Here is a 288,358-nt window from a genome sequence, read left to right as displayed (position 1 = left end):
AGTAACACTGTAGTATTGCCTAAGTATTAAGTAATACTGCCTTAATCCCTGGAAATACTTTGCCAACTAAAATTCTTCTAAGATCTACCAGAAAAAGACCCTGAAGTAACACTTTTGCCTTCAAAGTTTTATTGACGAGTGTTCAACAGAGTCCTTTGTTATAACATAATAGAACTAAGCTTAGAACTTTGAATAACCTGCAGCTTTATTTCTATTTTTTAATTACAGTTGGCATTCAAGGTTATCTTAATTTCAGGTGTACAGCATAGTAACAGCCTGCAGCTTTAACTTGGGAAGTTAAATATTTCTGAAACGTATGTAAAGTCACCTACTAGATGCTCAAGAGTCATTGTTCTAAAGGGATTTTGTAAATAAGTTCTGCAAGTGAACACATGGCAGAAATGTTAGTGCATGCCTTTCCGGATTGTGTGGAAGGCTGCATGAACTACATTTATTGGTGTACTGATGTGTTCTACAATGACAGGGTTGCCCGCTTCTCTCATTAATCCAGAACTTTGCTTGCTTGGTAAGCAGGCATATCAGAATGCATGTACACTAGGACTTTGTAATAATTTTCATGAGCTTCATGTTTTGTAGGTACCCGTGAATCACTGATGCTACCTGCTACTTGGAGGAACTCTTTCCTGAAACTTCCTTAAAACAGGATCCACTTAATAATGCAGCCAACAGAAATACAATACAAGGACTTTTTTTTTTCCTTAGGAAAAAAGGACATAGGAAAACAAGATGTAGTAACAGTTGTGAAAGTTCAGGTCATATACTGAAATAAGTGCTGAACTGATAAAAGGTAAAAGACTGAACTAGTTACACTTCTGATTGTGGAGTAGCAGCTTCCTGATCACACCAGGCCTTTGTTTCCTTTTTTTTCTTTTTCTTTTTAAATCCTCACTGGAGGATATTTTCTCATTGCTTTTAGAGAGAGGGGAAGGGAGAGAGAATGAGAGAAACATCGACTGGTTGCCTTCTTGTATGTGCCCTGATCAGAGATCAAACCCAACCTGGGTGTGTGCCCTGAGATGGAATCAGACCCACTACTTTTTGGTCTACTGGATGACTCTCCAACCAACTGAGCCACACCAGCCAGGGTTAGGGCTTCATTTCTTAATCTATGAAATAAGAGAATTAAACTACATAGTTTGCAAGGCGCTTTCCAGCTCAGCATTTAGATTCTAAATAATTTGAGTGAAGATATTTAGGGTCAAAAGTATTAGCATCGTATTAAATGGCACATTAAAGAATTTGAGAGAAAAAGAATAGAAAGTCTGTTGGTTTTGCAGTTGCAAGATCTAGAATTACGTGCTCTCGGAATTTGTAACCTTTAAATACCTTACCCTCCTCAGCCCCTTAGCACTTAGGAAAGAAATTGTTTCCAGAGAAGATACCTAAAATAAAATTTTATGTTATTTTGATAGGTAGCCTTCTATTTAAAGTCTTCAAGAATTTCATTCATAGCAGAATTAAGACTAATGAAAGTTTTTTGAAGGAGGTGGATGAAAGAGTATCATTCTTTAAAGCCAGTTACTGTTTCAAAGCTAGAAGAAACTCGATTGGTGGAAATTGGAGAGCTTTAAACTACATAGGGCTTTGTGTAAGCTGTACCTAGTGAATCTGTATCCATCCCTAAATTTGGACTTTTGGTTAAATATAGTACAAAAGCCTTGTTTGTCCCTCTAGAGGATGTATGTATGTATTCAGAACATAGACCTAAGCAGAAAAAGCCTATTGGAGGGGAGAAACTTTTCTGATTGGACAATGCTGTAGCACAATGTTGAGTGCAAGTGTGTGAAACATGGCACTAATAGAAATGTATAAAATACCCAGCGATAACAGCAGGGAACCTCTATTTTTAATCCACAAAAATGGACTTGCTTTACAAGTTATATCTGGGAATTCAGTGCAAAGAACCTAAATTTTTTAATTAAATTTATTGGGGTATTGGTTAATAACATTATGTAATTTTCTGGTGTACAAGATCATAATAGCTGTATACTTTATTGCATACTTGCCATGCAAAGTTTAGTTTCCTTCTGCTACCACCTATTTGATCCCCTTTACCTACTTTACCCTTCCCAGATCCCCTTTCCCCTCTGGAAACCACCATTCTGTTGTATCTGAGTTTGTTTGTTACTTTTTGTTTTATATTCCACAATGAGGGAAATTATAGTTTTTGTCCTTTTCCATCTGACTTAATTCACTTAGCATAATACTCTCAAGGTCCATCCATATTGTTACAAATGGTAATATTCCTTCTTTTTTATGGGTGAGTAACTATCCACTGTGTGTGTGTGTGTGTGTGTGTGTGTGTGTGTGACATCTTTATTTAGTCATCTTTTGGTGGTCACGTTGTTTACATGTCTTGGCTATTGTAATGATGCACTGAACCTACAGATATATAAAAAGATGTTCAACATCACTAGTTACTAGGAAAATAGAAAATCAAAACTACAATGAGGTACCACTTCACACCTATTACAATGACTGTTATCAAGAAGATATGAAATAACGAGTTTTGGAGAGGATGTGGAGAACAGGGAACCATCGTACACTGTAGAAATGTAAAATTAGTGCAGGCACTATGGAAGATAGTATGGAGGTCTGTAAAAAAAACTAGAACTAGAGCTACTATATGAGATCTGTCCAGAAAGTATCCAGCCTTGTGATATGAAAACTAGACACAATTATGAAAGAAGATATGAGAAACATTGTATATAGTACAATGATACCTTAGTCTCCTTCAAAATAAGCACGTTGGGACCTCACACAGTTCTCCCAATTGTCATCAGCTGATCGATCATATTTTCCTGAATCTCACTGACAGCCCGAAGTTTCTTTCCTTTCACTAGTGATTTTTGTTTTGGGAAAAGCCAGAAGTTGCAGGACACCAAATATGGCCTGTAAGTAGGCTGAGGCACCTGGGTAATTTGATGTTTTGCCAAAGAAACTGTTCACGCAACGTTATGCATCAGCCAGGTGCGTTGTAGCGATGAAGCTGCCAGTCACCAGTTGCCCATAGCTGCAGCCTTCTGAATCACCTGAAGAGCTTCCACAGAAGAATGTTCAAGCTTAATGCAAAATTTGATACAGATTCATTGGTCTGCTTGTTCAAGTCATTTTGAATGCAATGGCCACACAGTACACATGTTCACTCAATGGTGTCTACTACCCCCACTGACTAGCACAATGAAGTCATCATTGTTCACACAAGTGCATTCCAGTCCACTCTTCTTGGCTGCCAGGTTACATTAATGTCAGGCAAACTTTTTTCCAGACAGACCTTGTATGATCCAGCAATTCCTCTTCTGGGTATTTACCTTGAAAAAAATGAAAACACATATTTGTAAAGATATATGTACCCCTGTGTTCATTTCAACCTAAGACTTTTCCCAGACAGCATCTATTGCCTGAGGCTTCATGCTTCATCTCCTGATTTAGTTAGTTACTGGCTTCTAGAGTCCTCTCTGTGTTCTTGGTGACATGAATCTTACAGCTTGCTCCTTGCTCTTCCTCCTCTTCATTTCTGTCACAGTAGACAGAAACATTGCATGTTCCTTTCAGTTCTGTTATGAGGTATCTTTTATGGGAAATATCCAAATGCAAATTTAGATCATTAGTCACACTGAAATTTATTGACCAGTACTGTGCAAAGGTTAAGGATAAACATATTGTTAACAGAGTTAGTGACCTTTGGTCATTATAGTTAGCAACCCCATTTATCTCTTACATACTACCATTTAAATAGATGTACCATTTAGACCTGATTTATCCCACATAAGTCATTTAGTCTATTTATATTGATTTTCTCCCAACTTTTTCAAAATTGAGGTATAATTTACACACAGCAATATTCATAGGTCTTAAATATGCAAATTCAGTGGATTTTGATAGTTGCATATATATCATGTAACCTCTGTTGGTTTTTGAATAGGAAAGATAATTGGTTTACCAAATGATGTTGAATTTAATGACATGATGTTGAGGCGCATCTGTGAAGGCTGAAGTGCTCTATACATACTTACTATGAACTTCAACAACTGAACTGTCACCCCTGCAACCCTGACTCACTGTTGAACTATTTATCATTTGCTGTTCGGCATTAATGCACATATTTATCCTGTGTTTCAACATAGGTAAAATGAATGTTCATACTATTTTCTTCACATTCTAATCTATCCCCTGGAACCTCCTGTCATGAACTTCAAGTTACTCTGTCATAGTTTGCCTGCCTGATCACCCATTCTCAGGCATATGTGCCATTTTGAAAGTGCTGAGCAGGTTTTTAGAAGTCCTGTGTTAGTTAAGGAGTTGTAGAACTGGAAGGGACCTAAACATTAGCAACCTTGTTCATCACTCTTAACGGGTCTAAACTAATGGATTCTGTTTTTGTCAGGATATGCCCAGAGAAGATCACTTCATGTCTGCCTAGGGTTGTCACTTCTTAATAGTGCCTGAGCTGTCTTTCTCCCTTTCAGTATTTTATTAAATCCAGTTTGCTTTGGTAAACTCTTCTTGGATTACCTCTTATGCTGCAGTAAAATATGTTCCAAAAATATTTTTTATTAAAATGTGTGACTTTTACATTGTTCTTTTCAAACCATTTTCATATACACATACATGAATATTGATAGACCAGGATATACTGTCCTTTTAAATTTGAGAAATAAGGATGGTTCACAAGCATCTGATTTTTCCTTTCAGCTTTTACCATTTTATTTCTTAAGAAATAGAGTATTTTTACCTAGATGTCTGCCTTTTTCAAGTACAGTCATATCAGTATTCGTTGGCTTCAGAACTTCATACTTTGTACTGGTCTCATTTTGACAAGGAAAAATGTTTCAACACTTGGTGCTTGCTCAGGACTTGTCGCACGTGCTAGAACTTGTATAAGTCGGGACACCACCCTGCAGTGGTTCAGTACTCTTCACTTTGGGCACTTGTCACAAGTTCTGGAATGAATTTACAACAAGTACCAAGGTACCACTGCATATGTTTTTCTCCCCTTGAATGAGGGTGAATGCCAGAGTGTAATTCTTCTGAGCAAAAGAAGATGAGGAAAAACCTTGAATTAGAAGGCGTTGCTATGTGGAAAAACTGTTACATGCCAGAGTTAGTGGTAAAGCAGAGCACATTAAATTAAGATATAACAGAAGAAAGGTGATATTCTGTCAGGAGGAGGAGGCAAAGTATATCTACCTATGCCTCCATCTAAGAAGAAAGATAAAATTAATAAACTAGTTTATAGACCTATTTTAGCCTAGCAAGTTAAATGATAGATCTCAATTTATCTTTAATATTCTGGTACAACATTGAATCTTCTATAAGACGCTGTTAAATGTGTACACTTATAGTGCCTTACACTTTCCAGTTTTTGTACTTTCTTTACACTTTTCAGAGTTTCAATGTGACACACCACATTAATCTCACAATGACTTTGTGAAATAGGACAAGTGATAAATTTCCACTAAAGATGGAAAATGGGCAATGCTTCTGAGGGATGTTTTAAGGTTATATGGCAAGTTAGTTGGGTTAATGCTGCAATTTCAAGAAACTCACAGGGTAAATTAAATTAAAACCTTATTAGCATTAGGTCAGCCATCGAGGTCTGTGTATGAATTTTAAGAACATCAGTTATATTTTTATATCATCTTCACATCCCCACATCATGTAGATCATCAGCAAAGAGAAAGTTCTCAGGTAATGCTTGAACCAAACATAGAAAATAAGTTCTGGTTGTTGAGTTTTTAGGGTATTTTTAAATTTTTGAGCCATAGCTCTTCAGCTGATATTCTTATATTTTTGTAATACACAGGGGAGTATAGTAGAAAGAACAAGGGCCTCCATGTTTGAATCCTGCGGCTTACTAGCTTTTTTTATTTCGGACAAGTTACTAAATTCTGGATTCTTAACTACCTATATCTAAAATAGGATATTATTACCTCAGATTTGTAAAGATTGAATGCAGTATACATAAATCCTCAGTTTTCTTCCAGCCTTTCATTATTTATCCCTAAGAGAAGTAAAAATGAATTTTTAATCACATCTCTTCTTTCCCCCTGTGTTTATCCCATATTTAAGTAGCAGGGTATGATGGGTGACATCAGTGGACTCCCTCCTCTCCTTCACATTTTCCTTGTAATAGGGCTAATTATTAATCATTTGGCCTTTTTCATTTGTATTGTTTAGATGATGATATGCCAGTGGATTTGGGGGATTTTTAGCTAACATAGTGTCATTGTGCCTTGCCTTTCTTTCTTCCCCTTTCACAGAGGATCTTCAAATGCTTCCTTAAAGGAAGAAGAATATAAAGAACCTCTGGTCTTCCATTCTGGAGATCACTACCCCTTATCTGATGGAGATTGGTCCCCTTTGGACAAGTAAGTATTTTCTAAATTTCTCAGTTTCTTAAAGGAAAGATATATTAAGTAACTTTCTGTTATTGGACAGCAACAGTATTTCCCATTACTTTCATTCTGTGAGACACTGAATGAATATGAATATGGACTTTTTCTTTCAATAATTACTGTGTTCCTAACCTTGATCTAACTTACTGTCACTGTGTTGGCCACCATACATCAGTTCTTAAGTTCTACTCTTTTAGTGTCAACTATTAACTAACTGTACTGTGGATAACATCATGAAGAAACATGCAGTCACACTTTGTTCTGTGTTCAAATCCAGTTTCCTTCTTGTAGTAGTGTTAATTTAATACATCTTTCCATGCATTTCCTCTCTTGTAAAATTACCTTTCTTATTAGTCTCTCGTGAGAATTAAATAGGATGATGCACAGAAAATGTTTACAGAGGACCCAGCAAATCCACCATAAACTACTAGTCGGCATTGTTTTTATTATTACTAAAAAACTCAAGAAATAACATTTTCTGTAGTAGAATCTTTATATCTGCAGGATACAGTCAATACTTTCAAACTTAACATTTCTTTCAATCTGTCAAGCTCAGCAACACTGAAGTTCTCAACTTTAAAGTCATTTCATTTCTTTGTACTGTGTTTGCAGCCCGTATTCCCAGCAGCATGCCCAAAGAGCGATTCAGAGCTGGAGGTGAAACCCACCGAGAGCCTGCTCAGGTCCGAGTCGCACATGGAGTGGACGTGGGCGGGTTCCCAGAGTCCACCAAGGTACTCGGGTTTACTTGCCTACAAAGTGTGTTCATCATCTGTGAGTAAAAGGGTGATTACCTGACCGAGCCCATCTGAACATAATGATGCTGGTGCCCTCATGGCGGTCACATAAGTCAGTTCACAGATAACATTTTTCAAGTTTGCACTGTTTACAACAACAGGAATCTAGCATATTTTCTGTGTTTCTATTTAGTCAGTAGTGTTGATTGTTAATTAACACTACAGTAAAGAAAAGTTTAAAGGTACCTAAAGGAAACTAAAATCTTCCACACTGAAATTTAAGTAAATAAGCAAATTGATTGTGAAAGCTGTTTTTTGACAACTTACAATGAAAGAAGAAAGCATTGGAAAGATGTCTTACTTATTTATTCATATATTGAGACTTTTAATTTTATTCTGTGTGTATGAATTAACCCAACTTTAAGTTTTTTTAAACTTACTTTACAGTTGATATTCATTATATGTTAGTTTTAGGTGTACAAACTAGTGATTGAACATTTTTATATATACCTTATAAAGTGACCAATACAGTAACTCTAATCATCTGTCACCATACTCGTTATTATAATATTGACTCTATTCCCTGTTCTGTACATTATATCCCCATGACTTTTTTTGTAACTGGCATTTGTACTTTCTTAATTCCCTTCCCCTTTTTGCCCCAGTCCCCCAGCCTCCTTCCCTTTGGCAACCATCAGTTTGTTTTCTGTATCTATGAGTTTGTTCTGTTCATTTTCTTTGTTCATCTTATTTTATAGGTTACACATATAAGTTAAACTCATATGGTGTTTATATCTCTCTCTAAAGAGAAAATATTTTAGACCTGTAGTTTTTTTTTTAAATATACCTTTTGCTTTTACATGTGATTACATTGGAGACTTCACCTGCCCACTTTACTCTCTTTTAAATTGAGGTAATATCGATTTATAACAATGGATTTCACGTGTACAGCATTATAGTTCACATCTTACATTGTTTTAACAGAACCTGGAGAGAGTCAAAGCAGGGCTTAACTTTCCTATAGCATTCAAGTTTTCTCCCTGAAATGAATGTTCTCCCTCTTAGTATCTTAAAAATCATCATTTATTTCCTTAGTCTTCTCCAGTGTTGAACTCTTCATAGAACAATTATAAAATATACCATTTATAAATATGATGTTGGAACAAAATACAGTTATTAGTTTTTCCTACTTTTTTAATATGAAATATTTCACACATACAAAATAATGTATTTACTGAATGTGGTGTTTAAATAAAATGAGTACATTTATCTGCATCCAGCTTAAGAAATCAACTAAACCAAATACCTTTGAAAGCAGTTTAACTTTTAAACAATTCCATTTTTTTAGGTCAGCAAAAGATGAGAGATCTGACCATCATCCTAGGACAGCTACAATTACACCATCCAGAAAATACGCATTTTCGGGTAATTCCCAGTGAGGACCACCTCATAAGTGAAGTTGAGAAGGATGCATCCATGGGAGAAACGGTCTGTACCGTAGTGAAAACTAACCCAGAGCCCTGTGTAAGCAGCTGAGCGATGCAGCTTGCGCTGCAGAACTTCTTGAGCTCCCCTCGAGCCTCAGATTTCATCTGTGTTCGATGCAGAGCACCTTCCTAACCCATCGTTAGTGGAGGCTCCCTCAGAATCAAAACCAGCAGCTAAAGTAGACTCGCCATCAAAGAAGAAAGGTAATCTTTTTAATTTGGCATCATGTACTCCAAATTAGATGGTAAATATCTCAGTGTTTCATATACTATGTGATGGTTACCTTTATATTTGTGTTCCATGATCAGAACCAAGTAGGATTACTTGTTTTTATAAGGCTTCCCCATCGCATTACAGTATCCACTGGAGCAGGACTCTGATTTTCTCCCTGCTCTCTCCCAACTGTTTCTGCACAGTAGGACCATGAGAAGCACTCACTGAAAAAAAAATATTTAAGTAAGTTAATGAGTAAAATTAACCACTTTATCGACTAGATATGTCAATAAAAGCAAAGTGAAATACAAACAATTGTTTAAAAAAATTATAATAGAAAAATATTTCACCTAAAACATGTGATTAGTTGAGGCCAAAATACTTTTTTCCCAGTAGTATCAGGTGTGTAGATAAATGCACATTAATTATTAGCATGTGTTCTCTTTCTTTGATTATTCCCTCTGAAACAGAAGATAGGGTCCCAGTGCTTGCTTGACAGCTGTATCTTACTTTCAGAATACAGGTTTAATAAACCAGAATATTCTCCTAGTTAAAAATATAAAGTTATTTATTGATATTGGTACATGCAATAAGAGCCAAAACACACTATCTGAAAAGTGATAGACACACTAGCCTTGGATCCTATTTTTAGGGAAGTAAATACCTTCCCTAAAAATACTCATTGTCACATATAGCCAAATATCTACTTCCATTTTAAAAATTTAACACCAAAGGATAGATAATCACAAACTGACTTAATAAAAATGTTCACTACAAGTATGGACCTTCAGGGTCACTCAGAAATAACTTAAAATAAAAGGATTTGTGGCCAAGTGTGATTATCCAGCTGATGATCCAGCTTAATGTGGCACCTTACTCTTCCATAGATCAGCAGTTCTCAAACCCAAAGCCCCTAACCATGTGTTCTACTTGGTGAAATGTTAAAGGGGGGAATCTATTTTACAGGGTAAATGTTTTGTTTAGGAAATTCTGACCACCTCACCCTTAGCACATAGTGTAGGAACTGACTGCAGTTAAGATACAGAGTGGTTTCCATCCTTCATTTGGCCTCATTCTCCCCACCCCCAACCTTTTATTTGAAAAGTTTTGTGCACATTGGCACACTGACTCTCACTCTCTTTATCACTGTCTTTTTGTCTCTTCACTCACACACATAAAGTTTTTTTATTGTTTTAAGCTATTTGGAAACCAGTTTCAGGTATTATATGTCATTTCACTTTAAATACTCCAATATACACTTTCTTTTTTAATTGAATTTATTAGGGTGACATTGGTTAATGAAATTATATAGGTTTCAGGCATACAATTCTATAATACATCAACGTATATTGTACTATGTGTTCACCACCCAAGAAGATACACTTTCTAAGAATAAGAAGATTCTCAAGATCTCTACCTAACCATGGTACAGTTGTCATGTTGAGGAACCATATTCGTATTTTCCTAAATGCGCCAAGAATAGTTTTCTGATTGCTTTTTTCCCCCAAACCAAGACCTCATCAAAGTTCATATTGCATTTTTATTTAGAATACCCCCTACACACATACACACTTCTCCACCTTTTTCCTCTACACTCATGATATTGACCTTGTGAAGAGCCCAGCCAATTGTCTGGTATACTTTCTTACATTGTGGATGTATACAATTGTTTTCTTTTTCCAAGGTCACATCCTCATATTTCCTTCAACTAGAAGTTAGCTCTCTCCATTAGAAATGTTAATGTGAGTTGCACATATAATTTTGTCTTCTCACAAATTTAAAAAGTAAACAGTGAAATTGAATTTAGTAGTATTCTATTTAAACCAGTTAAAACCAGCTTATTATAAATTTAACATGTAATAATATAATAAAAATTATTGAGATTTAGATTTTTATAAAGTAAGTGTTAGAAATCTGGTGTGTTTTCTGCATTTCTTAAACACATTTTACATACCTCACACCAAACTAGGTCAGTCCAAGTTCTCAGTGGCCACATGTGGTTGGTGGCTACTGTAGTCAGCAATACTGACCTAGAGACTTAATTAGATTTGGGTTACCTATGTTTATTTTTGAATTGAAGATTACTTTATGGGATATATTGAGTACTTAATAGTATATCTCATAATGTCTCACTATTAGTGATATTAAATGTAATCACTTATTTATGGTATTGTGGCCAGATTTATTTGTTGTAAAAGATTTTTGTCCTTTGCAATTAGAAGTTATGTTTTAGCACCATGTGAATGTCCTGTTCCCTCAAAACCTTTACTTCATGTTTTTAGAATATAATGTCTTCTTTCTTAATGCCAGTGATTTCATCAAGTTTGGTCATGCTTGTACTATAATTGTAAAAAATACTTAATCAAATATAAATTATTTTAGGGCTAGGATTATTCATGTAACAACAAATGAAGAGTGAATAAGTATATGTTTATTGAGTAGCTATTCTGTGTGTAACACTGAATTTCACCTCTATAGGCGTAGATGTTTGAGAACCAACACAAGTGAAAAGGTTGTTTGACACTTTTAAAAATAAAGCCCAATTCAAATCATGTCAGTTTGGCAAACCTTTATTTTCTTGTAGAGTCATAGTGAAGAATAACTAAGTTCTTATCTCAGATGTGTTTTTTTTTTTTTTTTTTTTTTATTAAAAAAACAGGTGTCCACAAGAGAAGCCAACACCAGGACCTGATGATATTTACCTAGATGACTTAAAGGCTCTAGAACCTGAAGTCGCAGCTCTCTATTTCCCTAAAAGGTAGTGTATTCCTTGTATATTAAAGGGTGTGAACAGCCTGCAATAGTCTAGCTATTTCTAGAGCAAAATGTTTGAGAAAAAGGAGCAAGATGATGATGTCCTTTAGCTATATTAGATGATTGCTTCAGAATTAGAAGATTCAGAAATTGTGCATGTTGTTTCAACTGCAGTGATTTGAAACTAACACATATTTTTATGAAGAAATTTTTAATGCAACAAAAGTAGTACACTAGTTAACCTACATGAGTGTATACCAAGGATACGACTTCAGATTAGCACTATTATAGTCATTAAGCAAATTCAGCATGCTTAAAAAAATTTATCAGCATTTGTCTCATTTATTATGTGTTTTAAAGGTACTGAAAAATATTCTAACAAAGAATGCCTTCACTCCCTCAATGAGTCTGAGCTCCCAGGCTTTTCTGAAGTTGAGCCTGGGTGTGGTGAGGCGCCATTCCAGATGGTCTGTACGCCCCATGTTTTTTAGAACTCTCACCTCTTGTTCCTCTTGTTCCCTCCCCCTCACGATTTTCCTCTTCACTGACTCTAAAACCTCAGATAGGATATACTTGTACTGTTTTCCCAAGTTCATTTTCATTCTTAGAGAAATTCCATTTCGATATACTTTGTGACTACAAAGAAAACAATTTTCCCTGTGGAAAGTATGACTTGAATATACTTAATCATAGGCATATATAATTAAATACTTTTCATTGTTTGAAAACATTGTTTTTATTTAAAGTAGAAAGATGGGATTGATATGAAGATATTTAAGTTTTTTATAGATATTTTTAAAAGGTCTTTAAAATCTTTCCTACTACCTGCCTAAGTTTGTCTCAAATATTTATGAATTTTTAAGGTGAGAAAACAAACTCCATTTTTTTCTTCAATAAGAAACTTAAAATGTAAGCTGTTTTAGAATTATCACTTTTTTTTTCAGATTCTCAGCCCTTGGTCATTTACTTACATCGGAGTCCTAAGATAGATTTCTTAGTTTTCCTTTTAAAAGTAGGGAAAGTGACTAAAGCAATGGGACCCTACTGTGCACTGTTGTAATTTTACTCTTTAGGATCATTGCTAATCACCAGGTAAGCTGCCTTACCTCATGAACAGATTTCTTGAGAAATTTTATACATACGTAAAGATAGTGAAAATCTTGTAATGCTTACAAGCATGTGTTTTGTTACAGTTGTGTTCATTGTCTGTAACTATCCAGTATTTATAATTAAACTTAAATCACATCACCCTTGTGGATTTGGTGACTTGGAGAGTCAGATGGTGTCTTCCCTGTACTGGTTAGAGTGACACTAGCTGCTCTGATAAAACTCAAGACCTCAGTGGCCTACCCCATGTGATAATACAGTTGACTCTTGAACTGTGTGGGCGAGTGAGGGCACTCCCCCTCATGCAGTTGAAAATCCACATACAACTTTTGACTTCCCCAAACTTAACTACAGCCATCCCCTCCATAGGGCATCGATTCCAAGACGTAACACAGATACCAAAATCTGCAGATGCCCAAGTCCCTTATATAAGATGGTGTAGAACTGTGCATACAGTCAGCTCTCCATACCCCAGAAAATACTGTTTTTAATCCATGGTTGGTTGAATCCATGGATGTGAAACCCAGGGATATGAAAGGCTGACTGTCTATTGGGAAAAATCAGTGTATGAGTGTATCTGCATAGTTCATACCCATGTTGTTCAAGGGTCAACTCTATTCCAATGCTGCTGTTTGGTGGTAGGCCTTGCACACAGCGATTCAGGAGCACAAACCCCTTCCATCTTGAGATTCTACCATGCCCCACCATCCCCTTAGGGCCTCACCAGGGAAAGGAGAGAGGATCACATTGGGTAATTTTCGGGTGCCAGGCTTGGAAGGGCACAGCCCACCCCTTCTTGCCACATCAACAACTGAGTCATCTGGTCACATGGCTGCACCTAATTATAAAGGGATCTAGCGTGTTGCGTGTGATAGGAAATGCTGTTTGTTTTACCTTAGTCCCAGCATAGTAGTAGGCTTTGCTGCCTTATATGGGCTTTGATTTTTCACCTTTTGCAGTGAAGAGAACATTGAGTTAACTTCAAGTATTGTAATATGGCTGTACATTGCTATTAAAACAACATTTCCAAAAACCTAAATCTTCTGTTGGTTCAAATGCAAAACCAGCATTTTGAAACTTTCTAGTTAATGATATATATGTATTCTGCTGCCATCTACTGCTCAAATTTGAGATTTTTTCTGAACATCTTAAACTATAGTGGATTGCATATATTGGTCACATTCATTAACTGTATCGCCTTTCTGAATAAAAGAAAAGATTTGAAAATTCTAGAACAATAAATGTGACATTATTCATTCAAAGGGTATAGAGGCATTTAAGCATTCATGACTAATAAACTTTAAGGTGTTGATTCCTTGTTCTTTTTTCTCTCAAATTGTTCTGTTACAAAGCTTTTCTTAGAATTACCTTCTAAAAACCTGACTTCTGTGCCTTATCATCTAGAAAAGTGAAAAAAATTTATTTCTGGCCTTTACTCTAACAGTCCATTTTTAGTTTATTTCTTAATACATTTCTTTCTGTGGTGGGTCTAGCCTCCTGAGAATTTTCTCTTACTTAATATCTGTGTTTTATTTGTGGGAGTAACAGATCAATTTAGAAAAGCCTTGTTTTTAAAATAATACAGCCTTTTTAATTTTCTACAGGATATATATAGTACTACAGCATTTTCTAGGAAGTTAGGATGAAAAGTTTTCCAAATCAGATTATTTTTAATTACCCTGTCATTTTCATCACAGAAATATAAATAAATGCTTAAAACTCTTTTACTCTTTTAATTAGGATCAGAAAGGCTGTGGTTGAACTGTTTGTGTTTTTGTGAATAACTCTAGAGCAATTTTGTGACATTCACTGCATTCACGGTTACTTCCTTAGTAGTGCTAATAGGTTATTTTTAATATTGTTATGACATGATTCTAAGCTATGGGAAATGTTCTGTCTGATTGTAGATCAGTCTGTTATTTTAAATGGGATTTGTTACTGGTTTAAGCCCTCAGAGAACCATGTAGTACGCTAGGAATACAAGAAGTTGTAATAAAGCAAATCCTTTTGTCCCTGTCCCCTGCCTGCAGTGAATCAGATCCTGGCTCCAGGCAGTGGCCCGAATCTGACACGCTCTCTGGCTCCCAGTCCCCACAGTCCGTGGGAAGTGCGGCTGCTGATAGTGGCACTGAGTGCCTCTCGGATTCTGCCATGGACTTGCCTGATGTCACCCTCTCCCTTTGTGGGGGCCTCAGTGAGAATGGAGAAATTTCTAAAGGTACGCTGGGCAGTCATGCTATGACTTCACTTTGAAAAAAGCAGCTTGGTCATCATTTGATTGAAAACCTGCTGTCGAGCCATTTCAGGTATTAAATTCTTCAATGATTTTGAGCAGGTAACAGGTGTCTCTTTTTAATGTAAGACCCTTAGCCCCTCACTTAAAATCCCTCATGTGGGATGACACTTCACATAAATGGCTTAGGTGGGGAGTGTGCCTTGAAAGCTCTCACTTCACATTAAGAGAGTGAGAAGTCTTGGGCTACTCTGTTTGCGAGCAGCCAGGGTCAGCTCAGGCCAAGTCAGTTTTCTCATCTGTAAAGTTGTTGAAATATCTGTGGGACTGGGGCCCATCTTTCCTCCTGGAAAGCACTGAGCGTTGAATATGAAAGCAGAGCTTGACGTTGTCAAAAATGGATTGTTCGCTGAGTAAAGGAATGGTCCTTTGGCAGAAAGTAGAAGGGATTACTTTCTTTCTCAGTCTTGAGAGTTGGCTCAGGAGCATTAAGTCACTCAAGAGGGAGGGAGGAAGAAGCTTAGCAGAGGTAGGTTGGCATCTCTGATGTGGGCCGAGCACTGTGTGTGCATCTGTCCCAAGTTCTTCAGCCATTTTGTTCTTCCTTTGTAAACTAAGTTCTTCTTAGTATTTTTTCAACTTGGCTGGTGGCCTTTGATTTTCCTCTAAGGAAAGATTTTCATTCCATGACTAGCATCATCTAGTCAAAAGACATCTCTGTTACCCTCAGAGAATCTGAAAGCTTGCTTATGGCAGACTGGGCGCACCTGAGCCTAAACTGTGTAGCCTAAATATTTTTCTTTTAAGGTCATAGGGTGCTTAGTATACCTCTTTTTTTCTCCATCTCTTAATTCCATTCTTTTGTTTTATTTCTTGCAAGAAATTAAGAGTGTGTTATAGCCAATGGTTTTTTCCAGGGAACGAAATTAAGAAGGTCACATTGTTGTAATCCTCATAAGCCTTCCCTTAAAAAAATACAAGGAGTGGGGAATGGAAAATTTAGTTTATATAAACTATAAAATTTACACTGTGTAAAAGGTAGATTTTTGTCTTCAGAGCATGCAGAAATGACAGGTAAAAGTAATATACAGATTACCAGGTGGAAAATTTCTGTTAGCATAGATCTGCTACAGTACAGATTTAAGAACAGGGCACAAAAATTTATGCAAAAACCTCATTCATTCTGCAGGAACTTGGGATTTATTTCTCGACAGACCCAAAGCCAAATTTTGATGTGTGTGTTTTTCTCTAAGCAGTGTAAATTTTTTTTTTGTCTAATGTAGTATGCACTTCAATCTGTAAGACCCCCATAAAGATTCCTCAGTTATGCAGTTGCCTACCAGTAAAGAGTTTCTCCTTTTGATAAGAATGAAACTTTCGGTTTTCATTAGTTATAGAGTGTGTTTCTGTGTGTGTTTTCCGTGTCTGTCTGGCCATACCTGTAATTTATTTTTCTAAGTCTCTGGCATATCTCGTTTCTCCTGTTTTTTCATTTTTACCTGGGGGAGGAGTGGTAGACAAGGGAAAGGATAGAAGTATTCTTGTCCTGGGGAAAAACCTTATTTATTTTATTTAAGGGTTGTTTGGGGAATTTATATAATTATTTTATATTGCAGAAAAGTTCATGGAGCATATCATTACTTACCATGAATTTGCGGAAAACCCTGGACTTATAGACAATCCTAACCTTGTAATACGGATATATAACCGGTAAATATTCTTGCTTTTGTAATTGTTAAATACTCTTGCAGGGTTTTTTTCCAAGTGATCTTTTTAACTATTACAGTATTTCTTGCTATAGAATATGTCATTTTGTATAAATGAGCTAATGGGCAATAACTTTACAATGAAAGTGAAGCATTTAAAGTTTCATTTTTAAGTGAGGTATTAAAATGTTACTCTGTTTGGTAGATTTTTTCTTCTCTGTTCAGAGAAGCTTGGCCTGAAGCAAAGACTATTTATGTGACCAAAAAAATTCGCTGATCATCTCTTTACTGAAAAGAATAAGAAATTTTATATTATTTCTTTCTTTTTTCCCTCCCTTCTTTGTACCTCTTTTTTCCCTCCCTCCCTACCCCATTCTACCTCATTCCTCATTCTGTGTAATGATTATACACAATTTTTATTTCTGACAGTTACTATAACTGGGCTTTGGCTGCTCCCATGATCCTTAGCTTGCAAGTGTTCCAGAAGAGTTTGCCCAAGGTGGGATAATCTGACATTTGTTGCCTTTTCAAAAGTGTCTGTAGCATGTAGTACTTAGAAAAATCTGTATGTGCATGTTTCTGAACTGGGTACTTTTCAAAGTTTTATTAATATTATAAATGATTCAGAGAGTTCTGTGGGCCCACTCAAATGGTTGTATGCCCAAAATCTAAAAAATTAGTTGGACTGTCACATGTTTGTCATTGTTACTAGATATTTTTACTGGTTTCTGAGTGTGTGTAAAAGTTGAGAGATTTTACTAATTGTTAAAATACAGAATGAATGAAAAAAAAATCTCTCTCACTCATATGGAAAGAACCAGCAAGAAAAGGGTGATGTGGCTATCAGAAGCATGACATGTGTGTTTGGTCAAATTGTAGCTAATAAACTTATTTTGTAGACATGAAGGTTGCTTTGCATCTGTCCTGCAAGAAGACATCATTGGCCTACTTGGTCCTTAGAACTCAGGAGAGCCACATTCTCCAAGCATAGAGACACGAGAGCAGCCCACCTGCCAACTCCTATGTAGCCTGACCACTCGGTCTCATACACAGATCTGCCAGGAAGGCAGGCTGCCATGAAAGAGGACACTGTTCATCTTTCAGATGTTAAAAACTCTAGAGTTTGGGGGGTGCGGAGATCATTGCTCATACTTCGTGATAAGGCACTGTTCTGCAGGCTAGTGGTAAAAGGTAGTCAGATTCCTTGTGACAGACAGATTGCTAGACTAACCCCAAGTTGATTGTTTCTAGGCCACAGTCGAGTCCTGGGTCAAAGATAAGATGCCAAAGAAATCCGGTCGCTGGTGGTTTTGGCGTAAAAGAGAAAGCATGACCAAACAGGTAATTAACTCAGGGGTATCCTTTCCATGAGGCAAAAAGAAGTGAATCTTTTATTTATTTAAAAGAAACTTTGCCAAGCACAAAAAAAAGTCCTTTTGGGCTATGTAATTCTCTTCTATCATAATAGTCACCAATTTCAAACAGTTGTTATGTGCAGGTACTAGACTAGGTACTTTACATATATTACTCCTTTTCCTTTACAATAGCCCAAAAGTATAAGGTATTTGAGTTCCCATTGTGTACCGGTAAGGAAACTGGGGCATGAAGAGATGAAGTGCCTTGACTGGCAAGAGATGGAGCTAGGGTTTGACCTTGAGTTCAGTTCTAACACCTGTGCTCTTTCCACTTGGCCGCATTACCATCCAGATGGAGCAAGAGCTTGTTACCCTCCTACACAGGAGGTTTCGACATCAGTCACTTCTGTTCTGTAATGCTGGTGTCTCTGCTGTGGACCTAATGAATGTGGACCACTTGTATTATATTTTGTGACTTGAAATGGTGGTCTTTTAAAATTTTTTCTTCGGGCTTTGTAGTGACAGCTTTTGTGTAGCAGCATGTGACTTCCAGCTCAGGTTTCTGTCCTTTGGCTCAAACTAGAGAAAGTCTGTTTTCTTGAGCATTTTAAAGTTGTGGATTCAGAAAGCAGTTTTGTTCATTCCTGGCAAGGACCATTGATGAATCTTTGTCATTAGGAGGAAAAGCTGCACTTTACCATTATTATCTTGTCTTTTTAGCTGCCAGAGGCTAAGGAAGGGAAATCTGAGGTGCCGCCCACCAGTGACCTTCCATCAAGTACAAAGGAGCCAGCCAGTGGCAGGTGGGCATCCTGTCTTCCTCCAGGTGCAGAGCATTTAAGCCACCCCTGCTTTTTGTCATTGCATTCAAGTCAATTTTGGCAATTTTGTGTAATTCTTAGTCAGAAATATCTTTCTCCCATAGCCATACATGAATAAGTGGCTTGTTTGTGCCACTCAGGTAGGAAATGATAACTTCTGCTTTTCTAAAAAAGATCATTTGTTTCAAAGAGTAAATATTACTGCTCCTCCCATCATGGAGCCATGGAATCAGATGCCTGTGAAATAAATGTAGGCCCTTGGGAAGGGGGAGCATTGAGGAGCCCTAAAATGGGCTGTCCTGGTGGCCCTGCTCCCTGACTTCCTGGAAGGCACAAAGGGGACATCATGAAGAGAATCTCAGAGATCCGTGTGGGTCTGACTCATTCCCTGGAAGAAGGAGCACCCCTTTGGACATGCAGATCGGCTGGCCCTCAGAGGGGGTGCCACCGTGTGCCCCATTCTATCTGCCAGTGTGTACTTTTCCCAGTCACATTCTTTCTTCCGCCCTTTTCTCATAACCAGAGTGCAGAAAATCTTTCCTGTTAGTTTTTTAAACAAACATAAGAAATTATGTTTTCTTATCTTTTGAAGTATACATATCTCCTCCAACAATTAGCACTCGTTGGTCATAGTAGAAAATGCCCAGTCATAGCCAGAAAGTAACCCCTGACCAATCATGAGAGGGAGGGAGCAGCAGAGGGAAAAACTGTTCCCATTTCTAGACTGGAGTTAGGTTCTCTTTCTTCCTTGATCCTAAGTGCAAAGCTCTTAATCAATAAGACAGTTTACTGCCTCTTCAGTAACTGGGTTGATGTTGAATAGGCCGGCAGAGGATGACTCATCCAGTGATGAGGGGTCCCAGGAGATTGAAGAATCCATCAAAATGGACCCCATCCCTATGGAGCCCCCGAGCCACAGCAGCACAACCTCTTATAAGAAGTCTCTCCGCCTCTCCTCAGACCAGATCGTAAGTAGTGTGTGTTCACGTGGGTCTAGTCTGATTAGCTTAGGAACTGTGGACGTTGGCCTCCTTCCTCTGTCTGCTCGATCCCAGGCCTTACGCACACAACACAGTTTGTGGTCACGTAAATGCTCACATAAATGTCCACCTTTGGGGACCTCCAGGATCACCTGGGGAACCTGGAACATAACTTCCTCCACCACCTCTAACCTCCCACCTCAGTTTCCAGGATTGAGCTGAGGAATCTGTATTTTTAACTTGTTTCCCCATGAATCTTACACAGCTAGCTCACCACTGGGTCGCCCACTATCCCTTGAGGCACAGTAATAGAGAAATAATGTTTTCTTACTTAAACACAATTTCCCCTTTCCTATTTGTTTTCACTCCCTGGCTTTTCACCTGTTTTCATTGTGAAATGGTTTTGCTATGCCCCCAGTCTTTGGTATGAAGGAGGAGCAGAGAGATTTTTTGTTGGGGGCATCAGAAAATCTCTTGGAACCCCAAACCTGTTCAGGCGGCAGCCCCCCAGGCCCAGCACAGTCAGTGAGCCGCATGCACAGCACTGGGCCAGGCCTTTGGTAGCATGGCTGACACCGTTGTGTTTTTTAAACATTCAGACTCTTTTCCAAACTGTGTTTCCAGCTAATATTTTTTATATTTCAGTTACTACATTAATGCCTTCTTCTCATTCTTTATTCATACACACATGTTTATATGTTTTGGAGCTTGGGTTCCTTTTCACTTAACATTATGTTTTAGGCAATCTTTCAGTGACTACACATTATTGGAAAATGTAACTTTTGATTGTTGCATGTAATTTCATCAGTTTTTAACATTTTGCCCCTGTGGTTTTCTTTATTCTTCTACTTTTTATAAAAGGCAAAACTGAAGCTCCAAGATGGTCCAAATGATGTCGTGTTTAGTATTACAACGCAGTATCAAGGTACCTGCCGATGTGCAGGGACCATTTACTTATGGAACTGGAATGACAAGATTATCATTTCCGATATAGATGGAACAATAACCAAGTAAGCAGGAGCTCTTCGGTGGCAGGGAGAGGAAGCGCAGACCAGTGTGCGGTCGGCGAGGGGAGGGGAGTTCCCTCAGCCATTGTCGGGAGTGCTTTGTAAACTGTATACACTGAGGCATTCTGAGTCTGCACTCAGAATGACCCCACACAGGGTCATTTTATGGATGGAGGAGATAGGTGGAGCCATTCAAATGTAATGTTGAAAATAACTTTTGGAAAGATTTAGTTATTTGGTCTCCAGATATTGGCATTAAAGAAAACAACCAAGAAGCTGTTGAGATTAAGGAGGAGAAAAAGAGGGCGTGCAGTTGTAAATTATCTCTAAAAATGAACAGCCGGCTCTGGTGTCTGATTCTGCTTTCAGAATACTCCCGGCGGGTGTATTTGCAGGAGACTGCCTCGCTGCAAATTGCCCTGTAGGTTGTCTCGCCCCTCCACCCAGTGTTTTTCAGCAGCTGGTATATAACTGAAAGGGAAAACACTTGGGTGTTAAGTGCTTGGTTCCTAATATCTTTTCCTACTTCTACCCTCCTAGGTCTGATGCCTTGGGACAGATTCTTCCACAGCTAGGTAAAGACTGGACTCATCAGGGTATTGCAAAGCTCTACCACGCCATCAACGAGTAGGTCTCCTCTCCCGCCTGCTAATGTACTCTAGTGAACTAGACTTTTGCTTTGGTTGAGATCTGTCAAAAAATAAGTCATGTGTGTTTATGATCCAGCTATTCCCATTCTTATTTTCCATTCCTTTCCTATAGCCTCACACAAAGAAAAGTGGCAGCCAACATACATCATCTCATTCTCTCAGTGCTATGAATTTTAGGCACTACCTATATTTATAGTTGGGCTATAATTGGGATTTTATCTGTAACTTGACAAGAGCTGATTTTCATTTTTGGTTTATGGATTGGATACTTGTGGGTACCTAGATACTTTTAAACTGGGCATTTCTTTGAGGAGGTGATGTATGCATGCACAGGGGAAACAGTTCACCCATGGGGTCTTTTGTGCGAGTGCAACGGAGAACACAGTGCCGTGGCCTTTGCAGGACCCTAGTACATATGAGTTAAATTGGTTTGAAAAATTACAGGGTCTTAAACATTAGCTGAAAATGCCCTAATATGAAAATAATGTCAGTTACCCAGATATAATTTTGCTCCATGGTTTACAGAAATGGTATGTCTTCTGCAAATTCTCTTTATAAATAAGATCTTTTGTATCTTCCCTTTATAACAGACAATTTAAAGATAGTCCAAGATTTTTGTCTGCTCTGTAAGCTGCCTTTCATGAACTGGATGCTGAAGATTAAATCATAAATTTAGCATAATCCCTAGTTGCATAATTTTTCCCCATGGCTTTTTCCATGGAGAAGTGAAATCTTTATAATCCTATTTTCCTCCTAAATTCAAGAATTTGATTTTCACAATAAATGAGATGTTCTTTACTTGGATCTTTTATAAGAAAAGTGCTTTCTTTTTTCACCTTTAGCCAAAGTACGGTGGACTAAATGGGACACATTGTCTTTCAGGAATGGCTACAAGTTTCTGTACTGCTCTGCTCGTGCCATTGGCATGGCCGACATGACCCGTGGTTACCTGCACTGGGTCAATGACAAGGGCACGATCTTGCACCGGGGGCCCTTTGATGCTGTCGCCCAGCAGCTTGTTCTCCGCCTTCCACAGGTACATTCCAGCAGGCAGCCCTTCTGAGCGCGTGGGAGGGATTGTGGGGCCTGGATGGACTGTGTGTGAGGCTGGGGTGTTGGGCTCATTGGAAGGGTTCGATCTTGTTTTCAGGGCTTCTTTCTTGTATCTCTGGCTCCCCCATAGCATTCTGAGTCACAGCTCACCTGGTCTGCGTCAAGTGTGGTCAAAGGGAAGTTCAAGTTCCCTTTCCCCAAACCCCATCAAATGTTCTTAGCCATCAGATTTACTGGGAGAGAAGGAGAAAGAAAGATCCCTAGTTACTAGGATTTTAAAAATTGGGTGGTTGTGAGCACTAAAATTTTTCAGGGACTGTACGTCAGGGAGAACTGCCATTTTGGAATTTGGTGGACTATTTGATTCTTTTCCTCCCTTCCTAGGGAAGTGAAGTATAGAAAAGAAACCGAGGAAATTCAAAATCGAATGTCTAAATGATATCAAGAACCTGTTTGCCCCGTGCAAGCAGCCCTTTCTATGCTGCCTTTGGGAACCGTCCGAATGTAAGTGTCTCCTTCAGGCCGCACATTCTGATGTGGTGGGTAAAATCAAGAGGAATGTACACTTTCGGGATGTAGCCATGTCATGATTCTCAAGTGAATTTTATAGACAAATGAATGCCTGTTCTGCTAAATAGGTGAATTTTATAGACAAAATGAATGCCTGTTCTGCTAAAAGTTTTCACTTTATCCACATTTCTTCAGTAATCAGGGAGATCGTCTTGATGGAGATCTGCCCCCAGAATCTCGGTCTGTGATGAAGGGCACTTTCTCTTTGTTTCTGTGTCTTCAATTCCTGTTTCCTTGGGTGGTTCTGATTCATCTTCCAAGTGGTCCTAAGTCGTGCCCTTGGATCAGCCCCAGAAGCACGCATGACTGCTCACCCTTAGTTAACACTTCTCTGACCTGCCTCCCTTGGAGGGGGCCCTCAGATGCCAGACATGCAGAAGGGGCTGCCTCCTCGCCTCTGGTGGGCAGTGGGGACCTCTTGCTCTTGCTCTCGCTTGGGGTTGCCCCCGGCATCTCCTTGGTGCTCATGTGTCTTGCATCCCCCAGCACAGTCTGAGTTTGGCTCCACTTTTTGTTTGGGTTTGTGTAAAGCTCAGTTTCAGGGGCAGAGCTCCATGGTACCCGGCTCTGCCTGTTGTCCAGTGACAGTCTTCTGTTCTCGCAGTTGTGGCTCACACAGGCCTGGAGGAGCAGCTCCTGACTCCTTCTCCCTCTGATCTCCCTGCTTGACGTTTTCTTCTCCAGGATGTCTACGCGTTAAACACAAGTTGAGTTCCAGACTGCAGAATATTTCACTTGGAAACCCCAAGGGTGAATTAATACAAGAAAGGACCAAAGGAAACAAGTCATCGTAAGTGTTGTTTCCATTTTTCAGCCTAGTGCCTGCAGCCAGGGTGACGTTGGGGACAGACAGGTACTAAAGATCAGGCCTCGCTCAAAGTATCAGAACTACACCTGCTGTGGAGGCTATCTTCTTTTGCCCGGGTATTGTCTCCTCTGAGTAAGGGATCACTGATTCTCCTAGACTTGGATGAGGAAGTCTGTACCTGAGAAGGAATGAAGGACCTGTCTCTGATCCTACCCATCTGAGGAATCTGAATAAACTAGCTTTACAACCTGCAGCCTTGTGCTCTTAGATCAACCTCACAGTACCGTCTGTGCTTTTCTTCCCTGATCCCTTCTCCTAGGTATCACAGACTGAGCGAACTCGTGGAGCACGTGTTCCCACTTCTCAGTAAGGAACAGAATTCTGCCTTTCCGCTGCCCAGAGTTCAGCTCCTTCTGCTACTGGCGAGATCCAATCCCCAAAGTGGACCTGGATGACCTGGCCTGAGGCAGCTTCTCTGGAAGGTCCTCAGTCTCTCACCTTGCAGCTAGGGAAGGTGAGCGGCACTTCTGCTGGACAGAGGACACTGGGGCTTCCGTCCTCGCCTCAGGCACGTGGCAAGACTGGTGTTGACAGCTAGGCAACAGCAGGGACAAGGAGAGCTCCTGGAGGCAGGAACTGCCATCTCCTTCACCCTTCCAGCTTGGTGGGGTTGCAGCTCAGTGCCCCAGCGGGAGAGAAATGAGGAGAGCTCGGACCTGAGGTCAGAGACCTGAGCTCCTGTCACCGGCCGGTTCTCTCACACGTTCTGTGTCAAGTTGTGTGCCGGGTTTTCCTTCAACTGCATAACTTAAAAGGAAGAAAAAAGAAACTAAGTGGACCAAAAATATTGCACAAAGTAAAGTGTTATAATTTCCACTGGGCAATTCAAAGTGTTTCTCTCTAAAACCAGTACTTTATTAAGGGTCAGGGTCACTGAATGCTTCGGGTCCCATTTATGATGATTCAAACTGCTTGCTCACTTTTCCTCTGTGGGCTGCTCCTTCCCTGATATGCTGAAATGGGATGGCTGCTGGGGGGTAGCCCAGGCCCACTCATCACACCCTGCAGATGTGGGCTCCTCGGGAGGAGAAGCCCCTTAGATCATCGCCTTCTGTCTTGAACCTAGCCAGAGGAAGCAATTTTGAGGGAAATATTTGATGTCTGTAAGAACAGGGACTAACAACGGTAGTAGCAGGTTAAACAGCCAAAGGGGAGCTCTGGCTTCGGAAGGCCTTGGAGGACACAGCTGTGCACTTGCGATGGCTCCTGGGAAGGGTTCCTTTTCTCTGTCCCACCGGCCCCCCTCAGTTTCTCAGCCTGGTTGTAGTGAACTTGTGCGAGTCTGAGCAGACAGCACCAGGGACGTCTTCTGTCCCTCAGGATGAGAGAGCCCCAAGAGATGAGGTTGGGTGTTGACAATCAAGTCAATACTAAAGTCTAATAGAGCTGTAGGAGGGGCTGTCGGACCAGAAGTGACCACAGGCCCGCTGTGGGTGAAGAAAGCAGTGAGCTGAGTTCCAGAGCAGAGTGGGAGCTGCAGGTACAGGGCACCGCCTACTCAGGGTGGTTTTCATTTCCACATGTTTCCCCCGTGCTTGTACTGGGGGCTCTCCTTGTTTCAGTTTTCTCCACCCCAAAAATGCTAACGTAAAAGTGGAGAAACGGGGGTGGTTATTTGTCCAGATTGGCGACTTGAAAGTCCCTAATGTAGCTCAGCTGTTCTCCTGGTGGGGTTGGATGCAGAAGAACAGTGACGAAGGCCCTGGAGTGCGCGTCTCAGTGGCGGAACCTGAAGGCACACACTTTGTCCAGTGTGGACCTTCCCACCTTGACTAGGTTCAAGGTCTAATTGTTCCAATGAATTTATTATGTACAGTAGGTTAGGGAAACTAGGTTATATTGTATGAAGTTCTGCCCAGTTACCTGAATTAAATTCCCAGTAGAATGAATGGCCATGCAGTACTTGATCTCATAGATGCCATCAGTGTGTCCTCGACTGTGTTTGCTTTAGAAGAACATAAGCTTTATGTACTTAACCTGAACTGGTTGGTACCTCCTTGCACATGTGCAGTATGAAAACTCTTAATGTCCACATCTGTAGTCCTTTTAGGGTATCCTTTAGAGAGTTTTTGACTAGGACAGTTTCTTTTTCTCTGGACATGTGGGCCTTCTGGAAGGTTCAGCTCGGGAACCTGGGTCTTCCCGCCTCAGCTGATGGCAGATGGTTCCTTTGTCCCATTGTCCGTAAGCACAGCTTCGTCACTTCACTGCAGATTGATCCAGTGGGTACTACACTAATTGATGAGTCTTTTCCTATTTAAAGGAGCCCTCTTGCTGAAAAGTACGTGATACTATTGCTATAATGTCATGAAAGTATTAAGTTTGTGCTGAAAACCATTGCCATTTGGTTACAAATGACGTGTTCTTTCTGTGAAAGAGAGATGCCCTGAGTGTTGTTTGTACACAGACTTTACAATGGTGAGTGAGTGAAGAAGCGTGAGCATCATGCTGCTTTTGGTGAGGGATGGTATCATGGGTAGACCGCAGGCAGAGTTGGGCTCTTCTGAGTCGTTCTCTCATTGCTTCACTGGTGAAATGGCCATGGGTTGGCCCCTTTCCTTCTTTCCAGCTCAGCCTGACTTTAGCACCTGCCCTTGATGTGTGTGTTAAAGCTCATGTGGCTGTGGCATCATTGTCTGCATCCTCTGAGGCGTTAGGAAGTGCACGTGGGGGCCCACAGTGTGCCTTGCCGCCGTTTGTGTGAGTCCTGCGTTGCTGTGCTGAAGCACATCTGCATAGTTTTCAACTGGAAAAACAAAAGAGTTAACTACTGTGATGTCCTGAAATGAAAGCTGCTAACAGTCAAACAGGGAGAACAGCTGAAGAACAACAGCCAGTAGATGACTGGAAGTACAATACCTTTTGCCCATAAGACCACACACGGCCCTTCCACAGTGTGTTCTTGAAAGTGCGGGCAAGACCTTTGACAGGTAAATAAGAAGTCAACTCTCTCTTATCGTAAGTTGGTGAAAGCAGACTTTTTCCAGGAAATTTTAACATCTTTTCAATATCATCCTATTTATGCTAGGAAGTCTTATTTTCCCATTTTAGGGCATTGCTGGGTTTGATGAAAGTAGCTAAAAATTTGAGGCTTTGTTTTCAAGTAAGTGTTCTTTCCAGGTGAAGACTGTGTTTGGTTCAAAGGTAGGAAAGGGGAGGGGAAAACTCAGTTCTTTTGATTTAATAATTACATTCTGTGATAGAATATTTGATTTTTAGATGGTAGTGCCACCAATAAGTTTCAAGTTGTCATAAATTAATTGTAAACATCAGTCAGTACTCTTAGTTATGGCAAAGACCATTGTCCTAAGATAAGTGGTCTCATATTTTGGTGCAGTGTTTGATGTTCAAAACAAAATGTTACAACAATAAACAAACGTAAACTGAATGCATTTGACTGTTTCCTTCAGAGGATATTTAAACCCTCTTCTCTGTACTCTTGCCAGAAAATGTTAATTTCCATAAATTAGCATTTTGATCTTTGCTGACACTTAAATAGTCTACAGAAAGGACTTCTTTTTGGTGCTTATTTTTATAAACCTAACTCCACAAGCGAGGGCTACACCCTCAGGGACTAACCTCTTCCTTTGTAGGTTATGCCAGGGAGTGATTCATTCATGCGTGTGTGATTTCTGGTGTGTTCTCACGGGAGTCCTCTAGGCTGTTTCCATCCCACCCCTCAGCCCTGTAAGGGTCCCTGAGTCCCCTGCTCACAGCCATCCACCTTTCCTTAAACCCTTTCTTGGCGTGAGCACTACTTAGCAATCCTGATGTTTTCATCAGCTTAGGAGAGTCAAAGTGAACTCGGGTCAAAAAACATCCCACATATTATTTAAATGAGTATCTTTGTATCCCCTTGGATCACTGGGCCCTGCCAGATACAGCATATGTTGAACATGTTGAATCCCTCAAGTCCTCCTTGAGAGTGTGCCTTCAAGTGTGGAGAGCTCTCGTTCCATGTTTTGCCATGCCATGGCTGGGTGAGAGAGGTCAGGGGAGAGGGAACCAGGGCTCTTGGGTTGGGGGGTGTAGTTTGGGAAAGAGAAGGGAAGAGCTCAGACAGGGAGGTTGATTATAAAGGCAATGGCTGTTACCCCAAATGGCTCCACTCTGCGCTCAGAAGGCCTGTCTCAGCTGCGGCGTCCTGCTGCTGCCCTCCGCACCCCTTGGAGTTTACGTGCATTCTTCCCTTTACTCCCCTTTGATAGGACGGTATGGGGAAGACACGTACATATGTTTAGAGAGTGTATGTGGGTATATGCAGAGGCACATTTCAAATATGCCGGCACAGTCTTTGGCGTCTCTCTGGTCACAAATACCCTGATCCTTTCAAACTACAAATGAGTTGTGAAAAACAGTTGGCCATCGAGAAAGCTAGATTAATGTGCTAACATGGAAATAATTTCAAATGCAATTGCATGGTCTGCATTCTTTATTGCTGGGATCATTCTGGGTGGTTGTTTTTTTTTTTTCTTCAATTATTTAAATATGTGGCCTTTTGTAAAGTTTCATGCAGGGAGGGAAAATGTCCCAGTCCTGTCTCTGCTTACCTTAAGAAGTACTCTGAGCTTTTCCTCAGCAACCACTTCTTTACTTCAGAAGTAGCAGCCCTGAGCCTGAATAAGTCCGAGGGCTTTGGTTCATATGTCTCACAGGCCACACAGTTTAGCCACTGTTGCTTCCTGGAAGGGGCTGCTCCAGAGGCCCCTGTAGTCTCCAGCTCAGGGGACCTTGTGTTCTCTCAGCCTTTCCCTATTGAAAGATGCTGTCTCCTAAATGGACCACAATTAGGCTTTCCTCTTATTTCATCTTGACCTGCTATAATTAGACTTAGTCTACTTCGCGTGTCTTGGACACACAAAGCTGAAATGCACCTTCTTTCACTGAATGAGTCAGAATGCACCGAGAGGGGAAGACCAAATGTTACTTGTTGCTCTGAACAGCCCTGCCTTTCCGACTATTGCACATTTATCCCCTTTGGCACCGGGTCAAGGTTTTTACAAGGGATGGTGAAAGAGAGAGGGCAAAAGCGTGTGCACGCCAACTGGGTTTTCCTGAACATGCTCCATTTCACTGGGTTTTTTCCATGAGTCATTTCTAGGAAGCCAGCAATACTCTGACAGCCAGCTACCTTTAGCCAGTTCCTCAGCTGGAGAGATGGGATGAGAATGCCACTCTCCCCCACGCTCCTGGAGAGGAGCCCAGACTTTAAAATCCTGAAACAGCAAACCCTCAGGTTCTTGGTCACTTCTGTCTTGCCTGGGGGTGGGAGGTGAGGAAAAAGGCTCCTCTCTGCGGTGTCTAGGGGCCACCCTATAATCTCACTGGCAAGCAGCCCTGGAAAGTCAAAGCAATTTTTACAGCATGAGAGTATTGGTGGCTTGATTCAAGCCAAGGAAACTTGTCTGTGGTCCACATCTTTCCTGGGGCTCTAGAGGACTTACCTCTCCTACTGGCATTTTGCTGACCAGCGGATTTTACCCACCTGATGAGCAGAGACCACCTGGAGCTAAATCTGGTGTGCCTAGAGGTTTCTGCGCCTGTTGGTGAGGGCGTGACGTGCCTGGGCTTCCTGGGAACAGAGCGTGCTCTCCGTGGGAAGATGCCTGCTTTTCTGGATGATCTCAGTTTTCAGTGTGTGCTCAACTTTATGTTGGGCCTCTTGTTGCCTGGGAACCCGTGAGCTCTTAAAGCCACATCTGTGTGATCTGGGCAGCAGCAATCTCGTTAGCTCGGGCAGCTGCTAATTAGATGTGAATTCTCAGCGTCCCCTGGAGGAGGTCCCCCCCCCTTCAGCTGCAGGGCTCATGTGGGGGCCTTGTCCTCCAAGCACATCTGGTCTGTCTTTACCAGCAAAAAAGAACACAGTATACATCTTGGATGCTGAGGGGTAAGTTAAATGGTGGGGGTGAATTTATTCAAGCTTACTTTCTATAGGCATCCAAAAAAGGCAATTACCCTTCTATAGTTCGCTTTTTAGCAACAACTCTCAATCCATTAGGAACCAGATTTAAGTAACTTGGAAGTGTTTTAGTGGTTTTACATCTTTATTGACACTCCCTGTCTTTGCACTTAAATTGTACATGTCATTCAAGGAGCCCAACAAGCTACACAAACAGTACAAACAGTCTCTCGGATCTCTTCGAGGCTGCACAGAGGCCCAGGTGAGCAGTGGTGAGGCAAACCTGGGACAGCCCAGACCGTAACCTCCAGGTCTCTGTGTGGTGGCACGTGCCACTTCAGTGTTTAAACTTCTCTCCGGCATGCAGTATAAATAAACACAAAGACATGGTGTCGACTTGCTCCCTGGTAAAGACTGTAGCCACAGGTACCAGTTTTGGCCAGCAGCCAGCAGCTCTCCCCTTCTCAGTCGGCGGGACGTGATCCTATGGCCTAGGCCTACAAGGCAGCACCTTGGGGGCTGAGCTCAGGCCCCTTGGGGCAAAGGCAGAGATGGGGATTGAGAAATGCAGGAGAGAAACTGGCTTATAGGCAGGGGTGTATCCAACTCTTCAGTGGGCCTGTGGGAGAGACGGACGTCGGTGGCCGCGTGTTTTCACTCCTTGCTGCCTGCTGGGATCTCTAAGGTCTTGTGGCCTCCAAAGCCAGAGAGAGGTGGTGGGATGTCGACAGAAAACTAGACCAGTGCTCCAGTTACATAGATAAAGTGAATATATTAAAGCTTTCCAGTTCTTACAACTCTCCCCTTTCCTTTTCCCACTGCCCTAGAGGTGGGAAAGGAAAGGGTATAAGAAAACCCCACTAAATGTGGAGTACATTTCATCAAAGTCTGTGTGAGCCAGCCTGCCCCCAGTCACCACGATGTTGACGCCATCCCCTGCCTTCAAGTGCACGATGAGGTGGAATGCTCCTGGGCCCCCGCAAGTGTGCAAGGCCCCAGGGGGCCGGTGATACTCCAGGAATTCTCTTCTGTAGCCAGCTGTGTGCAGCTGGGCCACACTGGCGTTGGACACCGACAGGACAGCCTCCACATACGCGTCCCTCTCAGGAGTAAGGGTGGCCGTGATCAGGTAGCGCCCATCGTATGGAGCTGTGAAGATCCCTGGGAGGAAGAAGGCAGACACCCATGCTCATGTGACACCTTCACAGCCCTTTGCAACAAGTATCAGTTAATTCTCCTAGGAGAGAGCCCGCCCACAATCACCCAATGACCCCCCTTAACATGAACCACTCTACCACTGACCCAGTCCTCATTGTGAGACCCCCTGTCCAATGCTTGTCACATTCAGAAGAGGGCAAATACTGCGAAACCGCCAGCATGTGGTATAATTAACATATCTCACCTACACTTGGAGCGGCCCTAGGAGAAACTAGTGCTCTGCATGGTGCAGAGAGAATCATCTGGCCTTGTTGGAAGAGAGCTCAGTCTCTAACACCTCCAGCCACTGGACCTGCCAGCCTTTGCAGTGCCAGGTGCACTGCCCATGCTTGACAAAGATGCAGGATGGAGGCCCCACCCCTTCCCTGCTCCCTACTCAGCAGAGATACAGTGGGGAGGCAGCAGCCACCCAGATCCTGGTTGCCTCTTGGGAATTTTCTCCACTGAAAGTACCCCAAAGCCAATTCAGAAAAAGCCTCACAGCTTGGCTGCTGGGCACAATATTCACAAACTCCTGAGTTGCCTCGTGAGGAGGCAGGACCCCCAAAATCCCATAAAGCTTGTTACAACCCAGGGAAAACCACGACCAGCTCTCCTCCCGTGGAGGAGCCCGTTTCCCTGCACGGGACCATTATACAGGTGTCATCCATTCACAGGTAGAAGTCAGCTGACTTTCACCTCGCCAAAGATCCACAGGTCCTGGGCCTGCAGAGAGCAGGGGCAGTGGTAGTTCGAGGCGTGGAGGCAGCATGAGGAAGAGGAAATAAGGTTTGTAGATGTACCCATTACAAAGCAGTTGTAGGTGGCCCCACAGCCAGAAGAGTCAGAGCCCACATGAAATGCTGCCAATAGCAGCCACTTTTCCTGGGCTCTGGAGAGCTCACTTGAAACATGGACCACAGGCTCAGAGCTGACAGAATGGAGGTCCCAGAACTGAAAGAAATCTCGGGGGGCTGGTTCTGCCCTCTGCCCTGAAAAATCCAGGCCACTCGGCTCCCTTCCCCAGCTTTTAATAGCTAAAGCCCCCGGAGTCTCTCCCAAGGTACCTGGGCCGAGAGGACAGACCTGGCCCTGGCACTCTGGGCACCTGGCCTTTGTGTCCCCTCAGGGTCACCCAGGATTTCCTTTACTGAAGACCTGCTCCACTGAAGAGATGTTCTGAGCTGGACATCATGGGAGAAGTGTGGGCCACCGTTCCTGCTTGCAGAGATCCCTTGACCTGCCTTGACAAGCTATCCCCACCACCACGGCAGCATGGAGTGGGGGCCCTGGTGGAAGCTGTATTTGAGTTGAAAGCAAAAGGGCACTACTCACACCCTGGCTTGTGTGCCTCTGAGCCTCAGGAGCAGCTTAGAAACGCAGGGTCCTGAGCGTCTCTCCAGCCAGCCTGGAGGCCCCGGAGTTCTGCTTTTCCAGGTTCTGCACGTGACTTTTATGCTCCCTAGCACTGTCCTAAGAACAGGTGGGATTTAGCCTGCTGGCAGAGCAAACACGGGGGTGATGGCTAAAAACTGCCCAGAAGAAACTATTCCATCTCCCAGTGGTCTTCTGGAAATCCACCAGCCATTGTACGCACGCAGCCCCTGGGAGGACCTGCATGGGCCCCTCAGTCTGGGGCACTTGACAGACCAGCCTCTTGTCAGAGGTCTCCGAGTTCCTTGGAAAAGACCCCTCTCCCCAAGCTGCTTGGGGCCTCAGCACCTGCCTCGGGCTATGCCCTGTACAGGTCCCAGGCACACCTGGGGCTGTTCTTCCCCCGGGGCTGCTGATGGGCAACATCAGTGGGCCAGGTGGTGAGCACCGTGACTGACTTGCCTTCCCTTTACACTGGAGACCAGATGCCATGTTGGTCCCGAGGACAGAAGCCAAGGCTCAGGTGTGGGCCGGTGGGAAGGAGGAGGCCTGAGCAACAGTATCCTATGGTGACCTCTGTCTCCTCTATTCTCTGGGGCTGAGGGACAGCCCGGGTGCCACCAGCAGATCCAGGCAGCTAAAGTGGTTCTGTTTCAGAGCAGGAGACCCTACACACAGGGCCACCCTCCTGGAGGAAACATCCCTTTTTTGGCTCTGTTCATAAACCACAGCTTCTTCCCGAAGGAGGCAGGGTGTCTCCGGCCTGTCCTGTCCCAGGGTGTGAGGATGACACTGAGAAAAGGAGCCTGCCCATGGCCTCAGCTGGGAGAGCCTTTCTAACCATCTACAGTCACATGGACAATTCCCATGGCGAGGGCTGAGGGCCGCTACTCTGACCAGAAATATCACAGCACACCCAGCCGCCTGCAGCCTGCAAGCTCCTCACAAAAACCCACAGCAGGGACCAACACATTGCCAACTGCACCCTCGGGTGCCCACAGCTGCTGGGGCATCTCCCCAAGTGTGGCTCCCCCCCCCAGAGCCCCAGATAGCATGCCCCTCAAGACTTACCGGTGCTGGGGTCATACACGTCCCCATCATTGACCAGCACTTTGTTAAAGAGGACAACACCCCCATCACTGGGGAAAGGCTTCTGGGTGAGCCCCGCAGAGAAAGACACCAGAGAAGGCACTGGAACCCCTGGAACAGAAAGGACGAGGGTGTTCACAGGCAGGTGGGGCTGGGGCCTAGGAAGTCAAGGCCTGTGTGCCTGTCCTGAGAGGCAGCCTCACCATTTTATTCTGCCTTCAAGTGGTAAAGCACCCAGGGACACAAACCATCCGAGAGCCAGACAGTCCGCCCTGTCACATCAGCAGTGAGGACAGCTGAGCTGGTGGTTGGTCAGGCACTCACCTGGAGCAGACGTGCGTGCGAGACACTGTGTGTGGGGGGGGGGGGGGAGGACAAGGAGTGGATAATGGGAATAATCTTGGGAGCGGCTTACTTATTGAAGAACCAATAAAACCTGGCCCCTCAGGAAGCTGCTCAGGGCCTCACCAGGCTTAGGTCTACCCAGGGGTCCTCTCAGGGAACTCCAGGAGCTGGGATCATGCTCAAGGGAAAACTCTGTCCTCAGCGTGGCTCTGACCCTCTGTGGGGAGCAAGCCTGGCAGAGGCTCCCCCACGGCAGTCAGCACAGGCCGTGATCACAGCTGGCGGCAGGGAAGGCCAGGACCCAGTACTAACACCCGCACTAACAGCCCAAAGCAGGGAGGAAGGACACGCAGGGCAGAGGCTGCCAAGGAGATCTGGCCTCCTGCTCTGCTCCCCTGGCAGACCTACCTGGGGCGGCTATTGGAGGTGACTTGGGGTATCCTGAAAAACAAAATGGGAATGGAATAGCAAACAAAATCCTAAGCAGCACCTCATTTTTCATATCTCCTCTTTCCCTGCCCCTCACACTAATTTTTTTAAATGGGTAAAAAACTCCAAGCCACCTCCCCAGAAACAGCTGCACCTGCCGGACCTGCTTCCTCACTAGCCCACTTATCCCTGGACAGGGGAGGATGCCCTGAGGGTAGCTGGATGAGGGTATATGAGGAAAAGATGAACTAGGGCTTCCCAATCATCAAGCCAGGGCGGAGAAGTCCACAGAATGAAGACTCACATATGCCAACTCCCATGCCTGCCCTCTAGGAGCTTTGTCTGTTCACAGGCTTCACCCCCAGCAGGCTGGATGCAGTGCTTGTCACATGGATGCATGGGTGGCTGGGTGGGTGGGTGGGTGGGTGGGTGGGTTGCTGGGTGAATGTATGGAAGGATGGATGGATGGAGAGATGGAGAGATTGCTAGATGGATGGATGCATAGACAGACAATAGCCCAACAGTGTATAATCATCCATGATACATGAAACTAATAGAAAACAAACTGCTTAGAAAATTATTTGTTTACATGTCATAGCCCTGAGCCTCAGTTTCCTTATCTATCAATAGAACTAATAATTTCACAGTGCCATCAGAAGAGCTGTGAGAAATTGATGTGGGGGTGTCCCACAAATGCTCACTCTCTTTTCCTTCTCCCCCTGCCCTTACCCAACAGCGTCCCCCCACCCCTCTCACTTCCCAGGGGAGCTGACGCAACTTGCATGGATCACCTTCTAGCCAAGCACCGAACTAGGCTTTCTCCCCTCATCCTCACAGAAGCTCCCTGAGGTGCTACTACTGTCTTCACTCTGCAGGCGATGGAGCTGAACCTCGGGTTAGGAGGCTGGCCCAGGTCCCAACGCTTGTAATGACAGCACTGGGATTTGATCCAGAACCTTCCAGCTTCCTCACTCGGGTGTGGCTGTCTCTGGTGCTACACAAGCTCCCAGTATACCTTTGGTTTCTCAGGTACACTTCCTGCTGGGAAGATCAGTGAGCTTCCCCTGGGGCCTCAGTATTCCAGCCCGTGGGGCAATCTAAGTATAACTTGTTGCACTGACTCTGGGGGGGCCCAGGCTCTGGGGGTTCAGTTAGCACAAACTGGTCTCTCAGAATGTCAGCACCTTTAGAGAACTAAGTTTTGGACCTCACACCCTCAAGGCTGAACCCTGAACCCACAAAGCCCCTGCAGTGGGCCCCTGAGGCTAAGACTGCACCTCCATGTAGCCTCACCTGGTGCTCCCGCGAAGCCTTCTGTCCTGGGGACGGGCACCTGCCCAGACTGGCCATCCACCCCGTGGGGCAGGCCCCTCCCTGACACGCCCATCCTCCCTGGAGGCCCAGCCTCGCCAGTCTCCATAAAGTCCCCAGTGGAGCCAGGCAGCCCTGTCCAGCCGGGCCTCACTGGCGGGGGCAGTGGCTGTTGGGGTCTCTTGGGCAGAACAGGCTGCTGGCCCGTGTGCAGCTGTTGTCCATGGTCCTCAGGAGGTGGGGGAGCACTGGGCCTTGGCAGTGGCGGAGGGGTCAGCTCCGGAAGAGATGGCTCCGTGGGGACCTCTGTCAGCTGTGGGGGCTTCTCGGGAGCTTGTGGGGCCTTCTTTCGGGGTGGAGGTGGGGGCGCTTCTGAGGGCTCCTCTGCTGAGCATTTGGAAAGTGGAAAGAAATACACAGAATTAAAAACTTCAGGCTTGAAGGCTCAGCCACAGCCCCTGTGCGAGACTGAAGGTGTGCGCTTGCGGGGCTGTCCCTGTACCTGCACCAACAAAGTCATGGGCACTGTGCCAGGGACAGGAGCAGCCGTCACTGTATGGGGACAGCCTGCCTTGCAGCTTTGGAAGGAGCAGCCTGTCAAGCAGGTGGCCTGGGAGCCACTGAGAAGACAAGCGGAAGGCACCCTGCCCGGGGATGGGGTTTTCAGCCTCCCTGCATGATGGCTGCACTCTCCAAAACAACACTGCTCTTGGCTCCAGCACTGGAACCTTTCCGATTTCACTGTGTAATGATAGCACAGATGTAACCACAAATTACTGAAAGAAATTACCATTGCCACAGGCAACCTTACATTTAAACAAACTAGTTTTGGGGTCACGGTGGATGGCTTCACAAGCTAAGGGCCTCCTGGGTACAGACGCTAAGGCAACCCAAGCAAGTGTCTGGGAGCTTGGGCCACCTCTACAGCAAGAGCAGGCCCCAAAAGAGCAGCAACACCCCTGGCCTCTCACCACATCCTCAAGTCACCAGCGGAGGGGGTTTCCACCAGAGGAACCTTCTGATTCACACTTTCCTGTCCTCTTGGGATGGCACTGTGACACAGCCAGGAAACGGCCGCCCTCTCCTCAATGTGTACGTTCCTGGAACAAGCCTTCCTGTAGAGGCCCACAGGGCATCTAAAAATAACCAGAACTGGCTGGATACCACCCTCAAAAGTCAACCCCTGCTCCTCAGGCACCTATGGTGCCTGCAATGCCCAGGTTCCACACTATATAATTATGTCCTGGCAAAATCAGTGATTGCATTTTGACGCACTGTCTAGTTTTGTTTTAAAACTCACTAAGGTAATTACAGCATATCAAACACATGCTCCTCTCCGCCCATAGAGCCAGGCTGCTCATCCACCTCCACCCCAAAGGGAGATGATTTCTCAAATAGCCTTTCCTGACCACTGCTCTGTGGGAGAATTAAGCCCGTCAAAGGATGAGTGGATCAGTGATCACTTTCTGATTGATTACTTTCTTAATTCTCCCAAAGTTAGTACAGCGCTAATACCATTCCAGATGCAGAGAAGTTAATTCATGCCAATCAGTGGAATGGATCAGGCCTAATTGTCTTTGGAACCCTGGCTGAGAGGGGCTGGGTTAGACAGAGAAACAGGCAGACGGATTCCAGACATGGAACACCAGCCACAGTGGAGGACAAAGAACAGTCTGAAAACACTAAGTCAGTCTGCACACTAAATTAGGAGACTCTCAGTCCCTTTTCCCTGCTCAGCTTCCCAGACACTTATTTACTACTGCAGGTCAGTGACAGGAGGAACTTTCAAACTGACTCCATAACCCTGGTTATGTGGCTTAGTTGGTTGGAGCATCAAAAGTTTGTAGGTTCAATTCCTGGTCAGGGCACATACCTAGGTTGTGGGTTCAGTCCCCAGTTAGGGTGCATACAGAAGGTAGCCAATGTTTCTGACATTGATATTTTTCTCTCTCTCCTTCCCTCCCTCCCTCTCTCCCTCTTCCTCTCTCTCTAAAATTACTAAGCATTATTGGGTGAAGATTTTTTTTTAAATGACTCCATAGAGAAGCCCATAGGCACGAAACCCTATCTCTGCCTCATTTTCAAATGTGAACCACAGTCAAGATCACCGGAAGTGCAAGGAAAGCCTTTAATGTGAAAGACAAAACCAAAACAAATCATCCAACCAACTAGTGAAAAGGAAGTCTGGAGAAACAGACAATGCAAGAAATAAACATGGCTATCCCTCCAAGAAACAGAAGTCACTATCAAATATGCAAGAAAAGATTGGTATAAAATGGATCTTCTTTTTTTTTTAAAGATTTTATTTATTTATTTTTAGAGAGGGAAGGGAGGGAGATAGAGAGAGAGAGAGAGAGAGAGAGAGAGAGAAACATCAATGTGCGGTTGCTGGGGGTTCTGGCCTGCAACCCAGGAATGTACCCTGGCTGGGAATCGAACCTGGGACACTTTGGTTCCCAGCCCGCGCTCAATCCACTGAGCTACGCCAGCCAGGGCAAAATGGATCTTCTTAATATTTCTGTCTAATATGGAGACATAAGTAGACATACTGCACCTCCTTATGCAACCAAAAAAGGACAACAACAAGTTTAAAAACAAAAAGCAACCATAACTGACAGAAAATTGAACTGTATGGAGGTCTGACAACCTAGGAATTAAAGAAGAAATATTCATCCAGACTGGTAGAAGGAGCAGAGCTGGGCAGGCGGCAAGGTGGAGACTGGTGGATGAGGAGAGGTGGTAGCTGGCAGGCCTAGGTGGTCCCACATTTGCAAGTGGATAAACCAGGAGGAACAACTGGGGAGCAAAACAGACCATGCAACCCAGGGTTTCAGTGCAGGGAAATAAAGCCTCAAAACCTCTGGCTATAAAAACCTGTGGGGATTGCAGCAGCAGGAGAAACTCCCAGACTTCCAGGAGTTTGTTGGAGAGACCCACAGGGTCCTAGAATGTACACAAAACCACCCACTCTGGAATCAGCATCAGAAGAACCCAATTTGCTTGGGGGTAGCAGAGGAAGTAACTGAAAACCAGGAGAGCTGAACAAGCAGCATTGTTTCCTCTCAGACTCCTATCCCACAGACAGTGCCACAATGCAGCAAAATGGGTTCCCCCTCCCTGAAAAATACTTAAGTCTCCACCATATAATGTGTCAGACCCCTCAAGACAAAAAAAAGTAGTTCAAATAAAAGGACAGATCAAAGCTCCAGAAAAAAATATAACTAAGCAACGAAGAGTTAGCCAACCTATCAGATGCACAGTTCAAAACACTATTAATGAGGAGGCTCACAGAAATAGTTGAGTATGGTAGTAAAATAGAGGAAAAAGTGAAGGCTATGCAAAGTAAAATAAAGGAAAATGTACAGGCAACCAACAGTGACAGGAAGGAAACCATGACTCAAATCAATGGTTTGGAGAAGAAGGAAGAAAGAAACATGCAATTGGAACAGAATGAAGAAACAAGAATTCAGGAAAAAGAGGAGGCTTAGGAACCTCCAGGACAACTTTAAACGTTCCAACATCTGAATCATAGGGGTGCCAGGAGAAGAGCAAGAGCAAGAAATTGAAAACTTATTTGAAAACATAATGAAGGAGAACTTCCCCAATCTGGCAAAGGAAAAAGACTTCCAGGAAGTCCAGGAAGCTCAGAGAGCCCCAAAGAAGTTGGACACAAGGAAGTACACAACAAGACACATCATAATTACATTACCCAAGATTAAAGAGAAGGAGTCTTAAAAGCAGCAAGAGAAAAGGAGACAGTTACCTACAAAGGAGTGCCCATAAGACTATCAGCTGATTTCTCAAAAGAGACCTTGCAGAGAAGAAGGGGCTGGAAAGAAGTATTCCAAGTCATGAAAGGCAAGGACCTCCATCCAAGATTGCTCTATCCAGCAAAGCTCTCATTTAGAATGGAAGGGCAGATAAAGTGCTTCCCAGACAAGGTCAAGTTAAAGGAGTTCATCATCACCAAGCCCTTATTATATGAAACGTTAAAGGAATTTAAGAAAAAGAAGACCAAAAACATGAACCGTAAAATGACAAGAAACTCACAACTAAGTTTCTTGTTATGACTATCAACAAAATGACTATCAACACACGGACCTAAAACAAAAACAAACTAAACAGGAACAGAATCACAGAAATGGAGGTCACACAGAGGGTTATCAGCAGGGAGGGGGGAACTGGGTAAAGGTATAGGGAATAAGTAGCATAGATGGTAGGTAGAAAATAGATGGGAGGGGGTTAAGAACAGTATAGGAAATGTAAAAGTCAAAGAACTTATATGTACGACCCATGGACATGAACTAAGGGGTGGGGGGATGCAGGTGGGATAGGGTGTGCAGGGTGGATGGGAGTAAAAGGGGCAAATGGGACAACTGTAATATCATGATCAATAAAATATATTTTTAAAAAGTAAAAAAATAAAAATAAAAAGGACCTTAAAGAATAAGGATGAGCCTTTGCTGACTGAAAACATATTTGCCAAAAAAAAGAAAATTCAGTGAAAGAGTTAGTAGATAAAATCAAGATTTTCAGAAGGTAGGACAAAAAGGCAAAAATGATGAACAATAGGAAGAAGTAAAAAAAATAGAGGGTCAGTTCTGGCTAGGTAGCTCAGTTGCTTTAGAGCATCATCTAGATACACCAAGGTTGTGGGTTCAATCCTTGGTCAGGGCACATACAAGAATCAACCTATGAATGTGTAAATAAGTGGAGCAACGAATTAATATTTTTTTCTCTCTCAAATCAAGAAATAAAATTTTAAGAAAAAGAAAATTAGAGGGTCAACCCAGAAATCTTTCCTGAGAAAAACTGGCATGTAGGGATGATGAGGTGGTAAGAAGAGAATTATCAAATACATATACAATTTCTCAGAACTGGAGAAGATGAAAGATCCTAGCACAATTATTGAATAAAAGATCCAAACCAAGGCATATTCAGAACACTGAGGACAAAAAGAAGATCCTACTAGCTTTCAGGAGAAAAACATTTTTAAAAGTGACTTCAAATGAGGATCATCAGGCTTCTACACAATGTCAAAACCTAGGAGACAAGAGAACAATGCCTTGTAATTTTGAAGGGATATCACTGTTAACTTTGAATTCTATAGTTGGTCAAAAAAGTCTGTCAGTTATGAGACTAGAATGAAGACATTTTCAGACATGCAATGCTTCTAAATAAAACAAAACTCTCTCTCAAGCACCATTTCTTAAAAAACTATTGGAAAATACATTTCACTGGAACAGAGGGAGTAAACCATGAAAGAAAGAAACTTGTAGGGTCTCAGAAAGAAAAGAGGTTCAAAGAGTTTCTAGGATGGCATTGAAGAAGTTTCGGATTGGAAGCCTAACAGCAAGTCCAGAAAGTTAGCAGTCCAGATTGAGTCAGGACGAGAGGGCTCCAGGAGGGAGGCTGCTCATTTTAAAACACGGAGTCTACACATATGGCACACTTTATGCTGTGGAAATTGTATTAAGACAGTGTTGAAGGGTAAGAAGAATCCAAAATGGACACAAAAATTTAGCAAATACCCAAAGCAATTTACAGATTCAATGCAATACCAATTAAAGTACCAATAGCTTATTTCACAGACATAGAACAAACACTTCAAAAATTTATATGGAATCATAAATGACCCCGAATAGCTGCTGCAATTTTGAGACAGAAGAGTAAAGTAGGAGGGATCACAATACCTGATGCTAAACTATACTACAGGGCCACTGTAATCAAAACAGCCTGGACTTCCTGCAAGATGGAGGCATAGGCGGATGCACCGTGCCTCCACACACAACCAAGATTAGAACAACAACAATTTAGAGGCAGAATAACACCCAAAACTGACAGAGAATTTATCTGAATGGAAGTCAGACAGCCAAGAAGTTGAAGTAGACCCGTTCATCCCGACTGGTAGGAGGGGCGGAGAGGAGCAGCTGGGTGAGGGGCGCAGGCGTGCGGAGAACAGGGAGAACTGGGTGCATAAGGCAACCGGTAGCACATAAGGCATCTGGGGCGTGCAAGCTCGCAGCGGGTGGACCCTGAGTACGCAAGCAGCAGCTGGCAGACCCAGTGAGGCGGTGATTGTGGACCAAGGCAGAACTCACAACCCAGGATCCCAGGGAAGGGACTGAGGTCCCAGGACAATGGAGCTACCGCCATTGTTCCCTCTTGCACCCACCCCCACATACAACGTCACAATCTAGCCACTGGGGTGCCTAGCCCTGGTGAACACCTAAGGCTCTGCCCCTCACCATAACAGGAGCGACCAGACCAAAAAAAAAAAAAAGAGAGAGAGAGAGAGAGATGTCTCAAACAGAAAAACAGCTCAATGCCCCAGGGCTCATTCTTTTGAGCGACTAAGAGATAGCCACTATCAGATGCACAGTTCAAAACACTGGTGATCAGGAAGCTCACAGAATTGGTTGATTTTGGGCACAAATTACATGAAAAAATGCAGGTTACCATAAAAGAGATGAAGGAAGATGCACAGAGAACCAATAGTGATGGGAAGGAAACTGGGACTCAAAACAATAGAGTGGACCAGAAGGAAGAAAAAAACAACCAAACAGGAAAGAATGAAGAAATAAGAATTCAAAAAATGAGGAGAAGCTTAGGAACCTCCAGGATATCTTTAAACTTTCCAACATTTGAATTATAGGGGTACCAGAGGGAGAACAGAAAAAGCAACCGATTGAACACATATTTGAACAAATAATAAAGGAGAACTTCCCCATTCTGGCAAAGGAAATAGACTTCCAGGAAATCCAGGAAGCTCAGAGAGCCCCAAAGAAGCTGGACCCAAAAAGAAACACACCAAGGCACATCATAATTACATTAGCCAAGGTAAAAATGAAGGAGAAAATCCTAGAAGCAGCAAGAGATAAGGGGACAGTAACCTACAAAGGAGTTCCCATCAGACTGTCAGCTGATTTCTCAAAAGAGACCTTGCAGAGAAGAAGGGGCTGGAAAGAAATATTCCAAGTCATGACAGACAAGGACCTATATCCCAGATTACTCTACCCAGCAAAGCTTTCATTTAGAATGGAAGGGTAGATAAAGTGCTTCTCAGATAAGGTCAAGTTAAAGGAGTTCATCATCACCAAGCCCTTGTTTTATGAAATGTTAAAGGGACTTATCTACGAAAAGAAGATAAAGAAAAAACATGTATAGTAAAAGGACAGCAAACTCACAATTATTAACAACCACACCTAAAGCAAAACCAAAAGAAACTAAGCAAACAACTAGAACAGGAACAGAACCACAGAAATGGAGATCACATGGAGGGTTAGCAACAGGGGAGTGGGAGGAGGAGAGAGGGGGAAAAGGTACAGAGAATAAGTAGCATAGATTGTAGGTTGAAAATAGATAGGGAGAGGGTAAGAATAGTATGGGAAATGTAGAAGCTAAAGAACTTATAAGTATGACACATGAACATGACTAAAGGGGGGGATATGGGTGGGAGAGGGTGTACAGGGTAGAGGGAAGTGAAGGGGGGAAAATGGGACAACTGTAATAGCATAATCAATAAAATATATTTTTTTAAAAAACAGCCTGGTTAATGGCATAAAAACAGGCGCATGGACCAATGGAACACAACAGAGAGCCCAGAAATAAACCCAAGTCTCTATGGTCAATTAATATTTGACAAAGGAGGCAGCAACATAAAATGGAGTAAAAATAGCCTCTTCAATAAATGGTGTTGGGAGAACTGGACAGCTACATGCAAAAAAATGAAACTTGAGCATCAACTTACACCTTACACAAAAATAAATTCAAGGTGGATAAAAGACTTAAATATAAAACATGACACCATTAAAGTCCTAGAGGAAAACATAGGTAGGAAAATCTCAGATATTTCACGCAGAAACTTTTTTACTGACATGTCCCCTAGAGCAAGGAACATAAAGGAAAGAATAAATGGGACCTCATCAAAATAAAAAGCTTCTGCACAGCTAAAGAAAACAGTATCAAAATAAAAAGAGAAACAACTGTATGGGAAAACATATTTGTCAATGATACCTCAGACAAGGGTTTGATCTCCAAAATATGTAAAGAACTTACACAACTACAGTCTAAGAAGACAAGCAGCCCAATTAAAAAATGGGCAAAGGACTTGAACAGACACCTCTCCAAGGAGGACATACAGAAAATCCAAAGACACATGAAACAATGTTCAATATTGCTAGCCATCAGAGAGATGCAAATTAAAATCACAATGAGACACCACTTCACACCAGTCAGAATGGCCATCATAAACAAAGCAACAAACAAGTGTTGGAGAGGTGGTGGAGAAAAGGGGACCCTAGTGCACTGTTGGTGGGGCTGCAGACTGGTACAACCACTATGGAAAGCAGTATGGAACTTCCTCAGAAAACTAAAAATGGATCTGCCTTTTGACCCAGCAATTCCACTGCTGGGACTATATCCTAAGAACACTAAAATACCAATACAAAAGAACCTATGCACCCCAATGTTCATAGCAGCACAATTTACAATAGCTAGATGCTGGAAGCAACCTAGATGTCCATCAGTAAATGAATGGATCAAAAAACTGTGGTACATTTACACAATGGAATTCTATGCAGCAGAAAGAAAGAAGGAGCTCCTACCCTTTGCAACAGCTTGGATGGAGCTGGAAAGCATTATGCTAAGCAAAACAAGCCAGGCAGTGAAAGGCAAATACCATATGATCTCACCTTTAACAGGAACCTAAATAACTAAACAAAGAAACAAGCAAAATATAACCAAAGACACTGAAATAGAGGACGGACTGACAGTGACCAGAGGGGAGAGAAGAGGGAATTTCAGGGGAGAATGGGTAGGGTATACAGGAACAAATTTAAAGGTCACAGGGACAAAAACTAGGGGGAGGGTGGTAATGGGAGGGAAGTGGGGAGGATTGGGTGGGTGGGCTGGATTGGGAGTAAAAGGGAGAAAACTGTACTTGAACAATGACTTAAAACAAAAAAAACAAAAAAAAGAGCAAATAATATGCAACACTACTACTAATTCAGTGAAAACAAAACAAAAAGCAACGCAGTCATCTTCAGCTGTTATCCAGTTATTTAGCTCATGAGAGCACAAGCCTTTCCTCAATTTCTGTGATGCGACTGTTGGAAGAGGGACAAGGGGAAGCAGGGAGAGTCGAGGGAGAGCCTTGTTATAGAGCCCTGTTATCGCTGATAAAAAGATAAGCTATATAATGTCTAAATACTACCTAAAGTATCTATGTCAAGAGATGCCTAAAGCTAATAAATCAGTGTAGAAAAATGGAGGCAAATATCATGGGGGAAAAATGTCTGAAAGAGTTGTACATGGCTGCCACACCCTGCCCCATAGAGACCGAGAAAGGTGACAGGGAGAAATGGGGGCAGGGATGCTGGTTTTCATTATAAGCTTCTCAGGTCTATTTTTCTTATTTTTATAAAATCTAACTGTAGAAGACACTCACAAAGGGCACATTTCAACCCTACCCTTAAGTCTATTTCTTCTCCGTCCCTCTGTCCTCCTCACTCTGTTCCTCAGTTCTGGAATGTCCTTCCTCCCAGGGCGCTGCTCTGCCTGAGCACCCAGTGCCCACCTCCCTGCTCTTCCAGGAGCTGCCCCATCCAACACCACTCCCTTCTGCCCATCCCTCTTTCCTCCCTTTTCCCAAGTTCTTCCTTTAACCCCAAGTGTAGGTGTCTCCACCCAAAATTTAAATAAAAAATACTTTTCCTCAATCCCACAGCCCTCAATGAATCACAGTCAGCAAAGTACCTTGGAATAGCAAGCTCTGGCCCCTCAAACTGGCCCTTTTTCTCTTACCTCTTCCCAGCAAACCCTCAAACCAACTCTCTCTCTGAAATCCACTGGCATTCTCCTGCTCACCTCATCCTGGCTCTCAGAGTCATATTTTCCTCCTCCCTCTCCCCCTTCTCCCCCCCCCGCCCCAAGATCTGTTGCTAAGTCCAGCTTATTCTAATTCTGAAATATTTTTGGCTCTTTCTTCCACACCTTTGCACAAATGCTCTTTAGAAAACATTCTAGTCATCTTTTCCCTGCTCAAAAGTCTTCCATTGTTTTCCACTGCTCATCAAATCAAATCAAATCTTCTCTGTCTGACACCTGAGTCCCCTCCACCGGCCCCATCTCCTCCTGCAGGCTCCGGTACCTCAGTGGTGCCTGGCTCTCATCTGAACTTCATTTCTTTGTGCCTTTGCGTTTGTTGTTCACACTCCCTAAAGGCCTCTTCTGGTGCCCTTGCCAAGAGAAACACATCCATCCCTGAAGATCCAGCTCAGATACCACCTCCTCCATGAAGCCATCCTGGCTCTGCCAAATACGGCTTGAACAATCCTGTCTCTGAAACACAAAGCTCTTTGGGCCTCTAGGGGCTCTTTCGAATTCTTATCTTTCTTTCTTGCTGGGTGATTAGCACTTGAGGACACATTTTAATGATCATTCATCCCCGGGGCTAGGCACAGGGCCTGGCACATGTGGTGAATGGACAGAGGCTGGAAGTATGGCAAGTCCTATGGGCCATCCCCAAATTCCTGCCAGCCATTAAATTAACACCCTAATTTTGCCAATAACTGCCACTCTAGGGTCCTGTTAAGGCAGTGGTCCCCAGTCTTTTTGACACCGGGAAGTTTCCAGGAAGACAATTTTTCCAGGGAACAGACTGGGGGAGGATGGTTTCAGGCTGATTCAAGAACAGTGCATTCAAGCTCACCTTCTGCTGTGCACCCTGGTTCCTAATAGGCCACAGGTCCATACTGGTCCATGGCCTAGAGGGTAGGGTCCCTGGTATCAGGGCAAGGCTGGCACCCAGAGACAGTGGTAGTTTGCACTTTTGTAATCATCACTCCCCCAACACCCAGGCACATCATACCAAGTAGGAGGCAGAGGAAAAAGAATGAACAAATAAAATGCTTGGGCCAAATATTCTCCACTAATCTCCTTGGGGAGTCTGTCCACAAGTGCTGTGAGAGCTGAATGCTCCAAACTGCCCGTCACATTACAGCAAAGGTGGTAATGAGAACAGCTCCCTGGACCCAGACAGAGACCAGCCCCGCCCCTCTAGCTTCCGCTTCCGCTCCCGCTGCAGCATCACGCGGTACTCCTGAAGCACACATTTATTACAAAGTTGAAACACACTACACAGCATTTTGCTCTTTCTGGAAAGACAACTCTGGCAGTCAACAGCTTTCTGAACTGAACATGTGTTTCTAATTCAGAGACTGACCATTTGAATTGAGTTCCTAAGAACCAAGCGTTGCTGCGCGTGCATTACTGAGTGAGGAGTAGTGAGGAATGGATCACGTCCTGGCTCTTGGTCTGGGAACCTGCCCCCATGGCATCGTCCTGATGCCAATGTGTGGCCTTGTATCTCTGGGAGCAGGCCAAGCAGGACCACAGGCTTACCATGGAGGGACTTGACACTTGTGTAATAAAAGCCCCTCCTTCTCCTTTAAAGTTCTTATTAAAAGTCAATTTCAACTTTACTAAAATAAAGACCTTCCTTTAAAAATCCCCCCAAATCCATGAGGCCGATGTGCTAAGATGATGTGTCTGGCCCAGCTGATTAATGTCTCATTCTGGGGACAGGAGCCTGGGGTATCTGTCTCCTCTTGCAGTCTCTCAGGAACCCTGGAGGCAGGCCCGCTGCAATGTGGATCTAAGTTGCAAAAATTAAGGCTCCTTAGCAGGTTCCTGGCACCACAGTGGTGCCTTGGCACAGAACAATAGGCTGCAGGGCAGACACTGGCCTTGGATGTTAGCATCTGTGTTGAAGGCCTGGCTGTGGGAAAGCCACTGTAACCCCCTGAGTTATCCACAGCCCGCATCACACAGGCTGCCCCTGCAGTGCTTCCTATCACCCAGGCAAAATTCAGTGCCAGTCAGATGAAGTGACAGGTGTGAGTGCCCATCCCTAATTGTAAAACGCGGTGCAAGTGGGAGGTGCAATTCATCAGAAGTCTGGTCCAGGTGAAATCTGATTTGCCTGGCATCTGGAGGACGTGTCTGCAGGCCAAATGCTGCAACTACACAAGTATTTGAAGATGTCAATCAAGACTTTCTGGCTTAAAAAAAAAAAAATCCATCAAAATGCTGACAAAAGGCAGCTAACTGGATGGATGTAATAAGATGTTCTCAGAGCGGAATATCACATTACGCAGCCAAAGCTCAGTTCCTGGGAGTAGGCCCATGCCACCATGGACTGAGACATGACCAATCACCTGCGGGTCAGGAAGTTCAGAGGAATGTGGCTCCTGTCCTGAGCTGGCACAGAGTGGGCTATGAGAAAACGGCTAGTTGAGGAAACAGTCACTTGTCTTCCCTGCAGGAAGGCTGAGGGGAGAGCAGGCCAGGTGGCACACCCCTAAATGGAGGACATGTAGGTACATGAAAGAAATAATTGACAGAAAACCTGAATCGTTCTCCTGACAACACATGGAGGGAAAATGTATATTCACTGGAATGGATCTGCTCTGAGCAAATGGCAGCCTAAATGCTGATCTGGCTTTGGGTGAACAAAGAGGGAAAAAGCCCTCCCGCTTGCACAAGGTGGCACTGTTTTGGTTATGGCACAGAAGGGCTCTTGTTGACTCTTCCTCAAGTGGGTGGAGCCAAGAATGTGAGTCCAGACGTGACCAAATGGAAATCCCAAGGAACTGGGCTAAAGAGGGAAAACGGGTCTACATTTCTAAAAAGTTCAACACTGAAATACAGATACAACTTTATTTGGGTGTGTTAAAATCTATGGCAAAACCTTTGAGATGAAAAGTATTTCACTATCTGAGTCTCAGAGAAGGGGTCTCACCTGTCCAAGCATCAGCATCACTTGGGAATTTCTTTTCTGGCAGAAATTCACAAGCCAATTCTAAAATTTATATGTAAAGGTAGAGAGGATCTATGCTTCCCAATTTTCAGACCTACTACAAATCTTCAATAATCAAGACGTAAGGAGAGACAGAGCAATAATGAACACTACAGAGTCTGTAAGCAGACTTGCATGTGCACGTCACCCTTTGGCTGGTGGCAGGTGACAAAGTAGGTGACTTTATTCTCTCTCCTTATTTCCTTCCTGCCCCTGTGCCTCCCTTCTTTCTGGGCACAGCTTGTCCTGGGCAGTTGTCTCCTGGTGCCTCTGAGGTGGCCTTCCTTCCACTTCCAGGACCAGAGCTAGAGGTTTATTGTTTTAATTACAAATTTAATTACAAATTCCTGGGTCTCACCTCATCCCTGTTGAACAGGAATCTCCTGAGTAAGCCCAGGAGTTCCTATTGTAAGCTCCCAGAGGGTTTTGCATGCAGCTGCAGGAGAGCTCAGGCCTCAGAACTCTGCACTTCTAAATTCAAGGTTAGGATGGAGAAAAGCAGCTGCTATTTATACCAACTAAAGAGCATTACAGAAACCAAATGCTGCCCTGGCCAGGCAGTTCAGTTAGTTGGAATGTCCGTTCATGCACCAACAGGTTACTGGTTTGTTCCCTCGCTGGGGAGCCTACGGGAGGCAACCGATTGATGTTTCCCCCTCACATCAATGTTTCTCTCTCTTCCTTCCTCTCTCTCTAAAATCAATAAACATATCCTTGGGTGAGGATTGGTGGGGGGAAAGCCCTGGCCAGTGTGGTTGCAGGTTCAAGCCCCGGTCCGGGCATGCATAATTCCCAGTCCCAGCACATGCAGGAGGATGCCAGATGGATGCTTCTCTCTGGCATCAATACTTCTTTCTCTCTCTTTTCCTTCCTTTCTCCCTTCCTCTCTCTAAAAGCAATGAAAAAAAAATGTCCTTGGGTGAAGATAAAATCAAACAAACAAAAAACTAAATGCCCATAGGGTCAAAGGCTGTGTATTGTCTGGGGTCAGTACGATCTGAGTGTATACAGTTTAGTTAGCCATTATACATACATAAAAGTCCAAGTCATCATGCTGTCTTAGCCCTAAACTGGCCCAAACTCGGCCAATTTCGAGTTGAAGGCAAAAATCACCATAATACTCGCATCAGACCACTTTCCCCCAGCCAGGCTTCATGGTTAGATACTTGTTTTAAAAATCTGTGCTTTTTTCATCCTTGCAGCACTTCTTAAATTAAGCAACTTGATATTGAAGGGATTCTTAAATCTGTAACACTCCTAAACAAAACATTGTTAAAATAATTGAAGTAGTATGAGAAGTTGCCCTAAGACATGAGCAAAAGGAAGAGGTGGGCGACTGGATAAGGAAGTAATGTCGTTGTCCTGAGAGGATGTTGAAACAATATTGTGGCTTCTAGGCAGGCCTGTCCCTTCTTGGAACCGTGACGTAGGGAACGAGATTCCCTGATGCACAGAAACATGCGTCTGCCCACCAGTTCTAGTGGAGTCCCAGGTTTCTCAACGCCAGGAACTCCCCTTCTCTCCCAACTGTAAGAGGAACAGTGCAAATGCTGGAGTCAGCCCAGCTCAGCGTCTCCATCAGACAAGGAGGAGGCGGGGATGTGCCGGCTGTCCAAGGCTGCGCCAGTCTCGGTGTTGTGGATGCTTGCAGTGTAGGCTGGGATGGTCCTGGGCCCAGGCAGAAAGTAGACTCATGCTCATTCAGGGACAGACATCAGATCTACTGGCAGCAGGGAGACTCCCTACCTGACTGACCTTAAAAAAGGTGAATCTGGGAAGCTTGAGGACACGATGCCACTAAAGGGAAGGGAAAGGGTGCTGGTGAGAAGGTGTGAAGTAGCAGTGCCCAGCCCATCTGTGGAAACAGGGGTGACTATCTCCAGGCAGAGGGCCAAACCCTTACAGCCATGTCAGACAGAAGAACAAAGTCCTTTAGAACCTAATGAATCCCTGAGTGCAAAGCTTCTCAGTAATAAGAATATTTGAATGTGAATCCTGAATTCTAGCAAGGGAAGATTTCTAGGCTTTTTACACTACTGGATGCACAGTATACAGAAGAAAAGGGAGAGAGGGAGAAAATGCCCTCTGGCTATCTAGAGCATTCTGCAGAGCAGCCAAGAGCCTGACACCCCGAGCTGCCATCCCAGAGCTGCTGTGTGGACAGGCTTGCTCACTCCTCTGAGGCTGCAGGCTTGGGCTTTGCAGAAAGAGGGAGAAAAGTTCAGCCAGCAGCAGACCGAACACACATTAGAGAGGACAGAGGATTAAAACAATAGATAATACTTACTGAGTGATTACCAAGGACTATTTAATACTCCACTACTAAGGAGTATTAATCCTCACAACAGCTTTTAGAGGTATTCTTATTATTTCCAATTAATAGATGCAGAAAGTGAAGCATTAGGTAGATAAGTAATTTGCCCAAAGTTGCAGAGAAAATGTGAGTTTAGATGAGATTGCAGATCTTGGAAATAATCACTTCCTGGCTCAAAATCCTCGGTTAGTTTGTCATTGTACTTAAAATCCAAATCCTTTACCACAGCCTATAAAATCCTGTATGTTCTAGTTCCTATCCCCTCTCTGACCTCTATGTCTAGGACCTTCCCCCTTGTTCACAGACTGGAGCAAACTGGCTTTCTGAGTTTTCAAACAGGGCAAACTTATTCCTGCCTCAGGACCTTTGAACATGCTTTTCCCCATACTGGGAACACTTGTCCCACAGATTTCTTCAGGGTTTGTACTTCATTTTATTCATATATCTGTCATATCCACTGAGCAGCCCTCCCTGCCACTCACTTAAGATATGCTGTCCCCAATCTCTATCGCCCTACTCTATTGAATCTTTCCTCACACACTAATTGCTGGCTGAAATTAGAACTTTATTTGCTGGGCTGCACATTGCTGCACATTTGCTGTCTTCCCAAGTGCAGTGCAGGATCCACGGGGGCTGAAATGAGGGCACTAGGACACAACTCAGGAAATATTTGTTGAATGAATGAATGGATAGCACAGAGGCCACTGAGCTGAGCTGAAGGTGAGGCAGTGATGAAAATACAGTGATTCTTTACCTTTTGAAAGTTAGGCATCTGTCCAATTACTAGATGAAAGCCATGGACTTTTAGTGTCAAAAAATAACCGAACAGCTACACTAACAGAGACAAGAAAGAGACTATTGGAACATCAGCTGAAGCCCCACTGTCTGCCCTTGCCACGCCCCCCCCCCCCCCCCCCCACACACACACGCTGCCTCCTGGATAATTCAGCCCCATTAGAGATGCTTCTGAAGAAAAAGGTGAGGACTTCCGGCCAAGATGGAGGCGTAGGTAGACACACTGTGCCTTGCCGCACAACCAAAAGGACAACAATTTAAAAACAAAAAAACAACCAGAACTGACAGAAAATTGAACTGTATGGAAGTCCGACAACCAAGGAGTTAAAGAAGACACATTCATCTAGACTAGTAAGAGGGGCGGAGTTGGGCAGCCAGGGCTGGAGAGGACTCACAGCAAAGTGGCAGCTGGAGGACTGGCATGGGCAAGGGGATGGCTGGTGGAGTGGGTGGTCCCACATTCATGTACCATTAAACCAGGGGGAACATCTGGGGAGCGAGACAGACCTCGAAACCTGGGGTCCTAGCACACGGAAATAAAGTCTCAAACCACTGATTGAAAATATCTGTGGGGGGTGAGGTAGCAGCAGGAGAAACTTCCAGCCTCACAGGAGAGTTTATTGGAGAGATCCACAGAGCCCTGGGATGTACACAAGCCAACCCACCTGGGCATCAGCACCAGAAGGGCCCAGTTTGCTTGTGGGAAGCAGGGGAAATGACTGAAATCCTCAGAGAGTGGAGCGTACGCCATTGTTCCCCCTTGGATCCCTCACCCACATACAGTATCACAATGCAGTGGTGTGGGTTGCCCCACCCTGGTGAACACCTAAGGTTCCACCCCTCACTATGTAACAGGCCCACCGAGACAAAAAAAAATGGCCCAAATGAAAGAACAGATCAAAGCTCCAGAAAAAATACAACTAAGCAACAAAGAGATAGCCAACCTATCAGATGCACAGTTCAAAACACTGGTAATCAGGATGCTCACAGAATTGGTTGAATTTGGTCATAAATTAGATGAACAAATGAAGGCTACGCTAAGTGAAATAAAGGAAAATGTACAGGGAACCAACAGTGATGGGAAGGTAACTGGGATTCAAATCAACGGTATGGACCAGAAGGAAGGAAGAAAGAACCAACCAACCAGAAAAGAATGAAGACACAAGAATTCAAAAAATGAGGAGAGGCTTAGGAACCTCCAGGACATCTTTAAACGTCCCAACATCTGAATTATAGGGGTACCAGAAGGAGAAGAGGAAGTGCAACAAATTGAAAACTTATTTGAACAAATAATGAAGAAGAACTTCCCCAATCTGGCAAAGGAAAAAGACTTCCAGGAAGTCCAGGAAGCTCAGAGAGCCTCAAAGAAGCTGGACCCAAGGAGGAACACACCAAGGCACATCATCATTACATTACCCAAGATTAAAAGTGAGGAGAGGATCTTAGAAGCAGAAAGAGGAAAGGAAACAGTTACCTACAAAGCAGTTCCCATCAGACTGTCAGCTGATTTCTCAAAAGAGACCTTGCAGAGAAGAAGGGGCTGGAAAGAAATATTCCAAGTCATGAAAGGCAAGGACCTCCATCCAAGATTGCTCTATCCAGCAAAGTTTTCATTTAGAATGGAAGGACAGATAAAGTGCTTCCCAGACAAGGTCAAATTAAAGGAGTTCATCATCACCAAGCCCTTCTTATATGAAATGTTAAAGGAATTTATCTAAGAAAAAGAAGATAAAAAATATGAACAGTAAAATGACAGTAAAAAACTCACAGTTGTTAACAGCCACACCCAAAACAAAAACAAAAGCAAACTAAGCAAACTACTAGAACAGGAAGAGAACCACTGAAATAAAGATCACATGGAGGGTTATAACAGGGAAGTGGGATGGGGAGAGAGGGAGAAAAGGTACAGAGAATAAGTAGCATAGATGGTAGGTAGAAAATAGATGGGGGGCGGGGCAGTTAAGAACAGTATAGGAAATGTAGAAGCCAAAGAACTAATAAGTAAGACCCATGGACATGAACTAAAGGGAAGGAATGTGGGTAGGAGGTGGTGTGCAGGGCAGAGGGGAATAAAGGGGGGGAAATAGGACAACTGTAATAGCATAATCAATAGAATGTATTTTAAAAATAGAGAAAAGTGAGATCTGTGAACAGGGCAGTGGACTGAGTGGGAACAGTCTGTGTCCATGGTCCAGCAAACTGGTCAATGGCTACTACATACAGTGCATTATGCATCCTCACCCCTGGCCCTTTGCTCACAGTGGGAGATATGAGGACTATCATTAATGTACCCTCTCTCCTGACACATATAAGCCCCATCACCCTTCAAGGGCTAACTTGCTTTGACCAACAGAATATGGCAGGAGTAACACCACACCAGCTCTGGGCTGAGCCTGGAAGGGGCCCAGCAGCTTCCACCTTTGCTTATTGCCAGTTACATGGAATAAATCTGACCATTCTCAGACCACCATGCTGTGAAGAAGCCCAAGGTAGTCACGTGGAGAGAGAGAATGGCCAATGGAGGAATCCTGAGCATCAGACATGTGACTGAAGTCATCCTGAACCTTCTGCCCAGCCAGGCCCAATGCCAGCTGATTGCAGCCACGTGGGTGACTCAACATTAAATAACACAGAAGAACCACCAAGCCAAGCCCTACTTGAGTTTCTGACCCACAGAATAATGGAGAATAATAGATCTTTATTTTCTTAAGCCACCACAATTTGTGGTAGGTTGTAACACAGTGATAACTGATTCATTCACACCAGTTTCTCATCAGGTGTGCCTTTCATCTTCCTGCTTTTCTGGACCTCAATTATTAGCTCCACTAGTGCCTCCTTCCACAAGTTTCTTTTATCACTCTGCCTCACTCCTCACCCCACCAGCCTCTGAACTCGCAACCTACTCAACCTTGATCTCTCAGCTCAGGGATTCTCTCCCCTGAGAAGCCCTCCTCAACTTCCACAGCAGCCATGAGTGCTACTCCACATGCCCAGTGCATTCATAAACACCCCATTCTCATGATCCTCCCTGCTTGTTTCCCCTCAGACCATCACTGTCAATACATTGTCATCCACACAGTCCACAAAAATAGCTCCATACCTACCACACAATAAGGGTTCAGTAAGATTCTATGAACTAAAGGAATAACCCCTACACTACTCACTGGACCTTTACATACGGTCTCATTCATTCTGCCTGCAGAACAATGTGTGTCTTTGCCACTGTGACTGAAAATGCCTTGAGGGTAAAGACTGTGCTACTTATCTTCATCCTTCATAGAGCCCTGCACAAAGCAGATGCTCAATAAATGTTCTTTTTTTTAAAAGAATTTATTTATTTACTTTTAGAGAGGGAAGGGAGGGAGAAGAGAAACATCAATGTGCGGTTGCTGGGGGTCATGGCCTGCAACCCAGGCATGTGCCCTGACTGGGAATCGACCTGCGATGCTTTGGTTTGCAGCCCATGCTCAATCCACTGAGCTATGCCAGCCAGGGCTCAATAAATGTTCTGTTGACTTTTCACTAGTTAATGTGAGACTTTCACTGTGATCTTCACTCCTAATTTACCCTCTGATACTCAGGTCACAGATATCTGAGCTGTGGAAGCTATACAAGGATGGATAAAGCTCTGCTAGGTTATTTTTGGCTCTTTGAAATTCCCAGAAGTCCATGCATTCTACATTCACAACATTGAGTTCATTGCAAAAGGATAATCTTTTGGGAGACACATACTTTCAACTCTTACTTTAACAGACAAGTGTGAAAGGTTTCACACAGCTTGCCACACTGCCTGGTAATTGCAAATCAACTGGAAATATCTGGTTCACTCTATTATTATAACACACTGTCCAGACAGCACTGTCACCATGAGGGACAATCATTCTATGAACACACACATGGTCTTGTGACCATTATTCAACATTCCAGAGATACAGAAGCTTCATGGGCCTGGGGACGAGGGGAAAGGTTATAAACAGTGTAGTGCGGTGGACCCCAAACTGGGGCAGAGGCCAGCTTCCTGCTCCTGGTTGACATGGGTAACTTCTCTTATACACACCTCTTATCTTTGACTACCTTGTACACTCCCCTGCCTCCTGAGGACCTGGCCCTGACCCTCCCCAGTTGAACCAGGGCTCATCTACCTCTCAAGCTCCAGTGTTCCCCTCCTCGGGTTTTATATCTCAACTATGACCTGATCATAAAAGCCTATAGGCTCACACCAGGCCATGAAAATTCAGCTCAACGCATAAGGGGCTTTGCCACCTGGAGAAGAACAAGGTGGAAAAGGCGATAACGGACCAAAGAGGAGGAGAAAAAAGAAAGCAGAGAGATGACAGGTCAGGAAGCAGGGGGTCCTTCTGGGCACAGAGCTGGCCCTAAATAAGTTTAGGGACCCAGCAAGTGGGCGTTCAACTCTGGGAGACCACAAAGGAGATGTGCCTAGACCTGAAGACAACAGTTCTTGGATGCAGCCCACACACATGTGCTTGAATGCCATGGTGATGTCAAATTATTTTAAAAGTTTATAAATACTTACTCTCAGTGTTGGTATTTATGTTCTTGCTACCCAGCACCAAACAATGCATAAACTGGCACCAATCTATAAAGCACACTTTGAGTACCACTGATGTAATTATTCCCACACACTGTCCACACTCTAGCACAATACATGTTGCAAACACGTACAAGAATGGCATTGTAAAAGCCAACTTACTTGCTGATGGCTGGAATTTGATCAGATCTTGCAAGTCAGTAGAAATCTGGAAAACATGGCTATAGAACTGCTGGACAGAATACTTCAGGCCAGAAATGTCCCTGGTATGTGACCAGAGAGTCCCGTTCATCTGCCTGACACAACTCCACAGGCTGCTGACATGCTTGTTGAGCCCTTCCTTGATCCTCTGAAGACTTCCTGAGATGGAGTCCAGTTTGCTGCAAGTTTTCTCCATCTGAGACACCCTGTCCTCAACCACAGAGACCTCCCTCTGGACCCCATGCGTATTTTCCTTACAAGTGTCTAGCTCAGAGAGAACCTGGCTCTGCAGCCTCTGCAGCCTCTCCTCCAGTTGAACGCAACAAGGAGCGATGGTGTCCCGGGGAGATGGCTCCACCATCCTTTCTTGTTCACCCGCCTTAGAAAACCCACCCACTCCAGCTTTTGTACCTTCTCTACACTTGCTCAGCTCATTCTGAAGATGATTCATATCATCTTCCGTGTGGTTTAATTGAGAATAAAGAAAACTAAAATCTTGTTGAAGTTTCTGGATGCTACGTTCCGTTTCTTGAAATTTCCTATGCATCGTCTCATTTAGAGATTTCAAAAGGCTCAAACTATCACTCACTGTGTGGTCTTCTCCATTTGGTAAAGTGTCTTTTATACCATTATGCTCTCCCTGGAGTTCTGCAGGCAAATATCCTCAACATCTTGAACTTTATTCTTCAGGTGGTTTAATTCCACCATGACCTGTTCATGCCCAGCCTCTGACACACCTGGTAGGACTGATGCTGGGGGAATGAGTTCTGCATCAGTGTTGTTGGTCATCTCTTGGAGGATGCTCCCCAGACGTTCTTCCAGAGACCGTATTTTCTCATCAAGCAGTTGCTTCAAGTCATCTACCTCTCCATTAATGGTCCCCCGAAGGGTTTCTTCAATGTAAAAGCAATGTTCTTCTGCATTCTTCTCTGTCACATTGATCCTTGCATCCAGTTCATTCCATCTTGCATCAAAGTCCATGTCTGGCTCTGGAATGATGGGTCGGTCAAACTCATTGTCCAGTCGCCCATTTAGTATTCTAGTGGCTTCAGCAACTCTTTCAATTTTCTGGTCTAATACCTTGATCTGTTGCCCAAAGTCACCAGTCTTTTTACCATCACAGCAATTTGATGGGCCTGAAGGATCTTGTAGCTGGGCTCGGAGGTCATTTATTTCTTTTTTCAGGTTTGCTTCCTTCTCTCCTATAAGCTCGATCACTCCCAGGTAGCTGCTCCCATAGTCATCACACGGCTGTTGGACGCCAATCAGCTTGTACTCACACGAGTTCTTCAGGTCAGCCAGCTTTCTGTCCATTCCCTCCATGAGCTCCTCTCTCAGGGCATCAATCTTACTGTCAACATAGGCTTGGTAAAGTTCATTCGTTGTCATGGTGACCGTAGGGCCCTGGGCAGCCTCCTGGAGCTGTTTGAGCTGCCCTTCATAACCCTTTACTTTCCCATCCAGCTCCTCCAGCTTGTCACTCTTGGTCTTCAGAACATCCTTGACTTCAGCCAATTCAGATTTGATGTCCTTCATGCCAGATTCTTTCTTGTTGAGGACACCAGGAGGCTGGACTGTTTCCGTGTCTCTACCAACAGCACTGTCAGGCACTGGCTGGGGATGCAGGTTACTGAGCCATGATGCCAGCATTTTGCTGGCATCATCCTGAATGGTATGTTTGAGGTTTTCATTCACACCAGCAATGGAAGACTGGAGATCAAGAACCGTCCTTGTGAGTCGGAGAACCTTCTCCTCAAGCACCTGGATTTTCTTATCCTGAAGTTCTTGGGGCCCCTGTTTTGGATCTACTGTCCGACTTGGTTCCGTGGCATGAGTTGGTGACAGTGTCTTCTTGGGCTCTGAGATTTGGCTTGGTTCATTGTCTGTTACAAAGAAAGAGTTGGACATGACTTAACATTTTTCACCTTATTTCTGCAGAGACAATAAACAGGGTACTTACAGAATACATTTAAACCTTCACTTCCAGATCCTCTCACACCACAGGTAATTATTGTGGTAGAGAGGGAAAGACTATGGGCTTTGAGTCAAACAGATCTCCACTCTGATTCTGCCCCTGCAGTTTACTGTCTGCCCTGGAGCCAATTAATCAACCTCTGTGAACTATAATCCCCTCATCTATGGAGCAGAGGTACTATCCCTCCTAGGGGTGTTAAGAGAATATATACATGGTACATGACACTCAATGGTTTCTTTCACCCTGAAGGGAAATATTCTGTATCTACTTTATCATATGAATAAAGTAGATACTCCCACATCAGTGAACTGCAGCCACACCCCAATGGCTGACTGAAATTACAATATAAAACCACAAGAAGCCACTTTAAGAAGATCCACCCAACAGCTGTTGGGTGGTATGATATCACAAGAGCAGCAAGTTACCCTCCATGTAACTCTTAAATGTTCTCATACTTTTATAGCATCCCTATGGTCAAAGAGTCTCAAAGACATTGTTTAGCACTGTTATGCGGTTGGGGAAACTGCAAGCAAAAGAGAGATACAGCAACCAATTCTATTGGTATCTCCTAAAAATGGAGCCATATGCCCATATGTAGGAAAGTTCACTAAATCAAAAAATACACACATTGAATTTTTGATAATCCTACTTTGAAAAATATAACCCCAAGGAAATAGTCCAAGAAAAAGAAAAAATATTATAAAGAAGAATGTGATAAGTCATGAAGTAAAAATAAGCTAATACAGAGAAAGATAAACTAAAAGGAGATTATCAAAACCTGAGGTAATAGAATGAACCATGCCCTTGAATGCACAGTAGGATACAAGGAGTACTAGAAAAGGGTTAACATTGACTAGCCTGCATGTAAAGTGAAAAACTCAAACACAAAAGAGATTACAATGAAATAAAATGCATTAATGTACACTGACAAACATTGGAAACATTTAGAATATTGTAGATATTTGACTTGAACATTCATTGTTTTTATCTTCTCTAAACTTTTGCACAAAATCATAACAACAGCTATTATTCATTAAAATCAATTCAGTGGTAAAACTAAGATTGGAGCCCAGAGTGGAGAACTATAAAGAACACCTTATTTTCCATAAGAAAAGTGTATTTTATCTCAAGAAAGCACATTACTGAATCACATAGAAAATGAAATGCTATTCTGAACAAAGGAAATAAAAACAAATGGTAGGAGACTGAGGGAAGATCGGGATGTAAGGAAATGCTTCTCTCATATTCTGCTCGTGGCTGGGGGAAGTGCTACAATTTGGGGGGAGAATAATTTGGCAATATGTATCAAAACATTCACATTTTTTTACCCTGCAATTTACAGTTCTTGAAATTTATTCTAGTAATCAGGGATGAATCCAAAAATGTAGCAGGAAAAATGCCTTTTCAAATACTATCTATAATAATGAAAACTTGCAAACAACAGAAGTCCATCTGTTGGGGATTGTGCTCAAATAATCACACTCTCTACAGTCATTAAAGGATATTGTAGGATATTTAGTGATATGGAAGGCTGTTCATTATAGGTTAAGTTAAAAAATAAGTTCCAAAAATAGCATGTTCTCTATAATGATAGCAGATTGAAGACAAGCATTTCCTTTAATTCCCTTTTGAAGCTCCACTAAAATGAAAATACACACAGACACACAAGAGAAAAGCAACCAAGTTACACACAAAAAACTGGAATCAGAATGGCTTTGGAAGATTGCATTAGAAGCTAGAAGAAAATTGAACAATACTTTCAAATTCTGAAGGAAAATTATTTCCAACCCTAAATTCTGAAAGTAGAGTAAAATATTCTTATACTATAAAATATCAAAGAGTTTATGTCTGTGTGGGAATTGACTGGGGGAGCAGGGTTGGGATGGGTGGAGGAGAGCAAAGGGGGAAAAACTGGGACAACTATAATAGAATAACAATAAAAAAAACATTTCAAAATAAATAAATAAATAAACTAATATGGTTTAAAAACTTTTTTAAAAAGTTTCTCTCTCATGCCATCTTCTCCCAACCCTACCAGAAGTGTGCTCTACCAAAGCAAGGGAGCGAGTTGAGAAAGAGAAGAGGGGGTACAGGAAACACAGGACCTGCAGGAGAGAGGCCCGCTGAGAGCACAGGCCGAGTCCAGGAACCAGGAAAAGAGGATGGCCAGTCCAGGTGGGGCAGGCCAGAGGGCTGAGGAGAGATTTCTTACAAAGATGAGAAACTGATGTATTGATTATAATGAAAGCACATTTAGATAACCAGAGAAGGGTTTACCTCTTCTCTGGATTGAAATCAGGATAAAAGTATAGAAAACCAAGCAAAGAAAAATGTAAGATCACTATTACTCTACAGAAATCAAAAAACTATATAGGAAAGGCAACAGATCTACAGCACACTACAGCTGTAAGCATCATCCACATAGTTACTACACAGTAAACAGCAAAATACCATATAAACAAAAACATGCCATGCTACGCCCTGGCTGGGTTGCTCAGTGGGTTAGAGCACTGTCCCGATGTGCCACGGTTGCGGGTACAATCCCTGGTCCGGCACATACAGGAATCAACCAATGAATGCATAAATAAGTGGAAAACAAATTAATCTCTCTTTCTCTCTCTCTCTCTGTCTCTCAAATCAATAAATAAAAATTTAAAGCAATCACCACTGGGAAGGGAAAGTGCTTTTCCTAACAGTCCTTATAAAGCTATTTGACTCATTAAACTACATGTACATGTAAAGTTTGATAAAATGAAAACTGAAACTAAACAAAACAGAAATAAACTAAAATAAAGTATCTATTATGAACCAAGATCATGTGTGCCCATAACAATACCTATCATGACTCATTGTAATTACTTGTCTAGTGTTCAGCTTCAGCGAGGTTGGGGACTGTCTGCCTTGTTTCCTCACTTACCCAGTACGTAGTATGGGTACAGAAGCTCAATAAGCATTCATGAGATGTACGAATTTTTCTTTCACAACAATGTATATGCTGACATGGGAGAGTAATGTCTTATAAGAAAATATTAACAGTAGTTACCACTTTGTAGTGAGAATATTGGTACTTAAATATTTTCCTATGTTTTATAAACATTCTTTAATTGATATGCATTACTTTTATAATAAAACATTATATTAAAATGTATTTGACAATGTTGAGACAAACTACTAGTTTCAAAACTGAAACACCTCATTGGAAAATATAATCATTTCAAAATGACTTAAACATTTAATTCATAAGGAAATCTAAGTTACATTTACTCTGACTCAACTTAAAAAAGCGGAGAGATAAAGTGAGGTAGGAAAAAAAAAAGAGTATCCATACAAGTCACTCTCTTAATGTAACACTTAAAAGCAAAGGTGTACTTTGGTGAAAGTAGTCATTTCTTTCTTATTGATTCATTGAGTTTCTGCTACTTCACTTCAAAACAAAAAAAAATTCAGAAGTAAATTTAAGAACAACCTCACTGGATGCTTGTGATATGGGGCTTAACTTCGCAAACATCTTACCCCAAACAGAATGAGAATGATTCCATTTATCTATTTTTTAAAAAAACAACTTTAACTCTTTTATGTTCAGGTTTATGGAAGCTTGTAGACGAAAGCAAACTACAAACAAACAAAGCATGATTGCTTTTGAATCTCCTCTCATCTCTGCCTCAGGCTACACAAGTCCGAAACCATCAGCATCTCCTACACCAATTTCTAAGGCCTTGGCATTCACAGGTTGACACTAACAAAGCCATTTACTTGCAAAAGTTTGTCTTCTAATTGCCACTGCCTCTGTAAATAAACTCGGGTGCTACATGTGTCTACTGTAGGCACACACTTGCATTCTTTGAAGACCTTGGCAAGTTCAGCACTGGAAATCACAGGTTGTGTTGTCTGAAGGGGCACCAGCAGTGTTAGTGGTCCCCACCCCCAGCAAAGCACAGATGAGAACTTACCCGTGGGTTTCTTCAAGCTGTTTCGAGGCCGAGCAGGTGTGGGACGCGGAGTCTTCGCAGGGTCTCTGGGACCCTCTTGGCAGTCTGCTCCTCTAAAGCCAGGGCAGCACCTCCATTCCAACTGGGTCACCATCTTGTACTTGGTGACATATCTGGGTCTGACATTCACGCGATACCTGCGGAAGAAAAGGGTGGTCTCTCTCTGTACTGGCTGCTGCTACACACACTCTGGCCCTTCCAAAGTTGGGCTCAAATGAAAAGGATCACTTGGGGGCCCTGCCTGCTTCCCCCAGGTCTCCTCAATCCAGCAGCAGCCCCCTGGGGTTCAGCCAAAACCTTATTGTCCTCCTTCTTCTATCTCTTCGATCCATCCCCACCCCCACCCCAGCACCTAGCTCCCTTCCCACTAAATGCTGGGGAAAGAGACAACTTAGAAAAACTTGGCCCCAGGATTCCTATTGGGTGTGGCCATTTTTTAAAAACTGAGCTTTTGTTTCACCAACAAATTTCTGTTCTAGAGTTTGCTGCTTTGAAGACAATTTTCCAGGTGTAGCCCAGGGTCGTTTGTTTTGTGTTTTAAAGGAGCATCGATGGCTCACTCTCATCTCTCATGACACCCAAGTTCTTTGTCTCAGTAGCTTCTCTCCCCAACACTAACAAAGGTGGCAGGCCACGAGGCTGTGGAGACAGCACCTCATGCTATTTGTGTTCAGATCTTTTAAAAAGATGCCTTGATTCATATAGCTAATGAGAGACATAAAGAAGCAGAAGTGGAAGCATTCAAAAGTCCTCTTTAAAAGTGTGCATCCCCTGATGCACTTGTATATCACACAGAACCTTGTGAGGGGCTGTAAAGGCTCCATACCCAGCCCCAGGCCCTGTAGCTGCTGGGCTCAGAGAGACCGTTGCAGGGCTGCAGCACACACAGTGCCCAGCTCATGGTTTCGATCAAGCTGGCTCCTTAATTTACCTCAACTTCTGTTTACCCCAACTTCTATTTCAGGCTTGGAACCATGATTCTCTTGAACCTCATCCCTTCTCTTCACTTTGAACACCAGCACTAGCAGCTGGTCATCTTTTTAGGGCCAATATCCAGAACAAAAGAGTCTCTGTATCACTTCCCCAGGGTTGCTGTGTGCTGCTCAGCATGGTGGTTCGGGTAGACCAGTTGCCGAGTGGCCGAGGACCTCCCGTTGTGCAGCCAAGTGACTCCGCCTCGGGCACCGGCCTGGTGGCAGCTGTTGTTCAAAGTTATGTTCCTGAGAGAATTATAGATCACTACCTGTAATGGACTTTAGCATCTTCCAGGGTCAAAACCATGTCACCTAAAACTCCAAGTGTAAGGATCTACTCCACCAGCAGGACAGGACAGGTGTCCTTTCAGCATCCCAAGAGGCCCTGCCGGCCTTGATGGCGCTGCCCCAAGCATTAGGGTCCCAGCACCTTTCACTGTCCCTGTTTCACCTGGTTCCAGGTGAGGTGGTCCTCACCTTGTTCCAGGGCCGTGGTCCTCACCTTGGCCATGAGAATCACCAGGAAACTAAAAAAAAACTACAGATGCCTGGGCCTCACCCTCAGAGGTTCTCATTCCATTGGTCTGTGGTGGGGCCTGGTGTGTGGATTTTGAGAAGGCCTAGTGGGAACCTTTTTCAAGAAAAACTGAAGAGAAAGCCCAATAAACAGAAAAGAAAGGCTGCTGAGGACTGAGGAGTAAGGAGGCACGGCCTCCTTCCTAGGCCCTTCATTCCATCCTGTTCCCACCACATCCCCATCAAGTCCCCACAATTCAGGTTTTCCTCTTTTCACAAATGAGAAAACAGAGGCTCATCGAGGCTAAGTGACTTGTCTAAGCTCCAACAGTCAGGAAGTGCAGGGCTGGGATTTAGAGCCGTGTTGTCTGTACCCTACACAGCCCTCCAGCCTGCAGAAGTGGCGAGCCTCTCCGGCACTTTTCCTACATTCAAAACAGCCACACCCACCCAGAGATGTTTCCAAGGACATTGGTTAGAAGGTAACCACTGTCCCCATTCAGCAAACATTCACCTGAGTGTCTAATTTGTTCCAGGCACACATGAGCCCTTGGCCCTACCTTCCCCCTAACAAAAGAATCCTCTGTGTGGTCCTTGAAACTATAGAAAAAGAAAAATTCTACTCCATTGTTCTGTATGCCCAACTATGGCATAATGCTGAAAAAATGTGTAATCTCAGAAAAACTTGGTCCCTCTGAGCATGTAAGACTGAATGTGCAAATCTGTTTGCTCTTGGGTTGTGTTCCTGTGCCAGTAGATGACGGTCTGTATTACACCCTTTTGAATGTGGCTGAGCCGGGATAGGAGAGCAAAACATGAGTCTTGGACACCCTGGGAAGAGGGACAACTTCTCACCCCACCCGGGGGCCCTAACTTCTCACTGCTCAGCCGGGTGTAAGAAAGCTCTGGATTTTCGAACATTTCATTCTTTTCTGTAAAGGCAGTTATTATTTTGGAGCCAGCTCATAACTTAGGAAAGCTCCCTGGAGTTCCCACCTTCCTCTCCACCCTCACACGCATTCCGAATTCCCACCCCTCCCCTAACTGGCTTGCTATAGGGTTTCCCATTTCAGGCAATGGAGTTCAGATTGACAGCATCTCTAACGAAGTTTTCAGGTCCAGCGTGTGGAAGAGGCCTCCCTGGTGACAGCTGGAAATGATCAGACAGCCACCTCTAATCGTGGGAAAGCTCATGTTCCATTTCTCTGTGCACTGTGACATGGGCCCCAGAGGCAGCCTTGGGTCCTCAGACCTCCATGCAGGGGGTGTGAGGGAAGAAGGTAAGGGCTGTCCAGTCCCACGGCCATACTGGGATTTTCCTCACATAAACGGGGTTCCCGCTTCCACAGTAGCAGGCTGGGAGGTTGCACAGATAATAGGGAAGAACCCAATAGGATTTCCAAGCCCCCTGACCTGGAAATCAACCAAAGTGCTGCAGGACAATATCCTGGCCAAGAAGCTTTGCAAAAATGCCTAGGCCTTTACCCCTCAAAATTCTAATTTTCATTGGTTTGGGGGCATGGGGCACCCAGGTCTCTGTGCCTTTCAGAAAGTCCCAAATTTATTGTCAGGTGCAGCCAGAGTTAAGAAGCAGCCCCAGATCCAGGGAACCCATCAGCCCTCTGAGGCAGCCAGGGCCGGATGATCAGGCAGGGAAGTGAGCAGAGCCAAAGCAGCCCAAGCGTTGCCAGGCCCTTGGGCTGTGAGCACACAGAGATGCTCAGCAAATACTAACCCAGCTGCACCAACTGGGGCACCAAAATGAGGGACTGACAGCCAAAGGGACGGTCTGTTGGGAGGTGCTGGGAGAGCTGGAGAGCTGACTCAGGCTGCAGCCTTGGCCCCCATCCCAGTCTCTGGTCAGGACTGTAACAGCATCCTGTCCCTTGGGAAGCCATCCCTAGATGCCTCCACATCCTGGGGGCTGTGGCAATGAGCTGCCCCATGGTCTGAGCCTGCCCCGGACCCCTGCCTCAGCCATGCCCACTCACCCAAACTCTCCTCTCCCTCTGAAAGTCTTTTTGAGGGAAACAAGGGATCACCACATGAGTTCAGCCTGTGTGTTAGAGGCACCAGATTGGCCATGGAAATTCTAATGAGAAGGAAGGTAGCAAGAAAAGAACTGAAAAAGCTGAATCAGAGTTCAGGGACCACACGAGTGAAAAACAGAATGTGACAAAATGACTGTCTGCATTTGACATCAGTGCCACAAAGACTCCCTCCTACTGACCTGAGGTGAGTTCTCTTCCCAAACCTGTTTCAATTCACACTTGCGTTGCTTGTTCAATGTTTGTTTTTCCTGCAGACAGTAAACCCTATTAGGGCAAGAATACCTATGGATTTTGTTCTCTACACCATCCCCACTAAAAACACAGTGTCTATCCTGTTGTAGGTGCTCAATAAACAATTATTAATCAACTAATAATTGATTAATCAAACAATAATTAATTAATGGTAGTAGTTCTACTTTTGACAAGGTTTTGGGAAGTCCAATGTCCTAATTAAACACTCCCGAATTATCCTCAAGTCCAGCTCCTAGCAGATGTGAATTTCTGAGTCTTCCCAAAACCAAACCAAGCTTCAGGGTCTCCCATCATGATAAGCTGGGTAAGAATCACACACCCCGTGCCATAGAAGTGTGCTGTCCAATAAGTAGCCATTAACCATGCGCAACTATTTACATTTAAACTAATTAAAATTAAATAAAATTAAGCATTTAGTTCCTCAGTCACACTAGCCACATTTCAAGCGGTCAACAGCCACGTGTGGCTAGTATATCGCCATCATCGCAGAACGCTTCGTTGGACAGGACAGCCCTAGAGAGTCACAAGATTGTCAGGGGAACAGTGGTGGCACACATCTATCTGTGCATCTATGGTTTCTGCCTCACACCCACTGGCTGCTTTTCTCCTCCCACATCCTAGAATTGCTGGTAGAACACTTGTCTGATAAATAACCACACGTCACTGGCAGAGGGTCACCTAGACAGCTGTTCCACAAGGAAAGGACCTTTGCCCTGCACTTAGGATGTATGTGAACTTTATTTTAACACAAACCGCTAAAACTACACAAATTGAAAGCACAGTGGCCCACTGGGGACACTCAGCTTGACAAAGATTTCTCCCCAAAACAGACTTTCTAGTAAACTCTTCTCCTTCTTGCAGTCACTGGCTTGCCCCCAAAACCTGGGACCAACACTTCTTGCTTCATTCTGCATGTGTAGTTCTGCACGGTATTGAATGCAATGGGACTGGGAGGATGGAAAAGGGAGCCAGAAAGAAGAGGCGTTTCCCTCTCTCTGGTAGGCAGCACCCTGGGCCCACAGAACTAACCACCTAGCTGGGGCAAGGAAAATTAGCATGTAAAGGTGATAAGTCATTTCATCACACTTCAAAATGCTCACCAGGACAAACTTGGTGATCTGGCATTCAGCTACCACTCCAAGTTTTCCACAGAGTAGCAGTTCACTCCAGCCATAGTAATTCAATATTTTTTATTTATTTTTAGACAGAGGGGGAGGGAGGAAGAAAGAGGGAAACATCAATGTGTGGTTGCCTCTCATGTGCCCCCAACTGGGGACCTGGCCAGCAACCCAGGCATGTGCCCTGACTGGGAATTGAACCAGCGACCCTTTGGTTTGCAGGCCAGTGTTCAGTCCACTGAGCCACACCAGCCAGGACCAATTTTGAAAAATTGTGGTAAAATACATAGTACATTAAGTTTGCCATTATTAGGAGCACAGTGGCATTGAGCGTGTTCACACTGTTGTGCAACTATCACCACCATCCATCTCCAGAACTTTCGTCATCCCAACCAAACCCAGGTACCCATTAAACACTAACCCATTCCCTCCCCCCCAGGCACTGGCAACCACCATTCTACTTTCTGTCTCTATGAATGTGACCACTCTAAATATTTCGTATAAGTAGAATCATAGAGTGTTTGTCTTTTCATGAGTGGCTTATTTCACTTAGGATAATGTCCTTGTAAAGAAGGAAAAAACTTTTCCTCTACCCTCTTAGATTTGTTCTAGAGCCTATGAACTGAACTGACAAAAGACAGATGAACAAGAGAAAGACACACAAATGTTACTGATGTTATTAATATTTTTATGTGTACAGGGGCTTCACAGAAAAGAAGTGAAATAATCCTAAAAAGAAGTGGTTAGACTCAGGGCTCATATACCCTAACAAAGGGTGGTAAATTGTGGAGGAGTAGACAAAGGAAAGGGGGTTTGGGCTTCGAGGGGTAATCAATTGTGGGAAGGTGACTAGGAAATACAGGGTCCGGCACAAATTACACCCCCTTTTAATTACAAAACCTTTTATTACAAAATCATAAGAATGTAATTCTGTAACATAACAGTATCACACTCAAGCACAATACATGACATTTTAGATGAAATGTTCAAATCACTGTTTAACTTATGTGAGACATTTGTACACTCTACCAACCATAGTCAAGCAAGCCTTACTTCTGCCAGACTCTGTATGTGGGGAACGAATGGAAGATAAGGGCTATTTTAGCACAGTTCGCATATGCAGCCTCATGTCAGAGCCAGCTCTTTGTCTTCAGTGACAAAGATCACTCTCCTCATCCTGGTACAGGAGAGGGGGGACATTTGCACACTGCTTTCTAGGGAGAAAGGAGGAGAGCAGAGAGTTCTTTGTGTCTGCTGTTTCTCAATGGCTTCAACTTTAATAGACAGGGGGTGGCATATCGTGATCCCCTTCATCCTCAAGGTTCATCTGTGTTGTAAGCATGTGTCAAAATTTCCTTACTTTTCATATGGTAATTCATTTCTAAAAAGTTTGGTGCTCATATTTCAATTTAGAATAGACAAAACAGTGGACTAGGTTTCTAGGAACAACATGTGACAAATGGGTTTTTTTCCTATTTTTGGGTTTCTATCAATCAATGAATAAATACATGAGTTTTTAATTGAAATAACCATTTATCGAAAGCAAATATGGTCAGGCAGTAGAGGCTACAAGTTTGAAATTAGAAGTGATTTCCCAACAGTGTTGAAAGAAAAGTGGCTCTGCACTTGTGGAAGAGACACTTGCATTTGAGTCCAATCAAAAATTGGCCATTTGAACCACATGCGTCCACAAAGACAGTTTCTGCAATGTGAAGACATGACTCTGATCCACAAGGACCCTTCCAGTGCTAACTTCCCACAGTATGAAAGAGTCTCCCCAAAGAGCTAAAGTGAAGGAATCAAAGGGCTTTCTTCCAGGTTAAAGCCCTCCAAACACCAAAACCAGAATTTCCATCTTATCTTTTTCCACTACATTACACATTCTTAATTAGATCTCTGAGTGGAGAAAATAATAACATGGAAAAAATGTAAAATATTTTTCTTGAGTTTTTAGGAAAATCCACCTAAGCTTTAAAAGCCAGAATGCTTGAGCAAACGTATTTCTGAAATACAAAATGTATCTAATAAATCTAAAAGTCAGATGGATGAGCGCTGATTAAAATCAGAGTGCATATAAATAGAGCTTTGTACACATTTTTAAAAGAACAGATCTTACACCAAAGCGATGTGCATATAGAAGACTGTCTGTTTTCCAGTACAAAGAAGATATTTGCTGGAGAAACCACAATTGTAAGCTGCTTATTTTTCCGTTTCCTCTTGAATTCATTTCCTTATGTACTTAGTGTAGCAAGTTAGATTTCAAAACCTAAAATTCTCTTTACTTCTCAGTAGTTTACCCTGATTATACAGTATAATAAGTAGAAATTTTCCTCCACAACTTATCACCCCCACCCCCACCCCTGAGGATAGAGCAATTCTGAAGTCCTGAAGAAAGATGATTAAAGAAAAGCTCAGTGGCTCAACTGCAAAGCTCAGCCCAACTCAGCTATAGGAGCAATCCGGATCTTCTGACAAACTTGCATTGCTAAAAATGATATCATCTCCAAGTTCAGGGTGCGTCCAGACCATAAAATACAGACTGTGCATGGATTCCAATGAGTCCACATTCTTAGCTTTAACTTCCTCACTTTGGGAGATACATTACAAAACTCAGTGGGGAGGAGTGCAGCGAGTGCAGGGCATCCCCCAGGGCCCCAGCTAACTGTGAGGGCTTTCTGGAGGGCTGAATAATCCAAGATTATTGATGGACCACATTCTCCCGAAGAACTCTTTTGCCGCTGCAGAGTGTTTCCCCCAGTAAAAACCCTACACTATTCTACTTCCCAAACTTAAATCATGTTTCCTCATTCCTGGAGTCAAATCACAGAAGGCTCTTCCCTCATCATTCCCTGCACTCATACTCAAGTGTTCCCATAGTGAGAGCTGTGAGGACACCTCCTGGTCTCTGCCTTTTGCATCTTTTGCATGATACTCGCCACAAATATAACTACCCATGGTTTGGGGATCGAAACCTTTCTTTTTGGAACCACCAAATAACTCCACTTTGACTATTTCCTCTTTTTTAAGTGTAACAATGATTTTCTCAAATTCTCCTCCAGAGTCACAGTAATTTCGAAAGCCTTTTTCCTGTGTTTCTCTTGACTGGGTTTGCAACATCCATCCCTCTCTCTTCAGGGTCTCAGTCACCCTCCTGCTTTTTCTTCTTCCTCAATTCCATATCCTCCATTCACGCTTCAACTTGCAGCTACTCATCCCGTGTTCTCAGTATTGCTTTTTGATACTGGAAAGGAATTAGTTCTGACATCCCATCTGTATTTATTTCAGACCTTTGGGCAAAGACTATGATGCTGGCAAGCTCTTACACAGGCCACACCTGTTAAGTTAGTGGAAGTCACTTGGAAGCTTAGAAAGCCCTGAGACAGTATGAGTTTCTCTGCAGATATAAAAACATTTTCTTTCTTTGGGCCAATTCATTCTCAGTTAAAAAATAATAATCTGGGAATTGAAAACACAGGAACACTTGTATTTCTTTTCTAATTTATGATCACATTGGGAGGAAAAAGACTAAAACGTTATAACATAGTTTCATATTTCTCACATTATCCAGGCTAACCCAGTATTACTTTGTTTTCAAATCCACACTTAACATCACGGCATGGAGACATTTCATTCACCTGCACTCTGCTTAGGAAGAGCATTGTTTTTCTTTGAAAGATGCTGCCACAACCCACCCTATTCCAAGACCTTAAGGTATGGACAGATAGGGAGTGGGGGGGGGCTATTTAGCAAGACAAAAATAATAATTTTGCTTACCTACTTTTACTTATTTTTATTGATTTTAGAGAGAGAGAGCAAAACATCACTCTGTTGTTCCACCTATTTATGCATTCATTGGTTAATTCTTGTAAGTGCCTTGACCAGGGATCGAACCTGCAACCTTGGCATATTGGGGTAATGCTCTCACAACTGAGCTACCCAGTCAGAGCTGCTTATTTGCTTTTAAATAGAAGACGGTAGTGGAGCAGTAGGCCACAGAGGAAGAACTTTCCTCCAAGAAGACTTGGGGTGGCCAATGGCTTTCCAAGGTGGTGATACTTGGGATGTCCTTAAAGCCATCTGTGTTGCTAGCACTCTTCAGCACAGTCCTCACTACTCAGGCAGACATGTGGGGCTGGATTTTCCTTAGGGAACTTGAGGGTATGGCATTCCCTGCCTTGGCCAACCCCATGTGGTTTTAAGAGAATCACCACAGAACCCAGGTATTCAAGGGCTACAGGACAGTAAGCCTTGGGAATTGTCCCAGGTTAGAGGGAAGTTTTGGGGCATCCATGGTTCCTGTAAATTGAGAGGCATAGAAAGACATTTCTAGACACAGACGGTGCTGCTCCTGCCCAGGGTGCCACAGCAGCAAACTAAACTTCTGTGTTCATGTAAATACTCCACCTGACCAGAAACACAGCATTGCCAGTTAGCCAATCCCCAAATGCCAAGTCAGCTCTGGGCTCTATACCTATTTCCTTGTTCCTTGATCTTTCTAAATAAGGTCAGATATTCAACCCCAGCCAATCAGGCCCTTTTCTATGTTGCCTCCTCTAATGCTTTATAAAACTCACTCTTGCCTGTGAAAATGGATAAACAGAAACTTCATTTAAAATGGAGTCAGGAAGCTAGAATTGGCGATACTCACATGTATCCCTCAACATGCACAACTGACCCCAACAGGAAGAGATGTACCTTACATCTCGGACAGTAACCTATACTCCTTGCCCACTAACAGCAAAGCCAATGGAAGACTGCCATGACTCAGTCAATGAAAGTCACTATACTTCCAGCTTTCAGTTTTCTCCAATGGACTCTTTGTTTATGGATAGCCCTTCCCAAGTCCATAAAAGAGTGTCCCTCTCCTTTGTTTCTCTGGACCTGCCATTCTATTTTGTTCCCAAATTAACCCATTTTGCTGGAGATATATCTGGCCCTCTATTTGTTTAAGGTCAAACATGCTCCAAATCCCCCAGGAATAGTGCCAGATATTTCTCCAGCAAAATGGTGAAATATTGGAAAATTGGTGAAAAATGGTGGAAATATTTCTCCATTGCTTGTGAAGCACTGTACTCCCCCAATCTATGAGTTGTTTTCCCTTGAATAAAGGACAAATTTGTCACTGAAATAGAGAACAGGCTCACAGTGACCAGAGGAGAGAGGGGAGGGAATTTCAGGGGAATTTCAGGGGAGAATGGGAAGGGTTTGCAGGAACAAATATAAAGGACACATGGACAAAAACTAGGGCGGGGGGAGTGGGAGGGAGGTAGGGAGGGATGGGTGGGTGGGCTGGAATGGGAGTAAAGGACAGAAAACTGTACTTGAAAAACTATTAAAATAATTTTTTTAAAAGGACAAATTTGTTACTGAATCATATAATTAGAGGAGAGTGAGACAAATATATGGAGACTGAATGAAGAGGGGACCAACAGGCATCTGTGAACGAGTTGAAAATATGTGGCTTACTTTCCATTTCTTTAAAATATGGGGTTTTTTAAGAAAAATTATATAGATTGTATAATTTTGTTTTGTTTTTAGAGAAAAGGGAAGAGAGAGAGAAAGACAGGGAGAGAAACATCAGTGTGAGAAAAACATCAATCAGGTGGCTCTCATGTGCACCCCAACCAGGACGGAACAGCAACCCAGACATGTGCCCCAACTGGGAAATCAAACCGGTGGCCTTTGCTTTGCGGGATGGTATTATTTTGTCTCATTTAAATCAATAAAACAATAAAATCTACGGTGTAAGTAGTGGTTCTCATTCTCCTAATAAACTGGGGCCGAAGTTGGCCCACTACCCAATGACTTCACTAAAATTGACTTCAATCAATTTTTGCAAATAAAATATACAAGCAAGCATGGAATTTTGAAAAAAGCCACAAAATTAATCTTTAAAGTAATTTCCTGTATTTTTAGTATTTAACTCTTTCAAATTGCAGTTCTATCTTTGGTCACAGTATCCTCCCTATAACACCAAACCAGTCTTTATAGTTGTGTAATCTGAACCCTCATAAAATAAAGCTGTCTCACGTCACAGAGAGTAATGTAGGCTTCTATCTTGGCAAAAACCCTTTATTTTTATTTTTTAATATATTTTATTGATTATGTTACTACAGTTGTCTGATTTTCCCCTTTATTCCTCTCCGCTCTGCACACCCCTCCCACCTGCATCCCCCCACTTTAGTTCATGTCCATGGGTTGTACATATAAGTTCTTTGGCTTCTATATTTCCTATACTATTCTTAACCTCCCCCTGTCTATTTTCTACCTACCATTTATGCTTCTTATTCTCTGTAACTTTTCCCTCTCTCTCCCCATCCCACTCCTCCACTGATAACCCTCTGTGTGATGTCCTTTTCTGTGACTCTGCTCCTGTTCTAGTTGTTTGCTTAGTTTGTTTTTGTTTTTTAGGTTCAGGTATATAGTTGTGTTCTTATTGTCATTTTACTACTTATATTTTTTATCTTCTTTTTCTTAGATAAACTCCTTTAACATTTCATATAAGGGCTTGGTGATGATGAACTCCTTTAATTTGACTTTATCAAGACAGCCAATTCAGAAATCTAAATTATAATTTATGTCATTACTTTGGTTGATTTAATTGGAATCCATCATATCTGAAACCTTGTTTTAGCTGCAAGCTGTTGCATTTTCATTCATTATCAACAATTATTTTCAAAGACTATATATGTATATCACATTTTAAAAATGCAAGCCATGGACAGTTGTTCAAACTTATGGTCTCTGTGACTAAAAACTGAAAACCAAACTCAGGCACACAATTCTTAACAATGGGAGGGAAGATGGGCTACAAACACATGAGCTCCCAAGAATAAGCCCTAACGTAAACTATGGACTTTGGGTGATAGTGATTTGTCAGTGTAGGTTTGTCAGCTGTGACAAATGCACCACTCTGGGGCAGGATGTTCGTAATGGAGGCTGTGCACATATGGAGGAAGAGGGTACATGGGAAATCTCTGTACCTTTCCCTCAACCTTAAACTGTTTTTTTTTAAGTAGTTTCAATAGAAAACAAAGAAACGACCCACACGCTCTCTCTTTCATCCATTCATTCAGCAAACATCCTTTAGGTGCATACTAGGTGGGACCCGGCACCACACTATGGCTTTCTTTGAGCCATCAGTATCCAACATGGAACAATCATACTTACATGGAGGCCATATGGAGAATAACATCCAACTCTACTACCCATAACAAGAGTCACCGTTAAAGTCCCAACTCAGCCAAAGACCAGTTAAATTAGACAAGACCCCAAAACTTCTCTGGTCCTCAGTTACCTCAGATATAAATTGGGATTTATATTTGCCCTTTTTCTACCTCCCAGATAGTGAAAGAGTAAAGTTATACAATAGTTGTGAAATCTGTAAAACTATAAAACTTAATATAAATGAGGTTTATAAACTGTGTGTGTGTGTGTATACACATACCATAAGGGAAAACTTGCAGTAAGACTAAAAATATGAGTTTATTCTATACTAACAGACTCAACTGCTTTCATAGAAGATGACAGTTGGTTCCTGATCACCAAAATCGATGAGGTCCTTAATCGAATAATAAGGTCCTGATTGTCCCATGGATAAAAGCAATCTTGCCATAATCTCCAAATGACGGTCCATGAACTAATTTGCCTTCCTTTGCAATGTGTGGTCCTTTTTATCAATAGTCTGGACAACATACTACACAGATTGCTCAGTGACAGATCTTCACATCTCCTCAAGACCCACCCAGTGCTAATCATGCATTAAGCACAGAGGCAGTCACCCAGACACTCGAACTGTGCTGCTGCTTCTCATCTTCTCCATAGCTAGGTCACACCCACCTCAGGTCTGGCATGTACTGTGGCCCATCTCCCAGTAGGCCCCTCCCACCACCTCTCATGCCTACCCCAGTTTCTCCCCTCTCAAATTAATCTTTCGCACATTGCCAGATCAGCATTTGGAAGCACACCTCTGATGGTGTCCCAGATAGAAACCTTCTACAACTCTCCTTTGCCCAAACAATAAAGCCCAACCTCCTAACCTTAGCTGTTATGGGTTGAATTATACTCCCTCCTCCCAAACAGATATGTTGGAATCCTCACCCCAGTGCCTCAGAATCTGACTTTATTTGGAAATAAGGTCTTTACAGAGGTAATCAAGTTAAAATGAGATCATTAGGATGGGCTTTAAATCCATGATGACTGGCATCCTTGTATAAGTAGGAAATTTGGACAGAGACACACACGGAAGGAAGACATTGTAAAGAGAGGGAGGAGATCCATCCACATGACGAGGACAGAGGCCTGGAACAGGGCCCTCCCTCATGGCACTCAGAAGAAACCAGCCACGCCGACGCCTTGATTTACTCTTCACTGTGGCTGTCCCTTCACTTCCCACCTCTCGGCCCTTGCTCCTGTTCTTTCCTGGTGTACGCTGGATCCTCTCACATCTGCATACATGCAGCTAGAACCTCCCATCAAAGCCCTGCCAAGATGTCACCACCCACAAACCAGTGCTCAGATTCCTCTTGGCTGGAAACAATTTCCTCCACCTCTGAACATCCTCAGCTGTTTGTGCTTCTCTTGTAGCAATTCTCCTTTCTACCTTTTATTTGTAATGATTTCTGTTTATGTCTCATTTCACTTACAGGATGTGAACTTCTGGAGGGCAACAGAGAGGTCAAGTTCCCTGCTAGTCCTGTGCCAGACACAGGACCTGCACAAAAATATTTGTTTAATGAAACCGCATAACCCACAGTCTTCGAAGAATCAGTAGTCTTCTTTAACCCACTGAGCTTTCTGCCAGTTCAAAGTGGCTTATCCTAATTATGTAGCCTCAATCCAACATTTTCCAGGGCTATTGATGTGAAATGTGTTTTTTTTTAAATTTCACTGCTGTTTTATATTGTGTTCTACATCTGTGATATATTTACCACCTCAATTGGTCTTCAGAGAAATCCAAGAAGTAACCTTATGATCATTATAAATGAGTTTCTACACTCAGTATTTCACAAGTCCTCAGTTACAAAACAACTGCTCTATGGAAACTGTGGTATAAACACACAAAGGAATACTAGTCAACAATAAGAAGCAACAATTGATACATAGTACAAAATGGATGTACCTCAAAACAATTCTGATGAATGAAAAAATTTTAACATAAAAACAGTATGTATTGTATAACTCTACATAAAACTTTAGAAATTGCAAACTCATATCAGCCTGGGAAGGGAATATGTGAGGGAAACTGGAGGGGAGGATTATTAAGGAGGGTAATGAAAGTTTTGGTGATGGAAATGTTCAATATCTCAATTGTGGTGTTGATTTCAGGGGTCAAAAAATTAAATTTTCCAACTTTAAATATGTACAGTTTCTCTAAATTGTATCTCAGTGAAAGCTGCTTAAAAAAACAACTATTTTTTGCATAGGGATGTTTTTAAAAATCTCTTCAGGACTGTGAAAGCAAAGTACTAGATAGTCTTGACTACCCAAAATATATCTCTATTAAGTGGAAACCAAAACAAGCATTATTGAGTCTATTTCAAAGTTTCAAAATGAGAATTTAACTAAAGATTTTTTTCTAATGTACTGAATTACTTTTCAGACACATAGCCAATTGTTTTGTTTATTGGGAACTCGGGCTTATATTTATTTTTGCATTTTTAAAGGTATATGTCAATGATTAAAGAAAGACAGTCAAAACAGAATTTTTTTATAACCACCTTCAATTGCCATTTTGTGTAAAATAACACAAAGTATCAAAAACACAAATTAGCATTTTGAAAATCAGACAATCTGCTCATTGGGATAACTATTTTCCCAGTGACACTTCTGGAAAGGAGTGTTTAGCGCATGCCTTGCTATTTGGTGCAGGAAACAAGCCGTGAAAGCTGTCTGTGCTTCCCCTGCTGTACCACGGGTGAGTGAGGGATCTGTGTTACATCTTTCTAGCTGTTTTGTGCAACGATGGGACAAAATGACTCCTAAATATCTTGCGTGGCCAGAAGATGACGCAATGGGAAGAGGGCACATCATTTGTCACAACCAAAGGGGGCTCTAGCCTGGCGTTATTGTCCTGGAAGCTGCTGCCCAGCTGAAAGCAGAGAAGGCTCTCCAGCATAGGCCTTCTGAAACACAAACCAGGCCTGAACTTTGTCAGGATGGTAGGACAGACTCAAGATTCTGGAACACTTAGAATTCTCAGAAAGCCTCAACTATACCTCCTGGCCAAGGCCCTCATTCCAATAGCATGTGAGAACTCTTTGGGTTGAAATGGACTGAGCCAGGGAAACACTGTAGTGGTGAAAAGATCTCCCAGTGAAGGACTGGATTGTGAAACTCGCCCCCTCCCTGAGTGCTGGCGCAATCACCACCGCAGCTCTTGAGCTACATTTTCAAGATATGAGGAAAAGCCTCAGCAGAAAGCAAGTGGCATTTTCACCACTACAGTTTAGGAAAATGTTAGGCCCTTATCTCATGATCCTTTAATAGCATCTCTGTTGAGATGTTGGAAATGAAACAAGAGGGAAATTTTTTGTTTTTAATCCCCACCCAAGGACATTTTCCCATTGCTTTTAGAAAGAGAGGAAGGGAAGGAGGAAGAGAGGAAGGGAGAGAGGAAGGAAGAGAGAGAAAGATCAATGCCAGAGGAAATATCGATTGGTTGCCTCCTGTACATGCCCATACTGGGACTCACATGTGACTGAACTGGGGATTGAACCTACAACCTAAGTATGTGCCCTGACTGGGGATCAAACCCACAACCTTTTGGTTATGGGACAATGTTTCAACCAACAGCCATACTGGCAAGGGCAAGAGGGAAATCTCTAGTACCTTGTTTTATAATGGATTATGAGCAAATTTCTGTTAAAAGATCACTGGATTATACCCATGCATTTGGCAGGTACTATATAATCACATATCTATGTGAAGATTGGAAAAGTTAGGAAAAAATTGAGAAGACTCATAGCAAAATGACAAGTTTGAAGGAAATTACTCAAGATGGCAGCATAGGTAAACATGGCTTGACTCTTCACACAACTGCATCAAAACTACAACTGAGCTACAGAATAACCATCATTCAGAACCTCCAGAAACTGAGCTGAATGGAAGTCCTACAACTATAGGTTTAAAGAAGAAATCACATCGAGACTGGAAGAGGAGCAGAGATGCAGAATGGGCTGGTCCCACACTCATGTGAGGCAGATAAAAATAGGGAGGGATTTCTTGGGAGCTAGGAGTCCCAGCCACACACTATGTCCCCCCGCCCAGAGTTCCAGGGGCAGGAAGATAAGTCATCATAACTTCTGGCTCTAAAAAGCAGTGGGGATTGACAATGTGGAAGACAGAAACTATTGGAGTCCCAGGCAGTTCCTCTTAAAGGGCCCATGCACAGACTTACTCAGACTCACTCCCTCTGAGCTTCAGCACTGAAGCAGCAGCTTGAGAGGCACCAGAGGCATACCAGGAGGAAGTGAAGTGTCCGGCATCAGGGTGAAAGCTGGTGGCAGCTTTCTCCCACACATAAGTGTTGGCAAAGGCCATTGTTCTTTTTCTGAGCCTTCCCCCTACAGAGCTGGAAGGCAGATGCCATACCTGAGATTCCTTCAACCTGGCTCACACTGCCCCACCCTGGTGTTTCCCTGAGACCCTGCTCCATTCACATTTCCAGCCCACCTAACCTGTTTCCAGTGGCTTTTCCATACAAATGGCTTGTCGTGGCTCATGCTTCAGAATTTCCCAATTTCTCTCAAATAAGTAGCATCTGGCCTCAGTGAACCCTATATCTCTTGCTACTTTAGCCTTGGGTCATAGCTTGGCCTCTTCTGGGCACCTCCAAGCCCAATACAAGTAGCAGCCATCTGCAGATCACTTTGTAGCTCATGCCACGTGGCCCTGGATAAAACATAGACAGTGGCTAACTTTAAATGTGCCAACAGCAATCAAGGCTCAACTACAAGAGGAGTGTGTACACAGCCCACGTGGTAGGCGCACTTCAACTACCCAGATTGGGTGATAGGGGAAGCTATGCCACTGGACCTTGCAGAACACCTACGATATTAGGCCACTCTACCAAGCCTGAGAGATGTAGCAGCTCTACCTAATACATAGGAACAAACACAGGACGCCTGCCAAAATGAGGAGAGAAAGAAACATGGCCCAAATGAAAGAACAGAACAAAGTTCCAGAAAAAGAATTACCTAAAATGGAGAGAAGCAATCTACTAGATGCAAATTACAAGGATGTTCAATAAACTTAGTGAGGACCTCAAAACCATAAAAAATATCCAGTCAGAAATGAAGAATACACTATCTGAAATGAAGAATAATTTACAGGAAGACAACAGTAGAGTGGATGAGGCTGAGAGTCAAATAGGTAATTTGGAATATAAAGAAGCAGAAAACACCCAATCAGAAAAGAAAGAAGAAAGAAGAATTAAAAAGAAACATGAGGCTAGTGTAAGGAGCTTCTGGAACTACTTCAAGCATTCCAACATTTGCATCATGGGGATGCTGGAAGAAGAAGAGAGAGAAAGAAATTGAAAATCTATTTGAGCACTGGTTGTTGTAGCTCAGTGGATCGAGTGCAGGCCCGTGAACCAAAGTGTCGCTGGTTCAATTCCTAGTCAGGGCACATGCCTGGGTTGTAGGCCAGGTCCCCAGTAGGGGGCACAAGAGAGGCAACCACACATTGATGTTTCTCTCCCTCTCTCCTTCCCTTCTCTCTCTCTAAAAATAAATAAATAAAAATTTTTAAAAATCTATTTGAAAAAATAATAACAGAAAACTTCCCTAACTTGGTGAAGGAGATACACATACATTTCTAGGAAGCATGGAAAATCTCAAACATGATGAACCAAAAGAGGCCCACATCAAGACACATCATAATTAAAATACCAAAGGTTAAAGACAAAGAGACAATCTTAAAAGCAACAAGAGAAAAGCAGTTACCTACAAGGGAGCACTCATGAAGCTGTCAGCTGATTTCTCAAAAGAAACTTCGAGGCTAGAAGGAACTGGCAAGAAATATTCAAAATGATGAAAAGCAAAGACCTACAACCAAGATTACTCTACCCAACAAACTATCATTTAGAATGGAAGGGTAGATAAAGTGTTTCCCAGACAAGAAAAAGCTAAAGGACTTCATCACCACCAAATCATGTATTATATGTAATATTAAAGGGTCTTTCTTAAGAAGAAGAAAAAGATAAAAGTATAAATAAAATGGCAATAAATACATATTTATCAACAATTGAATATAAAAGAACATAAATAAACAAGCAGAACAGAAACAGAATTATAGATACAGAGAAGGTTTTGATGTTTTCCAGATGGGAGGGGAATGGGGTGCTGGGTGAAAAATGCAAAGGGAATAGGAAGTACAGATTGGTTGTTACAGAATAGTCATGGGGATGTAAAGTACATCACAGGAAACAGAGTAGCCAGTATATGCGCATGACCCAGGGACATGGACAATGGTGTGGGGACTGCCTGAGGGAGTAGGGGGGCTGGGTGGGGGAGGCAAAGGGGGAAAGATTGAGACAACTGTAATAGCACAAACAATAAAATATAATAAAAAAAGATGACCAGTTCGAGAAGGCTTCACCTAAACTATCTCTCTCTTAGCCAAATTTCTTTTAACCAAACACATAAAGTACACTGTCCTGAAAGGCTGACACAACAAAGAATAATTTTAGGCATATTTCCTAATCATCTAATATTTTCTTAGGTGGAAACAAATAAAAAGTACAGCTGGGCCCTGACACACCCAGAAAACTTTGCTTCTACAGCATTTTCAAAGCAGGAATTTGGTGAGTTTGAACCCTCCCCACTTTTTTCAACGCCCATCACCACTGTAAAACAGGAAGGAAAGGAGAAAACTTATGGGTGACTTTCACTTTAATCATGTCACTGTTTTTCCTCCAGTGTGAACCCCTATCACATTAAAACTACTGTATTTCTATCTTGGCCCTTCCAGGAAAATCATTCTTCGTAAGGAGAAGTCACTCTGGCATCATTTTATCAAGCAGTTCATTGTTATTTCGAAGTCCCAGAAACCTGCTTCATTTCGGACAGGAGCAATCAGTTCTGAGTAGTGAAAAAGTGTTGCAGCCAACAATAAATGAAAACATTTGGGAGACAGTCTGAAAGCAATCTGCACACTGGCACAGTCTCTCAGTTTTAGGTCTTAAAAACCAGTTCTGTGGGCTTTCGGCAGCTGTGAGGCTGGGGAAATCCCTGCTGGGTGAGCACATCGGATCTCGTCCTCGCAGCCCTTTGACCCTCAATAAAATTGTTTGACTCCCAAAAATAAATAAGTAAATAATGGTATGTAGAACACTTAACTGTCATATACAGTGTCTACCGCATTATTCACACTCAGTAAACGTTTGTAAGTAACACCTCAATATTACCAACCTGAGGAAGAGGATTTGTTCTAAAAGTCAAGAACCAAACAAAGCCGTGTGCCAGTGTCTGGGTGGAAGATGGCCTGGGATCAGCAGTTTCCTGCACTCGGGAAATGGCCTGGGATCAGCTGCAGCCTGGAACACGCCGCTCGCCTCGCTCTACTGACCTACCGTGGGCACTCAGCGCCTGCCCACTGTGGCGACTGCAATTTTCTCTCTGCTTCCAAAGCAGTCCCTAAGAGTTCAACTTCATGTGTGAAAGTCAATTTTGGTCATTTTAATTTCATAATTGTTATCTTAGCTCACTGAATTTATTTCATTCTTTAGCACTTCAGTCTTTCTCTAACATGTCAAAATCAAAACCCGGAAAGATAAGATCGCCTGAGAGGCAACAACACTTCAAACAAAGCAATGAGAAGAGGCGTATGCATAGACAGTCCTGCTAGGTGTACCTTACGCAGGTACAATAGGGCGCTTTTGTCAAAGTTGTGTCAGCTATGTTGCCTCTCTGGTAATGCAGAGATGAGGAAACCAGGACACCGTGCCTCAGAGAGGTTGAGGGACTTGCCTGAAGTCACACAGCTCCGTGGTGGTAGTGCTCAGGCCAGAAGCCAAGTTTCTCACCTCCTCTCCAAAACATGTCGGCCACACCAGCAGCCTCTGGGGCCTGCCCCAGGGGGTGCCTACCTCAGAATTTTAATTCACTTACCAAGTGCCAACATGGAAGAATAGATCAATGGAAGAAGACCAATCAATGGGACTAAAATGAGGTTTGACAAGAAGCAAACTTTTTCTCAAGGCCATAACCTCTATTTGAATCCCAATAATTTTTCTCGAAGGTAAAGTTGAAAATATAGCCCATAACTGTAAAAATTCTTTTTCCAACAGTCCTGTCTCTGCCCTATCTATTCTTCTGGCTGAGCTTGTGCTGAGAGGAAAAAATAAAACCACACACACAAGTGAAGGTGCTCTGGAAATGCCAAAGTGCTCTACATCTTATCTACTGGGAACCTCAGAAGGGGAAAGAGTAAAAGGTCAAAGAAGCTTGAAAGGAAGGTCTGAGGAGTCCAGAGAAGCTCAGGAGATACACCCCCAAAGGCAGTTAAGGATGGAAAACCCAAGGAGGAAAACGTCCCCGGGCAGCACCAGGCTCTGGGGTCTGGGTGCCTCTGTCTCTGTGCCTCTGTTGGCAGGTGTTGCCCCACACGCCCTCAAGCGCCCTCAAGTCATTCCAGTTTCCCTCAGCACCCAGGAGAAAGGCTCAAAACAGCCAATTGATCACAAGCTGTTTGTTTAAAAGCTAAATGGGGGGCAGGGAATTCCCCCAAAGCTATACACACAAGAGGTATGTTTTGAATTGAACAGAATTCTGTTCCTGGCAATGCAGAAAATGTAGAATTATATCCAGAAAATGTAAGCTGTTATGTTTTTCCCCAGTCTGAAGTGTTCTTAGTTAAAAGAGAGAGAGAGAGAGAGAGAGAGAGAGAGAGAGAGAGAGAGAGAGCTTTTCCTGGCTGAGATTACTCCTTAATAGACAACTTTTCTTCCGGCTGAATGGCCATCTGCTCCCATTGGAATCAGAGGATTACAGGAGCTGTGGAAACTAAGCACTTAAAACTCACACCTGCTGCAAATTCACAAATTCTTACTCTGTTATCACAGCATCACAGGTCCCTTCAGTTGGCCCCATCCAGAAGCCTCCCCCAATTGATGGGATCTTTTTTAAGAGCTAATAGGAAAAATTTCTCTAAGATGCAACACACCCAAGAAGAGGGTGAGGGCGGGGGTGGGTAGTTGCTGATAAGCTCCTGTCAGTTTGTGGTGTCCGAGAGCAGGCAGCTAGATCTGCAGAACCTCGGCCCAGAGTCGGGAGGGAAGCCACTGCAGGGCGATAGTCCTGTCTCACATCTGGGATCCTCGGATCCAACCACAAGGCACCAGCAAGGCAGCTGCTCTGCACACAGGATGCCCCCAAATGTCTCCAATACTAACATCAGTGGGCTGGGACCACTGCAGGCTGAGTGGGTGGTTATGTAATTCTGGACTTACTGCCACGAGGCATGAATGGTGCATGAAAGGAAACAATGCCTAGTCCAAGAAGGAGAAGAAAGATAGTGCTGTTTTTACCACTGGTACATCCAAACACCACCAAACTATGCAGAGAGGCCCTAAGAAGGCTGTTACCCGACCCTTCCCATGTCTCCAGAGGTGCTAGCGTCACAGCGCAGGTGTCACACACACATACACACATACCCTTTGGGCGGGTGCTCATCCCAGGGTGTGGGTTTAGACAGCAAGGGGTTGTGTGGGTGTGCAGTGGGAAGAGCTGAAGGCTTGGAAATAACAGTAACAGACCTAGATTTGAATCCAGGCTCTGCTGCTTCCTAACTACTTGCCCTCCTGCAAAATGGGGATAATGCCCCCACGGGTGCTGTAAAACGGAAGGCAATGAAGATAAAGGGGCTCATCGCATTCTGATGATGCAGTCCAGAGAGATATTCTCACCAAGTCAGGCCTGGGACACCACAGTAAGCCTTCCAAACAGTTCTCAGTCACTTTTGAGTGGGAATTGCCTTGCATGAAGGAGGGTATAAATGTTCTTTATAGTTCACTACTGTGCAGTCTACTGAAGGCACACATTAAAACACACATGTGCACTCTCCATCGCCACAGGGACAGAGGGCAGTCCCCAAAGGCCAGCAGCCCTGGGTCTGGAGGCAGCTCAGCCACTTACTGTCACGTGACCACAGGCAAGTCAGGGAATATCTCCTGTCTGTGTCCTCATTGATAAAATGGAGATGACAGTAATCATCTTGAATGGTTGTTGCAAGAATTAAACTAACAAATAGAATAAAATGTCCTAACATTGTGGTTGACACTTGGAAGTGTCTTTACAGTTTCAGAAAAGTAATTACTCGAAATGCCCACATATCATATAAAACCCCTCTCTGCTCCTAGTTTCACATGTCAATATGCAGTTTGCAGCCTGGAATCTAAGGCTCTTCATACACGCCAGCGGACCATTGTCTAATCTTTGTGGAAATGCCCACAGAGGCTTAGCACACAGTGATGCGACCGGGCGCAGACATCCTCCTCTTATTTGTGGGAACTTCCCCATCAGGCCCCTTGTTTCGTGGCCATTTCCCACCTCAGTCTCAGAGCATATCCAGCCTCTCCCTTTGGCTTCTTCACTTCTCTCCTAAAACATTCGGAGTTCTCTCTCTTTTAAAAAGTTCTTCATCTGCTTGGCTGCTGTCAACTCCCTTTCTCCACCAAAGACTTTTAAACACATTTGATTCTTGGTAACTGGGTACAACTGAGGTCCTCCTTTAATCTCACAGGAGCTACAATGCCTATACCCCTGAAACTGACCTGAAACTGCCTCTTTCTGCATAAGCAAATCTTCCTGCTAGCTAACACATCTGGCCCTTCTGGACCCCTCGGCCTCCTGGACCTCTCCTCCTGGGGTCTGTAAGATGCAGTTTCCGCCTCTAAAATCTTGGTTTTGCTCTCTCTCCTGGCCTGGCTTCTCTTCCTCATTTCCCTCCACTGCCCCTAACAACCCTGCTCTGCTCCAACTGTATTAAGGTCTCCCTGGCTCATACCTGCCATCCCCAGACACTCAACTGTCACCAGATGCTAAGCTGCATTTCTAGGAGCAGCATCTCGGCCAGCCTCCAAGCCCCTACAGGCTAACCTTAGAGACACTGGGCTCAGTTCCAGACCACGATAGTAAAATGAGCATTGCAATAAAGTGAGACATAATTTTTTTGCTGGTTGATGGTCTTGCCCTTAGTTTATAAAAAAATGCAACACCTGTGAAGTGCAATAAAAGAAGGCATGCCTGTGCTTCTAAAACCACGGGGAAAGTCACCTTCAAGAACCTTCACTTCCACAGGTCTCAGGGCCTAAGGCTGAAATAAAGAAGACCTCACCTAATAGTGCCTGTGAATTGAGAGAGGTTACTCAGGCTTCTGGGCTCATCAGATAAACCTGGGAAATTCCGTGTCAAACAGGGATTCCTTCTCTTTTAAATACGTAAAAGGTAATGTTTCTCCCTTTGTTTTCATTCACCTACTAATTCCCCAAATTTAGAAAACATTTAATAGTTGAAACACAAACCATTCCTTCCCTGTTGCTAAAAAAAAAACAGTAAGAAAAAGGTCAAGACTGAATTAACTGCCTAAGTTAATTTCAAAATTTTCAGCTCGATCAGCTAGAATAGTCTGTTTTTATATTTTAAATTTCACTTCCAATGCAGTATTTTTAAAAAACACACTTGAATTCCTTACAGTTATTGAAGAAAAATACCAAGATCATTTATTTTGGTTTTGTGTAATAAAACAATAGGAGCATCTGTCATTTTTATAGTGATTTTTGTTGCCTTTCCCATTGGTTGGCAAAAATATGCTCCAAATGCCTTTCACCAACCTGGTGACCTGGCGGTGACTCACTCCCCACCGAAGAGAGAGAATTTGTTACACTGAATTTTGGTCAAATACAACAATTAAATCATCATTGGATTTTTCCAAGCCCTAAAATAATTTCAGAAAATTAATAAATAAAATCATTTAAATGAAAAGTATTATCTCCCCAAATATAAAATTTATTTCTAAGTTGTCACAAGTAAACATTAAGGTTAGTGCAACCACAAAATTCTATTCTGGTGTAAAACAAATGAAATATTCCTGATAAACAAACCTAATTTTATAGAAAGTAATTCAAATTGTAATGAACACTTACATGTCTCTACGGAAAGGATAACGCCAGCCCCATTTGCTATCGTGGAGCCAGATGCTGGGCCGGCCTCTGACCTTGTTAAACGTGACTGCCATCTTACTCTTCCGAGCTTATGTCCCCAGGACTGGGAATTATTGGAAGCAAGAACTGAATTTGGGCTCCCTGCAGCCACAGGCAGAAGATAACATTGAAACAAACCGCAGCCTCTGTTACAACCCCCAAAAGCCCAGGGGTCAGGAACAGCAGCAACCTCCCCTTTTTTAATCCAATTATAATCCAATAAAAGCTCAAAGCCCCCACTCCTCCATGCTGGTGTATCTCTCCCCACCATATCCCTCTCCTTTCTTGGGGAGTGAATAAAAACTTTATTCTCTACACTTTCTTCTCTTTGTGAATTCTTTCGCAGCCCGCATCACTGACCACCCTAACATCTACCAATCACTGACTGCTAAACATAGGCTGTGCGGTCTGCTTGGTGTCCACCAGAGATGCAGACAGCATGACGGGACTGCGCCCCTCTGACGATCTACCCAACTCAATGGAGCAGCCAGCAATTCCACTGCAGCCCGTTTTCCCGTGTATTAAAATGTGGGAATCTCTTCTAAATTGTTGACCTGAGAGGAATTATCCCTTTCCTGTTTGCAGTTCCGACAGCAGCGCATGGGGGGTGACTTAGGGCCCTCTGGTACCCCACATGCCTGAAGGTTCATCTGCCTTCTGGAATGAAGTTTTCTGGCGTGCAAGTTTCAATCTGTCCCTTTGCTTTGCCAAAGACAGATCCGCCTACTGGCTATTATTCTTTGCTGTAATGACAACTGCGCTCTCAGACAAACAATTTATTCTTAGGGGAAAACAATTAATTTCAACCATCACATGTGTTCCCCAGCAGCCATTCATTCACTCGGGCTCATCCTCTGACATCTGATTTATACAAAAACACAAAGACTTGTGGGTGACCGTTGAATGAGTGTGATGTGTTAACAGAATCTGTAACTCTATGGCTTCCTTTTTTTTTAACATGGTGAAAACTTTCTAAGCAAAAAGATGATTAATTGTTCACCTTATCTTTAAGAACCTTTCTCTCACGACAACCTCTTAGCCAATCCCCGAAACTAAAGTGAAAAAAACAACGACGACACACTTTTAAGCAAGATATTCCTGGGACTTTAGAGACCTACAACGCTGGAATAGGTCAGTTTCATGGAAAAAACCTGAAAAAAAAAAACCACTCGTCTCTTTTAGGACACTCAGATAATCCTACATTTAAACATTCTTAGCAGTATATATCTTGGAATATCTGTAAGCCCCAGAACACACAATATGGATCTAATTAGGTCCAGCTGCCTTATGTTAGTCATAAAATTGGGGAGAGAGAGAGGGACGGGACATGAGGCGGGGGTGGGGGCTTTGCCCATCCCCTCTGCGCCCTGGTGATCACGAACAAATCCTGCGCATCCTCAGCGTTCACTCAGGGTAACAATACTTAAATACCCCGGCGCGCCCGGGACCCCGCTCTGCGATCTAACTTTTCAGCTGCAGAGTTTTCACCCGCCCTGAAACGGATATACAGACCCGCGAGAGCCCAGGGCTCGGACCCCACCCCCTCCTCCCCCGCCCCGTCCAGGCCGGCCCACCCCGCCCGCTCCTCCTCTCCAGGACTTACACGAGCGCGGACGGGCAGGGCATCTGGTTCCAGGCACAGTTGTACTGAGCCTGAATAAAACTCTCACTTCCCTCCTGCACAGAGCAGCTCACATTCTTGTTCACGATGTAGGCGCACCAGTTCCTGGGGTGAAGAAGAGGGAGGGAGAGGGGCACTGTGTATACCCCGGAGAACAATGAGCTAGGGGAGAGGAGAGGGAGGCATGCTGATACAGCAGCAGACGGAGCCAGGGTCAGGGAGGTCGTGGCCCCAGCTGAGGCGGGAGCTCAACAAAGCCGACCTCTGGAAGGTGCGCCAGTGCGCCTTTGGAGAGCCGGCACCGTGTCTCTCTACAAGAGACAGGGAAAAGCACCCCGGAGACTCCAATAATTTGCTGGGAGGAGTTTTCTGAGCGTTCTGCGCTGCGGGACACCAAAGCGCACCACCGCACCACCGCTCGAGAGCAGCAAGGCTTGAAGCGCTGGCGAGGTCACGCGGGATCCGTGCCGACCCTGGAGTGCACTGCCACCCGGGAGGAGGTGCCCTACAGGAGCAGCCCCAGGGGGACACCCAGCTGCTGCTCATCACCTCGGGCAGGGCAGTTTCTGGGCTCGGCCGCGGGTCGGGAAGGAGGAGGCGGGGGCCCAGGACTCTGGGAAGGAGCCTCGACGTCCTGGGTTCGAGGAAAGAGGGCCCCACACTTACTTGTTCCTGGCACTGGGCCGCGCGGGGTGCCTGGGCTGCGGGCCGGCTTGGCACAGCCCCGCGCCTCCCAGGGCCAGCAGGGCCAGCGCCCAACGCCAGAACGCGCGGGGCCGGGGCCGTGTCCGAGGCCACATTCTGTGTGCAGCGGACGCCCCGCCTGCGGGATCCTGAGCGCGGCTGGCAGGAGCGCGGCGGGAGAAGACTGGAGGCTGGGACGCTTCGCGGCGCCCCCACCGCGCTCCGCGGCTGCCCTCTCTGGCTTCTTGCTCCCACTTCTCCTTTTCCACCCCCGTGGAAAGCGCCCGCGTTTCTGCTCGGTCCCTCAATGACGCACAGGTCCCCCCGGGTGCCGCCCTCTTTATTTCACTTCCCTCTCGGAAACGTGATTCTCCCTCCACCACGACTCCATGTCTCCAGTCCCCTTGCCTCTCAGCAGGGGTTTGGGGTGAAAGGGCCAAAGGGTTTGGGAGAAGGGTCTATATTACAGAATTTCCAATTACTCATTCCTTTGGTCTCTTCCCAGGAGCCAGAGAACTCCGCCTACCACCTTCCAACGGACGCGCCCCCCCGGCCCCTCGGGAAGTGGCAGCAGCCGGTGAGTCGCAGTCTTCACGTCGTGCATGGGTGCCGGCTTCCCGGGGTGAACGAGGGACATCTTTATCTGTCCTTTATCACAGGCGGCTCGGATTTCCTCTAATGGCAAGACGCGGTTATTTCCCCACACTTGGATTTAGGAGAGTTTAAAAGGAAATGAACGCGGATCCTCTTCTTTTTCTTCACCCACTTCTGCCTTATCCATTCATTTAACAGTTTCCAAGTCAACGTGCAGGGCAGCAAGGCTAGCGGGAGCAACAGCCCCGCCACTGCCCACAAGCTTCTGGAGCGCAGCCCCGGGTTCTAACATACACTACACAAATTTTTGAAAGGCCACCTCAGTCTCTGCTTGAGATGTCCTCTTCTGAACTTTCTTTTCCTATCAGCATTACAGTACATATTTAAGTTCACCTGCTGCATCTAATGAACACTAGAGTGAGGTTATTTGCATAGATTAACTATAATATCTGTGAGCTAACAGGACACTGTTGCCTGTGAATTATGTAGATAACAGCAAGGCCTTTAGTCCCTACTCGACTAAATGAAGCCAATGGCCTATTTTATTTCTGATGTATTTGATGGGGGATGTTGGGTCTTTTTATTTGCAAATGGAAGAAAGGCCCCTAGGTAGAAGTTTTGCAAGATCCAAGCAGAAAATTATACCATGTAAGGACAAACGTAGTATGTCCATGAACTCTCTAAATAGCAGATCATGCAAATAATGAGCCGAAGTCATCCCAGCCTTCAGAAGAGCCACCCTGAAGGGAAAATAACAAAAAGATAAAAAGCTAACTTGTGTAACCAATCTGTATCTTTCTGTGTGCCTCTACTAACCTCCTCATCCTAACACCATTTCTGTTCACGAAGTGTCATAGGGAAGAAACAGAGCACAGAAGTGAAGGAGAGTGACAGAAGGAAAAAATGAAGAAACACACGCCTGTGTGTGTATCTAAAACTAGCAGCTAACAATCACCATTTCTCTTCGATACAGGTAATTCTCAGACTTGAGAGTGAAGTTGAACTGATCGAGTCAAATCTGTTTTTTCCGTTGTATCATAGTTACACTAGGATGCTGCATTCCAGTCCCAGAGTTTGAGGACCAATTTCTCATTGAGATGACTGCAATACTATACTATAATTAATCAGCTATAAATGGCATCTATCAGTAAATAAATTTTATTCTGAGCATCTGTTCCATGCTGGGCATCGTGCAAAAATACTGAGGATTTGCCAAAACTGACATGGGTGCTGTGTTTACGCAGCTTCGGGCACTCCTGTTCAATGAAGGGTGTCAGGTTTCTGATGTACAGTCAGTTAAGCGAGGTAATGTTTATCACATGTATTTTTCTAGACACAAGCCCACATGTACCCAGTGTGGGGCTGCTCTCGGAAGATGGGAGAAGGCTCTTGGCTCTCAGGAAGAACTGAAGCCAAGACCCAGAGACATCTTCCCTTCCTGTTCTCTAGCCAGAGGAAGGGACACGTCAAACTCACGAACCAGAAAGCCCCCCAGGAGCTTCCTGAGGACAGAGAGCTTAAGCACATTAGGAAACAAACTAATTGGGCAGGTCATCTGGTCCCAGCTATAAGCAATAATATGGACATAACTGGCAGAACGCTGCAAGTGTGAATTCTTTATAAGACACCATCTTAAGCACTTGAAAACGCAGTTTTCAATAGCAATCTAAAGGAATTTCTGCTTTTAAATAAAAACTACTCCATACTAGCTTACATTCTTGATTGTGTGACCAACTTACCTAAAACAAAAATGCAAAGAGAATCACTTCATAACATCAATTCCTTCGCTGTTGGTCATGATAAATGATGCTCATCAGGCTCTATACTTGGGGGTCCTTCTCGTGAAGCAGTGAGCCTGCTGAGCCCCAGGACACCCAGATGGGGGGAAGGGCAATCATTACAGAGACAGCAGGCAGGTCCATTTCCCTCATCACCATGCTCAGTCATATGGGCACAAGACGTTTGATCAAGATGAACTGATTTTGCATATAGGATGTGGTCAAGAGTCATAAGACTAGTCTGGGAGACCCACCCTTCTCTTTCCTCGTCTTTGCTTTCTCAACATAGGAAATGTCCATCCAAACCTGTGCAGAGTTGTTTTTAAGTATATTTTATTGATTATTCTATTACAGCTGTCCCATTTTCTTTTCTCACCTTTATCCCCCTCTGTCTACTACCCCCATTCCTTCCTACAGTCCCCATCCTCCTTAGTTCATGTCCATGGGTCAGACACATTAGTTCTTTGGCTTCTCTATTTCCTATACTATTCTTAACCTCCCCACTGTCTGTTTTGTACCTACCATTTATACTTCTTATTCCCTGTACCTTTCCCCCCACGTCCCCCTCCCCACTGATAACCCTCCATGTGATCTCCATTTTTCTGATTCTGTTCCTGTACTCGTTGTTTGCTTAGTTTGTTTTTCTTTTTTTTTTTTTAGGTTCAGTTGCTGATAGTTGTGAGTTTGTTGTTATTTTACTGTTTATAGTTTTTGATCATCTTCTTTTTCTTAGATAAGTCCTTTTAATATTTCATAGAATAAGGGCTTGGTGATGATGAACTCCCTTAATTTGACCTTATCTGGGAAGTACTTTCTCTGCCCTTCCATTCTAAAAGAAAGCTTTGCTGGATAGAGTAATCTTGGATATAGGTCCTTTTCTTGACTCGGAGTACTTCTTTCCAGCCCCTTCTTGCCTGCAAGATTTCTTTTGAGAATCAGCTGATAGTCTTATGGGAAATCCTTAAAGTAACTGTCTCCTTTTCTCTTGCTGCTTTTGAGATTCTCTTCTTATCTTTAAACTTGGGTAATTTAATTATGGTGTGTTTTCATGTGTTCCTCCTTGGATCCAACTTCTTCGGTACTCTCTGAGCTTCCTGGATTTGCATGTCTGTTTCCTTCACCAGATTGGGGAAGTTCTCTTTTATTACTTCTTCAAATAAGTTTTCAATTTCTTGCTCTTCCTCTTCTCCTTCTGGCACACCTATGATTCGGATATTGGAACGTTTAAAGTTGTCCTAGAGGTTCCTAAGCCTCTCCTCATGTTTTAATATTCCTGTTTCTTCATTCTGTTCTGGATGGATGCTTATTTCTTCCTTATACTCCAAATCATTGACTTGAGTCTCGGTTTCCTTCCTTTCACTGTTGGTTCCCTGTATATTTTTCTTTATTTCACTCTGCATAGCCTTCACTTTTTCCTCTACTTTGCATCCATACTCAACTATTTCTGTAAGTATCCTCATTACTAGTGTTTTGAATTCTGCATTTGCATCTAATAGGTTGGCTATCTCCTTGTTGCTTAGTTCTTTTTCTGGAATTTTTATCTGTTCCTTCACTTGGGCTATATATTTCGTTGTCTTAGCACACCTGTTATGTTGTAAGGGGCAGAGCCTTAGGTGTTCACAGGGAGGGGGGCAACCTACATGGCTGTGTTGTGGTGCTATCTGTGGGGGAGGGGTATGAGAGGGAACAATACCGCTTGCTCCTCTGGGGTCGCTTTCAGTCACTTCCTCTACTACCCACAAGCAAATTGGACCCTTCTAGTGCTGATTCCCAAGTGGGTGTGCTTGTGTACGTTCTAGGACCCTGCGGGTCCCTCCAATGGACTCTCCTGTGAGGCTGGGAATTGCTCTCGCTCCCCACAGGTTTTTTTCAGTTAGAAGTTTGAGGCTTTGTTTCCCGGCACTGGAGCCCTGGGTTGCATGGTCTGTCTCACTTCCCAGTTGTCCCTCTGTTTATCCGCATGTGAGTGTGGAACCACCTGGTCCACTAGCTGCCACCTCACCTGCCTGTTCCACTGGCTGCCACCTGGCCATGTGTCCTCTTTGCCCTGGCTACCCTCTCCACCCCTCCTACCGGATCGAATGAATGTTTCTTCTTTAACTCCTTGGATGTCGGACTTCCATACAGTTCAATTTTCTGGCAGTTCTGGTTATTTTTTGTTTGTTTGTTTTTAAATTTGTTGTTTTCCTTCTTTTGGTTGTGCAAGGAAGCGAAGTGTATCTACCTATACCTCCATCTTGATCAGAAGTGTCAAACCTGTAGACAATGTTTATGAAAGTTCATTTGAGCCACACCAATGACAACTGCTGGGAAGTAAAATCTCAAGGGATTGAGAAAATGTCTGGAGAATGGCAGCTTTGTGGTTCATTTTATGCATTACAATCAAAGGAGGAGGTATAAGGAGGGTTGCATGAAATCTATTGGTGGTGATTAAAGGGGTGGGAGAAGGCAAAGCAGAAAGATCTCTGGGATTGGATAAAAGGTAAAATGGAGACACATATGCTTCTTTTACATTGGTGGGTACAGCACAGGGAGATGGTATTCAGGGAACAAGAATGAGTTCTGTGTTCTCCAGCTCTGGTACAGTAGGTGTGCCCTGAGGGGTCTGCAAAAGATTCCTGATATTTCAAAGGTATGTTATCTTAGACACAAAAAGACAGTAATAGACAGGTTTGATTAAGGTAAAGATTGACTTTAGTCAAGGAGCTATAGGCCTAGGATGAACTACCCACCATGACTCACTCTCATGTTTAGTTGGTTTCAGTTAGGCATTTTTATGTTCAGATCATTTTATGTGGTTGCTTTCAGTCTCTGAGTTTGTACGGCACACCATGCTGGCTTTCCCTAAGTTTGTCAGCTTTAGTATGTGGCCCCATTTTCTCCACGGCTTTCTAGAACTCAAAAAAATTTCTTCCTGAGTTCTAGGTCTACTTTTAGGTACTTGTACTGCTGTCTCCATGCTGCTTATCTAATGATGGAAAAAGAAAGTCCTTGTAGACCAATTATCTTGAATAAATTTTGATTGCAAAGCAATGCACCCTAAATAAATAAATGTTTTACACATTTGTAAGTTAGTGATAAAATGCTCTTCATTTTTTTAAAAATGCAGTTTGGTAGGGAAGGAGGGACAGAAATGTCTCAGAAAAATTAACTGGCTGCACTGTCTAGCTTGGTCAGTGGTTTGGAATGCCAAGTTTCAGTTGACGCAATTTTGCATAGCTCCATTTACCATAGGCATTACACTGGACAAGGCACCTTCAAAACAAATTCAGTGAGTCCCCAGACTTCAAAATTTGTAACCAACAGCTACTTTCCTGTCTTGTTAAATCAAGGTTTTGCTCAACTGGACTGAAACAAAGCAAAGAACAATTGCTCTCTTCGATTTTTCTTAACTTACTTGCAAATATCCCACTTAGTATTTTCAGGGCAAAAATTATGAGGTATCTTAGATTAAATTATAGCAGAAAGTAGAGGAAAGGGGCAAGAGGGGTTCATCAATTAACAATTGCAGGGCAAAACCCACAAGACTGCTTGCATTCCTGAACATATGTTGGAACTTCTAATTAACTTCCGGATGACTTTTCCAGGATTATCTAAAGAGAACAGCTGGGCGCCACGGCACTCTGGAGACTCCATTTCTTGCTTACAAACGAACTTCCCAGACTGTCGCCCAGCACAAATCCACAGGAGTGGGCCTTTCTTACTTAGGGACTCTGTGCCTCTCCCTGAACTGACGCTGCTCACCTTCTCCCACTCCTTCATCTATAGCCAGTGTAAATTCTTTCAAAATGGTTTACACCTTCCTTCCCCAGTTCCCATGAAAGAGCCTATAGGCTCCAGGTGGTTCGGACTACATGCCCCAGGACCTGGTCTTTTCCTTGCTAGTGTGGATGAAAAAGGAACCACATCCTAAACCTGACAAGCTCAAGGGAAACCTGCATGGTGGGCCTTACCAATGCAGAGACCAAAAGTAACCACATACGATGGTCTGGACATAAAAATAACTAACTAAAACCTGGTCATGGAGGGTAGTGCACTCAAGCCCTGTAGCTTCCTTGAAAAAGTCAGTCTTTACCTTAAGTAAGCCTGTTTATTGCCCTTTTGCATCTACAATAACATACCTCTGAAATGTCAGAATAATTTCCCTTTTCAGACCCCTCAGGGCACACCCACCCAGAACCCTTCATCATTACCTTGTTCCCCAAATGCCATAAATATGTGCTGTAAATGTTAATTGCTAACTATTCTGTACCCACCATTGTGAAAGAAGTATGTATGCATTCATTTTACTCTTCATTAACCTCAGAGATTTCCCCCATTTTCTCCTCCCACCTCCCTAATCTACCATCAATGACTTTCACGTAACCCCCTTATATCTCCGCCTTTGACTATGATATATAAAATGAGCTGGAAAACTGCCGTTCTCCAGAGCATTTTATCAACTCATTGAGATTTTGCTTCCCAGCAATTGTCATCAGTTTGGCTCAAATAAACCCATAAAAATTCTCTACAGGTTTGGACATTATTTATGCCAACAATAGCAATGGCCTAATAAACCCTTTCTTTAAAAATAGCTTTCAGCCATGAAAGCTTTTTGTTTAAGACTATGCATAACTAAAGATCCAAAATCTCAGTATCTTCTGAAACCAAGATTGATATTACTTATCAACTGATTGATTTGATGACATTGTTAAGGATTATGGTCATTATTTTAATCATCTTTGTTGAGAGATGCCAAGAGCAAATTTCCCTATATTGATCAGGAGTGTGTGCCTTAATGTATCCTAAACCACAGGCAGCAAACACAAGGTCTGGGGCTGAATCCAGCCCTCCACTTGGTTTCATCTGGCCCTCCGCCTTGTTTTATTCGGCCTGGCACCTTGTTTCTACCTGGCGGCAGCGCCGAGCTCCTTGCCCCTAGTTAAGGAGTAGTTACATTTATACAGTCCTAAAATTAAATTTGGCCTTTTGAAGGCAACCACAAGGCTGATGTGGCCCCTGGTGAAAATGAGTTTGACACCCCTGGCTTAAACTGTCACCCAAGAACTTCAAAAGTTTGAAAAATTAAAATCACACCTAAAATCACACATGAAAAAAAAGGTGTTTAAGAGCTCATGCAACAGAGTTAGTGTACTATTCAAAACTGGGAACTTCACCTGCCAAGCTGAACGATCTTGGACAAGTCAATATGCCTTTAATTTTCAATATGCCTTTCTATTCTTCATTTTCTTCTTTGAAAATGGGACTGCCTCATGTGGCTGTTGGGAGGATTAGTTCAGTTACCACATGTAAGTGCCTTAGCACAGTGCTTGGCATACATTAAGCAGAGGAGAAATACTTACAATTGTTATTGTTACTACTTCAGCGTTGCAACAAATTTGCAATCAGGTTCCCCAGCTTTGTCACTCTTCTTGTGCCAACTGACATGGGACATTGCTAATCTACTGCAGTTCTTCTTTCCAAGTAAGAAACATAAAGAAGCGGCTATCAGGAGACACGTGCGTGGCATGACCAGAAATGACTCTAAATGTGATAGCGTGGACTGGACTACTCTTGGCTCTTGGCTTCTAGCCCAGTTTTCTTTCTCCTGCTTCCCAAGAGAAAACATGTAGCTCAGCTCATTGTTTAGGAGATTTCATCCTCCACAGGATGGACTTTAGTTTAGGACAATTCATTGACATCCTTGGTAGAATTAATAAGGCCACACACAAAAAAAATGCAGATCATCAGGCAATTCAATCATGTGTATATTCTTCCTCAAAAAGATGAAATTAGTTACCAGTTCCATATCCCTTCATTTTTTTTCAGATATTTCTTAGTTCTTGGAATGCTCCTTATAGCTAACTATAAGCCAAATAGTATATTTGAGAATTTATTGCTGTCTTACTTATGGTTTTGAACATATGTTTTCTTTATAAAAAATAACTGACAAAAATAGGATCTTAGAAGATGTGTGTTTCTTTCCAAGAGTGCTATAATAGCTTAGGCAATAATGTCTTCATTATTATCAGCCACAATAAATTATGTTGTAGTTCATCATTTATTTATGGAATGAGAGTTAATTGTTCTGGAATCAACAAGATGTTTTATATAGGCAGAATGACTTGGATGATAATAAGTTATTCAATTTCAGCACATCTTGGTCCATATGCATTAGAATAGTATTTATGAACAAATTAACTCATTACAGTATTTCAGACTGTGCAGTTCTAAACAATGGTTTAGAATTTGAATAAAATCAACTGTCATTATTTAGCATAGTATGTTCTATAAAGTTGCTGCAAACACTGAATTAGTAAATATTAGAAACTGCTTCTAGGAGAAAAATACAGGGCCGGTTCCTACAAACATCTGGTCACAATGTTTTGTCAACCAATCAATACACAACCCTGTTTTATGTGTTTCTATCAAAAACACCTTATGCAATATATATTATTGATTCATTAACATTGAACTCATGGCGAACACCACTGCAACTCATGCCTTAACTAACTTACATGTTTTCTCCTTAGGGCACATCACAGCTTTCTTGTGCTCAGGAACTCCAGACAGTACTTCAGCACTGTGCCTGAAGACCATTTTAAAGAGCAAAATGTCCCACAAAAAGCATGAAAATGCAAAGAAAACCTCCCAAACATGGCACTATATTTATCATGAAAAGGACACTTGTTCATAGTGTGGGAACTAAAACAGGAAGGCAGAGCCTCGCCTTGCCGGACCTCAGCTGGGACCATGTGCATCGGCCAAGCCAGGTCTCCGAGCTCTGCCATGCCTGCAATGACCATGGCAGGGCTTCTTGTACTGCTCTCAGAATTCCAAAAAGATCGGTGAGTAGGCTGACCCACAAATACAGTGTCTATGAATGATTAGAATCAACTGTATTTCAACTTAATTCTGGGAACAATAAGAAAATGTTATATTTGGGGGATAAGAAGTTCTTGGAATTTTGTAGCCATCCAAAGCTTGGTTTGTCAGGAAGTTTCACATATTGAACACTACAGAAGCCAGAGAAAAGCAGATTTAGCTCTTTATCACCTTAATTGATTGGAAGCAAGACACACAAGAATGAAATGACTTCAGAACACGAACAAAGTTACACTTAGTAAGTAGAATATAGCATTGTAAAAACAATGCACCCCAGTGATAACTACAGAAACTTTTTTTAAAAATTGGTTCCAAAGAGAGAGGGAGAGAGAGAAACATCAATGTGAGAGAAGCATTGATCGGTTGCCTCCTGTATGTGCCCTGACTAGGGACCGAACCTGCAATCTAGGTATGTGCCCTGCCCAGAAACGAACTTACAACCTTTTGGTTTACAGAATGACACTCCAACCAACTGAGCCATACCAGCCAGGGCATGTGGAGAAGTATTTTATTGTTGTTTTGTTTTGCTTCAAATCTGCTGATACGAAAAATGAATGTGATTGCAGGAGAGGAAGTAATAGTAATCAATGTGACGTGTACACTGTACGTTTCTAATAAACAAGGGCAGGAGCTAGCTGGTAGGCGAGCTAGAATAAGGTCTGTGGTTTCAGAGGTACCCAGGAGGTAGGCGAGGCAGACCGGCCAGGGCGGACTGAGGAGGACTGAGCATGAGGAAAGGGAGCATGGCACAGCACTGTTGAAGGTACAGCGCAGGCTGGGGGAGAAAAACACGCTCTAGCTTGTTCTTGTTTTTGTTTTCTTTCCCTTATCTAAAGATAGGTAGGGTGACCAGATATCCTGATTTTGCCGGGGCCAGGCCCCGGTTACTCCTGTTGTGGATCCGTTAACACTGTTAATTATTTTCAGTGTCTCCTTTCATCTTCAAAAGTGCCCTGGGTTTGCACAATAAATTAGAGGGTTGCTCTAAGAGACCTAAAATGAACTGAAAGCCACACTGTGTTTATTTAACACAAGTGTAGTATTTTTGAAGGCTAAAACATTAGTAAATGTCAATACAAATATTAAAATCAGAAAATGAGAAAGAAGTGAACTGCTATAAGTCATAACTTGGGGAAAGTTCTCCTGTTTCTGCTGTTGCCTCATGTATTTTGGTAACTTTTTGAAGTTGCTGTTATTAACCAACGGGAAACTTGGTTGTTTAGGTAGTTGTCAGTGAAGCAGAATATTTGCATGAGCTTTCCTTGGCTTGGTCTTCTCAGACTTAATCACTTTTAAACTCATCCGGAGGGGCTAAGAAAGAACACAGCACCATGGTGTGATACTATATTTGAGTGCTCTGGCCTGGCAACAGCTCATTTAAATAGAGCAGAGGGAAGAGCCTTCTTAAATGCAGCTCAGCACCTAAGCCCCATTGACATCTTTGGACATTTATTGGTCAAAAGACTACAATAACATGAGTAATAAGCCACGGCAAATAACAGTTGCTAATATCTTTTGACTGATGGAAAATACAAAGTGATACAAGGGTTTCAGATTCAGAGAATGTCCAGGGGTCAAGAAAGAAAGTGCCTTAGTTTTCTATGACACCCTTACATGTTTCTCCCTAATTTTAAAATATGAAAAAAATATTTTATTCCCTGAATATTCTGAGGTCATGTTTTCCAAATGGTTGTTTGAGGGCAGTGGTGCCAGGACTCCTGAGAGAAATAGAAAGAACATTAGAAAAAAATGTACCAGAACTCGGTTCTAATGTATTTCAACCCGTAAACAATCTTTCCCTTTAGTACTAGGGATTTCAATTTCATAAATGTTTTTTTTTTAATCCTGACCGGAGGACATGTTTTTGTTGATGATTTAGAGGGTGAGGAAGGGAGCGAGAGAGGACGTCGATGGCTGCCTCCCATATGCACTGCGACCAGGGATCAAACCTGCCACATTTTGGAATATGGGCTGATGCACCATCCAGCTGAGACATCCAGCCAGGGCTCATAAAAGTTTTTTTTTAAATAAACATTTGTAGATTATGGCACATTTTATCAACATACACCATTTTTACAAAAAAAGTGCATAACTCATAAATGATTTATGAATGAATTTTCACAAAGTGAGCACATAGACAGCACCCAGATCACGAGGCAAGTCCTGGCCAGCACCCCAGGGCCCTCATGGCCCCTTTCAATCATTAACCCTTTCCAAAAGTCACATTGATTCCAACACCATCGACTAGTTTTTGAATGAAAGTTTGTTGAAGAAAAACTGTTTCTTACTCACCTTACTCATACTTTAACCCTATACCTGGCACACTGTCTGGCAAATATTACTTGCTTAATAACATTGGTTAAATGAGTGAAAGAAAGCAGATAGGTATCTGACTTTTAGAAGACAGCTGACCAAATTAACACACCTAATGTCATAGAGGTGGAAAAATGACGTTAAATTTGGGTGAGAACTGGGGCCCAGGGATGCTAACTTGAAACAAGTTGAAAACTCCACCTTTCTGCAGAAGAGTACACTTCAGCTTTAACTTTTAACAAATGTAAACAACTTGAATAAATCTAAGCCTCTGTTACGTTTTCCTTGGGCCTTTATCACTTCTGCTCACATCATATTCATTGTAACTGGTGAGGCCAACCTCTAGAGGCTTATTTCTCTTTCTCACTTGCAAACGGACCCATATTAGAGAGGCCCTGCCGCATGGGAGATGCAGCCAAGAAATGACTATTTTCAGCCCTTCTCCACCCACTGGGAGGGAGGCCCATCGGTCAGAGAACAAAATAAGAGTCACCCTCTCCCTAGGCCAGAGCATGTGATCTCCAGCCAGAGGGCTCCCACCCTCATGAATGAGGTAATGAGGGGCCAAATAAGGTTTCAAACCTATGTTGCCTTAGAATTGCAGTTTTCCTTAACTGTACTTTTAAAAAGTTGGAATTAAAAACCAACCATTGCCAAATCACTGCTTAGCCAGAAAGATCTGTCAACTGTAGAGATAACAAAAAGAAAATCCATTTTCGGCTTTGAACGGCTGTTTCTGAATGATTGCCAGGGAAATAAAAATAAATTATGTCTTCTGAAGGATAAACTCATTATGAATAAACTGATCAGGTTGGAGATTTAAAATCTTCTTTAAGATATTTCAAAATTTCAAAGGAAGCAAGTCTGGACAATGAAAACAATTTTTCTGAGAGGATGATTCCCTCTAATTTGTCTTCCCTTGGCTAGAGACACGTTGTACCTTATTTGAGCTGAGTCTTCAAAGGTGCAGTTTCATCCACATTAAAACTAGTCTACCAGCTGATTTCTCAAAAGAAACCTTGCAGGCAAGAAGGGGCTGGAAACAAATATTCAAAGTCATGAAAGGCAAAGGCCTACATCCAAGATGACTCTATCCAGCAAAGCTATCTTTTAGAATGGAAGGGCAGATAAAGTACTTCCCAGATAAGGTCAAGTTAAAGGAGTTCATCATCACCAAGCCCTTATTCTATGAAATGTTAAAGGGACTTATCTAAGAAAAAGAAGATAAAAAATATGAACTGTAAAAGACAACAAACTCACAACTATCAATAACTGAACCTAAAACAAAAACAAAAACAAACTAAGCAAACAACTAGAACAGGAATAGAATCAGAGAAATGGAGATCACGTGGAGGGTTATCGGGGGGGGGGGGGGGGAAAAGGTGCAGGGAATAAGCATAAATGGTCGGTGCAAAATACAGAAGGGGCAGGTTAAGAATAGTATAGGACATGAGGAAGCCAAAGAACTTATATGTATGACCCATGGACAAGAACTAAGGTGGGGAATGTGGGTGGGAGGTGAGCAGGGCAGGGCAGAGAGAAATCAAGGGGGGGGTGGGTGGGTTGGGACTACTATAATAGCAAAATCAATAAAATATATTTAAAACCCCCCAAAAACTAGTCTTCAAAAATAAGAATGTTAAATCCAGAAACAAATCTAATTTGCCTGAGAAGGGCTGAGAAGGAGGGGGATTCTTTCCTCTTTTACCTTTTCCCAGTTATGTTTGAATGAAGGCCCTGCAGCAAATATAATCTGTTCCCTCTGTGTAGAATTTTCTTCCTGCCTGGGGAACTTCAACCTCACCCTCCAGACCCTGGCAGTCTTCATTGTTCTCTGAAGCTTTCCCTGGTGCCTCCAGGCTCTCTCACACATTTTCAACATATAACCGATAAAGAATTGATAAGGGAACTTAATAAGTCAACAGCAATAAATCAACAAGAAAAAGACAATCCAACAAACAAATGGACAAAAGACTGGAATCTGCACTCCACAAAAGAAACTTAAATGGCCAATAAAATAATTATGCACATCCTCATTAGTAATTGTGGATGTGCAGGCTGATGTCTATGACAAATATATACTACTCCATAATACTGGGTTGACACGAATTTAAAATTCGACAACGCTGAGTGTTAGTGTGCATGTGGACGAACTCTCATACATGGCCGGAGGGAGTTTAAATTGGCACGGCTGCTTTGGAAAACAGTTCTGCATTACTTGTACATTTAAACAGTCTCACACCCTAAAGCCCATCCATCAGTCTCACCCCCAGATGTAGAACCTAGAGAAGGTCTTGCACGTGTGCAGCAGGAGGCCTTTTTTGTGTGATGCAAAATTACTTTTTAATTAGTCATAGAATAAAAATTAATTTATATTAAGTAGACATTTAAGCCCTTCTTTCCCTAACTTGATTTGAAAACAAATACATGCTCCAAGAGACTTCTGTTGCAATGTTCCAGCAGCATCGTTTCTAACAGGCGAATAAATGCTCACTGAAGTAAAATGGACATATTGTTCCTCATCCACATAATAGAGCCCTGTACCACAATGAACACGGGTGAACTGCAGATAACACGTAAACGTGGACGAATCTTACAAGCATGTTAAGTGTGTGAGAAGTGAGATAGAAAAGCCTAGTCTGTTAAAAGTATGATTTCTAAATTTAAGTAAAGTTCAGAAGTGCCCAAACTAAAGTATGTTGTTTAGGGATGCATATTAGGTGGTAAAACTATACAGGTGGGCAAGTGAGAAACAAGGCAGGATAGTGGTTACCTCCAGAGAAGGAGGGTCGAGAGATCAGAAGGGCACATGAGTGCTTCTAGGGCAGTATTCTTGTTCTTGACCTTGAAGTTATTTAGTTATTAAATGAATGTTTGTATCATATTTTTACATATATTGTTAACATAAATAATATATATTTCACAAGAAAAATCCTTAAAAAGTGTTCTTGACAAAATGTGTATCTGTACCCCTAACTCCTCCTGAAAAAAAAGGTTTGGGTGCTGCTTTGAAATACGGAAAAAAACGTTGAAATGTACAAATGGTGCATTTGTATGTGTCTATAAAGCTGGATAAGCCTGACTCCATTCTTCACTCATTTTGAGGCTCAAATCATTTTTTGAGTGTTAGTCAAAGTGTCAGAAAAACCAGTCTCTGGGGAGGGCTTAGCTCTGAGAACAGGGCATGGTCTCCTTGACCTCGGGCTTCCTAACCAAAAAAAATGTTGTTAAACCATCTCATTCCCTCTCTATTGCTTAGGCTCTTTCTTTTCATTTTCCCGTTCTATTAGTTATTCAGACTACTCAGAAAGTTAGATTTGCTACTTCTTTTTTGAGGACTATTACATTTTAAAATCCCTTTTTAAAATTAGATTTTAAATTCATTTTTAAAATAGAGGTATAGTTGACATTTAACATTATCTTAGTTTCAGGTGTACAACATGATTCAATATTTGTATATATTGCAAAATGATCACCACAGTAAGTCTAGTTAATATCCATTGCCATATATAGTTATAAAGTTTTTTTTCTGTAATGAGAATTTTTAAGATCTATCATCTTAGGAAATTTTAAATATGTAATATGATATTAATTATAGTCACCATGCTATGCATTACATCCCTATGACTGATTTATAACTGTAAATCTCACCCACTGAACCCACACTTCTCACTCCCTGCCTCTGGCAAACAACAATCTCTTCTCTGTATCGACAAGCTTGTTTTTTTATATTCCACATGTGAGATCATACAGTATTTGCTTTTCTCTGTTGACTTACTTCTCTTAACATAATGCCCTCAAGGCCCATCCGTGTTGCTGCAAATGACAAGACTTCATCTTTCTTTTTTCTTTTTCTTTCTTTGTTCTTTTGGCTGAAGAGTATTCCATTGTGTATATGTTTGCTATTAGAAATAATGTTGCAATGAACATGGGGGTGCATATATCTTTTAGAGTTAGTGTTTTCATTTTCTTTGGAAAAATATCTCAAAATGAAATTACTGGGTCATATCGTAGTTCTGTTTTGTAATTTTTTGAGGAAACTACATACTGTTTTCCATAGTGGCTGAAACAATTTAGATTCCCACCAACAGTGCATAAAGGATTCCTTTTTCCCCACATCCTCACCAACACTTATTCTTTCTTGTCTTTTGATAATAGCTATTCTAACTGATGGGAGGTGATATCTCGTTGTGGTTTTTGATTTGCATTTCCCTGTGATTAGTGATGGTGAGAAATTTTTGTGTACCTGTTGGCCATCCACAGGGTCTTCTTTGGAAAAACTTCTATTCAGATCCTCTGCCCATTTTTAAAAATTTTTTTCAGCCACAGTTGACATTCAATATTATTTTAATAGTTTCGGGTGTACAGTACAGTGGTTAGACATTTACGTAGTTTATGAAGTGATCCTCCTGATAACTCTACTATCCACCTGATACCATACTTAGTTATTATAATATTATTGACTGTATTTCCTATGCTGTATTTTACATCCCCAGTAACTCTTTTGTAACTACCAATTTGCATTTCTTAATGCTGTTTTTACCCAGTCCCCCAAACTCCTTCTCATCTGACAACCATCAGTCTGTTCTCTGCATCTGAGTCTGTTTTGTTTGTTCATTTATTTTGTTCTTTAGATTTAACATATAAGTGAAATAATATGGCATTTATCTTTTTTTTTCTGACTTATTTCACCTAGCATAATACCCTCTATATCCATTAATGTTGCCACAAAGGATGATTTCATTTTTAATGGCCAAGTAATATTCCACTGTATATATGTACCACTTCTTAATACAATTGTCTACTGATGGGCACTTAGGTTGCATCCACATCTTGGCTGTTGTAAATAACACTGCACTGTGCATAGGGGTGCATATATCATTTCAAATTAGTGTTTTGGATATCTTTGGAGAAATACCCAGAAGTGGAATTGCTGGGTCACAAGGTAGTTCTACATTTTAATTTTTTTTGGAACCTCCATACTGGTTTCCATAGTGGCTGCACCCATTTGCATTCCCACCAGCAGTGCACAAGGGTTCCCTTTTCTCCACATCCTCACCACCACTTGTTGTTTGTTGATTTATTGTTGATATACCATTCTCACAGATGTGAGGTGATATCTCATTGTGGTTTTAATTTGGATTTCTCTAATGATTAGTGATGTTGAGCATCTTTTCATGTCTATTGACCATCTGCATGTCCTCTTTGGAGAAATGTCTATTCAGGTCTGCCTATTTTTAAAATAGGTTTTCTTGTTTTGTCTTGGTGTTAACTTGTATGAGTTCTTTATAAAATTTGGATATTAACCACTTACCAAATATATTGTTGGCAAACATCTCCAGATTGGTAGGTTTTTTGGGTTTGTTGATAGTTTCCATTGCTGTGCAAAAACTTTTTAGTTTGATGTAGCCCCATTTGTTTATTTTTTGTTTCCCTTGCCCAACGACATATATAAAGAATATTATTAAGAGCATTTGCTATCATGGTCAATCATAGAAGCAAGCCTCATGGGGACTGTACAGAGGACGTGGGCATGCCAGGATCCAAAGTTGCCCTGCAGACTCCAACTAGCTCCCTGAGATGTGAGGGCTGTGGCCTGCGGCCTGCAGCATCTCTAGGCTTTCCAACTGTGGGTTCTGCAGCCTTCTACTCTCCTCTGACCCTGATAACACAGACGGTCAGGGAGCACTGGGGAGTCTCCTGCATTAGCCAAGGTGGCATAGGGGGTGGTTCTCACTCTGAGCACGCAAAAGGCTGCAGAGATTAATGGATAGGGCCTGAGCATGCCAAAAGCTAGCAGGATGATTGGATAAAGAAAGCCCTCCCCTCCCTATCCCTGCAAGAACCATGGGCTTGAGCAGAATGGCAAGATGGTCTTTGAGATGGGAGTCCACCATTTTTCCAGGTGGTCAGCACCTGAATGAACCTCTTTCCTTTTATATCCAAACCTGTCTCATGAGTTTGGCTTTTACTGCCACAGGTGGCTGAACTCACTTGTTTGGTTTCAGTTTTTTGTGAGCCAGGCAGGAGAAGGTGGACCTCAGTAAGTCTCGTAGAGCCTGGGTTTGGGTCCCAGCTGCAGCAGGCCAATCCCAGGAGTAGGCTGGTGAGAGGAAAACAGGTTTCTAGGCATCAGCTGCCTGGAATTCTTGGCTGGTGAAAGGAAGTGGGTTTCTAGGAAGTAGATGAACATCTAGACTGGCTGAGTTAAACCAGGCATGCACACCGGGGGTACTCTATACCTGCCACTTGGGCTTTGTGCCACTGATAAATGCTGGCAATTTTCTTTTTAAAGAGAGGGAGAGAAACATCAACATGTGGTTGCCTCTCGTATGTCCCTTCCTGGTGATCTGGCCCACAACCCAGGCATATGCCCTGATTGGGAATCGAACCAGCAACCCTTTGGTTCACAAACGAGCACTGTCCTCTGAGCCACACTAGCCAGGGCATGCTGGCAAAGTTTTGATGAGCTGGCCATGTGAAGTTAATGGGAAGGACACTGCTAACTTTTGAAAGCTGCTACAGCTGAGAGATCATGGACAGGTACCAGCAAAGTTTTGATTAGCTGGCCATCTATCCCTGCTATTTGGGCTGTATGCCACTTGGGCTTTGTGCAGTTTGGGCTTTGCTGTTTTTTAAATAGAATTTTAAAAATAAATTTTGTTGATTTTAGAGAGATTTTTGTTCCAGTTATTTGTACATTCATTGATTGATTTTTGTATGTGCCCTGACTGAGGATTGAACTCCCAACCTTGGTATATGAGGACAATTCTCTCACCAGCTGAGCTACCTGGACAGGGCCTGGGCTTTGCTTTGCGCTGCTTGGCATTTCATGCTGTTTAGGCTTTGCTCCACTGGGGCTTTGTATCATTGGGTGTTTTGCTGTTTGGACTTTGTACCACTTGGACTTGGTGCCATTTGGGTCTGGTCAGGACAACTTGTGATATTGGTCGGCAGAGGATGCTAGTTCATTTGGAATACTGAAATTATGGATCCAAGTTTTGTTGACATGTTCCCACTTTGTCTAGGGTCTTGCTATGGTTATAGTTTTGGGTTTGTACTTTTGTGTCATGAGGGGTTGTTTTGTTTTGACTCCTTAAGGGAGCCCACTGGGCCAAATTTTTAGCAGATTGGTCCATGACTAAGAAGGAATTGGTTTCCTATTGTAACACTGATTGGCCTATGTGTAATTAGTACAGTTGAAATTGTTTTGCCAACGGTCAGGGAAATGGGACAGAATCCCTTAAGTCCAGGTGTTTATGTCTTTATGCAATAAGGATTTGGCAAAGAAAGGGAACAACTTAACGATGTGGAGAAGGGAAGTGGCTTCAAAACCCCTCTCTGACAGTAAGACACAAGAAGGGAAGGGAAATGAGATGAGTCTCTTTAATGCCCTGAACCCGAGAAACCCAGGATTAGCAGCAGGCAGCTTTCCCTTGCCACTATCCCCACTGCTAGATGCCCATGAAATAGGGCCCAGAGAGTTTATTACCTACCTTTTCTTCTAGGAATTTTTTATGGTTTTGAGTCTTACATTTAAGTCTTCAATCCTTTTTGGGTTTATTCTTGTATATGGTATAAGAAGTTAGTCTAATTTGTCCATTATAGCTATAGTTTTAAAGACTATTTTGTCTAAGTATTGCTACTCCAGATTTTCTTTCGTTTCCATTTCCATAAAATATTTTTTTTCATCTCTTTTGTTCTTTTGTTTGCTGTTCTGATTGTTTTCTGCTATCTTGTCTTCTAAGTCACTGATTTGGTGCTCAGCTTCATCTGCTCTTGATTACTTTTAGTGCTCATTTCATTTTAGCCATTGTATTCTTCATTTCTGATTGGTTCTTTTATATGGTTTCAATATCTTTTTTATGCTTACTATCTCTTTGTTGAAGTTCTCACTAAATTCCTCAAGCATTTGTATAGCCAGTGTTTTGAACTCTTGTCTTATTGTCTCCATTTTGTTTCATTCTCTGGAGTCTTCTCCTGCTTTTTCATTTGAGACATGTTTTTCTCATTTTGGCTGCCTTTCTGTGTTTCTTTCTATGTATTAGGTAGATCTGCTATGTCCCCCAGTCTTGGCAGATTAGCCTTATATACTAGTTGTCCTGTGGGGCCCCACTGTGCAGTCGCCCTGATCACCTGAACCAGGGTGTTCCAGGAGTAACCCTGGTGTAGGTTATGTGTGCCCTCCTGTTGCAGTTGAGCTTTGATTGCTGTTGGCATGGGATTGACCCTCATGCTGATTGGCTGTGAGAATTGGCCAGGACCAGAGTATGAGGTACTGTGTGGGGGCTGGCCCATGGAGCAGGAATTGCCCCAGTGGCCCACACTTCAAAAAAGCCACTTGTGGTGCTGATTGGGTGGCGATCTGTTGTGGTCTGAAGCTGGCCACCAGGTGTGTTGGTTCTGGGGCCTCGGTGGGGAGCAGGGAAGTTTCAGTGCAGGCCAAGGTCAACTACATGTGACCAGCCCTGCACTACCTGGTAAGAGCTACAAAGCAATCCATGGTTGGTAGCTGCCTGTGCTGGATCTGGAGGCGCATGGAAGAGACTACACTGTAAAGTAAGCCTGGCTGCCACCGATACCCAGCCTAGAGTAGGTCAGAAAAAAGCATAGGGCACCCTGAGGTCTACTGTCACCTACTGGCTGCCCATAAAGCTCAGATCCTAAAAGAGCCTAGGGCTGTATACAAGTTGGGTGAGATGAGATCTCAGTAAATTAGCAGGGTGGGGCAAGTGGTATTCACCAGGTTAATGCAGATTCCAATCTGGCACCAGTGCTGAGCCTAGGACCAACCACACAGCAAAAAGCACAGGACACACTGAGGCCAACTGTCACACACCTGGGGCCTGCAGACCTCTGGGTGTATTTAAGAAAAAAAAGTCTCCACTCATTTTAAGTCAGATTTTCTTTCCTTCTACTGATTCATATGAGTTCTTTATAAATTTTAGATATCAACCCCTTATCAGTTAAATGATTGGCAAATCTTTTCTCCCATTTGGTACCTAGTCTTTTCATATTGTTCAGGTTATCCTTTGCTGGGCAGAAGCTTTAATTCAATGCAGTCCCACTTTAGTTTTGTTGCCTTTGCTTTAGGAGTCAGATCCAAAAAATCACCAAGACTGATACTTGTTTTCTTTTAGTTTTACGGTTTGTCTTAGGTTCAAATTGTTAAACCATTTAATTTTTGTGCATTGTGTAAGATAGTTAACCAGTTTCATTCTTTTGCAAGTGGCTGATTTACCCAATACCATTTATTGAAGACTGTCTATTCCTCATTGTACATTGTTGACGTCTTTGTCATGAACCAATTAACCATATTTGCATAGGTTTATTTCTGGGCTATTTTGTTTCATTGAGCTATGTTTCTGTTTTTATGCCAATAACATAATGTTTTGAGTTGCATTTTTATTCTTAGGTTGTTAAGGGTTCTTTATGTATTCGAGATATAAGTCCCTTATCAGATACATGATTTGTATTTTCTCATTTTGCTAGTTGTCACTTCACTTTGATAGTATCTTTTGAAGCAAAAAAAGTGTGTAATTTTGATGGTCCAACTTATTTCATTTTGTTGCTGTTGCTTTTGGTGTCAAACCCAAGATCACTAAGATTTATTCCTTCTAGTAGTTTATAGTTTTTGCTCATACTTAGGCTTTCATGCATTTTGAGTTTATTTTGGACATGGTATGTGGTAAGGGCGCAAGTGAATACTTTTCACATGTGACTATCGTGTCTCTACATGATTTATCAAAAAGACTATTGTTTCCCCTTTGGTTGATCTTGACACCCTTGTTGAAAACCAAGTGATCATAGAAGGATAGGTTTATTCCTGAACTCAAAATCCTCTTTCATTCATTGATATGCCCGTGTTTGTGCCAGTATTACACTGCCTTAATTACCATTGCTTTTTAGTAAGTTGTGAAACTGTGAGGTGTGACTACTCCTCTGTTCTTCTTTTTCCAGTATTGTTTCAGCTATTCTGTATTACCTGACATTCCACATTAACTTTAGAATCAATTTGCTACTTTGGAAAAAAAAAAGTCAGCTGGATTTTGATAGGGGCTGTGTTGAACCTGTAGATTAATTTAAAGAGTATTTCCATCTCATTGTGTCAAGTCTTCCAAATCATAAATGAGATTTCCCCCCATTTATTTTGATCTTTAATTTCTTTCAACAATGCTTTGTAATTTTCAGAGTACGAGATTTGTACTTCAGTTAAATTTATTACTAAGAATTTTATTTTTTTTGATGCTATTGTAATGACATTTTCTTCATTTTTCTTCAATTCAATTTTGGATTGTTCATCACGGGTATACAGAAATATATATAACTGATTTTCTATGTATAACTTGAATCTGCAACCTTGCTGAACTCAGTTATGAGTTCCAATGGTTTTTTAATGGGTTAGGGTTTTTTAAAAAAATACTTTTAGAAAAGACTTTATTTATTTATTTTTAGGGAGAGAGGAAGGGGGGAAGAGAGGAAGAGAAAAAACAATGTGGTTGACTCTCACACACCCTACTGGGGACCTGGCTCACAACACAAGCATGTGCTCTGACTGGGAATTGAACCAGCGACCCTTTGGTTTGTAGGCTGGCATTCAATCCACTGAGCCACACTATCCAGGGCTAGTTAGGATTTTTAATATACAAGATTATATCATATGCAGAGATAGTTCCAGTTTTTTACTTTCTTTTTCTTGCCTAACTGCCCTGGCTAGAACCTCCAGTAAAATGTTGAATAAAAGTGACAAGAGCAGGTATTTTTGTCTTGTTCCTTATTTTAGAATAAAAGCAACCAGTTTCACCATTAAGTATGATGTTAGCTCTGGGTTTTTCATAGATGACCTTTACCACATTGAAGAAGTGCCCTTACTGCCCTTATTACTACTTAGTGTTTTATTTAAAAATCCTAAAAATGGGTTGAATTGTTGTTTTCTGCATTTGTGCACAAGATTATGTACTTATTTTTAATTCTATAGATGTGATGTATTACACCAACTGATCTTCAGATATTAACCCACTCAATCTTGCATTCTGGGGATAAACTCTATGTGATCAGGGGGTGTAATTCTTTTTATATTTTGCTTGATTTGTTTGCTAGTATTTTTTGAGCATTTTTGCATCCACATTCATAGAGATACTGGTCTCTAGTTTTCTTACAATGTCTTCAGTTTTGGTTGTCAGGGTACTACTGACATCATAGAATGAGATGGGAAGTATTCTCTACAATTTTTTGGAAGTTTGTGAAGAATTGGTATCTATTTTTTAAATGTCTGGTAGAATTCAGTGGTAAAGTCTACAGGACCTGGGCTTTTCTTTGGGGGCACTTTTTTTTTCTCTTTAAAAATTACCGATTCAAAATCTTCACTTGTTATATGTCTATTTCTTTAGTCAGTTCCAGCAGTTTGTCTCTCTCTAGGACCCTGTCCACTTCAGCTAAGGTGTCTAATTTGTTCATATATATTCATTGTATTCCTTTATAACCCTCTTTACTTATGTAAGGTCACCAGGAATGTACTTCTTTCATTTCTGATTCTAGTATATTCGCCATTCTAATATATTCTCTTATTTTCTTGGTCAAACTAGCTATAGGTTTTTCAATATTATTGAAATAAAAAAACGTTTTGGTTTTATTGCTTTTCTCTTTTGTATTTCTAGTCTCTATTTTATTGCATTCATTTCCACACTGAAGTTTCTTTCCTCTGATTAGTTTAGGTTTAATTTTCTAGCTTTCCAATGTCTTAAGGTAAAAGATTAGGTTAATGACTTGAGATCTTTCCTTTCTTAATGCGGTTATTTATCGTTACTAAGTTTCCTGCTAAGCGCTGTTCTAAGCAATGCATCTTGTAACTTCTGGTGTGGTTTCTTTTCATTCTTCTCAAAGTATTTTCTGAATTCCTTTTGATTTCTATGATCCATTGGCTATCTAAGAGTATACTGTTTAATTTCCATGTATTTGTTTCCCTGTTATTTACAATTTGATTGCCTTTTGACCAGAGAACCTACTTTATATTATTTCTATCTTCTTAAATTTTTTGGTTTGTTTTATAGCTTAGTCTATGGTCTACCCTGGAGAATATTCCATGTGTGCTTAAGAATGTAAAATATTGGCCCTGGCTGGTGTGTCTCAGTTGACTGAGCACTGGCCTGTGTACCCAAAGGTTGCCAGTTTGATTCTGGGTCAGGGTACATGTCTGAGTTGCAGACTTGGTCCCCAGCTGGGGGTGTGCAAGTGGCAAATCAATTGATGTTTCTCTCACACATTGATGTTTCTTTCCCTTTCTCCCTCCCTTCCCCTCTCCCTAAAAATAAATAAAATCTTTTTTTAAAAAAAAGAATGTATAATGTAGTTGGATGAAATCTTTTATGTTTGTGAAGTTTACTTGGCTTATATAGTGTCTTTCATTGTGTTCTTGGTCTCATCTATTAGTTTGGTCTAGTTGTTCCATTGTTGAGAATGGGGTATACCCGATACCAAAACCAGATAAAGACACTACAAAAAATGAAAATCATAGGCCAATATTCCTGATGAAAATAGATGCAAAAATCCTCAATAAGGTATTAGCAAAATACATTCAGTAATACATTAAAAAAGATCATACACCATGATCAAGTGGAATTTATTCCTTGCATGCAGAGTTGGTTCAATGTCCACAAATCAATTAACATGATACACTACATAAACAAAAGGAAGCATAAAAATCATGATTATATCACAGATGCAGAAAAGCATTTGACAAAATCCAACATCCATTTCTGATTAAAAAAACTCTCAGCAAATGGTGATAGACAGAACATACCTCAACATATTGAAGGTCATATATGACCAACCCATAGCTAACATCATACATACATAATGGTGAAAAGCTGCAAAAATTTTTTTTGAGATCAGAAACAAGACACGGATGTCTACTTTTACCACTTTTATTCAACATAGTATTGGATATCCTAGCCACAGCAATCAGACAAGGGAAAGGCATCCTAATAAAAAAGGAAGAAGTCAAACTGTTATTTGCAGATGACATGATACTATATAAAGAGAGCCCTAAAGAGTCCACCAAAAAACAATAAAAATAAATGGACTCAGTAAAGTGGCAGGATACCAAATTAATATTCAGATATTGACTGCATTTTTATACACAAAGAACGAACTATCAGAATGAAAAATTTCTTAAAAATCCCATTTCTAATTGCATCAAAAAGAATAAAATACCTAGGAATAGATTTATCCAAGAAAGTAAAAGACCTGTACTCAGAAAACTATTAGACACTGAAGAAAGAAATTAAAGATACAAATAAATGGAAGGCTATATGGTGCTCATGGACAGGGATAATTAACATTATTAAAATGTCTGTATTACCCAAAGCAAACTACAGATTCAATGAAATCCCTATCAAAATACCAATGACATTTTTCACAGAACTAGAATAATCCTAAAATTTATATGAAAGCAACTTCCCCCTCCCCCTCCCAGAGTAGCTATAGTAATCTTGAGAAAGAAAAAGTTGGAGGTACCATGCTACCTGATATCAACCTACATTACAAAGCTATAGTAATCAATACAGCACAGTATTGGCATAAAAACTGATATATATAGATCAATGTAACAGAGCCCCCAAATAAACCCATACCTATGTGGCCAATTAATCAATGACAAAAGAAGCAAGAATATACAATGGAATAAAGACAGTATCTTCAATAAATAGTGTTGGGAAAACTGGACAGATACATGCAGAACATAAAAATGGATCACTTGTAAGTTATATAGATGTCTAATAACTATGTTGTACATATTAAACTAATATAGTACTGAAATATAGTATTATGTAATAACTGTAATTGAAAAATAACAAAATAAAGAAAAAGAAAATGGGGTATAATCTCTAACTACTATTGTTGAATATTCTTCATTTCTGTCACTTTGTGTTTCATGTATCTTAGTTCTCTGTTATTAGGTGCACATGCTTATAATGTTTATATTTTTGTGATGGATTGACCCCTTTATCATTATCAAATGACCCTCTTTATGTCTAATAACATTTTTCTTTTTAAAGTCTATTTAAAAGTTATTTTGTTGTTGACATGTTGTTAGTCCTATGATGGCTGCATCTGTATTGAACATGTACCAACATTTTTTTTGCCATTATTCACTAAACAATACAGTGTAAGAACTACTTACATAGCACTTACATTGTATTAAGTATTATATGTAATCTAAAGTATATGGGAGGATGTGTGCAAGTTATATGCAAATACTATGCCATTTTATATAAAGAACTTGAGTGGTCATGGATTATGGTATCAGCAGGAAGTCCTGTAACCAATTCCCCATGGATACCGAGGAATGGTATCTTCTTCAAAACAGGTACTAAGTATTCAACAGGAATGCAAAATAAAACTCTTAAATTAACATGTATAAAAGTAACTTTATAAATATAATTCCACAACCATGAACATGAAGAGATGATTCCATGAATATGTTTAGCAGATATAACTGAAAAGTTATTTTAACAGTATAAAAATGATACAAATTCAAACTTTTTAGTAAAAATTAGATGAAAATTATACACTAAAATATAATTGAATTAATCCTACCCATTTAAAATAATTGTAAATAACTATGTCAAAGAGTCAAAAGTATAATAATTATAGAAGATAGGATTTTTATCTTTTTACACTAGTATTTAAGAACAAATAATAATAAATTTCACTTAAAAGAAATCCAATCTTCTTTAGCTAATTCTATTATTGCCATTTTATTTCTTCAGCAAGAACAGTTAAATGATTTCCAATTATAAAGACAGGTTATCAGTGTAATAGTTCTTTCCAAGGTAATAACTGTTACGAAGTTTTCAATGGAAAAAGATCTATTAAATTAGAAAAAAGCCAATCCTCTTTATTAACCTCACTATGTACTTAGAAAGGATTTAAAAACACACATATTTCCTGGGACACAAAACTGTACCAAAAGCTATTTCCTTACCAAGTAACTTCACAGACCGATATGAATGACCTTACACAAAGACATATATGTTGACATGTGAGCTTTAATACACAATTCAAATGTGTCTGAGGCAACTTCCTAGCAGGACCTTATTGCATTAATGTAGAAGTGTACAAGTTCTTTAACCCTTTAAAAATAGCAATAAAAAAATTACAAAATAATGCAAATATAGAATTAAGGCTGAGACTATATAATCTAGTATTAATAGTCAAACAATACTTATAAAAATGGATGCTGAGCCATATTTTATATACATACAGGATAAGTCTTTAGAAATTTAAAATGTTACTGCTGTCACAAATTTACTCATGAATATTTTTTCACATATTTTAACATTTGAATTCCCAGATTCCTGTGCTTTTTTGACTACTTTTATTTTGAAGTCTTCATTAATCCATTAATTAAGAGTTTCCTCACATATTTAAAATTAAATACCTAACCTCTGGAACCACCCTTAGACAATAACAGACAAAACAGTTTTGTTAAATAAATTCACACAAAAGTAATAAAAAGGTTTGTTTCTAAGAAATAGTTCTAGCATGTCTATAGTAATCATATTGAAAAATAGTACATATGCTTTTCTTCAGAATTAATAAATGCTATGTGCCAGTTTTACAGTCACTGCCATATTTGTACATTTTCCTCTGACACATCTGCAAGGTAATGACAACCACAGGGCATGCTGGCTGGAATAATTACAGTAAATCCATATTGTCCAGTGAGATTCATAAAACTGAATGGTTGCTTCCAGTCCTCTCTAGACAGACATGGAAATGAATGCCCCAGATTCTTGGTACTGTCCCGAGAAATATACAGTTTGGTAAGCCACCTTCTTGGTCTTCTGAAAGAGAGCTGCAGAAGGCAGGGCATTCTTACTGAGACCAAAGGTCCCCTCTTCTCTGCCACTTTTCACACATTTGTTTTGCTTATAGTCCTGGTCATAATGGGAAAAAATAAATAAATTACATGTATCAAAATTTTCCTTTCCCAAACTCCCTCATTAGAACTGCATGGTTAAATATGCAATGGAACTATATATTATTATTATTAGTTATAATAATTCTCAGTATAAACATATTTAATTAAATCCTTGTACATAATCACTTCTTTGACATATATGCCAAAAAAATGTAGGAAAGTCTCAAAATAAAAGCAGTAAACATATACAGAAAAAGGGTTAAGTAATTTGCACCACATTTCTTTACAATGGTTATTTCTCAGACCCCAAGTCTGAAGATTTCCCTTACTTTCCCCTCATTTTCCTGAAATGAAATTACAGCTTTTAAAAATTAACAATACTTATAATGCTTATTACAAAAATGTTAACAAAATAAGGACAAGCAAAAGAAAAAAAAACATTTAAAGATACCTACAGTTCCATTCATGTAGAGATGAACATAGTGAATACCTTGGGGGTATGTGTATATACACAACACACACAGAGATATTTTTATTCAGGTAAAACATAAATACTCTATTTTCTAATGAAAGTTCCCTAAACTACCATCTCCAAATGGAAGATACACATTTTTGATAAAGAGCTAATTTGTGATCTTTAATGAGTAAAAATTGAATAGAAAACTGAACTCTCTATTAAAGAGTCTACTATGTAATATCATATATTGTTAAATATATTTTGTTGACTCTAAGATCCACATTTTTCCACATTTAACATCTCTGAAATCTACCTTTTAACCTCATGAATTAATTTGCAGTGTTTTTCTTTAATGTTCATGAAATAACTTTCTCTTATATTACTGACATCTTAGAGTTAATGAAATATGGTATATAATCTCTATAAAAGCAAATAATAAATATGTAAGTATGTAATACACATATGCAAATATAAAAAAACATGTGAACATATACATTATGTTGCTCTTTCCTACTATTAAATTTGTTCCTGATTGCATGGATAAAATACACCACTATTTCAACACTAAATCCTTTAATTTCAAATGTTTTTGAGATACTGACATTAGTTCAAAATTTATGGAGTACACCCAAGTACAAGAGAGCCCACACAAACAGAAGAAAGGGCAACCCTAGAGCATCCAGACAAGGAGATCAAAGAGACTGTACCACTGAGTCCCAGAGAATTCCTACCACAGAAGGCCAAACAGAGGCAGGCAGGCAAAGCAGAGAATCCTGAGATACAGAAATAAAGAGAATCACTTAAAATGGGGAGACAAAGAAAAAACCCCAATTGAAAGGAATGGAAGAATCCCCAGTAAAAGAGCTAAATGAAATTGAGGCAAGCAATCTATCAGACATAGAAATAAGAAAAAATGGTTATAAGGATGCTCAATGAACTCAGTGACAACTACAAGGAACCGAGTAGGAACTACAATAGCATGAAAAAGGAAATAGTAAGAAGCAGGAAGAAACAAAGAATACAATATCTGAAATAAAAAAATACACTAGAAGGAATTACAAGCAGGCTGGATGAAGCAGAGGTCTAATTCAGCAAGCTGGAAGACAAGGTAGGAAGAAATACCCAGGTAGAGCAACAAAATGAAAAAAGACTCAAAAAGTATGAGGATAGTTTAAGGGAACTTCAGGACAACATGATATATAACATTCACATCATAAGAATACTAGGAGAAGAAAAGGAGCAAAGGATAGAAACCCTGTTGGAAAAATGATGACAGAAAAATTCCTCAACCTGGAAAAAGGAAAAGCCAAACAAGTTCAGGAAGCGTAGAGAGTCCCAATTAGGATAAATCCAAAGATGCCCACTACAAGACACATCAGAATTAAAATGACAACTTTTAAAGCCAAAGAGAGAGTCTTAAAGGCGGCAAGGGAGAAACAGTAACATACAAGGGAATTCTGGTAAGGCTAGCAGCTGATTTCTCAACAGAAACACTACGAGCCAGAAGGGAATGGCAAGAAATATTCCAAGTAATGAAAAGCAAAGGCCTGCAACCAAGGCTACTCTACCTGGTAGGGCTGCCATTTAAAATGGAAGGTGAAATAAGGAGTTTCCCAGACTAAAGAAGGTTAAAAGAAAGCACCTCCACCAAACCAGCATTGCAAGACACACTAAAGGGACTGCTTTAAGACAATGAAGGGGACACAACTGGCCAAGATGGAGGTGTAGGTAGATATACTTTGCCTCCTTGCACAACCAAAAGGAGGACAAACACATATTTGAAAACAAAAAATAACCAGAACTGCCAGAAAACTGAACTGTATAAAAGTCTAACAACCAAGGAGGTAAAGAAGAAACATTCATCCAGACTGGTAGGAGGGGCAGAGACAGGCAGCCAGGTGGGAGAGGATGCGTGGCAAGGCAGTACCTGGAGGATAATGGTGAGCGAGGCAGCAGCTGGTGGACTGGCAATCCCATATTTGCATGCAAATAAACTGGGAGGCACAACTAGGGAGTGAGACAGACCATGCAATCCAGGGTTCCAGGGCAGGGAAATAACACCTCAAAACCTCTGAATGAAAACATCTGTGGGGGTTGAGGATGCAGGATAAACTCCTAGCCGCACAGAAGAGTTTGTTGGAGAGACCCACTGGGTCCTAGAATATACACAAAACCACACCCTGGGAAGCAGTACCAGAACGGCCTGATTTGTTTGTGGGTAGTGGGGGAAGTAATTGAAAGACTACTGAGAGCTGAGCAAGCAGCATTGTTCCCTCTCACACTCATCCCCCACATACAGCACCACAACACAGTAATGTGGGTTGCCCCACCTAGGTGAATACCTAAGGCTCCATCACTTACTACATAAGAGGTGCACTTAGCCAAAAAAAATATGGCCCAAGTGAAAGAACAGATCAAAGCTCCAGAAAAAATATAACTAAGCAATGAAGAGATAGCCAACCTATCAGATGCAGAGTTCAAAACACTGGTAATCATTTCACAGAAATGGTTGAGTATGGTCGCAAACTAGAGGAAAAGTACAGGCTGTGCAAAGTGACATAAAGGAAAATGTACAGGGAACCAACAGTGAAGGGAAGGAAACTGGGACTCAAAATCAGTGATTTGGAGCAGAAGGAAGAAATAAACATTCAACCAGAACAGAATGAAGAAATAAGAATTCAAAAAAATGAGGAGAGACTTAGGAAGCTCTGAAACTTTATTTTTTAAAATATTTTATTGATTTATTTTTAGAGAGGGGAAAGGAGGGAGAAAGAGAGGGAGAGATACATCAATATGTGGTTGTTTCTGGCATGCCTCCTACTGGGGGGCCTGGCCCACAACCCAGGCATGTGCCCTGACTGGGAATTGAACCAGTGACCCTTTGGTTCACAGGCCAGCGCTCAATCCACTAAGCTACACCAGCCGGGGCCTCTGGAACAACTTTAAATGTTCTACATTCAAATCATTGAGGGCCAGAAGGAGAATAGGAAGAGCAAGAAATTGAAAACTTATTTGAAAACATAATAACGGAGAACTTCCCTAATCTGACAAAGGAAATAGGCTTCTAGGAAGTCCAGGAAGCTCAGAGAGTCCCAAGGAAATTGGACCCAAGGAAGCACACACCAAGGCACATCATGATTACATTACCCAAGATTAAAGATAAGGAGAGAATGTTAAAAGCAGCAAGAGAAAAGGAAAGAGTTACCTAGAAAGGCATTCCCATCAGGCTGTCAGCTGATTTCTTGAAAGAAACCTGGCAGGTAAGAAGGGGCTGGAAACAAATATTCAAAGTCATGAAAGGCAAGGATCTACACCCAAGAGTACTCTATTCAGCAAAGCTATCATTTAGAGTGGAAGGACAGATAAAGTGCTTCTTAGATAAGGTCAAGTTAAAGGAGTTCATCATTACCAAGCCCTTATTCTATGAAATGTTAAAGGGACTTATCTAAGAAAAAGAAGATAAAAAATATGAACAATAAAATGAGAACTCACAACTATCAACAACTGAACCTAAAAAAACAAAAACAAAAACAATATACAGGAAAGAATAAACAAATAGGGCTACCTCAATCTAAAAAACTTCTGCAGAACCAAAGGAAACATCAACAAAATGGAAAGGGAACCACCGAACGGGAAAACATTTGTCAATGATATATCAGACAAGAACTTGATCTCCAAAATATACAAAGAACTCACACGACTTCATACCAGGAAGACAAACAATCCAACTTAAAAATGGGCAAAGGACCTGAACAGATGGTTATCCAAGGAGGACATACAGAGAGCCCACAGACATATGAAAAAAATGCTCAACATTACTAGCCATTACAGAGATGAAAATTAAAACCACAATGAGCTATCACTTCACACCAGTCAGAATGGCCATCGTTAATAAATCAACAAACAGGTGTTGGTGAGGTTGTGGAAAAAAAGGGACTCTAGTGCATTGTTGGTGGGAATTCAGACTGGTGCAGCCACTGTGGAAAACACTATGGAATTTCCTCAAAAAAACTAAAGATAGAATTGCCTTTCAATCCAGCAATCCCACTGCTGGGATTATACCCTAAGAACCCTGAAAACACCAATTCAAAAGAACCTATGCACCCCAATGTTCACAGCAGTGTTATTTACAATAGCCAAGTGCTGGAAACAGCGTAAGTACCCATCAGTAAATGAGTAGATCAAAAAACTGTGGTAAACACACACAATGCAACACTACATAGCAGAAAGAAGGAAGGAACTCCTACCCTTTACGAGAGCATGGATGGAACTGGAGAGTGTTATGCTAAGTGAATTAAACCAGGTGGTGAAAGACAAACACCTTATGATTTTACCCATAAGTGGAACCTAATCAATAAAAAAAACACAAATAAGCAAAATAGAACTAGAGGCTTAGAAGTAAAGAACAAGCTGACAGTGGCCAGAGGGCCAGGGTCAGGGGATAAGAGGGGAAAGAAGGGGAAGGGACAAGCCAAAGAACTTGATCAGAGGACTCATGGGCACAGACAATGGGGGGTACTGATGGTGGGAGTGGTGGAGGGATGGGGGAAAAGGTAGGACAACTGTAACTGAACAATAAAAAAAATTGAAAAAATGTTACAATGATATAACTGTAAATGACATTACATAATAAAGATATTTTTGAAAAAAAAATTTAGGTATGCAAAAGAAATTTTAAATTACCTGTAATTCCACTTCCTATATGTGTTCTTCCAGTCTTGTGTGTGTGTGTATGTGATTTTTAAAGAGAATTTAAATCATGCCATGTATAGTTTTATATTCTTCTTCATTATTTAATGTTATGTGTTATGCACATTTTGCCAAGTCATAAAGTGTACTCCAAAAAAATTTTAAAAATACTTTATGGAGTACAGACCAAGGCTGTATATGAGGACATTACCAATTAAACAGAAAGTTAAATTTTATATAGAAACTTAAGAAATTTAAAGTGATTTTAAATTTCCCAACGATAAACAAGATGCAAAAGGGGAGGAAGCCACAGGTTAGAGTATACCAGAATTTCAATCTAAAACTTTAAATACTGCCAACACAAAGCTGAACAATAGCTGAGTTTTTGGTGTTTGTTTTCTTTGTGTCAGAATCTGCACTGACAATATGGTTCTCCCTTTGACTCTCTGAAAAAATTTACACTCTTTTACCTTTAATATTCTAAAATTTTACTATGAATTCTCTTGATGCCTTTTTTGTCAGTCATTGTGCCCTTTCATTCATTCCTGGAAAGCTCTCTTCTACATATTTTTCTTCTCCATTTTCTTCTTTCTAACATTCCTAACAGTCTGAACTGGTCCTCTATTGTCTCCACCTTTGTCTTCACATAATTTCTCTAGGAAGTTTCTTTTTCAGTTCCTTGATTCCCCCCACCCCCATACAGGGCCAATGACTTTTAAAAAAAATTTTTACTTATTGAGAGAGAGAAACATTGATGTGTTGTTCCTCTTATTTATGCATTCATTTGGTTGATTCTTGTATGCGCCCTGACCAGAGATAAAACCCAAAACCTTGGCTATGGGGATGAACTCTAACTGAATCAGCTACCTGGCCAGGGTCCTTAGTCCTCTGAATATTTTATTTCAACAATGGTATTTGTAATCTATAACCTCGTTCCACCTGTATCTTTCTTTTAATACTCCCCGAGTTTTGTAAATACAACTCCTTCTGCAATCTCATTAAAAATCACAAATTTTAAAGAGTTTTACTGAATTACCTTCAGGGTTGGTTTTACTATTTATCTTGGATTTTTTTTCTCATATGCGTGGATACATGATGATTCTTGGTTGTATGATTACATTATTTTTTTATTTTTTAAATTTTAGAAGATTTTATGTATTTCTTTTTAGAAAGGGGGGAAGGGAAGGAGAAAGAGAAAAAGAGAAACATCAAGGTGTGGTTGCCTCTTATGCACCCCCTACTGGGGACCTGGCCTGCAACCCAGGCATGGGCCCTGACTGGGAATCGAACTGGCAACCCTTTGGTTTGCAGGCCATGGTCAATCCTCTGAGCTACACTAGCCAGGGCTGTATGATTATAGTTAAAACAGGATGGTGCTGCTAGCTTGGATTTACTCTCCTCCTGAAAAAACATAACTATTTTCCCATCAAGTCTCCTTTCTGAGTGGAAATTTAAATGAGACAGGTCAGAGCAGGGTCAGTGGGTCAGCAGGCTTTGCTTTAAGTGTGTGGCTGGAAAGCCAACTATAAGATTGTTAGCTCGTTAGATGCCAGCATTAGAGAAGCCTCTAGAGTGCTACCAACTATAGCTAAAGTCAATATACTAATATTTAATTAACTAATTATCATTGTTATCTAACTCTGTGGTATAAGTGTAATGCCTAGAAACAAGAGAACAAAGCTTTCAAAGTTTTGGTTTGAACATTCTAGGCTGTTGGTTTCCTCTCCGTTTCCATCTCGCTCCCATCCTCCTTTTGTCTCTTGACATTGTCTCTAGACTGTTTCCCAGTTCTTCCTCCTTTAGTATATTCTAGACTTGTTTCTATCCTATTACTACCAGAAAACTTCAATCAAATGTAATGGCAGAATGAAGACATTTTCAGATATGCAAAAGCTCCAAATTTCTTTGTATACACTTTTCCTAAGAAAGTTTTAAGAGAAAGGCAAAGCATCCAAGACACAGTGGATCCAACTCAAGAGCGTAGCCAAGGAAGACCCAGGAGGTCTACATAGATAGCAGTCACTGGAGCAGGAGGAAGAGTAGGTGATCAAGACAGTGAAAGAAAGAAGGAAAAAAATCAGAAACTCCAGAAAAAAAAAATAACATCCAAGAACCAGTCTAAATAAGAATTGGATTAAAATTTAACATGATTTCAAGAACATCAGTGTGCAGGATTTATTTGATCCTGATGTTTAAAACACTGACTGGTGACCTAGAACTTTATAGAGAAAAACATGTAATCCTAGCACACAACTTTGCCTAGTACTAATTGTTTACACAGCCATAGTAATGTTATGTGGTTTACTGCTCTCTACTTTTGAAAAAAATATGGATGACTTGGTTGTGGTTGCAGGGTAGAATATCATGAAATAATCATGATAGAGGAAAAAATCTAAAATAATTCAGAACAATTCAGCCCAAAAGTCATTAGGAAGACCAGGTAAGACAAACCTCCACATCAAAGAGTTGGGTGAGCTGTACTGTCTGAAAACTGATACGACAGACTTAAGTATATGTAAAAAAATGGAAAAAAAGAAAAACAAGGAAAAAAAAGAAAAACAAAAAAAGAAAAATTGGAGGCAATAGCAAAATAACTAAAACTAAACATTTAAAACAAAGGTTGCCTCTAGGTAATGGAGTCAGGTGAAGATGTATAGGACACAAGATTTTATCATCATAAGCTCTTTCTATGCCTATGCTATTCAATATGGTAACTGTTAGCTGTATGTGGCTACAGAGTATTTGCAATGTAGCTTGTCCTAATAGAGATGTGTTGTCTTCAGAATTCTGAAGACTTTGTACAAAAAAAAGCATTTAAAATACCTCATTAATTTTTCATGCTGTTTACATGTTACAATGATAACTGTACAATGTTACAATGATAACATGTTACAATGGGTACTTTATAGGCTGGATTCAATAAAATCTATTATTAAAATTAATCTGTTTCTTTTTAACATGGCTCCTAGAAAATTTCAAATCGCATGTGTGGCTCACATTACAGTACAACACAATCTTTACCATTTGATTTACTGTATATAATGTACGACTTCGTAAATGATGGTGCTACTACCAACAAATTAATGATAAACAACTTGAGCCCATCCCAAATCTGAATTACTACAAAATCTTAATGAACACGATTGAAATCAGTGATATCTGTAGTAATACTACTGTATCTGCAAAGTCTTGGGCTAATTCAGTGCTGAGGCTATGATGTGGCTTCAAGTATATGTACTTTAGAACTGGAATTTCTTTACTTGTCTCTTAGAAAACTGACAAAATGCTCCCCATCTCCAAAAACATATTTAAAAATTACAAGCAACCTGCATAATTATAACATTTTGACCAATCTGTTTTGATATCCTGTCACATATTTTTCCTCCTGCAATATTTTAGAGTAAATCCTAGGCATCAAGTTACTTAACTAATAAATACCTCACTGCATATTTCTAAAATATATCTTTAATGTAAATACTATGTTATTATATGCAAAATTACAAAATTAATAATTCTTAATATAGCTAATATCCAGGTGATATTAAAATTTCTCCAAATATTTTAGAAGTTGTCATTTTAAGGATTCAAATTCAGATCCAAAAAAAAGGTCTACATACTACATTTGACTGTTGATCATCAGTCACATTTATTCTGCAATAAACAGTTCATCCTTCTTTTAGGTCATTGATTTATTAACAAAAGCAGTTGACCTTTCCTTTACAATGTCCTATTCTTGACATTCTGGATTTGGCTGACTGCTTCTTGGTGGCATCACTTAACTTGTTCATAAACTCCCCATATCTCCTGTACACTTGTTAAATTGAGCCCTTCTCAAAACTGTGAGAGATTTAAGCTCTAAAGTCTTAAGGCATCTATCATATGGAATGAAGTAAATTCCTTTCTCTGCTTCCCACTTCTATTCACCCTGCAATATATGGCACAAAATCAGCATTCACATAGTTACTGTATAAATGCAGAATATGTAGATAAAAAGGGCATGGAATATCAAATCCAAATACCACAGTCTCAAAAGTCTGTATTTAAACTTTTTGCAATAATGTATAAAAAAAACTCTTGTACCATGGTATCTTTCTGTGTTAGGGCCTTACTAAAATCTAATCTAAAAAGTATAGTTTTTATACCATTGAGTTAGGCTGCTGAATGCTTTGTTGGTATTTTGATGAGCTATTTAAAGGGTATATCTGATTTTCCAAACCAAACATTATTAGCAATTTTTAAATAAGTAACGTACAAAAGGTTTTGCATATTCTATATTTATCAAGTTGATCCTACGAAGCAGAATGCATTGTGTTTGAAAGTTAAGCCAAACAACAGAAAAGCAATGTAAATCTTTAACTTTAAAAATAATAGAAAAATAAACTATTAAAACTTTCCAAATAATTAGCAAAAATCATTTAGAAAATTGGGGTATCCTAGGAAAATATAATGATTATGTTTTCCTTCATTATCCATCATTTAGTTTAAATGAAAAAGACATTCTGGCCCAAGGGGGAAATTGGAAATAAACTCATGCTATATTTTAGAGCATACTGAGATAAGAGCTTTGATAAACTAACCAATGATAACTGTCATAAATAGACTTACCTATTTTGTCTTATTACTTCTCTTCTCATTCTTTTAGGAGGAATTGGACAATCTGTCATTTCAACCTTTGTTGGATGACGTAATGAATCATTACACTTAGGTGTGAGAGTTATAGCTATAAAAGTAGAAAATTAACTTTTAAAAGATTGGAATTATAATCAAGAAAAGCAAATACATCTTAATTTATAAAAAAAGAATTAATAAATAATACTGAGACTGATTCTTATTACTCCTGCTGAGAGAAGAGTTTATAACCTTTTTTTATAACCATCATTTATCAGATGACTTAGAGTCAATATAAAGTTCCAGATCATTCACATTCTTTCTTATTATGGTTGAACCTCTTTAATCATAAATATTTATCTTCATGCAGAGAAAGTAGACATTAACAAAATGTAAGCACATACCTAGTTGTTGCTCTACTAGCTTCAGACTTTTCTCTTGTTCATCAAGTTCGTGTTTTTTCTTCTTCATTTCAGGAGACTGAAGGTACTCTAAATGACGGTTAAGGTCCTTGGTCAGACTGTTCAACTTGTCCAGAGCATTACGATACTGTTGAAGAAGATCTGCAAAGAAACCAAAGCCATTTAATTAAAACTACTGATATCACATCAAATTAGGGTTGTGAGAAAGAAGAATTAGCGACACTGGGTACTATGTTATAGTAACAGATGGAGCTACTTTTAACACAAAATGTTCATTCTAAGCAAATAAAGTTTTGGTATTTTAAAAACTTTAGATCAGTTTAGATTTCAACATGAGACTGTTGGTTTGTTAAATTTTGATTTTCTTCAATGGCTTAACTTTAGTAAGTTTAATTCTTTGTAAGGAGTTTTCTACATAAGAGTGCTCTGTAAATGGGATCACTCAGTCAATATTTATATCCTGTTTAATATTCAATCTTATTCCACACAAATTTGAGGGGGGTTACAAATGCATTAAATATATACAGTACTGTCAGAAAATCACTGCTTCTAACAGACATGACCATTACTTTAAACACATTTCAAAAATGCACTTTTGATAAAAAAATTTTATCTTTCCTTATATTACCTGTCTTAAAATGTATTACATTATACTATTTATTGCCTCTATGATTTAGACACTAAATATTAAATATGGTGACTATACTCTAGTCTGGGGGCCAGTAGGCTGCAGTCCATGGGCCAAGAATGTTCTATACAATTTCTAATGGTTATATTATAAATGGTCATACAAATACTTTCATAAAACCCCTGATTTTGCTTCTTGCATCACAAAGCCTAAAATATTTATTTACTATCTTGCCTTTTGAGATGCTACTCACATAAAAAGATGATCAATATTCATAGGAATGAAATACTCAAACATTTAACAAATATATACAGTAGTTTACATATAAAACTGTGAAATTATTTAAGAGTCAGGGTATATTAGCTATAAGATATGAGATATTCTATATTTTAAGGGTCAAGAACAGTATTTAAAAAGAAAACTATCCAGCATTCTGGGAATCTATACTAAGAGTGAATGAGCAAGTACACATCCAAGAGTATCTGTGTACGCTTATGAATATATTCAATATTCAAATACAAATTCTGTATGTGTAACTGACTGATGACAAGGTCCTTATGTTCCTCAATTCTTTATGACTTATTGGGAATTCCTGAAGGTACCTAGAAAGAAACCTGTTTTTTTTTTTTGGTTTGGTAGTACTTCCACTTTCATAGTAAAAAAGCCTTTTTTATGTGCATAAAATATACTTATTTTATATGTGAATGAGTTACAAAATAGTATACAGACCTGGTGTACTTCAGGAGACAACATAAAACTTCAAATCACTGAGGACTGAAATCCTATTTATATTTAAATATTTTTATAGAACATTAGTCTTGTTATTTATAATATTAAATATTTTCCATTAACTGTAGCACTAATAGCAGGTTCATATTTTATGCATGAAGTGGACAGCAGCAGCTTAATTTAATATGCCTTATCAACCCCTAATTTCTATATTAAATGTAACTTCTATTTACCATAGTGTCACTAAAAGTTACTTCCTAACTAAATTTATGAGAATTCTAACAAAGAGAAAAATTCAAAATTCGCATTCAGTTCTGCTTATAAATGATTTTTGAGCTTTTACAATATTCGTTGTCTGAAATTTTTTCTCTGGAAAAAATAGAAACTGATGAAACTTTAATATGAAAACTGTGAAATACTTTAAACAAATCAGTTCAATGGAAGACAACTGAAATTACAATGCATTAATTTCTGTATATTAAGAGAGATATAAATTATTTCAATGTATCTAAGGGAATGACTATATAAGCAAAACTACTAAAAATAATACAAAGAATTGAAAGTATATCTAAAGGGCTATTATTAAGCAAGTTAAGGCTACCTACAAGGCAGAAGGAACTTTCTTACCACTGGAAGATTTAAGCCGTTAGGTAGGTAGGTAGACTTTACTAAAAATGTTTAGGTTTCTTCAAACTTTGTGTTCTACATGATTCTAAGAATGTATTGGCAAGAAAAAATGATAAGCTCTGATGACTGGGAAGAAATTATGTGAAAAAACATACTAGAATTTCTGCTTTGATTTGTTCCAAAATAATCTACCCAGGGAGAGGACGAGGGAGGCAAATTGTGAGAGGGATAGTTATAACAAATAAAAGTAGCTACCTGATAGGTCCATGGGAATTCATTATATACTTGGTTTATTTCCACAATAAAACAAAATACACTTGCCCGAAAAACTACAGCACTTAATCTTGTTCACTATTTCTAAAAAACATTAAGAATGGTTTAACTTAAAAAATGTATAGTAATAAATGACAAGGCAAATATTAGAATAAATTAAGCATGACATAATAAAGTATAAATAATGTCTAACCTGGCTACATATTTGGAATGTATAAACATGAAAGTGTTAATTAGTTTGATGATATAATGATTATAAACTATATATTTATTACTTATTGGTTATTTAAAAATATTTTCCTGTCTTCAGATGCTGTTAAAAACTCTCCTTTCCTCTGTCCATATCCTGGCTTTTACAATGTCCATACTGATTTTTTAATATCTCTATAGAAAATCTGGGATAATGTAGAAAAAAAAAAAAAAGGAAAGTTGGGCAAAAACTGGTAGGCCTACCATCTCACTGTTTTGGTCTTTTTATTAGCTATTTATTTATTTTTAGAGAGAGGGGAAGGGAAAGAGAAAGAGAGGGAGAGAAACATCACTGTGTGGTTGCCTCTTGAGTGCCCCCTATTGGGGACCCGGCCTGCAACTCAGGCCTGTGCCCTGAATGGGAATCAAACCAGTGAGCCTTTGGTTCCCAGACTGGCACTCAATCCACTGTGCCACACCAGCCAGGGCTTCTTATCCTTTCATTAGACAAATTTGCAGGTTTAATTTTTCACATGTGTGAGAGCTGGATTTATACTTTCTAACCACTTTCCATTTAACATTATAATAGACATTTCCCAGTTATAACTTCATTTAAAGCATTTAACATTTCTAATGCTTTGATTGAAAAACAAGGCTGCAAAAGTCATCTGAATAAAAGAAAGTTTTATCTGTTTAGATCATTTACTGGTTCAAAGAACATAAGCATTAAAAAATAATTAGTAAGTTTTTCTGATTATAAAAGTGACACACTGTTCACTGGGGTAGAAGTAAAAAATACATGGAAAGGGATATTTTAAAATCTAAGTATCTTTGCTTTTTAATCAAAGAACTAATGTATTTACGTTACTCAATGTCTTATTTCATAACATGTAAATATTCATTTTTCCTTTTTTTGCTCTTATTTGCTATTATCTCATATTAAATACTATAATGCAAAACACCATGTAGTAAAATTATTTGGAAGGCAAACAACTCCGCTTTTAATTTTGCTATTGCAATTTTCATGGTGGTTGTCTAGTTGAAAATTGCTTTTTCTCTGCAAACATCCCATGATATTCTAGAAAGAGGTTTCTCAAAGCTCTGTTCTTTCTGATCTTTACTATGGCTATGATTCAGGAGGGAAAATCTCTCTTCTAGTAGATGTACTCCATGGTGTTGATGCAAGGAATTGAAAACTGCTGAATGTCCCAGAAGCCATTCTTGGTTTTGTCTTGGTTGTTTCCAATTTCTTTTGAATCTGTGATTTCTTCCAGTTCCCTTCCAATACAATTCTGTTTTGTTTCAAATGGTCAGGGCTGGCTGCTATTGTTTACAACCAAAAGTACTTTATACCTACCAGTAATCTTCAAGTGTCTCATTTGATTTCTTAAAAACTATATTTGAGTTCTTAGTGTTGAGTCATTAGTCTGTATATAGAATGTATCTTTAAAGATATTTCACAAGAAAGATAAGTAACTGTTGTATCTCTGAAATCCTTGTATTATTTGTCAACCTTACATATATAAACAATCCAATATGGCACAGAAATCTTTACTTAAAATCTTTTCTTCCCTAAGATCTATAGATAATGCCTTACTGTTATATTGACATTCAGGTACTCAGGGAAACTGGAAATGCTGTCACTACAGTACCTGTGTATTTTAAAAGTTCCACAGGTAATTCTTTTTGTTTGGGAGCACTGTCATAAACTGTACTGCTACAGTGATAAGGATTGAGGCTTTTTTATGTTGATTCACTGCCTTGACTTGTTTTTATGTTGATTCACTGCCTTGAATTGTTTTTTTCTGATTTCTTATCAGTTTATGTTATTGTCTACAGGGTTTACAAGCATTCAATGCCATCATAAACTGAAGTATGAACCTTGGTATTGTATATAATTTTAATTTTCTGTAGATTATATGTTTTGATATCTTAAAAAAACCTTTTTGGCTGGGAAAGAGACTGCCCCTCCCAGAGTTAGCCAACTCTTGAAGAGAGCAAAGCCCATGCATGCCTTTGATATGCAAACTAACCAATCCAGAGCCAAGCCTCCTCCTATCTGGCCTGTGCACACCAAGAAGCAATATTCCTCTGCCTTATCATCTCAGGATCAGGTACCAGGCAACTAGCTAGAGACCATGCCTATAACCAAAAGCCCATTGGAATTACTCAAACTAGTCAATCTTAAACTGTTTACCCTGTCAAGGCTTGTCTTTCCTGCAGAAACAGAAACCCCCAAAAGGCTGTGGCTCCAGCACTCTCCTTCCCGGCTTCTGCCTCTTGACCATGTTGGTGGTTTCCTACCACCATGTTGGCCCTGCATGGTGTGTGGGGCCTCCTGTCTCCAGGACCTGTGAGTGTAATAAACTGTTTTCCTGAGCTTTTTCTGTCTCCTCTTAGAGCTGCACCTGACCAACCACCTCATAAAGGAATACAAACAACCTTCTTTTCACTGTTTCCCAACTACTACTTTGAACATTGTTGAGGGCTGAAGTAATAACAGAAAACTAGATACTATCCAAATTCCTCAACAGTAGAATATAGAAATAAACTATGGTATATTTATACACTGGAATACAATCCTGAAATGTAAATGAACTACAAATATACATATAGTATTAATGAACAAAACCAGGCACACAAGAGTATGAACTGCACAATTACATTCACATACGGTACAAAAATGGACAAAGCTAGTGTATGCTGTTTTAAATTAGGAAAGTTGCTATCCTTTGGAGAGGGGTTTGGACAGTGACTGGAAAAGGGCCTGAGAGACCTTCTGTGGTGCCAACAATGTTCTATTTCTTAATACAGGGGCAGTGTCCATTTTATGATAATTTATAAATTGGTATGTTTATGAAATGTACATGTTTCTATATGTTTATTATACTTCAATAAAATTAACAAAAATATATGGTATACACACATAGAGTATTATTCAACCTTAAAAAGAAAGGGTATTCTGACACAGGCTGTAACATAGATGCATCTGGAAGATATTATGCTAAGTGAAATAAGCCAGCCACAAAAGAACAAATACTGTACGATTCCACTTATATAATTTACCTAACATACTCAACTTCACAGAGAGAAACCCTACCATTTGCCAGGGGCTTGGGGAAACGAGGGAAAGGAATAATAAGTAATTATTTAATGGGTACAAAGTTTTAGTTTTGCAAAACTGACAATAGTTTTAGAGACTGGTTGTACAACAAGGTGAATGTACTTAATTAGCACACTGAACTGTGCATTTAAAAACAGTTAAGATGATACATTTTATATTATGTATATTTACCATTTTTATAGAAGAGTTAACAATAACAACAAACTACTTTTTGTTGAAAAAGTATGTACCCAAGCATATTACAACTATATAAATAGGCTCTAAGAATGGCCTGTATGGACCTCCTGTAAAAGTACAGGTGATCCTTGAACAAAATAGGGTTAGGGATGCCGACCACCTGTATATACAGTTTAGAGCACAGATGTAAAAACAATTATTTTAGCTGACTAAAAACAAGGTGACATAGCTTGGAAAGCTATGAAGGAAAATGTTGGAGGGAGGTCACATGCCCTGAACAAACATCTTATTAGTATTTGTTACTGGTTAATTTTTCATGTTAGAGTATCAATACGCAAGCCCCATATAAAGGATTAAAATCAAATGAGAAACTGTTGTCGAAGTACTTACTCAACCTACCTATTTGTTCCCCTAAAACCAGGCACTGTTTTGGTACCGGAGCTCCAAATACCATTCCCCGAAGTTTGTCCATTGGAGGAGCTTTATTCTGAAGGCCCCCAAACTTTCCATTACTTCGAATGCGATCTCCATCTCTGGTGAGCAGTGTAGGACAGTGTGTAATTTTAACAACCTATTTTAAGTAAACATATAATAATTATGGAGCCTATAAAACTTATTTCAACTGTTCTAAGAAAAGGGAAATCATTTAAGGGTTCTGAGATTAGAAATGACATGCTCATACTAGTATTTTTATAACTATTTTAATAGGCTAGTGATATGTAAGATAAACTGAGAAAAAACAGGGGCAGGGCAATGAATGAGGATGAATAATTCTCAAGTGTTAGCTAAAGTTAGAAAAATGACAACACAAATGGAAAAAAGTCAAAATGATAGCTTTATTGGTGAGAGAAAGAGAGAGGGACTAGCCAGAGCAGCCTGTGCTTCTGAAGGCCATGACACATTATCAAGGCAGCATCACTAGCTCAATTTCCTTCTGTTAAATATGTATTTTCCAGACAACCGAAAAATAGCAAAGAGAGAATATTAGACTGAAAAGCACAGGGCTGAATCTTCAGAGGACAATACCACAATTTCAATTGTGGGAAGTAAAAGAGCTAGAATTGTGAGAGCTGTGGAAACTAGAACTATGTAGTAAAACTAAGTCATCAAAAAAAATTAGTCAAAAAGTAAATTCTTCAGAGAAGTGAGATAATAAAAGAAAGACACTAGATTTAGTATTTTGTGATCTTTAAGAATGTCCTTTCAAAACAAGTCTAGGAAATAAAAAAATAAAATGTCCAACTTCACTGGTAATCAGAGAAGCAGAATTCAAATGAGATATTTTCCCTACTCAAAATGTGAAAACACACGCATACCATACACCACACACCACACTGCATGTTGGGAGAGCTATAGAGAAAGGGTCTTTTGAACTAATCTGCTCTAGGACAGCCCTTCTAAAAGGAAATGTGACAAGTATTAAGCAGCTTAATATTTTGCATGACCCAGCAATTCCACTTCTAAAAATTTACTCTGAAAAAATAATCACAGATGTGAACAATATGCCCTGAATGAAAAATACAAAACTTACATGTTTCAGTAAGTTACATAAGCAATGGTGCATCCACACAGTAAAATAAAAGGCATACATTAAAAAATTACTGAAGAACATGTAATAATAAACATGAAAAATCATAACATGTAAAAATACCTACTCCAATCTAATTTTGAGGGTCAATAGTCTCTGAATTATAAAACTAAAAGATTAGCCCTGGCTGGCGTAGCTCAGTGGATTGAGCACGGGCTGCGAACCAAAGTGTCGCAGGTTCAATTCCCAGTCAGGGCACATACCTGGGTTGCAGGCCATGACCCCCAGCAACCGTACATTGATGTTTCTCTCTCTCTCTCTGTCTCCCTCCCTTCCCTCTCTAAAAATAAAATCTTTTAAAAAAATAATAAAAGATTATATAAAACTTGATATTTTAAAAACAAAAAAGTAGGTCATGTAATAGAAAATCATGACCAGTATTTACTGCTTTAATATAATTCCAAGGGTACTTTACATGTTTCCCCCCCCCAAAATTGGATATTTAAAAAAGAAACAAATTTAAATGCAATAAGATGCATACTTAAAGAAAATGTGTGATGAATTCTTTGGCAAAATAAATCTTTTATTATAACAAACAATAACATCTTTTGGTTTGTATTTATATGTTTTCTAAAAGTGAACATTAAAAATACAAACTGGATTCATGTACTTTCCACTTATCAGGAGTCAGACATTGTTTTTAAGGATATCATACCACTTAAATAGTAACAAACACACTCAATTTTACAAACTTGTCTATTTTCTTAACAGACTGAAAATATAAATTATAACTGCTTCTCTTTTTATAGCACCTGCTAATATTACTTTCCCAGACAATTTTTCAACGTTCAAAGTATCCTTCAATTGTATAATTCTCTCTATCAAGACAAAAAGTGGTAATGACGGTGTTACAAATTCGGTGAGCCCTACTGTTCTGTGAAATACCTTATTCACAACTGTTGCAGGGACTAGCAAAGGGTAGGGACTCTCCTTCTCTCTGAGCTGCAGACTGGATAATTTTTCTTACCTATTTCCCAATGCACTATTCTCTCTTAAGCTGTTAAACCTATTCAGTGAGTATTTATTATATTTTTTATTTTTAGAAGGTTTATTTGATTTTTTTGTTTTTCAGTTATAGTTGTCCCAATTTTTCAGTGGACTTGTTCTTTTCTAATTTTCAACACTTTCATTTCTTGAACTATATTAAATATATTTTTAGAAATTTGCTCTTATATTCAATATAAAAATTATTATAGTTCTACGATAAAGGTGAATTCCTCCAGAGGGACTCTGTTTCCTTTGATTAGATATCTAAGGACACTAGCAGTTCAGCATTATATGAAACCAAATGTTTGCCTTCAGGCTTTTCAGACCATCAAAGTACTAGGAATGCCGACTGCAAACAGACACAAGGGTGGGTTTGTTTATACTGAATTCTCCAGGAAAACAACTTAGTATTTTTTTCTTTTCTTCTACTTAGTGTTGAAGGTTCAAGAGAGACAATTTTCTTTTTTGTTTTTCCCCTAAAGATTTTATTTATTTTTAGCCAAAGGGAAAGGTAGGGACAAAGAGAGGGAGAGAAACACCAACGTGTGGCTGCCTCTCACATGTCCCTTACTGGGGACTTTGGCCCTCAACCCAGGCATGTGCCCTGACTAGGAATCCAACTGGAGACCCTTTGCTTCGCAGGCCAGAGGCACTCAGTCTACTAAGCCATACCAGCTAGGGCCAGAGAGGCAATTTTCTTGTAGCCAGTCTCCAGAGGCACTTGGAGTTGAGATGCGCAGGTATATTTCTTTGTTTACCCTTCCACTAAGGTTTAGCCCTTTGGGGTTCCAGTTTATTGGGAAAGGATCATCACTACTTGGAGAAACCCACAGAGATATGAGAACTAATGTGTTGTTACTGTTTAAAGCAACTTTTGAAGTGTTTGTTATGTAGCAGCTGATGATTGAAACATTTACATTGCCAAACTGTGCCTTCAAAGGTATTATGGTTTGAATGGTGTATCTCAAAATTTGTATGTTGAAGTCCTAACCTCCAAGTTCCTCAGGGTGTTACCTTATTTGAAAATAATGTCTTTACAGAAGTAATCAAATTAAAATGAGGTAATTAGGTTAGGATCTAATCCAGTGAGTAGTGTCCTTATACTACTCACTGGATTAGAAAACGGTTATGTACTGATGTGAACAGAAGGTGACCATCTACCAACCAAGGACAGAGGCCTGGAAGACATCCTTCCCTCATAGCCCTCAGAAACAAATCAACCCTGCTCATCCCCTGAATTCAGATTTCAAGCCTCCAGAACTGAGAGACAATGAATTTCTATTGTTTAAGCTACCCAGTCTGTGGTACTTTGTTATAGCAGCCCTAACAATTAATAAATAAGAGCTATATAAAATTACATTTCTGCCAACATTATTGGAGAGTATTCTTTTTCCAATCCTATCATCAGTAATAGAGATGTTTTGAGTCTCAGACCATTTCATAACTCCAAAACATCTCATTTTAACTTGATGTTGGCACATTCACATTGTGCCCAATTTTATGTTGCTTATCAATATGTAGGGTTTAAATTGGTTTCGACAAGATTAGTCAGTCATTTGCATGTGTCATAAAATTATTTCCATATAGGTCTATAATATATTAAAATTTAAAAACACGTATTAGAATTAGAGTTACAAATTAAAAAAAAATTCAAATACATACCTCTTTTCTATAATGATTGGCAGCATCCAAATTATCCAAAATAATGGTGTCTCCTAATAGCATACCAAATACTAAAAAAGTCAATTAAATAAAATTTTAAAATTATGACATCTTCTTTGGTCATATTAAAGTATTAACACAAACTGAACATTTTCTTACAAAGAATGCTAACAACAGAATTTTATTCAATACTTACCTATAATTGGAAAAACTGAGAGGATTAAATATTAATAAAACTATTACTTATAAATTAAATAAAAACATAAATTCCATAATCAGTAATTTATAACTCTGGTTCACAAATATAATATCTATATAAAATAAAGTCACCATAATTTCCTTTACCTGTTTCACAATGTTCTATGTTATCTGGAAATGTTAACAAATCTCGGGCAAAGACTGGATCTCCAGTGGGTTTAAAATATAATTTTCCATTTCGGTAATGAGGCAGAGGTCTGAATGAAAAGAAAATTTTAAAAGTATTAAATAAAACTTCTAGAACTTTTTGATTAAAAATATATAAAATATGGAAAACATTAATACATTCCACATTATTTTGATCATTTAATCAACTCCCCATCCACAAGTAAAACTACTAAATGATTATTAAGCCCTTAGAAATGAAAACAATATTTACCATATTAAAGTATTTACCTACTACTATCTGAACTAACTGTTCAACTAACTGTTGTTTAATTTGACAAGAAAGAAGAAAAGCAGCCACTAAAGTTGGACCTAAATAGGAATGCCAATGATATAACTGTGTCATAGGGAGAGGGCCCACAGGGTGGAGGAAAGGGGCAAGTCCAAGACTGAGACACATGTGAGAGAGGTAGCTCAGAGGTCAGGCTCTCTGTTCTTCCCACCCAGCATACAGAAGGAGCAATTGCAGGCCAGAGGTAACAATGGGATTCAAGAGATGGAGGCTGGCTGGGGTGGTGGGCCTTTCCTTTCCAAATAATGTAGTTTCTTCCAGATCTTGAAGGTAAAAGTGCTGGAGGGTAGGATGGTTCCAGAAACTAGCTAACTCAAACCCAATTAGAGGTACAATACCAGGAAAAGAGAAGATAACTAGTTGCTAGGGCAAACATTAGCCCTGAGTACCAAATTCATACTTATTTTAAATCATGAATTCTTAATTTGGTCTTTAGAGAGTATAGGCATAAAATAAGCCCTCTTAGGGGGAAAATCATTCTCACAAAACACAGTATCTGATGGGATTTCCTATGTTGTTTAAAATGGGTACTGACCAGTAACACAGTGAGAAATTTTAGAAGTAGAAAGATTTGAGTTCAAATTCCAGTTGCTTCTTTAATCTACCTTTAGATTACAAAATGAAATGTTAGTTTAATAACATAGTAGACTCTTAACCAGTTCCCGTTCTCCTTAAAGTACCTATTGCTGTAGAACTATAGGCCTTGCAAAGCTTTGTTTACAAATCTGAGAAAATTATTGGTCAATTTTAATTTTTTGTTTTGTTACCATTTTCTTTCAGTCTTTTAAGGTAGATTATAAAAAAGTCAAAATCAAAGTATACATACTATATTTTAAAACTTAGATTAATAATACCTAGTTCATTTTCATGGTTACTATCTTAAAACATACTTTGAAAAGCAAATAAATGGGACCAGATTTATATAGAAATTAGAATGAAACATCCTAATTGTGGAGTACTGTACTTCACCTTTGTCATTGGCATTTCCAATAGAGACCCTCTCTACCTAAATGAAGTCTGTTTATTTTCACATTATATAAATACAACAAAAGACGTGCATCTATACCCCTACTCCAAATAAAGCAATTTCATATTCTATTAATCATAATGAAATCTTTTCTTCCTTGCTGTTGCCAAACCAAAAATTTGCTTTGGGTTTGTACATGCATGTGCTTGTCTGTTTCATATATCCAAATAACATTTAATTAGCAACTTAAACATGGTCAGCATATATAATTGAATACACTGCAATACTGATCTTAATAAAGTATATACATTTGTGATGGAGATGAAGATAAAATAATGTCAATGATTTGAGTCACTTCTCAGTTTTAGGCACCTTTTACAGAAATCATTTTTAAATTCTGTGCTTAGTTTAAAAAAAGATATTTCAGAAAAAAATCATTACTTTCATTTTTTCCTAACCTTTTCCAATCTGGAAGAGTCTTCCTATAAATAGAATCAAGGGGCAACACCTGCTGACGGCCTTGGGTTTCATCATAGATACGACGTGCAGCATCAGTAGTTAGGGTGACAACACAATCCATATCACTTGCCAGATGCCAAGAAATAACCATTGCAGCTCTATCATCTTCAATTTGTGCCAGGTGTGCAATCTACAACACATTTTTTAAAAAATCAAGTATAAAACTCTAAATGCAAAAAAAATTGATATTAAGTGTTTTAAAAGTCCAAGTCTAAGGAGCAAAAACACTCCTCTGAGACACTCATATGAATAAAAAATTATCAATCTGTAAAAACTTACTGGCTTGAATATTAAACTGTCCATTATCCTGTTAAATTTTGGAAAACCTGTCCCACAGATTAAACTCCAATAAATATTGCAAATGAGCAAATAAAAGTATTTGGAATATTATCAGCTAACTAATGATGTGTTTTTTTCACATTTAATATCTCTACTATTGGGAATGTATTTTAATTAAGTTACCATAAAATACATTTAAATAATATACACATACAATAAATGGAGTTTTAAGATTTGATTAAACACAAATATAGTTATATATCAGACCGTCCTAAGTAGGTATTTTACTCCAATGCTGCAGTATTTCTTTCAGAATACAATTCTAAATGTCACAAGTAAGAATCATTTCCTCTGCTTTTAAGAACACGTTGGAGCTTAGGCTAAATAGCTACCTTCCTGCTTACAAACAGTTTAGTCATAAGCATTCTTGACCAAAGTCCAACAGGGTTGAAATTTTGTGGCCAATTTAAAAACCTTATTCACTGCACTGGTCATCTACCCTTTCTTCTTACCCGATCTGGTAGCAAAAACCTGCCCTAGCAATGAGAAAGTTGTCTGTCAGTCTTAGAAACATCATAATGTCTACCCTTGTGCTCCAAATCTCTTGAAGTCAGTGGAAAAAGGTAAGAAAACATACATGCAAAGGAACTAGCACCTGTAGATAAAAAATGTTCTAGCAAGCAAAAGAAGGATTAGTAGTGGCAAATCAAATTTGGTGACCTCATTCTATTTTTTACTGCAAGTGCTAGGACAGAAGGTATCCATTTTGTGATTTTTCACAATCATCCTAATCTTTTAACTGTGGTAATTAATTCTAAGTGAAGATATGACTGAAATCTCTCAGCAGACCCCTTAACACTATACTTTTTCCTTAAGCTTTCAAGCAATACAAAGTATTATTTTTTAAATTTTTTCAAAAAAGCAATCCTTTCTAAAACATGCACTCACTTTTTTAAAGCATGGAACACATACAGTGTTCCGTTCATTTAAGCTTTAACTACTTTTTCAGTTTCAGTCTACCCCAGCTATTTCCTTCCTCCCCTGCCTCCTCCTCTTTCTCTTCACCCAGGGACATTTTTTTTATTGCTTTCAGAGAGGAAGGAAATGAGAGAGAGGAAGGGAGAGACACTTCGATGTGAGAGAGGTGCACTGACTGGTTGTTTCCCATATACACGTAGACTAGGAACTGTATGCACCCTTACTGGGGATCGAACTGCAACCTAGGTACATCACCAGACCAGGAAGTGAAGCCACAACCTTTTGGTTTTGGGAGTGTTCCAACCAGGCCACACTGGCTAGGACTATCCTAGCTATTTTCATGGATGCTAGAAATTTTTCCTCAGGGATGGGAGATGAATGGAATATAGATGGGAGTTCAAGATATTTGTAAATAAGAAAGCAACACTAAAACATCCAAGTTAATGGAGGTAGTCACCATGTTAAAAATAAATACACTGTAAATCTCCTCTGTGTCCTACTATACTCCACACTTACTTATTCTAGTTTTTGGATAAATGCCCCCTCCCAATTTTTTTTTAAAGGGATTAGATTAAGCATGATTTGAACATATTTTCTCGTTGGTTAGGACAGGGCTTATACTTCTGAGAGGACAGAGAAGCAGCTATATAAAATGAAATTTTGGAGACTTCTGGCCAAGATGGAGACATAGGTAGACATGCTTAGCCTCCTAGCACAACCATAATAAGGAGAGCAACTCACCTTAAAACAAAAAACCAGAATTGCTGGAAAATCAAACTGTATAGAAGATTAAAGAAGAAAAATATTCATCCAGACAGTAGGAGAGACAGAAATGGGGAGCCAGGGTGGAGAGGATGTCGTGAGGCAGTGGCAGCAAGGGAGTGGCGACAGTGGCTGGTGGAACAAGGTCTCACATTCATGTGTGGTAGGTGAAACCTGGGAGGGACACCTGGGGAATGAGTGATCCCAACCCCAGGCCAGACTGCGCAGCCCAGGTTTCCAGCACCAGGAAACAAAGCCTCATAACTTTTGGCTATAAAACCATTGGGGACTGGCATGGAAGAAGAAACTGCCAGTCTCTTAGGAGAGTCCATTTAAAGGGCCCCACAGTCCTAGAACATACACAAACCCACCCACTTTGGGAACCACCATCACGGCAATAGCTAGAGGGGTGCCAGCTGTATACGGGAAGTAGGTGAAGTGACTGGAAATGGGGCAAGTGCCGAGCAAGTGGCATTGTTCCTTCTCTGAGCCCTCCCCCCCATATAGTGCCATAAAGTAGTGAAGTGGGTTCCCTGCCCTGGCAAATACATAAAGTTCTACCTCTTACTATGTAACAGGTACATCAAGACATGGAGTCAAAGCAGCTCTACCTAATATACAGAAACAAACACAGGGAGGGCCACCAAACTGAGGAGACGAAGAAATATGGCCCAAATAAAAGAACAGATCAAAACTTCAGAGAAAAAACTAAGCAAAATGGAGATAGCCAACTTATTAGATGCAGAGTTCAAAACACTGGTGATAAGGATGCAGAGAACTGAGTACCGCAAATGCATAAGGGGAAAAATGAAAGCTACACTAAGTGAAGTAAAGAAAAATCCATAGGGAACCAACAGTGAAGGGAAGAAAGCCAGTGTTCAAATCAACAATTTGGAACACAAGGAAGAAAGAAACAGTCAACCAGTACAAAAAGAAGAAACAAGACTTCAGAAAGACAAGGAGAGAATAATAAGACTCTGAGAGTTTTCCAAAAGTACCAACATCTGAGTCATAGGGATGCCAGAAGGAAAAGAGAAGAACTAGAAATTGAAAACTTATTTGAAAAAATAAGGAACAAAAACTTCCCTAATTTGGCAAAGGAAATAGACATCAAGTCCAGGAAGCACAGAGAGTCCCAAACAAGTTGGACACAAAGAGGACCACACCAAGACACATCATAATTAAAACACCAAAGCTTAAAGATAAAGAGAGAATCTTTTTTGCTTGTTATTTTTTCTCTTTTAATTATTTGTTTAAATTTATGATATTGTACATGAATACAACATAAAAATATATACAGATAACAGAGAATCTTAAAAGCAGCAAGAGAAAAGCAGAGAGTTACCTACAAGAGTTCCCATAAGACTGCTGATTTGTCAATAGAAATTTTACAGGCTAGAATGGAATGGCAAGAAGTATTCAAGGACCTACAATCTAGATTATTCTATCTAGCAAAGCTATCACTAAGAATAGAAGGGTAGATAAAGTGCTTCCTAGACAAGGTAAAGTTGAAGGGTTCATCATCACCAAGCTCTTATTATATAAAATGTTAAAGAGACTTATTCAAGAAAAAAAAAAAGATCAAAACTATGAACAATAAAATGACAAGACTCACCACTATCAACAATTGAATCTAAAAAACAAAACAAAAAACAAACAACCAGAAGAGGAACAGAACCAGAGATATGGAGATCATATGGAGGGTTATCAGTGGGGAAGGAAAAAGGAGAGAATGGGCAGAAGGATTAAGATGCATAATTGGAAGGCCAAAATGGATGGGGAAGTTAAGAATCGCATAGGAAATGAGAAGCCAAAGAAACTTATTACACACAACCCATGGACATGAACTAAGCAGGGGTGTTATGGAAGGAAAGGAGTTATCAGGTGGAGGAGGGCAAAGTGGAAAAAATTGAGACAGGTATAATAGAATAATCAATAAAATATACTTAGACATTAAAAATTTTTTTTTCAAAATTTCCCCGATTTTCAAGACATGATGAGACACATTTGAATAGAAGACTTAAAAAAATTTATTTAATATTTTGGTAAAAATCTTATATAATTAGCAAGAATTTTATCAAATGAACCACTGTATATGGAATGTTAGTACCTAAAACCAGGAATATTATAGACATTAGTATGCTTAGAATCACAGGACTACTTCTTTCTATAAAGACTGCTTCTTTCTATAAATTCTCTGAACTGAGCCTTGGCTGGTGCAGCTCAGTGGATTGAGCACAGACCTGTGAACCAAAGAGTCACTGGTTCAATTCCCAGTCTAGGGCACATGTCTGGGTTGCAGGCCAAGTCTCCAGTAAGGGGCGCGTGAAAGGCAACCACACACTGATGTTTTTCTCCCTCTCTTTCCCCTTCCCTTTCCTGCTCTCTAAAAATAAATAAATAAAATCTTTAAAAAGAATTCTATAGATTGTCTGAAGAATAACAATTTAAAACATTATAAATTATAAACTTTTCCAGTTTATAATTTTACATTCTTAATTTTCCAATTATATTTGGGGTTTGGATAATAATATAACACAGTTTCAGTAATACATACTGCTACATACTTTTAGAGTAACCATTATTCCCTATATTCAGTGTGTAGTTTGCTTGTGATGTACAGAACCATTTATAAAAAAACTACCATGGCCCTGGCTGGTGTGGCTTAGTGGATTGAGCATCAGATTGTGAACCAAAGGGTTGCCAGTTCGATTCCCAGTCAGGGCACATGCCTGGATTGTGGGCTAGGTCCCCAGTGTGGGGGTGCTTGAGAGGCAACCACACATTAATATTTCTCTCCCTTTCTTTCTTCCTCCCTTGCCCTCTCTAAAAATAAATAAATAAAATCTTTAAAAAAAAACCCTACCATGTACTCTGGAGTCAGAAAGGCTTGTTTATGTCTAAGTTCTACTTCTTACTAAATACACATTGACAAGTTATTTAAATTCTCTGAACTTTAATTTCCTCATGTAAAAATAGAAATACTATAAAAGGTTCAGAGTGGTTGTAAAAGAATGATGTTCAAAGGCCATAAAGATGGTAATAAGCAGCATAGACTCTGGAGTCAGACCAGATGAGGCTGAGTCTAGGCTCTGCCACTTGCTTCATATGTAACCTTCAAGCACAGTTTCAATCTGTTTGTACTTCAGTTTCAGTTTCTTTTTGATTTTAAAGACAGAGATAAAAGCAGAAAGCTAAGATAGCATGTTAAATGGAAATGTTTTAACAAGTAAAATACACCTACATATATACCATAAACCTCAACACCATTAAAAACGGAAGATGTTAGGGATACCTTCTGTAAGAAACACTTTCTATACAACAGAATGTTCAAGACTGAATAAGGTAGAACCAAAAAAGGAATAGAAGAAAAGGAAGAATGACACTCTTTTGGCAGCAAAGATGTATAAAGTTTTTTTTGTTGTTATTCTAAGAGCATCTAAGAATTCACTAACAATATTAGACTCAGACAAATCCTGATCCTTCTTTCTCTTCTGTTTTTTCACTGAAGTCTGAGTCACAGAGAAAGTTCTTGGCTACCTATTAAGTCATGTGATATGAAAGCATCTCTAAGTAGACAATAAGCATTGAATTAAGACACGTTAATTTCTGCCACAGCCTTCAATAGTGCTAAGAATTATGGGATTAAGTATGCACTTCAGTTTTAAATTCTACCAAATCTCTATTACGGTAATAAGAGCAAGTAATTTGTTGGAAAAAGTTAAACCATACAAAGAAATTAACACTCTTATTATAATGTCATTTTAAAACACATTTTGACAAAACAAAACAATAAAATGTACTGCCTCTTTAAAGATTTAAATACAAACCTTTCCCAAAACATTTCCACTGCTTTTAGTATAGTTTGGAAGAGTACATGATCTTCTAGGTTTTTTCTTTAGTTCTTCCTGGTCTAATATCTTTCTTTTCAAAAGTGCTTCAATGTATGATATCTGTAATTCATAAAGGAAAATTAACTACAAGACCAATTACTCTTGTACCAGGTAGTCCACAATGAGAGCAAAGAAAAATCAACAATTTGGACAACCCAATAATGAAGTTACTAAACAGGTATTACTTTTATATCTTGTTAAGAAATACACAATGTATAACAGAACTTCTCTTTGAAACTGAGTTATATACAGAGTGGGCTTCAAGTAGGTTTACAGTTAAGAGTATGCAAATTATTGTCTTATTTTCTATATGAACTGTACACCTACTTTTGCCCCACCCTATACATAAAAGAATGTAAGTTTAAAATATCTTACTGTCTTTTGTTACTTTATCTCATTTTCTTTGCCACCACCTATATTAATTATAACCTACAGTCTTTTCAATGCAGTTCACAGACTGGTATGTTATTAATTTCACTTATTGGTGTCATTACATTAGAAACACAAACTGCAATTTGTTTAAAAAGAGCACTCTTTTGTTAGTTCCTTTTAAGGTCTAGTTAGTGACCAGAGTACAATCTACATATGTCTTTGTACCCAAAAACAATAGTGTCCATGACAATCCTAATAAAATATAATGGTAAAAAAATTATAGACTAGAATTAATTTAAAAAATCATTCACATATACTTGGAAACTACCTGTTGTGTTGTAGGAATGTCAATATTATGTGTTTTTAGTTCATTTCGCAACTGGGCTTCTTTTAATTTTGCTCCTTCGACTTGGCCTAAAATTAAAAACAAACAAAAAAAACACCCCTGCATCAATGTGTAATAACCCCTGAAATATAGTTTTTAAAAATATTTTCAGTATTTCATTGTTTTCCTCTTTATGACTGACCTAAAATGAAAAATAAGTGATTCTTTTAGAAATTCAAAATAAAACTTTAAGAAACAAAAGTAATGTGATTAAGAGAGATATTATGATATTATACTAAAAACTTCAAGTACTCCTCGCTAAATTATTTAATCCTCATGATCATACATAACTGCATAAGGTTAATCTGAGAAACAAGACATTATAAAAATAATTTTTAGTGCTATGAATAATGTATTATCTCACTACTCTCCATAGTTCCTGTAATCTTCTAAATATCCTTGACATTGGATAGATAATACAAAAGTGAGTATATTTTGATGCGGGTAGTACATATTTGTTGGTTATGGGTCAAAATCTTAACTATGTAATTAACATAAAGCCAAAAACCATAGCCAAAGAAATCTGACAAATGGAAAGAGATGACAGAGCACAATTCAACAAATGCCTTGCCTTTTGACAGTATACAAACATTAAAAACTGCAGCAAACATTCCATATATTGATAAAAAATGAGTTGCATACTTCTATATTAGTGTGTGCTGTCCTGTATACCTCCATAGTGTGATATACTTAAGATATTTTAAGTAAAACACACAGTTCCATTATTCAAAGCAAGAATCATGTTACAAATCCTCCAGTGATATTGTCATCTAATACTTTTGCCAGAAGCTGGAGCTAGATATAAACATGTTAAAGCCTAAAAATTTCACAGATTTCTAATTTTTTTTAAAAAACAATTTTTTAGGTAAACAGGTTATGAATTAATTGGAAATGAAGAAATACTTCATCTTAAGTAAATCAAATGAAGAATACTATAAACCATAATTACTACCTTTGTCATGTCCTGTAGGTTACTTGTTTAGGAAAAGAGATAGTTTGTCTCTTCTCTGAAAAGAAGATTGGTGTCAACCTTCTGCTTCATCGTTCCCCAAAGCCTAATTTTTATTACCTTTGAATACAAAATGACTTACACTTCATTTCATCAATAAGCTGTCTGCTGGTTTCAAATACACCTCTATACATTTCAATAGATCGAGATAATTTATCCTTTTGTTTGGCAAATGCTAGCAGTTGCTGCTGCTTCTTAACATCTAAAAAAAAATTCAGATAATTTAGTTCAAATTAAAAATTATGATTTTTCCAATATATGTCATGTCTAAATAACTAATAAATACAATATTAATGAAAAGCAAATCAAGGTTACCTAAAGTACCACAAACATATGAGTGTAATCCTCTAATTTTCCTAGAAACTTACCATCAGAAAACATAAATGGTAGAATATATGATTCTAATGTTCTTGACAAAGCTGGTAGCTGAGGCTCAAATATAATAAAATACTCAGTACTATCCTTTCCAGGACTATTTTCTGCCAGCACTAGACTCTGAATAAAGAAAAAGAACAGTAACAAAAAAAAAAAGTTAAAAAGGTATTTGTCAATGTAAAAATGTTGTCTCTCTCATTGGGCTGTTTCCAAGTAAGTGGTAAATTTTAACACTGATGATCCTTAAGATTCATTAAAGATTTTACCTTTATTTCAGACTAGAAATATCAATGGCCACTTGCACCTTGACTTGCAAAATCTTCTTGATTCCAACCTTTAAGTTGAAGCAGTGTGAAACAGCTGATAGTGTGAAAATTATAAAAACAACCACAATGAAATGCCCAAAGCCCAATGCTGAGTTTAAGTTACAGTTGTTACCAGGGAAGTAGACCCACCAGTCCCAGGTGACCAAATAAGAGGTCCTGAAAAGCTCTAAAGATTTGTTTTTTAAAAAAACTATTTTCTTCATTAGCACACACACACACAAACACTTTTGATATACTTTAAGACCATAGCATACAACTAGTAAATAATGCAAATATAAATAATTATATCCTAAATGATTTTTCTAGTCTTACAGTAAACAGATGCTAGCTGTTTTTTCAGACTACAATAATACAATTCAGAGAAATAAAACTTTAAAAAATATACATAAATCAACAGAACTCACTATTCTACAAAATAACAAAATTACAAATTATAGCTAACAATTTTTTTGTAAATATAGATTACAAGCCCACCATTAAACTGATCTCTAATCCCACTTAGTGTCTGAAAAAGATATTTTCAGTGTATTTACATGAATGTAAACACATATAAAAATAAAATACTGCTGGCACTTAGGAAATAGCATACACTTTATACTTCAGTAATTTGCTTTCAGCACTTGATCTCTTGATCAATTCCAGTGAATGTCCAGATACCAATTTTTATAATTTATGGATAGTACCGACAGATATATTACACTATGATTATCTTTTACTGGATGATGAATATTTAGTTTGTTTAAAAAATTTTAGCTATTATTTATAACAGCAAAGAAAATATCTTTTAATACTTATGTGTTCTCTAGAATAGATAACAAGAAATATTAATCATTAAAACAGTTTAATAGGTAGTTATCAAATTTCCTTTCAAAAAGGCTTTATCAATTTATCCTCTTACCATTAGTGTATAAAAATATTTAGCTCCTCTGATGCTGGCCAACACTTAATATCAACCAAGTATTTTTTTCTAAAAAGATGGATTAAAATCAACTAGTCATTATTGCTTTAACTAGAATATTTCCATGATTGGCACTGAGGTCCTGCTTATTGTTTATTGGTCATTTACACTTTCCCTTACACTATTTGCCTGCTAATATTCTTGGTCATTTATTTGTCCACTAGATTGCACTTTTTCTTTGATTTGCAGGAAGTTTTTAAGGAGTTTTAAAAAAAACATGCTTAATACATTAATCCTGTATTATATGTAAAAATGCTTTACATATACATAGCAATATATACATAGCAATATTTCTACCCAATTTATCATCTCTAAAATTTTATTATACAATCATATAATGAATCTCTATATAACATCATCCAGTGTCAACAATTCAGTATCAACACATCACCACTGTTCTTTTAATTCTTTGAAAATATGTTTACGGTATATAGCTTGAACTTTTGATATAGTTAAAAATAGCTCTTCCTTTATGTCTTGTTGATGGGGACCTTTACTATCTCATAGTTTTATAGTTTGTAATCTCTGATATACAGCTTATCAAGAAAAATGCAAACACAGGATAATAGAAATGAAGAGAATTGAAGAGTCCCGAACTGAATCCATGTACAAATGGGAATTTGGAATACAAGAAATAGGCAAATGCATAGCAAAATGAAACTCAGATACCTCTTTCAGAAATTTCCAGATAAAATGTGCAAATAATATAAAGAATTTGAATAACACAATTATAAAGGATTTGAATAACACAATTAACAAACTTAAAAAATTATATATTCAGATTATAACTTAAAAAGCAGTACAGGTACTTTTCATGCAAATGTGTAACATTTACAAATACTGGTTGTGTTCTGGGCCAGTGTTTCCTAAGTGTACCTAGTCATAAGAATCACTTGCTTATTACAAATCAGCTCCCACAGCCCTGCCCCAAACCTATTAAATCAACAAATGGGTCAGGGGCCAAGCAGCATTTGAGAGTTTCCTGCTTGTCCAGTGTGATATTAGGAACCTCTAGTGGAAATTCTTATGTATGACACGAAGCTTAGATTTTGTATCCAGCTGTATGGGAACTGCTTAAGTCACCTTCGCAACATCAGCAAGTTGCTGTTAGCAGGGTTAGCAATTTGAAAAAACTTACAGGTGGCCAAGGAAACAGGACAAATGTAAACAGGAATGATGTAAAGCAGGCTAGGAGTATTTCTCTAAAACAAACCTACTTTGAGGTTCAATATGTCTTGCCCTTTTTTTGTTTTCCAACAAAGGTAATGTGGCTATCATTACCTAATTTTTGTTAAGAGTATAAGAAAATTTCACTTTACTCTCCATTATAATAAAAACGAAAGAACAAGTGTAAATAAAAGTATCAGCCGACACTTGCTCCTAATGTCAAGAAGTGAAAAGCGGCAAAGATACAGCTGACTGGAAAGTCCTGATGCCATAAAAGAATCTTGGCTCAGTATTGCCAGGTCTTTAAAATTCTCCACATAAATCAGAAATGCATATCTTTATATAAAAATTCCTGAAGTTTAAAAGTTAGAAACTAACTAAACTGAAAATGCTATAATGGTCTGTCACTGTCAAATCAACCGATATGCCTACTGTGGGCCAAGTGCAAGCTGCGGGCTCCCTGACTGTAAGCCTAATGTTTAAAACAATGGGATATATTGTGTACCTGAAACGAATATATCATATGTCAACTATAATTTTTTAAAAAGTGGTGTTAGCACTGGATTAGATATAAACCTGACCAAAAAGTACACAAGGCGCCTCTTCCAATTTATTGGTACAAGAATTATTAAATGAATACACTAAGAAATTTAGTTAATGAATTTGAAAACATAACAAGTAAAATTCAGACAAATCAAAAATTAAATGCATAAGAACATTGAAACTAACACCATGGATATAATCTTTCCTCCTGCCCCAATAAGAGACAAACTAAAGAAAAATATTTATATATAAAAGAGCATTAATATCTTTAATAAAAAATTAAGAAGAAAATGATGACCATTCCATAAGAAAAAGAGTCGAGGGACAAAGATCATAAACATGAAAAATGTTCAATCTTACTAGTAAATAACAAAGAAAATACATTTTTTTAAATATAGGAAAGTCAGTTAGAATTTTAAAAACTTCATATTGAGGATTGGTGATATTATAAGGATGTACACATACTTTTGGAGGGCATATAAACTGAAGAGCAATTGGCAGTAACTACCAAAAGGCTCTGTCTCCAATTTACTTCTAGCAATTTCTGAATTAAATAGTAAGATATATGCAAAAGGATAAACATAAAAGAAAGCTGATGCAAGCACTGTTGATAAAACAAGCTTTGGGAAAAAATTAAATTTTCACTTAGGATTGATCAAACAAATTATGATCATCAATACAATGATTTAGGTTTATATTTACTGATGAAGAAATATATCAAAGGTATGTTAAATAGGACAAGATTTTTATAAAAGCAATGTTATATTACATTAATGAAATTTTACATACACACCATGTATATAAATCATATACACACAGGGTATCCATGCAGTGTTAGTGTTTATACAGAAAAGTGTGGAAGTTATACACTAAATTGTTTATCATCATTATCCCTAAACAGTGATAATATAGTGATTATTTTTGAGTTTTTGCACTATATCTTTTTCATAAGTAAAACTATTTCCATTTCAGAAGAAAGTAATAAAGATAAGCTTATTTATTAAATTTTTCTAAGATATGTACACATTTTACAGGCTATGCTTTATTCTGTTTCTATCCACAGAATGGTGGCTTTCCAAAGAAACACAAATATATACAGACATCTTATCTACCAAAAGACATAAAAATTACCGTGATTTCAGCTGAACCTTTCACAAAGGGAAATTCAAGTGTTCTAACTTTCCCAGTAAAGAGCGGTGTATCAATATCTTCCTCATTAGAACCTTTGATGGTAGCTATTACAGTGCCAACCAAATCAATTCCAGTCTGGTTGTTGAAGTCATCCTTAAAGCAAACAATGGAAAATAAGTAGTTAGAAGAACTGATAAGATTAAACCCAGAGAAGGATATGTACAAATTAGAAATATGATGTATTTATAAAGCCCCAAATATTAAATTATCCTGATCCTTTATTCCAAACACAGAATTCAATTCTCAGATTAAGTGTCCTGTGGGCAGAGAATTATCCCAGAAACCCTGAAAGAACCGGTAGCTTCTAGCTAATACAATGGATCCTAACTTTGTATATTAAAAGGACTCTGATTTAAAAAAATTCACCTTTTTGTGTACTTTTACATCTCTTGATCTGGGGAAGAGAAGTTGAGAATGACTCACTTGTTTACAACAGGAAAATAAACTGAAAGGAATCAAGTATCCCAGTAGCAGAATTTTCCATAAAGGTGATATGCTACTATTGTATTTTACCTGTTTTTGTTAATATTCACAGCAATTCTATTGCTGCTTACTCTGCAGGTAATCAGAAGCTCTCACTAAGGAGGAGCTCACTATGATCGGTTATCAGAAAGATCTCTTAAAAGAATTATTTAATTACCTCCTTCTGTCCCCTCAGTGAAATGTACATGAAGAATCAATTTACTTGACACATGTTTAATAAATACAAGAAATAGGAGATTTAAAGAGGATATACTAGGAGAAGTAGGCACATTTTTGCATTTTTTAATTAGTTCTACTTAGTATAGCTGAACGTATTTTATGTGTTATGTGTTCTCTATTTGTATTCAAACATGTTTACACTTCATTCATCTGCACAAATTTTCCCTAGTAACTATTTTGCACCCTAAAATTAAAAACAATTTTTGCTGTCTTTTGCAATTTTGGAAGTAAATGAACATTACCGTGATAATAAGATGTAAATCTCTAACCAGGGTCCTATTGGCAACTGAGTGATCATTTGAAACAGCTGGCGTAGCTGGCTGAATTTTAGGTACTAACTTCACAGGTTGATTAGGTTGAATGTCAACTATAATCTTTCAAAACAAAAGAAGCAGTTGGATTAATAATATATATTGACAGTTTAGAATTCAAGAGTAAGAGAAGAAATAGCATATACTAAATGAAACGTTACTTTTAAAGATTTAGTTCCATTAATCTCTTAAATGAACTATTAAAAACAAGATAAAGGTGTATCAGACAGGTAATTAAAAAATATTTAGTGCACTGCCATTTATTAAATGGAGATTATGTATGTTAAAACTACCTTAAACTTCATTACCCACAATTCTAGTATTTGAAATATTAATTGAAAAATTTTATGTATGGTTGATAGGAACTACCTTATCATGATATACACTAAAATGCTTACTAACTGAATCTTTGATATAAAGAGAGATGGAAAAAGTAACTTCTGCATCAGATCATATTAACATAATTTAAATATAGTCTATTTTAGTGGCCCTGAAAATTGCTTAGTTTTACTTTGCATTTAGTAGTTAATTAGTTCATCTGCAACCAATAATTAATTCTTTTTAAAACAAAAGATTTCACTCCTAAATTAAGCAAGAAAATGTAAAGCTAACTATGGTATATAAAGAGATAAGCAAACCTGTTCACTGTTAAGAATATTTGCTTTATCCATCATAAAACAAAACTGGATACAATATATTCCCACTTTATTAGGAATTGCTTTATCCCTAAATTAGAAAGAAAGAGATAAAATTATGCACAACTTTTAAATAAATGGGGAAGGAATTCACAACATCAACAATTTCTATCCCTTTCACAAAAAGAAAATATAAAAAAGAGAATTACTACTACTACACTAGTCTTCATTTAGCAAATATTTCTTACAACATTAGACTTAATCTTAGGTTCCTCTTCCCTGGACATTTCAGAAAATATCAAGAAACCAGGCACTGGGTGTGGCAAGTTGAAAGAATAGGAATATAATGTTCACAAAAAATGCTGAGTTATATGTGAAGTCAATTTTGCTTCAGTTTTATATAACAAATTTCCAACTCATGGTTTTATATTTTGAAATTTAGGATATGCTGCTGATCTTTTTATGTTGTTTTTATATTCCAAACAGTTAACTTTATAAGGCATTTACTGTGGTTTAATTATCAATCAAGAATTTAGTGCCTAATAAGAGGTATATTTATGAGCCTGTTTTGATCAGAATTAACCATAATGAAAATATGAATGACATTTTATGGTTATACTTTTCCTGACATATGCAATATGGCTAATATGGCTAAGATCTCTATGGTGGCTTTTACAAGTCATTTACAGTCTAAAAATACTAGCATAATGTAGCAAAAAGAACAAAGGCTTTGAATATGAATGTGAATTAAAATCCCAGAACAGTAACATATATGTAACTTTGGAGAAAATTATTTAACCTTTCTCTAAACCATGTTTTTTCCCAAGAGAATGAAACAGAATACTGCTTCCAATGGCAACCGACCTACGCTTCCTGATGAAGATAGCCATATTTCAAGGACATTTGCTAAAGATGTTTAAGAGGATAACAAGCAAAAAGTAAAAAATAACTCAGCAGATGAAAAAATAGCACGGAAATCCTGGAAGGTGAGTTTCATATTAAGAATGCTTTATTCTTGGGGGCATATCCTAAGATATGGAGGTGAGCCTAAAGCAAACAGACTCCCAATGGATAAGCAACTCAGCTTTGAATTATCTCAATGTCTGAAAGTGGACTGAATGATAACAGACTGCTAGTGGCCCAGACAATGAACAGAAAGAAGCAAATGTAAATCCTACTGGAGAAAGGTAACAGCTGAGATTTCAAATTATTTCTATAAATATTCATAAATCAAAGGGTAAAAAACAAAAACCAACCCACAAAAAAAGAAACAACCAGGTACATGAGGAGGCCAGGAAACTAGAATGAAAACTAACAAAAACAATACAAATCCAAAGAAACTCTAGACAAACTCTGGTTACTATTTAGGGTAAAAAAAACAAACAAAAAAACCCCTTTAAGATTGAGAATCCCAACACAGCACTGTACCTTAAGAAAAAAGTGAACTAAAAATACTGAACAGAAACTGATAATTGAAAGATGGATTTAATAGCAAATCAGATACCACTGAACAGAGATTCGTTAACTGAAGGTAGTTTGAAATAAAATATCTAGAATGAAGAGAAACAAAAGAATGGCGAAGAGTGAGAGACAGAGATTACTGGGAGAAGGACTAATATGCATGTAATTAAGAGTTGTTAGAAGAGGGAGAGAAGAGGAAAGAGGTAGATGCATATTTGATGAAATAATGGCTTACAATTTTTAAAAAACTGAACAAAGACCCAAGAAGGATAAATAAAAAGATCTCCAAATTCACATGTTGTTGCAAAACTGCTGGAAAACAAAAATCAAACCAACCAAAAAGGGGAAATGATTACTTTTCAACATAACAACAAGACTGATAGCTAATTTCTCAACGGAAATGACAGGGTAGTGAATGATTTGAAAGTATTTCAAGAAAAAAACCCTGCCAACCCAGAAAATCATATCCAAGAAAAATATCTTTCAAAAATGACCGTGAAAAAAATATATTTTCAGGAAAAAAATGAGATAATTCATTACTAGCAAATGTGAACTAGAGGAAATACTAAAAGAAGTTTATCAGATAGAAAATGATCCCAGATGGAAGCCAAGCTGAAGATTAACAGAAAGGATAAATTAGTAAATCGAATGACCACAGGCTATATCAAATAATAATGCCTTGACAGACAGGTTTAATATACATAACAACAGAAGCAGGTAAGGTGAGAGAGGGAAAATGGAGTTTAAGTGTTCTAAGATTCACACACTGTCCCAAAAAGATATAAAATGCAAATTGTCATTACCCACTGGTATGTCAATGATGGATGTTGTAACCTCAGAAAAGTCACTTAAGAGAATAGTAAGACTGTATAACTACCAACTTGATACGGAGTAGAAAACAATTCAAAACACTTAATAAATTATATAGAAAAAGAAAGAAAGTAGGATCAAATAAAAAACAGTAAGACAGGAGGTACAAAAGCATGTGTTCTGGTAGTTATATGTAAGATCTAAATTTAAAAGACAGATTATTTTAAAAAACTACTGTGTCATTTAGAACCACTTAAATTATAAAGTACAAAAGTAATTAAAAAAGCCATTTTATGCAAACACTATATACTATGCAAACAAAGATATACTTTGATATACTGTTATCAAAGTAGACTTTAAGACAAAAAATTACTAGAGAAAAAGATTAATACTTTGTAATGATATCTGATTCAATATGCCAGGAGAATAATATAAGTCTGTATATAAATAAGATACCCTCAAAATATATAAACACTGGCAGAAATAAGAGGGAAAACAGACAAATCCACACTCGCATTCACTGCTTGAAAAAGCAGACCAAAAAAAAAATATATAGAAAACTTAAAATGATTTGCAAATTTTGAACTAATAAACATAAGTCTTGCTTCAAAAGCAATATATATTATTTCATAGTACAGATGGAATATTTATAAAAATTGCACACAGTACAAACATGACTATCAATTAATTTCAAAAGATTGAAATTATATGGGGTAGGCTTTATGACCACAGTGGAATTAATCTATAAATCAATAACAAAAAAAGAATAGGAAAATCTTGCATTTAGAAATTAAACACTATTTCTAAATGAACCTGGGTAGAAGATGCAATCGCAACGAAAATCTTTAAAAAGCTAAAGTTTGTTCTTTGAAAAGACAAAGTTGAAATATCTTGGTATTATTTATCAACAACAAAAGGATAGTACAATAAATATAAGATACTGTGAATAGTAATTTTGAAAATTCAGATAAAATTGAGAAATTCTTAGAAAATTACAAGTTATCAAAACTGAAGAAAGACAACACAAGGAATACGAATAGTCCTGTAATTGCTGAATTTAAAGAAATCGAATCTTAATTACAACCTTCCTCCCACTAAGTCCAGGCTCAGATGGTTTCACTGATGAAATCTATCAAACACTTAAGGAAGAAATAATGACACTATTACATAAGATCTTCCCATAGAATAAACAAGACTTAGGGACCACTTCTCTCAGTTAATTTTGTGAGGTATACATGATGACATCAAACCTGAGAAAAATATGTAGGAAAGTTAATGCAGGCAACCTTCGCTCATTAATGCAGATGAAAAAAAAACCTCACAAAATATTAGCAAAAGAAATCTACCAATACCTAAAAGAGGTAATACATTATGATAAAATCAGGTTTATTCCAGTAATGTAAGGTTGGCTGAACATTCAGAAAACTAAGTACTGTAATTCACCATATTAAAAAAGAAAGGAAAAATAACACATATTATTACCTCAATATATAATGAAATTTAATAGCAATTCATAATAAATAAAAATTCTTTTAGTAATAATTAAAAATGATCAGTCTGATAAAGATGCCTAGCAGAAGAAAAACTCTAAAGCAAACATCAAACTTATGGTGAAATGCTAAAATGTTCCCTTTGGATTGGGAATGAGATTAAGATGATCACACTCGCCACATCTATTTAACATTGCACTGCAAATTCAAGCCAGTTCAGGATACCAAGAAAAATAAAATGCATAGAAGACTGGAAAGTAATAAACCTATCATTACTTATAGACATAAGTGTGCCATTATTATTTTACTGTTGTTCAATTATAGTTGTCCCATTTCCCCTGCATTGCTCTTCCCTGCCCACGGCCCCTCCCACATTCAATCATCCCCTTGTTGTCCCCTTTATACATAAAATCCCCAAAAATCTACAAATAAAATTGGAAATAAAGGAGGTTAACAAACATGCTACCTACAAAGTCAATATATACAAACCAACTGGATTTCTATAACCAACAACAAAATTTAAAAAATTTAAAGGACACCATTTACAATAGCATCAAAAATATTATCTCTGGGCATCTTATGCTGAATGGAATAAGTCAGACAGAAAGACAAATATTACTACTTCACTTTTATATGTCAAATCTAAAAACACCAAACTCATAGATAGAGAACAGATTGGTGGTTGCCACAGGTGAGGGGTGGGATGTGGGCAAAATGACTCACGGTTGTCAAAAGGTCCAAATTCCAGTTATAAGATAACTAAGTCCTGGGGATACAGTATATATAACTTGGGGACCATAGTTAACAATACTATACTGTCTTGGAAAGTTGCTGAGACAGTAAATCTTAGAAGCTCTCACAAGAAAAAAAATGTATAGCTCTGTGAGGGGACGAACGTTAACTAAACTTATTATTTTGCAATACATACAAACTAAATCATTCTTTATACACCTTAAACCAAACAGTGTTATATGTCAATTATATCTAAATAAAACGGAAAAAATCAACTATCTAGAAATTAAAAGAAAAGACATATGGGATTTCAATTTTAAAAAAATCACTAGATGTTGTAAGAGAAATTTAAACACAGGGATATACCATATTTATATATTGCAATATGTCCCTAAATTTCTAAATGAAATTCAAACAGGTTTTATTATTTAAATTCTTTTTGCTATTTGAAACTTGATGTGCTGATTCTAAAATTAATATGGGCAATAAAGGACCAAGATACTCATGAAGAACAACATTAGAGGACTCATTCCACAGGATACCAGTCTTGTAAAGAAATATGGTAGAGCAAAATATATCACCTAGACCAAGAAATCCAAATAGGAAGTCCAGAAACGGACCCACATATACGTGGGTATATGATTTACAATAAAGATAGCATTGTGGAAAAATGATCTTTTCAATAATGTAGGGACAAATATACATATGAGGTCTGCCCAGAAAGTACCTAGCCATGTGATATGAAAAATACAGGCATTTAATGAAGATACAAGGTACAAGAAACATTGTACATAGGATAATGACACCTCAGTCCCCTTCAAAGTAGGCACCTTGGGACCTCACACAGTTCTCCCAGCTTCTCTTCCACTTTTCAAAACACTCTGCAAAATCCTTTTTTGGAATCACCATCGGCTGCTCTGTTGTATTTTCCTGAATCTCATCAACAGTCTGAAATCTCTTCCTTTTCAAAGGTGATTTTAGTTTTGGGAAAAGCTAAATCTGGCAGTCACAGGGTGCCAAATCTGGGATTAGGGGGGGCTGAGTCACCTGGGTGATTTGATATTCTGCCAAAAAACTCTGCACGAGACATGATGCATGAGCTGGTGCACTGCCGTGACGAATCTGCCAATCACCAGCTGCCCATAGCTGTGGCTGTTTTAGTCATATTGCATCTTTCAACTGATGAAGAACATTGAGGTAGTACTCCTTATTAACTGGCCTGGAGGGCTGTACTAGTGATGACAACACCTTCCCAATCAAAAAACTCAGTTAACATAGTCTTGATCTTGCTGTGACTTTGCTGTGCCTTCTTCAGACATAGAGAACCAGGTGACTTCCATTGGGACGACTGGGCCTTCGTTTCTGGATGATAGCTGTAGACCCACCATTCATCTCTGGTTATGACTATCTTGAGGAAATCTGGTTCACTATTTAGCAACTGCAGCACAGTGTTCCTTCTGCTCTGATAGCAGAAGTTGCAGAACACATTTTGCCATGACACGTTTCATGTCCAGACCCTGTGTCAAAATCTCAGACACAATAGTATTTGGAATCCTCAGATTAGATTCTAGTTCTAGAACTGTTAGTCACTAATCTGCAGCCTGTACACATTCAAAATTCTCAGGTGTTCTGCTTGTTGCAGGTCTTCCAGAACATGAATCACTTTCAACAGATTCTCAACCATCTTTAAAGCATTTGCACCACACTTTTATTTGCACTGCCCTCTTGCATTGTCCCTGAAAGCCTTCTTAATCATCTGAATAGTTGCCACAGAGGAATGATCAAGCTTATCACAAAAGTTTAATGAAGATTCATTGCTCTACTCACTCAGTCATTTTGAATGGAACAGCCACACATTACACATACTCACTCAACAGCACCTACCACTCCCTGACTAGTACAGTGAAGTCATCGTTCACGCATGGGCATTCCAGACCACTCTACCTGGCTGCCAGATTACACTGGTGTCACACAAACCATTCTTATATTAAGAATAGCTTTTTCTGGATAGACCTCATGCACACACACACAAATACACACAATATAAAAATACACAATGTAATAAAAAACTAACATAGCAGATCTAAAGGTCCGCTGGCAAGGTTGACCGTTGGCTGGCATTTATAAACTAAACTTGAGAAAGGTTCCCACTATTACTTCGTAAGAGTGGCTAACAATGCCCAAACTGTTTCTACAAATGATATGGTTTATGCTAAACCTTTGCTTTTCTTCTGGGAATCTGAAATTTTGGTATATGCTAGGCAGAGGCTGCCTATGTGACCAGGCCCCCAATAAAAATCCTGGGTACTGAGTCTCTAATGAGATTACCTGGTTGATAACATTTTGTATGTGTTATCATTAACTTGTTGCTGGGGAATTAATCATGTCTGGTGACTCCATGGGATAGAACCCTTGGAAACTGATGTGTTTTCCCTTGGACACTGCTCCTTGCACCTATGCCCTTTCCTGATTTTTGTTTTTATCCTTTTGCTTTAATAAATCATAGTCATGAGTAAGAACATATATATATATATATATATATATATATATATATACACACCACGTGCTATGAGTCCTCCTAATGAATCATCAAATTCATGACAATGGACCTGGTAACTCCCAAAAGTTATAAAGTAGAATTCCTTCATGACCTAAATGTAAAGAAATAATTCTTAAGACCACAATGAGTGCTACATATAAAGAAGAGGATCAACAAATATGATTATATATCAATAAAAATTAAGAACTTCTGTTCAAGATATCATAAAGAAAATGCAAAAGTAAGCCACAGAAAGGGAAAAGATATCTAACAAAAGGCTTATACCCATAATGTATAAAGAACTGCTACAAATTAGTATGAAAAAAACTCAATAGAAAAATTGGTAAGCCGCAAACAGGCACTTCGCAAAAGGTTATCAAAATGGCCAATAAATATATGATAAAAAGAGAAATACAAATTAAAACTAAATGTAATGCCAGTACAAAGACACCAGAAAAGTAAAACTGAAAATACTGATAAATCCAAATGTTGGGGAAAATCTGAGCAATGGGAACTGTCATACACTGCTGGTGAAATCACAAATTAACATAAACACTATGGATAACTGTTTGGCAGCAGCTCAAAAAGATAATTATATATATAATGTTTGACCCAGCTATTACACAGCAATGAATGAACAAATTTATAGCTACAAGTCACATAACAGATTAACCTTACAATATTGAGTGAAAGAGAGAAGCTTTATACAAAAAAATACAATATGTTTAAAGTTAAAGTGTTAGTACAACTAAATTAGAGAATTTAGGGATGTATGCTTGGATAATGGAACTGAAAAAAAAAGTCAGGAGAGGGGTTATTTTGTGTGCATCTATACAAGTGTGTGTATGCAAATAATAACTGGGAGGGGCATAGGTGGGGCTTCAATGGTACTGGAAATCTGCTTCTTGATTTCAGTAGTGGTAACACAGACATTCACTTTGAGAGAAATCATAAAGCTGTATCTTTTTTTTAACATTATAAATTTTCTATTTCTGTTTTTAAAAGGTTAAAAAATTAAGCAATATATGTAGAACACCAAATATACTGCCTAATACATATTAGGAACTCAGGTATTTTCATTCATTCAAATATACCTAATATTCTGAAATATACTTTATACATACATATAAAAATAATGTATATAACAGACAGTATATGTGATTTATTTTTATTGAGGTGAAATTCACATAACATAAAATTTTAGGCTGTATACTCCACTGGCATTTAGCACATACACATTGTTGTGTAACCACATCCTCTATGTAGTTTTAAAAAGTGATTATTTTTAAAAGATTTACTAAAATGTTCTTTCAAACTGATGCCCTTGAATGATAAAATAAGATTCAATTACCATATGTTAAGTAGATTCATACACCGAAAGATAATTTAATATACTGAAGAGAAGGGAGTGTGTCCTTCCTAGGGCGTCTAAATCAGTCCCATGCAATACCATGAGAATAACTAAAGATGTAAGGCAATGGTTCAAAGTATGGACGAAGGACAGTTGCTGGCATTAAATATTTAGTTACTTGTCAGTCACAAGATAATAAAAGAGTATTCAGAAACATATATAACAACCTGAGATAACTTAGAGAGAACAAGTACAAATGCAGAAGATTTTTTTTTATCCTCACCCAAGGATATATATTTGATGATAGAGAGACAGAGAGATAGATAGAGAGAGAGAGAGAGAGAGAGAAACACTGCTGTGAGAGAGGGAAATCAGTAATAGGTTGCCTCCTGTACACATCCTGACTGGGGATCAAACCCACACCCTAGGTATGCTTTTCCTGACTGGGGATTGAACCCGCAACCTTATGGTATATGGCAGAGGTCCACAACCCCTGGGCTGTGGACCACCACCGGTCTTCAAGAAAAGCGTGCCTGAGCTCCACCTCTTGCCTCTCCCACCATCCACAGCAGGGTTAGAGTAAGGCTCATCTGAGCTTTGCATCTGCATCCTATTCCCCAAACCGACTCCCTACCCCCATCTTCCACGAAACTGATCCATGGTGACAAAAAGGCTGGGGACCACTGGTGTACAGGACAATGATCCAACCACCTGAGCCCCTCAGCCAAGGCTCAGAGGACCTTTTTCTTTTTAAAATTTTATTATTATTATTTTTAAAGATTTTACACATTTATGTTTAGAGAGGGAGAAAGAGAGAGAGAGAGAGAAACATCAATGTGCGGTTGCTGGGGGTCATGGCCTGCAACCCAGGCGTGTACCCTGACTGGGAATCGAACCTGTGACACTTTGATTTGCAGCCTGTGCTCAATCCATTGAGCTATGCCAGCCAGGGCTTTCTTCTGTTTTTAAAAAAAATGAAAACAAAAAACATTGGTCTATGACAGATTATAAAGGTTTAAAAAAAACAGAAACTGGTCCTTTAATATAGTCTGAAAAAGCACTGAACTAATATAAATAAGCTTTTTGACCCTATTGATGATGATTTAAATTTTAAAAGTAGAAGAAACCTTGGAGAAAATCCTGGGAAGATGGTGGGAGAAGAAAGTACCAGGAATCTAAACAACTATACTGGCAGAATCTGTCTGATACTTATTTTGGAACTTTGGAGGCTATTGAAGGCTGGCAAATTCCAGCAAACTGGAAGACTTGCATGGTAAACTGAGGTTAATTTCAGTCCATTTCAACTCTTACACAATAACAACTATTCATCCCCCTACCCCCAGGATAGGCAGCTGTGCATATGTTCCAGGAAAGAACCTTATCCTTCACTTATCAGGTATATGTCCAATGATTGCTGCCTGTGATTACAGAGGTGCAAAACAAAAATGTATGAAGCCACTGTTCCTACAGGAAACCCCTTTGTTGCAAGCCCCTCCTCCTCTACCTAAAGTGACTGCTAGGGAAATTTAAAGGGCCAGTACCCATTCCTTAACCCCTTCCCCCCCTTTATTTTTTGTTTCTCATTTTTGGGAAGCCAGACATTAAAAAACAACTGCACATTATGGGAATATTAAAAAGTGACCACACATGTTCAGGAAAAGCCTCAGAAGACCTTAAGTATATATTTAAGGATGCCTTTGGCAAGAAATAGCCCCAACAATAAAAAAATCGAAAACAATAACAAAACCCATCAAACCCTAGTTAAGGCAGGGAATCTCAAATACAGAACTACCACAGTATTAGATTTAGATGTCTAGTTAAAAAAAAATCACAATGCAAACAAACAGAAGAGTATGGGTCATTTAAAGGAAAAAAAAAAAAGTAACCAGAAACTGTTCCTAAAAAATACTTGATGGCAAATATGCTAGAAAAGGACTCATAAAACACTGGCTCACAGATGCTCAAAGAACTAAAGGAAGATGTAGAGAAACATCTGGGTGTAGAGAAAATAAAAAATAAAAATAAATAGAGGAAAATATCAATAGAGATAGAAAATCTGAAAAGAAACCAAAGACAAATTCTGCAGCTAAAAATTTCACTACAGGTATGCAATTGTAGATTTGAACTGGTAAAAGAAAGGGTTAGCAAACTCGAAGACAATGGATATTCTAGAGTTTGAGGAAAAGAAAAGAATCAGAGAAAAGTAACAGAGCCTAAGTGAGCTTTTGGGACATCAGAAAGTAGACCAACAAATATAATGTGGGAGTCCCAGGAGAAGAGAGAGAAGGACAGAGAGAGTATATGGCCAAAAACTTCCTATTTTGATGAAAGAAATAAATATAAATATCCAAGACACTCGAAGAATTCCAAATAAGATGACCTCAAAAAAAAAAAAACCCCACACTTGAAGACACATTCATTACTGAACTTTCAGAAGGGAGAATACTGAGAATAGCAAGAGAGTAGAGAAATTATTACATACAAGTGATCTTCAATAAGATGATTAGATTTCTCATCAGGAAATTTGTAGGCCAGAAGCAGTGGGGCCAATGTATTCAGTCATTTAAAAAACTCCCACAGAACCCTGTCAACCAAGAATCCTATACCCAACAAAACTATCCTTCAAAAGTGAGGGAGAGGTTCCAGCCAAGATGGAGGCATAGGTAGAAACCGTTCACTTCCTTGCACAACCAAAAGGAGGATAACAACCAATCTAAAATCAATAAACCACCAAAATCACCACAAAATCAAATTGCAAAACCAAACTGTTGGAACTCTGGTAACCAAGGAATTAAAGAAAAATCAACCAGAACAACAAGACCAGCAAGGCGGACCATGAGGGCAGACTCAGAAAAACCACAGTGAGGAGGCTGAGGGGTGGGGCTGACCGCTGAGTTCGGCAGAGCTGCACCAGAGAGAATGACTTAAGGACAAAACTGAGACTCAGAGCTGACTCTGGGCTAAGGCTGGGGTTTCCCCGGTGAGAGATACTTCCAGACTGACACGAGAGTCTGTTGGAAAGTTCGTTAGAGACAAGCAGTCAAGCTGCATTGTTCCCTCTCTGGCCCCTCCCACACAGGTAGTGCAGCAAAGAGGGTAGCCCTGCCTAGGTGAATACCTAAGGACCCGTCCCCTTACAACCTATCAGCTGCGCCACCAAGACAAATAAATGTGGCCCAAATGAAAGAACACAGCAAAACCTTAGAAAGAGAACTAAGGGATGAGGAGATTGCCAACCTATCTGATGGAGAACTTAAAGCCCTGGTAATCAAAATGTTCATAGAACAATTGAGCTTGGTTGAAAAATGAAAGAACAAATGAAAGATATCCAAAGTGAAATAAAGCAAAATATTCAGGGAACCAACAGTGACAAGAAGGAAAGCAGGATTTGAAGCAACGATTTGGAACAAAAGGAAGAAATAAAACATCCAATTGGATCAGAACGAAGAAACAAGAATCCAAAAAAATGAAGAGGCGGAGGATTCTCTGGAACAACCTGAAATGTTTTAATATCGGAATTATAGGGGTGCCAGAAAGAGAAGAATAGCAGCAAGAAATTGAAAACTTACTTGAACAAATAATGAAGGAGAACTTCCCCAATCTGGCAAAGGAGATAAGATTTCCAGGAAGTCCAGGACGCCCAGAGAGTCCCAAAGAAGTTGGACCCAAAGAGGAACACACCAAGGCACATCATCATTAAGTTACCCAAGGTTAAAGACAAAGAGAAAATCCTAAAAGCAGCAAGAGATAAGGAGACAGTTATCTACAAAGGAGTTCCCATAAGACTATCAGCTGATTTCTCAAAAGAAATCTTATAAGCAAGAAGGGGCTGGAAAGAAGTATTTGAACTCATGAAAAGCAAGGAACTACATTCAAGATTATTCTATCCAGCAAAGCTTTCATTTAGAATGAAAGGGCAGATGAAGTGCTTCCCAGATAAGGTCAAGTTAAAGGAGTTCATCATCACCAAGCCCTCGTTATAAAAAACATTAAAGGGACTGAAAAAGAAGATAAAAAATATGAACAATAAAATGACAACAAACTCACAACTATCAACAAATGAATCTAAAAGAAAAAAAAAACAATGAAAACAAAAACTAAGCAAACAACCAGAATAGGAACAGAATCAGAGAAATGGATATCACACAGAGGGAGTTCAGCGGGGAGGGGAAGAGAGGAATGGGGGAGGTACAGGGAAGAAGCAACATAGTTAGTAGGCATAAAATACATGGGGAGAGATAAAAAATGGTAGAGGAAACAGAGGGCTCAAAGAACTTGTATGTACAATCCATGGACATGAACTAAGTGGGGTGGGGAATGCTGGGGGGGTGGGGAGGGTAAAGGGGAAAAATTGGAAAACTGTAATAGCATAATCAATAAAAAATACTTAAAAAAAAGTGAGGGAGAAATTAAGACATTCATAGATAAACAAAAGCTAAGGGAGTTCATTACCGCTAGCTCTGAGAAAGAAGTGCTCAAGGGAGTCCTGCAAGGTAACATAAAACTACAGTAGACAGTAACAAAAGCCACATGGGGAAGTAAAGATCTCAATAAAGGTGAATACGCAAGAAATTGTAAATGCTAGTATATTATTTTAACAATGGTTTGCAACTGTACTTTTTATTTTCTAGATGATTTAAAAGATGTTAAAAAGTACTGATTAATTGGCTTTGATAATTTTGAAAACATATATATATATAATCTCACAACAACCTGTCCCCAAACCATTTCACAAAGCTTACAAACGGGTAAAACATATAGTCTCAAAAAACTTCCTGGAAAAATACTAAGAGATGCTACTATCTTCTATTTAATCATAAATTACTTTTCTCTAGCTGAGTAGGCAAACATCATCAAAGCTGATTCACTTTGTAACAAAGTATGCATACCAATATGAAATGACTTGAGAAATACCTGAAGTAGAAGCAGCCATCTTCCTTGTCATTATCTTTTATTTTATTACAACTAAATGTTTCTGCCTAGGAAGGGAAGTAGGAGAGAAGTAGGGGGGAAGAGAAATCACAAACATTTAACAGTATATTTAGGATGAGGAGTTATATCACCTTTACCAAATGTGAATGCAAATCACATCTAGATTTATAAATACACAGGCACATACCTATATGTATATATCTTTACAATGTATGTAAGATACAATAATGAGATTAGTCACACTGGAGACACATACCATTATTAAAGGGTATATAATAGATCTTTATGGTGGTGATATAATTTAAGGTAATAGCTACTTGATGGGACTGATGGCATAAATTAAGAAAGCTAATTTAAAATGAACCATAAATCCTTAAAGGCATTGTTAAATTAAAATCTTTTGATATAGTTTAAGATTCAGTTTCCAATTTGAGATTTATTTTAAATTTGCACTGTCAAGTATGGTAGTCAATAGCTACATCTGGTTAGTGAGCACTTGAAATATGCTGGTCCATATTGAGATGTGGTGTAGACATAAAATACATACCAAATTTCAAGACTTGGTAAGATAAAAAAAAAAGGTAAAATCTCAAAATAAGTTTTAAAATATTTAGTTCAGCCCTGGTTGGTGTGGCTTAGTTGGTTGGAGCATTGTCCCATAAACTGAAAGGTTGTGGGTTCGATACTCCATCAGGGTACATATGAAGCAACCAATAGATTTCTCTCTCTTACATCAATGTTTCACACTACTCACCCACCCCCACCTAAAATCAATATGCATGTCCTTGGGTGAGTATAAAAAAATAATAATAAAAAAATATTTAGTTCATCTTGAAATAGTAATTTCTGGTATATTAGGTTAAAACTACATTAAAATTAATTTTACTATTTCCTTTTACACTTTATTTTTGTATTTTATTTTATTTATCCTCACCCAAAGACAATTTTTCATTGCTTTTAGAAAGAAAGGAGAGAGGGTGGAGGAGAGGGGGAAAGAGAGGGAGGGAGAGAGAGAGAGACAGAGAGAGAGAAACATGGATGTGAAAAAGAAACATCAATTCATAGCCTTCTCTGTACATGCCTCAACTAGGGATTGAACCTGCAAGCTGGGTATGCGCCCTGACTGGGAAATGAACCCATGAAGTTTTTGGTCTATGGGATGACACTCCAACCAACTTAGCCAAATGGACCAGCTCTTTCTACACTTTAATTTGGCTACCAGGAAATTTTAAATATGTGTGATTTATATTTCTATTGGACTATGCTGCTTTGGACCCTCAAATTGTTCTCACCACTCTATTCCCCTTCTCTAACATCTAATTCTATTAATCACATCTCTACTATCTCATTTTGTATATTATCTCTCAGTTATATTTAATGATTTTTGCTTTGTGCTGCTGCCCTTTAGACAAGATAATTTTATAGTATACAAGTATCTTAAAACTTTAGAAATACAACAATGTAGACTGCTCTTTTCAATAGCATCAACACAATTTTGAAACATACTCTGATATATTTTTTAAATCCAAAGTAATAGAGTAGATTAATTTCTAGTTCTTCAGTATATACACATTGTATTTTTTTAAGTGAAATTTAAGAATTATTTTTAACTTCTAAAATCTTTTCCAGGACTTACATTTGCTGATGGTCGGTTCCCATTATTAGAAAGCTTCCACATTTTCATGGAAATACGTGCTGGATTAATATTTTTAATGATACTATCATCTTCAGAAATAACAGTAATCATAAAATCTGTCATGGTAAACATTAAACAATTATCTTTATAGTTCAATTAATGGATTTGGCTAAATATTTGCATAACAGTTCCTCAAATAATATCATTTGGCTCAGCACTGTCTATATATTATAATGTTGATAAGACATCCAGTAACTTAACTCTTGTTCTTGTTTATATAAATTAGCCTATAGTAAATATGGTTTTGTTATATGTCATTTCACTTAAAGCTGCAGAACCTACTGATGATGTTAAGTGAGGACTTACTACGCAGGCATACCTTGGAGATATTGCAGGTTTGGTTCCAGACCACCACAATAAAGCAAGTTACCACACATTTTTTGGTTTCCTGGGCATATAAAAGTTATTTCTGTACTGTACTGTAGTCTTATTAAGTGTGCAATAGTATTATGTCTAAAAAAACAATGTTTATAATTTTAATTAGCCTGTTGAAAAATGGTGCCCAGAGACCTGCTTAACACAGGTTGCCACAAACCTTTAATTTGTAAAAAAGTAATATTTGAGGGACTCAATAAAACAAAGTATGCTTAAATGTCAAAGTAAACAATTTGTTAAAATGTTGATAACATTCTGATGAAGAAAATAACACTATTCTTTAATCAGCATTCTCTAATAATTTGTTTATAAAACTTGCTAAATCATGACAGACAACTCTGGTGCTAAATCTTTCCCAGAAACCATACATACATCTTTGTTATTAATAGTTCCTTGTCTTATTTTCATAGTTTGCCATGCTGTAAGTTCTATCATGCAAGACCAAAAAGACTGTCATGCAGATATTCAGCAACCTAGATTTTGGGCAACCGGTCATAAATCCATACATATGCTTTATGTATTGCAAGAATACAATGTTTCTTTTCTCTTATGATTTTCAATAGCATACAGTAGTTAACTATTATTACACATAATACTTCCCTTAAGTTTATCATCTACAACATTCATTTGGCATGTTATAGTTTTTTAATCACAGGAAATAGGTCTTATCTCCCCAAACAGATTTCAAATGCTTGAATATAAAAGCTATGTATATATGGGGTCCAGCATAAATAATACCCCTTTTTTTATTACAAAATCTTCTATTACAAATCATAAACATGTAATTCTGTAACATAACAGTATCACACTCAAGCACAGCATATGTATGACATTTTAGGTGAAGTGTTCAAATTAAAACTATAGATTACACCCATATTATTACCCTACGACCATGCTCAAGCAGGCATTACTTCTGCCAGACCTTGTATGTACTGTTATTAAAAATTGTTAATTATTAAAAATTGTTAACTTTTGAATCTAAACTTTTTGGTTTGCTTATTTTAACTACTTATATCTATGTATAAGAATTCATCCCTTCAAGAAAACAGAAGTCTTCAAGAAAATTACCTGTGTAAAGCAAATATATTTCTTATTGAACTGGCACCTGCTACACTACACTGAAATTATTTGCTTACTTGATTATCTTCTATTGTGTTGGCCAAAAAGTTCATTTAGTTTCTTTTGAACAATGGTTCTAGCAGTGCTTAGTTGTCTTTAACTTCATTAGAAACAATTTTGTTAGATTCTATTATGACAGCTGTCATATCAGTGTGTATTTAAAAAAAACTTACCAAAATTGGTGAATTTCTGTGCAACCCTTTTAATATTGAAGACAGAAGAAGATATTCAACATTTTCAATGTATTATGCTTTATCATTTCAAAAAAGGGTAAAAATGCAACTGAAATGCAAAAAAAGATTTGTGCAGTGTATAGAGAAGGTGCTGTGACTGATCAAATGTGTCAAAAGCGGTTTGCAAAGTTTCTTGGTTCTATTGACATTTTGGCCAAATAATTCTTTGCTATGGGGCTGTTTTTGGCATTGGAAGATGTTTAGCAACACTCCTGGCCTCTATCCAGTAGAAGTCAATAGCAAGGAATACCTGACATACTTGAAATATCCAAATCAATAAAGTTATTAGTGAAAATGAAACATGCGTCTTTTATATTACAGAAAAAACGTAACAGACTTTTTGGCCAACCTCATATATTAGCTGAACTCATTGAGCACTCTTATATTCATTACTGCAATTAAGAGTTGCAGTAATGTTTATAGTGGCTAGATACAGCATGTATTTAGTAAACGCTGGTTGTTCTGAAATATCTTCCATCATAAATTCTGATGTGATGTATTTCCATACAAATTAAGTTAATCCTGGTTCTATTTTGTTTAAGATAACATTGCAATACATTTAGTAGACAGAGACCCCACAGTTCCCCCCATTTAGCAGTTCATATTTCTTTTGCAAAATGAATTACCTTAGGGTATCAGTTTATGTATGAACTTGCAGTTCATTTTATACCATTAAAGGAATGCAGGCTATAAGGGTGAGAGAAGACATAGCTAAGTCAAATTTACTTTCCTTGTCATTTAAAAAGGTTATTCCATACTTGATTTTTTTTATCATTTTAAACATCTAAAATAAATAATTTATTCTGCTAATGAAAAATGCAAATTATCACTACAAATTTATTTAAAAACTATAAATTACTCACCAGTAAAAGTACCCCCTGCCAAAAAGGAAGCATCCTTGTCATATTTAACGTTGAGACGAATGGGCTTTTCAGGGTCTGGAAGAATCATTAACTTAATTATAGGTCCTTCTATGGTATTCTTGTTATAGATGGCTTTCACTTGAATAGTATGTTCTCCTCTAACAAGAAAAAAATGGGGGGTTGGGGAAGGGTCCAAATTGCATTAGTTATAATCTAAAAATTCTGAGAGTTTATACAAAGTTTAACTCATTTAGGAAACTACTCTTGCCCATTCTATCACCTGCCTAACACTAAATAGAAGGCTAGTTAGCTCTTAACTCCACCAAGTTATAAGGAAAACCAGTCTCTAATAATACTAACAATATTAAACTCTCGGTTCTTACCTAGGGGCATAAACACTGAATACTCCCAAATTAGCCCTGCCCCTTTCATCTGTTTTATGCTGTTGGTTTGAAGGAGTGAGCTAAAAACAAAACAAAATAAAATGGTAATTAGAAAATTCTAGAGAGCAAATTATTTTCCTCTATTACTGTTTAAAAACTTATAGTTGCACACACTTCTGACACCTACAATTTTTTTAATTTCACAAACACCGTACATTCCAAAACTGGGGTTCTACAGCATGGCATGAGAGAAATGAATATAAATACACACACACATACACAAAATGCAAGGCACCGTAATACTATGCCCACTGTTACTTCATCTTTCTCTTTGTTTACTCAAATATGCTCCTAAATCTTGCAATAATACCTTCATTAGTGTTTAACCACACTTTCACTTTCAAGTGATTAAGAATCAGTAGCCACATTTCCTAATCACTGGTTATAAAAAAGACTCTTGGCATTTTGAAAATGCTTCTCTAGAAACTAGAATCACACTCTTGGGGTAGAAAAAGAATCATTTTAACTCTCCTAGAAACAAACATTAAGAACAATACTGAATTGCCCTGGCTGGCGTGGCTGAATTGGTTGGGGCATGGTTCTGTAAACCAAAAGGTCACTGGTTTGATTCCCGGTCAGGACACATGTCTAGGTTGTGGGTTTATTTCCTGGTCAGGGAGCACAGGAGAGGCAACTGATCGATGTTTCTCTTTCTCTCTCTCCCCCTTCTTTCCCTTCTCTCTAAAATCAAAAAGTGTCCTCAGATGAGGGGAAAAAGTAAAACAAAAGTGAATCTGTAAACTGTAGTAGCAGAAAAATCACACTCCTAAACCCTGATATTTACTTAATAGAACCAAAAAAATCAATAGCTATGGTACATGAAGGGAAAAAAAAAAAGCAATAGTTGGTGAGGCAAATATAAGGAGTAAGTGAAATGATCAAGTCCTGACACATTTACCCTCTGGTCCATTCTCTCTCAACTCATTTTTCTCAGAGCATTCCATCTGGGTCCTAAATCCTTGTTGCTAAGCCAGAGAAGCAAATCTATTTCAGGCTGTAGAACAGCAATATCGTAATCTTTCCAACGGGCTTAATATCTCTAACCCTGACTACTTTACTATGAAAACAAGTCCTTGTCTTGGACTTCCTGATGTCCAGCGTTATGTTTGCCTTCAAACATTACAAGGCCATATTCATGCTTGTCTCATACCCTAGAACAAAACCCAGGAAAGTTCTAGCAGCTATGCCCAGGCCCTTGTAGGTAACTCACATGGTATTTTTTGTTTTTTTGTTTTTTGTTTTGCTTCCCCCAGCTTGCAAGTGTCCTCAACAATACCTGTTTCTTAGCCCATACTGCAGATCAGTATATCTGCCCTTCAGTCATAAATTGTCAGTGTTACCTATTCATCCTAATCTGAAATCCAACACTGGTATTAGTACACATGAAATAGTCATAATCAAAGCACATTGCCCCATTACACTACGTGAAGATGTAAACTTTATTTCAAAATATTTATGAAAAAATCTCTAGGTTGATTTAAACTAAGTAATAATAAAAATTATACAGACTGTATTTAAAAGAATGTGACACCTAGGGACATTCATATTAAGAATGAAATCCACTATTTTAAGTGAAAACTATTTAAGGACATTTAAAACCTACCTTTAAATGGTTAGGTTTTATGACATTTATTTTAACCTGTGGTACAGGTGCTGGATTATCCCACTGATCACAAAGTTGAACAATGAGAGGATTCTGTAATTCTCTTCCATTAATCACTGGAATACACTGACACAGATAAAAATACTTTAAGAAGAAATAAAACATGTTGCAAACTATTTGAATACTATTTGTATACTTATAAAATGATCATAAAGTCTCAGTTCTAATCACAAATGGCTTCTTTCATCAATTACAATACTTTTAAAAGTCAATTATACTATCACTAACAATCCTCAAAGTAATGATTACTAATTTGATAAAAGGAAAAACAGCATTTGATATTATTGGCTTCTAACATATTCCTAAAAGTTACATATCAGAATGACTTCAAAGAAAAGAGAAGCTTACATTAGGTTCCCGGATTTAGCATTGGTTGTTTATAGTTTAGCTCCTCTATAAATTTTCAGACTTCTGTCATACTACATGAAGCAGTAATATACTTTTTTAGCCTTTAGTTAAATAGAACTACATTGTGTTATTTGTTTAAAGCATTTCTTGCTTTCCCCTTACTTTATGTAAGGCCTGCATAATTCTGGGAGTTTGCCTGCTGACCTATTAATACTGGATATATCAAAGGAAACACTGTCAAGCAAGAAACCTTTCATACACTAGTTTATCTGTTGTTGTTTTTTAACTCACAAATCAAAAAGGATAATCTGAAACTAGGGACAGGTATGTAAACTCTTCCTAGACCATCTACTCCTTCAGCAGCATAGTTTCATCTAGTACCATGGTCATGTTTATTTTCCTTTAGAAAAAATGTAAGCTATCATACCAAGAGGTGCCCTGCTATACCGTAAGTAAATACCAGAATCTCAACATATCAAAATTAAAATTCTAAAGTTTTAGTAAAAATTCAACAAAAGTAACAGATTTGCAGAATTAGTATTTAAGACTTAACTACTTGCATGGGAAAGCATATTTAAGTTTTTATAGGTATAATGACTTGATATCTGGTATATGTTTTAAAACTCCGACAAAAAAAATTTTAAGTCACTAAGAGAGAACAATGAAAAAACAATGGGCAAAAATCAGTACCTGTTGTAAATATAGCTTCTTTTTACTACTTTGACTTTTATGCATGCTTGAAAATACTATAACATCTTCAGAATTTGAATTATTACATTATTTTTTTAATAAACAAGGACACAGTGATGAATTAAATACTGAAGTACTAAGAATCATATTACTTTGGGTCCTAGTCTTGAGAGGTTCATAGAAATACAGGCCCACATAAAAAGGATAGAAACATTTCAAATAAACAACCTAACCCTACATCTACAACTGGAGTAACAACAAAGACAGCTCAGAGCAAGCAAAAGGAAGGAAATAACTAAGAGCAGAACTGATTGATATAGAGACTAAAGGAACAATTCTAAGGATCAATAAATCCAGGAGCTGGTTCTTTGAAAAAATAAACAACATCAACAAGCCTTTAAGCAGGCTCATCAAGAAAAAAAAAGAGGACCCAAATAAACACAATTAGAAATGAAAGAGGAGAGATTACAACCAATACCACAGAAATACAAAGGATTTTAAGAAATTACTACAAAGAACTATATGCCAAGAAATTTGAAAACCTAAGTGAAATGGGCACATTTCTAGAAAAATGTAACCTCCCAAAACTGAATGAAGAAGCAGAAAGCCTGAATAGACCAATAACAGATGATAAAATCAAAGCAGTAATCAAAAAATTCTCAGCACACAAAAGCCCTGGACCTGATGGAAGAGCTAACCGGTACCCTACAGAGACTTTTCCAAAATATCCAAGAGGATGGAAGACTCCCAAACTCGTTTTATGAAGCCAGCATCATCCTAATCCCCAAACCAGACAAAGACACAACAAAGAAAGAAAACTACAGGCCAATATCACTGATGAACATAGACACTAAAATCCTAAACAAAATATTGGCAAAGGGCATCCAGCAATACATTAAAAAGATCATACACCATGATCAAGTGGGATTCATCCCAGGGATGCAAGGATGGTACAATATTCACAAATTAATACACATAACACATCACAAAAACAAAAGGAAAAATAAAAATCACATGTTCATACAAGAGATGCAGAAAAAGCATTTGATAAAGTATAGCACCCATTTATGATAAAAACACTCAGCAAAGTGGGAACACAGGGAGCATCCCTCAACATAATAAAGGCCATATATGAGAGACCTACAGCCAACATCATACTCAATGGGCAAAAACTAAAAGCTTTCCCACTAAGATCAGGAACAAGACAAGAATGTCCACTTTCCCCACTTCTATTCAACACAGTATTGGAAGTCCCAGCAACACCAATCAGACAAGAAAAAGAAATAAAAGGCATCCAAATTGGAAAGGAGGAAATAAAACTGTCATTGTTTGTAAATGGCACGATAATGTGCATAGAAAACCCTGCAGACTCCACCAAAAAACTACCCAACCTAATAAGTAAATTCAGCAAACAGTGAAATACAAAGTAAATATTCAGAAATTGAAGGCATTTTTGTACACCAACAATGAAATATCAGAAACAGAAATCAGGGAAAAAATCACATTTGCTATAGCAACAAAAAAAAGTACCTAGGAATAAACCTAACCAAGGAGGTAAAGATCTTTACTCAGAAAACTACACAACACTGAAGAAAAAAATTAAGGAAAACACAAATAAATGGAAGCATATACCATGTTCATGGACTGGAAGAATTAACATCAAGAAAATGCCCATACTACCCAAAGCAATTTACACATTCAATGCAATACCTATTAATGTACCAGTGGCTTATTTCACAGACATAGAACAAACACTTCAAAAATTTATATGGAACCATAAACGACCCCAAATAGCTGCTGCCATTTTGAGAAAGAAGAGTAAAGTAGGAGGGATCACAATACCTGACACTAAACTATACTACAAGGCCACTGTAATCAAAACAGCCTGGTACTGGCATAAAAACAGGCACATGGACCAATGGAACAGAACAGAGAGCCCAGAAATAAACCCAAGTCTCTATGGTTAATTAATATTCAACAAAGGGGGCAGAAGCATAAAATGGAGTAAAAACAGCCTCTTCAATAAATGTTGCTGGGAGATCTGGACAGCTACATGCAAAGAAATGAAAATTGACCACCAACTTACACCACACACCAAAATAAACTTAAGATGGATAAAAGACTTAAATATAAGTCATGATACCATAAAAGTCCCAGAGGAGAACATAGGCAGGAAAATCTCAGATATTCCACACAGCAATATTTTCATTGATATGTCCCCTAGAGCAAGGGACATAAAGGAAAAAATAAACAAATGGGATCTCATCAAAATAAAAAAACTTCTGCACAGCTAAAGAAAACAGTAGCAAAATGAAAAGGAAACCAATGGTATGGGAAACATATTTGCCAGTGATACCTCAGACAAGGGTTTAATCTCCAAAATATATAAAGAACTCACACAACTCCACTCCAGGAAGACAAACCACCTAATTAAAAAATGGGCAAAAGACCTGAACAGACATTTCTTCAAGGACATACGGAGAGCCCAGAGACATATGAAAAGATGCTCAGCATCATTAGACATCAGAGAGATGCAAATTAAAACCACAATGAGATACCACCTCACACTGGCTAGAATGGCCATCATAAACAAATCAATAAACAAGTATTAGAGAGGATGTGGAGGAAAAGGGAACCCTAGTGCACTGTTGGTGGGAATGCAGACCAGTGCAGCCACTGTGGAAAACAGTATGGAATTGCCTCAGAAAACTGAAAATGGAACTGCCTTTTGACCCGGCAATTCCACTGTTGGGATTATACCCTAAGAATCCTGAAACACCAATTCAAAAGAACCTATGCACCCCCATTGTTCATAGCAGCACAATTTACAATAGCCAAGTGCTGGAAGCAGCCTACGTGCCCATGAGTAAATGGGTGGACCAAAAAACTGTGGTACATTTACACAGTGGAATAGTACACAGCAGAAAAAAGGAGCTCCTACCCTTTGCGACAGCATGGATGGAACTGGAGAGCATTATGATATGGGAAAAAAGCCAGGCGATGAAAGACAAATATGATCTCACCTATAAGTGGAACCTAATCAGCAAAACAAACAATCAAGCAAAATATGATGAGAGACATTGAAATTAAGAACTCACAGTAACCAGAGAGGAGGGGGGAGGGAAATAACAGGGGAAAGATGGGAAAAGGTTGTCAAAGAACATGTATAAAGGGCCCATGCACAAAGACAAAGGGAGGGTAGGACTGGGACAGGGGAAAGTGGTGGTGGTAAAATGGAGTCAACTGTACTAGAGGTGGGGGTGGCTGGGACAGGGGAAAGTGGTGGTGGTAAAATGGAGTCAACTGTACTGGAACATTAATAAAAAAATGATTAAAAAATTTAAAGAATCACTACTGTGTCCTTTTGTTATTACTATTGTTATTTGTTGTTACTTCAATAACAAAATGTATCTACTTTGTTCCACTGACAAGCTGAAAAAAATAAGCCAGGTTATATTGTTTCTATCAAGTAAAAAAGTTACTTACCTCCTTTACTTCTGGCCAGTCTACAAAGAGAAGTTTAGCTGGTGGCCCAGAAATTAGCTGCACTCGAATAAAGTCAGAAAACTCACGCCAAGTAAAACAAAGATCCTTATTTCCAGGAGGACCTGGCACAAATTTGATGCCTCTTACACTTATACTCTGTGAATTTTCCTAGTGAGGAAAACAAGTACATTGAAAAAAAGACAGGGAGATGTGTTTCTGGGTAAAACAACAGCAAATAACTTGCACATATGTCAATATTGGCATACTATGAATTCTCTCTCCTTCAGTGGAGAAACTGAATTTCTTATTTGTAAGGAAGAGATGTAAAAAATCTGACTATGTCGTTTTACCTTACTGTTTCTAATTTCCCTCATATCTGCACTTAACTGTCTCCTTTTTAAAAAAAGAATATTAGTTGTTCCATTTCTGCCCCATTTATTTCCCTCCACCCTGCACACCCACTCCCACCTGCACTCCCCCGCTTTAGTTCATGTCCATGGGTCGTACATATAGGTTATTGTTAACTGTCTCATTTCTGTTCCCATATAGCCAAGCAGGTGCTTGCCTAATACCCTTTGCACTTGCTCTTTTTCCTCCACTTGTAGCATTCTTTACCAGATATCTACATGGCTTTTCTTTCAGTTCCTGCATATAGCGTATCTTATTCAGAGGGGTCTTCCCTGACTAATCTATATAATGGCACTCTATGCCTTTACCATGCTTTGTTTTTCTTGTCACTCATGTTTCACCTATTGCATGCTCTCCAAATTACAAGGTGATCTCTAAAAAAGGCAGGGACTTTGATTTGTCACTGCTCAATCTCTGGTACTTAGAATACTTAACACGTATTAATGGTAATCAATAAAACAAGGTTGTAATTTTTGGATGTGATTGAATTATATAAACAAATTCCATACTGGCACAAGCACTGTAGTACCTGCATTTTAATAATGACCTTTAATGATTTGATCATCTTAAATTTCCACTAAGGACAAATTCAACAGATTTTAAAAATCAGTATTAAAACTTTATGTTTTCTGTTTGGAAACAAGTGTTTATAGAATATTTTCTGTAAGAAGACATTTCAAAACAATCAACATTAATCTCTCTCTAAATCCCAGTGAGTGCAGACAGTGGGAATTTTTCAATATTTGAAAAACAAATATTTATTAGTAAAATATATTGAAAGTCCAAAAATATGTAAAGTTAACCTAGAAATTCACATTCAATAGTGAAACACCAAAAGCCCTTTTGAAGAAGTGATTTCTTTGTCATGTTGGAAGTTATTCTGATTTTAATTCAAATCTTAAAAATGAGATCTGTATATGCCTTTACAAATTATAGATAAGTACAGAGAAAATTAAACATAGAATTCTTAAAAGCACTCTCTAGGGTCTAATGTTGAAATTATCCAAGTACTTCAGAACAGTAATTTTATGTAGATGTGGAAATGAGAATGATTTTAAGAAACAATGACATATGAAAACGGCTTTTTATTAAAAAAAGTAAAAAGCTCTTTTCTCCCTTCAGAGACTAGGGGGTAGACTATGTTGTTTGAAAGTGAGTCAAGACAGTATATTAGCTGTAAAATGACAAAGGAAGAAAGTCTACTTGGCTAGTGAATATTGAACTATGGGAAGAGAAAGATGGGAGATAATGCTGTCATAAAATACTACTGAGTATTTTGGGCTATACTAAAGTGATGGAGTCTAAATTTATAATGGAAAATGCTAACAGGTCTGATAGATGGCATAAGGTAAAAACTGAAAATAGACAAATGAATTTCGTCAAGTGGAATAGGGCAGAAAAAACTTGCTGAGTGGGGCCTGCCTGGGAATGTGAAAACAGACAATATATACAATCCTCCCAAGGAGTTATACTATAAAAAGAGAGAAACAGGGTAGTAGACTACCTGACAGGGATTCAGAGCCAAAGAAAGTTTTGGGGTGGGTGTTTTCTCGGGGGAGACAGTGTTTTTTAGAGGTTTTATTTATTTTTAGAGAGACGGAAAAGCAAAGACAAAGGAGAGAAATTTCAATGTATGGTTGCCTCTCGTGTGGCCCCTACTAGGGATCTGGCCTGTAACCCAGGCATGTACCCTGACTGGGAATTGAACCAGTGGTTTGCAGGCCGGCATTCAATCCACTGAGCCACACCAGCCGGAGTGGGGGTATTTTTTAAGATGAGAGACATAGCATGTTTATATGCTGATGGGTATCTAATACAACTAAAAATGCAGGGAAACAGATTAGAGTTTAGGACCAGTTAGTGAAAGAATATGGAAGTCTGTGTGTAAAGTGGTAGGAAACAGATGGTTCATTCATAAAAACAGGAGCACAGTTATCTTATTTCATTTACACACATGGAAAAGCTTGATAATTGAAGAACCTGAAGGTCAAAGAGCAAACCTTGTCTTTGTACAATGAACAAAACATCATTAAAAGTTCTTTAGCAATGCTAAGATTTAGTGAAAGTGGTGTTCTGAAGACTTAAAAATAATAGCACAACAGAATAATGGAAATAGAAACTAATTAGGAAGACAACAAAGAAGCTATTCTTATCATTTTTCTGTCAGGTAAAAACTATAATGGAGGCTCTAAAAGGAAGAGAAGTTTTATTTTTATTTTTTTAAATAGAAAGCTAGTTTATTTTTAAAAAAGATTTTAATTTATTTACTTTTAGACAGAGAAGGTAGGAAGAGAAGGGAAACATCCATGTGCAGTTGCCTGTCACATGCCCCTTACTGGGGACCTGGCAGGCAACCCAGACTTATGCCCTGACTGGGAATGAACTGATGACTCTTTGGTTCACAGGCTAGAAGAAGAGTTTCATAAAAGGATTAAATGCTCTAAATGATTTCAGCTTTATTTTGGCCTAAGAGTTCCTCCTCTTTCACTTACTTTGGCCTGGCAGATTTCTTAAAAGGTCGAACTCCCATCATCTCTTTACCTAAAAGCTGTCTTTGATCTCTTCAAATAGAATAAATACATCATGTCTGCTTGTTTCATACTAAAATAATTCCACCAAAATTCTTATTTTTCAAACTAATCTCAATTAACTACATAGTTATAAATTTTCACAATTACAATAATGCACGCTGTGAGCACTAAGAAATTTTATTTAAGTAACTGCATGAAAAACTGCCCTTATATGCATATCAGAGCATTTATGAATGAAATGATGTATGGAATTTGCTTAAAGATGATATGATATAGAGGGAAGTAATGACAATTGAAGCTGAGTGATGGGAACATGGGAATTACACTATTCTATTTTTTGCATATGTTCAAAATTTTTAATCATAACAAGTTTCTGTAATGTTTTATGATTTTTCAATAGAAAGGCTGAAATAAAACTTCAGTTATTTTAGCTTTCCCCAAATTTTGTTATGTGTATAAATGAATGGCATAAGTCAACTGTTATGAAAAGCAGCCATACCTGAAAGGTAGTTTTCAACTGTGAGTTATCAAGTCCATTACCAGCAATTCCCAAGGAAGATAAAGAACTTGGTGAAAATGCTTGAATCTGATTTCCATACTGATCTGTAACTATTACAACTAAAAGGAATGTTTAATTTTAAACTGTTATCTTTTAATAAAAGATACAAATTATCTATAAACACATTTTTATACTTTAGTAAAATTATGCTTAGAAACTCACTCTAACTGTTCTTGTTTGTGTTTTTGAAAAATTCATTACATTGACTTCTCTTATAACTGGTACAAAAATATCAAGAATATACACCAGTATATTTGCATTTATATACTTAAAATAATACTGATGTTAACCAGATTTTTACCATAAAAATCTGAAAAAAATAATTTAGTAATATTCTAGATCAGTGATTTTCAACAAATGCGCCACAACACGCTGGTATGCCACAAGTATTTTTAAAACGTGTCAATATCTGTGTATTTAGTCAGGGTCCCTGACCTCTTTTCTCTTAGACTGTCAAATAAAAACAATGACAACAGCCAACACAACAGTAGCCATCCAGTGTGAATGCCCTGTCTTGAACCATAAATATAAAGGTCATATTAGAGTTGCATCTTACTGGTCACATCACATAATAAGGTTGTATCTGATTGTTCAATTCTTGGTACCAGAAATCCTTATACACAAGTATAGGCATCTGTGTTTTTTTTTTGTTTTGTTTTGTTTTGTTTTAAGTGACTTTGGAGCAAAAATGGTGGGTAATTACTATTAGTATTTTTTTTTGTAAATCAGTAAAAACTATTCCTATTTTTATGTGAGATTGGCAAAATGTGTATTTTTTTGGTGTGCTGCAAAATTTTAGTAATTAGTTTGTGTGTCATGATATAGGTTGAAAATCACTGTTCTAAATATATGAGAAATATAGGAGACATATGCACCACTGATAGATTTACCTTATACTTTTAATATTAGCTATTATAACTTCTAGCAAAAACCAACATTTTCCCAAGAAACTAATTTTGCCAAACTGATTTCAGTTACATCAGCAAAAATAGTGAAAATACTTCAATCTTTTGACAATGGATTTTAAACCAAGAATTGTATATAAACTCAAAAGTTTTCCTTTCAAATTATATATGTCAAAACATGAACATAACTACATATTATGCAAGTATTTTAAAGAAAAAAAGCAAGACATACTAACCTATTTCCCCTTGAAGTTCTTGGCCCATCTGTACTGTTTTTCCTCCTCTTAACTCGCACTTTAGATGTTTAGGTTCATCAGGCAGAGGTCTGAAATTGGTTCCCAATTTAAAAGGTTATAGTCACACCATTAGTTGTAGAAAAGAAATTAAAGTAGCTTCTCTATGCTAAAGATATATATCATTCAGTTTCTAAAACTTAAATACAACTTATGCCTTTATAGAACATCACTATTAACCCAAGAGTAAAGAGAAAAAAAGCTTGCAAAGATAGTAGAGAATACTGTCAGAAAATTATGTGAGTGTTAAATCATAGTATCTATGCTGGATTAAAAAGAAATTATAATGAGAGCACTGAAAGAAAAGACAGTAAGAATACTCACCAAGAGATCTGGCTATGGTGGGAAAGTAGTAGATCTAAAAATTTTACCTCAAATATGGAGCTATTTTAAGTGTTGGAAATAGTATGAAAATGGGTAGAGGAATTAAAAGTGAAGAGGGTAGGTACTGGAAAAAAGGTGGCCAAGGAATTGACAAGCCAGGCTGATAAGTTTTTTAATATATTTATCTGCTTTCCCCTTTTCTATCAGTTCTATATATTGGGTCTGGCTGGACTTAGCTTTGAAAATCATCACTAACTAATGAAAGAAGTTTTCTTTGTGAACAACACATTGACTGATTACATTGTATATTTTATATGTTTCATGTCTGTCATTTTGCAGGTGTTTTCACAGCTGCTTGCACTAGGAGGACTTGGAGGACTTTCTTTAATGAAAGGTCCCATTCTTAGGGATATAGAGGCCAAATTAAACAAAGGGTTACAGTGATATTAAGAAGTAATCATATCTCCAGTGAAACTTTATTACAAAGATAACCTACCATATTTCATAACAATTGTGATACTTTCTACATATAAAAACAATTTTTACATACGTGCATTTGAGAAAAGTATGTTTGTTGTCATATGCTGAATTTTGAAATACTTCCACATATAATATTCACACAAACCTTACTGTAAATGCACTTTCCAAAGACACATGATCATCCTGAAATGAAACCTGGCAATAGCGCATATCTTTTACAGATGTTGGTACTTGTACATCAGGAAGCAGTCCTTGTAGCAAGTGTTCTTTGTTAATCTCAGGAGTCCAATTAACCTAAGAGAAAAATTATACTTAAGAATAAAACACTTAGTCCAATGTCCTCCTACTAACACATCTTCCTGAATGAAGTCTTAAAGTTAAATTATAACCCATTCTCCTTCCTTATGAGGAAAAAGAAAGTCCCTTTATGACCAGAATGATGGTGGATCACGTATTACTATGATAAAAATGTATATTCTTTGTCTTTGCTGTTAATGTTGGCATATCTTTCAATGCAATGAAATAAAAATTCTTAAGTCACTTCTTTAGAGTTTTGCAACAAGATTATCACTGTGATAATTATAGTTTAAAATAATATACACAAAGGTAGACCAAATCACGTGACTGAATCTGAGCAGTAATTTCAAAATTTTTAAGAGAACCTTGTTAATACAGGCTTTGAATGAGATTTTGGGTGGACCTTTTATTCACCAAAATGAGAAAACAGAAATTATGTTTGCATTTCTGATTAGTGATGTTGAGCACCTTCGCAAATGTCTATTGGCCATCTGTGTGTCCACTTTGGAGAAGTGTCTATTCAGGTCCTTTGTCCATTTATTAATTGGATTGTTTGGGTATTTTGGTGTTGAGTTTTTATATAAATTTTGGATATTAACCCCTTGTCAAATATATCATTGTTGAATATGTTCTCCCATTCAGTGGGTTGTCTTTTTCTTTTATTTGTATCTTTCTTAATTTCTTTTTTTAAAATCTTTTTTCTTTTAATTGTTGTCCTAGTACAGTTTTATGCCTTTTATCCCCATCCAAACCCACCTGTCTTTATTTTCTTGGTTTCCTTTGCTGTGCAAAAACTCTTTAGTTTGATGTCCCATTTATTTTTTCTTTTATTTACCTTGTCTGAGGAGATATACTGGAAAAAGTAATGCTATGAATAATGTCTGAGATTTTATCTCCCATGTTTTATTCTAGGACTTTTATGGTTTTGAGTCTAACAATTAAGTTTTTAATCTATTTTGAATTTAGTCTTGTGTGTGATATAAGAAGGTGGTCTAGTTTCATTTTTCTGCATCTCTCTGTCCAATTTTCCCAAAATAGTTCATTGAATACACTGTCTTTAGCCCACTGTATGTGTTTACTTCTTCATCAAATATTGGCTATAAAGGCATGGGTTTATTTCTGGGCTATTTTGTTCCACTGATCTATGTAAGATGGAACAGTTTTTATGTAAATACCCTGCTCTTTTTGTTACTATGACCTTATATTTTGGTTTGATATTAGGTAGTGTGATTCCTCCACCTTTGTTCTTCTTTCTCAAGATCACTGTGGGTCTTCTTGGTTCCATAGAAATTTTTGAAATACTTGTTCCTGTTCTGTGAAATACATCATAGTATCTTGATATTAAATGCAATGAATCTATAGATTGCATTGGGGAGCATGGACACCTGAGTGATGTTAATTCTTCCTGTCCATAAACACAGCATGTGCTTCCACTTATTTCTATCTTCTTAAATTTCTTCCTTCAGTTTCTTGTAATTTTCTGAGTATAGGTTTTTTAAATCCTTTTTTTTTTTAAATGTACCACCCATTTTTTATTGTTGTTCAAGAACAGTTTTCTGCCTTTCCCCCCAAAACCTCCCTACCACCCCAGACCTCCCCACCTCCTTCCCCTGTTTCCATCCCCCTTGTTATTGCCCATGTGTCCTTTATAATTGTTCCTGTATACCCATCATCCTTTTCCCTCATTATCCCCTCCTGTCTCCTCTCCGGGACTGTTCTCAATTTCAATGTCTTTTATTATATTTGGCTTGCTTGTTCATTTTGTTGATTAGGTTACAGCTAAAGGTGAGATCATATGGTATTTGTCTTTCATCACCTGGCTTATTTCACTTAGCATAATTCTATCCAGTTCCATCCATGCTGTTACAAAGGGTAGGAAGAAGTTTCTTCATGCTGAGTAAAATTCCATTGTGCAAATGTACCATTGTTTTTTGATCCAGGTTTTTTAAATCCTTGGTTAAAGTTTTTTCCTAGGTATTTTATTCTTTTTGAGGCATTTGTGAATGGGACTATTTTCTTAATTTCCCCTTCTGATAGTTCACTATAGACATTTAAAAATGCAACTGATTCCTGGATACTAATTTTGTATCCTGCTACTTATTTCATTTATCAGTGCTAGTAGTTTCTTGGTGGAATCTTTAGGGTTCTCTATGTACAGTATCATGTTCTCTGCAAATAATGATAGTTTCACTTCTTCCTTTCTAATTTGGATGCCATTTCTTCTTCTTATCTTATTGTTGTGGTTAGGATTTCCAGTACTATGTTGAATAAGAGGTAAAAGCAGACATCTCTGTCTTGTTCCTGATCTTAAGGGCAACACTTGTAGTTTTTGCCCATTGAGTATAATGCTGGTAGTGGGTTTATAATATATGGCCTTTATTATGTTTAGGTAAGTTCCCACTTTGCTGAGAGTTTTTTATATATGGGTGCTGGATTTTATCAAATGCCTTTTCTGCATCTACCAATGTGTTCATGTGGTTTTTATTCTTCATTTTATGTTGTTTATCGTATTTATTGATTTGTGAATGTTATAGCACCCTTGCATTTCCAGAATTAAATTCCAATTGATCAAGGTGTATATCTTTTGATGTATGCTGTATTTGGTTTGCTAATATTTTGTTGACTGTAGCATCTATGTTCATCAGGGATACTGGCCTATAATTTTCTTTCTTTGTAGTCTCTTTATCTGGTTTTGGAATTAGGATAATGTTGGCCTCATAAAATCAGCTTGAAGGTCTTCCATCCTCTTGAATTTTTTGGAATAATTTCAGAAAGAGAAGTATTACTTCTCTGAATGTTGGTAAAATTAATCTGTGAAGCCATCTGGTCCAGAGCCTTTGTTTGTTGGGAGTTTTTTGATTACTGCTTCAATTTCTCTAGGTGTAATCTATCTATTCAGATTCTCTGATTCTTTCTGATTCAGTTCTAGAAGATTGTAAGTGTCTAGGATTTATCCATTATGTCCAGGTTTCCAATTACTTGGCATATAGTTGTACCTAATATTTTCTTACAATCCTTTGTATCTCTTTGGTGTCAGTGGTTATTTCTCCTCTTTCATTTCTTTTTTTAAATTTTAACCATTGTTCAAGTACAGTTTTCTATCCTTTACTCCCATCCCAGTCCACCCACCCATCCCTCCCCACCTCCCTCTCATTTCCACCCAACCTAGTTTTTGTACATGTGTCTTTATATTTGTTCCTGTATACCCTTGCCCTTTCCCCCTGAAAAATTCCCTCCCCTCTTTCATCTGGTCACTGTCAGCCTGTTGCCTATTTCAGTGTCTTAGGTTATATTTTGCTTGTTTGTTTTGTTGTTTAGGTTCCTGTTAAAGGTAAGATCATATGGTATTTGTCTTTCACTGCCTGGCTTATTTTGCTTAGCATAATGCTTTCCAGTTCCATCCATACTGTCACAAAGGGTAGGAGCTCCTTCCTTCTTTCTGCTGCATAGAATTCCTCTTTCATTTCTGATTGTATTTGGGCTCTATCAATTTTTTCTTGATGAGTCTGGTCCAAGGTTTGTCATTCTGGTTTATCTTTTCACAGAACCAACTGCTGAATTCATTAATCTCGTGTATTGCTTTTTAGATTCTCATTTATACCTGTTCTGATCTCTATTATGTCCTTTCTTCTACTCACATTGGGCTTTGTTTGTTGTTCTTTTTCAAGTTCCTTTAGGTGTAAAGTTAGATTGTTTATTTGAGCTTTATCTTGTTTCTCAAGATACACCTGTAAATGCTATGAATTTTCCTCTTAAGGTTGCTTTCACTGTGTCCCACAGATTTTGGGTTGTTGTATTCTCATTTTCATTTGTTTCAAGGTGTTTTTTAACTTCTTTTTTGATGTCATTGTTAACCTATTCACTGTTTAATAAAAAGTTATTTAGCTTCCATATCTCTGTGTATTTTTCAGTTTTCTTCTTATGATTGATATCTAGTGTCATATTAATGTCAAAGAAGATGCTGATATGATTTCAGTCTTCTTAAACTTACTGAGACTTGTTTTGTGTCCTAATGTGTGGTCTACCCTAGAAAATGTTCCATGTGCACTTGAAAGGACTATATCCTACTGTTTTGGGGTGAAATACTTTGAAGATATAAATTAAATACATTTAATCTAGTGTGTAATTTAAGGCCTCTGTCTCCTTGATTTTCTGTCTTAAAGATCTATCCACTGAAGTCAATGGGGTGTTAACATCCTCTCCAGTGATTGTATTTGACTATCTCTCCCTTTATGTCCATCAACATTTGCTTTACATATTTAGGTGCTCCTATGCTGGGTACGTAAATGATTACCAGGGTTATATCCTCTTGTTAGATTGTTCCCTTTATCATTATGTAGTATCCTTATTTGTTTCTTACTACAGCCTTAGTATTAAAGTCTATTTTGTCAGATACAGGTATTGCTACCCCAGCTTTTTCCCCTTTCCATATGCATGAGGTATCTTTCTCCATCGCTTCACTTTGAGTTCGGGTGTATCTTTTGTTCTGAGGTAGGTACCCACATATATATGGGTCTTGTTTTCAAATCCATTCAGTTACCATATGTCTTTTGACTGCAGCATTTAAGCCTTTATATTTAAAGTGATTAACGATAGCTATATATATTTATTGCCATGTTATTTAACTATTTTCCTCTGTTATTTCCTTTTCCTTTCTCTTCTTCTTAATGAAACCCCTTTAACATATATTGCAATACTGGTTTAGTGGGAACAAATTCCTTTAGCTTTTTCTTGTCTGAGAAGCTCTTTATTTTTCCATCAATTTTTAAAAAAGATTTCGTTTATTTTTAGAGAGAGGGGAAGGGAGGGAGAAAGAAAGAGAGAAACATCAGTGTATGGTTGCCTGTTACATGTCCTATACTGGGGACCTGGCCTGCAACGCAGGCATGTGCCCTGATTGAGACTCGAACAACTGGTGATGCTTTGATTCACAGGCCAGGATTCAATCCATTTGAGCTACACCAGCCAGGGCTATTTCTCCTTCAGTTTTAAATGATAGCCTTGCTGGGTTAAGTAGCCTTGGCTGTAGGTCCTTGCTTTTTATCACCTTGAATATTTCAAGCCAATCCCTTTCAGTCTGAAATGTTTTTGTTGAGAAATCAAGTGACAGTCTTAAGAGAGATCCCTTGTAGGTAACTACAGTCATTGCTCAGTACTTGTTGGCCTCAGAACTTGTCAATCCCTATATTAGTCAAATTCTGATGAGAAAAAAAATGTTCCAGCACTTGATGTTTGCTCGGGACTTATCACATTTGCTAGAACTTTTATGAGCCATGATACCATCCTGCAAGAGAAAATGCTTCATCGTTCTGTACCCATTGGTTTCAGCACCCGTCATGACTTCCAAAATGAATTAACAACACTGTAACTGCTTTTCTCTTGCTGCTTTTAAGATTCTTTCCTTGTCTTTAAGCTCTGCCATGTGTTCTGGTGTGGGCCTCTTTGGGTCCATCTTGTTTGAGACTTAGCACTTGCTAGATGTTTGTCTTTCTTCCACCAGGTTGGAAAATTTTCAGTAATCATCTCTTCAAATAGGTTCTCCATCCCTTGCTCACTCTCTTCTCCCTCTGGTAACCCCTTGTGAATGATATTACACTTTATGTTGTCCCAAAGGTCCCTTAAACTCCCCTGTTTTAAAAAATTCTTTTTTCTTTTTGGTCTGTTTGGCTTTTTTTTTTTTTACCTTGTTTTCCAAATTACTGATTTGATCCTCTGCTTCATCTAACCTGTTTATTCCTTCCAGTGTTTTATTTCATATACTGCATTCTTTATTTCTGACTTGTCCTTTTTTAATGGTTTGTATGTCTTTTTTCATGTTGTTGAGCATCCTTATAATCATTACTTGGAACTCTGTATCTAATAAATTGCTTGCCTCCATTTCACTTTGTTCTTCTTTTGGAGAATTCTCTTGTTCTTTCATTTGGGGCCTGTTTCTTTGTCTTCTCATTTTGGCTGCCTCTTTGTGTTTGTTCTTATGTATTAAGTAGATCTGCAAAGACTATAGTGCAAACCTATGGCAGATGCTGCCTGTGACTGGCCGTGGGCAACACGTTTGGAGCTATCAGTGATCCACAGCTTGTGACTCCTTCTTACAGGCCCAGCTGTGTGCAGAAAGAACGAAGCTCCAGACATAGGCCAGCTTTTATCAGCACAGGGCCTGGGGGCTAAAGTCCTAAAGCTCCCAGAAATCCACCTCCATATGCAGGCTTTCTGTTAGTCTTATTCATGAAAGTGCCTCCAGTTGTACTCCTCAGTAGCTGAGCTTAAGCTCCACAGGGTGGGGCTCTTGCTTTTTCCCAGGCTAATGCCAAAAGGAGAGTGGTCTGCCAGAGAAAGATGGCTTCCACAGTATGAGGAATAACTGAACACAAGGATCCTGGTGACTGACACTTCAGATCTGTCTTCGAAGCCACCAACCCTAGACTCTCCTCATGTGGCTCTGACTGCTCTGCCTTTCCTCTGCAGGAGCCCAGGGTAAATGGCTACAAATGATATTTTGTGAGCTGGCCCTTAAAGCAGCTTTTTGTCTCTTGCCATCTCTCCCTGGTAGACAGAAACCCCACTGATTTTCACGGCCTGATGTTATTTGGGTTCCTTTCCAGGTTCTGGTGCTCCAGCCTAGGAATGAAGACCCCACACTTCTCAGGGGGAAACCCCACCAGACTGCTGGAACTTCAGCTGCTGCCCACAGAAGCTCAGCCAGTCCTCTCATGCCTCACCACATTTTACCAGTCTCATTCTGGTAATGTAAGTCCTTGGTTGTAAGGCTTCTCTTTAGCTAGTGCTCAGCTGGTTATTCAGGATGAATTTTTTATAATTTAGCTGTGATTCCAGTTTGATCCTGTGAGGAGAGTTTAGTGTAGCTTCCCCTTACTCCTCCATCTTGGGTCTCCCCTTAACCCATTCTTAAATGCTTTTCGCTATAGTTTAATTTTGCATTTTTTGTATTCCATATTTTAATTTGTTACTGGATCCACATTTTAAAACAGATTATCCCAATCTAGCCTCCTTTTAAACTTCCAATCCTTTCTATTTCTGATATTTTTAGTTGAACTTCCTCTCTGCTTTTAGTCTTTGACCACTGTCATTCTTAAATCATTGCTTTTCTAATATTTTCATCCCAGTTTATACCATTCTAATGTTCTTAGTCACCTTTTTATTTTTTAAACCATCTTTCACTCTTATTTATTCTTTACTGTACTTTTTTTTAAACAACAGAAAAAAGCAAGAGTTACATAAAAATGTTGCTATCCTTTCAATAAATTTTCTGTTCAGTTTTGGATTCATTTTCCTAAATATTAGAGAATTCCCTAAAATACACAAAACCTCTTTAAAGAAAATATATTTAATTTAAGCCCTGGCTGGCGTAGCTCAGTGGATTGAACGTGGGCTGGGAACCAAAGTATCCCAGGTTCGATTCCCAGCCAGGGTACATTCCTGGGTTGCAGGCCATAACCCCCAGCAACCGCACATTGATGTCTCTCTTTCTCTTTCTCTTTCTCTTTCTCTCTCTCTCTCTCTCTCTCTCCCCCCCCCCCCCCCCCCCCCTCCCTCCCCTCTCTAAAAATAAATAAAATCTTAAAAAAAAGAAAATATATTTAATTTAATAAAATATTTGATATTTTTTATTAACATCAAAGAGGTGAATGTTTTAAAATCTTTGGAACTCAAGAAACACATAACTACTAGATTTGAGGCAAAATGTGTCAAATGCAGGCCACAAGCTCAGAGAATAGCAAAAAGAAAGTTATATACAGGAAGTGGCTCTCCAGTCAATGTTTCTTCTTAATTTCAATAAGAAAGGGGGTAAGGAGGAAGGGTCATCTGTAACAGTATAAACAATAGAATAAAAAAAGAAAAAGAAAAAAGAAGAAGAAATAGGATGTGGAACCAGTTTAGAAGTCAGGTTCCTGGCACCATTTTTAAACCACTCAATTTCAAATCTGCTAATATACAACAGATGAAAATGATTTGTGCCCCCCTTTCAGGATTATTTCTCTCCCAATCCTCTCTTCCCTCATTAATGAGAGAAAACAAACTGATTATAACAACAGTTATTCCAAATAAGATTTTAAAACTAAGATCCGGTTAAACGATTCTTTCAAAATGTCAGATCCTACATTTGGAGACTCAAAATAACTATAGGATATGACAGTACAAAAAAGTAAATTGTATACCCTATCTCACAAATAGCAAGTGTCCAAATTTTTAGTTTATTGGAATCCATAACATAAGGGTCCACAGATGTTGGCTTTCCAGAGACTGGGGGTGGGGGCGTGTTTATCTCTGCCTTAAAGAAAACTGGAGTTTTAGAAAATTAATTCCTCACACGAAATTTGAGGAGTTTTTTCCTCTATGAATGTCAAGGAGGAAAGTATAGTTTGTTCTGTTATAATAATTGGTTTGAAACTGCAAATTTGTTTGAATGAAATTCAAATAATAGGGAAAAATTTGAGTATGAAACAAATTTTACTTTACAATAGTTGAACACACAAAACTGTACCCAGTTGAACCAAGCCATGCAGGAACATACAATATATCTCAAACACCTAACATCTAGCTATTTATGCATACTGAGCCACATGTTCACATCTAGTGGCATTTCTACCACCTCATGGTAGTTCACAAGTTGCAACACATCCTTCACCCACTTCCAAAAGTAAGCTGATGTATTTTTATGGCGTTCATGGCCTTCTTAATCAATTAAAAGGTTACTGCTACTGTTTTGGGTACTGTTTTATTAATTTCCTATATTTATTTTTAAATGGGTGACTGATGAGGTTTGAATATTATAATTCCCTTTTTCCCCATATGCCCTGTGATTTTTATTGCGCTATTTTACATAGTACAATGATTTTTAGGAATTTACATGTTTCATTATAGCTGAACTGACTGTACTTTTAAAAAAGCAAGCATAAATTGTCCACTATCCTTTCAATCAAGAATGCTAGAGCAATGTACTTTATGTGAAAACAATCTAATCATTTTGATTTGGTTTTCTGTTACATGAGAAGTTTCAACATATAGAGTTACCCTATCTAGGTACAAATTACACATTAAAATGACAGCAGATTGGCAAGAACCACCTAAACCTACTGAGAACCAACCAAACTCTTTTCTAAGGCTAATGTTTTTAGCAAGTGGTATACCAATTTCAAATGGCCAAATCGGGACTCTATAATTAACAATACTATTTCATTTTTTACCTTTACCAGACCTTTTATTTACTGTCTTCAGAATAGCTATAAATAGAATGCTTTGGTAAGATGGTGACCTTGATTGTGGATACAGAAATACAAGTGGTCAAGCAGTGACAACTAAGCAACATGCCAAAGACTGGAATTTGGTTTAAGTGTCAAAATCATTTGTCACAAATGAATCATTCATGTTCCAATTTAGTACTAGTAAAAAATTATTATTTAGCCTGGAATTTTAAAAAATAGTATTATTTCTCTGTGATATAGTTCTTCATAGAGGTTCCCTATGAAAAGTCTCATTCAGAGTTTTCTAAGCATAAAATACACAAAATCTTTAAAAATAACTAATTTGTTTGAGATACTTACTTTAATTTTCTCTGCTAAAGCTGAAGTTACATGGATTTCTCTTTCTCCTTCATCATACATTTGAAAAATGAGATTACGCATAACATCGCCTGCTATCCAATTAACCTCGTCCTGATGTTTGATCTGGATTGCCTTTTGTCCTTCCACACTGAATATCTGTAATCTCGCAACATGGCTACTGGGAAGCAACTTAATAGTTTTCTCCACAGGTGCCACATCTTTACAACTCTAGGAAGAGAGGGAAACCAATATAACTGAGTGACATCTATACTTTTTGAAAACATGGTTTTTGGCTTTAAAGGTAAATGTTTTATTACACTGGTGAAAAATTTATTCCAATATTATAGAAGATCATCATATATACTGTAAACATTCATAGGTTTTATATTTAATAGTGTACTACACTATTAATAATTCCATATTTTATACCACTAAGTTATAAAGATAGTGACCACTTTAAGACCAAAAAATTGGCATGTTTGGACTTAAAAGGAATCCCTCCCTTTTATTTGTAAATTTACTTAAAAATTCCCCAAACTTTTAAAATTTTAATCACATGACATGAATGTGGTGACTAACATTCATTAATAAGAATAAAGGTGTAAAAAATCCAAAACTTTCCATAATATTAGGGTCAAATAATTGCTGTAAAGTACATTATTTAATGGTATTAAGGTTACACTAATGCTTTTTCTTTTTTTCTATTTTTTTAATTTTAATCATTGTTCAAGTACAGTTTTCTCCCTTACACTAATGCTTTTTCAATTCATTATACATTGAGGTTAAGTGGACAAGTTTGCTTATAGCTAGATAAAGACTCTAAACATCTTGAAGACTGAGTTGGCATATTTATAATTTATTATGGGCACATCTGTGTTCCACAGATCAGTACAGATGAGCTGGGTTAACCTGTATAAATTGATTTTAGGCATATAAGATTAAATATTACATCATTATTTCATAATCTAGGAATATTGTGTTCCACAAAATAAACAAAATTCAAAATAAGCCTAAACCTAAAACACCCCTACACTCTTCCTTAGCACATGCCTCTTTCCTCTTCAGTTACAGTCATTTCTATAGAAGTCCATCCGCATAAATGACATATTCAAAATTCCTACTTCAATGAGTATCAGATAAATAATCCACCCTCCACCATGTACATAAACTATTTGCCTGACTCAAACTCAAGAGTCAATACCCTTGGATACCATTTTCTAACTGCATATTAAATGATATACTTTGGTCTTTGTCTTAACTGACCTGGATTCTCAGGTCTTCTCTATGTTGCTGCCCTGTATTATTTACATAATACCTAATAATTTGTTACTTTTGCTTCCAAGCCCAGATTCTTCCCTAAATCTAAATATTTTCTTCCTGGTCTTTTGCACAATAGTATGCTCAAAATATTTTGGCTATATTATTAAAATGGGAAAATGCATAACAAATATCTGAAGATTATCAAAAACAACTAGTTTGAAAAAATAATTAGAATAAAGTCATCTCATTCTAATTACAAACAATAAAAGCTGTCTTTTACCCTTTTGAGACTCCAGATGTTATTTGATATATAATTAAGTAGGAAAACAGTCAACTGGAATTAGGTTATTCCCCATCTACTATCAACTACAAAGAAATCACATTTAAGTATTTTACTTAAGTAGTTGTTATCCATTCAGAAACCTTAGGGGATCAACTGTTTATATCCCACTGGCTTCACCTTCAGCCATGATGTATATCCAATAAAAAGTGTCCTACTGCCATATTAACATATAAATCTATATGAAAATACTAAATAAAAACCATTGTTTATTTTTTAAATTATACATACAAATTAAATGCTTATAGTTCTTCAGTGGTAGTTTAAGTGGAAATACTTACCAAACTATCTAAGAAACAAGTATAAACTATAAAAAAAACTGACCCAGAAATATCAAATTTTTACATAAGAACAAATCAATTTTAGGAATATGTAAATCAATGTTTCAGATATAAAATATTTCATCAAGAAAATTACTAATATTTGATATAAAATGTTAAATTATTCACTATACCACATCATGACGCCTCTTTTCCCCTTTGGCTAAAAGAAATGCAAATACCTCATTTTTAAAAGTCAAATAATATTACAGAATTTATTATAATCCTCTTAAAGAGTATTTGTATGAAGAGTCAATATAATTCCAATGAATAACAATAACAACTTACAGGTATTTCAATTTTAGCTTTAAGCGTCTGGTCTTTTTTGATATTTTGAACCTGAATTGCAGATCCTGATAAAATACTGGTTCCGGAACTACTGCAATCCACAGTGTAGAGAGGAAGGTTAGGAGCACCTGAAAACTATTAGATGCATAAAAAATAAAGTAAAACTTCATTAATGTAACTGATTATTATGAAATAATGGTTATTTAAATTTTTAAGTACTTCACTACAGCTATTTCTGGCTATAAGTTAGAGAATTCTAAGCAGAATTCACTAATCCTCTTGCAAATTTCTGAATGAAAAGAGTTCATTTTCTGTACTTTTAAGTAAAATTTATCTGTTTTGGAAGAAAATCTAACTTCCTCAACAACTTTCTTTTCTACTTTATAAACTATTGGAGTTTCCCTTTCCTTTTTGTGGTTTTAGTCATCTTCATTTATCCATCTATCCCCAATCCTGAAGGACATTTCCACCACTCTATTCATAAATTAAATACTTCATCTGAAATGAGGTGCGAGGAATCTTTAGTTCATAACTTCTTTATGAAACTTGGCATAGCTGGCATCTTTACTGGCTTAGGGGTCCTGAAAACTATTGGCAATGAGATATCTCACAAATTTCTCCATGGAATAATTGTTAAAGACCTAGATAATATAGAAGGCTTACTATAAAGCAGCTGAAAGACATAGTCATTTCCATTTACTACAATGGGACTCAAAATAAAATCTACATACTTTTTATCTTACAACAGCTTACCTTACAATGAACAACCAATTTTGGTTGTGCTGTTATGTTGTCTGATTCATCCAAAACTTCTACCTGAAATGGGAAAGCTGTTCCATTTTCTATAACTAAAATTTCAGAATCAGGTTTCACTTTCAATCGATGAGGGGGACCTACAAAGAAATTAAATAATGAAATACAGATTCAAGTTTGTAAGACTGAAATACTAAAATAGCAAAAGAAACAATTTTTAATATTTCAAGTTTTAATATTTTATAAATAATGCTGAGAAAAAAAACTAAGGAATATCCATGTTTTATCATTTCTGATCCCCAAATGCATAGATTCTGTATATGATCAGGGTTGTCTCAATTATGTCAAAATGTTTGATGTCTACACTTAGTTTTATGTAAAAAGCTACAACACAATGATAACTCACGCTAGAAATCACGTATTTATGTAAAGTCTTTAGAAGATCCAGGAAAAAAGTGTTCAAGAAGAAAAGTAAAAGTTTATTAAACTACTTTTTTATTTACTAACTTGAACTTTATACAAGGACTGATTTCTCAGGAATGTGTAACTAGATGTCTGTTTTGTGTAATAATGTTTAAAAGATCAGTTCATGTAATGATATAATCAGACAATTTGTTAGATTGCCCACTATTTTACTATCATATGCAAATTGCAATGCAAGCTTCCTCTAAGATTAAAAAAAGAGGGTTTACACTTCTGCAACAAGATGGCTTGATGTGCTTTATAAACGCTAATATTTTAAAATTCAACTTATGTTTAATGCTGGTAGTGTAAGTACACAAAGAAAAACAGTTACTAGAAATACTTTACTTTATAATACTATTAGTTTATATTTTACTATATGCCAGGCAATATGTTAAGTTTTTATTAAGTACTATTCTCATATAACCCTCACAATGATCTTAATAAAGAAGTTAATATTACTGTTCCCATTTTATAGATGAGTAAACTGAGATCCAAAGAGATAAAGTATCTTGTCAAATGGCTAGTGAGCAGCAGACTCAAGTTTAAGTTTTGGTTTAAAATTTGAAACCTGTTGATCACTAATCACTATACTGTGCTACTTCCTACTTTATCACTTTCCCTCTCAAATTCCAAAAAAATATCAAAACCATTCGATTACTAAGAATTTCACTACTCTAATACATATTTCTAGCCAACCTCTAAAATAATAGCATAAGAATTTATTAATATGTAGTGATTTTTAATTATACTTTTAATTATACTTTTAATATGCCAATTTTTACACCTTATCAATTCATGCTTGAAGGAAATTTTTGAAAAAAAATAGCTAATAAGTTTCTTTTCACTTAAAACCGGTACAAAAGATCATATATGGATAAAGATGTAGCCATAGTACTGTTAATATCAGAGCTGAAACTTACATCCCAAGCAGTGTTCTAGGCATTTTACAAGCTCATGCAGTTCTCACTTTGAGCAATACTGTGTTAATAATTCATGCACACTAGAACTGTGTCCTCCATTTAATTACCACAGAACTGTACAAAGTGAGGATTGCCTATGTTAATTCATTTAATCCTCACAACTCTGAAAATAAATATTCTTATTTTACACATGAAGAAACTGACACATAGACCTTTACCTATCTCATTAATGTCAGCTTAGATTCAAATGCAAAAGGACTGAGTCTATAATATACTCCTTGAAGCTCTAAAATAGACCACCTCTCAAATTAGTATTTTTCTACCCAGTGTAACTTTAATGTAACTTCATTTTCAAATTGGTGTCATTATCAAATTAACAACATAAATAGATGAGAAACCTTCTTAAAATACGAAATAATTTTCTTCTTATAAGAAACATGAAATAAAAAAAGGTAAAGGACTGATCTAGTCCTAATATAAGTCTAATAAGTATAGCCCTAAAAATAGTTCCCAAATACATTTTCAATATTCACTTTTTTCTCCCAAGGTTATTTTTATAACTTCACTAATGTTTTCCTGTTTCTTTTTTTAAAAGATTTTATTAATTTATTTTTAAAGAGGGAAGGGAGGGAGAAAGAGAGAGAAAAACATCAATGTGCGGTTACTGGGGGCCGTAGCCTGCAACCCAGGCATGTGCCCTGACTGGGAATTGAACCTGCCACGCTTGGGTTCGCAGCCTGTGCTCAATCCACTGAACTACGCCAGCCAGGGCTTCCTGTTTCTTAATTGGCCATTTCTGTCAGTGCTATGTTATACATTTATATGTATTTTCAAAACTTACACCATAATCAAACCCAAAGATACTTCACCTTTATATTTGTATCATACATTACCATAAGAATTTTATTTAAAAGGTAAGTATTAGGTATATTTCTTAAAATTACCTGGTAGTAATCTAATTTTCAAAATCTGCGAGTCTTCTTTTAAACCCGGAAGAATAACCTTCAGATTAAAATTCTGTAGAAATAAATTAATCAAGTCCAAGTATTATGCAAATACTGAAGTATTTTATTACCTCAATTTTGATTCGTTTTGCTTTTTATTTTCATACCATTAACAAAAGCTACTTAGCAATTCTGTAATTGACTGAGATTATATACATGTATGTAAGGGATGGAGGTAAAAATATTGACATTGCTTCTTTACAGACAACAGTTTCTTCAGATTTATAAGGCATAACCATGAATGATGACCAAAATCAAGATGGACATTATAAAAAATATGGGAAAATAGTCAAGTGAAAAAAAATCTAAAAATCTCCAAATACAACATAGTATACTGGATTAGATCCAGGAATAGGGGAAAAAAAACACACTAGTGAAACAAATTGAAAAAAATGTAAATATAGTCCATGGTGTTGTTGAATATAGTGTATCAATGTTCACTTCTTAGTGTGGATAAATATAGGATGGTTATATAAGATGTTCATAAAGGAAGCTGGGTGAAGAGTGTATGTGAACTCTGTGTACTATGTTTCTAACTTCTATAAACATAATGTTATTCCAAAATAAAAAGTTTTTTTACAATCTAGAAATGTTTTTGGTTAAGTTTATCTCATAATTTGAAAACTTACCATGAATTCAAATTCTTAGTTCGAGAAAATCTGAATTCAAAAAGATGTACAAAACTTTATCTTTGATTTGATTATATACTGAAGTACAGTAAATAGTACTTAAATTCATATGTTCTATTTTAAACATCATTTTGAGAGGAAAAAATTTAAATAATATATTGAAGGTAATGATACAGTGAAAAAAGGTAAGATTACTTAATTTATTATCCATAGTGTTTCCTTTAGTCATATAAATCTATTAGTTGCTTTACATACCTAATTAAAAAATTATCTGATTGGAGTTTCTGGCTTTATGTTCCCCAACCTTATCCCTCCCAAGACACTTTCCTTTATCCAAATACCTAACCCAATATGTTTATAGAAGTGAGCTAAAATTTCTCATATACTTGTTACTAAGAATACAAAAAGGATAGAAAGAAAAGAGTGGGTACTAGAAACATTGGGTGAACACTTTATAAAGTCTGATTGTCAACCCTCATACTGTACACCTGAAACCAATACAAAATAATATTAAAAGTAAACTGTAATTAAAAAATGTCTTTTAAAAAGAAATGATATAGTACTGGATAACTACTGAAAAAATAGCTTTGAATGTGAAAAGACTCAAATAAAGATAATACAGTTGAGAATATTTAGTTAACAGTAGCACACATGCTGATTTTTCTTAGAGATATAAATGGTAAGTCAGGTGACATGATCCTGATTAATTCCTAAAAATCCAACATCACAGTCATCCTGTTACATAAATAGGTTCTTCAATTTTAAATTTACAATTTCATTTTTACTACATAATAACCGGTACTATAACATTTATGTACAATGCTTACCTTGCCTTGACAAGAGTTCACAAGGCCCTTAGCTGTAACACCTCGAATTACACAATTCGGTCCCTTGGTTATTTCTTCATATTTTAAAGATAAACCACTGGAAAAAAAAATAAATTAGTTTGTAACTTCCCCTCCATTACCTACAAATAAGCTGCAAAAGTGGTTTGTTTTCTCATATGCCACTAGCATGTTTAATCCGTTTTTTAAAAATAAAATTGTATTTTTAAAAATAGGAAAAAATAACTGAACAGAAAAGCAAATTCATATGAATTTCTTTTCTACAGAAAAATGATCCAACAAATCTTAATAAGTGATACCAGTAAGCCAAACACTACAAATGATATATATACTATAAAATGTAAAACTTCATACATTGAAATAGTAAAGATACAAAGTAGGAAATAAGCAAATGCTAACCATGCATACAGTCCTGGAGAAAAAAATATCCAACTAGGCCAGGTTTGAACATTTCTTCAGACTCTGCCATAGATTCTTGCAAATCTTTCACTCAATGAGATTTTAGAGGATTTTTGCCACCTGTTAAACTGAATGGCAAATATAGACGGTGGCCAAAAAATGAAGTACAGCCTTGTAAGTAATCTTGTAAGAATATACGCTGACATCCCTAACTTACTGCCATGGGCAATTTGATTCCTAAATCACCTTTGAACATGTGGAGATCCTTACAGTGAAAACCTTTTACTCTGTCAAGGGTAAGGTGAAGAAAAAAGGAAAAGTATAGTGTGATAAAGAAAAAGCCTAATTTGGGTAAAAAGGCAGGCAACTGTAACTGAAAAAAAAATTAAAATTTAAAAAAAAAAAAGAAAAAGCCTAATTTTTCTGAAGAATGAAATTTAAGTATTCACAAGTATTTCTGAATGAATTGTAAAAATTAAACAACGTGCTTTTTTGGGGAGGGGGAAAGATGTAAAACAGTATACAAAAGACTCCTGAGGGGGAAATGGCATATTAAAGGCATACAGCTATTTTCGCTATCTCATAAAACCTCAGAAATATGACAAAAAGAGAGTTTTTTATTTTCTTTTTTTTGAATTTATTTTTAGAGAGAGGGGAAGGGAGGGAGAAAGAGAGGGAGAGAAACATTAATGTGTGGTTGCCTCTTGAGTGCCCTCTACTGGGGACCTGGCCCACAATCTGGGTATGTGTCTTGACTGGGAATCAAACCAGTGACCCTTGGTTCACAGGCTGACCCGCAATCCACTGAGCTACACCAGCCAGGGGAAAGAGTTCTTTAATTTACTGTTAAAGATGATGAGGAAAGGAAGGACAAAACTTTCTAAAACACAGGACAGACAGTAGTAAATGACCTAGTAGTCTCAACACCCCCCCACCCCCAAACAAAAAAACCTAAACCCTGAAACAGCAACAGAAAAAGCTGGAAACCAAGGTATTCCCAGGTACTACTCAAGTATTCACTTTTAGAGGTACTAGGTATTTCTAAAAGTGAGGTCAAAAGAGAAAGGCAAAATAAATAGATAACCAAATAAATTTAAAAAACGTGCAACTTTATATCCTCAGATCTCCCCTGTCTCTGGCAGATGGCTAAAAAGTTATTATCTGAAAATGGCTAAAGCAGACACTCTCTGAATCAAAGGAAAGCATATAAGGTGAAAGAGAGGGTAAAATACTAAAAGAAACAGTCTTAAGAGGTAATCCTGAATAAATGTATATAGATGCTGAGACTTTCCCATACCCATACTTACCCCCAGCCTTGTTACTGGATGAGTTAACCTGGAGAGCCAAACTATTCCCTTCCAGGCAAGAAAGTAAAGATTTTTCTTCAAGGAAATAGCCCAGCCCAAGAAAAAAAGACCTAAAGATACTGACAAATAGTATTTATCTCCAAGAAAGTGTTACAGACAGATCATCCTATAGCAGAGTTCATGGTCAACAGCATCTCCTACATGCTGAATCTCCTATTTGCAGTTTAGTTCTCCACTCAATTATAAGCAGATGACCAATGTTACCTGAAAGAAAGATATCTGAAGGAAAGAGATGAAAAACCAACATAAAACAACTAACTTGGAGAAAACAGATTATTTATGTAGGTGAAGTTTTATATATATTAAAAAAAAACCTACCAATTATTTATCAACAACAAAAAAAAAAGAAGATCTACAAAAGAACATTCAGAAAACCAGGAAGAACTCTTGGAAACTAAAGTATTGCAGAAAGGAAAAACTCAATGGAAAAGTTATAAAGCTAAGAAAAATCTGTCAGAAGCTAAAGCAGATTAAGAAAAGATTAAGAAAACAAAAAGATTAAGAAAAATAAAAAATTAAGAAAATCAGAGAACTAGTCTGGAATGTTCAATACCAAATAAATATGGATCCCAGAAAGACAAAACAGTAATGAAAACGTAGAGAATGAAGTACTGGGTTGGCCAAGAAGTTCTGTTTGTTTTTTTTTCCATAAGATGATTCTAGTAGTGCTTAGTTGTCTTTAACTTCATTCCAAACAATTTTGTTAGACTGTACTGTGACAGCTGTCGCATCAGCATGCATTTTTAAAAATCTTATCAAAATTGGTTAATTTTTTGTTGCCATTATAGTACTGAAGATTGAAGAAAGTACATATTTTTGGCATGTTATGTTTTATTTCAAGAAAGGTAAAAATGCAACTGAAACACAAAAATAAAAAAACATTTGTGCAGTGTACAGAGAAGGTGCTATAATTGATCAAATGTGTCAAAAGGGGCTTGTGAAGTTTTGTGATTTCTTGCTGGATGATGCTCCACAGTGGGGTAGACCAGTTAAAGTTGACAGCGATCAAATCAAGACATTACTTGAGAACAATCAATGTTATAACAAGCGGGAGAGAGCTGACATACTCAAAATATCCAAATAAATAAAGTTATTAGAAAAAATAAAAACTGCCTTTCATTTTATGGAAAAAAAAAAAAGGACTTTTTGGCCAACTGAGTACTTCAAATAATGAAGAGATCTATACAGACATGGATTGCTATAAAATTTTGCCCTGTTAAGAATAAAAAGTAAATCCTATAAGCATCCAGAGACAATACATAGGAAAAATAAAAAGGCAAATTAACCAAGTTTAAATTTATCAGCAACAGTGAAAACTCAAAAGCAGAAATGGAGCAACGCTTTCCTAATTTTGACAGGAAACAGTGTCCACTTTTCAATTCAATAAATCAAGGACCACAGTGGGGGTTGGGATGGGGGTAAAAGGCAGAAAACTATACTTGAACAACTAAAATTAAAAAATAAATCAAGTATCAGGGTAGAATAAAGACATTTTCAGAGCAATAATTTTATTCCCTATGTACCCTTTCTTAGGAAACTAGTGAAGGATGTGCTTCAGCAAAAGGAGAGGGACATGGGATTCTTTTTTAAAAGATGGGGGAACCCATGAAAGGTTAAATGCTAAATAAAATAATCTACTTCACAGGTTCACAATTCAGGAATATTTCCTCAAAAACCTCAGAGCCATCTCTCTAAAGTATAATTATTAAAGAAGACAAAGCCCTGTCTCCCCATTTCTTGGGCCTAACTTACAGTTGGCTGTTTCCAAATTTCAAACCCTACATCCAGAATAAAGATACTTAGCAATTTATCTTGAAAATATGAATACTGTTTTAATGATACTGAGAGTAAGATTTCCTACTGTCTCTGCAATCTCTATCATATTGCCTATGATGACCATCACATTCTACCTTAATGTTTATTCAAAAACAAAATTATTTTCTTTGTCTAAGGTTACAGATCATAGCTGTTAATAAGCCTAAAAACAACTGATCTAGATTGGAACACAAGTTCCAAGAGAGATGTCTCCAAGAATATGAAACTAATAGATTATCTATACATCTAAACATCTTAAGAGACCAGACAACTGGCAGAAAACTTAGGGAGTAATTTGTAATACACTTAGCAAAGAAAAAGTATAACAAGAACAAAGTTGAACAATAAAGAAAGTGACTAGCATTTATATATACCTATAATAAAATAAACACTAAATACTGATCAAGACAGAACATAACTTTACTGAAGAAAGAAGGAATGGAAAAAAAGGCTTGTTTGTAATAGAAGTGGTATCAAGAGAGTTACGTTCTCATCTTCCATAACCATACATCAACAGATGTTTAAAACTACAAAAAAAAGAAATCAAGAAGTAGCAATATAAAGTTACTTAGAAATAAATATTTTTCATTACTAAAAGATTTAAGTGCAAAAGTTGACAATGGTTCACTTCTTGAGATGTGGATTATGGGTCAGTAAAGAGGGCATGAGGAAGAGGAAGTGCTCTCTTTTAGAACAAGCTTTATTAAAAATTTGATTCTTTAGGCAATATGTGTGAATAATTTTTAAAAATATAAGTTAACACCAAAAAACCCCCAAAACAAACAAACTCTGCAAGAAACCCACTGAGATAATGGCCATATTTTTTAAAGATTAATTCACAGAGCCATGCCACCAAATTTTTTTTAAAAGTCCAAAATCTTAAATATCAACATTTATGTGACAGAGACTTCATATGTAAGAATATCCTATCAAGAATAAGATGGATCCCTGGCTTGATAGCTCGGTTAGACTGTTATCCCCTCATGCCAAGGTTGTGGGTTCAAATGCCGGTCAGGGCACATACAAGAATCAACCAGTGAATGTATAAATAAGTGGAACAACAAATCCATCTGTCTCTTCCACCCTCCACTTCTTTCCCCTCTCTCTAAAATCAATCATAAAAAAATTTTTTAAAGGATAAGATGGAAGTTATAACCGGTTATAGCTGTTAACTAATGCACTAATATTTTCCATTCATGACCAAATGGGCTTCTTTTTAGTGTTTTATTTTTGAATAAATGTGTTTAAGTACACTTAACCCCCTTGAATAACATGGGCTTCAACTGTGCAGTTCCACTGATGTGCAGATTTTTTAAAATAAATACTATAAATGTAATTTTATCTTCCTTATGATTTTAACACTTTTCTCAAGCTTACTTTTTGGAAAGAATAGAGTAATAATACATATGATATTCATAATATGTTTTAATTGACTGTTTGTTATTGGTGAGACTTCCATTTAACAGGTCACTATCAGTTAAGTTTTGGGGGAGTCAGAAGTTAAATGTGAATTTTTGATAGTGCAGGAGCCGGCAACTCATCCTGGTATTCAAGGGTCAACTGTATTCAACTCTTTTACTTCCATTACTGCTTCACATTCAAATGAATGCGAGATGTCAAAAGACAGGAATCACTTTTGCAAACTAAGAGAATATAAAACTAAAAAATTCATTTGGAATATTTTTTATACCTATGTATTGCCTTTTAGCAACTTAACCATGGTATACATCTAGACACTAAAATTATCTTCACTAATCTATGAGCTTCTGGAAGGCAAATGCAATGTCTTTATTCACTTCTATATCTCCAGTTAGCAAATGCCTAGAATATAGCACATGTTCAAATGATGAAAGAGGAAAGGATTATAGCACAAGGAAAAAACAGATACAAACAACAAAAGAAAGCACACAGAAAAAGTGGGTCCAGAAAGATAAATATGGCAGCCAATGGAAAAATGAAATCCAACCATCATGCTCATGCTCTTTAAACTGATCAAGAACTTCCTAGGCACCACAAAAAGAAGTAATGGAAAATACTGAACCTACTTAATGACATCACTGGACACACTGTTAAGTTTCTAAGAGCTATTTCTTCATATAAGCCAATCACATCACTCTAAAGGACTATTAAGTAAAATTCTAAGGAAGGACTCAAATTTGCATGGAAAGCATATACGTTATTGTTATATATTTTAAAACAAGCCAAAATAAATTGCATTAAGTTAAAAATCTATTAGGCAGTATCTTTCAGTTTAAATGGCCATAGCTTATAAGCAAACAACAACAAAATAAACATGTTATAATTAACAATGAATTACCAGGAGACATATCATACTTGCCAAAAGAAACGGAGTAAAAAAGACAGAGCTATCAGGATTACCTAAACAACATTAACAGTAATTCAGTCAAAACATAAACTTTAGCAGGTCAATTTATACATGACCCCACAGTCACAGATGATATAGGTTGGGGGTAAATAAATCCCCTAGATATCATAAAAACCTACGCATTTTAATAATAACACTGAAGGTAACCACATGCAAAATATTTAAGGGGAAAACAGAAAAGAGAGTTAATGCTTAGCAACTATGGAAAGTCAAATACAAATTGATCTTTCAAATTACCTTGCTTCAAGAACTGGCTGAATATCATTTATTAGTTGAGTAGCATGACCAAATTCATCCTGAAACTCCAGAGGGATATTGAATGGAACTCCAATACGAAAAGGAGGATCCAGAAGACCAAATGAAAATTTCTCTGGTTTACCCTCTTTAAAAATAAAACAAAAAGTAAAAATAAAATTCACTGGTAAGAAAATTCATTGTAGGTCAGAAACAGACTCATTTACATATGGGAAATTAAATGATGATAAAGATGGCATTTTAAATTTGTACAAAAAATTACACAAATTTATAATCCACTTGGGAAAATAATAAAGTCAGATCTCTATCTCATATCATATATAAAATTAAAATTCTAGAATGAGATTATAATATAATAAGGAATACGCTTATAACCATAAGACAAATAAGGCAAAACATTATTAAACACATAATAGGTATAAAAAGATCTATTTGATGAAGTTTAAAATATCGCATTAGATACAATAAACAAAGTTAAAAATCCTATTTGAGAAAATATTTGCAACACATTCAACACAGGATTAAAACCCGGAATACGTAAAGCCTCCTCTAAACCAGGTGTTCTTAAAAAATTGTCTCTGGTCTAACAGTTTCAGCCATCTCTGTTAAACTACTAGAAATACAAATTCTCTTATAAGTTAGATCATGTGCTATTTGCCTTTCACCAACTGGCTTATTTCAGTTAGAGGAATCTAGTGAACAAAATAAACTAATTAGCAAGATAGAACGAGAGGTACAGAATCATGGAAGAGACTGACAGCTATAAGAGGGGAGGAGGAAGGTGGGGACTGTTTAAAAGAAGGTGAAGGGAGTAGTCAAAGAACATATATGAAGGATCCAACAACAACTGTGTGGGACTGACTATGGAAGTGAGCGGGGATGGGCCGAGCAGAGGAGGGTGAAGGTGGAAAAACTGGGGCAACTGTAATGGCATAAACAATAAAACAACAAAGAAAAAAAGACAACAGTTACCAAACTTGAAAGCTGGAGAATGTATAGTTAAGTGTCACTGACTTATTGTTGTAGGAAGACCCAAGAACCTCAAATCCTCAATCATAGCAAAGTAAGCAGAGAACAATCTAATTCACTCTATAGGACACCCAAAGTCTCAGGAATGGTTGTATCAAGTTGGAGTGAAAGTAAAATAAAAAAGGAAGACCTGATGAAGTCTAAGAAACAGTTTCATAGATCCCCACCCCTCGATACACAGAGCCAGTTGACTGCCTCCCTCAGCCCTGGCAATAGATGGGGAAGACACAGTCTGAGGAAGATTTAAAAAAAAAAAAGTGAGGGCAATACCACTACCAAAAGTGTCTTAAGTTACTGAAAATAGGAAAATAAGTAAAAGATTATTTACTAAATGTGAAATCCTTCAACAACAACCCTTCCCCAGCATGGCTTCCAAAACGTTGGCAGCCAGGTATTTACCCTCCTAGAAAGAGACTGCAAGGCTCCACTCTGGGAAATCTGAATAAAGACAGAAAAACCTAAAAATATCCGTATCATAATCTGCTCAAGTAAAAGTTTTCAAATGTCCTATCCTCAAATGTGAGCAGTCATGTAAGAGTATTTAATATGAAAGACCCAAAGTAAACACACACACAAAAAATCAACATGGAGGAAAACAAACCACAAATAAAAAAGCTTTGAGAAGCCCTGGCTAGGTAGTACAATTGGCTACAGTGGGACTGGATAAACCAAGGTTTTGAGTTTGGTCTCCAATCAGGGCACATACAAGAATCAACCAATGAATGCATAAATAAGTGTAACAACGAACTGATGTTTCTCTCTTTCTGCCCCCCTACCTCCCTCCCTTCCTCTGTCTCTAAAAATCAATAAATTTTTTCAAAAGCTTCAAGAAAAACCACCACTGTTACTAATATACACAGAGAATTAATAAAGATACTGAATCCATGAGCTAAGAAGAGGATATATTAAAAGGGAATAAATTGTCTTCGAAACTAAAAAAATCATAGCAGGGAAAAAAAAACCTCAATACAGAGACTTCCAGACAAGATGGAGAAATAGGTAGATACACTGTGCCTCCTTGCACAACCAAAAGAAAAACAAACAATTTAAAAACAAAAAACAACCAGAACTGATAGAAAACAGAACTGTATGGAGGTCCAACAACCAAGGAGTTAAAGACACATTCATCCAGACTGGTAGGAGGGGTAGAGACAGGCAACTGGGCAGAGAGGACCTGTGGCAAGGCTGTGGCTGGAGGGCCGGGGCAGGCAAGGTGGCGGCTGGTGGACCCAGCGAGGTGGTGGATTGTGGACTGGGTGGTCCCACATCTGTCCACAGATAAACTGGGAGAAACAACCGGGGAGTCGGACAGACTATGTGGGGAAGTAAAACCTGAAACTACAGATGGAAAACACCTGTAGGGGTTGAGGTGGCAGCAGGAGAAACTCCCAGACTCACAGGAAAGTTCTTTGGAGAGACCCACAGGGTCCTACAACGTATACAAGCCCACCCACGTGAAAATCAGCAGCAGAAGGGCCCAATATGCTGGTGGGAAGCGGGGAAAGTGACTGAAATCTGGCAGAGAGCAGAGCAGGTGCCATTGTTCCTGCTGGGACCCCTGCCCCACATATAGCATCACAACACAGTGACTACACTGACCCACCCTGGTGAACACCTAAGGCTCTGTCCCTTACTACGTAACAGGCCCACCGAGACAAAAAAAAAATTGCCCAAATGAAAGAACAGATCAAAGCTCCAGAAAAAATATAACTAAGCAACAAAGAGATAGCCAACCTATCAGATGCATGGTTCAAACCACTGGTGATCAGGAGACTCACAGAATTGGTTGAATTTGGTCACAATTAGATGAAAAAATGAAGGCTATGCTAAGTGAAATAAAGGAAAATGTACAGGGAACCAACAGTGATGGGAAAGAAACTGGGACACAACTCAATGGCGTGGACTAGAAGGAAGAAAGGAGCATTCAACCAGAAACGAATGAAGAAACAAGAATTCAAAGAAATGAGCAGAGGCTTAGGAACCTCCAGGACATTTTTAAACATTCCAACATCCAATTTATAGGGGTACCAGAAGGAGAAAAGGAAGTGCAACAAATTGAAAACTTATTTGAACAAATAATGAAGAACTTCCCCAATCTGGCAAAGGAAATAGACTTCCAGGAAGTCCAAAAAGCTCAGAGAGTCCCAAAGAAGTTGGACCCAAGGAGGTACACACCAAAGCACATCAGAATTACATTAGCCAAGATTAAAAATAAGGAGAGAATCTTAGAAGCAGAAAGAGAAAAGAAGACAGTTACCTATAAAGGAGTTCCCATAAGACTGTCAGCTGATTTCTCAAAAGAGACCTTATAGGCAAGAAGGGGCTGGAAAGAAGTATTTCAAATCATGAAAGGCAAGGACCTACATCCAAGATTGCTCTATCCAGCAAAGCTTTCATTTAGAATGGAAGAGCAGGTAAAGTGCTTCTCAGATAAGGTCAAGTTAAAGGAGTTCATCATCACCAAGCCCTTATTATATGAAATGTTAAAGGAACTTATCTAAGAAAAAGAAGATAAAAAATATGAACAGTAAAATGACAGCAATCCCACAGTTATTAACAACCACACCTAAAACAAAAATAAAAGTAGACCAAGCAAACAACTACAACAGGAAGAGAACCACAGAAATGGAGATCATATGGAGGGTTATTGGCAGGGGAGTGGGAGGGGGAGAGAGGGGAAAAAGGTACAGAGAATAAGTAGCATAGATGGTAGGTAGAAAATAGAAAGGGGAAGGGTAAGAAGAGTATAGGAAATGTAGAAGCCAAAGAACTTATAGGTACAACACATGGTCATGAACTAAAGTGGGGGAATGTGGGTGGGAGGGGGTGTGCAGGGGGAAAATGGGATAACTGTAATATATTTTAATAAAATATATTAAAAAAACACAACAACTTAATACAGAGGTAGAACATCATGTTAAGAGAATCTCCCACAGAGTAGAAAATTATAACTGAGAGATGTAAACTAGTAAAAAAGAATACCAGCATATCAGTCAAGAGGTCCAGCATGTAATATCAGATGTTGTAGAAAGACAGAGTAGGATATCAAAGTAACTCAAGGAAAATTCTTAGAATTTAAAATTTCAGAAATTAAGACAAAAAAACCCCCCCAGATTCACCAAATATATGGGTGTTGGGAAAGAGGGGATCACATACAAAGGTCAGGAATCAGTGTAGCTTTAGACTTTACCAGCAACAATGAAAGTTAGAAAACAATAATGTCTTCAAAATTTAGAAGAAATATAATTGCCCAGAAGAATCAGATCAAAATGGTTACACAATTACTTGAACATCTTTTACTAAATTATCTATTCTTTCTTAATTTAAAATGCTACCTTTAGCATATAGTTATGTATTAGTGTTTTGCTTACCTTTAACAGAAAATTTAATTGCTTTAGATGGTAGTGGTCTTCCAGCATAAGTGTCTGCATTACTTTCATTCAATACAACTTGTAATTTCAATGTATAACTCCCCAACTTCTGAATATTTTCTGGAAAAATTAAGAAGATATTATAAACCTTCTCCATAGCATAACATTGATAGAGTTTTTAATATTCAGAGTAACTCACCCATTTTTTTAAACCAGTAAGGCCATTTTCCTCCATGTTGACTAATATGTGAAATGATTTCTTTATTTCCACTTGAAGCTTAATAAAAAAAACAAGGATTTATACTTGTGAAACTGAATACAGAACATGAATATAAAATGTAACAACAGCATCAAATATTTCTTTTATGCTGTAACTTAAAAAAATTATTTTGAAACATTGAAAGATCTAAAGCTATCACCATGCATGAATAACATGTAAAAATTTACTAATTTAGTTCACTAAATTCCTTTATTTCAATGCTTAAAAATTACCTGTAAATAAGCTTACATAGGGCAATCAAAAGAATACAGAGATATATTGTTATTAATATATTTTGATTAATATTAAATTTATTTTAATAAATTAATTTTCCTCAAAAGTTTTTTTAATACTAAAAGCATTTTCTACTTATATAGAATAATCTCTAAGATCTAGAGATCTGTTAAAAGAAAAAAAGCAAGGAGTAAAAACATTTACATAAATAAAATAGTCTATCTTTTTTGTAAGGAAGGGAAAGAAATATAAATATATTGGTTCTTGCTTATAGTTATAACAGGAAAAACAGGAAAGATAAGCCAAAATCTAACAAAGTTACTACCTAAAGAAGGAAGAAGAAAACACAAGAGGAATAACATCACTTCCGTGAAATATCCCATATTATTTCTGACTTCAGAATTACACTAATAATCTAAATATTTAAAAAACAGTTAAAATAAAGCAATTCATAAACAAAACTAAAATGTCACGTAGATAATATGACCACATTAAAAAGGTTATTTTGAGTGACATTAGAATTGTTTTTACAATTTATACAGATATATTTTAAGTACAAACAGTTGCAAAGAAATCAAACTCAATTCAATAGTCTTATTAGTAGTAATAATATTATTATTCTGAAACTAAGTATATTGTGGGATCAAGAAAATAAGTAATTTCTAATGTTGTAATGGACAAAGACCTGAATGAACACTTCTCCAAGGAGGACATACAGATGGCCTACAGACATGAAAATGCTCAACATCACTAGCCATTAAGAGAGATGCAAATTAAAACCACAATGAGATATGATCTCACACCTGCCAAAATGTCTATCATTAATAAATCAACAAACAACAAGTGCTGGGAAGGATGTGGACAAAATGGAACCCTGGAGCACTACTGGTGGGAATGCAGACTGGTGCAGCCATTGTGCAAAACATTATGGAGTTACCTCAAAAAATTAAAAATGGAACTGCCTTTTGACCCAGCAATTCCACTATGGGGAATATACCCTAAGAATCCTGAAACACCCATTCAAAAGAATTTACAACCCACTATGTTCATAGCAGCACTATTTACAATAGCCATATTTTGGAAACAGCCTAAGATGAATGGATTAAAAAACTTCGATACATTTAGACAATGAAACACTATGCAGCAGAGAAAACAAAGGAATGCCTACCTATTTGTGACAGCATAGATGGAACTGGAGACTATTATGCTAAGCAAAACAAGCCAGTTGGTGAAAGACAAATACCATATGGTTTCGCTTATAAGAGGAATCTAATGAACAAAATAAACAAGTGAGCTAAATAGATCCAGAGGCACAGAATCATGAAATAGACTGACAGCTGTAAGACGGAAAGAGAGAGGTTGGGACTGATTGAAAAAAAGTGAAGAAAGTAGTCAAAGAACATATATGAAGGACCCATGGACATGGACAATGGTATGGGGACTGACTATGGAAGTGGAGGGTGGGCTTGGTGGATGGAGAAGAAAGTGAGAAAATTGGGACAACTGTAATAGCATAAACAAGAAAACAAATAAATAATTAAAACAACTAAAAAATAAATAAGAACCTCCCTATGATAAAAAAAAAATTTCAACATGAAAGAAATGAAATAAAGGCCTAAAATCAAAGTATTAAACAAAAACCAAAGATACCAATATGAATTCAGTTTTTTTTCTCTTTTTCAAAAATATTCAGATGGAGATATCAATTGAAAATGCTTAGATGCAATTTCACCCAGTGGCAATGAGCAATCCTAATACTCAGACTGTGGCCTCTAAATAGCATTCCTCATCGAAAGAAACCAGAAGTAGTGGCTGAATCTAGGTCTAGGGTAGAACATGTGCAAGATTCTAGGGCAGCCTGAACCACAGACAAAAAAAGGTGCATTAAAGACAAAAAGGGATATATATTAAGATGTTAGAGTAGTCAACATGAAAGCACATCAAAATGAATGAATATATATATTAAATATATAAAACCCCATGTTAAATATATAAAACTGTGTTAAATATATAAATCCCCATAAATTCACAAACACAACCACAAACAAAAATCATTCACTGGCATTACTGTACAGCACAATTCCTGACTGGTAATTTGCAATTAAAGAAAACAAATTAAGCCTTTATGCTATCTTTTCTATAAAGCTGTATTTCAGAGTAAACCAATGGCCCTAACTGATAGAGGAAATTTCTTCACAGATGAATTCTGAATAATAAATTAGGAAGGAATAAATCAAGAGAAAAAAAATATTACCTTTATGTATACCAAGTAACTAATTCAAGCAAAAAATCATTAATGGATGAAACCATTACATGATGAGTAAAAGGTGAGCCTTATAATCATATTAGCCAAGCCAATTAAAAGACCCATCAGCACTAAAAATGGAACAATTAGACATCATGTGTCTCTTGATGTATGAACATAAGAAATATAGATTAGTATATTTCTATATACTAATAAATCTATATAAATTTCTTAATATAGAAATTTATAAAGTACTTAAAAATTTTTTTAAAGATTTTATTTATTTATTTTTAGAGAGGGCAAGAGAGGGAGAAAGGTAAACGTTGATGTGAGAGGGACAACATTGATTGGTTGCCTCTCACATGCCCCCAACTGGGGATCTAGCCTGTAACTCAGGTATGTGCCCTGACAAGGAAACAAACAGGTGACCCTGCACTTTGCTGGACAATGCCCAAGCCACTGAGTCAGGCCGATCAGCTAAGAAGTATTGATATTCATAACTAAACTGTAGAGAAACCATCCAAAATAACACTTGCTGGAGTGAAGGTTTATAACTACAAACAGAGAGAAGAAACCACTTCATCATAATGTGACTGGTTGGGAGTGCAGAGGCACACCAGGGCTGGCTGGGCTCCCAAAGACAGCAGCTGAAGTTCTGGAGAGATATTTCAGCAGCTAGGGGTTTTCTCCTGAGAAGATTGGGATCTAAACCCCAAGTTGGGCTCCCTAGCCTACAGCAGCAAAGCTGCAAAGAAGCCCAGATAACATCCAGCTATGAAAAGCAGCAGGGTTTCTGTCTGCCAAAGAGAGATAGCTGAAAATGCAGAGAGCCCCTTAAAGGACCAATGTGCAAAATTTCATTAGCAGCCACTTACCCTGGGCTGCAACAGAGGGAGGGCAGAGTAGACTAGAGGAGAGTCAGGGGCTGGTGGCTCTGCAGAGAGAATGAAGGAAAAGCTACCAGGATCCTTGTGCTAAGTCATTCCCCACACTGCAGAAGCCACCTTTCTCAGGCACAGCACTCCACTCCAAATGGCATCAGACTGAGGGGAAGCAACAGCCCTGCAAGCAAGGATTACTCTGCTCCACCCTATGGTGCTTAAGTGGGACTGCTGATCACAGCTTGATTAGAATAACAGCTGATTGGTTCAGTTTAACATCTAAGGTGGAAAATACAAAGAAGCAGCCCAAATGGGTAGACAAAGAGAGACCCAAATGAAAGAACAAGAGAATTCTCCAGAAGATCTAGATGAAACGAAGGCAAGCAATTTATCAGATGGAGAGTTCAGAGTAATGATTGTAAGAATACTCTACAGCATGAAAAAAGATATAGAAACCATAAAAAAAGGACCAGTCAGAAATAAGGAATGCAATATCTGAGATATATAAAACACTGGAAGGAATAAACAGTAGGTCAGATGAAGCAGAGAACTAAATCAGTATTTTGGAAGACCAGGTAGAAAAAAAAAAAAACCCAAGCAGAGCAGCAGCAGCAAAAAAAAAAAAAAAGCATTTAAAAAAATGAGAACATAAGAAACATTTTGGATAACATGAAATGTAACAACATCCACATCATGGAAATACCAGAAGGAGAAGAGAGTGAGCAAGGGATAGAGAACATATCTGAAGAAACAAGAACCAAAAAAATTCCCTAATCTAAAGGAAAAAGTCACTCAAGTCCAGGGAGCTCAGAAAATACTAAACAAGTTGGACCCAAAGAGGCCTACATTGAAACACATCATAAATAAAATAACAGGGTTTAAGGACAAGGAGAGAATCCTAAAAGCCACAAGAGAAAAACAGGTAGTTATCTCTACAAGGGAGCATCAATTAGACTGTCATCTGATTACTCAACAGAAACATTTCAGAACGAGTAGCATGAAACATTCAAGGTGATGAAAAGGATGGACCTACAACCAAAGCTACTTTACCCAGTTAGGCTATCATTTAAAATCAAAGAAGAAATAAGGAGCTTCCCAGACAAGAAAAAGCTTAAGGAGTTTGTTAACACCAAACCAGTACTACAACAAATGCCTGACATTGATGTATCCTGGAAGCCAAGGAGAGTGGACTAGAGTGTGCATGTGTGAGCAATGATGACTTCACTGTCAGTGGGGGTGGTATACACCGCTGAGTGAGCACATGTACTGTATGGCATGGCTGTCACATTACAAAAGCCTGACTAAGTAGAGCAACAAATCTGCATCAAATTTTGTGTTGAGCATAAACACTGATTCAGAAGGCCACAACTATGGGCAACTGGTGATTGGCAGCTTCATCACGACAGCAAACCCACTCATGCATCATATCTTGTGCAGAGTCTTTTAGTGAAAAATCAAGTCACCCAGGTGACTTAACTCACCTACAGCCCAGCTTTGGCACCCTGCAACTTCTGGCTTTTCCCAAAACTAAAATCACCTTTGTAAGGGAAGAGATTTCAGACCACTGATGAGATTCAGGAAAATATGACAGTGCAACTGATAGAGATTGGGAGAACTGTGTGAGGCCCTAAGGTGCCTACTTTGAAGAGGACTGAGGCATTATTGTCCTATGTACAATGATTCTTGTACCTTGTGCCTTCTTCAGTAAATGTCTCTATTTTTTATATTACATGACTGGATACCTTCTGGACAGACCTCGTATACATACAATGGAATATTACTTAACCTTAAAAAGGAAATTCTATAATAAAAACCCCAAAACACCAATCCAAAAGAACCTATGCACCCCAATGTTCATAGCAGCACAATTTATAATAGTCAAGGGCTGGAAGCAACCTAGGTGCCCATCAGTAAATGAATGGATCAAAAAACTATGGTACATTTACACAATGGAATTCTATGCAGCAGAAAGAAAGAAGGAGCTCCTACCCTTTGTGACAGCAGGGATGGAACTGGAAAGCATTATGATATGGGAAAAAAGCCAGACAGTGAAAGCCAGATACCATACGATCTCACCTTTAACAGGAACCTAATCAATAAAGCAACCAAACAAGCAAAATATAACCAAAGACACTGAAACAGAGAACAGGCTGACAGTATCCAGAGGGGAGGCAGTTTCAGAGGAAAAAGGGAAGGGTTTACAGGAACAAGTATAAAGGACACATGGACAAAAACAAGAGGGGCTGGAAACTGGAGGGAGGTGGGGAGGGCTGGGGGGGTCGGCTGGGATGGGGGTAAAAGGCAGAAAACTGTACTTGGACAACAATTAAAAAATAAATAAATTCTGACACATGTGACAACATAGACGGAATTTGAAGAGATTATGCTAAGTGAAATATGCTACATGCAAGAACAAACATGCATGATTCCATTTATATGAGACATCTGAAACAGTCGAATTCACAGAGACAGGAAGTGGAACAAGGGATGGGGGAAGGAGTAATGGAAAATTGTTACCATAGAATTTCAGGCTGGGATGATGAAAAAGTACTGAAGATAGATAGTGGTAATGGTTGTACAACAATGTGAATACATTTAATGCCACTAAACTGTACATTTAAAAATGGTTAAGATAGTACACTTATATTATACATACATATATGTGTTGTCACATAAAAAAATATTTTTAAGTTAAAAAATAGAGTTGGAAAGAAATGCATTCAATAAAAATACTGTATCTCCAAAATACATGGACTAGACACACAAGTATATAGTGACAGAACAAATTATTGAAAGTATAAAGTGATCAGTCCTGGGTGGGCAGCTCAGTTGGTTAGAGCGTCATCCCAATGTGCCAAGATTGCAGGTTGGATTCCAGGTCCAGGCACGTTCAAGATCAACCAATGAATGCATGAATAAGAACAAAAAACTGATGTCTATCTCTGCCTGTCTCTCCCTCCCTTCCTCTCTCTAAAAATCAATACAATAAAATAAAAAATAAAAGTAAAAGTATGTTTAGGCAGTCAAAACAAAAACAACGGACAAAAAAGTTAACAAGGTGATTCAAGATGTGCATTAATACCCAATTCTTTTCTCTCTACCAAAGAGCGGGTGAGGCTTATTATGTAAACCAAGTACTCTTGGCCCACAGGTTCAGATCCGTAGTATTTTCTACTTAAGGAGGGGCATCTTAAAGATTATCTAAATTCCTATTCAGTAAAAATTCCTATACATATACACACCATATCTTTATTTTAGGTCATGGTTACCTACATGAGAAAATTCAGAATAAAGTGTTTTTAAAAACCCTTCAGATTATCATTAAAAAAATTCAAATTATTCATAACATGCTTAAAATCCCTAACTTTAAAATCCAATGTGCCTATCAGATTGCTAGGTCATCAATAACTGTACAAAGATATTAAAATCTGTATTACACACTTAAGGACAATATTAAAGATCCAAATTAGTTTGTATACTTACAATGTAATATAACTTTGAGCTCAACCAGAAGTTTCTTTGACCCTCCATGACTTGTTCCTGGAAGCTTTTGCATTGCTTCCCCTTTTTTATTCAGTATTTCAATCCTTAATGCACCTGTTAGTCCAAAGTTTAAAGTGAGAGTGTCTTAGTTACACCCAAAGAGTCTGATGAATCTGCTAGATCTTCAAGCTGTATTTTAATTTTTCATGGTCTTTTGCATATTAGAAATGTGAGGCACAAGAAAAGCCTTTCTTTCAGTATTAAGGAAAAAACAAATGGAAAGAAGAAGGAAAAAACCAAACACATACCGATAGGGGTTCCAGCAGGCCTAATTTCATTTGGCAATAATTCATCTCCTTCAGGCCAAGTTACTGACAATCTATCAGGGAGCCTAGTGGGTAACCAGCATATTAATGTTTCATGATCTATATATCAATGTGGTCTTAATTAAAAAAGAGGTTACTAGAAACTTTAATACTTATTTATCATATATTTTGAAAGGTTAAATCTGAAACTCTATAACTACTAATCTAAAAGTTTTTTTCTCCATAACCATCACTGTGGCTACTGAAACAGGCAAAACCTCTCATATTAAGAGCCAGAATTGTCCATTTTTCATGATTTTACTATTTGTTTACAATTTAAGTTACCCTTTGGACATAGAATAAACTCTTAAGAATAGAAGAATTATCAGTGAGATTCAGTGAGAATCAAAATGAATGCATCATTAAGTATACAAGAGTCACAAATAGACATGTTTTAGTACTTCCTTTTACTTCTTTTGTGCTAATCTTTCTCTCTCCAGAGTTACCACAATTTTCTTCTTGTTATAAGCCAAAGTTGTTTTCTTTAACATACCCTAATCCTTGTGCCTATAATACTTCAGATATATAAAATTTCCTCCCTTTTCTGTCAAATAGAGGATTCTGTTTTTATAACAGAACCCTCAATTTTTAATGTTAAGTTTCTCACAATATATGTATCTAAATTGCAAATGCTTTAGTTAAAAGCACTATGATCTACCCTCTTGATTTTTCTTATTTTTATCATGCATCTTGAAATGTGAATTACCTTGCCATTTCATCTTCTACGTATTTTTTTACAGTTTTCTCAGCAACTGTCCTATCCAGCTTTGCAATTGGCACAGTTCTTGTTTCATCATACAGTGCTCGAGGTTCCTGAATCAATGAAATAAATTTATTTCATTTATTTCAGCCCTTCAAAAAAAAACTATTCAAATTCAGCTGCAGTGAAAACATTCACTTATTTCTTCCAAAGAAATATACTTTACCCTCATGAACTATAAAAATCATAATAGTGTCATTATATTAGACCTTGGTGTCTGTTTACATTTTTCATGTTATCTCCTTAGGCCTAATTAAATACCATTGAAATATTAATAAGAGCATGGTATAGGGACAAAACCCACTCTAGTGTTGGAATCATTCATTCTTAAGACAGAATTCTGTCTCCAGTGTTTACTAGTTTGTGGGCCTTGGAGGAAATATGCACTTTAAAAAATCACTGTGATAAGTAGAAATAATATATGTATGTTTGCTAAACACTGGGCATAGAGATGTTAAGTTCTATTTATTAATAACACCAAATATGAAATATAAATATTCATGCCAACACTATTTTATCCAATGCAAAAACCAAATGCAAGCAAAATACTTTACCTTTATTTTTACATTTAAGCAAAAGTAAGTGATGCCAACAGACTTTCAATAAATATTTTGTATTACTTGCTGTCTTACCATTGCAATTTGAACCTCTCCTCCAGTAGCATAAACTTCTCCATCATGATCACCATAAAGAAAAAATTTTTCTATGCTTCCATAAAAGAGAGGAAGTGTCTTCACTGTCTTGACCTAATATTTAGTTTTGAAAAAAGGATTTAGTACTAATATTTACTAACAGAAACAGGTCTAATATAATTATTTCACAGAAACACTTTACACAAAGGGAAAAAACTAGGTATCTATCATTAGAAAAAATGAATTTTAAAACAATATTCTAATATTCTAATAAAGTTGTAATTGTAAAGTTTTCCATTTACAACATATTTTTGTAAAGACACAGTAGCTTCTTCATACAAAAATGTCATAGCCATGCATGTGTCTCAAAGGTCCATAACTCCTCCAAAGTCAATTAATTATTATAAATCCCAAAGTATCTCAAACCTTTTCCCCTGATAAAATCTGGCTTTCAAACTATGAACAGTGACTTATAAACTCCAGCAAGTTATCATTTCCTTAAAACAAATTGGTTCGAAACATGCCTATAATATTTCTTTTTTCTTACATGGCCTGAAAAATCTAAAGGTAATTTCCATTAATACAATTCAGAAATTCCTGACAAGGACTACAAGACTCTATATCCAATCTACCCTTCCAGCCTCATTTCTAAACTATGTCTATTCACACACACATAACCCAACTCTACTGCCTGCTGTTTCCCTGAACTTAACAATATATCTTTGTCTATGCTCAGAATACTCCTGAGAAAGCATTTTACTCAACCACCACAGAGAATTTGACAAAGCTGATTACTCCCTCCTTCTTACAACTCTTCACATGACTTTAGGTATTATATTCTTGTACTTTCCTTCTATTTCACCAGCTTTATCACTTTCATTCTCATTTGTCAGCTCCCTCTTTCTAATCCCTAAACGTTAGAAGAGCAAAACTGTAGCTACACACAGTACCTCAAGGTAACTGCATCCAATTCTCACATTTATGGAGAGCACAGATATCCTTCTACTTTGGCAATAATCTGTGTAAACCTGAGCCTCTACCTCTTTCAAGGTCCTTACAAATGAGATTTCTTGCCCAAAGAATTTCATGATTAACTCTTTTCTCCCAGGGCCACCCAAAGTTAGAAAATTTTCTCCTCTCCTTCTAAACTATCAAAGAATATTCATCGTCTTTTCTTAGCAGTTATCCTCTTACAACCTATTATTATTTATGTTTAGGTTATCTCTATTTTTAGGCTGTAATATCCCCAAGGACTAAGCACATCTAATTCTCTGCATTCTCCACAACTCAGTCAATAAGCATAGTAACTTACAAGAACCAGATACTCAATAAAACTTGCTAAAAATCGTAATTTCATATTACATTAAAAAAATCTCCATTTGAGTAAAGTTTATTCAAGAAACAATAAAAACCTTGCTAATTAAGCCTCAGGCAATAAACAGGGTTTTGTTTGTTTTTTTCAACACCATGCTAAACTGTCATTAAAATCAGTTTGAACTTTTCATTTTTTTCCCTGGTTCCTAAGAAGCCAATAAATACATACATTATTTTATCCTAATATAACCAACCAATGTCACTCAATAAATTCAATATTTTAAAAAAATTATAATAGATCAAGTTTCAAATTCCATTAAAAGTGAATCTATAAATAAGTTAAACCTACCAGCTGTCCTGCTTTGTATATTTTTCCATCCCATTCTATTGCTGAGTACGTGGCCCAGGGGCCCTGCTTTTTAGAAGGAAGATCAGAACGTGTAATTATTCCTTTAAAAAGTGTAAATTTTATTTGTTTGTCATACTTTTCATGACAGTCCTTGAGCCATAAAGCAAATTCTCTGTCAATTTTCATGCGCTGCTCCTGTAAAATTTTAAAACATTCTATGAAACACGTAAACAAATACAACCATCAGTACTTGTCATTCATTCCATTTTTCCTTCCACATACCCACCCCAGAAAGCCTAATAAAAAACAAGTATTTTGCCGATCTTTCTCCCATACAAATTTAGATTTCTAACAAAACCACCACTAGAGAAAGCAAATCTTTATTATCATCCTTTGAACCAAAGTCTCCATAGTCAATATCAGCAATAAAACTTTTCTTTCCTGCTTTAAATCCTAGGGTACATCACAAAATGATGAACTGTAGTAGCAAAGGAGAACTACCTGGCTATGAGAAAGGGGTAAGTGGAAACATTTTCACTGCAAATCATGCATATTCTCAACAGGGCAAAAATACCTCTTTTTATGTTTTAAGAACAGATACGTATTTACATAATATAGTATATCTATGGTACTAAAATGTCATGGGGGGAGCAATTAGGAAAAAAGTGTCCTTGTAAGAATGATACTATACTATTTCCAAATGAAAATGGGGCAGAATTAAAAATGATTTCAGCTTTGAATAAGAAATACATGTAGTTGGGAAAGACTCAAAAATGGCAAGTTTCAAAGAAAACTTCCCCCAACCCTTTTCCCAGGTACCAACTCCTTTCTGAGGAGTTGTCAACTTGACAAGGATATTAAAATTATTAACTAGGAATCGGACAGTCTGTCTACATTTTTATACTTCATTTCAAAGTACAGCCCAAGCACTACATAAAATTATTCTAAGCTAAAATGTAAAGAAGTCTCAGGATTCATTATCAACCAAATTACTAGATGCTTTAATTGAATCCTGAAATTCAGTAATATGTCAAAGGGTATGTCACATGTGTGGCAAGATGACAATTAATCTAGGAAAGGAGTATGTGTGTACTCATTGTAATATTCTTTCAACTTTTCTGTGTGTTTAAAATTTCCCACCCTAGCTGGTGTGGCTCAGAGGATTGAATGCCTGCCGGCGAACCAGAGTCATTGGTTTGATTCCCAGTCAGGGCACATGCCTGGTTTCTGGGCCAGGTCTCTGGTTAGGGGCATGCAACAGGAATTGATCAATGTATCTCTCACACACTGATGTTTCTCTCTCTCTCTTTCCTCCTCCTGTTCCCATTCTCTAAAGAGTAAAATAAATAAAATCTTTAATAAAATAAAATCTCCCCAAATTATAAAACACATTTCTTAAAATACAATATAACAAAGAAATACAATTAACCTATTATGGGTAACTTTTGGGAAGACCAAACTATTCAATAAATGTTGGATAATTAATAAATCTAAGTACAAGTAAAACTTTACTTAGGGGATAATTCATTAAAGGTATCTTTTAATAACAGCAAAATGAATGTCAGCATATTGTAGGAATGACTAACTATAAATACCATATGCTATTGTATTCTATTGAATATTTACTTCCCAGCAATTTTAGGTTCACAACGAATATACCTATTTCTTGGCAACTCAACATTTAACTACTAAAAGAGGAGTATATCAAGTAAAGGTGTCTGAGGTACTTGGGCAGAATAAAAGTACGATAGTACAGTAGTTTCACTCAACTCCTAAAAAAAAAATCTATCACCCTTGCTCTATCAATCAATGCATGTATTTTAATACTGACCCATCTCAAATCACCTTTTAGCCCAAAGTATTTCACAGTTCTACCTCAATCTCACCCTTAAGATTAAACTATGTAGTTTGGTCTTTATATGCAAACATAGCCCTTGTGTTAGATAAAATTGTTCTTATGTGCTCTCACCAAATGTATATGCTTGTTTAGCTTCTATTTAGTATATCATAGTCTTAATATTAAGATCTAATAAAGACCTATAAATTTTATCCAAAATGGTATAACCAGTTGAAACTTTTGAGAGAGATGAACACATAAATGCTCATAAGAGAAAATTTATACATATTCTTTTTATTAAATAAAATGAAAAATATCTTTGGTCAGGTAGCTCTGTTGGTTGGAATGTTGTCCCAAAACACCAAGTTTGCAGGTTTGATATCTAAAGGGCACATGTAACAAACCAATGAATGCATAAATAAGTGGAACAACAAAGCAATGCTTCTCTCGCTCACTCTCTCTCCACCCCTGATCAATTAAAAAGTAAAGTATGCAAAATATCACATAAATCTACATAATTAATGACTTCTATTGTACATAAAATCGAATATTTACAAACATCCAAAACTTGATATTGAAAATCATACCTGTCCATTTAAAATCCTTGTAAAAAGGGTGTTCTTATCTTTCAATTTTAGCTCAAGATCCATAAAAGTCAGTTTATTTGTGCTGACCTGGAATCTGTCATTAGTGAATAATGCACCAGATATTCTATTGTAGCACTCAATTGGTGCAAGCCCTTTCTTCTTCGGAGGAGTACACCAGTCAAAACTTGAAGAGAAGAAAATATTAGTAGAAAGATTAGGTTATAAAACAATATAATTTCAGCAAAAATCAAAACTTACCCTTCAACAGATGTATATGGTATTAGTCGTCCATTCCAAAAACATTCAAAAATAGGCCTTTTCCCTCTTGCAGCTTTCTCGAGTATAAAACAATCATCATCATCATCTTCATCTTTTAATTCTAAAGTACAGAAGTGGAACAAAATGTTTATTGCTATAAAGTATATGCAATTTTAATCACTGAGAAATCAATTTCTGTAAGTAAAATATTAAAGTTCCTTCAGAGAAATGGTAACAAAAACTCATGTTCGTTAACACTGTATTCTATAAAACCCAAAAGGTAGCTTTATTCTTAGTTTGCCTCACAAAGAAACACTTCCGAAGCAGTTATCCATTATCAATGGTGTTTCTCATTTGAAAGTCAATAATTACTTACATACAAATCAACCTGTGTTAGGAGCTACACTAGGTACTAGCTTGCAATCATTAAAAACTGTTTATAAAGCAAAAGAGTCATACATCCAAAGAGATGATTACCCAGCAGAATCCCCCTTCCCTACAAATATAGAAGATTAAGTCCTATACCTGAAACACAACTTTCATAATTTTGTCAGAACCAGTGTTTGTTCACCTAAAAATTAGCTGGGAAACCTATGCAATCTAGTAGCAGCAGCAAGTTTACCTAGTTTGGGCAAATTATCAATAATACTAAGTTTATGCCCTGGCTGCTATAGCTCAGTGGATTGAGTATGGGCCTACGAACCAAAGGGTCACAGGGCACATGCCTGGGTTGCAGGCCAGGTCCCCAGTAGGGGGAGCATGAGAGGCAACCACACATTAATGTTTCTCTCCCTCTTTCTCTTTCCCTTCCCTTCTCTCTAAAAATAAAATCTTTTAAAAAATACTAAGTTTAAGTTTATCTTATATAAACTATTAAATTTTTGAGGGTCAGATTCAAGTGATATAGCTAAAATTATAAAATATGTTACAAAGCATCAAACACATAATTAACACAACTGTCTATAGCTTTTTTATGTTATTTTGGCAATTCATTTTCATATATCCAGATAAGTTAGGATCAAACATTATAATTATGATATAGCAAAACCTCAGTTATTCTGGCATTAAGTCAATCTCCCCTCCCCATATAAAGCTCTCTACCCTCAAAAAACCCTCATGAGGAATCCTAAGTAAAAGTTCCTTTCAATCAGAGCAAATTGGTTTGCCCTTAGAGAACCCCTCTAACAATCACTCAATTTATTGGCTCTTAAGAAACCTTTGAAGAACTTTATCTTTTTGTCAATCAGCATACAAATTTAGAAATGGTAAATTAAAAATGGGCCAGAGACATCATGGGAAGCAGAGCCACTGAGTAGCAACATGTATGAGCACTGAATAAATGATGTTGGGCATAATGACTTACAGCAATTTCTTAACCCTCAAAACACCCCAATGAGGCATTAACTAGTACCCTCCATCCCATTTTATAGATGAGGAAAAAACAGAAAGTGGCATAGGTGGTATTCAAATCAGGAAATATGGTTCCAAAACCTGCAACACTAAGGACATACTGACAAAGTATTCTGAGTAAGAAAATTTAATACTGTTAACCTATGAATTCAATGAAATCCCAGTAATCCTACCAGGAGTTTTTGAGATTTTCTAAGTGAATGTACAAAGTGATTTTAAAGTTTATCTAGAAGAATAAAAGATTAAGAAATAAGAATTTTCTCAAAGAAGAATATTGAATATCTTGCCCTACAGATATCAATATAGAGTCTATAGTTACAGGAGAGTACCATTACTCATGCATAAAAATACAAAATAGATCTATAATAAAGAAACCAGATGTGAAAACTAAATATTATTATAAAAGTAATATTTCAGACTATTTAAAAAATCATGACATTCAATATAATTGGTGCTAAGGAAATAGATGCCCACATAGAAAATATTAACTTAAAGCACTACCTCATCCTACATACAAAAAAGTAGAGTACAGATGCATTAAAGATATAAAATTATTTTTAAAAACTACAAGGTCCTCTTATCTTTCCATAGTAAGACAAAATCAGAAAGCATATAGAAAAAACTGACTATGTAAAAGTTTAAAACTTCTTTAAAAATACCTAGAAAGATAATGGGAAAATAATATGGGGACTATATGAAGGATTAATATGCAGTGCATAATTAAAAGTTCAGTTCAATAAGAAATCTAAGATAAAAGAATACGTAATGCTTCTTAAAGTTAGTGCTTTATTGATATACAAGTGAATACACACAAAAATCAAGAATTATAAAAACTGTAAATACCTAACATCTTAAAAAGATCTGTATAAGGAAAAACGTATTAATATTTATCTAACCTTAGTAGCCCAATTAACAATAATAATTAAAAGAAACAAATCACTATCTTAAATCACAACTTCATATTTTGTAGCTAAGATAACAAATTAGCATACTTGGAAAGCACGGATCATCGGGGTAAGTTTCTCTATCATATAAGAAAGGGTGATATCGGATAATCCCTTCCACTACACCGTCTCCTTCAACGTGAGCTTTGAACTCAAAACTATCAGTTGCTGTGTTTATATACAACGTCTGCATGTCATCTTGTATGTCCCTTAGGTTGACGATCTTAGATGCCTTCCCCTTTTCAAACATAGAAATCTAAAATAAAAATAAAACAAAAATAATTAAATTCTATGGTGACTTTTGTTCTCAGCTATGATCCAACAAAGGAACAGTCAAAAACTACTTTTATTTGTATAAGTAAACATCTAACTTAATGAAATTTTTAAATGTGTTAAATAGCTATAAGTAGCATCTCAAAAAAGGAATATACTACTAAAAAAACAGAAAGTAAGCCAAGAGAGCAAAACAGATCTGAGGGACACATAAGTCATGACTACATTTAATTCAAGATTTCTTGCTAGAGGTAGAAAGTGCAACAATGATGCATATGAAATTCTTTCTAACATGTGGGCAAGGATATTGAGAACCAAACACTCAAACGTTTTGTGGTTCTAAATCATACTTCACCATCGCAAGACTTCTGAGGACAAAAGGGAAAGTATTTATGTCACTTTTCCTCTCTGCTTTAAGACATAGCATGCAGCAATAACTCATATCTCCATAAAAGACAAAAAGAAACTAACTATGGTAAATAAAGGTTTCAGAAAAACACATCTAAGGATGATCTCTTTACTTGGACATCAAATTACCAAAGAACTTTAGTAAAAAGGAGAGAGAAGTTGTTTATCTATTGACTGAATTTTGTTATCCAGAGTCACTTGGAACTGGAACAGATACCTAACAATTCATAAAATTTGAAAGGAATTTTATCTTACTTCAATATCAATGTTGCTGAAAGGTCCAACTTCTTTTGATGTACGTTTTTCATTTCCTTTGGGGCCATGAATATAGTAATGATAAATATGCCTAAAATATAGAAGAGTAACATTATACTCACATAGAAATTATATAAAATTACAGTTCATACATTCTTCTGACAAAAAAAATTAACTACTATTTGACAGTACCTACTAAGCACTACATCAAGCATTATCAAACATAATATCCCATTTAAAGGTAAAAACAATCCTGTGATGCAGGTATTATTACATTTCATTTTATACATAAAAAACTGGGGAACAAGGAGTTTATATAATTCACCTAAGGTCACAGAACTTAAGAGTTTGGGAGAAGGTAGGGGCTCAATTCAAGCCTTTTCTACTTCAAAGCTCACATACTTTACAATTCCAAGAAGTATGATTTTAAAAAATACTAGAAGGCAAGAGGTTATAATTCTACTTATCAGGAATATTAAAGACTGAAGTATCAGGGAGCATAGAATTAGATATCTTGAAGCTATCTGCACAACTTGAGAATATTCTTCTGTAACTCTTCACTGCTCCTATCCTATAGCACTGAAAAATCTTATCCTAAAATTGCCCAAAGCTAAGGCATTCAATAAATTTTAAACCACTTTATTTTTAAATAAAGGTTAAAGATGACTATATTTTGGTGAAATAATATTCAAGGCCAAAACATATTGGATCTGTAATTACTCCTCACATAGGAATTTCCAATGCTCCTTCATATGAATTTTAATTTTAAAAAATAATTATCCTAGCTACTGTTTAAAATACTACTGATAAAAGGAAATCACTGAAAATCTTAACATCTTTCTTCAGACATCTCAAAAGTCTTAACATTATAATCAAAGATAAGTTACAACCATACATTGAGAGAGTGCTGTAAATAGCTTAGTGACTGTTTCAAAGAATGGTAAAAGCTGTATGTTATCCATTGTTAGACTAGGAGTATGTCCTAATTGTATGTTATGTACTCAAAGTTCCTTCAGCTAAGAAAAATAACTATCAAACAGCAAATAAAATATGTACTTAGTAGCCTTTTGGATAAACGTGAAAAGGTATTTGTTCCGAAAACATGAGTTTTGTTTTTGCAGACATACCTGTTTTGGCAAGACTCAGTAATTCAGACTAATACGAATTAAAGAAACATTCCAGTAAATACTACACTATATACAGTGTACACACACACACACACACACACACACACACACTATAGCTAAAGAGAAGAGACTTACAGCAGCAATTTTCAACCTTTTCATCTCATGGCACACATCAACTAATTACTAAATTCTAATTACTAAAATTCTGTGGCACACCAAAAAGTATAGTAAATATATTTTTTGCTGAAAAAATAGGTATAGTTTTGATTCACTATACACTAGTGATACACTAGACAGCTATTGTTGTGTTGGCTATTGCCATTTGTTAAAAATCTGACAATGTAAGGGAAAAGTGGTCGGTGTCCCTGAGTAAATGGTGAGGTACTACATGTTTTAAGAATTCTTGCGGCACACTGGTTGAAAATCGCTGGCTTAGGGGCATTACATAAATGTTTCTCTAATTTGAGCTAATGGAATAAATACTCCAAAAAAGTTATCCTAGAAGAGACAGATACACAAAGATTTCTCTTCAGTATTACTAATGTCATATAGGCATGTACACATTTTTTCTCATATTAACAGACTCACTGCATTCATTGGATAAACACTTAAGAGAACTTCTACCATGTACCAGGACACACTGGTATAAAGCAGTGCATAAAAAATGACATTCCACTGTGGGAAGGCAGACAAAATAGTAAATAAAATATATGGCATGGTAGATTACAACAGGCCCTATAAGAGAAGTGCAAAGGGGGCTATGGAAATGATGGCACTGAATTTGATAAATTCTAGTTGATTTAATATTTTATCACAGGTGTCAAAATGCTTACGTTTCAAATATTGACCAATACATTATAGGTGACCAATAAATATCTACAGACTAGAGAGGACTATTTTATTTTAATGCTGACAGAGTGCTGGTTACTGTACTAAAGGGAAAAAATGAGGCAAGAGCAAAACAGACATCCAAAAAGTTTCAATGTATCTGTAATACTTTTGTTCTTAAAGAAGTTGAAACATGTTGTGAATCAAATATAAATAATTACTTACGCTAACTGTCTTGTCCATAGATGAAAATAATTTTTCAAGTACTGTATGTGTTCTGATTGTACCCCTGTGATAACCACAGCAGTAAAGCTATCTTTTTCCTTCTCCTCTGAGATAAGATAATGTAGAAATCTTTCATCATCACTTGTAATGTGAACAGAATCAGATGGCTACAAGAATGAATATAAATAAAACAGATTACATACACCTTAATTATAATTATAGAAATAATATGTTTTGTGACTGACTTGGATACCTTCAAATACAGGCTTCCAGAAACTTTTGGAGAAAAATGGCACAATACAAATCAGCTGAGTATATAACAATGCAGTGAGGACAGAGAAACTTACACAGATTGCTAAACTGGTAAACATAAAGGAGTATCCTACCATAATGCTAAACCAATTTTAGAATCATGAAGAAAATGTAAAGATAAGTAACTATGAAATTTGTAATGCTGGAAAAAATTGAGGACACTTACCCTAGGGTGAAACAGTCCTTGCTTGGGATTCCTACCACTTAATTTGGTCGAGATAACTGCCCAGCCCTCCACGTTCAAGAAAACTAGGATGAAGCCTGAACTCAGCTATCTTAGCAAGAAGGCATTTGTGTTTAACAAAAGAGAGTAAAACCATCCTAGATTCCATTCCACTTTCAAAAAATATATATAGCTTGCAGAAGGGAAGTAGGGAGAAGCAATAAGGGGGAGTGTTTGAGGATAAATATTATAAACCTCTCAACTTTTAACACATATAGTTAGTCTATATGTGTTAGAAATTTCATGCATATATGTACATATATATACAATGTATGTTGTTACATACATGAAAATTTGTAAGTATAAAGATACACACTGAACTGTTGGGTTGGCCAAAAAGTCTGTTAAAATTTTTGCCTACAATGGCTCTAGTAATGTTTAGTTGTCTTTAACTTCATATGAAACAATTTTGTTAGATTATATTGTGACAGCTGTCATATCACATGCATTTAAAAAAAAACTTACCAAGATTGGTGAATGTTTGTGCAGCCATTTTAATATTAAAGATGGAATATTTATGTAAAGAGATGGAATTAAATATGTGACATTTTTGGTGTATTATGCTTTATTATTTCAAGAAGGGTAAAAAATGGAACTGAAATGCAAAAAAACTTCATCTGGTGTATGGAGAAAGTACTGTGATGGATCCAACATCTCAAAAGTGGTTTGTAAAGTTTCTTGATACTATTGACAATTTTGGACAAATAATTCTTTGCTGTAGGCTATCTTACGCACTGGAAAATGTTTAGCAGCACCCCTGGCCTCTGTCCACTAGAAGCCAATAGCTGGAGATAACTGACATACTCAAAATACCCAAATCAATGAAGTTACTGGTGAAAATAAAAAAATGTAACAAACTTTTTGGCCAAACCAGTATTATGGCTAGGAAAATGGCTGATTTTCTTTCTTTAATATGCATGTATTACTTTCTTAAGAAAAAACTAAAATAGCCCTGGCTGATACAGCTCAGTGGATTGAGTGCTGGCCTGCAAACCAAAGGGCTGCTGGTTCAATTCCCAGTCAGGGCACATGCCTGGGTTGGAGGCCAGGTCCCCAGTAGGGGACCCATGAGAGGCATCCGCACACTGATGTTTCTCTAACAAAATTAAACAGGTTCACGTGCACAATTCTACAACATATCACCTGCACACTGTATTATGTGTTTACCATCCCAAATCAAGTCTCCATCCATCACCATTTACCCCCCCCCATATTGTCTTCCACCACTCCCTATCCACCTTCCACAGCAATTACCACACTGTTGTCCATGTCCACGAGTTCTTTTTTTTTTCTGTTTTGCTTAATCCCTCCCCACCCCATTAGCCCCCATAGCTGTCAGTCTACTCTTTATGAATCTGTCTCTATTTTGCTTGTTAGTTCTGTTTGTTCATTAGATTCCACATGAGTGAAACCATCTGGTACTTGTCTTTTTCAGACTGGCTTACTTCACTTAAAAAGAAGGAAATTTTACCCTTTGTGATAGCAAGGATGGACTTGGAGAACATTACACTAAGTGAAATAAGCCAGTGTCTCAATCTTAAGAGAAAAGTCACTTGGCAAGAAATAGATTTGAGAATTGTTGATATTAAATGGCATACATACATACACACACACAGAGACAAAGCAAGACTGCAGGTTATATCAAGAACTACCAACCCCATGAACATTGTAATAAGTGCCAACAGGTCAGCAATATAAGTGGAGTCAAAAAAAAGAGTGGGCTCCAAAGGACTGGTCAGGAAGAAAGGACCAAGGTCCTACTAGTACCAATAAATGTTTGTGGGGATGAACTAAACAAAAAATACAGGAAAAGCTGAGAGAAAGGATGACTCAAGAGACCTCAGTTGAAACCAAGCATCACTCTATGTACACAGTTTTGAAAAATCATTTAAATCCTCAATTCCTAATTTTCCACAAGCTTTAACATGGCAAATATTTTCACCAATATACTTTAAGGCACTTGGTGATGGCAAGGTAATATGGGAAAGATAAAATGGAACACTGCTATGTAAATATATTAAGATATGTAAATTGTTAAACAAATGCAACAAATTTGAAAGGAAAAAGTGAGATAAGCAAAAGGAAGAAATTTCCTGGATATAGGAGAATGTTAAGTTATAGAAAAAATAAAAGTAGTTAATAAACATGAAAAAATTCAGCTATTGATAAAAAAAAGTTATTTTCCCCCTTCAAATTGTCAACATTTGGCTGTCTCCCCCCAATTCTTTTTAAAAATAAGAAAATGATTAAATAGGCACTTCCATATACTGTTCTTGGGACTATATTTGATTTGGGATCAACCTTTCAGGAAAGTGATTTTGTAATACATACTATGAAACATTTACAAAGTTCATAGTATGTCACAGCTGTTAAAATTCGGATAATCTACACCAAAAAAACCATAGTTCAGGCAAAGTGTTAAGCAAAGATATTCATAGTGGCATTTTTATAATTATATAAATTAAACATAAGTTATATATATATTTAAATTATAGATACTCAACAAAAGAGTTAAGTTACAGCACATTCAGCTCAAAGAATACTATGAAGCCATTTAAAGTGTGTTGTATACCAAAATAATTTTAACATGGAGAAACACTCAAAATGTTAATTTTAAAAAATGTGGGCTCAAACTATAGGTATATAATTAAAAAGACAGACTAGAAGAAAATTCAACTAAACATTAAGTACGTTTTTCTGGCATTTAAAACTATTTTTACTATTATTTACATTTTTCTATAAAATGTTTGCAGTTTGTTTTAGAATCAGAATTCTTAAAGACCTCAAAATTAAAGATTTTAAAACGGAAAATTCTGAAGTGTTACAAATGGAGAAAAATTTAATGAATCCAATAAATATCAAGTACATGACCAAGATTCAAATTTATTAACGTTCTGCTTATTAAAATGAGAATCAAAGCAAATTTATAACAGAAATAAATAGCTCATTTCTTTCTCTAAAGCTCTGATTTCCTAAAAGTGTATTATCCTATCACTGTTTTCTATTCTAGTTCTGTGCTTATTATACTACAAAGATTTAAAAACTCAAATTCAGTGCAAGAAAAAAAGTTAAAAATCTTATGAGCACTTTCCAAAAAGATTACTCAACTTTATGAAAAAACTTGTTATCTGAAGATTTCCAGCCTGAGAAAACATATATGATCATTTTTGCTATTCACATGATTAAAGAAAAAATAGTAAAAATAATTAAGCTGAAAATCTCATATTTTCACCTTTTTTAAAGCAACTTTAGTATCTTAGATAAAATTAGAAAAAAATTCTTGTCCTATCATCCATCCAAATACCTTTATAATTAATGAGTTAAAATGTAGTATACCTTTCTGTTTCTAATATATCCACTATATATCGACTCTTTATTTTTCTCCTTCTTCTCAAAATCTTCTTTAGAAAGCACAAGTTCATGAACATCTTGGGAATCTGCAGGTTTGCTTATCATCTGTTGAATATTAAAAACAGTACTTTAAAAATTCCTAAAAGTTAAACTGATTAACACAGTTAGACAGTATCAACCTCAAAATATTTTGATTGACTTTCATTTATAAGAAATTTTACTCACTCTGGCTGATTGTCCAACAAAGAAAACAGCCTGCTTGCCCCCAACACCAAAATAGGAAATATCACTATTTAAACTGCGTGGCACTGGTACTGGTCGAACATATCCTGAATGATCACTAAAATAAAACATTACATTAATGCAGTGATTTTAAACCAGCTACTAAGGTACAAAAAGAAACTGTCATAGCACTTTCATTAAGTATTAATTAAATGATCCCTAAACCAGATAATATCCTGTTCAAAGGTAAAAGAATCAGAGCCAGAAATCAAGACATCATCTAGTCCAGTGTGTTTCTCAAAGTTTATTCACGAGAAAGCTGCATTAGCATCACCTGGATACTCTAAGATACGCAATTCTTGGGCCTAGTAGGTCAGAAAATCTCTCAGCAAACATGACTAAATAAGTATCTATACATACATATAAATGAGTTTCAAAGTGATAAACAGTTACATATATACACATGTATACCTCAACAATCTTCCCATCAAAACTGTTTCTCGCTTCAAAACTCATTAAAATATAGTGCGAAGAAGAATGGGAACTGTAGCAAAGAGATTCTCATTTTCATGTAACATGAAAAATGAAGAGCTCTGGGTAAACCTCCTACTGCATCACATGGAGAGGAGACAGTACCAGGAGACAGTTCTCAAAATATAGGCAAGATCTCCAGAGACATCATTTGCCAGTATCAGAAATAAACAGAATTATAAGTGAGGCTGTAACCACTATCACACTAAATGAAAAGGTCAAAAAGCAGATGTGGCATACCTGGAAAGAATTAAAGAAGATAAAGATGTATTGAAATAACTTACAGATAAGAAAGAAAAGAAATGGAAAAAATCAAAGTGTGTCTAAAAGACATGAATGACTGAAAGAAAATATCTCACACAGTTAAGTGTAGTTCCAGAAAGGGAGGAGAGAATGGATAACAACTGCAAATATTCTTGAACAACTGAAAGATGTGGCTCTACAGATTCAGACCAAAGGAGCCCAAACAGGATACATAAAAAGAAATCCACAGCACAGTGAACACCAAGACCCAAAGAACCAGAAAACAGGCTGCAATGTAACACAAGATAAAACAAGATAGCAGGCTTTGAAAACAACAATGTAAGATGGTGGAATACTATCTCCAAAGTGCATAGAGAAAAATCTGTCAACCAAGATTTATGAACTAGAGCTAAACAAACAACTTACAGACAAAAACCAAGAAAATTTACCATTAAGAAATTTGCTCTAAAGGAACGTTTCTACAAGCACAATTTGACATGGAAAGTTATCATAACATGGTAAATACAAAGTTAATTTTTAAAATGCTTTTTCTAAATGTGTTGTTAAAAAAATGATGTAAGTCATTAGATTTCTAAAAAGTCTGACTCGAAATACTAGACAACAAAAGTATTATTTTGGCAAGGAAGTGGTCAGAGCTAAAGTGTTCTAAATTCTCTAACGTGGGAGGAGGAAGATACTTTGATTTTTGACGTCTAAAGTTAAGTATTCATTTTAAAATTTAAAACGCAACCTAATACAAATTCGAAAACATTAAAGAGAAAAAAGGTGAAAGACGACTGTAAAAAGAATCAACAAAAAGATGCAATGAATTTTTTTAAAAAGACAGAAACCAAAACAGAAATAATGGGATAGATAAAAATATCTTAATTGGTATAAAAAAGTCTGCGTCCCATATATTCATACTCAAAATAACATTAATACAACAATGACCAGGTAAGAAACTGTTAAACCACACCTACAAAGCAAAGCACAAAAAAACTATGGCTCCCTCAGAACATATAAAGGCATTATCATATGCAAACCCATCTCTACACAACATAAGACACAAACCTTGTCCCCACAAAACATACATAAAATGCCTCCACACAAAAAAGCATGCATATACAAATACCCCCACAAAATATAAAAACATACCATCCCATACACCATACATGCATATGTACAGTGCCCCTAACACAAAAACACGCCCTGACATTGCACAACATACACACACCAACAATAAAATGAACATTTTAAACAGTCAGAGAAGGCACACACAACACATACTGAGAAACAAAGAACAACAACTTGTTCATCATAAACTAAGGAAGCGAGTAGAAGATGGAGTGACATTTTTAATATACTGAAATTTTTAACAAACTCAATCTAAAATTCCATACTCAGCAAAAATATCTCTAAAGGCAAATGGGAAGGAGAGATACAGATTTTATCACACATACAGAAGTTGAAAAATTCATCAAGAACTTGAGATATAAAAACTGTTAAAAGACCTACAAGAATGAAAATGATACTAGACAGATTTACACAAAGGAATAAAGACCACCAGAAATACTAAATATGTGGGTACATATAAATTGACTTGGGGACTCAAACAGAGACTTATATGTGCATGTTCATAGCAGCATTAATCTATAATAGAAAAAAGTCAGAAACAAGCCAAGTGTCCATTAACCTACAAATGGAAAACAAAATGTAGAGCTGTAGTACAGCCATAAAAAAGAATAAAGTTCTAATACATTCTACAGTACAGATAAATCTTGAAAACATTATGCTAAGTGAAACAAACCAGATGCAAAATGACAAATGTATGATTCTTCTTAAGTGAGAAACCTAGAATAGGCAAATTCATTGAGACAGAAAGTAGAATAGTGGTTACCAGCAACTGAGAGTAGAGTTATTATTTAATGGTTACAGAGATTCAGTTTGTCAAGGATGAAAAATTATGGTAATATATAATGGTAACATATATAAAACATTGTGAATAAAATTAATGGCACTGAATCATACACCTTAATGTGGTCACAAAGGCAAATTGTATGTTATATATTTTTTACCACTTTTTTTCAAGGACTATTAAAAAGACAGATAGAAAAGTGGTTGGCTGGCTGGGGCTGGGGAGTGCAGGAAATAGGAAGAGGTTGGTAAAAGAGTACACAATTTTAGCTGAAAGATCAATAAGGTCTGAGGATCTAATGTATATAATGTGATGAGTATAGTCAATAACACTGTATTGTATAACTGAAATCTAAGAGACAATTTAAATGTTCTCACTTAAAAAAAATAGATGAGATGTGTTAATTAAAAGCAAAATAAATAGAATATACTTAGTACTGACAGTATATATCAAATGCAAAGTGTATAAAAACAAAAGCACAAAATCAACATGGTGTACAATAAAATGATGGCACTATTACAATGTATTTTAACTGTATGTATAAACAATGTGGTATTACCACTTGCTATAGACTACAAATTAAAGATGTATACAGTGAATCCCAAAGTTACCAGTAAGACAATAAAACAAAGTAACAGTTAATAAGACAACAAGGGAAATAAAATGGAATCACATACATACCCAAAATACTCAATGAGAAATTAGACAGAAAAAAGGGAACAGGAATAAAAATGTCAGAAAAAATAAAAACAAATAACAAAAGATGGTATGTTCATATCCAAAAATACCAATAATCACATTAAATGTAATTGGTCTAAATATCCCAATTAATAGAGATTGTCAAATTTTAATACTCAACTATATGTTACCTAAAGTAAACTCTCTTTAAATATAAACAGACAATAGGTCAGAAGACTGGAAAAATACCATTTATACTAATATCATTATACTAATGAAAAGAGAGCTGCAATAGCTTTATTAACATCAGACAAGGTTGAAGAAAAAACAATGAAACAAATACATGGGCAAATAAAATATACTACTGTTCTCCTTTTCAGTTTTTAAAAATTATGTTAGCCCGCTGACATGGAATTAAGGCTGGCTAATGTGGTTCTCAATGTATATAGAGGTAACACTTAAAAATACAAAACTATAAATGGGAGAGAGTTATTTTAAATAATTTGGCTAAAATTTCTGCAGTAAACTTTAAGTGGTATAATGTCCAATAAGCTATGTATGACTACAGTATTCCCTTGAGCAATCTTTTAAAACAAAACAAAGGCACACTCAAAAACACTGTAAGGGAAATGGTATACTGAAACATGTTCAAGTAAACCACAAGGTGGTCTGAAATGAGAGAAATGAAAGATAAAGAAAAACTGACACGTCACATACTTATGTCCTAATATATCAATAATTATAATAAATGTAATAGTATAAAAAGACTAAATAAAATTGGCAAAGTGAATTTAAAAAATGAACCAACTACAGGTTGTCTACAATAAACTCATTTCAAGCATGATGATATAGTGATATCAGTAGTTTTAGAAAATGCATGGAGAGTTTGCAAGACACCAGTGAGCAGGTGGATCTAGCACTCACTCCTTCTAGCACCAAAATTAAATACAACTAAACTGGGAAAACAATCACCCTGAATAACTAACTAAAGGCTAGCTAAAGAGGAGCCTAATGAGTAAGGATTTGCAGAAGAAGCCACATCAAGACTGCACCTGCATGGCAGCTCACATGCCAATATCAGCGTTGAGCCTTACAGTGAGCCAGCCTGCGCATCAATCCCACACAAAAACCAGCCAACAACAATCAAGACTCAATGAAATAAAGGCAAGTCAACTATCAGATACTGAGTTCGAAGCAATGGTTATCAGGAAGCTCAATTAACTCACTGAGAATTACCAAAAATTGCAGGGAAGCTACGATGAACTCACTGCAAATTATATCAACATGAAAAAGGAAACAGAAACTATCAACAAGGGCCAAGAGGAAATGAAGAATACAGTTTCTGAATTGAAGAACAGAGTAGAAGGAATCAAAACCAGGCTTGATGAAGTAGAGGATTGGATCAGTGAGCTGAAGCACAAGGTAGAAAAAAACACCCTGAAAGAGCAAGAAAAGAAAAAAGACTCAGAGAGAACGAAGAGGAGTTAAGGGAACTGCAGGACAATGTAAAATGTAATAATATTGGTATAATAGGGATACCAGAAGGAGAAGAGGAGCAAGGGATAGAAAACCTGTTTGAAAAAGTAGTGGTGGAAAACTTCCCTAATTTGATGAGAGAAAAAGTCACACAAATCCAGGAAGCACACAGGGTCCCAATCAAGGAGAAAAATGGCAAAATTCCAAGACAAAGAGAGAATCTTAAAGGCAGCAAGTAACATACAAGAGAGCCCCAATAAGACTAGCAGCTGACTTCTCAATGGAAATGTTACAAGCCAGAAGGAATGGCAAGAAATATTCCAAGTAATAAAAAACAAAGGCCTGCAACCAAGACTACTCTATCCAGCAAGGCTCTCAGTTAAAATGGAAGGCCAAATAAGGAGCTTCCCAGACAAAAGAAGCCTCAAAGAATACACCTCCACCAAACCAGCACTGCAAGAGATGCTAAGGGGTCTGCTTTAAGGAAAGGAAGAAAAAGAGAGAGAGAGAGAGAGAGAGAGAGAGAGAGGAACACAGGTACAAAGGAAGTAAAATGGCAATGAGTAAGGACCTATCAATAATAACCTTAAATGTAAATGGATTAAATGTTCCAATCAAAAGACAGAGTAGCTAAATGAATAAGGAATCATCACCCACACATATGCTGCCCACAAGAGACCCACCTCAGAACAAAAGACCTACACAGACTGAAAGTGAAGGACTGGAAACAAATATTCCAAGCAAATGGACAGGGGAAAAAAAAGCCAGGGTAGCAATATTTGTATCAGACAAAATTGACTTCAAAACAAGGGCCATAAAAAGAGATCCAGAAGGACACTTCATAATACTCAAGGGAAGAAAGAATCCATCAAGAAAACATAAATATTATAAACATATATGCACCCAACATAGGAGCACCCAAATATATAAGGAAAATCTTGGAGGACTTCAAGAAAGATATTGACAGGAACACAATTATAGTAGGGGATTTTAATATCCCACTGTCCAAAATGGATAGATCTTCCAAACAAAATATTAACAAAGATATTGTGGTATTGAACAATGTCCTAGATCAAGTGGACTTAACTGATACATATAAAACCTTTCATCCCAAAGAAGCAAAATACACATTCTTTTCCAGTGAACATGGAAAATTTTCAAAGACAGACTACATGATAGGACACAAAACAAGCCTCAACAGATTCAAGAAAATTGAAATCATATCAAGCATTTTCCCTGACCACCAGGGACTGAAACTAGAAACCAACCTCAAGGAACAAACTCAAAAACACTCAACTTCATGGAGATTGAATAGCATGCTATTAAACAATGAATGGGTTAAGAATGAGATCAAGGAAGAAATAAAAAATTTCCTGGAAACAAATGAAGATTAACTCACAACACTCCAAAACTTAGGGGACACAGCCAAGGCAGTCCTGAGAGGGAAGTTCATAGTGATACACACCTACCTTAAAAAGATAGAAATATTTCAAATAAACAACCTAACCCTACATCTACAAGAACTAGAGGGACAACAACAAAGACAGCCCAGAGCAAGCATAAGGAAGGAAATAACCAAGAGTGGAATTGAACACTATAAAGCCTACAGTAACAATTCTAAAGATCAATAAATCCAGGAGCTGGTTCTTTGAAAAGATAAACAAATCGACAAGCCGTTAAGCAGACTTGTGAAGAAAAAAAGAGAGGACCCAAACAAACACAATCAGAAATGAAAGAGGAGAGATTACAACTTATACCACAGCAAAAAACTGTAAGAAATTACTACAAAGAACTATATGCCAAAAAATTTGAAAACCTACGTAAAATGGACACATTTCTAGACAAATAAATCTCCCAAAGCTGAATGAAGAAGCAGAAAACCTGAACCAATAACAGCTGACAAAATCAAAGCAGTAATAAAAAAGCTCCCAAGCACACAAAAGCACGGGACCAGACAGTTTCACAACAGAATTTTACAAAACATTTAAGGAAGATCTAACCCCTATCCTTTACAGGCTATTCCAAAAATTCCAAGAGGACGGAAGACTCCGAATTCTTTTTAAGAAGCCAGCACCATCCTAATCCAAAAACCAGATAAAAACACAACAAAAAGAAAACTTCAGGCCAACATTGCTCATGAACAGACACTAAAATCCTCAACAAATACCGGCAAATGGCATCCAGCAATACACCAAAAAGATCATACACCATGATCAAGTGGGGTTCATCCCAGGGATGCAAGGATGGTTCAATATTCGTAAATCAGTAATTGTAATATATTACATAAACAAAAGGAAAGACAAAAATCACATCATCATATCAACAGATACAGAAAAAACATTTGATAAGTAAGGTACAGCACCAATAGACCTACAGCCAACATCGTACTCAATGGCAAAAACTAAAACCTTTCTCACTAAGATCAGAAACAAGACAAGGATGTCCGCTTTCCCCACTTCTATTCAACATAGTACTGAAGTCCTAGCCACAGCAATCAGACAAGAAATAAAAGGCATCCAAGCTGGAAAAGAGGAAGAAAAACTGTCATGTTTGCGGATGACATGATAGTGTACATAGAAAATCCAACAGACTCTACAAAAAAACTACCTGACCTAATAAGTGAATTTGGCAAAACAGCGAAATACAAAGTCAATATTCAAAAATTGAAGGCATTTTTGTCTACCAACAATGAAATATCAGAAACAGAAATCAGAAATCCCATTTGTTATAGCAACAAGAATAATAAAATACCTAGGAATAAACCTAACGAAGGAGGTAAAAGACCTGTACTCAGAAAACTACACAACACTGAAGAAAGAAATTAAGGAAGACACAAACAAATGGAAGCATGTACCATGTTCACGGACTGGAAGAATTAACATCATGAAAATGTCTATACTACCCAAGGCAATTTATAGATTCAACGCAATCCCTATTAAAGTACCATATTTCACAGATATAGAGCAAACATTTCAAAAATTTAAATGGAACCATAAAAACCCCCAAATAGCTGCAGCAATTTTGAGAAAGAAGAACAAAGTAGGAGAGATCACAATACCTGATATCAAACTGTATTACAAGGCTACTGTAATCAAAACAGCCTGGTACTGGCATAAGAACAGACATATAGATCAATGAAACCAATTAGAGAGCCCAGAAATAAACCCAAGTATCTATGGCCAATTAATATTCAACAAAGTGGGAAGAAGCATAAAATGGAACAAAAATAGCCTCTTCAACAAATGGTGTTGGGAGATCTAGACAGCTACATGCAAAGAAATGAAAATCAACCACCAACTTATACCACACACAAAAATAAATTCAAGGTGGATAAAAGACTAAACATAAGTCATGACACCATAAAAGTTGTAGAAAACATACACAAGAAAATCTCAGATACTCCACGCAGTAATTATTTTCACCAATATGTCCCCTAGAGCAATGGACATAAAGAAAAGAATAAACAAATGGAATCTCATCAAAATAAAAAGCTTCTGCATAGCTAAAGAAAACATTAGCAAAATGAAAAGGGAACCAACCATATGGGAAAACATATTTGCCAATGATACCTCAGACAAGGGTTTGATCTCCAAAATATATAAAGAGCTCACACAACTCCACTCCAGGAAGACAGACAACTTAATTAAAAAATGGGCAAAGGACCTGAACAAGATACTGCTCCAAGGAGGACATACAGAGCACCTGTAGACATAAGAAAAGATGCTCAGCATCACTAGCCATCAGAGAGATGCAAATTAAAACCACAATGAGATACCACTTCACACCAGTTACGATGGCTAACATAAATAAATCAATAAACAAGTGTTAGGATGTGGAGAAAAGGGAACCCTAGTGCACAGTTGGTGGGAATGCAGACTGGTGCAGTCACTGAGGATAACAGTATGAAATATCCTTAAAAATGGAACTGCCTTTTGACCTGGCAATTCCACTGCTGTGATCATACTCAAAGAATCCTGAAACACCAATCCAAAGGAACTATGCACCCCAATAATCATAGCAGCACAATTTACAATAGCCAAGTGCTAGAAGCAACCTAGGTGCTCATCAGTAAATGAGTGGTTCAGAAAACTGTGGTACTTTTACACAATGGAATTCTTTGCAGCAGAAAGAAAGAAGGAGCTCCTACTCCTTGCAACAGCATATACTAAGAGCATTAGTTCTGGAGAGCATTATACTAAGTAAAATAAACCAGGAAGTAAAAAACAAATACCATATGATCTCACCTATAAGTGGAACCTAATTAACAAAACAAGCAAGCAAGCAAAATATAACCAGAGACATTGAAAGTAAGAACAAACTGACAGTAACCAGAGGAGAGGTGGGAAGGCATAATGGGGGGAAAGACGGGAAAGGGTTGTCAAAGAACATCTATAAAGGACACATGGACAAAACCAAAGGGGGGTAGGCTCAAGGGAGGGAAGTGGGGATAGCTGGGGGGGAAACGGAGACAACTGTACTTGAACAGCAATAAAAAAATGTTAAAAAAAATTAACAGCCGATTCTTCATCAGAAATCATGGAGCCAGGAAAGCAGTGAGCTAAAATACTCAAGGTGCTGACAGAAAAACACTGTCAACCAAGAATTCTGTAAGTAGCATAATAACCTTCAAACATGAAGAAGAGATTATGACACTCAGGTAAATAAAAACTGAGAGATTCTATTATTAGATACATCCTAAATTAGCTATTATGTAGAGTGTTTGGGGCAAAAATGAAAGGACAGTAGAAAGTATCTTGGAAAAAAGAAGAAATAAAAAGCAGAGGTAACTATATGTAGATAAACAGACAAGGACAGCATAAATCTAATATTTATAATGCTTCTGATGTAAAAGATAGCTGCATAAAGCAGTAAGTATAAAACTGTGTCGACACGGTTATAATGTATAAAGGCAATTTACAAAAAATAATAATTCAAAGGAGTAGGAAAGGAATAAAGCTATGCATTAAAAGTTTTTAAATATTACTGACATTAAGTTGGCATTAATCTAAACTAAATTACTATAAAGTATTAAATAAAAGTAAAAATCCCCAGAAAAACAACTTAAAAAATAGATAACTATTGAAAGTACATTAATGACTTCCAGAAGTTGGGGAGAGGGAGATGGATAAGAAATAACTACAAATGGGTATAAGGTTTCCTCTGGAGTTATAAAAATGTTCTGAAATTAGTGATGATGGTTTGTGACTATATACAAAATCACAAATTGCATGTTTTTTTAAATTTTTTTAAAGATTTTTTTAAAGGATTTTTATTATTTATTTTTAGAGAGAGAAGGGAGGGAGAAAGAGAGAGAGACAGAGAAACATCAATGTGCGGTTGCTAGGGGCCATGGCCTGCAACCCAGGCATGTGCCCTGACTGGGAATCGAACCTGCGATGCTTTGGTTCACAGCCCATGCTCAATCCACTGAGCTATGCCAGCCAGGGCACAAATTATATGTTTTAATATGGTGAATTTTAAGGTATATAAACTATATAGCCATAAAAAATAAATTCAATGAAGATACACTTAAGACAAATGTGAGCATTTCACTGTATGTGAATTTTACTTCAAAAGAAATAAAGCTGAATGCTAGATAATGATATTAATGCTTAAACATTAAAAGAAAATTTATTGGTATTTGTAATTTATTTGAACTAATTGAAAATTAAGATGACTGAAGGTTAGTGGGATTAACAGATATGTGGTAAAGCAACTGTCAATGGTTAAACTAAATATGAGTATGTGGGTATTCACTGTAAAATTCCAACTTCTCTGTATGTTTAAAAATGTTCAGAAAATATCGAAGAAAGAATAGAGCTCAGGAAATACTCAGATCCATGATTCTAAGAGAAAAAAAGACAATTTTATGAAAGACAAAAATGCAAGGCATTATTACAAAGGAAACCAGAGAGACACAACAAAGGGAAAAAATCTAAATATGAACATTACCTGAGATATTTTGAATTAGTGATAAATTTCTTGGGTGTGATAATGGTATTATGGTTATACAGGAGAACTTCCCTGTGAAGGAGATACTTCCTTTCAAATGATTTAGGATGAGAAAGTGTAAGAGTGTGTCAGTGAGTTTGTGTGTGTATAGATAGAAGATAACAAAAGTGGCAAAATGTTAATTGCTTAAAGGATATATTTAGTACTGTCCTTTCAATTTATTTGTTGGCTTGAAATTTTTTAAATCTCACACCATCTCCCTCTACTTTCCCTTTCATGTATTATATTTTAACTATACTGGCCTCCTTTCTGCCTCTCAAACAAAACAAACTGATCACAATTTCAGGGTCTCTACATTTGCTGATATTCCCTCTACTAGGAATACTCTTCCCCCGGTCTTCATTTGAGTATTTTCTTCTCCTCCTTCTGATAACCAACACTTTCATTTATTTCAAAATGTAATATACTTTTAGATCCATGGATGATACTAAGTTATAGTCCTGTTTAAATATCCAGGGGGTATTTTATTTTAGCAAAGATAGGTTCAAAAAATCAGAACACCAGATCAATTAATAATAGATGTTAATCTAATAATAAAAATTAGATTAAAAATGTAGGTCATGGCTCTCATTCACTGTCTTGGCATTAAAAAGATGTTAGTTGCAAAGACACACATCTATTTTATTTTTTTTTAAATGCTACTTACTATTTATTTTTGGATAGGGGAAGGGATGAAGAAAAAAAGGGAGAGATCATTGATGTGTGAGAGAAACATCAACTGGTTGCCTCTTGCACACACCCCAACCAGGGACCAGGCCTGCAATATAGGCATGCGCCCTGACAGGGAATCAAACCTGTGGCTGGGCCTTTGCTTTGCGGGACAACGCCCAACCAACTAAGCCACCACCACTCAGGAAACAAAGATAGATTTAGAATACCACCAATTATCCTAACATTTACAGGTACAGGTGTTGTCAAAAAGGTCTTTCTCTGATTTTAGCAAAGAGAAATCACCCAAATTTTATTCTTTAACTACTATACTAAGTTGTAGTTTTCTCCAGGGTTTTCCCTGACTTTTCTAGAAAAATATCATATTTCCAACTTTCAAATTAAAATTTTACACACACACACACACAGACAAAACCAGGTTGGTATATTCACACATATGCTTTTCATTTTCAGGTTAAGCAAAGACATGCATTTAGAGTTCTATTAATATTATTAAAGCAAAAGACAATCCAACCTAATAACTAGAGAAATTGTGACCTTTCTATGTAGTGGTTGATATAGAATACACTGATTCTGACATTCTTTTTTATTCAAATGCAATTTTAATCACTCATGGTCCAAGAACATTCAAATAGTAAACCCACAACAAACAGATGTTAAAGACTGGTCTTCAAAGATTATGGCCAATAATCCCACACTTGCCTGTAACTTTGCCAACATAAAACCATATCCACACCTCAGTGGCCACCTAACTATTCAGAGAGCTTCTTTAACTGTGAGCTATTGAGGCTGTCAGCTTGAGCACTACTGACTATTTTTTTTAAGTTTGAATACCTGTACGGATCTCAGCAGAGGTTGGAGGAGTCAGCTCAGCCTTAGCATAGTACCAAAATATAGCCAATCAAGGGTCTGAATAAGTCACAGCAGTGTTTACCAGCATGGGGAGTAGGAGGGGGTGCTTCTCCGCAAGGTTAGAGACAAACTGGGCCATGGTTCTAGGGTGGAATGTCTGTGGCCTCCAAATATTTTCTTCTTTCAAGCCTCAAAGAGGCCACTGACTTCTCTAATCATCTTTACCTAAAGGAGATGGCCATCAGATTCTAACATATTATTCAGTATTGTCTTAACAGCAATTATCAATAACTGAAATGATTATACCTTTTGTGTGTGTTTACTTCTGATTTCCACTCTATTACAAGAGAAGCTACAGGCCAAGGCAGCTGTTTTGTACTTTTAGGATATCCTTCCTTTACTTCCATAGTCTATATCCTATGATATCCATCATTGTACCCAGTGGAAACTAAATTTAAAGCAGTAGAGTAATTGACAGTTTCTCCTACAGGAGTAGATGCTAGGGGAGTGAGGGAATACATCTGATACTAATAGAAACTAGAATGAGTCAAGGAACTGTTACTGGACTCAAGGGCAGTATGATTACATAATAACTGTAACAACAACTGATTGTTTACTGACATAATACCTATAAAGCTGGAGAAAAAAACAGCAACAGGTAGATTTCTACCAAAATTAAACAAAATTTCCCTAACATTTGGATTAAGTTTAAAAGTTGGTGTTGTGCTAAAATCTAGAAAAAAGTCAATATCCCATTAATCCAGTTGAGATTTAATTTTAATACACTGAAGGCTCTACTACTTTCTCCTCTTCTATTTGACTTTACATTTTTCTGACCTTTTAGTCCAATATAACATCTGTTCCCTTTCCCCCTTCCCTAATAGTTTTATTCTTCTCTACAGCTATTTTATAAATCCTTGAAGATGTACTCACAAAAATAGTGAAAAGGAATAGTTGTAGAAGCCTGAGGCCAAGAATAAGAAATAATAGCTAAAGTTATAGCTTATATTTACTGACTGCTTACCATATGCCAGGCACTCACTTGTTCTTCACAAAACCTTATGAGGTATTATCCATTTTACAGATATGTAAACTGAGACAAAGGGAAGTACCTTGATCAATGCCACATAATCAGTAAGGCCAGAAATCAAACCAGGCTAAAAGATTCCAGAGCCCTTGTTCTTCACTATATTGCCTTTCACCACAACACTGTAAGTCTTTATGAACTTAATGAAAATTCTAAGGGTACTAAAATTTCAGCAATGAGATGGTAAATATACTAATTACATTAATTTTTAACATTTTTAGATGAATACTTAAATTTGGGTGACTTTCTTTGATAGCAAAGAGCAAAACAGGACTTGAACAAAAATATTAACTACTTACATAAGAATACCAACAGACTCTTCCCAAGTATGTTTCCTAAAGTACACAACATTGCTTAAGACAACAAAAGATTTATGGATCATCACTTACTAGAATTGAGTTAATATCCCAAGGGCCTGAATCTTTGTATCCCTGACAGTTTCTAGTATATTTTGTTTCCTCTATGACATTATCATTCAGGATATTTTTACAAACACATTCTGATAGAAAACTTCTGACTAGCTTCTATTCCCTGACATCTGTGAACATTTTGTAACACACACTCCTAAAAGAGCAACAGAAAGCTCAACCAACTATATGTATTACCCATTTTAAAAGTGGTATTAGGTGATTTCTAAAGCCTATTTAAAATTCATTCTACTTCTCTAGAGGCTACACAGCTTTCATCAAACTTGGTAAGAGTGAAAAGCCTCAAAGTACTCAATACGTCAACAAAACTTCTACACACCTCAGAAAATGTAAAAACAACTATTCAATGGAAGGGCACAACATAATTAGGTAGTTTTGACTATTTCTAAACTAAGCATTGCTCATAAAAATTCTGTAACATAAAAATCTAAATAAATATGCTGATAACATCAAAACCTCCGAAGTATTATGTATAAAGAATGTTTTTATCCTTATTAAAATACCCAACTGCCCATAAAAAAAGTGAGTAAGGTTTTCTAACCTTTCAAAGTCACCTTGTCTTGTAAATTTGGACAACCTATACACAGCCCAGTTGTTAAGCTGTTTAGAGGTCATTCCTCTTCCATTATCTATCACTGCAACAGCAGGTTTTCCTTGTGTTTCATCAAAATGCTATAAAATAAAATAAGTTGAAAAAGACAGGAAAAGTCACATCAATATTAAAAACATGAAAAGTTAAAGATAGAAAAAGTGATTCAGTGGGCTCACTCATACATTTCTAAATTGTGGAAGCGTAAATTAACACAATTTTCTCAAAGGCACTTCAGCTGTATGAATTAAAGGTCAAAGAATTCTTCAAGTCCTTTAATCCAGAAATTTCATTTCTTATAATTTAGCTTGAAGAATTAATCAGAGATGTGTACAAAAACCTGTAAGGATGCTCATCATGCCAGCATTGCTTACAATGCATTGCTTAAAATATGGAAAAAAACCTAAATATTCAATAATACTAGGTACATTTATATTCTATTTTACATTATAATTTATATAATAGTCCATAACCCAACCTGCAGCAATGTGATACTATATGGCAGAATATGCATGATATGGCAATGTACTTAATGTTAAGAAAAACATCACAAAAAAACAAAATATAAACTATTACAACATATATGTATACATATATACAAAGAAAAGAGCATATGAAAATTTTAACAATGGATGAAGAGATATCAAATAGTTATTTCTATTTTAGTTTATCTTTATTTTCTAATTTTTCTCCAATGAAGTTGTACTACTTTTATAAAAGGAAAAGTTAAAATTGATTAACAGTATTATTGTCTTACCAACTTAATCTGTATTCTTCTAATCCCAGAGTTACAAGAAGTAGCAGACAATGAATTGTCAATTAATTCTGCAAGAGCAAATGCTGGAAAAGAATGAGAAAATAGTAATGCTTAAACTTTCCCTCTCAAATACTTCATATTAAAGTTCAAAGTAGAAAAAACTCTGAAGTACCTTAAACCATCACTTTGATTTTCCGAAGAACTAGAATTAAAGTATTATCCTGATTCTAATGATGCAATACATAATTAAAGGCATCATCACCAATTACCACCAGCATAAAAAAGTAATCATCCAATAGTACCCATAGAGCACTACATGGCATGAGTCAGCCAGCCATGATTCCTGGCCTCAAGGAGTTTATAATATAAAGACAGACATATAGACACAAGAACACAAGACTTGAACCATAAAAATCAAATAGTACTCTGTGTCATATAATTATATCATGCAGTAGTCAAAAGCAAGCACATATGGAGATAAGGAGGAAAATACAAAGCATCTATTAAGAGGTAATTTAGATATAGAAATCACATGACTAACGGCGACTTGCCAAATGGTAAAACATGTCTGATTTATTGACACAGAACTGCTATTGATGTCCTACTATGCAGCCATCTTGATGTTCAATTTAGCAATGGCCCTGCATATAGTCAAGAATAACCAGAAGTAACACCAAAGGCAAAGGAAAGAAGGAAATACTCAGGAATATAACATAAAGTCACAAAAATCAGAGCAAGGGCTTAAACAATGAGATTCCCTGCTTATTCATACACTGATGGTAGGAATGAAAACTGGTAAAATCAATCTGGAAGGTAATTAATCTATACAGAAAGTCATAGAAATGAGTATATCTATTGACTACATGATTATACATTTAAGAAACTGATCCCCAGAGAAAGAATTAAAGATTCATTCAGCAGGCAAACATTTAAGCCCCTACTATTTGCCAGGCATTGTTCTATGAACTAAACACAACAGACAAAAATCCTGTTCTCATGGAGTTAACACTCTAGTGGAAGAAGGTGGGAAATCAAATATAATCTTAATTAATAACTAAATTCTTTAGCATCTTAGAAGGGGGTATATGCTATAGAGAAAAGAAAGAGGTAAAAAAAAATACTACAGGCAGAGAGGAAATGTAGTTGCAATTTTAAATAGGGTGATCAGGGAAAGTTTCGTTAGGAAGGTAACAGGTAAACCAGACTTGAATGAGGTGAGGAAATGAGACAGGCTGTCTAGTGAAAGAGCAGTCCATGAAGTGGGCACTAAGCTGAGAATAAAACTGACACCAGAGTGGAGTAAACAAGCAAGAAGAGTCATGAAAACAAAGTCAGAGCGGTATAAAGCAGAACCGCTAAGGTCATGTATGTAATTGTAAAAAGTTTGGCCTTTACTCTTAATGAAATGGAAACCATTAAGTGTTTGTAGTAGAAAAATAACAATTTGACTTCTCAACCTTTATGTGTACAGGCATAAAAAGAGATGAATTACAAGGCCAGTGCATGATCTAGGTGACATGATGGTACCTTAGTCGTAGTGTTAACTATAGATGTGGTAAGAAATGGTCATTTCTGATAAAGAGAGAAGATAGTGCTAGCAGGATTTTCTGACAGAATGAATGAAATGTACGAGACAAAGAATCATTTTGATTTTTGACTTTAGCAACTGAAAAGTTAGGGCATTTGAATGGGAAAACTGTATGTAGTATAGGAATCGGTGAACAGTTCTGGGTTCTCATTTTAGATATTCCAGTGGAGATGCCACACGGACAGTTCCTGGATAGACAAAATTTGAAATTTAGGAGTAAGGCTGTTATTATTTTCAATATTTAACTAAAAATGAACATTTCTCAGGACCTTCATTTGGGAGTCACTGCCATAAAAATGGTATTTGAAGCCATGAGATTGGATGGGATCACCAAGTAAGGAAATAAGAGAAGATAAGGGACCAAGGACTAAGCCTTGAGACACTTTAACATTAAGAAGGTAGGGATATATGTCAGTTATAGCTTGATAATTAAAAAGAAAGGGTAGGGAAAGAGGAAAACAGAGAAGGCAGTAGGTGGTAGAAAATAATTACTTTCTACCACACTTTCTAGTAGGTGTGGTCTCTAAAAATCCAACTGAAAATTGTATCAAAGAAGAAGTGATAAAGTATGCTAAATAATGCCTTGCGTAAAATGAGAACTAAAAATTGATCAGTGTTTAGTCGCTGGTAACCATAAAAGAATAAGTACAAGAGAGTGAATAAGGGAGAATAGGAGGAGAAGTCCCACTTACAGGGAAGACAGTCAAGTATTTTGAGAAGTTTTACTATAAACAGGAACAAAAATCTGGGCAGTAGCTGGTGGAAGAAGACTATGATGTTTTTAAGACTGAAGAAAAAAGTTTTTATATGAAAAGAACAATGTCAGAAATAATAAATATACTGGTTATGAGTTCAAGCTCTGAAGTTACTCTGCTAGGGTTCAAATCCTAACTCAATACTAACTCTGACCTTTGGCAAGTAACCTAAAATCTTTTAGCTTCAGTTTTTCTGCAAAATAGGGTTATTACCTAACATTAGCTTCCACACAGAATCAAGGATTAAATGAGAAGATGCTCATAAAACACTGCAGTGCCTGATATTGCAACTGATAGCAGTAATAATATTAGTAGTACTTAAGGTAAGAATATGCATGAAAATTTTCAATGTAAATGACAAGAATATTCAGTCATTTGCCCAAAAAAACCCCCCAAAACCTGAAATAGCCTAAAAGTCTAATAGAACACTTCAGTATATTCTTATCTAAATAGTGTTTAACCACTAAAACCAAGTATATATTGATATATATTACAGATGTTCATTTTATTTTAAACAAAAGTTAAAATAATAAGCATCTAAAACCACCAAAATAGAAAAAACACCAAACAATATGAAAAGATTTGAAGTGATAAACACCAAAGTGCTAGTGGTGGTTATATCTGGATGGTTGAGATACAGATATTCTTTATGTTCTTTCTGCTTATCTATGTTTTCTAACTTCCTACAAACCGTAATGCAAATACAATAAAAATATAAGAAAGTTAATAATAAACATCTAAACAGTATTAAACACGTTAGCAGGGCCCAAACAGAAAAGATTCTCTAAATCAACTGATTTATAAAAATCACTAGCAAACAATTCAAAGGTAAGATAAAAACTGGCAAGTGGTAAAGGTGGAAGAAAAAAAATAAAGAAACGGAGACAAGAACATAAACCACGTATACAGTTCAATTACACAAGCTTACAAGGTAATGATTTTCTCAGTTGGGAGAGGTCTTATAGGAAGCAAGGAAGAATTAATCATAGAGAAGAGTACACGTGAGATAGAAAAATGTTTGATACATTTTTTATGAGTAGAAAGGGAATGAATTCTATACTTGGTTAGTTTTAAAGGAGAGGTATGTTGCCCTGACTGGCGTGACTCAGTTGGGTGCCATCCCACAGGCTGAAAGGTTGCCAGTTTGATTCCTGCTTAGGGCACATGCCTGGATTGTGAGTTCGGTACCTAGTTGGGCAGTACACAAGAGACACTGATAGATATTTCTCTCTCATACTGATGTTTCTCTCCCTCCTTTCCCCTTTCTCTAAAAATAAATAAAAACTTTAAAGGTTTTTTTTCCCATTAAGGAGAGGTATCTTTACTATGAAGTAAGATGACTTATGTAGAAAAACAATCATACTCTGATGAATAGATTGAAGTAAGGAAGTTCACAATGACTTGTCACAGTCTTCTAAAAAGCAGAGTTGTTTATTTATTTTTAATCCTCACCTGAGGATATGTTTTCATTGACTTTAGAAAGAGAGAGAGAAACATCACTGTGAGATAGAAGTATCGATTGGATGCCTTCTGTACACATCCTGACCTGCAACCTAGGTTATGTACCCTGGCCAGGAATCGAACCCGCAACATTTTGGTGTACAGTATGATGTTCCAACCAACTGAGAAAATTTTTTAAAGTAAAGGAATGGGACAGATTATCAGAGGATAAAAGAGAGTAATAGTTTGACAAAATTAGTATAAATGGAATACTTACGCAAAGGATTTTGTCCTTCACTTGCATAATATTCATACATGCCACTCTTCACCAGTGTGTCATAGTGAGGCAGGAATTCAATTCGTTCTTTTGTAGCTGTTAGTAGTAACTGATTGACTGACTGTAGAAGGTACAGAGTAACTCCATCTTTAACAGTTTCATCTGTAATCAAAAGGTAATATCTTAAATACAAAACTAGAATCAGAAACGTATGAATTTATTACCTTTAAATATGGAAATTATATTTATGAAATATCTTTAAAAATGGTACAAGCAAACCCCCAAATAATGACTCGATTGTAAATTCAGTTGTGTTTTGTTAAAGAGTATCAGTTGAATAGGCCCAAATACTTCCATGCATCTGAAACCTTCAATTCTTAGTAAGTTAAAATATCACAGAAATTTGAGATATGAAACTACATTAGAGTGGTATCAACATGAAAGGAGAAGAATGGATAAATTCAAAAGGAAATCAGGTATAAAACACTGGCAGGTCTTAGAATCCAACTAGATAAAAAAAAGATAATGGAAGAATCCAAGTTTGTTAAGAGAATTAGCTTCTTGAGGGCCTACATGGAGGCCTGTGGCTAGGTATTGAATAAGGTCTCATCTTCTATAGCCATAATTGATGTCAATTATTTTTCTACAATCTTGCTTGAAAAATAGAACCTCTGCACAAACTGTGAACACACAGTTTCCTCCCTCATCCCAACAGAATAACCAAAATCGTCAATAGTTTTTAGATGTCCATCTATATAATCAAATACTTATTGCTTTACAATGTACTAGAACATATTAAATATAAAAGCATACACTTAACATTGCTTACCAAAATTATCACAGGTAATTTCTTTCCTACTTGTTGTTGTAATAACGAATTTTTCCTCAGGTGAAATGCCAAGAGTCTATCCAAAATAATAAAAATAAAATCAATTATTACACAAAGGAAATGAATATATCAATCAAGTTTACAAAAATATGAAAATACTGACAGTATATTATAATCTTGTAATGATGGCTACATTTAAGTCTTAATATTTTTAAATTTTGCCTTTTCATAATTAAGTACAAATCTAGCTATAAATTATTTGCTTAACAAGGCTGTTTTTTTCCTGCTATTATATGCCACCTAGGACCACAAGTGAATAGGTGTGATATTTTGGAAAAGTTTTAACATCAGCAGGCTCCTCCCAGAAAAATTCATTTCAAGTTAATATGTAGGTAAATTTATTAACATTAAACATGTTCACATATATTAAATATTAAAATACATAAACACAAAAGTACTAGAAGAAAATAGAGTTTAACATTTTATAACACTGAGATAAAAATAGCATTTATGCAGGTAGAAAAGACTCTTTATATCTATAATAACCCTTTCTAAAAGAATAACTTAAAAAACTTAAGGCTAATTAGAAGAGGAGACAGAGTTAGCATTTGTAGGAGAAAAAAAAAGCTTTCATAAATAATGAAGATCATCAAAGAGAGAGCAAAAAAACTTAAATAGAAACAGAAAAATACAAATAAATGACCAATGAACACATAAAATACTAAAATTTAACAGACCAAAAAATGAGAATTAAAAACGTGAGTTAACATTTTTATTAAAATTGTATATATATTTAAAATTAAAAGACACAGGTTTTTAATAACATCAGATAACAACAATGTACAAACACAGAAAAGGCTGATTTCTGCTTCAGGTAATGATGGACTGTCAATCTAGACCAACCTTACTACAGAAAGGTTTAGTCTACATACTAAAAAATATGTAGACTAATGATACTCAAGTCTTTAAAAACCCTTAGTCAATACTGAAACTAAGGCACCATCTCCTTTTTCTGAATACAGACATGTTAAAGGAAAAGAATAAAGCATTTATCCTGCTTTCTTATACCTACTGTAGTGTAGGTTGAGCAAATAGCTCTAGTTGATGAGGCAAAGTCATTCTTCAGTTTTCAGGCCAGTTCTCAATCCACTGAGCCACACCAGCTAGGGCAGGCAAAGTCATTCTTTGAAAAATGTCAGCTAATAAATACAGGAGGAGTGGCAATCATATCATTACCCAATGGATATACCATCAATTCAAAACTTTATTATGGAGGGATTCAGCTTAAACCACCTGAACCCACTAATTCAATTTTAGCAGTGCTAAGAGTGAATGAAATATCCATGTATTAGATGCTTCCTGATGTAATGTAAAATGAAGTACCAGAACCGCCTATGAAGAATTATTTGCATCCCGACCCCAAAGAAGTTGAACCTAAATCTTGATTACAGCCTTTAAAAATAACTTCTAATTTACAGGTATATGAAGATAGGACAAGCTAAATTACACCATAAAGGAGTACAGACAAACCCAGAAAGTGAAATATTAAAGAAAAACCTGACTGCTTCAACAGACCAATGTTAGGGGAAACTAAAGAGACTGGGGGAAGAGAGTTTTGCGCATATGTTCTAAATTTTAGAAGATTAAGAAACATAAAAAAACAAGTTCAATATGAGAACCCTGTTGGCATTCTGAATTAAAGACACCAACTATAAAAAGACATTTTTGAGGCTATGAGAGAAATCAAAATATGCAGTCAGCAGATAGTATTTAAAATGTTAATTCTGATGGTATGATAATAGAAATGCATGCTGAAATATGTAGGAATGAAATGAACTAAGATCTGGAATGTTATACAAAAGACAAAAATTATGCTAGTGTGGTAAATACTTGGTAACTGCTGAATCTGAGTAATGGGTATATTTGTGTTCATTATACTATTAGCTCTCTATATATTTAAATATATATATATATATATATATATATATATATAGCTTTTTTAAGAAAAACTTCTATATAAAATATACTATGATAGACCAGTGGGAGAGAATGGAGGACTCTGAAATAGACCCAAACATACACACATGGAGAGGTTAGCAAATAGGAAAGGTAACATTACAAATTGGTGGGGAAAGAATAAACAATTGAATAAATGATATTAAGACAACTAGTTAACTTCATAGAAATAGGTAAAATAAAATCCCCATCTCAACATATTTAAAAAAAAGTTCCAAGAGAATTAAAGCAGCTGCATATTAATCCAAAATTATTGAGGGAAAACAGGGGAATAATTTTTAGAAGACAGAAAAAAGGATTTCTGAAAACATACAAAAAGTTCAGGCCGTAAAAGGAAAAATAAACTAGAAAATATGAAAATATGCTCCTTCTTACTCATTAACAGAGAAATTAAAACAACTTGATTATCACTCCCATGAGGCTATAAAATTTTTTAAGTCCCCATAATAAAAAGTATAGGCCTCCAGATAGGGAACTCGGACCATATACATACACATTGCTGAAAGGACTGAAAATCAGCACAACCATATTAAGAGCAATTTAGCATAATTTAGTAAAATTAAAGATTCTCATACCCTATGCAATTCCACCCTAGAGAAATGAAGCTACAGACAAAAACTGATGGGGGTAAGATTCTATTAAACAGAAATAAAAATTGTCTTCACAGATCTTTATTAGGTTTTTGGTAATCTCTATTTTTAGTTAGTTAGTACTTTATTTCTACAGTGTCAACTGTTAGATTATGTTCTTATGCATCCTGTAGAACAAGATTTGTTTTTATAGTTACCAAAAAACTATGCACCAAATTGCATTTTTAAGATCTACACTGTACATCTGAAACATGTTTCTAATTATTCCATTCAATCTTTCCATAATTCTATTATTCAATTAAAACAAATAAGCTATCTTTTTGTATGTTCCCTATAATTCTGTAGACAAATTATTTCTTGAATTTATAATCTTTCTTAGTATTTTATAGCTGATATTGGACAAACATAAATTAAATATTTTTATATTACACATTTATTCAAGATATCATACCCTTCCAATGGTTCTGTCCCTGAATCACCCACAGACCAGAACATTCATAAAACCTCTACAAAAATTTGGGCGGTAACAAGTTAAAGCAGCTTGCACCACCCTAAGTAACACATACCCTACCTTGCATTAAAGGATGCCTTTCCTATCTGTAAAGAGCAAGAACCTGTCAAGAACCCACACTTGCTGGCGCTGGAAGGGTCGCAGCCTTTCCTATCTGTAAGGATGTTGTCCATTTTACCATGCAGGATTTGTGAACAATGTAGGGAGAAATTTGCTCAATTCAAAGCTTTGCTACCCCAGCAGCGGGAATTTTTTTATGGATATTGTGAATTTTCTATTATTTACCTTTCCTTCTTTGTTTTGACCTGTAATAAACACAAAGCTGATTTCATGGCTCAGCACGGATGTAAGATACTACTGAATAAACACCCACTTATTAACTGTCCTCAGGTTACTATTCTATTCTTTCCTACATCTGTTGTCTTTTACTATTTTTCTTTTCATCTTTGGAATTTTTAACATAGTTTACCCTATGTACAAATTTTTTTGAAGGAAGAGCTTGATTAATTAAACAGCTGTAAACTACTACATAAGGCTCCTGCCCACAAGGAGCATACAATTTAAAAAAAAAGTATGATGGTATAATAAGTGCCGTAGCAGGGTAACAAGATACAGTGGAACCATACAAAGAAAAAAGTAGGCATTTCCTCAAAACTGGGGTTGGAGATGAGGGTCTGCATACATAGGATTTAATGTCTGGACATATTTAAGGAATAGGCAATTGAGTCATTTTCTAATCTTTGATTCTGCAAGGTCACAAGTTAATAGCTGCTTATTAAAGGTCTAAGGACTTCTTCCAGATTCACCCTTTCCTCTTCCTCCCTCTTGATTGCTCCCTTTTTTTTCAAAAGGTGAGTTCTCCCCAAATAACAGTTTAAGATCCACAATAATTTCTGGCACTACAAACAGTTACTAGTTTAAGTTTTAATGTAAAACTTTAATTTAGCACACTATTTTGCTTCCTCTCCTAACAAGGAAAATGACATGAAAGACTACACATTCAAAGATGTTTATCACAGCATTACTTAAAACTGAAAGTAATGTAAATGTCGACAAAAAAAAGATCTGTCGACATTTTACAGAGATTTGTTTATGTAAACAGCAGTACTAAACAGACCAAACTTTCAAACTTTGATTATGAAAACTTGCATTAAAACTGAAAAATGCTGATAATAAGTGAAAAATAAACACGCATCACAGTTATTTTTTAAGATGAGGGTCTAGACTTTGAGTAGTGACCACATCACACAATAAATAGATAATGTATTATTACATAATTGTACACCTGAAACTTATACAATGTTACTATTCAATGTCACCTCCAATACATTTAAAACTTTTTTGAAATGGGGGATAAGAAATAACCCCAAATGTTAACGGTGGTTGTAAAATTTTACAGTGCATAAAGATTTACCTTTTCCCTGTGGTTCCATATTTTCTTTATTATGCTGTTTTTACAATAAAAATAATAAACATAAAATTTTTCCTTTTGTGGGATAGTTTTAGATACAAAACACTCATCAGACAAGCATTCTTTCATTCACTCTTAAAACACATGGGAATCTGCTATATCAAAGCACAGAAAGAACTTCCAAGTTCATATATATTTGTCGTCATTCAAATATTCATCAATTTGGGCACTTACTATGCGTCAGGCACAGTTCTAGACACTGGGAATACAGCTGTGAACAAATCACAGTCCTTGCTCTCATGTCGCTTTGCGTGGTTCTCGATTTCAACTACTTCAGCACTACACAGACATGTCTCTAAAACAGTCCTAAATCATCAGCCCACTCAAGTTAAAACACTTTCACAGAAACTTCGTTTTCCTTGGTAGATTAAGAGTTCCTTACAGCGTAAGAACCACTTCATTTGGTTAATGCAGGGCATGTCAATATCAGACAGCATCACCACCTCTTATACAGAAAACGCTTCACAGGTCAAAGCTGTTTTTTTTCACATGGTCCTTAATTTTTAAAGCCAATTAATACACTGCTTTCTTTGGTGTTCTACAGTCACCCACGGACACCCTCCGAGTTAGTTCAGGAACTCCCAAGGACTAGGGTTCAGAAAACCAGAAAGAAAGCTCCACCTGCCACACCAACTTGGACAAGTGTTTCCAATATGGGAGGACCCTTCCAGCGCCAGCGAGCGCGGGTTCTTGACAGGGCAACCCGGGAAATTACTGCATCATTTAATGAACCTGAAGTAAATCGACTCCAGGAATTTCACAACTGTTAAGCATCACAACCCTCCTCACAGAGCCACCAGGCATAACTAATTCTCTCTTCTTTAAAAAATAAAAGTTCCACACGAAAAAGACAGAAGTGGAGTACTAAGGTTCCCACAGGCCAATTAAACTCGAGGTCTCAAATCCTGGGCAGCGAGATCCCCCGTAAAATGCCGGGGCAGTGAGAGGCCCACAGGGGGGCCGGCTCTGCACCCCGAGTAGGGCCGGCCCTGGGCTTCCTGTCGCCCGGACACGGAGATGGCGGGCACCCTGGAGAGAGAAACCAAAGCCTCAGGACCAGGGCCGGGTGACAGGTTTATTGCCTACAGTGAAAACTTGAGTTTCTCGTCACTCTCCCAACCCAAACTCTTCCTGCGCATCCCTCCCGCGTCCATTCGCGTACCTGACACACGGAGGCGCGGAACTCCGAGTAGTCCGAGTGCTCCCCGACCTGAACCACCCGGTCACCGAGCTCCGACTCCTTCTCGCGCCGGTCAAACAAGTACACGTTCCTGCAGCCGTCGCCTCCGCCGCCCTCTCCAGTCCCCACAGAAGGCCCGCCGCCGCCTGCCGCTGCCATATTGGGGGAGAGGAGAAAAAAACAGCCGCGCCGGCGCCTAACGCCGCCGCGCTCAGAGGACCCAGATACGGGATCCGCGCGGCGCCTTCAGCTCCAGTCCCCGGGGCAGCAAGAGGCCTCAACCCCGGCGCGCTGCAGCCCCACCCTCCGCAGCGGCAGCAGAACAGTGGCAAACGCGGGGATCACCCGGGAACCGATTCAAACAAGCTCCTGCCCGTACACACGTCACTTCCGCGGCCGCCGCTCGCGGGGTGGAGGGTGCGCTCTTCGTGGGGCCGGGACCCGCGCCCAATGCCACCCACGCGAGCTCGCAGCGCGACCAGAAACCAGGGCCTTCACCAAGGCCTGTGGCGCAGAAGGAAGAGGGGCCGCCAGCGTTCAAGAGGAGGCGGGGCGAATCCGGCAGTCCGCGCGGGCCGGGGCGGGGCTTCCGCGCCTGGGCCCGCCCCTTTCGCCCTGGCGAAGTTGGAGGGAAGTGCGGGAGCTCCGTGGGCACCTGCGCTGTTGGGGGCGACCCCTTAGCTGAGGCCAGAGAGTCTGTCCCGGGAGCGGCGTGGGGAGGCTTCTGAGTGACTATTTTCTCACTGTGGTGAGGGTCCTGGTATCTTCTCTCCTCGCGGCGAGTCGGACCTAGCCTGCCGGGCCTCGAGCTTCCCGGTTGCTCAGGCTGTGCCAGACGCGGTCGTTTGGCGTTAACTCAGCATCAGGTGTGCAGTATCAGGCGCACGGGCCTCGCTGGGGGGAACTTCCCCCGCGGCGAGCACGTGGGTTACCACGGGGAGAAAACACTGTCAAGGGACCCTGCGCCACCCTTTCCATCCCATTTCCTAATGGTTTTATGTGGGCCCCAGTATGGGCCACCCTGAGAACGTCTGAACTAAAGTTCTGTGACGAGAGCGGCCTTCTTCAGGTAGCCTCCTAAGGTTCTGGAATACGGACAGCGTTCAGGTCGCTGGAGTATCTTCGCATCCGAATCTTTATCCTACACTTTTCACCTCCACCGCTGCTGTCATGTTGCTGAAAATTATGAATGGGAGCACCTCTGCCCAAGAGTTATTAGGCTGAAATTACACAACATTCACAAAATGCTTAATATTCAGAGAGGAAGGGAGGCAGGGTAAGGGGGAAGGAGAGAGAGAGATGTGAGAAAGAAACATTGAGCAGTTGCCTCCCATATACACCCTGACCAGGGATGGAAACCACAGCCTAGGTATGTGCCCTGGCTGGGGTTTGAACCTGCAGCCTTTTGGTGTACTGGACTATGCGCCAACCAACTAAGCAACCCAGCCAGGGCTCAATTGACTTTTTATTTTCATTAGTCATCTTATTATATAGAATATAAATGTTTTTTTAAAGATTTTATTTATTTATTTTTAGAGAGGGAAGGGAGGGAGAAAGAGACAGAGAGAAACATCAATGTGCCATTGCTGGGGACCATGGCCTGCAACCCAGTCATGTGCCCTGACTGGGAATCGAACCTGTGATGCTTTGGTTTGCAGCCGGTGCTCAGTCCACTGAGTTACACCAGCCAGGGCTAGAATATAAATGTTTAAGTGTCAAGTTATCTATTGCTGCATTACAACCTACCCCAAAACCTAACGGTCTTTTGCACAGCTCCCTATTTCGCATCCTGAGATTTGACATAACACAGACTCAGATCAGAGGTGCTGGGAAACAGTGTATAATAGCTCCTCAAATCCACAAATAAAACTGGCTTCCAATAAAACTACATTGTAAAGAATGGGAAAGAAACAGAATGAAAAAAAGTAAAAAGTGTTGCAGCAGAGCCTGAAGATTTTGTAGTGTAAAAATGTACTGGACTAATGCAGAGTGAATGGGAAGACTGAATATTTCCTTAAGTGAAAGAGATTTACAGTTGCTGACAATACTTGAAAACCTAAAGAAAAATTTGATGGTCTAGGGTTAATGAAGCATTTTTTTTTAATTTTCACAAGCTGGTAAAGAAATAGGTGCTACAAAAAGAAAACCTTTATATGACAGTGAAACTGATGACAGCAAGTCTAAGAAGAAAAGAGATGCTGCTGACAAACCAAGATACTTCATAGTGGTCTTGATCCTGAACGAGTAACTGGTGTCACAGATGGTAGTGGAGGATTAATGTTTCTCATGAAATAGAAAAATATGGATGAGGCAGACTTGGTCTTGGAAAAAAGACAAACATAAACTGTCCTCAAAGTGCAGTTGTTTTTTGTGAAGAGAGACAAACTTGGCATTTTTGTCCAGAAGATGTACAATAATCTGTGTGTGTTTGTGTGTGTATGATTTTATCTCAGTGTGAAAAATAACTACATTCTAATAAAAATCAAGCGTGATATATTCATTTTGAATAGTATTCAGGGGATTGTTGGGTTGTATTTTTTAATCAATAACACTGGCTCCATTGAACAAATAAAAGGTTTCTATAATTGCTTCATTTATCAGGAAAAAAATTTGATATCATAGCATATTATTTCCTCTGCATTAGGAAGAGCTTTTCTAAATGCTAGAAAGATTTCCATAGTTATTACTCAATCAGAACTTACATTTAACATATAATGCTTAAGGGCCATTCTAGGTTATTTGTTTTTGTGTGTAAACATATAAATACAGGGTTGGCAAAAGTAGGTTCATAGTTGTGCATTTATTCCTTTTGGATTATTCATTAGTTATTATATTATTTTCCATATGAACAACTGTAAACCTATTACTGCCCTACCCTGTACACATGTAAATGGTCGTTGCTTGTTGGTTGGTTTTCTTTTATTTTTTACATTCACACACACACAAAAAAGAAATGACATTTTACAACCATGAGTAAGCCTAGGATGTTTTGTGTGTGCCATTCTTCTGAGAAACCCAACAAATAAATCAACTCAAGTTAAATTGGAAATTTTCTGAAGCCATAAACATTCAAATGAAATAGATGACTCTGTAATTAACTGGACAATTTAAATTGGACAATTTAAAGCAGCTTTATCAGAATTCCTATTTTTACCTATAGTCATATAAATGTAATGGTTTAATTGCAAAACTCCCTGAAGGCAAAAATTCTTTTATCACTGCCAACAACCACCCTACTCAGATTGTTCATTATTGGTATGTAAAAATGAAACCAATTTCTACATATTTTTTTTGTATTTTACTACTTTATTGAATTCCTTTACTAGTTCTGGTAGTTTTTTTTGGTGAAATCTTCAGGACTCTTTCTATACAGTATCATGTAATCTGTAAATAATGGCAGTTTTATTTCTTCCTTTCTTTTTTCTTTTTTCCTATTTGATTGTAATTTTTAATTTTTTATTTGAATTGTTTTTTCAGTACAGTTTTCTGCATTTTACTCCCATCCCAGCCCACCCCCCAGCCCTCCCCACCTCCTTCTGTTTCCACCACACACCCCCTTGTTTTTGTCCATGTGTCCTTTATACTTGTTCCTGTAAACACTTCCCCTTTTCCCCTGAAATTCCCTCCCCTTTCCCCTCTGGTCACTGTCAGCCTGTTCTCTATTTCAGTGTCTTTGGTTATATTTTGCTTGTTCATTTGTTTTGTTGATTAGGTTCCTGTTAAAGGTGAAATCATATGGTATTTGGCTTTCACTGCCTGGCTTAGTTCGCTTAGCATAATGCTTTCCAGTTCCATCCATGCTGTTGCAAAGAGTAGGAGCTCCTTCTTTCTGCTGCATAGAATTCCATTGTGTAAATGTACCATAGTTTGCAAGGATGGTACAATATTCACAAATCAATAAATGTAATGCATCACATAAAGAAAAGGAAAGACAAAAATCACATGATCATATGAATAGATGCAGAAAAAGCATTTGATAAGGTACAGCACCCATTTATGATAAAAACACTCAGCAAAGTGGGAACACAGGGAGCATCTCTCAACATAATGAAGGCCATATATGAGAGACCTACAGCCAACATCATATTCAATGGGAAAAAACTAAAATCTTTTCCACTAAGATCAGGAACAAGACAAGGTTGTCCACTTTCACCACTTTTATGCAACATAGTATTGGAAGTTTTAGCCACAGTTATCAGACAAGAAAAGGAAATAAAAGGCATCCAAAATCATAAAGGGGGAAACAAAACTGTCACTGTTTGCAGAGGACGTGATAGTGTACATAGGAAATCCTATAGACTCCACCATAAAAATTGCTCAACCTAGTAAATGAATTTGGCAAAACGGCAGGATACAAAGTCAATATCCAGAAATCAAAAGTGTTTTTGTATACCAACAATGAAACATCAAAAGCAGAAGTCAAGAAAAAAATCCCATTTATATAGCAACAAGAAAAATAAGATACCTAGGAATAAACCTAACCAAGGAAGTAAAAGACCTGTACTCAGAATACTTCTTCCTTTCTAATTTGAATGCCTTATTTCTTCTTGTCTGATTGATGTGACTAGGACTCCAGTACAATGCTGAATAAGAGTGATAAAAGCAGGCATCCATGTCTTGTTCCTGATCTTAAAGGAAACACTTTCACATTTTCCATATTGAGTAATGATGTTTGTTAGCTGTAGGTTTGTCATATATGGCTTTTATGTAGAGATATGTTCCCTCTATTCCCACTTTTCTGAGAGTTTTTATCATAAATGGGTGCTGCATTTTGTCAAATACTTTTCTGCATCTATTGATATGATCATATGATTTTTATTCTTCATTTTGTTCATGTGTGCATCATGTTAATTTATTCAAAGATATTATGCCAACCTTGCACCTCAGGAATAAATCTCGCCTGATCATGGTGAAAGACTTTTTTAAATATATTTCTGAATTTGGTATGCTAAGTTTTTTTTAAATCCTCATCTAAGGACATGTTTTCATGGATTGCCTCCTACATGCATCCCAACCAGGGGTTTAACCTGCAACCTAGGTATGTGCCCTGAGAGGGGATCAATGATCAACCCTTCTGTACACTGAATAATGCTCCACCCTGCTGAACCACGTGGCCAGGGCTTGGTATGCTAACATTTTGCTGAGTATTTTTCTATCTATGTTTATCAGGGCTATTGGCGTATAATTTTCTTTCTTTGTAGTGTCTTTATCTGGTTGTGAAATTAGGATAATGTTGGCTTTGTAAAATGAGTTCAGGAATCTTCTCTTGAATTTTTTGGAATAGTTTGAGAAGGCAGGTGATAGTTCTTTGAATGTTGTGAAAATTCACCTGTGAAGCCATCTGGTGCAGGACATTTGTTGAGAGTTTTTTGTTTTTTTGATTACCATTTTGATTTCATTAGTTGTAATTGGTCTGTTCAGATTGCCTGTTTCTTCTAGATTGAGTTTTAAAAAGTTGTATGTTTCTAGGAAATTATCAATTTTTTCCAGGTTGTCCAATTTATTGGCATAGAGTTATTTGTAGTATTTTCTTAAAACCCTTTGTGTTTCTATGGTGTCTGTTGTTGCTTCTTCACTTTTGATTATATTGGTTTGGGTCCTCTCTCTTTAAATATTTATCAGTATTGTTTATCTTTTCAAAGAACCAGCTCTTGTTTTCATTGATATTTTTAGTTGTTTTTTTTACACTCTGTTTTCTTTATTTCCACTCTGATCTCTATTATTTTATTTATTCCACTCACTTTGGGCTTTGTTATTCTTTTTCTAGTTTCTTTAGGCATAATAGATTGTCTGTTTGAGATTTTTCTTATTTTTTTGAGGTAAACCTGTAACTCTTAGTTTCCCTCATAGAACTACTTTCACTGTGCCCCTTTTGGGTTGTTTTGTTCTCATTTTCATTTGTCTCAAGGTATCTTTTGATTTATTCCTTGATCTTATTGTCAACCCATTCATCATTTGATTACATGTTATTTATTTCCCATGTGTTTGTGCACATTTCAGTTTTATTTTCTTGTAATTGATTTCTAGCTTCATACCATTGTGGTCAGAGAATATGCTTGATATGATTTTAATCTTATTAAATCTATTGAGACTTGTTTTGTGTCATAACATGTGGTCTATCATAGAAAATGTTTCATGTGTACTTGAAAAGAATATATATTTTGCTGCTTTGGTGTTAAATGCTTAGAAAATGTCAGTAAATCTATCTAATCTAGTGGAACATTTAAGGAGCTGTTTTCGAGTTGATTTTCTGTCTGGAAGATTTATCCATTAATGTCAATGGGGTGTTAAAATCTTTTGCTGTGACTATATTACTGTCAGTCTCTTCCTTTATGTACATCAAGATTTGCCTTATATATTTAGGTGCTTCTATTTTGGGTGGATAAATGTTTATAAGGGTTATATCTTCATGTTAAGTTGATTCCTTTATCATTATGTAATGTCTTTCTTTGTCTTTTTTACAGCATTTTTAAAAGTTTATTTTGTCTGATAAAAGCAATGCTACCCCAGCTTTTTAAAAAATTTTTAAAAATTTGCATGAAATATCTTTTTTCATTCCTTTACTTTCAGTCTGTGTGCATCTTTCATTCTTAGGTGGGTCTCTTGTGGACAGCAAACATATGGGTCTTGTTTTCTCATGCATTCAGCTACCCTTGACTTTTGATTGGAGCATTTAAGCCATTTACATTTACAGGGATTATTGATAGGTTTGTTGAAATAAATAATATATTGACATGTTTACTGAAATTTAATTTTGTATAACTATGTTTCTCTCTTTTTTTTCTCCTTAAAGAAGTCCCTTTAAAACATTTCTTGTAATGCTAGGCTGGTTTGCTGGTAATAACCTCCTTTAGTTTTGTTTATTTGTTTGTTTGTTTTTTGTCTGGAAAGCTCTTTATTTTTGCTTCAGTTTTAAATGATGACTTTGCTGGGTAGAGTAGTTTGTAGGTCCTTGCTTTTCATTACTAGAATATCTCATGCCAGTCTCTTCTGGCCTGAAATGTTTCTGTTGAGAAATCAGATAACAGTTAAGGTAGTACCCTTGTAGGTAATTGTCATTCTTTCACTGCTTTTAAGATGCTCTTTTTGTATTTAACCTTTGCCATTCTAATTATGGTGTGTCTTGGTGTGGGTCTCTTTAGGTTCATCTTGTTTGAGATTGTCTGCACTTCCTGGATTTGTGTATCTTTCTCCTTCATGAGGTTTGGGCAGTGTTCTGTTAGTACATCTTCAAATAGGTTCTCAATCTATTACTTGCTCTCTTCTTCTGTTTCTCCTATTATGTGGATGTTGTTATACTTCATGTTGTCCCAGAGGTCCCTTAAACTATCCTCATTTTTTAAAATTCTTTTTTCTTTTTTCTGCTTTGATAGGGTGTTTTATTCTACCTTGTCTTTCAAATTACTAATTCAGTCCTCTGCTTCATCTAACCTACTGTTGATTCCTTCTAGTGTATTCTTCATTTCAGATATTGTATTATTTATTTTTCACTGATTCTTTTTTATGGTTTCTATGTCCTCTTTTATGCTATCTCTTTTTTTAAGATCTCATTGAGTTAACCCATTTTTCCCCTAAGTTCTTGAGCATTCTTATAACCAGTGTTTTGAACTCTCTATCTGGTAAATTGCTTGCCTCCATTTCACTTAGTTCTTTTTCTGTGGATTTCCCCTGTTCTTTCATTTGGGGCATGCTTCTTTGTCTCCCTCTCTTGGCTGCCTCTCTGTATTTGTTTCTCTATATTAGCTGGATCTCCTTTTTCTCCCAGTCTTGGTATGCCGGCGTTATAGAGTAGGTATCTTATGAGGCTCAGTAGTGCATTTTCCCACGTGACCCAAATAAGGTGTTCCAGGAATATCACTTGTGTGGGTTATGTAAGCCCTTCTGTTGTAGTTGAGCCTTGATTTCTGTTGGCCCCTTTGTAGGTGGGTTTGACCTTCAGGCTGGGTGACTGTGAACCACAGTGTACAAGTTACTGTGTGAGTGCTAACCACATGATGCAGAATTTGCCCCAGCAGCATCCAGTGCCTGCTGAGATGTCCTTTTGGATGTGCTGCTTAAGAAGCTAATTGGGTCCATCTCTGATATGCCCTGAGTCTGCTCAGACCTCTGTATCATGAGTCCAGGCAGCTGACTCCTTCACAAGGTGTGAGGTTAGCAGAGCTGGGCAACAGGGAGTCAGGAGGGTGGGGCTATTTCATTCCCCCAGTATACCCTGTGGAGGGGAGTGCTTCACTTAAGAATGGGGGTGTCTGTGGGCAGTATGGAGAGGGACTCAGTACAGGAACCCTGGCAGCAGATTCTTCAGCTATTTCACCAGAGCCACCCAATCCAGTCTTTCCTCACATGACTCTAGTCTGCTCAGAGCAACACACCTTCTGCTGGAGCCCAGGGTGAGTGGCTGTCAATGTGACTTCAGTTCTGGCCCTTTAAGAGGGTGTCTGGGTTTCTAGCAGACTTCTCTCTCTCCCTGGTGGACAGAATCTCTGCTGATTTTTATAGCCAGATGTTATGTGGGCTTCTCTTCCCTACTCTGGTACTATAGGCGGCAGAGCCTGCTGTAGGGTTGAGACCCCACACTCCTCAAAGGGGACCTTAGAAGCTGAGACATCCCTCTGTAGTCTCATCCATTGTACATGGGTACAGGGCCAGCCCTTTTCATGTCTCCACCCTTCCTACTAGTCTCAGTGTGGCTTCTGTATATCCTTGGTTATAAGACTTCTCTGTTCATCTGGTTTTCAGTTGGTTATTCATGTTGATTGGTCTATAATATAGTTGTAATTCTAATTTGGTGCTGGAAAGAGGTGACTGTAACTTCCACCTACTCTGCCGCTATCTTAGATTCTCTAATCTTGTACTGTATCGACTAAAAGTCCATGCTCCATGAAAATGTCTTTATTCTTGAAACTTATCAGGTAATTAAAAGTATTGCCATTTAATGTAGTAGTATAAATTAGTGAACAAATTTTTTCAATATAAAATATTGATTTGCATGCTTTGTTTATTTTACCCAACCCATTCCTTACATGTAGACTCAATCTTTTCAGTATCCGTGTTACTGACTCAACAGAGCAGTCAAGAATAACTAACTTTGTAATGATCAGAATGTTATCCAACTGTATATTGCTTACTTTATTGTAAATTGATGAAAAGTGGTCAATAAATATATTTTTAAAATTTTATTTTAATTGTTTTCCAAGTACAGTTTTCTGTATTTTACTCCCATCCCAGCCTACCCAACTCAATAAATAGTTTTACATTAAAAAAAAAAACTTAGTGGCTTCAAAAAGGAACAGTTTATTTGCTCATGATTCTGTAATGTGGTGTGAGCTTAACTGGGCAGTTTTGCTGGACTCACTTGAGATCACATATACAGTAGCAATCACTTGACAGGTTGATCCATAATGGTCTCATTTATATGTCTGGCATTTAGCTAAGGCTGTTGAAAACTGAAGCTCACTTCTCTTCTATTAGACATTTCTAATAGGATAACTAAGTTTCATACTTGGCTGTCAAAAAATTTCAAAATGAAAAGGTCCAATGTGCATTGCCTATAAAAGGCTTGCTTGCCTTTTTTTGCGTCTCGGCTGCCAACATGCCATCCAGACTGAGGAAGACCCGGAAACTTCGGGGCCACGTGAGCCACGGCCACGGCCGTGGCCGCATCGGCAAACACAGGAAGCACCCGGGAGGCCAAGGTAATGCTGGTGGCCTGCATCATCACAGGATCAACTTTGACAAATATCACCCAGGTTACTTTGGGAAAGTTGGTATGAGGCACTACCACTTAAAGAGGAACGAGAGCTTCTGCCCCACTGTCAACCTGGATAAACTATGGACCTTGGTCAGTGAGCAGACGCGGGTCAATGTTGCCAAAAACAAGACCGGAGCCGCTCCCATCATTGATGTGGTGCGATCGGCTACTACAAAGTTCTGGGGAAGGGAAAGCCCCCAAAGCAGCCTGTCATTGTGAAGGCCAAATTCTTCAGCAGAAGAGCTGAGAAGATTGAGTGTTGGTGGGGCTTGTGTGCTGGTAGCTTGAAGCCACATGGACGGGAAATCATTAAATGTTCACAAGTGCTTTTGTCTTCTGGTCTGGGTGTAGGTTCTTGGCACCCCTACCTGTGTGTCAGAAACCTGCAGGTTCTAGGAGTTAAAGGTGTGAGGGCCTGGGCTCCTCTGCCAACTCCCCTGAGAAAGCAAGTATGCAAGAGTTAGCACCAGCGCTTAGAGGCCTTGGTCTGTTACCTAACTTGAACTTCTCATTTATAAAGTGAAAATGATGGCTGTTTGTGGTGTGTGTGTGATAAATATAAAATAGTTGAAAGGTCAAAAAAAAAAAAGGCTTGCTTGTATTATATTTACTGATATCATTGGCTAGTTACATGGCCAACCTGTTAGTGGTACCCTCCCATAATAGACAAAAACTTACAGAATTCCCTGCTGATTTGGAATATAGAGCTGATATCTATGTATGTGATGACACTAGCTTAAAAAAGTATTACAAATAGGATAGTTGGCAGAAAGAAGGGGAGACTAGGATATGCTGATGAGATTAAATTATCCCCAAATAAAAATACCTACAAAATAAAGGACAAGCAAATGAGATTTATTTTATTTTATTTATTTATGTTTGGAGAGGGAAGGGAGGGAGATAGAGAGAGAGAGAGAGAAACACCAGTGTGCGGTTGCTGGGGGTTATGGCCTGCAACCCAGGAATGTACCCTGGCTGGGAATCGAACCTGCGACACTTTGGTTCGCAAGCCCGCGCTCAATCCACTGAGCTACGCCAGCCAGGGCTGCAAATGAGATTTTTTAAAAAGTTATTGATTTGAGGGAGAGAGAGAGAGAGAGAGGTATTTGTTGTTCCACTTATTTATGTGTTCATTGGTTGTTTCTCGTATGTGTCCTGACCAGAGATTGAATACATCACCTTGGCATATCAGGATGACACTCGAAACAACTGAGCTATCCAGCCAGGGCTGGAAAGTGAGTTTTAAAATATTTTATTTTAAAATCACGGTTGGTGCACCATATTATATTACTTTCAGGGGCACAACCCAGTGATAAGACATTTATATGACTTAAAAAGTGAATACCCTGATAAATCTAAAAGAAAGTAAGTTTTTAAATGCTCCTATCTTCCTAAATTTATTATTTTCTAAATACATTTCTTTCTGAAAATGTAAGGACAATTTTAGTGATAGGAGTTTGCCAGCTAAAATACTTTCTATCATATAGTTTATGACTTTGAGCACCCAATCTATCAGACAGGTAGAGCACGTCTTGGAGTTTCTTCTGTTTCCAGTTTTAACAAGTTCCAAGCTCTGGGTATTAGGGAGAGAGGCTCATTTATGTCTACTTGGCCTCTTTGGATCTGTTGACTTCCTGTTGCTTTTGTGCTGCTTGGGACATGGGGATGACTTGCAAAGCTTCTTTTGATGCCAGTCTCTGCATGTACACAAGGGGGAACCCCCCCAAAACATAATTTATTTATAAAAAAGTGTGTATTTATTCTTACACGTTTAAATTTCAGTCACCTTCAAAGTACTCTCCATTTGATGCAATATCCCTATTGAGACATTTTTCTTCCCACTGCTCAAAACAGATCTTTTTGATTTTGATGCCTTTTAGTGCTTCTGCTGTTTTCTTTTTGTTTTGTTTTTGTTTGTTTCACCTCTTCCACATTGACAAACTGTTTCCCTTTGAAGGCTTTTTTTAAAGGATATTTTATTGATTGTGCTATTATAGTTTTCTCAATATTTCCTCCTTTATTCCCCCTGCACCCTATATCCCCCCATACTCCAACATCCCCCTCTTAGTTCATGTCCATGGGTTGTACATATAACTTCTTTGAGTTCTCTGTTTCCTAAACCATTTTTCACCTCTCCATCTATTTAATGCCTTCCAATTATGCTTCTTCTTCCCTGTACCTTTTCCCCCCACTATTCCTCCCTTCCCTGTCCCCACTGAAAACCCTCCATGTGATGCCATTTTTCTGATTCTGTTCCTGTTCTTGTTGTTTGCTTAGTTTTTGTGTTTTTTTCTTTTTTTTAGGTTCATTTGTTGATAGTTGTGAGTTTGTTGTCATTTTACTGTTCATATTTATCTTCTTATTCTTAAATAAGTCCCTTTAACATTTCATGTCATAAGGACTTAGTGATGATGAACTCCTTTAACTTGACCTTATCTGGGAAGCACTTTAGCTGCCCTTCCATTCTAAATGACAGCTTTTCTGGATAGAGCAATCTTGGATGTAGGTCCTTGCCTTTCATGACTTCGAATACTTCTTTCCAGCCCCTTCTTGCCTGTAAGGTTCCTTTTGAGAAATTAGCTAATAGCCTTACAGGCACTCCTTTGTAGGTAACTCTTTTCTTTCCTCTTGCTGCTTTTAAGATACTCTCTTTGTCTTTAATCTTGGGTAACTTAATGATGATGTGCCTTGGTGTGTTCCTCTTTGGGTCCAGCTTCTTTGGGACTCTGGGCTTCCTGGACTTCCTGGAAGTCTATTACCTTCACCAGATTGGGGAAGTTTTCCTTTATTATTTGTTCAAATAAGTTTTCCATTTCTTGCTGTTGTTCTCCTTCTGGCACCCTTATAATTTGGATATTGGAACGTTTCAAGTTGTCCCAGAGGTTTGTGAGCCTCTCTCCACTTTTTTGAATTCTTATTTCTTCATTCTGTTCCAGTTGGATGTTTATTTCTTCCTTTTGTTCCAACTCATTGATTTGAGTCCTGGTTTCCTTCCTGTCACTGCTGGTTTCCTGAATATGTTGCTTTATTTCATTTTGGGTATCTTTCACTTGTTCTTCCATTTTTTGACCAAGCTCAATCAGTTCTGTGAGTATTTTGATCACCAGGGCTTTAAATTCTCCATCAGATAGGTTGACTATTTCCTCCTCGCTTAGATCTGTTTCTGAGGATTTGCTCTGTTCTTTCATTTTGGCCCTATTTCTTTGTTCAGGGCTCCTGTTAAGTTATAAGGGGGCAGGACTTTGGGTATTCACCCAGGCAGGGCAACCCTCCTTGCTGTGCTGCAGAACTGCTTGTGGGCGAGGGGCCAGAGAGGGAAAAATGCAGCTCCCCTGATCATCTCTAGCCCACTTTTCAATGAATTCTCATGTGAGACTGGGAATTTCTCCCACCGTGGCAACCACTGTAGTCCATAGCAAGCTCTGAGTCTCTGTTTCCCCTTAAGTCAGCCCCTCCCGCACAGCCTGCTGCCTCTCCCCAGCCAGGCCTTTGAGGACTTTTTTCATCCAGGGAAACAAAAAAATAAGAGTTGCTAGAGGTGAGATTACGTAAATAGGGAAGGTGGGGTAGGGGACATCTTTCCATTTTTGGTCAAAAACTGCTGAACAGTCAGCATAGTGTAGGCAAGTGCACTCAGAAATCACCTGTCAAGAAATGGGCAAACATGTTGAGAGTCTTAAAAGAAATCACTGAAGCCCAGCCTCTCAAAACAACAGCAGCTGATACACTGATACAGATGCATTCCTAGGACACTCACCTAGTGGGGGATGCCTATATTACCAGGGGCTCACCCTCCAGAAGATAATTCCATTTTTGTCTCCCTGTATACAGCTATTTAGGGGAGTCGAGAGTAGCACCTCTTCTTACCAACCTAAAGGGAATCCTTTTAATCTGGACAAAACTCTTCATTTTTTTAAGGCACTCTATCAAGCCTGTAAGTCCCTTTCTCATCACCCCCTTAAAAATCCTTTGCATTCTCCTAAAAACTTAGGTTTTTAGGGTCAAAAAATATTCCAAGGAAGAAAGTATCTTTTCTACCTTGAACCTTGTTTCAGTTATGAATTGGTGCATAACAGAGTACCTCAAAACCTAGTGGCTTAAAGGAATAATCATTTTCTTTATTTGCTCATGATTCTGCAATTTGGGCAGGGCTTAGTAGAACTGGATCTTCCTGTTCCATGTGGTATCAGTCTGAGCAGTTCTTAGAGGGGTCGCTTCAAAGATGCTTTACTCAAATGAGTGGCAATTTGGTACTGATTGTTGGCTTGACACTGTGCAGGGACTGATGACCAGGTCCCTCAGATCTCTCTCCCATGCCTTTCCTCATGGCTAGGTTGGGATTCTAACCAAGAGGCAGTCTCAGGGTAACGAGATTTATGTAGTACCTGGCTTCCCCTAGAGCACAAAAGTGGAAGCTTGAGACTTTCTTAAGGTTTAGGACTTGAAACAGTGCTAAGCAGGTCACAGACCATCCTTGATTAAAGGGGAGGGATTATAGCACAGGCAAGCATGTTTTTTGGGGGGGCAACCAAAGTAATAGTCTAACAAAAGGGCAAGAAAGCACACCTGCTATTTTTCTTTTCTTTTTTTCCTCACCTGAGGATATATTTATTGATTTTAGAGAGAGGAGGGGGAGGAGAGAGACATCAGAGAGAAAAACATCGATCACCTGCCTCCCATATATACCCCAATTGGGGATCAAATCTGCAACTTGGCTATGTACACTGACTAGGAATCAAACCTGCAAACTTTCGGTGTACTGGACAATGCTTCAACCAGCTGAGCCACCCAGCCAGGGCTAGTTTCTTGAATTGGGTTGGGAGCTGGTGAGGGTTGTTTAAGGGAAAAATCAATGAAGGAAAAATACTAATATATGTTTATATCTCAAAATATATCTCTAGTCATATAGGCCTTTGCCAACTTTCTCCTGATGTATTACTTTAATGTCTAAGTCACTTGAGAAACTAATTTTGAATTAAGCACTTTAAAATATTTTAATGAACTCTTTGATTGTGTTTTCACTTTTTGGTTATAAAACACATTGTTTTTCCTTCAAACATCTCTGTAGTTCAATTGGTGTTTCAGTATTATTAGGGTATAATCCCAGCAGTGGAATTGCTGGGTCAAAAGGCAGTTCCATTTTTAGTTTTTTGGAGGAACAACAATAAAAAACAATCTAGGTAGCTGAATGTTTTACTTATATATGGAAAATGATACTTAGTTGTTGAGTTCTTGAATTGAGTTCTTGAATTGCTAGTACTTGTACAAGGACTTTACATTTTTCTTAACAATTTGTTTTTATATTCTTATACTTATATCATGAAATATTCTATACATACAAAAGAAGATAGGAGGTATGTGATCTAAATATCTGATAAGGGACAAACCCATGTGTAGATGCTACCCAACACAAGAAAAAGAACATTCCTAAAACTTTGAAAGCCCTTCCCAAACTGCCATCTTTCCACTACTGAGGTAATCTCTCTCCTGAAATGTGTAAGAATTTTTATTTCTGTTTATAATAGATTATTTGGATTTTAAAAGTTTTTTAATGTATATACTTTAAAGGAAAAGCAACATACTTATACTGTGCATCTCCTCTATTCTCAATATTCTACTACAACACCACTTCTGACACCAGATGTGTGGGTTCTCCACACATCAAGCAATTCTATGACACCAACTGGAGGTCTTATAGTTTAAGTCAATTCTGATACTTTCCATGTAGAGGAAGTGTCATGTCCCCCTTCCCCACTTCAGATTTCCAATTGCAAGTCCAGGCTGTTACCTGTGCTTCTGACCTAATGGTTATAAATCAGAGGTTCTCATGATCTACTCTGCAGGTTCAATTAATTTGTTACAGCAGCTCACAGGACTCAGAAAAACAGTTTACTTGATAGATTATAAGTTTATTACAAAAGTATTAAAAAACAAAATTCAACCAAGTAAAGTTGAAGTTCTAAATTTTAGTAAATGATCCATGAATTGGGCTGTATCCCATGTAGCAGCTAGAGGGATATTCCAAAGGGTTGAACAAAATGGGAGGTTTTTATAGGAAGAAAGGTATGGGATGGGAGCTATTAACAAAAGAAAAGAATTATTTATTTTTATTAAACATTTTAAAATTTATTTTTAAGTTACAGTTTGTATTCAGCATTATCATGTATTCATTTCAGTTGTACAACATAGTGGTTAAACAATCATATACTTTAAATAGTGTTCCCCCTGATATTCCTATTACCCACCTGACACCATACATAGTTATTACAATATTATTGATTATAGTCTCTGTGCTGTACTTTACATCCCTGTGACTATTTTGTAACTACCAATTTGTACTTCTTAATTCCTTCACCTTTTTCACCCAGTTCTTCAACACCCCTCTTCTCTGGCAACCATCTGTCTGTTTTCTGTATCTATGTCTGTTTCAATTTTGTTTGTTCATTTAGTTTGTTCAAGAAATGATTATTTTGGGACCAGATGTCTTTCTGTGATGGAGGGCGTGTGATGGAGAAAACAGATTACCTCAGTGGTGTTGATCAGAAAATTCCAGGCTGGTTGATTATATTTCTGGGAGACTTTGAAAACTGCAATTATAACAAATACTAATTAGATCCAGGTTTGGTAACATAGACTTTTAGCATGAGTGATGCCATTTTAGACCTGTGGTTTTTCTTCAACAAAAGGATATAACTCAGGAACAGTTAGATGATAGAAGTGCATAAGACCAGGTATGGGGGATGGGTCATGGACCTTTCCATGCTCTCTCTTAGGCTCTCCACTTTCCCAGAACCTCCATGTGTTTACCAGCCCAGAAGCTCTCTGAACCCTGAACTTTCAGGTTTTTATAGAGGCTTCATTAGATAGGTGCAATTGATAAAATCATTGGCTATTGATACCTTATTCAACCTCCAGTTCCTCTTCTTTCCAACAAGGTGAAGGTGGGACCAGACTGAAAGTTCCAACCCTCTAAGCCTAGTTGGTTCTCCTGGCAACCAGCCCCTATCTTGGAAGCTTTCCAAAAATTCCCTCATTAACATAAACTCAGATGTGGTTGAAAGGTGCTTCTTACCACTTAAGAAATTTAAGGGGTTTGTGGACTTTGTGTCAAGAAAAGTTGATGGAGACCAAACATAATTTTTATATTATAAATTGCAATGCCACATATACATTTCTGCATTCTTCTGCAATTATTTTTTTGCCAAGAATATTTGTGAGATTCATTCATGTTAATGCATATAACTATATCATTCTTTTTTATTGCTATATAATATTTCTGGATGTAAATACACCACAATTTTTCTATTACCCTAAGAAGGGACATTTCAATTATTTTTAGGATTTGGACTTCTTGTATGTTTTTTCTTTTTTTAATTGAATGTATTGGGGTGACATTACTATATAAAATCATACAGTTTTCAAGTGTACAACTCAACAAACATCATCTGCACACCGCATTGTGCACCTATGGCCCCAAGCAAAGTCTTTTTCCACCTCCATTTCCCCCCACCCTTTGCCAACCTCCACCTACCCCCAGCCTCCTTTGTCTCTGGCTAACACCACACTGAATATTTGCCTTGTATCTTGATGTTCTTATGCAATGGACATATTGCACAGGGTACATGTCAGTTGTCATAGCGTATAATGCCAAATTATTTCTGAGCAGTATAGAAAAGTTACTGCTGTTCCATTTCCTTGTGCACACTTAGGAGTTTCCTTTAAAAATTTTTGTCAATCTGGTGGATGTGAAATAGTGTCTCGTTGTAATTTTAATGTGCATTTCCCTTCTTATAAATGAGATTGAACATCTTTCTATATGTTTATTTCATAATTGTGTTCCCTCTTAGGTGAAATCCCTATTCATGCTCTGTGCCCATTTTTTTGATGGGTTTATTTAATTATTTCTATTTATTTGATTCATAGGAATTCTCTATAAGTTATGGCTACTAAATATTGGTTGGTCATATATGTTAACATTGTTCTTTAGTCTGTAACTTGTATTTTTCCTGTCTTTTTGAGATCTTTTAATAAAAAGTAATACTTGATATTAATACAGTTGAATTATTCAATAATTTCCATTATGGTTTGTCTCTAAAAATGTCAAGACTATTGAAGTTTTCTCAAATTTTATTCTTTTCCTAAAAAGATTTTATTTATTTATTTTTAGAGAGGGGGGGTGGAAGGAGAAAGAAAGGGAGAGAAATATCAATGTGTGATTGCCCCTAGAGCACCTCCAACTGGGGACCTGGCCTACAACCCTGGTATGTACCCTGACTGGGAATTGAACCAGTGACCATTTGGTTTGCAGGCTGGTGCTCAATCCATTGAGCCAACACCAGCCAAGGCTCAAATTTTATTCTTAAAATTTATTTTTTTCCATTTTTAAAGTTTAAATCTTTAATATGTATGGAATTGATTTTTTATGTATGATACTCAAAAAGAATCCAATTTTAAAATTAAATAATTAATTATCTGAGCATCATTTATTGAATAGTCAGTCCATTTTGTCCCTGCAAAGTTTTTTTTTTTGTAACTTTTTCATACTCTGTTTCCATAGAGGCATGCTTCTGTTCATGGGTTTTATAGTCTGTTGTACTGGTTAATTTTTTTCTCTCTGCTAATATTGCACTGCCTTACTCTTCCAATTATCTAACTTGATAGTCAATGAAGCAAACCACCCCATCTTAGTCTTCAGGAGTGTAATGTAGTTGTTTTCTTTTTTTTTTTTAACATAGTTAGTTGTTAAGTGTCACTGCAAGAACAATGACTTCCTTCTCTTTTTTGCTCAGTGTTTTCTCACTTATGAGACACTTGAGATGTGGTTTACTACATTTCCATAATAGCAAAACTCAGAGCTTAATAAGGAACTGGATATAAGGGGTTGGGCAAAAGTAGGTTTACAGTGTGAGTATGAAAAACGCAGAGTTTATTCTTGCATTGTTATTTATTAATTACTTTATTATTTTTTATATAAAAACTGGAAACCTACTTTTGTTTCACTTTGTAAATTATAGGTGAAGGTTATGTAATTATCACACTGTTCTTTGCAATAAAACTATTTGATGCCCAAATGCACACTTTCTGTCTTCCAGGCCACCATGTTGTGCACTAACCCAGAAAGAATTAAAAAGACCTCAAAGATGTGTATTTGTTAACTTGACCATTTTTGTGGTAAGTGTTTTCTAGTTGAGGTAGAAAAAAATTAAATTCTTGGGAAATTTACTATTTTAATTAGCATAAGTCAACTCAGTTGAGAATATAACACTTGATCTTCATGTTGGTGAATGAAGATAGGTGGTTGTTCCATCCTTCTAGGCTCCTTTCAGGTACTTTAATTCCCTCAACAAATATTTATTGATCAACCATTAGAAGCTAGGTCTGTGTTAAATATAGGGGGCTATTTAATAATTTAGCTGAACATATAATTATTATACATCTACTGTGTGCATTGGTGTCCTGCAAGGTAAAATTAATACAATTGTGAAATGGGCAACCAAGAAACCTAAACTCAAGGAGGTTAAAACTTATTTGTAGTCTCTGTAGCAATGGTAGAGAATATCTAATGTCAACTCTTCAAAATTTTTTAAAAACCCTAAAGATTTTTAGTGACTCTCCAAGCTTAAGAAACAGTTTTAGAGCAGAGGCTAAAATCCTGATCAGTTATTTTGAAACACAGGATAATAGCTGCATGTTGACTAATTATTTAGCCTTTATTTTAAAACAGTGGTTGTCATATGGAGTTGGAGAAACCTGAATGAATGCAGCTATTTTTAAAAAATCACATATAATTGTTAAAGAATTGAATCTTAAAACAATAAGAGATATATAATAGAAATCATTTTGACACTAGAAATAGTAGTTTGAAAGTGAAGTCTGTGTATGTATTCATAGAAGTCTAGGAGCTCTTCATTTCTAGAAACATTGCCTTGCATAATTCTTTCAGGGTTCTACTATAGTTGTATGAGGGTATATTTCTCTATGTAAATAAAACACTGAAAAGTTCAAGTCCTCTACTTTCTTGGCTTTTTACAGAGTATATACACACATGTGCCAAAAGTCCTCTTTTGGAAATTTTCTCCTCCAATATCCTAAAAGTAGAATTGACCCTCTCACCTAGAATTACATGATACTTTATCAAGAAGCATGACTAGTGGCAGTCAGGAGCAATAGAAAAATTTTATGCGTGTGAGTGGCATAATTAGATGTGTTCTAAAAATATAACTGTGGCAAGAGTATTAAGGAAGGACATCATTTTGTGCAAGCATCATTATGTATAGATTATACCTTATTTAAATGATAAAGTGATAGTTATTAAAGATCTATTATCATACATTCATTCATCAAATATTATTGTGTGACAATTAGATGGTAAGATGCAAATCAGTCCCTATCTTCTCACATTTAGAGAAAGAGACAGAAACAATTTAGCAATTAGATATACAGAATGTCAGGTGATGATTAATGTGCTGTGAAGAAAAATCTAAAAGGATGGGAGCCAGAGGGCAATTTTGTATAGTGGCCAGAGAACATTTTCTGATAGCGCAATATCTGAGCAGGAAGCTGAAGGAAGTAAAGGAGCAAGTTGTAAAAAACTGTGAGACAAATGTTCTTAGAGGGGAAAAAACAAGTGTAAAGACACTGAATGTTGAGCATGTTTGGCACCGTGATAGAAATAGAGGATGAGAACAGAGAGACAAATGAGGAAAACAAGGACTAATGGCAAGGACCTCATAGGTCACTGTGTAATTGACATTCAGTCTAAATGAATGGGAAGTATTGGAAGACTTTGAGAAGAGGTGTGATATGGTCTGTCATTTTTAAGAGAATTACTCTTAATTCTCTTAAATTAAGAGGTTTGCCAATCTACCAGATAATCCAAATGTTACATGGTGTCCTAGTCAAATATACTATTTCTGCTTTCAAAAGAACCAGAGATAGTTTCTTTTCCTTGTATCTAAAAACCCCAAATGAGCCCTGGTGGGTGTGGTTTCTTGAATGGGTGTTGTCCTGCAAACTAAAAGGTTGCAGGTTCGATTCCTCATCAGGTCACATGCCTGGGTTGTGGGTTCTGTCCCAGGTCCAGGTCTGGATGGGCATGTTTGGACAGTACAAAAAGGCAACCAATCCATGTTTCTTTCTCACATTGGTGTTTCTCTCCCTCTCTTTTTCCCTCCTTTCCCTTCTCTCTCAATCTTCCTTCTCTCTCTAAAATTCAATGAAAAAAAATGTCCTCAGGTGAGGAAAAATATAAAAATAAAAAATAAAAACCCTGAATAATACACTAAGCATTGATATTCTTAACATGAATATTATCATAATAATAACTATCATTCATTGGGTGATTGAAGAACTTATTTCAATTACTTCTGCTAGATGGATATTATTCCTACACTAGAAGTGAGGAACTGAGACATATAGGATAAATCACTTGTCCAAGGTCATATGGCTATTAACTGACAGAGCTAAGATTAAAATCCAAATTTGTTTGGTTCCAAAGCCTGAACACTTATATACTACAGATGAGTTCATTTAGAGGTCATATAGTATTGTGAACTGAGCCATTATTCTATTAATTTTATTCTCCATATAACCTCTGTCTATTCACAAGTATCAGATTTCCTTGAGATTCTCTAAAACTGTAGAGTTTAGCGCTGAAATATTAAAGTGTTTCATTGTTTTAAAAACTTACTATAGTCTGGTAAGTCCATAAATCTAACTCATAATAAATGCTTGCCCTGGCCAGTATGTCTCAGTTGGTTAGAGCACTGTCCTGTAACCAAATGATTGCAGGTTCGATTCCTGGTCAGGACACATACCTAGGTTGTGGGTTCCATCCTTGGTCCAGAGCACGTATGATTCCTAGTCCTGGCATGTATGATCCCTGGTCTGGGCATGCATGGGAGGCAACCAATTGATGCTTCTCTCTCATTGATGTTTCTTTTTCTCCCTTTCTCTATCTCTGGAAAGCAATGAAAAAAATGTCCTTGGGTGAGGATTAAAAAGGATTCTAATATATGTTAGTAGTGTTTGAAACTTGAGTAAAGTCAGTTGTTTTTCTGAAAGTTTCCCCTTTTATAGACCTTTAGATCAATTAGAAGTTGGAGGCAAAGTGCTATATTGACAAATATACCGGGCTCTACTTCAGATGGAATCTATTACCATTGAGACCATGGCAGACCATTAAAAAGTATACACTTTTTAATTTGTTTAAGCAAATTAGATAAAGCATCAATGGTTATCTAAAATACAAGGGTGATGGGTTTGAATACTTGAAACTCACTGCTTGAAAAACATGCTACTTACCAATAAGAGGTATGGTTAAAAAGAAATGAAACTGATTATCAGAAAAGAAACTTGTGGTTTGTGAACCTCTGAGAAACACTAAGAGCACTGAGGAGCATATTATAGTACTTGTACAGCATTAGAGAGGCAACATGGTATTAGGAACAAGAAAACTGAACTAGGACTACGAACTTGTGCTCTTAAGTGCCAAACCAAATCCCTATCTAAGATATGCAGCTAAGGGCAATTCAACAGGCACTGAGCACAAGATGAATTAAGCAGAGATGAATAAAAGAGACACAGAAACATAAGTATCTGTGGAGCTTCATTAGAATTATTCATTCATATATTTGCTAATCCATTAAGCGTTTGTTCCCAGTCATATTTCTGTTGTGTGCTAGGTTCTGGGTTTTCAAAGATGGACAAGAAAAAGCACCACCCACCTTCCATCCTCCCAAGAGCAAGTGGCCCAGGAAACAAAGGCTAGACTTGCTGTGGTATTGACATTCCACTCCTCCTTCCAATAGGCTTCATTCTGCTCCTTCCATGATCCTTCTTTTCTTCTTTACCAATTCCATCCCCCACCCCACCCCAGTTAGTTTAACTGGGCTCAATTTAGACCTTATTGTCCCAAGTAAGACTTTCTGGTCCTGGGCTGCCTCTCCCTGCCCTACAGTTCCTGAGCCAGAATGGGCTTTAGAAACCTTAAACTCTGAAAGTATTATTGTGTTTCTCACTCTACAGATAAAATGAACATATAAATAATGCAAAACAATAAAATTGTTAAACTATATATAATTAAACTGCTTTTTCAGATATTCTGATCTTGGAAAAGCTAATGCAGTTGAGCATCATCTCTTCATGAGGAGAAATGTCCAAGTACATTTCAACTTTGCATAGGGCTCATCAGTTTTCTGAAGTCCATCATCATCTCCAGGTGATTCTAAAATACTGTTTTCCCTGAATTAAGAAAGACGTTAGGCACTACAGGCCCTGGAGTTACCTTAAAGATTTTGTACTATTTGAGAAAAACAGTGGGAGTAAGAACTTTTGAAAATTTTCAGCCTAGGATGGGGCACACTTAGATTTATACTTTAGAAAGTTCTCCCTGACTGTAACCTGGAGAATGGATCACAAGTAACAGCGTAACAACTAACAACTAGTTGGAGGCTGTTGCAGAAACCCAATTAAGAGATTATGGTTAACTGCTAAAGGGTCTTTTAGAGGTGATAAAAAAATCTAAAATTAGAGTGTGGTGATGTTGCATAACTCTGTGAATATACATGAAACCATTGAATTGTACACATTAAATGGGCGAATTATATCTCAATAAAGATGTTTTCAAAAAAGCAACAGATTAAATAAAAACTCTCATACCTAAATAAATGAATGAATGAATAAAAGAGGTTATGGTTGTGTTAGGGACTGATATGAGAGACTTTTAGGAGGTAAGAAAAGGAATGAGGAGAGGTAGGAATCAAAGATGACCCCCAGGTTTTGTGTTTAGGCCAGTGGTTAAATGAAAAGGCTTTTACTGAGGTGGGGAGAGACATAAGTGATTTTCCTGCAGTGGAAGGAGATCTGGAAGGCACATTACAAAGACCTAAAAGGGAACACCAAAAAAATGCTCAAGAGACTGTTGCATTTAGGAAAGGATACACAATATTTATGTGTCATTAGGGCAAGGGCGTCAGACTTCTTTCTGAAGAACCCAGAAAGACTGGCTTACCACATTCAAAACACAAATATTTAAAGGAGAAGAAAGGCAAAATTATCAAGGATACCAAGTTTATATTAGTCTGTTCATGGCGGGGAAAAAAACCCCTACCTTCTCATACAACTATCATATTTACAAAGATTATTCATATCTTCAGACATTGGTAAAACAAAAATCAGGGATGACACTGTTTACAGAGTTCAAACTTACAGGAACTTTTCTTGAGTTTATTATTCTGGAAGCAGAATCAGTCGGATGAGTCTACTATTATAGCTCAAAGAAGAGAGTGCCATGTCTAAGAGTGCAAAGTAGTTATTTTGTCCTTAGCTACAGTATGTGATGTGCTTAAATAAACTGAAAAAGAACGAAGTGTCAGTTTTGCTTCTATAGGAGATCAGTAACTGAATAAAGCATGCAGAAGGGAAGGTGGCAGGAAAGAGAGCAGTGACAGTATGTAAGCGTGTGGTGGGTTGGGCACAGCAGACTCGGGGGAATGAGGAAGTACTGAAGGAGGAAGTATTCACTGTTATTGGGGCTCTCATCAGTCTTCTGTGATTACGAAAGTGCACCAGAGGCCCTGTGAGGCCACACAGCAGGCGGGCCAGTACTTTCTAATGTTTGACTCCGGCTCCAAATAAAACATTGATAAGAAGCCATTGTAGGATTTGGAGAAAATGAAACTGAACATCTAAGGGAGACCCTACTCACAGAAAGATATTGCCTGGCTGAAAGATATCACCTTTTTAAGGATTTAATAGCAGCCCAGCTTAGAAGCCTCAGCCTTTAGCTGGTGACTAGTAATGGATAAGGTATTTCTAGGCTTCTCCAGAATCAAAGCCTACAGGAAATCACTATTTCCTACAATAACAGACTAAAGGCCCCACAATTGACAATAGAGGGAGAATTTATACACAGGCTCTGAAGAATAGCTAGGCTTTGAAGCTCCAGCCTTTCGATTGGGATTTCTGTTGTTGCCACTACCACATCCCTCATTAAGACTCTGTGGCCTTTATGAAATCAGAACCCCTCCTTAATTCCTAGCAGCACAGTTGAGATCCTGCTGGGGTGTTCAGACTGAGGAGTGTTTAAAATGGGGACCCCTAGGTTCCATGCCTATATTTTGAATCAGTCAAGTTCAGGATGAGGAAATTTTATTTTTTAGCAATTTCCAGGCGACTTTAATAGAAGCTGTCCATAAACTACATTTTAAGAAACACTGGACCAAGGGGGACAAAAATATGTGAATATAGCAAGGAATATATAGTTTGATTTACAAAAATACAGCTGGGTCATTTGCAGCTTATAACTCTCATTTGGGCAGAGATCATCTTCCCCTAATAATCAGTAGTCATGCAAACATGTCTACCTTACTTCAAAGAGAGTCCCCGAACAAAGCCCAGAGAGAAATACAAATTCTCCCATGGACTAAGTTTCTATTTGCTATATAAGTTTCCCTTGCTTGAAAGAAAACTAAGATCTTCCCTGAAAACTGGATACTGCTCATCCTCCCCTCACACGGAAGTTGGCCTATTATAAACTTAGAATGTAGTGTCACTACAAGAGATATACAGATATTATAGCAAGTAGTTCATTTATGTTTATATAACCATATAAATTATGAAAAACAAGGACAGTTTTCATTTTTCACTTTCCTCAAAGTCTATATTTTTTGGTTCTAAATACTCTCATCAATAGTTCGATTCAAGTAGACATTTGCCAAGCCCAGCCAGTCCCTCTTCACTGACCCTTTTCCAGCTTGAGAGGAACATTGCTCCTGTAATTTCCCCCCTTGCTGTCCTATGGGATTTAGTTCCTGATAACTTCTGGAATGTGATCTAGCAAAGAAATACTCTCCAAAGGAAACAATTAAGTTTGCATGGGTAAAACCACCTAAATCACACTGTATACATCTCACAAAGTGAACCAAGTGTCCACATTCCCAAAATATGCACAAATAGTCTCAATATACATGTTTTTGTTATTCAGATTGTGAATAGGTATTTCCTGTTTCTACAGCTGTTGGGTGTGTCCCTCCTCCTGTTCCTCTGACCTAAATCTAAAAAAAAAAAAGGCTTCTCAAAGAAGAAGAAAGATATTGAGCAGAGTCACAAGTACACATACACAAACGGTACTTTATAGGTTCCATGAACATTTTAGATTTTTAAATTCACAGTATCTCAACCCTTTCCATTTTAGAGAACATTTTTGCTTTACACTACAAAACTAGGTCTGTCCAACCATATTACTTTTTCAGAACACGGAGAAGTTTAAACTAAATTGTGTGTCCAACTTCACTAGTATTAAGAGGAAAAAATGCTTGCAACTTAAAGCCAAATTCCTCAAGGTAGTATATAGCTCAAAGACAACCACAACAGGAAGGGGAAGTGCATAGTATCATTTTTTTAATTTAATTTATTTATTTTTAGAGAGAGGGGAAGTAAGGGAGAAAGAGAAGGAGAGAAACATCAATATGCAAGAGATACATTGATTAGTTGCCTCTTGCACACACCCAACTGGGCACCTGGCCGACAACCCAGGCAAGTGCCCTCACTGAAAATCAAACCGGTGACTTTTTGGTTCACAGGCTGGCACTCAATCCACTGAGCCACACCAGCCAGGGCCATGGTATCTTATATTCAGTATAATTTTGTGTTGTCTCCCCACGTACCTCAATCTTCTTACAACATACAGTACCCATGGAAGTGCAGGGAGCAGCCTCTGGGTATCGAGGAAAGGTTTACCTCAGACATTTCAACTGCTGAGCATTGTCCTACTTCTATGCAAGTTATATTCCTCATTTCCATGTCATTTAGTTGAATTTTCCCGTAATGTTCCTCTAGAGTCATAACCCTACTAAGGCTTACCGTGGCTTTGTAGCCAGCCAAATTACTTTCCCCAACTAGGACCTTCCATTCAACTCTAATTACAGCCTGAGAAAGTGTAAAGCAGCTCTGCTAGTGGTCGGACTGTGATAAACAATGTTTTCAACAGGATGCTGATAAGTAACAGCACAATGTTTCTGACCAAACATAATTAAGGCTGTACTGTAGTTGCAAAAACACTAACAAGTCATCTATTCTTAGAACCAACCAGCACAAGCCCAAAGCTGCTTTGTCCTTCTGAGACAACCAAGAACTAGTTATTCTTCACAGCAAGTTCTAAACTTCTTTCTATAGGTGTGGCCTGGTGGCCTTTTCTTTGGTTAGGCACTGAACTTGTCTAGCTGGAGCAGAGTGGAGCAGACCAGTGCGGGCAGAGCAGGCTGGCAAAGAACTGAGCAGATCAGTGCAGAGCAGACTAATGCAAGGCAAAGCAGATTGGCACCAAGCAGAGCAGAATAGACTAGTGAGGAGCGGAGCAGAGCAGTCTAGCTAAGAGGGGCTTGGCCCCAGGGCTGAGTCTCCCTGGGGCTGCCTCACTGACTTGCTGTTTTCATACCTTATTGCATCACAATTGATCTGTTTTGCATTGAATAAATTTTCCTTCTTCTTCGCCACACACTAAAACAGGGATTTCTGTTAGTGCTGAATTGGCACCAACAACCACTGGTTGACAGTGCCCTCAGTATCTACTCCTTGCTTACCAGAGTTTTCCTGCTTGATGTATCCCAACCACTCCAGCCTTTTCCCCTCTCCATGGCCAGCTTTATTTCTGACCTGATTCAATTCCACATCTTTCCTTGCTCACCTGAGAATGGACAGCTTCAAACAACCAGCTGTTTCACCTCTTCATAGCTTCTTCCAGGATGTGAAGCGTGGGGGTTTGAGAGCAAATCTATAATTCCTTTTATGTCCAACATACTCATCTTCTCCACTCCAAAGCTGTCAGATACCCAGGGATCAGTTTTACAACCATTCCATTTCTCTCCCAGCATATTGATAAAGTTTTGGATTCTCCATCCTTGTGAGTGAAGTACCTAAGAATATTCTCCTAAGGGCCAGAACAACTATCTTTTTCTCTAAGCTGCAGAGAACAGACACCCTTTCTACATCTGAGGCCAAAAGATATACAGACAGTAATTTTTTTTAATGCAGAATACTACTCTGGTTTGTATCCTTTTTTAAACATAATACCTAAACATTTCCCTAAGATGGACTCATTTCCGGGTAGTGAACAGACTAGCTTCTTCAGTACAGACGTCTTTCTCCTTTCTGAGGAGATGAAAGACATACAAGCCAGAGGCACAAATTGCCCCACCCTCCACCGCAATGGAGGTGTCACTTCCCTTCAGAGGCAAAACAGCTCAGGGGCATTCCCCTGCAATTACCTGGCTGGTGGAGTCTCCTGCAAGTGATATCTTCCTCCCCAATCAGAGCTTGGAAGGTCTGACAGCCATAAACCATTCCATTGTCATAACCATCTTACAGATTGGTGGTGTAGCCTGATCTTCACTTACTTAGTTGCTTGATATTAGCCATTTATCATCCCAGATGTAACTATACCCTCCTTGCCCCAACACACAGCATCCTTGCTAAGTAGACCACATCCTTGGGAACTTCACTGACCAATACTCCACACAGTTTGTGGTTCCTTTTTTTCTGGTCTTTTTACATTTTGTGCAAGTACTCAGTTCCTGAGAGAATCACTTAACTTCCTGGATATCTTCCTAAATTGCTACACAAAATCCTGTGTCTTCACAAACTTTTTATCAAATTCAAGTTGCTTCCCTGGGAGATCTCTCTTTCTCCTACTGAATGGTTTGACAACCAAGTGATGCCACACAGAGAAAAATCTAATGAACCCCCATGAAATTCAGTACACTATAAATAGTTAAGAGGTTCTGAAGTGACACTGCCTAAATTCTGTTTTGCCATTTCTTAAAGAACTTTACCATGTACTGTTGCTAATTCAGTAAAATTACTTAACTTTTCTGTTTCTCTCATAAGAGAACAAGTTAATACATAAGTTGAGGCTTCCGGTCAAGATGGCAACGTAGGCAGACATGGCTCATCTCTTCTCACAACCACATCAAAATTACAACCAAAATGTAGAACAGGCATCACTCAGGAGTTGAGTTGAATGGAAGTCTGACAACTACAGAATTGAAGAAACCACGTCCATCCAGACTGGTAGGAGGGGTGTGAACATGGCACGGTCTGCTCCCACACCCACATGGATAAAAATCTGGGAGGGATATCTCAGAAGTGAGGAGTCCCAGACCCACACCAGGCCCCCCAGCCCAGGATTCCAGTGCCAGAAAGATAAGTCCCCACAACTTCTGGCTGCAAAAAGCATCAGGGATTGAGTAGGTGGAGGAGGCTGCTGGAATCCTAAGCAGTTCCTCTTGGGGAATCCACACATGGACTCACCTGCCAAGACTGGCTCCCTCTACGCTCCATTGCCAGGGTGGCATTTTGAAGCACACCAGTGGTATACGGGGAGAGACAGAAGTGTCTGGCTTAGGGGCAAGCAGAGGCCATGTCCCTTTGCTGAGCCTTTCCTCTACAGAGCTGGCAGGCTTGTGCCATATCTAAGATGCCATCAATCTGGCTAACACTGTGTGACCCACCTTAGAGATCCACAGAGGCTCCACCCCACCCAACTTACAGGCCCACCCAAGCTACTTTTCCATAAGAATGTCTGGTATCAGCTCCTAAATTCCATCAAACAAGCAACAGCTGGCTTCAGTGGGCCCTAGAAGCAGACAGATTAGAGTCACAGCTTGGCTAGACCTGGGAATCTCCAAGTCTAGTGCAAGTAGCAGCCATCTCAGATGGCATTACAGCCCAGGTGGGGTGCTGTTGGCAAAATACAGGTAGGGGCTGATCTTGGCCTGCACCATCCCGGAAACCCCAGGGCCAATGCACCTAGTGGACAGCTACAAACCATTTTGGAGAACCACCAACCTGACCCTGCACAGCTGATCCTCCACAGAGGGAGGAAGTTAGTGGTCAGCGGTCACAGACAGTCCTTGCAGCTGACTGTCCTGGGTAAATCCCTGCCATTGATCTGCCAATAGCAACCAAGGCTGTTGGCAAGGTGTACTCAGCCCACATGGAGGGCACACCTTAAGTACCCAGCTTGGGTGATAAGGGAGGCTGTGCCACTGGACCCTGTAGGACATCCACTACCTTAGGCCACACTACCAAGACATGGAGTCAAAGCAGCTCTACCTAATACATAGAAACAAACACAGAGAGGTGGTCAAAAAAGGAGACAACGACACATGGACCAAATGAAGGAACAGATAAAAACTCCAGAAAAAGAGCTAAATGAAATGAAGATAAGCAATCTCTCAGATACAGAGTTCAAAAAATGTTTATAAAGATACTCAAGGAAATTAATGAGGACCTCAACAGCATAAAAAAAAAACCCAGTCAGAAACAAAGGATTCACTAATTGAAATAAAGAACAATTTACGGGGAAACAACAGTACAATTGATGAGGCCAAGAATCAGATCAGTGATTTGCAACATAAGAAAGCAAAAAACAACCATGCAGAACAAGAAGAAAAAATAATTTAA

The 288,358-nt window shown here is 37.9% G+C and overlaps 3 protein-coding genes and 3 pseudogenes across 3 annotated transcripts in view; 3 read left to right on the top strand and 3 right to left on the bottom strand.

Annotated features, from left to right (window-relative positions):
* LPIN2 (lipin 2) overlaps positions 1-27,349 on the top strand; it is a 65,502-nt gene extending 38,153 nt beyond the window's left edge. The window contains 25 exon segments of the mRNA XM_036009253.1: positions 6,285-6,392; position 6,617; positions 7,032-7,153; positions 8,505-8,562; positions 8,564-8,663; positions 8,666-8,722; positions 8,725-8,847; positions 11,517-11,537; positions 11,540-11,615; positions 14,749-14,936; positions 16,568-16,661; positions 17,087-17,156; positions 17,909-17,998; positions 18,733-18,815; positions 19,657-19,801; positions 20,675-20,823; positions 21,361-21,447; positions 22,353-22,458; positions 22,460-22,516; positions 22,913-22,993; positions 22,995-23,027; positions 23,778-23,831; positions 23,834-23,883; positions 24,221-24,293; positions 24,295-27,349. Coding sequence (XP_035865146.1) covers positions 6,285-6,392; position 6,617; positions 7,032-7,153; positions 8,505-8,562; positions 8,564-8,663; positions 8,666-8,722; positions 8,725-8,847; positions 11,517-11,537; positions 11,540-11,615; positions 14,749-14,936; positions 16,568-16,661; positions 17,087-17,156; positions 17,909-17,998; positions 18,733-18,815; positions 19,657-19,801; positions 20,675-20,823; positions 21,361-21,447; positions 22,353-22,458; positions 22,460-22,516; positions 22,913-22,993; positions 22,995-23,027; positions 23,778-23,831; positions 23,834-23,883; positions 24,221-24,293; positions 24,295-24,366 — 2,098 coding nt within the window. The 3' untranslated portion in view covers positions 24,367-27,349.
* A 2,503-nt stretch (positions 27,350-29,852) lies between these two features.
* On the bottom strand, positions 29,853-89,170 carry EMILIN2 (elastin microfibril interfacer 2). Its single transcript, XM_036009252.1, is given in 9 exon segments — positions 29,853-31,024; positions 33,506-33,634; positions 34,277-34,309; positions 35,591-35,995; positions 56,291-56,974; positions 56,977-58,212; positions 62,255-62,430; positions 88,012-88,134; positions 88,696-89,170. Coding segments are annotated over 9 exon segments (3,258 nt in total). The 5' UTR covers positions 88,830-89,170; the 3' UTR covers positions 29,853-30,686.
* A 26,160-nt stretch (positions 89,171-115,330) lies between these two features.
* On the bottom strand, positions 115,331-258,460 carry SMCHD1 (structural maintenance of chromosomes flexible hinge domain containing 1). Its single transcript, XM_028524982.2, has 48 exons — positions 258,127-258,460; positions 252,377-252,452; positions 251,548-251,709; positions 247,488-247,570; positions 246,683-246,813; positions 232,254-232,368; positions 232,014-232,133; positions 228,143-228,309; positions 225,963-226,053; positions 225,075-225,282; positions 222,673-222,793; positions 222,415-222,598; positions 219,991-220,185; positions 218,328-218,441; positions 217,642-217,748; positions 216,879-216,961; positions 216,571-216,684; positions 209,668-209,745; positions 209,469-209,588; positions 205,051-205,195; positions 198,829-198,925; positions 197,313-197,385; positions 194,984-195,123; positions 194,231-194,365; positions 192,023-192,250; positions 182,308-182,456; positions 181,302-181,390; positions 180,101-180,219; positions 176,663-176,830; positions 172,079-172,204; positions 170,416-170,495; positions 170,033-170,190; positions 167,383-167,498; positions 165,729-165,793; positions 152,435-152,522; positions 151,728-151,859; positions 150,724-150,876; positions 146,592-146,718; positions 146,306-146,425; positions 145,158-145,243; positions 144,395-144,517; positions 138,485-138,675; positions 136,690-136,799; positions 136,345-136,415; positions 132,507-132,678; positions 126,343-126,501; positions 125,936-126,050; positions 115,331-116,200 (listed from the first exon to the last, which is right to left on the bottom strand). The coding sequence occupies exons 1-48, from the start codon at positions 258,301-258,303 to the stop codon at positions 116,176-116,178; spliced, it is 6,006 nt and encodes a 2,001-aa protein (XP_028380783.1). The 5' UTR covers positions 258,304-258,460; the 3' UTR covers positions 115,331-116,175.
* Positions 243,887-246,676, bottom strand: LOC118496707 (annotated as a pseudogene).
* A 1,484-nt stretch (positions 258,461-259,944) lies between the features above and the next one.
* Positions 259,945-260,739, top strand: LOC114506006 (annotated as a pseudogene).
* Positions 260,740-267,707: 6,968 nt separating this feature from the next.
* LOC114506704 lies at positions 267,708-268,234 on the top strand (annotated as a pseudogene).
* Positions 268,235-288,358: the final 20,124 nt, after the last annotated feature.

This window comes from Phyllostomus discolor, chromosome 9, assembly GCF_004126475.2.
Source record: "Phyllostomus discolor isolate MPI-MPIP mPhyDis1 chromosome 9, mPhyDis1.pri.v3, whole genome shotgun sequence".
In the NCBI taxonomy this organism is placed as follows: Eukaryota; Metazoa; Chordata; class Mammalia; order Chiroptera; family Phyllostomidae; genus Phyllostomus; species Phyllostomus discolor.
This window is presented reverse-complemented; position numbering and strand designations above follow the sequence as displayed.

What these genes read in the sequence shown, in the direction of transcription:
- SMCHD1 (XM_028524982.2), bottom strand. Translation starts at nt 258,303, where the DNA reads ATGGCAGCGGCAGGCGGCGGCGGGCCTTCTGTGGGGACTGGAGAGGGC. An exon ending in AGTTGAAAACTACCTTTCAG is followed by an intron (nt 176,831 to 180,100) that starts GTATGGCTGCTT and finishes TTTCCTCACTAG; the next exon opens with GAAAATTCACAGAGTATAAG. An exon ending in GGAACCGACCATCAGCAAAT is followed by an intron (nt 165,794 to 167,382) that starts GTAAGTCCTGGA and finishes TTCCCTTCCTAG; the next exon opens with GCAGAAACATTTAGTTGTAA.